Consider the following 287,437-nt stretch of genomic DNA (forward strand, 5'->3'; position numbering starts at 1 on the left):
CGCACCGGGAGCCAGGCCGCTGGCACTCGGCTGGAGCGGAGCTGCTCCTCTCTCTTCACGGTGCCGCCTCGCCCCGCGCCCACGCCGGGAGCCGCCACCGCGGCCCCACGGCTGGGCCGTGCTCTTACAGCGGTGTTCTCCGCGGCCGCCATCCCACCCCTGAGGCGGGGATCGGCCCCTGGGGATTCCTGCCTCCCCCAGGCTCCAAGCTCTGCCCCGCGGAGGTTTCCTTCAGGCGGGAGACGAGCGTCTCCGGGCTCCCCCCGCGCCAGGGCAGGCGCCGCCGCTCACACGCCGCAGGGGACCCAGCAGGTGCCGCCGCCGGCTGGAGAGGTGATGATGTTTTGTGCGGGGAGGGGAACACCACACGCAGGTTCTAAACTTTAAAATCCGCTGCCTGAACGCTTTTCCCTGGATGCTCTTCGCTGAGCGGCGTCGGGAGCGGCTCGACCCGGCAGCCGCTGCCCCGGCCGGGAGAGGTGCCCGCGGGCTGCGGGGCTGAAGGGAGGTCGCGGCCGCAGCGCCCCCGCCGCACGCAGGGCTCGCCCTGCCTGCCCGGGGACAGGGCGCCGGCAGCCCCTCGCTTCCCCTCGGGAGACGGCGCCTCAGCCGTGCCCGCTCCGCCGCGGTGGCGCAGGGCGGCGGGACGCCCGAGGCGGGCGGTGTGCGGGTGGCGCCCGGCGGCGGAGGGCGGGCTGCGGGGCGGGCGGTGCGCGGCGGCCGGCTGCGCTGCGCTGCGCCCCGATAGGCGGCGGCGGGCGGCGTCGGTGCTGCCGCCGCTGGCGCGGAGCCGCTGAAGCCCGGCAGAGGGGCTCGCCGGCTCTCGCACGCAGCGGCGGCGGCGGAGCGCGTCGCGTCGAGCGGAGCGAGCGGGGAGGCGGAGGAGAAGGAGGAGGAGGAGGAGGAGGAGGAGGAGGAGGAGGAGGAGGAGGAGGAGGAGGAAGGGGAGGGGGGACCTTCTCGGCGAGGATGCCCGGAGCGGCTGCAGGGACGGCGGCGACAGGAGCAGGCTCGTCAGGAGCAGCAGCAGCGGGGATGCTCCCAGCTCAGGAGGCGGCCAAGATCTACCACACCAACTACGTGCGGAACTCGCGGGCCATCGGCGTGCTCTGGGCCATCTTCACCATCTGCTTTGCCATCGTCAACGTGGTGTGCTTCATCCAGCCGTACTGGATCGGGGACGGCGTGGACACCCCGCAGGCGGGCTACTTCGGGCTCTTCCACTACTGCATCGGCAACGGCTTCAGCCGGGAACTCACCTGCCGGGGCAGCTTCACGGACTTCTCCAGCCTGCCCTCGGGAGCCTTCAAAGCTGCGTCCTTCTTCATCGGGCTCTCGATGATGCTCATCATCGCCTGCATCGTCTGCTTCATCCTCTTCTTCTTCTGCAACACAGCCACCGTCTACAAGATCTGTGCCTGGATGCAGCTGACTTCGGGTGAGTGGGGGCAGCGGCCCCGGCACTGGTGGGCTCCGCGCCGTCCTGCCCGGCCCGGCCCGGTCCGGCCCGGCCCCGCGGGGCATGGGCGGCTCTGGAGAAACTTGCGGCCCGGGCCGGGAGGGGGTAAAGGAGCATCGGGCGGGCAGGGGCGCCCCGGCGGGGCAGGTCGGGGAGGGGATTCCAGGGGTGCCGGGACACCTCGGCAGCGTCGCAGAGCGGTGCCGGTGCTGCCCCGGGCGGCCCCGCCGCCTTCCTGGGGACCGGAGGTGGGCCGAACCGGGCTCAGACCGCAGCTCGTCGCACCCCTCCGAGGGTGCCCGAAGGAACCGTCCGGTTTGGGTCTGCGAACCGACCCGTGAGCATCACACTGCTCCCGGGCGGGCGGGCGGCAGCGGCCGGCTGTCCTCCAGCGCGTGGTCTGCTGGAAAGGTCAGGAGAAAATGGCAGTGGGGACACTTGGAGCAAGCGACGGGGGATGAAGGCAGCTGCCAGCCTGTTGAAGGCTAGTCCCGAGCCCAGGTTTCCACCTGGGCAAGGCAGAGCCCACTTCGGCTCAGTGGGAGGGGTTGGCGAGATCTTTTGCTGGCGACCTGGAAGGGCAGCTGAGGTCGTTGGATGTGGCATTCATGAGTTTTGGTTGGGGTCTGTTTTGCTTGCTCACAAGATTTATTTCCCACTGTCTAAGAGTGTTAAAAAAAAATAATTTCAGTTGCTGATTTTGTCTCAGAAGATCTGAATTCATTTGACTTTCTCCATCACATCCCGTGTCTCCCTGGGGAAAGCATATGATAAGAAAGAGGGAGAACACCAGGACATCCCTTTTTGCATTTCCAGCACAGCTTTCCCTCTGAGTTAGTAGAGAACTGGTGATTTGTGTGCAGCTGGGAGGATAAGGAGGAGAAAAGAATGGTCTGTAAAGTTGAGATAGTAATAAAAGCAGTTTTGGCAAGACAGAAAATATTAATTCTTCCATCATTTGGAAAGAAAAAGGCTAAAATCAAAGCATAGCTTTTACATGTCCTCCTGATAAAACCCCGAAATTGGTAAGTTTTGGTTTTACAGGAATAAGCTGTTAGGGAAACTAAGCAAAATGTCTCCAAAATGGGCTCACAATCACTTTTTCAGTCCCCTTAATTGACCTACATTCATTTCAGTTTCTGAGCAATAATTCTTTTGAGTTTTTTGCTGAACAGCTTCAACATTACTCAGTTTGCCACCTAGTCCATAAGACTTAGTGGAAATCTCTGGTTTGTATGAAAGAACTTTAACCATTTCTTCCTGTGATGCCTTTGTGTGTGTTATTATATATTTTTATGCTGTTTCTGTGACTGAGGTGTCCTTATAATTTCTTTCTTTGTCACTTGGGGATTGATCTTCAATCACCTGAGGGTGGTAGATTTTTCCCCAGTTTCAGCGAGTCTGGGTTTGGGTTCATTTTCTCTTCACTGGGAATCCTCTTTGGTGCTGGTGGCTATTCTTGTCCATTCAGTGACATGCCTTCTGATATGGTCTGGTTAATTGTACACAGTCATGTCACTTGGCACCAGGCAGGGCAGACTGTTTCATCTTTGCACTGCTGATGTCTCCTCTGCTTCATTAAGGACTTCTGCTTTCAGCTGTCTCCTCTCCTTATGGCTCTGCTGCTAAAAGGTGGAATGAATATTCGCTTCTTTGGTGCATTTCAGCCTGTTTTGTTCACGTCCAGTATGCAGTAGGACAGCACAATTTCCAAATCCCTTGCGCTTTCCAACATCAGAGATAATGGTGTTCTATTTATATGGTTCCACTTCTTCCTGCCAACAGACACTAGTGCAAGGTAGATAAAATGAATCTGATTCCTTTACTGCATTTCTCTACAGGTGAATAATAATGTTTAGAAATCACTGCATGCAGCTGATCTACTGGAGCCCAACCAGTCTGTACCATGCTGCACGTGTGCAGGTGTGACACTGAAGATATGTTTTCAAGCAAAGCAACACAGAATTTTTGTCATCTCCAAATCTAGTAGATGCACTGTTGGCGTTAAAAGTCAATAGAATGAGTTTTATAATAGCAGAAGAATCACTTCCCTCCAAAATTAAAACAGTAAGGGAATACATGTGTAGCCAAGTGGTTATTGGACATCTTTCCCAATTTGTATGTGAATGCCCTGGAAGAACTAGAACAATGTTGGGTGTTGAAAGAACCTGACTTTGTTGTCTGCTGAATGTTTTACCTTAATTCAGCATTTACTTGACTGTTCATTTCTGTATTACCTAAAAAAGTTTCCTTAAAGGGAGAGAAAACTACCAGAAAGTCCATTTTGGTTTGGAATTCATCCCTTGAAGAAAACAGTGGTGGGAAAGAAGGAAAACTTAGAGTACAATGTGCAGAACGAGACAGTTATAATGGTAGGTTTTCTATGAGGTATATGACCTACTTCTGTTATTATTTTACTGTTTTGAGAGCATAATTAATAGACAATAGTAATCTTAAGATACTTATTTCACAAAAAACAATATAGTAATGTCATCTACATATGCAAATAGTTATGTGTAGTACAGGAACAAAATTGAACCTGAAGTTGTAAAATAAACAAGTATGCGAGTATAGCTCTGATTTTACTTGCTATTGTGTACCTTCATAGTGTTAGCATTCGGTTAGATCGTATAATACTTAAAATTGATGTAATTTAAATCTTCTTAGAATCAGGGTTCTGACATGGGATTGTGCTTGGTTTAGGATTGCAAATAAAAGCTTAGGAATTCATTTCTTTAAAAGGAAGATTTTGATCACATTCTGTCCTGCATGAGTCATTATAAATTGTCAGCATGATATAGCTCTTGTTTTGAAGAGGTGTTTTTTAAATAAGAAAAAGATAAACAATATCTTGGACACAGGCACTTTCAGTCCTTGTTGCTGTCTAATCGTGTCTATGACTAGACATGTCTGTGACATGATTAAGAAGAAAAATCCTAGGAAAAATAGCTATTTCCTTTGTGTATGTGAGTCCAACATACTATAGGTGACCTTATGATTTGGCCATGGCTTAGTCTGCCTGTTTTGTTGCGTGTGAGTAATGCTGTCAGGGTATACTTGATACTTTGAGAGCCAGTGTTGGCAGCCTTGTTTTTCATCCCCTATCCTCCCCTTCTGCAATTGCAAGTTCATATGTACAAACACTTGCATGTACACTTAAATTTGAGCAACTGCATGAACAGAAACAGTGAAAACATTAGAAATTAGGTATTAGTGTTCTTTATTACCCCACATCCAAGGGTTGCAAGTAACCTCACAAATCAAGATAATTGTTGAGATTTATTCCTTTACAAGTTAAATAAATTAAACACTTCAGTTCTGTAATTGTGATTTTTTTTTCCATTATTAGACATTTGTCATTACTTTTTTTCTTTACTAGGATATTGCATGTTACAAGAAAGAAAGAAGTAGAGAAAGCAAAACAAAGGCATAGAAGTGTCCCATGGACAAGTAGGATGAAATCAGGAGATGCCTAAGCCATGCCCACAGGCAGAAGAGTCAAACATAAAACCTCTGTGCTTTGGCAAACCACAGGCCCATCTAGTCCAGTGATCTCTGACAGTTGTCCATAACTTGGGCCCACAGAAGCATTAGAGCAGCTAAAACTCACTTTGCCCTCAGTACTTTCTGTTCTCCAGCACTTGTACTCTGGGATTTCCTCAGATGGATCTTGGCATTTAAAAGCTCTTGCTGATCTTTATTTTGTTTAGGCTTTGGTCGCTTTTTAACTGTGTAAACTTTCAGCATTTGCAGTGTCCCAGAGCAAGGAGTTCCACAGCTTAGTGTGTGTTGTGTGAAGATTCAGTAGCGATTTTTTGTTTTAAACCTTTTGCCTGCCCATTTCATTTGATCCCCTCAGCTAATGTATTTGAAGAGGCTGTGAACAGGGGACTTGCATACGCATTCCCTGTGCTGGCTCTGATTACACCTTTGCCTATGACCATTTCCAATATATTGTATCCTTTCAGAGGTGGTGGGACCAGAACTACACACGATATTCAAGACAGGCAAACCAACCATTCATATAGCAACTTAATAATATTCTTTCTTTCATTCTTTGTTCCTTTCCTAGTAATTACTTATACTCCCTTCTTCCCTATTAGTGAACAATGGCATGATGTTTTCCAGAACTACCTGTTATAACCCTAAGATCTCAGTCCTGAAGTGGTAATAGTCACCTTGGAGCACATAATTTTGTGTACTTAGGTTTTTTCCCCTTCAAAGAAATGTCTTCATATTTGTTTATCTACACTGACTTTAATTTGCCTTTTTTTTCCTAGTCACTCAGTATTGTAAAGTCTTTCTTCATAGTCAGCCCTTATCTTAGCTACTCTGAATGAATATCAGCAGCAAACTTTGTCACCTCACCATTTACCCCGTTTTCCAGCTCATTTATGAATAAGCGAGTAGCTCCCAAGTTCCAGCACAGATCCCTGCAGGACTCCACCATTGACCTCTCTCTGCTTGAAAAATTGACAGTATTTTCCTACCATCTGTTTCCAATTATTTATCCTTGCAAGGACATTTATTTTTATCCTCTGGGAGTTTAGGGTTTTTAAGACTGATGAATGACAGATTCATCAAATGGTTTTTGGAAATCCAAGTAGACTTTGTTAACAAAAATTCCAAAGGTACTTGTTGTTTTTTACTTCTTTGGAGAACTCTAATAGTTTTGTGAAAAAAATACTTAAAATAAGTGTGTTGGTCCTACCTTACTTGCTTCCTTTCATCACACAGATATGCCATGTTTGTACACATGCTGACATACACTGTTTCTTTCATAGTTCTACTGATTTATGTGGTGCAGGTGTCAGTCCTTCTGTGGTTCCCCAGGTTTTTCCTGGACTTGTTTCTAAAACTTGTTTCTTATATACTCAATTGCCAATTCTTTGAAACTATGAGAGGTTATTACATGCTACACTTAAAACAGGGAATTGTTTCAGAATGAAAAGATGGAATTCTTCACTGCAGCTATGTTGTTTGCCTTTATACCTGAAATCAGTCTGCAGGACCAGGTGACTTTTATATAAGAGTCTTAAGAGGGTTGACCTTGGTGCTCTTGGAGCCTTTGTTACTGCTGTTTGTCAGATCTTGGTATAGGGGTAAATTCAAGAAAGCTAGGAAAAAACCCAGCCTCGCACCAGTGTTTGAGCAGGGTGTCTAGTGGAGTCAGACAAGGATCTTGTTTGTACCCTCAGTAACTTTAACAATTTGTTGAGAGAGTAACTTACATTTATGGCTGCTGAACTTTGCAGGTGGCACAAAAACTACTTGTTTAATAAATGACAGTTATTTGTTTAATAAATTATGTTAAGGATAGCTAATTCCATAGACCTGGCCTTGAACACTCCCAGGGACAGGGCATCCACAACTTCTCTGGGCAACCTGTTCCAGTGCCTCACCACCTTCTCAGTAAATAATTTCTTCCTAACATCTGATCTAAACCTACCATCTTTCAGTTCGAAGCCATTCCCCCTTGTCCTGTCACTACATATCCTTATAAAAAGTTTCTCTCCATATTTCTTGTAGGCTCCCTTCATGTACTGGAAGGCCACAATTAGGTGACCCCAAAGCTTCTCATCTTCAGGTTGAACAATCCCAATTCTCTCAACCTTTCCTCATAAGAGAGGTGCTCCATCCGATTGGTGGCCCTCCTCTGGACTTACTCCAACAGGTCATGTCCTTCTGTGCTGGGGACCCCGGAGCTGGATGCAGTACTCCAGGTCAGGTCTCAACAGAGCAGAGGGGCAGAATCCAGTTTAGAGAGTTGTGGGGGACCATGTCAAAGGCTTTAAAGAAGTCCAGAAAAATGACATCTGTAGCCTTGCCCTTGTCCACTGATGTAGTCACTCCATTGTGGAAGGCCACTAGTTTGGTCAGGCAGGACTTGCCCTTGGTGAAGCTGTGCTGGCTGTCGGGAATCACCTCCCTGTGCTCCATATGCCTTAGCGTAGGTTGTAGGAGGGTCTGTTTTATGATATTCCTAGACACAGAGGTAAGGCTGACAGGTAGGTAGTTCCCAAGATCCTCCTTCCTACTCTTTTTAAAGGTGGGTACAATGTTCCCCTTTTTTCCAGTCACCTGGGACTTCACCTGACTGCCACAACTTGTTAAATATCAGGGAGAGTGTCTTGGCAACTGTGTTAGCCAATTCCCTCAGGACTCAGGGATGCATCCCATCAGGGTCCCATAGACTTACATGTGTTCAGGTTCCTCAGGTGGTCATAAATGTGATCTGTACTTAGGATGGGAAGCACTTTACTCCCCTAGTCCCCATTCTGCAGTATGCTGCCTCGAGAGGTATAGGAACAGAGGTTTACCTCAGAAGACTGAGGCAAAAAAAAGTTGTGGAGTACCTCAGCTGTCTCCTTGTCTGTTATTACCAGTTTTACAAGATTGCTGATTGGGTCGGTACACCTTTTTTGACCTTCTTTTTCTGGTTAACATACCTGTAGGAGCACTTCTTGTTATTCTTTGCGTGCACTGCCAGGTTCAGTTCCAGCTTCAAAAAATATAGGAGGTGTCCTATTGATGAGAGAATTATGAAAATTATGTGTTACAGAAAACAGTTATTTAGAAGAGAAATTAGAGACTGTGGTAGATGGACATCTGCATGTCAGCTCTCACTGCAGCGCTGCACTTAAGAAGTCTAAAGTCATTCCTAAATGCGTATGCAAAAAATGGGACCGCCTTTGCCCACTGTGGTTCCCATGCCTGTTCTGTCTAGGTCAAACATCTTTCAAGACTCCCTTTCAAGTATAAAGTAGAAAGGATCTCAGAACTGATTTAAATAAATGAAAGAAGAAGATCTAAAAGGATGAATTTTCTTGCTATTCAGAAGAAGATTAAAAATTGACAGATGATGGCATGTGAGGACCTACAGGGGGAGATTTCAAGTCATGCAGTGCTCCTTAACTTGACAAATGCTGTGTTTGGAAGCTGAAGTTACACAAATTTGCATTAGCCATGAGGTATGTACATTTGTAACCTTCTAAGTTTCATTTTTCATTTGTTAATTATCTTTACTCACTCACCAGAAGCAAAGGACCTTAACCAACACTGCTGCCAGCTTTTGTTGCCACTATGTATCCAGTTATAAAGCAAGAGGCACACCGGAGGCAAAAGGGAGAGGAAGTCAGGTCCAAGGACATTGAGCATGTTTTTGATCTGAGTTTCAGTACCGATGCTGACTTCAGTAAAAGCGTAAACACCCCCCATGCCACCCCCAGGGTGAGGTGACAGGTTATTTAGTGGTCTCTGAGCAGTAGTGGGTGTTGGTCAGACCATCAGGGAGAAAATTATGAAAAATCAGGAATTCTGAAAAATCAGGATCATGGTAAAATGAGGATTGCCTCTGCATTTTGGGGAAATGGGATGCTGGAGCTGTGCAGGCAGGCAGGGAGCAAGGAGCAAGGAGCAAGGCTCTCCTTGCCAAGAGACTGTCTCATCAAGCCTATAAGGACGTCTAATTCAAGCAGGCCTGGTGCATGTGCTTCTTTTTCCCAGAGAAGACCATGCTGCCAGTATAATTTTCTGTCTGTTCAGCTCGAAAAGAAAGCTTCCCACTGGACTTAATAGAGACCCCCCAGAGCCTCCCTTATCCTTGCCTGGGAATGCCCCATGGTAGCCTCTGCTCTGCTGCTGTCACACTGGCTATGATGACTGCTGCCAATCTGGCTCGGGAGGTGCTCATGTCCTAATAGAAGTCTGAAGGTTAGCTGAGTAGGTTGGAGAGATGAACTGAAGATTTTAGTGGGAAGTTGTGGGTGAAATGAGTGAGCGGGCTCTGCAGGCTTTTCGGTTTCATTACTTTGAATTAAACATCTTAACGTATTTCACGCTTTGGCTATAAAAATTAAGGTAAGAGGTGTATCATGTGGACAGTAGAATTAAGAAAAAACGCAGTGCCCAGTGTGTCCACTCTAAGTCATTTCTTCCCCCAGATATCTGTGCCCACAATACCAAAAGTTCTCTCTTGCATCCTGTCATCTCATGCCTTTGGTAGCTAAACTCTCCCAGTTCCTCAGAGTCTTCATCTATGCAATGGACAAAGGCATAGGATGTGCTGTGCCTGGCAGAAAGCTATTTGTCTGTTGGTTTGATGTCCTGAAGTTGCCATCTACATTTGTTAAATGTCTTTCCACTGGTGGGACATTGGGATTCTTTCTGCTCTGCCCAGGAAGCAGCTTCTTCACAAAACTTGCAGGAGTTTAGTATCTTGGAGACTTGTAACATCAGTCAAATTTGGTTGAAATTGGTCATCAGGCTCAAAATCACACAGCCCCATCAGTCTTGATCCCAGAGGGAACCTGTCTAAAATGTATCATGTAAAAAGTGTATATCTTTTATTTGTATGAGCGATTTGAGACTTTGATAGCAAAACTTGGTTTTGAAGGATAAAGGTGTTTTGGGAATGGAGAAGAGATACTTTCTTTTGGTTTAAAGTGTAATAAAAATTTCAGTGTCTTATAACTCTCCCAATTGCCTTTTATGAACATCCTGGGGCTATGGTCCACTGTTTGAAAAACAATAAGATAACAGAATAGTAAGATACAGAAGGAAATGCATAAAGTTATCCAGGCTATTTGAAAACAAATTCCATTTCACTGGGAAAAAATATATATGTGAGGGAAGCAAGAAGGGGAGAGGGAAACTGGGAGAGAATTTCAAAGAGGAGTATATCACCTATTGAAATGTGGGGAGCTGAGAACTTGGATATAGTTGGGAAAGAGAAATGGGAGTGGGGTTTGGGAAAGTGGCTGATGTCAGTGCAGCTCTACTTTCTTGCACCTGAAGGGACATCTGTGGCATAGGATACTCAGCTATTGCTGAGTTCTTTCAAAAATTCCATCTAAAAGTGTAATGAAGAAAATTGCTATATGGCAAAATGAAACCAGAAAGAGTGGAAACATATGGATATTATCAGCAGTAAAAAGGTATGGAAAAAAAGGCAGCTAGATTTCAAACATGAAGGTTATTTTACCTTTTGAGAAATGAACCTTTTTAGTACTGTGGTATAAACAGCATTAGCTTTGATCTTGCAAACATAAAGACAGCAAACATATCAGAACAGAAAATCTGTGGTATGATCAGACACTGTGGACTCAATATTTGAAAACTAACAAGATCTGGCTGTGAGGAATGGCAGGGTCACAGTACTGAGGCATCACAAAGGAAAAAATAAAAACATTTTTGCTCAGAAATGGCAAAATGAAAAAAGAGACGTGAACAAGGCTATAGCCTAGAAAGTCTGCAGAATTTGATAACATCGGTTACTATCAGCATTGTTAAAAATGCAGTGGCAGCATGACAGTGAATAGCTAGAATATACATTACTGTGTGGAACAGTGTGCAGCTCCCAATTACTAAGAGGGAATTATGGCTAGAATCCTTAAAAAGGGGAATAGACTCCAAGACCTGTCTATTCTGAGAAAGATATTATCCATCTTCACGTTGGCATTCAGAGATGCAGAAGACTTGAAACAAGCTGGCCTTAGAATGAGAAGGTCGTACTTACCAGGGGAAAAGGTTCCTTTATTTTCTCCTTGAGAAGCCAGATGCAAATTTATGAATTTCATTGATTTTAAAAGGTAGCTGATGGCCTCTGTGGAGAGCCTCTTTGACACAAGCACATCATGTGTTATTTCAGAGAATATTATTCAATCAAGTAATTGAGAGTGAATCAGAAGAGAGAGCTACTGAATAAATGGTTTGAAATAAATTATTACAAACAGTTGATGAGTTGTCACACATTCCATTTTCCTTATTTTTCTGGTTATCTTTCAGAAAGGAAAGGTTTATAGAGAAGAAAGCTAGGCAGGCTGTACTTGCAAGGTCAAAGACAAATATTCTGAGTTGAGAAGTTTAGAAAAAGGTACTTGTAAAACCTTGGGAGGCTCTTTTGTTTACTACTAAAAGTCAAAAGTCATGTGCCTTACTTGCAGAAGTTGATGGAATAAGGTGAGTGATCTCATACAATGAGTGTGGCCAGGATGTCTTGTACTGCCATGCTAGACTGTACCTCTGCAACCTACAGTAGTTTATTTGTCATGATGAGCTTTGTGTGCAGCAGAAGTGGCAATAAAATAGGACAAGGTCTCTTAAGATCAGGAAAGATTTTAGTAGGGAGAAGTGGGTTAGGAACAGTGTCTCCTTCCTTCTCCCATCTGACCTTTTGCCTCCTCTGGAATAGCAGGCTTCTGGAATGGCTGCAGGAGGGTGAATGCTCCTCAGCTGTATGAAGCATGAGTCTCTTGATGGGGGCAAGAGCCTTGGAGAGGGTTGTTTTGCCCAGATGACAGAATGTAGTCAAGAAACACTTCCACAAACATCCCTGTGCCTCTTGGAGAGACATTTCCATACTGAGCCATTGCAGCTTGCCAGGGCCCAGCAGAGGGATGCAGTTGCTATGCCTGTACCTGCAAATTAAGCATGTCCAGAACCACCCTCTGCTGCACAGTCAGCTGGCACACTGGCCAGTGTCCATACTATTACATTTTTTTACCTTCTAAAACTGGGTCACTGGACTCATACTGCCTGTTGGGAACCATTCCTGGCATGTCCTAACTTGCAAACTGTGCCCTGGCAATATTTTGGAAGATTGTTAGATAGAACAGACTACAACCACTCCTGTGACACATGCTGGGGGACAATTCTAACAATTTAATAGTGTAGACAGTTGAGTTTCAAAGCCTGGGAATGCTCCCTGGCACTGCTAAATTTATCTGTGTAGACATAACCAATATGTAGCCAAGGTTCAAAATAAGGAGCTCAAGAATTATCTGTGTGGGAAAGTTGAGATGATACGGGATTTAGACTTTTAATTTAAACCCATTTATAATTTATACTATGGCAACTCAGTGCCATTAAATTTGTTTAAATTGACAGTAAATAATCTCTGGATGAAAATTTCACATGAAGTGAAAGTTAGCTTTGAAACTAGACTTAGTAATGACCTTGAAAAAGAAAGATGTTTATAACCTTCAGCAAGAGGAGGAAGCTATCAAAAATGTAGAATAAGCCACAAAAAAGTTTTTCTCCTAGAGATAGTGGGAGAAAGTTACCTATGAGCCTAAAAATCATAAATGAGTCTTATCTCTGGTATAGACTGCATGTTTCAAAATCAGATTTCCCACAGGTATCTTCAACTTGTCTAAGGCTTATTTGAACACTATAAAACTACTATGCATGGAGTGCATATACTTTAGAAATGTTCAGTGCAGTTTCTTAAAGAGTTAATTCAAAGTTTTAAGATTAGTTCCATGGGAGAAGTATTAGACTTTCCATGAAAATAAAATTATTCATCCTTGTAGCTTTATGTTCCTCAAAGAAAGTTAATTATTACTTGGTTGCTGTGTCTAAGTATTTAGCCTTCCCATTGCTGTTGAATTTATATTAGAATATCATTAAAGTAAAAAGCTTGAAATTGCAATTCATGGCGATTATGCTAGAAAAATATAGTCCAGAATAGTCCAAACATGCAGATGGCTTACCAGCCACAGTCATTTGTATTTAGTTCATACCAGGCATTTGTATTTGATTGGATTCATCAGTTGGTGAGGCATCATCAGCTGGCTCACAAACAGTCATTTCCAAGCTGACACTTCACGTTCGTCAACCTTGAGGAGTGAGGTGACAGTGGTGTCATGGGCTCACTGGTGCAAGATGAAAGGCCGTGCAGTTGAGGAGGGGTAACAGTAAGTGGAAATATTCAAAAGCTGTTGGGTCACAGTCTTGAGTAACCTAGTGTAGGGGACCATGCTTGAGTGGGGAGGTTGGACTATATGATCTCCAGTGGTCCCTTCCAGTCATACCCATTCTGTGAGTGAAGAGAGGACCTGAGTATACCTGTTCACCAAAGGATGGCAATGGGATGGCAGTGTAATGCAGCTGTGAAGAGAACATGTGTGATCCTGGTACATATTTTGCAAAGTATTTCCAGCTGATTTAAGACAATGTTGATGTAATTACAGGATGCACTGTGATATTTCTTGTGGGATTCTGGACACTGATGTCCAATTCTGACTGAGACAGCAGTAGCTGTGAAAAGGAAAACCAGTGACATTTCTTGCAAGGAGAAAACTAGGAAAGCTTGGTTAGTTTAATGTAGAAAGGGGGGCTGTTAAGATGTCTATGTCTGCTGACTAAAAACACATGGAAGGGCTAAGAACAAGAGGAAGGGAAAAGAACTGTTCGAGCCAGTGATTTTCACTTTGACTTGATTTGATTTCCTAAACTTTTTCTAAAGGTGATGCTACATGTTATGTAGCATTGTTCGAGCAAATTACAGCCTGTTGGCCTACTTTGCTTCATGACACTTTAAAAGTCTCAGAAGTAGTTTATGAACCTTCTGAAATCCATGGACTGTAGAGTGAAAACTAATGATTTTAAAATTGTGGCTAACAGTGGGACAAGAACAAATGGATATTATCTAGGTATAAATCACTTCAGCCTGGAAATTAAAAGGTGGTTTCTAACAATTAGAGCAAGAAGGTTCTGCAGCAACTTTCTGAAGGGAGGAGATTTTGTAAAATACTGAACTGTGCACTAGAAACAGATGAATGTCTGAAAGAGATAACAGAATTCAGTGTTTGTAACAGCAAGCCCTGTTCCTCTCTCATTTCTCAGAATGAATTCATCTGGGTAAATGCCCTTTTCTATTCTACTCCCATTTGTTCTGTGTTTTAAACAGTATCACTCCTATCTCAGTGACTTTTAGGATTAAAAATAGACAGTGACCAAGATCTGTAGATCTGTCAAGTGGAGCTCATTCCTGCCTAGCATTCTGAGCAAAGAAGCAGAGGTTTTCTTTAAATTCCCAGCAAAACTGTAAACACTGGCAACAACAACTGTTCCAGTAGTGTGCTTCATATTTTTCCTTTGCATTCAACATTTTCATGTGACTTGGATATTAAATTTCCTTAAGAAAATGTAATTTGTGTTAGCTAAATGCCAATGTTTAAAAGTGAAAGCAGTTGAAAAAGAAATCTTTAAAATATTCTAAAATACCAAGGTTTCAGGAAAAATAGGTTAGAAATTATTAGTTCTATGACTAACCTAAGATGCAGTTTTGCTAAGGGTGTTTCCTGGAGAAGTTGTCCCTTGTTAGCTTTCCATGCACCTAATTATTTTGTGATGCCATGCTGCTATGTAAACCATCTTCCTAAATAGCTAAGAAACATGTAAAATCTCTTCATCTTGTTGATGTACAACTGCATGCTTAATGTTTTGTGTGAATATGTTGGTGTCAGATATGATGGATGTTGAAGAAAGAGCAGGCTCATCAAGTGGTCTTTGCCCACACAGGATGGGTAGCAGAGCAACACCAGCTTCCTTGCTTCGTCCTTGCTGCCTGCTTTCCTCCCTCCCATGGCAGTTTCAGAGGGAGAGAGAGGAGGGAACACTTTGTCAACAGGATAAACCTGTGTTCAGTGTGTCTAAATGACTATGTAAGGCACACCCTGAGCTTCAAATGAAAAACTGTTGGTCATGTACATTTCTGTGAAAGCTGGTTCATGCGGTGTGCATACTTAAAAATGTCTGGTCGGGATTTTGCACTCTTGTGGGTCCAGATCTGCAGATACAAGTGTCTGGGTTTAAATTTAGTCTCACTGAATTCAGTGAGTTTGTGTTTGAACTTAAGATAGTATATTTAATACCTGAGTATTAAACATAGAAAATGACACTTCATTTAATTTTAGTTGTATGGTACACTGGAGGAATTGTGCCAAGGCAAAAGTGAAGTTGTATGGGAAATTATAACTGCATTTTTGTTTCTTCCCAAGAGACATAGTTTCTTTTATTCCCTGGGGCTGCTTTTTCCCAAATCAAGTCTGAACCAAATGCAAACCACGCTTCTACAAACAGCTCCATTTTACTTTACACTTCATCGGGTGATGGGTAAGCGTAGATTCAACAGCAGGGATGTGTCAGAGAGAGAACATGCAGTGAAGTGCCCAACTACACACACCTGGCTTAGCCTGTCAGGCTGCAGTAGGATGATATGATCATCGGCCTTGGCAGACCTAACCTGGCTCTGGCAAGGCCAGTCAAGTGTTTCTTCAGTACATCCAGAAGTGTTCAGGGTCTTAAGATGTTATGTCTATCTCTGGTAGCCAAGCCATCAAGCAGTTGCCTACATCCAGTTGTCTGTGTTTAAAATGCCACAGGATCCTGTCTGAACTGTAACTGCTTTTTCAGCAGGACACAGGTCTTCCACATCTACATCTGCACACAGATGTCTCACAAGCAGTAGAACAGCTCAAGTGATATTAGGCACCAACATGCTGGCAAGTAAATCAAACCCTGGTTTTACTCTCAACTTGCCAGTAAAACTTTTGCTTAGGTTTCTCAGTCTGGACCTGAATCCTACCCTCTGTAGTTACGAAGTCATCCTGATCTCAGGCACTAATTAGCCCTGGCTGTGAGCTCTTCTGAGTGGAGCCACCATGCATGGGTGGCACGGCTGTTTTGTCATATGGACAAACCTTCAGAGATCCTGGAGTTGGCCAAGGGCCGGTGCAGCCAGCTAAAATTGCTTTGGCCAGTGGATTGCAAGGGGACCATCCATGGGGCTGGCTCTAGGAGTATTTTAATTTTGGTCAGAAACACATTTTTAAAGTTAATCTTCCAGTTGTTCCAATTTAGTGTAAATTGGTTCACATTATGGAGCAGTGTTGGCATATGCAAACTGGATTTCTCTCCCAGATGTCTTTCAGGATTACACCTGATGCACTTCTACCACTAATGTGTCTGCCTTCCACCAGACCAGACTAGGCCTGATCCAAAGTGAAATCTCTGACATACAGATGTTCTGGATATTAGTCCTAGACTCTGTTTCACTTTTTAGATCCACTCTGTTGCAATATATAACTTGCTAATGTAGATAGGCTATGCTTTTATACATTGGATTTTATTAAATTAGGCTTGCTTGTGTCTCAGATTTATAAAGTTGAGTTTAGGGATAATTAAACAAATATTTTGTTCTTGATTAGCAATATTCTGTCAACCATGGTTCCTTCTTAATGAGCTTTTGCCTGGGATTAAAATAAAGCTGCAGTGTCATAAATATAGGTATCAGAAATATGTTAAAGGAATTTGAATTACCTGATGCTAAAGGAGATTAGTGGATAGTGTATGAAGAGCTGCAAAACACGTATTGACAATTGCTAAAGAAAGATGTTGTTATTTATTGCTTCCATTTATCATAGTACTAGAAGTCAGGTTCTCATAATTTAAGTAAATGCCTCAGTTCTGCTGAGCTTCAGTGATACCTGGAAGAGAGGAATAAATACAGGTAATAATGTGCACCTAGCATTATTTTCTGAAAAATTTGAATAGTCTAAAATGAAATTTCATTAGTATTTTTTATGTAAGTTCTGCAGTTTCTTAGTTTTTGATGCTGTATCCTCAACAGACATTGTGATAGATCATTAATTTGTATGTGGATTTAGCCAATTTGGAATGGGAGCAAGAAAAGTCATTGTAAATGAATGCTCATTTTTTTGCTCTGTAAAGTAATGTATTAAAATTGTGATTTCTCAAGCTCTTCTAGAATATGTTATGGTATTATTATCCTGGTCTAGAATCGGTTAGCATCAGTGAAAAACTGTCTGGTTGTTTCAACAGAATCCATCAGCTGAGCAAAGGATTTAAGCACATGCTTTGATGGACTGGAAACTCGTGTTTTAAATGCTTGGCTTAATTGAAATCCAAAAAAAAATACCCACCCATCTGATGTTATGGATGTCAATCAAATATTTCCTGTGTACTCTTTTTCATTATTTATACAGATACATGTGTTACAATAAATAATGGGGTAGCGGATCCCTACCAGAGAATTTAGAGGTTAACTTCTAAGGACTGTTCAGCAGTCCTGACTTAGTACTGAGCAATCTTACTCTTGAAAATAATCCCATTGTGTCTATGCCATTGAGTATCAGAGAATCTATTAATTCTGGTGCCCTGTTAAGCTTTCAAAGAGGAATGGCTATATGGTCATTTGGTACATAACATTCTGCTAGCACGGAGCCACGTTAGGATGCAGTGGGAGATGGTAAGATGGGAGTTAATACATACTTTACTACTGCAGATCTTAGTAGGATTCTTAAGTTAGCACAAGTGAAATGAATTAATTAGCTTATAGCTAGTGTACCAAATTGTCTTGTGCTGTAAAATGTGTAAGCACATATCGTATAAAAAGATCTACAGCAAGAATTGCCCTAGCAGCAGATTGGAGACAGAGTTGTAAAATTAAGTATAGTATCATTCTTTAGAAAGTAGAGTGTACTCTAAGTGTCGGGTTGGTGCTGTGTGAGTCAGTCCCCCGAACAGCAGGATCCAATTGCTGGCTGTCAAAGGCCATATGAGTGAAAGTAAAGTATTTGTGCAGTTAATATTACGAAGATAAACTGCTACCTAAGTAACTAGCCAGGTGACTATCAGTAGTGCATTTATTTTTCTTACCCACCTAAATAATTTAATTAATAATAATTTTCCAAACTTCACAGTTACCCAAAGCAATGTGAAACTGCATGTTGAGGTTACTGCCTTCTGTCTGTTCCTCTCTCCTTCTCTCCCTTTCCACTGAGATTTGTGTTCCCACAGAATTATGTCCCTACTGAGGCTGCAAGCCCCCTGGAGCAGGGACTGGGTTTGATTTGATGTTTGAACAGAGCCCAGCACAAGCTGAATCCTGATTGTGGCCTCCAGCCTTGACTGCCTTGCAAATTGCAGTAGAAATAATAATTATTGTTTGAATTTTATTTGAGTGGTGTGAGTAGCACAAGCTTGATGAGCTACCCAATTTGCAACAATAGTAACTATGTACTGAGCAGAGCCTGCTGTGCGACCTTGGGTAAGTCATTTCACCTTTCTGGATTTTTCTGGCTGTAAAATGAGAGCGAGATAATTTCTTAAAAAATGCTCTGCAGGCATGGGCTGTTATTACTGCAAAGAACTGATTGCATGCAGGTTCTGGTCTGCTTTGTGCAAAGTGACCCCTTACCCTTAGAAAAACTCAGAGATCTCTAGGCATCTTAGTAGTAGTCAGTGTAAACAAGGAAAAATGGTAATTACCTAGAAAAGGAAAAGGCAAAATTAAACATATTTGTGGATGTACATCACTGTGAGCAGCCATCTGTAGGATGATAAATAGTGAGATATATATATATAAACACTGTGTTGTCATTCCAAACAACATATTCTGTGTGTTTATCTCTGCATTAATGAGGTACTAAGCTCGATTTTGACATCTGTCACTTTACAGTCATGGCAGTGAGTGCAGATCTGAATTTGAGAACAAAATTCATGGGAGATTATTTTAGCCTTTCATTCCATGCACTGGAAGTATGTGTGATGCAACACATTTGGCCAAACCATGTTTTTCCCTTGGATGACAAGACTGAAATGGCTGCATAACATAAGCAGATGACATAGTTTGAAATGCATCGGTTCAGGAACCCAAACAGGTACTGAGGCCATCATCATCATGGGCAGGCTTGAGAGGACTGCTTTCATACAGGGAGGAATGACTGACAGATAAGCAAGGTTTAGCTAATCCTATTTATTTGGTCACTTCAGCATTCAGCGACGTGTTACACTTCCTTTTTGACTTGCTTTTTCTTTCAGGAGGGAACTGCAGCATAGCCAGATATATAGCTCACGGCTCATTTACTCACAGTGCCAGCGAGTGCCACCACAGTGATTCTCTTCTGAACTTACATGAGTGACAGATTGTTCAGACCACTGGTTCTCAGCATCCCCAGCATACTGGTGTGCTGTAGAGGGTTCTGTTGGCAAGAAGTGCTGCAGGGAACAGAAGTACAGTTGATACACAAGGAGTTACCAAAGGCAGTTGAACCACCTCCTGGGACCTTGCAGATGAGTGCCCTAGCTTTAAGTTCTCACAAGATTTAGCATTTCACTTTTTCCTTCTTCCTGTACATGTTTGTTCTGGTTGTTCAGCTGTGGCTGCTTTGAGTGGATAGATGATGGGATGCAGGAAAGATGGCATGCATAAAGAGGATCTCTTTACAGAGTGACTTAGAAGAACAGCAGCCAACACAGATTTTCTATGTGGAACTGAATGAAAAGAGGCAACCTCACCTTGATCAGAAGGACAAAATCTTGGAGATTTTCAGTACACTTCACTATAAAGCAGAATTTAGTTTAAGTCTCAATAAATAAGGAGGAGTTTCTCCTTCTTCACTGTTGGCTTCACTTAGGGAGATATTTTTCTTATGAATGTATTTGCCCATTTTTAAAACAGTCTGTGAAACTGTGCTAATTCTCACATAAGGCATGCAGGTGAGAAAATGCAGGTAGCACAGAATTAGAGGAATGGGTGATTAGCCACTCTTGTGCAGTCATGGTTGATGGCTGCCCACGTGGGTTTCACTGTAACATTTTAAAAGCACAGGGTAGTCATTTGTGGTACATTGCTGCAAGTTGGATTCCTAGTGTCTGAAGAATAGAGAAGAACCTGCAAATTGTCCAGGTAAATAATCCTTGGTATTGTACTACAAGTATATCTGTTTCTTCTCTAATGCTAATACCCATAGGGGATGAGTTTCCTTCCAAAAAGCACGAAAGCAATAAGAAGATAACAGTTTTCACCCAAGGCTAGTAATCTGGCAAAGATCTGGATACTACTCCTGAGCCATGAGTTTTAGTGCTACCTGCAGAGATGGTGGATGGATAATTTCAATCACAAACACTTGGAAAAATCTGACATGGGGCACTGTTCCAGGAAAGCAGTGCCAAGAAGGATAATTTTATTCTTCAGTGAGTTTTTGGGTGGTACTTACCTTATGCACTGAGAACCTTTTACAGGTTATTTCTTGAGCCACATTTTGTCCATGAAACTTCTGCTCCACAGCCAGAGAATGCTTCTGTCTGGGGGAAAAAAATCCATAGTGTTGGCAGCAGATTTTATGACATATTGGGTGATGTCATTAAGGGAGCTGTTAGCAATCTGTCTTTTATGGAGCAGCTTCAACTAGTCCAACGTAAGGGAAGTGATTTAATTCCATGTCTGCTCGGATTTCTCCAGTGGAATCAGTGGAAGCCCAGGAAAGTTAGGAGGCACAATATGATACTCTCCTGATTGCTTTGCTGTCATTTCCAATTTATGACCTAAAATTCATGCCCAGAGGGGCTCACAAGGGCTTGTTACAGGGTTGGGTAACATCTGTTGGGTATGGTGACTGTACAGGGTGAGCACTCTGGAATTCCAGGAATAACTGGAATGACTGTAGCATCTAACTTGGGTTATGCCAATGGTTGCTTACAAATTGTAAGGGAAAGAGAACTCTGCAGGAGTGTCCATGAAGGGGCACATGAGGAAGTGCTCTTCTTGAAGAAGGGCTGTGTGTTAACCCAGCTTGTACCCACACCCTGAAGCTTGTTGTGACTGTTGCAGCTTTCTATCAGCCTTCATTTCACCCGCAGGTGACTTGATCTTGTCTTCTGTGTGTTTTCCCAAGAGGGGAGGGTGAAGATATGGATGTCACACAGGGAGAACAGCTCACTAGAAGTGGAAAGAGTGTGTTACCTCTTTGAAAGATCCTCAGCTCTTCAGTGCAATATTCTTTTCTGTTGGATATTTGTGGTTTAGGTCAAAGAGCAGAACAGCACAAAATTGTCTTCAGTTGTGCTTTGGACATGCTGCATAGCACATCCAGCCTCCTCCTGCTTTTCCTGTAGGACACAGAAAGCTGGCTCTGGACTGCCATCAGGAACCAAACAGGTCCTTCTCCACATCCCTGAAGGATACATGGTGCTGTGATGCTGATGTGGGGATACAGGCTGATAGCTCCAGTTTGTTGCCAAAGGAAGTGGAAAGCAGAAGCACAGATTGCTTCTGAAGAGGATTAGACAATTAAGAGAGAAGAGATCCACTGATGGCTATTAAATATACTAGTCTGTGCATTCACTCTGTGGGGAGCAGGTTGGTGGGAGTAAGGATGGTGTGATGGGGGAAAAACACTTCAAATTCATCTTGCTTCTAAGTGTCTGGTATTATCTGGTGTTGAAAATGTCATTCCAGGCTAGATGAACCTTTAGTCCCACCAAGTATACCCGTTGTTGATTATTAATTGCTCCTTTGCAGGTAGGTTTAACAGAGATTATTTGTCCTTTCTGTGGGCCGTGGCATATTCCAGCACTAAGTGCCAGTCAGAGGATTGTCTGAGCGTCAGCATCCTGATTTGAATCCTGAAAGTGCTTAGGGAGACGTTTTCCTCTTTATAAAATGAATTCATGGATCTACAGATTTCAATGCCAGACAGATCCATTAGCCAGCTTTACTGGGTGACATGCACCGTAGAGTTTTACCAAGCTATTGCTGTACAGAGCAGAACAGTATACTAATATTGGTTCCTTTACTCTGCTAGAAACTGTAATGAGGTGCAGTGTGTATTTGCTGCCGGAGTCAGGATCATTCTTTTCCCTTTCTGGGAGATGACTACTGAGTTTATTTTCTCCAGATATCCTATGATTTTAAAAATACGGTTGTGGCTGACTTAGTAAATGGTTGTGCATAACATCTGTGAATGAGAAAGTGCCCTAAAGTAGGAGCAGTGTCTCATAATACATAGTTAGCATTTATACAGTGACTTTAACCAACTGTTTCAAAATATTTTGTACATAAGGATAGGCCTGGTTATCACTCTCCCAGTTCTCAGCAACTGAGGGAAAAATGCTTTGCTGTCTGCCAGTTTTTGTGTTCCCCCACTAGCAGAGCCCAGAACAGAATCCAACATCTTCCTCTGCTCTGTTGTTGTCTGGGTTTAATCAAGCTGGTACAATTCAGGCACAACCTATTATAGGGCCCATGGTTGTGCAAGTAGTTGATCTTGAAAGGAATGGAGGACTATTGCTTCAGTGACTCAAATGCCATGGCAGATGACACTTCTGAAATGCAAGTGTTGTCCTCACAGTTCTCGGAGGCAGTGGGAATGATGTGGTGAGGCTGAGAGGTCAGAGATGAGAGTCATGAGGTAGGAATATACATTACATAGTGGGAATCAGAATTGGCAGCCACGTGGACTCAGGTGCAACTGTTGATGATACTTGAATTCTTAAATTTGATCATAAACTAACCATGAGTCAACTAACCATAAGTAGTCATGAACCAAGACCCTCTAGGATCAAAAATCTGTATGAAAATAAAACATCACAAAACCCAAATATGTTTGGGAAGGACTAATTGCCATTTAGAGTCATACCCTTTCAGATTTTCATCTCCGGAATTTGGTCTACAACTCTGAAGACTGATGTGACATTTTTGTGTACTCATAGATCTCCAAGAACTGTCTCTTGAATAAATCACAATAAACCTGAGATACTTGGTGAAATTCTGAGGGTGAGCAGCAATGGGGACAAAATAACAACTACCCCAGAAACTGCAGCCTGAGCTTCAGTGGTAAATAATTCCAAATGTACTTTTCTAGGATGGAAGAGCAGCCTTTAATCTAAGTCGGAAAACCAGCCACTGAGACAAAAATTTGGAAATCTAGATAAAAAGACATGGCTGAATGACAATCCTGTTTTAAAAAAAGGTTTTATGTGGAGGACAGAAAAATGGCAGAAAGGGTAAATATGCCTACAAGAAAACATATGACAGCTAAGTGCTAGCATGTAAAGAAGTGTTAGAAATTGGAAAAATACCTGTCTAAGAGAGATAAATTTGGCTATGCAATGATTGTCTGTAAAAGCGAAGTTTAATACAAAAAATCAATACTTTTGGGTTTTTTAAATCTTAATTGTGTAACTTCTAATAAGCTACAAGGCTTACATCCTTATCACAAAATTCCTCTAAGCAGGAATTAAGAAAAAAGCAGAATGAGATTTTCAGTTTCCAAAAATAGTTTGCTAAGAGTGGAGGTTTTTTTTTCTCCTTCTGATTGCAAGAGAATCACTCTGCAGTGTTTTACTGAAGAACAAGTAGTACTGAGTAAAAGAATAATTGAAAAGTGATTTTTCATAGAATTTTCTCCCTTTCTATTCTCTACGCCGGATTTTGTTGTGCTGTCTGTATGAAATATTCACGATGGTACTGACCCCTTTCCTTGTGCAATTTGTCAAATGTTTGCTCGGCGATGTTCAGAAGTAGTGGAGCAGAAAATCCCTTGCTACAGCCAGCATTTGCTGGGGATTACTCTTCACACTGGTATATGTTGAAGGAGATTCACCGGACGAAGTGATGAAATAGCTGTATGGCTTCAAGACTAGAAATCTTTTGTGAGTGTGATCCAGACAACACCTTGGAAAGCTGTGTTCTTTTTTTTCTTTTTTTTTTTTCAAAAGGCGTAAAATTACTGAAAATGTTGAGCAGTTCTTTGAAATGTGCATATTTGGGCTTCAGGTTAACAAAAGAGGTGAAGACAGTGCTGCCTCTTTGCTTCTTTTCAATACCTTGGAAGAGAACTTTTGGGGTCAACTGGGGCTTCTCATTTCCAGAAATAATGCCAAGTATTTGCTTTTGTGTCATACTTGACCGTACTGACTTTACTGCATTGCACTGTGAAGGGCATTCTTAACCATGGGACTTAAGTCTCCATTAATTGAACTGTTAGGATAAGTGTATACAGACATACATGTGTGTCTTGCAGAGTAAATAACAGATTTGTGTTCTCTCTTTTGATAATTGGCCAATTTTCTCAGAACTCAGACTTGGGATCTCATCAGAGCATTGGCTCCTGGTTTCTGAGGAGGACGTGCTTCTCTCTAGGTACTCAAAGTCATACTGCAAGGGAAACTTCGATCAGAACATTTAATTACTTATTAACTTCTTCTGTCTCCATTATCACCTTTATTGTTGCCTTTTGCTCATTATGAGCAGCTAACGATGGCTGACAGCAGAGCAGGTGCAACCTGCAGTGTGAGTGAGCCTCTTGGCTGCTCTGTTCTGTGTCAGATGTGTTGCAATGGCCACCTGGCTCCAGCACTGGCATTTTGCGAACTGGAAACTTCGGCATTACCTCTTCCAGCCTAAGTAGCTGTGTCAGAGAAGCAGAGAGGACATCATCTCACACCCTGCTTCCTCCTTGAAATTCTCTTGTGTTCTCAAGCTATCTCATGCCATTTTTTTTCTCTGTAAAATCCTTCCCAAAAAGTCTCATCTCTTTTTGGCTCTTTTCTGCCAGTTGGCCGAAAGGATTTGTGGCAAACATCCAAGAGGACAATTCTCACAGAATTCAGCAGCTGTTACAGGAACTTACTTAAACCTGTCTGGATAAAGAATGTTTCCTGAGGGAAAGGGCAACCCTTTGGTGATGGGGGTGGTCAAGGAAGCTTTCAGTTACATGCTTGCATCTACTGTGTGCAACTCCTGGATTGTAGGCAAGTAACATTCCTAATTTTATTTCTATCAGTCATCTGAGCAGAAGAGGATGTTATTCTGGCAAATGCTCAGTGATTCCATGTAGTGGGGAGGTTGTTGAGATAACCCAGATGAAGAAGAAGAACGGGTGGTGTCAAACATGCCGATAAGGCAGCAGGAACATGTGCATGCAGAAAAGCAGGCCTGTGATGTTGATTGACTGGAAGAAGCAGTCCGTAAGGGATCTCGGGGTAAGTACACAGAGAGTGATGCTGTGTGAGTGCAGCTGTGCTGTTCCCTTTTTGGGGCACCCATGGTATGCAGCTGCGATCTGAGCCTTGCTGTGCTGAGCCCTGTCCAAGAGGTTCAGAACCACTGTTTCCCAGGAAGTTCCATGCTCAGAACAGGCAAGGCAGGAAGGGAAGCAGTGGCAGGGAGAATAGAGATGGCTTAAGCACAGTGCCTGAGAGCCAGGAACACAGTCTGCATCTCTTGACTCTTGCTCCAGTCCCAGCCACTAAACTCCACTGGCCAAAAATGATCTTGGGAGGGCTCTTTGGGCTAATGTCCATGGATTGAGCTGAGGTGTTTTTAAAGAATACTCTACTAAACTTCGGTGAGAGATATTAGAGGTAATGGCATGTCATTTGCTTTGCAGTCCTCATTTCAAATTGCTTGGTCTCTTTCTCTAAATCACGACAGCACAGCTTGGCTCTGTGTCCAGTCCATCTCTGTAGCTATGCTTGCTAAAAGTTTTTATACTGAATAGCTGCCATAAATGCACAGTATCAGCTTTCCTAATGTGGTTAACTGAGTATTTTTTCATTATTTGATTCTTACAATATCAAAAGGTCTGAGTGCTTTTATGGATGGATGACTAGAGAATGTATTTTATGAAAAGGATCTCTTTTTTTTAGTTAGGAAGCGATTTTAAAAATGCCTGAAAAATCCTTAATGATATTTATTCTACTCATCTGACCTAAAAATACCTAAAGCAATTTGAGCAGGAATGAAAAATCGCTTGCATGTGGAGTTTCACTCAGATCAAACAGTGAGGTAAAAGTCAGGATTTTCTAGTTTAGAATTGCAATTTTGATACTTTGCAGAAGTATTCTTAGTGGCTTTGAGCATATCATACTGCTGCTTCTTTAAGTCAGCTATGTGGACTACTTGCTGCTGAGGTCTGTTGTGGAAATGTGTGTGTTAACATTTCTAAAAGTAGTTAGTAAATCATGTCATGCTACTTTGTAGTTAGGATGTGTTTGGATATAACCTGTAGCTTCATTTCGTGTAGACCATGCAACATTGGTTGGGTTTCCTTGGGAATTACTGTTGGAGAAAAAGAGGTTAATCCATAACCTGGTAAAAGCCTGTTTGGGCCTCAGGAAGAAAAGGTTTCTCATTCCTGCTTTGCACTCTCTCATCACTCTCTGATCTAAGAGTGTTGGAGCACTTTGCAAACTTCCATGAGCTGAGCCTCTTAACCCCAGCAGCAGCAGGGCAGCTCTGCTGATAGTTATTGAGGAGAAAATTGAGGCTCAGAGAACCTTACACCAACAGTCTAGACTCAAGAGTCTAAGTCTGAAGATGCTGGTTTTCTGAGGCTGGGTCAAGGTTACTTGGGAAAGATGTGATGTGTCCAGTGTGTAGTCTATAGCTCCAGTCTCTTAATAACCAGATTACCCCTGCTATGACTACCAAACATTCCTCTAAATGGAGCTCCAGGCAGAGTTGTAACTGCTTGAACCTGGAAAGATTGACACTGTATTAGAACACAACCAGTGACCCTGACATGATAATATGTCCTAGATTAACCAAAAATTTAGTGCTGTATTTTTCAATGAGATATTACTTAGTATTAAATGAGCTTTTCTGTATCTTTCTTTCTTCATAAATGGAGATGAATCCAAGTTTGTCTAAGACCATAGCACTTGGTCCAGCTGATGATAATCTTACAGTGAAACTGTGTAATGAAAAGCCCGTTACTGTGAAATCTCCCAAATGACACTCATCTTGTGTGCATGCAGGGAGTTGGGGACCCCAGAAGTGTGGTCTCCAGGAGTCGTGCATGGGGGCTAAAAAAGCAGCACACCATCCATCTACAGTGCCAGAAGAACCTTGCCTTAGCTCAGTGTAAGAGCCTGGAGAGTAGCAAGAGATTGCAATAAGAAGGGAGAAGCACCTTTTTTTGTGGCTGAGACATACACTAATGTTCAGGGTGGTCTCTGTGCTAGAATCTGGTCTGGAGAGTGAAGTACCTTTTCTTTCATTTCAAAATTCCATCTTTGTTGATTTTCATAAGCCAGAAGGACAAAGGGGATCACCTTGAACGTGCTGTGTGACCTTCTGGTTAATGTGCCCCACAGGGCTTCCCTGAATTAATTCAGGTTTAAATTAAAGAAAAAAAAATAATCAGAAACTGAATTCTTCTGCCAGTCTGCCAGATTCCTAACCAACTCATATTTCAAAACTTTTAATATTACTACTTCTACTGCAGTTGCTATTTCTTTTCCAGTTTCTTTCTAGTTCAGATCTGGATTAGAGAACACCATTGCATGTGTGGTTTTTCCATTCCCACCAAAGGCTTTGCATGGGCAGAGGGCTGAAAGGAAGGACTTGTTGCAGAAACAGTGGAGAGTTGAATAGAGGCAGCATGGATCTAGCTCACTTTGGTGACAGTGAGAGTGTAATGGAGCAAAGACACCCTGCACAACAGCCTGAGTGCAAAGGACTGTGAGAAGACAGAGTCTGCATGTGCTTGCAGTGAGATGAGCAGCAATTCCCATCCCTAAGAGCTGGAGGTGTGGAAGGAAGCTATCTAAGTAGCTTGTCAGCTTAAGCTTATTTGGATAAGCTTTGAAGCTAGTCAGCAGATGAGATGGCTTAAGGAAAAGATACTCCACAGTCCAGCACCTTCTGGGCTTCTGACCAGTAAATCCAAAGCTCATGGGCCTCAGAACCATGAACCCCAGAACCCATGGCTTCTTCCTCTAGTAGGAATGAGCCAACAGCATCTGGGCTGTTTACAAAGTCAGATGTCTGTTTCCCATTTCTGCTTTTCTCCATCCCTTCTTCTCAGGGAGCATGTCTCAGCAGCCCTTCAGGGCAGGGCTGCATTCTAGCCTGAAGCCTGAGGTCCAGGTGCCTGGTTTGGCTTGGCTTCTGAAAGCCTCTCAACACAAAGCAGCAAGGATCAGACTGCACCAAGGTCTGTAGTCTGGTCACTATGTGAGATAACTGTCTAGGGTAAGTATCTCAACATCTGATTGTTGTTTGCAGTATGAACATGCTTCAATTGCATTGTGTGGGACAGTTTTTTCCACTGATGTTTGCTTTCCAGCAGGGAATGGGAATGCAAACCAAAGTTTTCAGAGGCGGAAGGGTGCTGGGAGCTCCTGTCCTGCCATATCAATCATAACTAACTTTTCTCCTTCTATAGTTCAACATATCCTGAAAACACAGCCTTTTTTTCCAGCCTATTGGGCTGCCAAAATTCTCCAGTGCCAAGCAACTCACTCAACCTGCCCACATATCTGATTCATCTTGCTTCCACTGCTGGTGATCCGTGTCCTCATTCCTCTGTCTGCCGTGGTCAGTGAGCTACCTGCCTGACAGGTCTGTCCAGCTGAGATGCCAAAGAGAAGTCCAACATTAATTGCTGGTATTTTATAAAAATACTTTAACTGTAAAAGTGTTGCATAAAATGCTGGCTTCAAAGGAAGACCTGAATTCCCAAACAGAAATTGATTGCATTTCCTGACTCCATTTCTGAGATAATAATTTCTAGCAAATCCCTAAAGCAATGAAAGGTCATACAAAAAAGGCCACAGATTATTTATGTTAGAACGTGTATATTATGTTCTTTCTGTCAAAGTCTGTATAAAGAAACAGAAGACTTTATTTAAAAAACCCAAGGAGGCTCATGGCTGCCCATCTTCACTGCAGTAGATAACAGAGCCCTTGGAAATGGCACTGGCAGCTCGAGGCAGACTGCTGGGGATTAGCAGTGTTGTGGCAGAGCACGTGTAACCTCTTAACTGGCCGTGCTCTCCAGTCTCCAGCCCTGCTAATTACCATGTAGCACAACTAATAAATAATGCATGCTGCACTCCTCTGCACTTACAAATAGGCGAGAGTCACACAATCGTACGGACGTTCCCATTAATGGTGCTCTGTGGTGCCCTCTCTGCTTGAGTAGACAATTTGTTAGGGCATCTGTCCTGCTGTTTGCTCTGAGACTCAGGAAGAGGTGATGCTTTTCATTTCTTCGTTTCCTAGATGCTTGCTAGGAGTGCTGTGTCTCACATCCCCAGTCCATAATGATATGGCTGGGAGCTGTTGATTTACATGAATCGCTCGCATTCTGGCTTTGGCCACTATCAGTTCACATTGTAAAAGGTTTGCAATTGCTTTACCCAGTGATGAACAGCAATAAGGAGACATTTCCAGTGTCTGTTTATAGGATTTAGTGACAAGATTGGTTCAGAAATAATGTATGTAAAGGCATTTTCAAATCCATCTGAGGAAACATTTGAGAAAAATCAGTTGTTTTCTAAGCTAACCTCATGGCGTAATTTCAGGATGATCCATAAAACTGATTGGAAATTTTAATAAAAAGATTTTTCATTAGGAGAGGCTGATTTGCAATGATCGGACCACATGGAGCACTGTGCCAGTTCCAGCAAAACTAAAGGTAATGGGAAAGGCATCTCTTGTCTAGGGCAGGAATTACCCAAGAGAATACTTCAGCGTAGCCCATTGTGTGAGACGCTGAGCACCCACCATCAGTTATTTCCCTTGAATCAGAAAGCCTAGATACCTAAATTGTAGAAATTGTCCCCTGCCCAGGAGGATGCCCTGATGGTCACCAACATGGCTGTCCCAGGATACCTCTCCCTTTTATGGAAAACTCCAGAAAGGTTGTGATTGCATTGTGATGAGGAGTGGGCATCTTTTAGGTTTAGTAGAAAAGCCAGTCCCTCTCCAGGGTAACAGCACACACAAGACCATTCTGCAGTGCTGGAATCCAGCATAAACCAGTTGCTTCCCCCTTTGCCTGCAGAACAGTCACTCCTGGCAGTGCACAGGAGCCTCTGAGGTGTCGTTTGCTGGGCCATGTGCATGCTGAGCCTGGCGTGGTGTCCTGGGCACTCCTCTGCCTCCCGACTGTGCCGCCTCTGGCTGTGCTCCTTCCCTTCCTTTGCAGGCAGGGACCAATCCTGCCTGTCACTCACTGGTGAGTTGGGAAAGGAGGAGAAATTTACTTGCATGCACTTCCCTGCTGTGCAGCTCCTCGGAACCAGGTTTTAAGGCTATTGTTGTGTTTGCCCCTTATAGAGGAAATAAATAGGCCGAATAAATAAATGGAAAAGGCCAAAGGCTTTTTCTCAATGGCTGTACTTTAATTGCGTTTGGCTCTTTTCCCCTTCTGCCTCGTAACTTACAGGAAGCCCTTTAGTTTCAGTTCTCATTAATAAATGAATGAGGCCTTATTAAAGACCATGCATTCATATACTTTCCCAAAATTTAATATCTGTCCTTCCTGGCCTCTATAAGAATTCAGAGTATTTCCTGGAGTGTTATTATGGTGTATTACACTGCCTTTTTCTGTATGAGGTTAATTGCTATAACCAATATTTCGTCTGTCCAACATCTCATTACTGTTGCCTTCTGAAAAAAAAAAATTGTGATGTGGGTACTTTCCTCACTGAAAATTAATTTCCTTGATCACAGAGAGAGTAACATTACCTGTAACTGTATAATTAAGAGCTACAGCCTGTAGCCATTTTTGCACTATCCATATCTTAACACAGATGGTAATGTAGTCAGATTAACTGTAATGAGGAATGGTTTATATTTTATCTTTTTTGTGGCTGTGGATGTATCGTAAAGTCACATCCAGATTAGTATGTTTGGCCTGGGTTGTTCAGTAATTAATTCAGTCATTATTAACATAACTTGTTTAGATAGTATTTTTGGTTTCAGTCGGTGCTTTCCCATTTGCATTAATATCTGTAATATTTCAGATAAAAATACTACAATGAGTTTTCTGACATTATAGATACACTAAGGGCAGCTCTAAGAAGCTCCACAGTGACAGCTACCTGTTGGTGTAGGAGTGACTATGTTTGGGTTTAGGAATTTTTCTTTTTTGTCATATTTACTGCATATTCTTCATAAATAGACCACATGTAAGGGGTTTAAAAAATATACATGAGCCTAACAGTCCTTAGCTGTTCAGGTAATTTTGTTTGGCTGGATACTGACATAGGAAATTCAATTGGAATACTCTCCCATTTCCAAGACGATTTGAAAATGTGATTAATTTGGTGTTCCTGTGAATGCTGGCCTGATTATGTGGCCCACACATTAAGCAAACTTTGTTGCCACTGAACTGTTAACTACAGCCCATCATATTGTGTCCTGTGAAGGCAAGTCCTGAAGTTCTTAATGGAGTTCATAAATTCAGGTGACTAGTGACCAACCTCTTGGGTTGCACCCTGCAGACTTGTCAAGGTTTGACATGAGATGGTTTTATAAAACCCCATCTGGATAATTCCCTTCTTCTGTTTCAGTAATGCCAACAGTGTGATAGGTACTGTACAGGCAGTACCTACCTCAAATAGTTTACTTTTTTAAGTCAGCAGACAACAGATAAGGGAGAAGGATAGACTATATTTTCAAGGATGTCTCTTTGAAAAATATTTTAATGGTTTCTTTATTTCATCATCATTGCTTGACTATGTTTCTTATATATGTCAGTAAAGAAATGAGTCTAAGGGAGGGCTCAAGGATGAGATTGTACCCTTACAGAGCAGGCTAATAATCCGCTATATAGCCAAAGGATGGTGCCTTAATCACAAACATTATGTGTAGGATTATTTTTAACTTTCTGTAAAAACTTAGGACAGCAGACCTAACCCATTTGCATTGACTTAAGAAGGGCAAGGCATAGCAGCAATAATCATGTTCCAGAAATGAGTCACAGAAGTTTGCTTTTGCAAGTTTCTTTGCTGTGGCTAATCCAGACCCAATGATCTGTCCATGGGCCTCTGTGTGCAGAGTGGGATTCTCTTTGCAAGTTAGGCAGGTTAATAAAATCTTTCCTCAGGGATGCCTGAGTAAACCAGTGATTTGCTTTTTTTCTCACTCTTACTCAACATTTGTCTTGGAAATAGTGGCTGCACTGAAAAGAGATGAGATCCAAGTTTGTCAGTGAGTAGAGAACACTAAGTCCAGCTCTTTTGGTGGACACAACAATTGTGAATCGCTGCTTTGAGAGGGAAGTACCACATTGAAGAGAAGACTTCACTGACTGCAAAACCACTAATACTTAGCTGAGCTCAGCTTTCCAGTTGTTCTACATTCACTCGTGGCCATAATCTACTGCAAAACTTCTACTGTTGGATTGAAATCTTTGACCAGTTCTGTATCTGGCTGTTTTAAAGACCATCTCTCTTCTTAGCCTGCTCTGCACATGCTGCAGTGGGTTGTTGAGCACGCAGGTGAAGGATGCTTGTCCCAGCTTTGCTCAGGAGCTGCTGCTTCCTGTTGATAAGGAGTGTTGCCCCCCCAAGCCTTCACTTCTCCCCTGCTCTTTTCTGTCTTCTCCAGACTGGCTTCATTTGCTCTTTGTCTAAGCAACTTCTAAGTCTATGACACCTAAGTCTGAACAGGAACTTTTGAATGTCACATATGTGACCACAGAAAGCCCATATGCACCTATTTATTGATGTGTACATTTCTGTTGTAAATGCTGCAACTTTGTGCTTTCCTGCTTGTAACTGTTCTTTTCTCCTTTTAATTATTTATATCTTTTTATATCAAAACAATTCGAATCTATTTCTGTTTCAAGATGGTGTAGGGTAATGATAGGCATTTATGGGTTTCTTTGTTGAGCTGCAGAAAGTGTTTTAAAAGCCTTGTAGCTTTATTTTTCTCTTGGAATGTCATGCTACTTATGAACTAACATCTTCATCAAGGCTCACTTATGAAAGGACAATGCAACTTCTGTGCTCATTGGCAGTCCTTGGAACTTATTCCACTCCCTGCTTTTTTCTGGAGACTATATTTGAAGTAGGTAAGGTCACTGAAACCATGGTGAGATGTGAGAAGATCCAGAAAAATTAGATGGCTTAAATAACAGTGATTGCTTTTAACTTGATTTCTCTTTTTCTCTGTTTGCAGGCAGATGGGAGAAAAGGTCTGTACTGCAGTCATTTACATGATTGCCTACTTTGTCCCTTGACCTGAGAACCTGATTAGTGGTGGGTAGCACAAGCACTAGTAAGGCATGAGAGGCCAAAGTGAACAAGAGTTTTCTTTGTTTAACCCTTCCCTATTGTTTTACTTAATACAGCTAATTTCTGTCACTTCCATACAGAGGCATTTTAAAGTTGAATAGTGATTAAAAGGGCAAGTTTTAATCTCTCTGGCTTTCTTTGTGTGAAGCATCTGCATTTAACAGTTGATATTATTAACAATTCGAATGTAACCGATGAGTTTACTGTATATTGTGTCAGTCTTTGTGGTGAATAAACATTTCTGCAAACCCTAAAAAGCTCAGAAGGTTTATTACTCATCTGAATTCATCTCTTCTACCTGTAAATGATGGTGGGTGGGAGTCTTCGAATTGAAAGCAGAAGTATTTATCAAGATAAATTTGGAATGGCAGCAACATTCTGAATTTAAAGAAAAGATACAGAAACATAAAAGTTCAGTGAGGAAAACTTGGAGAAACTTTTTGGGAATGAGGAAGCTGGAAGAGAATTGGAGAAGAAAATCTATGTTTCCCAGAAATCTAGGGCAGGTGACGAAGCTGCTTCTGCAAACAAGTGTGCTTGATTTCATGTCTAATGCACACACAGAGCAGGGAGTGATGGAAGCAGACTGAGTGACATCAGTCATAGCATGGCCCAACTGCTGTTCAAAGATGCTGATGATTACAGAGATCAAACTAGTGAAACAAGGAGCCTGCTGGTCAGCAGGAAGCCCACCTGAGAACAGCCACACGACTCCAAGGGCCGTGAGGGGAGAAGTGCACTAATAAACATGCTTTTGGGTGTGTCCCAGATTGATTCCAATGCACATACGAGACAGGCAAGCAGGAGTAAAAGATACAAGCTTTTCAGCTACAGACCAGTAATTCAGTGGTAGTTATCTTTCCCAGAAAGGTTTGTGAACAGGATTTATTTTTCTAGCCAAGCCCACAACTAAGAAGATAAAAGGCAGGTTGGGGGGGGGGCTTACTACAGAACTAGTGATTTGTTGGCTGCCTTAGAATAAGTTATCTAATAAAGGAAGCTACAGTCTAATTACTTGCTGCTTTTGAGGTATGTGATGTAATCTAATATTAGAAAGGAAAAAACCGTTCTAATACTTCATTACGACCTTTAAAATTGCAACCATAATTTTTGCTGCTAGGGCCAAATAACTTTCTGCTGCTAGGGTGAGATAACTTAATTACAATACAAATCATGATTGAGGTAATTTTATATAAAAGCTATATATACAGACATCCTTGAATTTTAAAAAATAATTAGAATAATTTGGAAGCCAACAAAAAGAATTGGTGAGTGTTTTAGACAATGAACTCCTGTTATTTTAAATCTGAGCACAATTGTAAAAGTATTCTAAGAATGTGGACCAAGTAAGTGTATGACGTTTTCAGAGTTCAGGTAAAGGTAAATGCCTTTGGTGTCATATCCTGGTACTGTGTAACTATTTTGGGCTAACTTGTAGGATTCTTGAGGATTTTTGTTAGATACAATTTTCAGAATGCACATAAGGATCCTTCAGAATTTACCATCTCTGGATGCACAAGCACTCCAATGTTTCAGTAAAATGGAAGCAGAAATGGTGCTTCTCTCTCTTAAAGTCCATGATGGTTTGCTCATCAGAGTGGTCCATGAAGACACTGTGCAGTTTGCCACATTGCTAATTCCATTTATACAGTTGTCAAACACAATTTATTTCTAAAGATTTTTAATTACCTTGCAAACTGAACATTCTTTTGCTGACACAGTAGGTCTGAAACCTGGAACAGCAGAATCCATACAGTGAGTGAAATGAGGATAACCAGGGTCAGCCACCCATCAGCAACTAACAGACACGTCCGTGGTGAGGAGGCAGCTCCAAGGTCGGGCAGGGAAGCCTGTCAGCGAGGGTCGGCATGCCACATGGCCAGATGCTCCCATGCCTAGAGTATATCCCAGTAAAGGCCAAGAGGAGGGGTCTAAGCCCAAACACAGATCCTAAGCCAAGCTTTCTCCACACATCCTTTTCCCACAGCTGAGCTGTTCTCACAGCAGTCACATGCAGGATCACATCACTGTGCTGTGCCAGAGCAGACCGCAGACAGAGCAGCTCGATCCCTGGGATGAGGAGAGGGGGATGCAGAGCCTGATGGTGCACACAGGGCATCAACACACATAGCAGATGGTGCCCATCTGCATATCCCTGTTCCTAAATCAATCAAACACAGCCACACCTTTCAAGCTGGCTCCTTGGGTAACTCTTTTCATGTGACACAAGTCCTGGGAGCCTCCAAGGTTGTGGTGGGGTTCTGGGATTAGGCTACCCTGCTTTCCTCTCACCAGACCTGCCCCAGTGCCTCCCCTTCACCCCCATTGCAGCAGAGCAGCAGCTCTCCACCTGCCTGGCCCTTGGAGGCTGCTGCTCTGCTGGTGTTCATGGGGGCTCCCCATCCCCATGGGAGACCCCCTGCCAGCCACACCCTGCCAGCTAGTTAAAATAAATGGCAATGGATAGTTGTGACTGTTGCTGTTTTCCATTGAGAAGACTTGTGTAAACTTCAAATTCTTGCTGGTGGTTTTTGGGAAACTGTAATCCTTTCCAAAGTGGTCTGTGTGCTGGTTGTTACACCAAACCACTGATCAGAGAGATTTTAGCTGACATCCTCTCTGGAGCACAGATTCAGAAATTCACCTGAGCTGATGCCTATCTCAAGGCACGTGCTGGTAAGGAAGATAAAACTACTCAGTTTGTGGATACATATTTCACTGTGGATTTGATAGTGATTATGAATACGGTTTCCATGCTTTTAGTGAAAAGCTCTAGCTGTCTGAGTAGGCAGAAACTAGAAATGCTAACCCAGAAATTATATCCTCAGAAAATAACCTCAGCTGTCTTAGCTGAAAGCATACCTTCAAGGAGCTGATCAATTCAGCTGACTTCTTTAGATCAGTTGACTTCTTTAAAGAGCAGATATGCAGAACAGTAAAAGGTGAGGTTTCTTAAAAACAGACCAACTCAGGGTTCAATAAAGAGCCAAGTGAATAACTCTGTGTGATTCCTTCCCATGCTTTTCTACATGCTTTTCTTTATTTGAAGGGAATCCAGGAACAAGGTCTGCTGATGGGTATTGAACACTGATATGCTAGGAAAGGACTGGATCCTTGCAGTTTTGGGAAGTTACACCTTTTCTATTTTTTTTCCCAAACAAGTAGACATTGGATATTTTGTTTAAAAATTGAAATTTTAAATATAAATAAAATTAAATTGCTTTGCCATCTAAGAAGTCTTAGGTTAACAAGATGTAGTGAGATTTGGACATTGTAAAAATAAGAAAACTTCCATGTACTGGGACAATATTTCTGAACAAAGACAGAAAGGATGCAGAGGAAATTCCTCATAAAGGTACTAACCCTTCAGATCTGAGTACACAGGTAAAATCGGTATGGATTAGGTAATTTTCTTCCATCTGTTTTAGGTTATCTCACTGCTCCTCCATCTGAGTTCTCACTTTCTTCTTTCCTTATTGCACACGTCCCTGTCCAGAACAGTGCTGTGCAGGGCTGTTCTGCCCAGGCTGTCCAAGTGCCCATGTACACCCTTGCAGATAAGATCACCTAGGCTAGTGCTAGCCAGTCTCTGCCTTCTAAAAGGCAAAACAGTGGCTAATTTTGGTATTTTCAGCAAAGTTTAATCCACATGTCATAATTAGGGCTGTTCCTTTACTTTCCATCATTTTTTTGCTGAACAATTTGCTGAACAGAAAGCAGAGAAATAGTTCAAAACTTGAGAAGTGGAATTGTTATGCTGACAGGTTCTGTCTGCCAGGTGATTTCTTGTAGTGAACTCAGACAGCCCAAACCACTGAAATCTCTGCAAGTACTTTCACTCCCTGCTTATTTCTCTTCCAGCCTCCAGAGAAGTGAAAGATTCCTTTTCTGGTCTGACTGCAGAGCCAGGGGATGTCATGATTGTCACATAGAACATGGTATTTCACTTTAAAAATGGAACCTAGTTAATACAGCTAACAGTGGTCATGGAGAAAAAATGTTCATTTCAGCTTGGGATCTTTGTCCTTTTCAAAACCCTCTTGAACTCACCATCTTCATGTCCATCATTTAGTTTATTTTAGTAGAGGATGCTCTGTCAAAGAATCCCTCTAGAAATCCCCACATTTTCAGTGATTTTAAAATACATTCACAGTATTGTGAGAAGAGAGAAAGAGGTTGCACTTGTATTTTTTCTGTTTTCCATGCAGCCCTGCAATTGAAGCCCCATACATAGGAAGCATCTAGCTGCTTCAGCTTACATTTTTTGATCCCACTTCATCACATGTGGATAAAAAAGCAACATTTCCCTTTCTGCAGATTACAAGATGAGAGAAGACAGTAATCTTTTTCCTGAGAATGCTTGCTCCTTTGAGAAATCAGATTTTGGTTCCTACTTAGAGCAGCGTTTGCAATCTATCACTTCAGCGAGGCTGCCTTGACAAAGCATCAGCATTGCTTCCTTGTGCAAGGCTGCACAGAGTGGTACAGTTTTTCCAACTATGCAGCAAATTACTCCTCAGGTTTGCAGAATCTGTTTGAGGTGTTGTCAGGGTGGATGCTCAGTTGTGATCTGAGTGGCTTTGTCCACAGGCCAAGCTGCAGAGTCCATGATTGTCACCACTTTTGGGGATTTGTTGCTGGTTTTACAGTGATTTTCCTCCATGAAATTACTCCTTTGCTGTAGTCAGCTGCCATCCACTTCAACTCAGCATCATGTTGTTGTGTCAGTACTTTCCCAAACTGTTGCTGCTTCCCAAACTTATACTAGTTTATTCCATCCAATATGAGAATAGGAAACATGAGTAAGCCAAAACAGGGACAATCACAGAAGCCTTTGTAACTCTGAAAGTGGCAAATCACAGGCTGCTGGTGCAGAATGTTTCTCACTAAAGTCAGAGAGATTTTTGCAACAATGGTTATTTATTTATTTTTAAAATAAATTTTAAAATACTCTATAATAGGAATAAACTCCTACACAACTCTACATATCTGTGAATGCTTGGAGAGCTGGGCAGTTCAGTGAACAGCTTCCTTTCTTTATGCTGATGGAAATTTTTTGTTTTGCTGGTAACATACCTCCAATAAACTTCCAGGCTTTGGAACAACTCTCAGTCCTTTGGCTTTAGGTTCAGATTAACAGTTGTCAGTTTATCTCAGACCCTGTTTAAATATTTAAATTCTTGCAGAAACCTTTTTTTGCTGGCCTTAGGATATTGTTTGCAGATAACATGGGAGCTGAGAGAGGTGAACTGTGTAATGCTGCCTCTGTAGGACTGTCAGATGTGGTAGGTACACTACCCAAGCCAGAAGGCTGTGCTTAAAGGCTTGTGGCAGTTGGTCTTTCTCACAAGTGCCGTGTTCTTGTTATGGGATGCTGTTACAAGGCAATATTGAATGTCCTCTTGGAGGCCTCTGTTGCCTGTAAGTCCAAGCCCACCTGATAAAATACATACTGATTTACTGACACTTCATCCCCTAAATTCTCAGTGGTACAGGGCAAATTTTCTGCATTCTTTAGCCATTTTAGTTCTCCCTAGACAGTTCCGATTTAGAGCACTTTTCTGTATACCTAAAAATGTCTGTCAGAATGCTGTTCCTCTTACATATGGGAACTAACTCCATAAGTTAGATAGAAAAGGCAGGATCCCAAGCTGCCTCATTGAGTCTCTTCCTGAAGTGTAAATACTCTGAGTGGCCGAAATGGACATCCAGTGTCTCTCTTCCATTCTTGTCTCTTGCGTATCCTTTGATTTCTTCCCAGAGATGATGTTTGTGGTGTATTTTCTAATATCCTTGCTATAGCTCATTTCCAAATTTACAGATTCCAGACTGATTGAAGTCTTTATCTGTATTACAGGAGAAACTCAGTCTGCAGTAGCTACACACGTTTTTGCTTTGCTTACTGTTCCAGTTGGGAGTTTTCGTCAGAGCTCTGCTCTTGCTTGAGTTGTCTCTTGTGGTCATACCCTGGGGTTGTTTCTGTGGGCTGTCCTCCTGTTTCTTCACCTGTATGGTTTCCCTTAAACATGAATGGCCATGCCCTCCCAACTCCATGCACATGTACCCCCGTATATCCCTGCACCTCAAAATACTCAACATTGTTGATTCTTTCAGAACATTTGAGTACTTGCTATGCACCGTGCCTAGATTTTAACTAGAAATGTGTGTTTCTCTGTCATTTTTCATTATGTGAATGGTGGTAGCTAATCCTGCTGATTTCAATGAAGTTTAACCTGATAGGAAAATACTCTTTTTTTTTAATTACTTGAAAGACTCAAACCACATCCTAAAAATTGGCACCATTAGCTGTGGCTGTTGGGACAGCCGCATTTGAAGTTCAAGTGTGAATTGACAGGTGGTCAAAACGTTCTCTCCCCAGCCAAAAGGAAGAAGTATTTTCCATTAAGAGCTACAGTAGACGTGGTAGAATAAGAAGGAGGTGGATGAAGAGGAGAGATAAGTGTCTAAAGACATTGTAGTAGGCTCTGTAATTTTTCTGGAAGTAAAATAAGGCAATGACTTGTCTACTGATTCAAATATGATGAATATAAGGAAGTAGGTGGATAGATTTCTTTTAAAATGCAGAGGAAAAGTCAGTTGTACATCAGGATATAAATGAGAAGGTTTGAATATAAATGAGATGGCGCAGTAAATGACAAGATGTATGAAGAGGAAGCTTTTTGGCAACGAAGGTAACTTGTTTTGTTCTCTTGCTCTGTAGACTTGAGAGACTAAAAGAACAAAAATGCAGATGAGTGCTTGGAGTTTAGTGATGTGTACAAACCTCAGACTGGAGTCTTGCTTAGCCTGGAGGTACTGAACTGAAATTTAAAAAGCTGCATTAATACAAAGCTGGGAAAAAGAGATAATCAGGCTCTGTATGAACAATATGGGTTCATCATAACAATCTGAGTTTATTGTGACAGGTGAAGGATTTGTATAGACAAGGATACTTCAGATGGCAATGGAAGGAGTTCAGAAGAGGCCGTTTTAGCCAAGCAGAAGCTGCGTATCTAAACACTGTCATGCATTTTTTGGCTTACACTAATGGCTGTAAACATTCCAGTAGTAAGTGACTGCCATGGCCAAGTTCATTAATACAGAGTTCTGGAACATCTGTTTGCACAGGCGAATTAGCACACACACATACATATTCCCCCTGTTGGTCCTACTGAGTTCCATAGAAGTGTTTGTCTGAATCAGAGTCTTGGAAAAGTGTTTTATTTTTTCCTCTTAAGTGTGATTGATATTGTAGCATGTTCTATTTAAAAAAAAAGAACAAATGATTATTTTCCATTATTTGCCATCTTTTTTCTTTTGGCTATAATTCATGTGGAAGGACTGGTGGTAGAAGGATGATTGTATCAGGCAATGCGGTGCTGCAAAGTCCTGCTACACAAATAATCTATAATCGGGATTTCTGTTATTTCAAAGATTGTGCCGAATATTTTCTGCTTTTCTAAGGGAGGATTCTAATTCATAGAAGATTTTATAGATTTTTTTTGTTACCAGAGAAATTGTGGACAGAAACAAAAAGCAAAGTAAAATATGTGAGGTCCTGATTTGTGTGTTTATGTTGGAAGTGTGGCTATGGACAGGATGAGTGGACTAAAAGTTATTCTCTCCAGCAACAGAATAATAATTTTTCCTTTTTTCCTGAAAAGGTTCTATTGAGTAAATGAGAACAGAGGAGCCACTCATGAAATCTCTTTACCTTTTTCTTAATCTTTTCCTCTTCAGTGAAGTTTCTTTTCAGTTAAAGGAGAAATAACCCTTGTACTGTTGTGTAAGAATGTGCAGCCTGGAAATCTGCTTTTTGGGTAGGTTTACAGCCTACTGCAGTGTGGGTTAGGGAGACTTTCATGCACGTGCATGAGATTGTCTTTGTATTTCAGTGAACATCAAGGGTTATTGTTCCACAAGGAAATTATTGACTGCAGATTGCTTTGGTAAATGTTTACCCCGAGGTCAATAAATCTTGATATTTATCTCAGCAGAAGTCAATATCTACTTATTAGTATTATTTTTTTAAATTAAGATTATTGATAAGAGTAAAAAATAGCCAGGTGCAAGTGACAGGGTGCTGATAAACATCATGAAGATATCAAATTAGAATTGTTTTGGGAAAGAGAAGTAAACTACTAATATCTAGAGCATATAGTCTAGTTTTTAAAATATATCAGATACATCTGAAATGTAGTGAAACACAGAACACCAGTTCTTGTACCTCAGGCATCCACCAAAAAAAAATTAATTACTTAGTCATTGTATATTTACCAAGAAGAAAAATCACATGGAAAATATTTTGAGATTCAGCAAAATATGTTGGATGGTTTACACATTTAACTTATTATTGTGTATTTATTATTGTGCATGGTTTTTATAAAGTAACAGCTAGATGGGCAAAGAGACACAAGATCATCAAATATTTTGAATATGTGCTCTTTTCCCTCATAATGTGGCAAATACTGTGTCAACAGATAGTCAAGAATGTATTGTGCTTAGAGCCAAGAGAAAAAATGCCTAGAGAAATATGGAGTCTGTTCGCATTTCTAGTGGATCTTTCATTGTTGAAGCTTTCTCAGAAGCAGGATAAAATTTCTAGTCAAAGCAAGAAGAAATACAAAAGGAAAAATAAAGAAAATAACTCCACATTTTGCTTTCATCAATGGAGATCAATAAAATGCTTACTTGGATAAATTTATACTCTCTCTCCCACTCACTTTCCCTCAAAAAATTACACAAAATAAGGCAAATTTTATTTTGGTTATTCTTATTTATCTCTAATTCTGTGGCACGATAGAAACCAGAAATATTTACAAAGCATCCAGATCCATACTGGACAACAGGGTGCATGTTGTTTGAATTGGTAATAGTCATATTCCAGGATACCTTTTATGTTTCTAGAGCACAAACATCTGTAAGGGATGTACTAATATTAGTTCATTGTATTATATTTTTTTTTTTCTTTTTTTGCAAGTCATGAGGGAACAAAAAGAAAGGAAATACTGGCTTTTTAATGGTACTATGCTTCTGAAGATAGAAATTGTCAAGAGAAGGATCCAAAGTAGTAGTTGAAGGAAACTACTTCATGATACTTTTGGTAATGTGGGAAGGGAGAAAAATGAAATGGAAGTAATTATTTGCCTTAAGAAGGCAAATAAAGATAAAAGATTCTTCACAAGAATACAGGAATCAAAAGGAGTTCAAGTCACATAAATGTAAAGGCAAAACTTACTATATGCTCACTGAAAAGTGCAGCAGATAAAACTACCTGAACCACATTTTGTGAGGAGCGTATCAAAGCTGAACAAATTCTAGCTTATCTACAAGAAAGAGAAATCATGAGGAAGATATTTGTAAATAATAACTGAAAGGATGTGATAAGACAGTCTAGATCTATTTAAATCTGCCTTTCAGGGTTCCTCACAAATGTGTTTGTATCATTAAACAGAAAATCTATTGGAGGACTTAAAAATAAATGTTTTGAGCTCTGTCAACCTTGAGAATTACAATTGCAATAAAGTCAGTAACTTAGACTGAAAGGTTTTATAAGCCCTTTAAATTAAGTTTGAAATTTGAGAAAAGCCCAGGACTAATTTTATATAGTAACAGTCTTTAAAATTACAGACCTGTATGCACTAGGTCTTTGTTAATGTTGTGACAAAGATGCTCACCTAGAGGCATGCACTGACTTACTGTCAGGAAAATAATGTCACAGATGAGAATGGGGTTTTTTATTACCACTGTCTCAAAAATAATAAAAAAAAATGAATTACACTGTATGTTGGAGAGAATGGCCATGGACTTTAGACATCTCCAAGGTAGACATCTACATCTGAAGCTTCCTTTATAGCTTAGTAAGTTGCTTTTTCCTGGTTTTGGATGAGATAAATATCTACTCCAAAACCTCAGAAGTGCCTGGGTTTTTCCATTGCCTTTTTTTATTTAGCCTTTAAGCAAAGCCTAGACAGCAACTCAGATATACCTGTTTCCCACACTGGAGCCTACATTTGAACAGGTGAATCCCCCTCCAAATGCCTCAGACTGCAAACATACATATTTCTTGGAGCCACTTTTCAGAAAATATATAACAGATTTTGATCTGTAACCTTGTAACCAGAAGAGAAAAAACAGATGAGCCTTCGCTTTATTGTCTTGATGCAGTGAGGGCCTTTGACTGAGTTGAGAGTCTGATTTTAAACTTTAAATATTTCTGTCTGTAGCCCCTGCTATGTCAGTAGCTAAATGTTTTATATTCAGTCTGAGATCTAATTTTCCTGGAAAGGGCTACTCTAAAGGGAAAGAGAGTAAAGATCTTTTAACAACTTTTATTTGCCTAGTTAATAGAGCAACTAGTGAGAAAAAGAAGAGATCTTGTGAACTTGATGTTCTGAAACTGCAGTCTCACACAAAATGACCTTACACTTGGATGACATTTTACTTCATTTTATGCAAGTTGTATCTTCTGTTTAATCTCCTCTCTGTGAAAATTTGTTTTAACCAATTACTAAACTATGAAATAGGTATTTCTTAGGGTCACGTCGCTTATACTGATTGAGAAAGTCAAAGTTCAAAAGTTCCATCTCATGCTACATAAGGCACTACAAAAAGTATTTTTTAGGTATGTATTTACATCATTTAACAGACTACTTACTGAGTATTCCTCCTTTTCAGAAGTCATCACAGGAGGGAAACCTACTATCTAGAGTAAAAATGTATATACATTGGCTAGCCAGATAACATATTCTTTGTATGAATTACCCACCTCACGTCTTACACCTTGCCGTGTGGGTTTGACACCTCTAAGATTTCTGCTGGGAAAGTAGAAAAAGGAGGTTGTGAGAAGGAGACTGCAAATCCAATTTAGGATGAATATGTTCTATTTTAAGAGTCATGGTTTCTGAAATAAAGAAGAATGTTAGTCTGTTTCCAATAAAATTGTTGTCCTTTGGAAAGCATTTTACCAGCATTTAGTTAAGGCAGATAATCATTTAAGAAGAAATAAAATAGACCACTTGGGTTAGGAGAGAGTAGGCAGCTGTTGGAAAGGGGGTGGTAAAGCTTTTCCACCATCTCCACTGTGGTACCTCAGTTTCTATAAAACATTTTTTTAAGTCCATGGGTTTACACTGTAATTAGCTCACAGGGGTTGGGTTACACAGTGACAGGATAGACCACAGGATGGTAGGGGTGATTTACATGCCACAGCCTTTGTTTGAAGTAAATGGCCACATAAATTATGGCATCTGTAGTTGTCTCCCATTAGAGAAGATTGTTGTGGTTGAGCTCATTATATTTGCCCTGTTGCTTTAATATATGCATATGCTGCAACAATCTGCTTAGACATTGCTTTTGGGTAGGTAGGAGCCCAAGCAAAGCTTTTCCTGTATTAAAAAGAATGGATGTCCTTGTGGGCCTGAGGTACTCGGGCACTGTGGCCATTAGAGGGGTTGTGGTGTCCTCAGCTAAAGAGTAAATCAAGACACCTAATGGGGTGTGGGGTTTCTAATTCTTCTCTGCACTTGCAGCTTTCCTTTGGATGATTTTGGTCAAAATCCAGAATAAATAGGGTTTATTTGTAATTGGGCTTGAAATTGCATCCTGAAAAATTAAGAGGATCAGCCTCACAAATCTTATTCATTGGGTTTGCTTCAGGTGGAGTATTCCTGTGTTGGCACCGGTGTGAGCTGTGGAGTGAAGTGAACTGTGGGCTACGTAGTGTCATCTGCTCACACTGCACCAGGGCTTCACGCCGGCTTGGCTTATTCCCAGCTCACTCCTTCCAGGTTTCTGACCGTGTTCTTTACAGCCATTGCAGCAGCTGAAGCTCTGTTAAGAACATCAGCTTGGTTGCTGGTGTTCAGTCATGAAGTATGGTAGTTTTTTTCTGCATATGAGATTGGCCACAGCCAACAAAAAAAGACAAATAAATTCTCAGACAAACACTTTCTATGTTTGTGCAGCTTGTTCTGTTTACTGAGCATGGTACAACACTTAGGCCTGTACTTGGCTTAGTAAAACCTGCTCTGTACATCTGTTGATTATCTCTCTCTGAAGCTTCTGGAGAAGGAAACATGAACTCTTGCTTTCACTTTTTAAAGACTGGCATTTGTAACGGGTTGAGCTGCATCAATCCCTGTTACCTCCACAGGAACAGAGGGTGCTGGGCTTCTCCCCAGCTTGCATACTATGGGAAGGGTTGAGCTCACCAGCCCTTGCTCACCCACCAGCCTTGAGCAGGTGGAATGAGTCCCTGTGGACTTCAGGGGCAGCACTGCAAACAGCCAGTTTAGGTGAGATTAATTACCCTTTTTATATGGGGTACTTGAAAGCATCCTAATCTGTACAGCTAAATGCAGGACTGCTGCTGAATGTATCCTACTGTTGCTGGATGTTTAATATATCATTATGTTTAATGACTGCCATTATTTGTGCTAAAATGGTGCTGAGATGCTCAAATGCATCTGTGCCTATCTTAGTTTTGGCATTTCCTATCTGTGAGATGCTTGGCTTTGCAAGCCTGAACTTCTTATTTATACTTGGGATAATTAGCATTATAGTTCATAAGGGAATACACCAGAATAAAAGATTCAACAGAAACTGTTATCTTTAATTAAAAGGACAGTTTAACTAATATTCTTCCTGTAGATTTGCTTGCATTAATGATAATGGTGGGCAAGGTTATTGGGGTATAATAGCAATTTATGTGTTAAAACGGCTAATTGAACATAAATGAGTCAGATTCAGTTAACCCTAGTAAAATAATTAGCATTTGTTGAAAGAAAAAAGGGACAAAAATCAATATGGAAGAAAAATATTTACACCATCCAGAAGGGTTTGAAAAATTAAAGGAAAGAAAAAATCTTTAGAAAAATGTACTTCCAAGTGTCTTTGAGAAATAGATCAGAAACAAAGTAAACAGCCATTGAATGTTCAGAAATTCAATGTTGTGAAAGTGAAAATCTTTAGGAATAATTAAGGTGGATAAAATTGCCTTGCATTGCTAACAGTAGAAACAAAACCTTAATCACAGAAGGAGTTAAGCTTGATAAGAAAGATACTAGTGACAGTGTCACAAATAAATCATTACTAGGCTGTGATCTTACTGTCACTCCGAAGATCACAGTCTTAATTTTTTTAACTGGGAAATTTGTTTGCACGGGGACTGCAGAATTCTGCTGGATGGTTTTAGTGTTTTTACACTCTAAAGGAGTCTACACTCTAAAGGAGAAAGGAATGTCTAGAAGCCTGCATGTAAAATGAAACAGTGGCATAAATGAAAATATATCAGAGATACCTTAACGAGAATTTATCCTCACCCCTACAATGACCATTTTGATAAACTCTGGTATGCTGAAGTCAGGGACGGTCTTAAAAAACTTCGTTGAAAATTGTGTGAGTGTGGGTTTGGGGTTTTTTTCTGAGAATACATTGGGCAAAAAAATATTTCATAGCAAATGTAATGCATACAGCTCAGGGAGTATGTTCCAAAGAAAATCTATTAGATCAAGAAGCATCAAAGCATTCAAGCAAGACCTTGAATGAGTTATTAAACAGTAAATAGTCTGGGAATGAAGGTAGAAAAATACATATGAAAAGGAAAGCAGTGGATGTGATGAGCCTTCTGCAGTAGCTGTTTTTTCCCTTGGCCCGTAATTTAGATATGAATTTATTCTGCCATGAACAACATATTTTTTGTATCTTCACTGACCACTTCTTTATCTCATGTTTTTGGGTTTAGAGTGACTTTAATGGGAGCAAGGAACAAGACTTAGCATAAAATAAAGATGTCATCCCGAGAGAAAGGCCAAGGTTTAGCCCCTGTGGAGGTCAAGTCCTGAAATATTAAGGGACATAACAGCTGCTGATTGCCTGCTGGAATTTCCACTAAATTGTTGCCTTAAAATACTCCAAGTTTAAATGGAAAGTGTTATTTTCCCCCAAGTAAGCTATTTCTCTTTCACCATTAATTTAAGAAAGAATACTGTGGGCCATCTGTTATTCTGCTCAATTTCTGCAGGTTATGTAGCAAATTTTAGTGATTTTTTTTTTTTACAGTTCACTGATTTCTTTAGTGATACAGTGTTTTACGGTAATTATTTCAGCTGCTAAAGGTCCTTTAAAGTAAAGGTTTCTATAAATGTGCAGATGCAAAAAAAGCATAGGGCAGGGAGAAAGAATATTTATGAAAAGCATTTCATCCCTAGATTATCAATATAAATTCAGCCAAGTCTTGTAATAATAATTTAAAACTTTAAGATGGGCATTTATTGGCCTACCCAGCCTTGTTGAGGAGTCTTTTTTCCAACAGCCTAGGAGCAGGGGTCAAACTGAGGTCCCTTGCCTACAGCATCTCTTTTTATATTAGCTTTCTCTCTGTGTGAATCTTGCAGCATTTGTTCTTGGTGGCCTATTTTCATCAGGACTTTGCATGCTTTTGGACATTGGGATTCAGAATCATTGGTCTACAACTGGCATCTCTAGACTTTGGGATTGGGTTAAAAAAAAGGATGTTAGTGGAAAAGGCTTTTTAACTGGAAAATGAAACTTTACCAGGAGAAGAACAAGAAAAAAGAGAACATTTTTCCAAGGGACATGTTCTTTGCTACTGCATTTTTGCCTTATAAGTAGACACATTTGTAGAGTGGCAGGTTTTCAGGCTCCAAGAACACACTATAATCAGCTAATGTAAACCCCCAGATAGCACAGGCCACATGTTTTTCTCAAATGAGTTTAGTTTGAATTATGACACATCTTTTAGAGAAAATCTTGTGAAGTTTTCAGTATCTAGTGATGTGACATTTGTCAAAGAACTGAAAAGATGTTCCAGTGGTAAATCATCCTTCCTATAGAAAGTATATACCATATGTCTGAATGGATGCTCCTGATTCAGTTTCTGGTTCTTGGATCTGTTTGCCAGACTGAGGAACCCTCTAAATCCACTTTGTGTTTGACACTGTGTGTCTTGGGCTATGAGATGAGACTTTTTGTTCTTAAATCTCTTGAAAAACCTTTTCTTATTAACCATGTTTTATCATTCTTTCAGCTTTTGTTCCGAACTCTCTCTGACTACTCCATATCTGTCTTGGGCTGTGGGCATCAAAGCTGGACACACTATTTCACATCCCAGTCAGTATTTCCACATTCAGGGATTGTATCAATTCTTTTAGCAGAACATCTTACTCAAATGCATGTTCAGCTGAAAACCCCTCAGTATCCCCCAGTTCTTTTCAGCCACTCCTGCAATTTTTATCTAGTCTGCCAACTTTATTAGTGATGATTTTGTGTTTTCTTGCATATCAGTGATAAAACCTAGGGAGGAGTAAGGCTGTTTGTTCCCTGAAGAACAAACAATTACTCAGATTTTAATCCTTTTAATGTATGTTGTTTTGATTTTTATATCATTCAGATTAATCAAAAAATCATATAGTAAGCACCATCTAAAGTAGCTTTTAGAAGTCTATTATGCCATCATGGTTGCGTTTAGCAACTTGAAACCCATAAAAAATCAAATTAGTTTGACAAAATCTGCTTGCTATGAGCCTGTATTGACTGGCAATAATTATATTAGCCATCTTTATTTCCTTATTAATCAAATCCCTCTCAGCCATTTCATTATTTCCTCTGCGATCTGTCAGGCTCACAAGCTTTAATTACCTGAGCTGCCTGTGTACTACCTGCTGAAAATACTGGTAAAACAGGAGGGTTTTTCTGGTTGTCTGAAAGTTTATGTCCTCACATACGAAGAACCGTGTCAATGGCACAAGGAGCTCTTAAAATTCTTGACGTCACGTGGAGCAGATTATTTAAGATGGTGAAAAGACTAAGAAGGATAATATATAGCTTTGTTGCTTATAGGATGTTAGCAATCAGGGCACATTGCAGGCTGGGAGAAAGATAGTATGTGGCTTATGTGCAAAACAATTTTCTGATTGCAGAGGATTTTAACATTACCTCATCCATTTGGAAATATGAGATACTTGATAAGTGGGAAAATGGTACTTGAAAGTAGCATTCGTAAGTTACTACTTTCTGAGCATTTTTCCACTTATCTCTGGACCCGTCAATCAATATTTTTTCTCAGTCAGTAATCAGAAATACAAACAAATTTGAAAATTGCTGAAGTTTTCTGCCAGAGAATTTTTACTAAAACTTCTTGCTTATATATTCAATTTTGCAAATATCAATGTCTTGCTCGAAATTAGAAACTCTTGTTTTTCTCCAGTGTGAGTAAAAGATGCAGCTGTAGTTACATTAATTCGTTATTTGTAGATGCAGATTTACAAACCTAGTATGCTCTAGGAGGTATCCCACTTTCTTCCCTTCTCACTCTCCTGGCCACAGTGCCCTCATCAGCTGAATGATGTTAGCAGGGGTCTCTGATCCCACCAGGATCCTGTAGGCTTTGGAGCTCAGCATCCCACAGTTTGCTGGTTTGCTCTGGCAGGGGTACTGGAGACTGCAAGCCTGGTGGGAAAACAGATGAACAAGGGCAGGACTTTCAGGAGTGTGTGCTGATCTTGCAGACCCACAGGAATGGGTAAATTTCATAAAAATTCAAAGTTCTGCTGTTCTTCCCCCAACCTGTGTAGCCATTCACTGAGAAGTGCCGCTGCTGGGCTGTCCTCTCCTGGCCATCCACTGCCCCAGACAGGAGCAGGACTGCAGCCACCTTAAAGCTGCAGACACAGCACAAAGGTGAGGCTGGAGCTAAGCCCAGTTGGGAAACCGGGGGGTTTTTTCAGAGTCTCTGGTGACGTGTGTCCCCCTGTGAGTTGGGGCCTGAATCTATGCAAAAGAAAGCAAACCCTGCGCTGCTGATGGGGAGGAAATGCAGAAGCAAACCCTGTGAGGACATCCTCTCCTTTTGCTCTCTATATTATGCTCTCCTTTGGAGATAGAGGGGTTTATCTTGGTCTTGACTAGTTTCTAAAGGAAACTGAATATCAATAAAATAGCTACCCAATTCCATTTTAAAAGCCCATGGGAACACCACTATTGCTGCTGCATCTGGAAGCCCCACTGCCTACCAGAGGACATCTGAACAGGATGTGCAACCTGATGCATCACTGAGGGTGCCAAGCAGTCAGAAAACAGGTGGTGGAAAGAAAACTGGTTTTCTAGAGTGCTTCACCTTTTACAATACCCACTGCTACAGTTAATGCAGTATTTTCTTAATGCCTGAACTCTCATGCAGTTTTAGGATATTTGACCCAGAGAAAGGTGCTGCTGAGGAAGTGGCTGCCCTCATGTTGCATATTTAAACATTGTTTTCCTTAGCTGATAGCAGGTTTTTTTCTTGTGCAACAGTCTGCTAAGCCACATTGTACTTGAGGATTCATTGTGCCAGCTCCTTCATGACTGCATGAAGGTCTGCAGGTCTCCCAGCAGAAAAAGAAAACTACTCAGCCAAAGTATGGGAGCAGACTAGTGTTAATTAATAGATCGATGATTATCTATGCAATAAGTCTATATCAATGCTCTGGCACTCAGAGATGTGAAAATACTTATTATTTGATCCATAACAGCAATAAAGATATTGAGGTTGAAAAAAAAAATATCAAAAAACAAGTGGTTTTTTACTCCCAGGTTTCAAAAGCCATGGGTTTATAGCATCCTTACTAAAAAGATTTAACTTTAAAATTTAAATCCTTGGTCTTGATCTTACAGTTGATGTAAGCAGACTGCTGTGCTCCCCTTGAACGTCACCCTGCCTGTCTTTGCTATTGTGTGATCAACAATTGGTGAAAGTCAGAGGGGAAAAAAACTCCCAAAATCACATATTGAAAGTCTTATCTTTGCATCAAGATGTGGTGTTATCTTTTTGGTAAGGGATCTTGCTGCTTCCTGGCCTGTATCACTGCCATTCACTTGCAGCAACTGTAACTTAACCATGACATTGAAGAATCCTTGCTTAGGAAAGAGGTTTTATCACGAGGATGCTGATTTATGGTACAAGATCATTGTGCTTTTCCTTGTACTAAACATGGGATGTATGTATATTTTTAGATACTTTCATTTTTAAATGTTCATTCTGATCTAAGACTAAGTTTTAATTCCTAATTATTTCTTAGGTTTTCGCATATCACGCCCATTATTTTTTATCTTATAAATGAAATGTGCTTAGGGACAGACGTTTACACAGATGGTATATCTTAATAGGCTTTGTACCAGACGGGTATTAGATACAGTTGCCCATAATAGTTAATTTTCAGTTTTGAAATTCAGAGGTAGTAGCATTTTACTATGGCTGGTCAGATACTGTGACATTAGAATGCTGTAAAGTTTGTTGTTATACTCACTGCTCTTTAAATTAGGTTTACTGGTTATGTCATTTGAGGTTTTAGGTTGCCTACTTGGCATTTCTTTGTGCACAGCACAAAATGTGCAAATTTTTGTGTTCATGAAGTGAAATGTACTGAGAACTCTCAGGTTCAGTATAGCCATATCTGAACACAGCATTTTTCTTTGTATTTCAAGTGAAGTCAGTATTTGTGCAAAATACTGTGTTATGATGCCAATCCAACAGCTTTAGAAATCCGCTTTTGGTTTGGGTATCTAGCACCATTCCCTGTGTCCCCCATTCTCTGGCTCACAGGCTGGCACAGCTGGAGAAGTCAGTCTTGCATATCTAGGGTTTGACCAGGGCTAAAGGAAGAGGGGAATGATGCTGCTGCGTTCATATCCTGATTCCCCACTGATGTCAAGAAAGTATTTCTTTACCTCCATAAATATTCAAAAGCAGAGGGAAACTCCTTGCCTTTGAAATTGTTTGTCAAGCTATCAAAATTTACAGGGAGCATTAAGGATTTTTTACAGACAGTCTTCTGCATAATTCACCGATCTAATTTCTTGTCAGATCTGTCCTACTTTCTGCTGACTCAGGTTGGTATGATCATGTAACCCTATCAAATGTTTACAAAACCTACAGTTTCAGTTTGTTGCAGGGAAACATAGAGAGTATATTATGTTTTATAGAGAGATAGATTGCTGTTGTAAGAAAAGGAAGTAAAATTCTGACTGATTTGTCTTCATTGCCTATGAAAATGGTTTATTTAACTTGATCAAATTCTCTCTGGAACAAAATCCAGTCCATTTTACTGAGTTGTTACTGCAGATGACTCTGATAAGGTTACCTGTGTAAATGATAGGACATGAAGGACTTGGCCATAGATACCAGTAAGATCCATCATAATTTTATAGCCCTGGGCACTTTCCATCTGCCCCTTCTCTTTAATTTCTTACAAACACCTGTGTGCTCATGTTTTATGCTGATGGGTGCATAAGAGATCCCTTCTTTGGCAGCATTTGCTGTGTTTTGGCAGTGAGTGGCTCATGGAGAGCAGAATTCTGCAGGCAGAAAATGGTATCTCACAGCAACCTCCAGGTCCACAGTGCCAAGCAGTGGTTTCTTGCATTCGTTTATATAAGAGCCTGCTCCCACAAATGAAGTCAGAGCAATGACTCTGGGGTCCTCACAGTCACTGGTGTGGAAACTGGGCTTGTAGCATTCTCCAAGTAATTCTTGTTCAAGAGCCCATATTTCTTTACTGAGAAATCTAATAAAATTAACACATTGGTAGGTTAAATGATAGATAAATCATTAATTTTGTTTCCTTATCATCTTCTGTGGAAACCAGTAAAATACTTTCATGCAGCCCAGATCTTGAAAAGCTGTCTTGGATTTTATTAGGAGAGATTGGAGAGTTTAGAGCCCCCAGATGGGTATCTTTTTATGATGTTTTACCTGATTTTGGTGACTCAGAAGAGGCTACCAAAGGGAGCACAGTGCTGTTAGGGCTACAAGAACCATAAACCAATACTTCTCAAATGAGGACGAATGGTAAGGTTGGGAAAATATATTCCGTTTCTAAGGCTCCTTCAGAAAACCAAAAAAAAAAAAAACAACAAAAAATGAACACCAGCCTAACACATAACCACTGTGTTACCATAACACAGTGTAGCACCACACCAGGCCCTCATTCATGCCAGTTAATTGTTTGGGGAAAATGGGCTGTCACAGAGCAGGATTAGTGTGGCTGGCATTTTCAGGTGCATGCTTCTCTCTTTCTGCCCAGTGTCACTGCAGAACAGGCAGTGAGTATGAACCCCTGCAGCCCTGCTGGGGCTGACCTGGGCAGGCTGCACCCCAATACCACGAGGGATGAGGTTTGCAAGTGGAGGCACGTGGCGGGTGCTGGTCCCTCTTGCATTTGCACTGCTGCAGAATGGCTGATAGAGCAAATGCTGTACTGTACTTCCAGTGGATCATAAATAAGAGAAATTATGGCAAAGTTCATGACCTGCTATTGCTGCTTCTGTCCTGTCCCTTCACCCAGTGCAAGATGGCACTTCTCATGCAGAGCTCAGTCTGTCACTTGAACGATGACCCTGAATGCTGCTGATGCACAAGAATAAGCCAGAGGTCATGGGGGCACTGTGCAGAGGGGTGAGGAGGTACATGGCTCTGCACAGGGGTTGCATTGAACTGGGACATCCCCATCCACAGCCCTGTTTGTCTGTGCATCCCGCAGAGTCTGCTGTTGGCAGCATTGGCCTCCTGGGAGGAGGCATCCAGCTTGACTTCAAGGGATGACAAAGCTAATTGCAGGCAGGATTCTGTGCTTTTTTTCCCCTGTGTGATTGCTCATAGTTGTGTATACCCGTCATTGGCACAATGAGATCTATTTTTGTCTTGTTTCTTGTTTGTTGCTTTTCCCTTTATTCTCTCTCCTTGGATGTACCTTCCAGGATGCCCAGGTAGCAAATGTTATGACCTGGTTTATCAGCTTCATTCATTGTTTATTTAATCAGTGATCACCTTGGCTTGTAAAGGCTTATTTTTCCTGCTCAGGGTCTATCTAGATCTTTCTTTCGTTTTATTGATGAATTTCTGTCCATTTTGAATTTTATACCTGCTTTTTATATAGAATGGGGGGAGTTGGCACTTGTAGTTTTAAATATTTGGAGGTTCTTGGGCAGAAGGTAAAATCCTGTTGATTCACCTGGTGAAGTTCAGGTGGATGGGTGGATAAGGAGCAGGATTTCACTGTCAGCTCACATATCGTATCAAAAATAACAAGAACCCATCAGAGAAATCAGTCATATTCCAGGAAATACTATTTAAAATTGAGGGACATCCTTGCCCAAATCATGTCCTATGGTTAGCCATCAAAGTGAATTACAGATACCTCCCAGCAGGATCCCTCCTCTTTGTATACTTTGTTGACTTTAGAGCTTTTATGTTAGAGAGATTTTTTTGAAGATCTCCAGCTATGTCTAATGGGTAGGCTCAGAAACTCACAAACTGTTGCAGCTGCAGCATCACCCTGTAGAAGTATCTGGCAAAGCAAATAAACCCAGGGTATTTTTGGTTTTCTTTGGTGAAAGCAGAGGGGCAGTGGGTCTCTCTCCTCTCTGTAGGTACTCCCACTGCCCCAGGGTCTTGGCATCCCCTGTGCCACCTGGTTGACTTTGGTGGGACACATGATCACAGTCACTTCCCACACCATCTATCTATATTTGTTTTGATTTGGGACAGCAAGGAGCCCAATATGATGAGCCCTAGTAGTGTTAAGAGGAACTGAATCTGTCATTTGGAAAACTATTCTCATTCCATTGTGCATAGAAGGCATTTCAGCAGAAAACTTTGTATTTCCAGCAAATAAAAACGTTTTTGCTCCAGTGGTGGTTAACAAATTTCAGCTTCTCAGCAATCAAAGGACATGGAAAAATTTATTAAAAAGCTCTCTTCACTGTGTGGTTGCTATTACAAGTCAGAGGCTGCACATGTTCTCCATGGGCTGCACTGGAGGGGGTTGTGTGTTGGAGGAGAAAAGGATGAAGAGTTATGGCTTTGTGACCAGACATCTTTAGGCAATCTGGTGGCACTGCACAGCAGCTTCATTTCACAACAGACCCAAAAACAAGGAGCAGTGCACCTCAGCTTGGCAGTTTGTGTTGATGAGAGCACATGGCACATGGGACTGATTCCTCCCTTGTGTGTGAGCCAGAACAGGCAGGACACAGGAACAACCACAAAACCACGGATGAAATGCAAAGAGTAAATTTATTTTTGTTGCCTTGCCAGCCAGGAGATCCCTGAAGAAGTACCTGGGCAGAGGCACACAGGTGGGGACACAGGCACAGTAAAACCTGGTCCATGTTAAAGGGTCATCAAAACTGCTGTTTCCACCCACATTTCAGGGATTTGCACACGTGTAGTTTGCATAGGCAATTAGTATTTTTTTTTTAACCTCTGGTTCACCTTCCTCCTTCTTAGCATTTAAGTCTTGCTGCCAGTAATCTAATTGAATACAAACCTGTGACGGAAATTAAACATTCAAAACACATGCTGGTCACAGCAAAATAACCATTATCCTTAATGGGAATTGTGTGGGCATGTTGAGTGAGGAATTCACCACTTTGCTTTTAATTCCATGTCATTTAGAATTACTGAATGAATAGGAGTGTGTGTACCTGGGCTTGTTTTCATCCCCCTAATGTACAGAAGATCAAATCCTAATTAAGGAGAAGTAAGTATCAGTCTGTCCTCTCACAGTTCTCCTTCCTGTGTTCCACTGCAATGGTTTTTGAGTATGTATAGGTGAAGTCAAAGATTAGCAGTGGGTTTTGGCCAAATTCCGATTTTTAATCTTGCAGCAGGTCTGTCTCATTCACTGGTGAACTCATAGAACAGTAAATATAATGGTTCCATAATTAGCCTGGTTTGTAAACAAGTACTACTGTTTAGTTGATAGCGCAAAATGTTCTTCCGCTGCATTACTCAAATAAACACTTATTTGGATATATAATTTGAAAAACGTGGATTTTTTATCTAGTACACTGAGATTTCTCATCAGTATGAAGCTAATTTGCTATTGTCTGACTGGCCTGTGCCTTCAAATCGCTTCTGGCAGTGAGGGGAAAACGGGGTGCCTGAGGGTCATCAGGTCATTGGAGGGTGCACCTACAAGTAGCATATCCTCATTAGGACACCCTGTTTGCACAGTGCAATGCTCCTGTCTGTCCCAGAGCTTATCAGGCCTCCCTAATTGTACTACAGTCCTCCTGTTTTCAGTCCTCTTGCTTCTTGTCAGCATATGCCAGTCCCAGCCTGAAGCAGAGCCAAGACGTGTGGGTGCCTCTCCCTCCTTCAGGCACTTTACCTGCCTGCAAGGTACCATGGATGCAGCCATGGATCCCGTTCTGTCCTGGTTTATGTCCCATGGTGGCACTGTCATCAGCTGCCTGTAACACAGCAAGTGCTGGAAGTAACAATGATTTACAGCAACTGCTCTGTCTCACAGCTTTAGGAAGATCATGCCCATAACAGGAGCTACAATGCATGAAGCATCTCTTGTCTTGTAGTTCACTGTACTGGAAGAGTACAAATTGTTCTGAAAAATAGGTTTGAAATACTGGATCCCTACTGACTATTGTATATGCCAGTTTTAATGAATGGTTGTGAGTGAGCTGGAAAGGATTTGAAGGGAGATCTGTGCTATACAAATACCTTTAAAGCAGCATCAGCAGGGGTTTGGATGTCCCCAAATGGAGTCAGGTTGACCAGACTGACTTTTTCCAGCTTGGAGTATGGCAGTGGCATTCCTTTTACAAGAGGCAATTTGTTTATTGTTTTAAGAGAAGGTCCTAGGTCAGACTACCTGGAAGAAGGGAGATGTCAGACCTACAGGATTTATCTGAGAAACCTCCAAGAGAAGCATGGGGAGAAAGTTCGCATTGCCCTTAAAATATTGTAGGTGGCAGTTCCTGGGAGAAAGGGTTCAGCTTGATTCACAAATTGCAGTGAGTGTTTGCGAGGTGCAGGATTATGAAAGGAAGTTTACTTTTGTACTTTGTGAAATGAGCATATTTAAAATGGAAAGAAAAACTCAAAAAGCCACAGACCATGAAATGAAAATTTCAAACACTATTTTAGGACAGAATTAAGCAATGGATGCTATGCAGTCTGAGAATCAGGCTGCAGTCCTAGGTTTGGCAGCCAGACACCTGCTCTGGCCACAAGCACTTTTGGCCTTCTTCAGAGAGCAAAAGTGTTTTGGCTTGTGTCAGTGGTTTAGTGACCAAGCCAAAGAAACCTGCAAGTGTATCACTATGACAGCATGGGAGCATTACAATGCTTTTGATATTTCATTATTTAGGAAACACTGAGAAAACTGGAAATGTGGTGACAGTGGGCACAAAATAGCAGGTTCTAGGGCCAGCAGGTTAGCATGGGACTGTCTGATGTGTTCGCTCACATGCAGGGGTGAGCAGCGTGGGGCCCAGCTGGATTTCACTCCTGAAACCTGCTGACGGTTGTCTCTAGCTGTGTGTACAGTATGTTTCTGTGTTCAGTTAGCGAGCCAGAGCAAAGAGCATCTTACACCCATGCACTTCAGCTGCCTTTAACTCATCTACTTCTGGCACAAAAGCAACTAAACAAGATCTTAATAAAAAAAGACCATTGTCTGAAGGTTATTGTGTGCTTATGGGATCCCTTCAGTCTCAGCTATCTTGCACATCCTAATTAAAAGAGCCCTCTGGAAAAATTGGAAAGACATGGGAGGAAAATCTCTATGGAGAACTTTGAAGGCAAGAACATTTCCTTCCAGTGAGAGTCAAAGGCCTTTATGTCACAGAGCAGGGTACACATTTGTCACTATACTAAAAATCATTGCTAAAAGATTTTTTATGGTCTCATTTCCATAATATACACATGCCTCGCAATCCTTATTCATCTTCATCCCCAGTTAGTGAAGAACAGAGCAGAGCAGGTTCTGTGTAGATGTAGTCAGCAAGATGCAGAGGACTAGAAGACTACCACAGACCATAGAAATGTTGCTGAAGGCATTTAAGCACATCACGTTCTTTAGCCTAAGACATGTCTCTAAGGTCATATGGGATGATCAGGCCATAGCGGGGACCTGAATCCAGGTTCACTGAGTCCTTGATCAACCCCTCGATTATCTGTCAAAGCAGAGGGGTTTAGAAATGCAAAGATAAATGGATGTCTGTTTGATCCTTATCCCAGTTTGATACAATGAATTTAGAAAAGATGGGATTTGGGTGCAACCTTTGATTTCATAATGTTGTGATCAGCATATTTAGTACTTCTGATCTACGCCGGTAACACGAGAATTGTATTTCAGAGGTGTGGAACAGCAGGCAAAGTTTCTTATTTTCAAGCCATGTTTTATTCGTAATCAAAGCAAGGACAAATAGTCCATCAAAATTCCTGCTCTGCATCATCTGAGCAGAGAAATCAGAATGAATGATGTGCCAGTGATGAATAGGCCTATTACCTTGTAAATGGTTCTGTATAGTACCACTGGTAACAACACAAGATGCTGATGCATTTTTTTGATTTGATGATTTAATGCATATTATGTTATTTTGGTTCTCATTCTAGGGGCAATATGGACAGGAAGACATGTATCTGATATATATTGAAGTTAGAGTTGAAAAGTTGGTTTCATATAACCATCTAAAAATGAACCATGCTCTATATTAGTAATAATAATAACAATAACAGTCTAGAAGGTACACTTTTCTGCTACCAAGTTTGGAAACTTTAAAATAAAGCTAAAAGCCTCTCACTGTGGGATCTTGCCTAGTTGCAGACAGTGGAGGATTTTCAGTGTTGTGAAGTTTGGATAAAAGTTGATGATCTTAAGTTTTGCCATCCCTAAAATTTTTGGATACCCTCTGTTCTGGTATACCATTGTTGCAAATAATTCCAGAAAGGATTGCTAAATAATCCTTTCTATAGATAAATTAGTGATATTTTGGTCTACTAAGGTCACCTGCTGTGAGGTAGAACCAGCTAATTTGCTGCATTTGGTGTAGGGAAGAGATCATTACCTTGGACAAAATGGCTAAATTCAATTAATTTCTTTCATCAGAAACATGGTGTTTCTGCTCCTTCAGGAAAAAACTTGCAAAACAACTTCTTTGTATGGAACCATAATCATGAAATGAAGTAGCATCTACAAGAGGTCATATAGGAAAAGTCCCAGTGAATGTCAAGGCTCTCTGCTCAAGCTCATGGTGGCGCTCAGGCACCAAAAGATTCTCTGAAGGGGCCTCCAGCCCCGAAGGCTGCTGTCAGTAGTCTCATGCAGCTTCTTCCTTGGCTGTATCACCTTCTGTCTCAGAAGTAGTTGGCTTAGTGTCCTCACTGCTCTGTTTGTATGTTGATTAGAAGTGCCCTTCTTACTTTTGGTATAAACGTGTTAGCAATACACCTGTACCTGTTAGTTCCCTTCATGTCCTCAGTGTCTCTGTTAGTGCCCAGGTAGTAAAGATGCAAATTCTTACCCCCTATTGTACTTATACTGAATAATCATCATCTCTCTGCTGCCCCTTGGTATCCAAACAAATTGTGTTCTTTTAGCCTCTTCTCGTAAGTCAAACACTTAATCCTCCATAGCATCATGAATGCCTCATCTCTGTTCTTGCTCCACTCTCAGATCATCTTTCTTCAACATTGTAAGCATGCTGTATTTGCATACACAGCACTGTGGGGGAGGTCTCACCATTTCTTGTGCAATATTGTTAATGCTTCCCTGTCTCTGTGGAAATACTTCTCATATGTTCTAGGATCCTTTTTGTCATGTTTGCATCTTGGTTTGCAGTGATTCTGTGATGAGCCAGTGCTTCTGGATATCTGGAAGTGTCTGTCTAGGTACTGAGGTGTCTGTCCCCTAGCATTTCCAGATGATGAGCTCTCTGCTTATGCCAGAAATGCTCATTATTAGTCCCTAAGCTGCATGGCCTTGCACTTTGCACAATTGATTTCCATCCATTTCTATTAATTCAGACCTCAAGGTCAGCTGGTTATTACTGTGTGCAATCCCACTTCTCTTCTGAATTGACAGAGCTACTTCTAACTAGGTATCATCAGGAAATTATTACCACCCTCTTGCTTTTGGTTACAGTCTTTAACGAGATTGATCTCCAGAATGAATCTTTGAGGAAGTCTTCTGGTAACCCAGAGGGTTGCTCTCAGCTTTCATTGCAAAGGCATGACTCGCATCTGCTGGAATTTATCTGCATCTTTTCAGATACTGCCATCTGATCTGTGGCAGTGTCTAATAATGACTGGCTGCCCCTCCTTGGCTCCCCTCTCTGCTATGTTGGCAGTCTGCAAAGCAATTTGGGAGGAGGTGATGGAGTGCTCCACCCCAACCATTCACCTCCAGCTGGGGTTTGTGGGCACCTCCTTCCCTCTTCTGGTTTCCCCTGCAGAGAATTTGTCCTTTACATAAATACTTTGATTTTGTGGTAACTTTTAATTTTGCTGTAAATATCAAGATTGACTTAAAGTCAACACATTTTGCCATAAATAGAGCGCATTTCACGACAAGTATGTAATTAACTTTTTCCTAATTAATTGTTGGCTGCTTGCCAAATTAGTTCAGTCACAATATGTATTATTTAGAATGATTCCCAGCAAATTATTAGTGTGGCAACCAATTGAAAACACTCAAGTGTCAAAACTTCATCAGCCGACAGTTTCCATTCGGAGGCAGGTCTGAGTGGTGCTGCAGTAAATTAAAACATAGTTTTTACCATAGTTGTGTAAGCACCATTTTTTGCCTGGGATTGATACCATCCTCGGAAGTTACAGTCTAAGTCTGTAACTGGGTAGAGCTGGATCCTGGAGTAGCTGGTTTCAATGATGTTAGCCTAAGGATGGGTTTAGCCTTATGCTTACGTACATGGAGTACTTCCAGCCTGCCATGGTGAGCCACATGTGTTTGTGCAATAATGTGCAATATTAGGAGGTAGTGAATGATTGACTTTTAGTTAATAAAAATACAAATTAAATTGGTATACATCTTAATTTCATTATTTGAAAATAATAGTTTGATTAGGCTTGGAACAAGACCCTTTCATTCCAATGCCAGGAAATACAGGGCTTTCCTTTCCCTGCTTCATTCCCATACTTTGAACTCTGACCCTGGCATTCCTGGCTCACACTTCTGTTCCAGCAGGGAAGTGAGGGCACAGATGAGGCATCTCACTGCATGCTTTTAGTGACTGGTGACCTTCAGCTACTGGAGAGATCCCACCCTGCTGTGTTTTCCAGGTGATCTCATTGGCAGCAAGGCTTGCACATGGAATGATGCAGCATCTCTCGCTAGCAAGGCTCAGCACTGCCTCACACACTGCTCAGGCAGGGTGATGTGGTCTTGGCTTGTTTCTCTCTCACCCCCTGGACACAGGGGCTGCTATGCAGTACAGGCAAAGGATTTCACTTGTAAAGAAAACCTTTTAGTGCTTAGACCTGTCTGTGGGACTTGCCACAATTGCTGTCCTTTAGTTTTCCCATTATCCTGGAGCATTTAGAAAAGGTAATGATGAAAGAGGACTAATGTAGGTGAGGCACTGTTGGTGTTGATGGGGTGGTTGTGGTGATTAGGTTTTGTTTTTCTTTTGCACATGTCAAATTAGAGGACAACATGGAATAAATGCTACATACCAATTATGGACTGGTATTTACTTAGAATCATTTAGTTTGGAGAAGACCTTTAAGATCATCGAGTCCAACTGTTAACCCACTGCCAAGTCCACCACTAAAGCATGTCTCTAAGTGCCACATCTACACATCTTTCAAATACCTCCAGGGATGGTGACTTCACCACTTCCCTGGGCAACCTGTTCCAATGCTTGGCAACCCTTTCTGTGAAGAAATTTTTCCTAACATCCAATCTAAACCTCCCCTGGTGCAACTTGAGGCCGTTTTCTCTTGTCCTGTCGCTTGTTACCTGGGAGAAGAGACCAACTCCCACCTGGATACAACTTCCTTTCAGGTATTTATAGAGAGCAATAAGGTTCCCCCTGAGCCTTCTTTTCTCCAGGCTGGACACTCCCAGCTTCCTCAGTCACTCTTCCTCAGACTTATGCTCCAGACCTTTCACCAGTTCTGATTCCCTTCTCTGGACCTCAATGACTTTCTTGTAGTGAGAGGCCCAAAACTGAACACAGGATTTGAGGTGCAGCCTCACCAGTGCTGAGTACAGGAGGATGATCAGTGCCCTGGTCCTGCTGGCCACACTATTGCTGGTACAAGCCAGGATGCCCGGGTAGAGGTATGCTGAGTTTAATACCAAACTTGCAAACTCACATCTTTGATTGCCACTTACTGTAAAAACGTGGTAAAATGTGAGCAAAGTCTGGCACCACAAGGTGTCTAGAGGAATCAGGAATCGTTTAGAAACAGCGTCCTGAGCTACTGTGAGCTCATTGCTGACATGGGATCTGCAACCCTGCAAAGCAGGAGACATCACTGCAGGAATCAGCTGTCTTTGGAGAAGACGACCTGGTATGCACTGGTGTTTGAGTCTTTTCTTGACTAGAAGATACTTTTATGTGACATATTGTTTAATTTTATATTTTGGCTGTAATGCCACATAGGCTTTTTTTTTTGGCTGAGTTAACCTAAATCTGAATAAATAGACTAAACCACTGAGACCATTATTTGGCTGCAGTAATCTCTGCATGTAACAGCTGCCCATCAGTTGTGGTGTTGAACTTGAAGGCTTTGTGCTGTTCTGTAAGTAGATCTATTGCAAATTTGAATAATTTAAAATCCCATCAGTTTAGATGAAGCAAAGAAGATTCCAAAGAGCAGCATTCTGATCTCCACTGCCTCAGTGTGGTCTCATAGCCATGCACCATCCCAGTGTCTCTGAGCTCTGGTTTTCACCCCAGAGTGAACCCTTTGATTTCCACTGTCATACATGAGAGCTGTGTCTACATCTGAGGTGACTGTCCATGTGTGTGAGCCTGTGCTGGTGGAGGATGGTGCTTCCTTCACTTCCTTCCCCTTGCACACCTGGGTACAGTGGCTTTTCACCTCTGGAAAGACAGGAGTTCTGGCAGTTAAGGTTGGCAAAAATAGAGGACTGTTTTCTACTGAAGATGGCTTTCTTCAAAGCAGAAATCAGATGAACTCTATCCTCAAAGTGTATTTCTTTCTATTTACTGTGTGAATCCCTAGAGTGAATTATATGGTTTAGTGGTGGACTTGGCACTGCTGGGTTAACAGTTGAACTCGACGGTCGTGAAGGTCTTTTTCAACCCAAATGATTCTATGATTCTTTTATTCTATACTTTAATGTAGAGTTGGCTGAGGTGAAAATACCCCTGTTTTGTGTCAGCACTGGGGATATGGTAGAAATATCACATCTGTCTTTTCAAGTATAAATTATAAACTTTTCAGGGCAATGCCCATCTCGAGACCCATGTACAGCACCTTGCACAGTGGGTGCCCGAGCTTATCTGAGGTCTCATATGGTCACTGCACTGTATCTCCACCTACTTTATCACTTCTCTATGAAGACTAGTATTTTCCTTATATGATCAGTAGAAGAAGAGATACATTACATATTCTCATTGTGTTAATGAACATGGCAGTCTTCAGTACTAGAGAAGTTTGGTTTAAAATGTTTAGCAAATGTTTTTTAAGCTAATGTACTGCAGTGGTCCCTTTTAAGTTAGCCACTGTAGTATACATTAGATGTCAAATTACTCTAGACTATACAACACAGTATGTCAGCATTATGCAGCAGCTGAATTATAGATGCATTTTAGTTGTCCAGCAAAGGAAGAGAGATGCTACATTGTTGGGAATTCTTCCTGACTTTCAATCAAATAGCTGATCTGCAATGCCAAGCACAAACCGCATTTCATTTAAAAATGCTGCTAGGTAGTCCTTGATTGAACACTCTGAACCTGATCAGAATCTAATTTGGGTTTGTATTACAAAAGACACTTATATTAGCACCTCTAGGAGATCAATAACAGGTTTTAATGCATACTAATAAAAAAGGTCCTAATTCCAAATACAGCTTTAAGTTTCACAAGAGCAACGTAGTTCTTGCTAATCAAATCTTTGTTGAACAAGAAGCAGTGAAATGAAGTACTGTTTTCAGACAAACAGCTAAGAATTTCACTAACAAATGCCACAAAAGGAAACTACATTAATCTGGTTTTCACAGTTGTGAGTGCAATTAAATGGCATATTTTAGGGGAAAATGCTTTTTCATGGGGGAATCCTAACTTCTTCCTGATGGTTAGTGTTGCTTCTCAGTGCGTGCTGCAGTAAAAAGTTTCCCTTTATGACAATAAAAACTGTGATCATCTGTAGAGTTAAGAAAATGCAGAAGAAATTATGTCCATACATGATTGCTTATACTAGCAAGTAGAGTATTGACTGGTGGAATAATGTTGCTCATAGGATTTGCCATGGTTATACAAACTCCGTATTAGGCTAATTGATAATGAAGACAACCCTTCGTCTCTCTTCTATCGTACCCCAGCCAATGCTTCACTGGCAGACTGGAGCCCTAGGAGTGCTGCTGCAATAATAACTGTATGTCAATTCAGTAATGATATGTTAATTCAAAATTCTATATAGACAATGTGATTTTCTAGGGTTTATTCCTATTTTCTCCATTACTATGTTAATTACATTACTGGATTTGGTGAGCAGAAACTCAGCGTGTCTCCCAGATTTCGGCAGCTGATGCAAAACTTGAGAAACTGATCTTGGTGATTTTGTGCAGCACTGCAGGTGATGCACTGCGTGGGAGATGGAGGAAGATTTTATTGATCCGATAATGTCATTCCCCATACTTCTGTCCTCCCACTGAACTGACCATTTAGTCTCTGCTGCAATAATTTATGCATTGCAGAGCTACACTTCTCTCTCTAGTGCAACACCAGCCCCTCAAAGAAAGATGCTCATGACCTCTCTTCACTTTACTAAACCACATCTATTCCTTGGGACTTGTATTCTGACTCTGTGTTGTGGCTGATTGAGGTTTTTGGGTTTTTTTTGTGCGTACATTTATACTCAGTCAAAGTATCTGAGGTTATTTTTGCTGGGCCTGCAGGAAGAATGACACCCGTATAGTTTGTCATAAAAACCATAAGACATGTTAGTCTGTATTTGTTCACTAAAGCAAACAAAACATCCTGAATGCCCAGGGTTATATTCATAATATGACAAGGAGGAGGCAGTCTGTGTGAATGTAAATCAGAATTTATACGTTGGAGCCTCTGCTTTTATAGTTTAGTCTTTTTCATTCTACAGGAAAAGCTACAGTAATTTTCAATTAACAAGGCAAAATTATTTCTGCAGTTATGTAGTTAAACCTCACAGCAGTTGTGTTTCCATAGACAGGGGCCATGGGGAGTGGAGGGTTTGTGTCTGAATTCCCCCAGTGAACTGGGGGCGGGGGGTTGGACAGTCTGGAGTTACTGGGATATAACCTCTGGAGCTTCCACCTCACCTTGTAGAGATTGCTGCTGTGAATGAGGACATGGAATATGGGATGGCTTTTGTTTAAAATACCCAGCCTTTTCCTTTCAGAGGTAACAAAATGCTCTACCTAATGTTTTACCTAGAAAATGAGTGTCCAGCATCAGTGTTATCCTAATGGGGTCCTTCTGTGAGCATTCTCCTTCCCTAACTATGCAACACCCTTTCCCTCTGCAGCTGGCACTGGAGGAAGGGGTGCTAGCACCATTTTCAGACAAAAGTGTGCTGCTCAGCTTGGGCTAGCTTCTTCATAGTATCACCATGCCCAGCAACCACCAGAAATGGTCTTTGCAGCAAAATGAGCTCACAAGGTCCTCCAGGCAAGAAAGCTGTATACATGAAAGAGAGAAAGAAATGGCTGCTGGAGATGTTCCTCAGGTCTACTTTGGTCTCTCCCCCCTCTACCCTTCCATTCCTGGCAGGCTGAAGTTACAGTTCCCATGTACAGTTCCACTGAAAAGTGGGCTGCTTTTCTAATAGGATGAGCAGATAGAGAAATGTGTGGATTTCCCTGGTCCTTGGCAGCGCTGCAGTTCAGCCACCTCTGAAGTTTCCACTCATCTCAAATGTTCACTTGCCAGACTTTGTAGGGTATTTGTTCTTCAAATACCTGTGGCATTTGTTCTTCATACATGAACTTCTTGTCATTTTACCGTAGCACAAAATAACAGTGACACTAAACATATTAAACATGTGAAGCTTGTGTATGCAGCAGGATGGTCAGGATTCTGCTTGAGATTAAAGGCTCCAAATCTGATATGAAATTGTCACTGATGGAGTGATACGTTACTTATGACGAACTTGGCTTTGATTTCATAACTGGATTTCTCAACATTTCTCAAGACTCTTTGATATTATTTGCCTGCTAATTTGTTGTTGTTCTTATTCAGGAATGCAGTGTCTTTTTTGCATTCATAGTCCTGAATGAGGATTTCTCACTTAAATGTATTTTTCCCATACTGTTACTTGCTCTAGTAGAAACTGTTAGAGAAAAGTAGATTTGGATTATTGTTCCTTCTGTAATAGTAAGGTTACTAATGGAAAAAGAAATCTAGATACAGTCCAGAAGTTTTTATTAACATTTTATTTGCTGATGTCTTAAATCTAGAAAGGTTATATCAAGTTTAAACTACATTAGCATTTGTATTGAGCACTAACTATTCCCTAATGACTTTAGAATTACAGTTTACTGCTGTGAATACTTCATCTTTCTTACAACCTTTTAAATTAGAAGAATAAATGCTACTAAAAAGAAAAAAATCAAGTTATGTACATGGTAGAGGTTGCAAAACTATACTTTATGATTAAATCTGCCATAGTATTTGAAGTTGATTTAGGACTCAAAGGATATACTTATTTTTCATGGAGGACTATATATGGAACATAAATAAATCTAAATACAGTTCAGCCAAATATAAATCAATAAGGCAGAGAAGAGAGGGGCCCTAAACTATATCTCATTGCTTTTTGGTTCCTTCTATATACAAAAAAAAGAACCAGATTCTTAGCTTTTTATATTTCAGGCATATATGTTGTCTTAGGACCCTGATATCAGCCCTGTCCACGTCTATCTGCAGCTTGGGAGCCTGAATTCATGGAGGTGTTACAAATTTGTGATTATTTAGAGGGGATTTTAAAGCATGCTCTTACTTTTAAGTGAGTTTTGCCAAGGAGCTGCTGAGAAAACTGATGGGACTGCTTTGCTAGCGAGGGAGAAGTCCTAAAACCTGGAACATTTTGAAACTTTAATTGTAATTCTTCTTGCAATGCTTATCAGATGAATTGTATGTATTATATAATGTGAAACACTGTGCTAATCATAGCAGTGATTATTATGCAAAGCCTTTTTCCAAGGTAGGTCTTAAAATGCCCTAAGGACACAGCAGGGAAGTGTTGGGGAATTCAGGATGCATTTTCACACTTTTATTCTATTTTATTCCCTCACATTTTGCCCCACCTCATGCCAATCATTTGTTAATGAAATGTAGGGACTTCTCTTGTCATTTGTTCTGAAATTGTACCTTACCTCTGAGATATACACTGAAGGAAGAACTCGCCATTCAGATGTTCCTCTACTTTCAGTCAACCTTTGTAGATCAGATACAAAAAGAAGGTGACCGTGAGATGCAGTGACCTTCTTGGTGCTGCAATCTCAAATCAACAAACACAGAAAAAATAATTAGGAACTCTTTTTCAATATCATAAGGCTGTAGAATTCATTTTGTGTTTTTTTCCAGTGAAAACTTTGAAAATTGTGATACAATGATGCTCACTTAGAAAAAGCAAGAATAAGAACATGCAGGATAATAATACCATTGCTTTCTAGCATCTAGGTTTCATATAAATTTGATTATTTCATAGCATCATCACTCTAAATAGACTATTACCTATACCAGAAGTGGTATAGGTAATACCAGAAGCCTTCATCATGTTGATGCGCAGTCAAACCCAGCACAGGTCATGGTAGTCAGGCTGTGACTGGACAATGCAGGTTCTGATTCCAGGAGGACCCGAGTCTTTTCCCTCCGCTCACTGTTTCATGCATTTGATTTTATTTTGCAACAGTTCTCAAATTTATACTTACTCTGAATTCTTCCATGCCAAATGACTGTACACTTAGAAGACAGTTTATTCACTTGCCCAGTGATGTCACTGACATAACAGTGGAGTTGGTTCTGTGGCCAGTTGTTTATAGGAGTGAATGGTTAGGTACATAAGAAATGGACTGTGAGCCATTAACTCAGTGTATTTCCTAGGACACATGGTTGGCCAAAGTTGAAAATGTGTGACTTGTTTCATACTAGAGTTTTGTTTTAAAGCTTATCTCTACTTGTAGGACTGTTTTCCTCTTTTATTTAGTTGCTCCGTTGTTGAAATGATAGGATTCAATCCTACGGTCTGTCCTCAGATCACAGCTGTCGTGGCTCTCAGTTAGTGATATCATTGCCTGAAGGTGATAAGTAGATGTTCATCTAAGCGTGCAGTGGTTTACGGGGGAGCGTTTGAGAGTAGCTGTCCAGTCTGCCTGGAGGTCCGTTCGGCCTGTGGGGTGGTCAGACTCACATCACTCCCCTCCCAGGGGGGGCTCCTCCTCCTTCACTGTGGTTACAGTGATGTGAAGCCTTTGGCCTTGTGAGATGGTGAGAACTCAGGTCATCTCCTTAGCAAGGAGAAGGACAGATTGCATTTTGGTTGCTGTCTCTGCTCTGATTGTTCTCCAGTTACCTCCTGCCCAATACCAGCATTTCCCATTGAGTAGAGCACCGCCTGCCTACTGAGGACTGGATTGCCGTCACCCACGCAGCTCTTCCTCCATGGTCAGGACTAGTGCATGATATTTCAGCATGGGAAAGAGGTCAGGGATGTCCCTGGACCCACCAACATCAGACATATTCTGCTGTACAGGCATCTTTCTAGACAGGATGGATCAGGTGCATCCAGAGATGTTGTCTACACTCATCTCTGCACAGGGCTGGAGAGAGTCTCTTAGGTTCTTGGTCATGATTAGGTCCAAAGAAGGCACTAAGCTGTGTAAATCTGCCAGGAGAGCACTCACTGTGAGGGACAACTCCAGATGCAGGCACCTCTCAGGGTTTGGCCTGATGTTGAATATTTCATCCATGGGCTGAGACACAGAACTCCAACAAAAAAATCAACTATAGCCACCAATTCCTTTTGTTACTGTGGGCCCAATCCATAGCAGGGCTTGAGCTTCCAGCTGTCAGTGTAACCCCTGATGTCCCACTAACCACTGTGAGGAAGGCAGGCTGCCCAGACTGGCATTAGGAACCTGAATACTGTTGTAGTTCCTGGCTCCAGGGAATTAGCTTCCTACTGGAGGAAAGCGACAGTTGTCCTCCCCTTCCCAGGCATGCACTGCCACTGGCTGATTTCTGGAGCACAAGAGTGTTTAATTCATCTTCCCAGTTCTGGATGGGACAAAAATTTACTCCAGCATTTAAAGCCTAAGTAAGGAAATTTATCAACAAGACTGTGGGAACATCCCTCTTCCATTGTCATCACAGAAAGTAAGTCTAAGATTCCTCAACTCATACTGTGTATTTTTGAGTAGGTGAGGACTCTCCTTTTGTTTTTAACATGGACATTTATTTATGTGCTATTTCTTTCAGCAATGCATGCAGGGCTGCTGTGGGATAGTAACCATAGTAACTGCAGAACACGGAAGACGTAATTTCAGCCCCAAAATACATATTACTGGGTTTGTGTTTACTGGACAGGAATTGTCTCATTCCCTAAACAACAGAAGGAAGTGAAAAGTTACTTGTTTCACAGCAATTAAAAGAGAAACTGAGCAGACAGTGGAAGTAAATGATGAATCACACACCAATAAATAGTTTCTTTTCCTAGAAATGCCTTTGTTCAGAGGACTGCTAAGCCTAACCCTGAGGAACTTGAAAAATGCAAAATATGCATTAGGTGCTGTTCTGGTAGGTCCAGGAAGCCAGTATACACAGATAAGACCAAAAAGAAATCTAAATTCTTGGGTTTTATATATATATAACATATTCAGTAACAATATTTTTATATTTAATAACAATGAAATAACCTGGTCTGAGGCTTTTTTTATCCACACTGGGCATTTCACCATCTTTGTGAACACTGTCAGGTGATCTGAGGGGTCTGCTGCAGGGCTTTACTGACACGATGCCAAAGTCATGTTTCTGTGTTATAGGCAGTGTGTAACTCGCCTCTTACTCCAAAGCAGATGCACCAAATACAGCAGTAATGCAGTGTGGGGCTCTTTGATGTCCAGCTTTGAATATTCACCTACAGAAGCGAAGCAGGGATCTCCCAGGGTTTGCCTCCAGGTGATGGAGCTCAGCACCTCAGGAAATCATCCTGAGGATTGAGGCCTCATGAAGAGGAAAGGGAAGTTGGGGAGTTAGTTGTTTCATGTGATTTAAAACTCTTTGGCAGGAAATGAGTATGAAATAATACTGGAAAAGACAAAAAGTGATTCTGCTGCTTTGCTATCTTCAACCTGATAGAATTGGCCTGTTATGTGACAGGTCAGATACGATGTTCTGTGCCTGACCAAAACCTTTTTACTTGCTTGACAGAGGTCCCCATCTGACCCAGGGGAATGTAGGATATTGCTGCAGAATGCTTGTTGCAAAAAATCTAGTGCTTTCTGTCCTACTCCCTTTCTCCATCTAAACAATCCTATTTCCCCTGTGCATGAGTGTCCCAGAAGAGGCAGCCCTGTGGCTGCTGTGGTTTCTGTTTCCAGCTGCGTAACAAACTTGGGTACATTAGGGACCAAACCAGTATACAGTAATTTGAGGTGTTGTCCTCTGTCTTTCCCTTGATAGCACATAGACAGCTGCATTTATTGTTGAATAAGATAACTTACTGTAAACAGTAATAGTTCTAGGGATTTATTTTTATGTGCATTTGAAAAATTAGTACCTTGATGGATCACACCCCAATAAATAGTTTCTTTTCCTAGAAATGCCTTTATTCAGGGGACTGCTAAGCCTAACCCTGAGGAACTTGAAAAAATACTACACTGCTTAATGAGATTATAACCAAGTTTTTAATAACTTGATAAATTACCCTTTACTTTTGAACTGATATTTACTTTTCCTTGCTCTCAGAGGGAAACAAATTTTAAAATGAAAGAAACTGAGTTTTTCAGAATAATGACTCCACAAGTCAGACATTAATGAAAAACAATAATGATGATAACTGTTGACTTAATATGAAAAGTGAGGCAGCTTAGTACTCCTTAGCTGGTCTAATGCTGAAATTGGATATACTTATTTATCTTTTTAGGAACCTCCTCACATTATGACTTTTCAGGTACTTAATTTTAGTATTAGTATTTTCATCATATGGAAAGACTTGCTTTCCTCCATTATGCTCAAAAAATGTTACCTGAGGACAAATAAGCATTTTTGCAACAGTGGAGAAGAACAAGCAAAATAATAAATGTGTAATAAAAAGCACCTTTCATGCTTCTACACTTCTTTGCACTTTCACATGGATTAAAAAGGGCACATACAATTCCCCAGTGGATATTTCAGGGTTTTCCATGCTGCATTTCTTCCCTACTTTGATCTCTGGAACACATTTCTCATGAAAATGTTGGTGTTTCCCCAGGTTTTGCTCATGGGCCTGAAAACAATAAACAATTGTTTCTTGTCCAGCAGAGAAAGTGAGAGGATACCTCTGCAAATTCGATAGGAACAACAATAACAACAGCAGTAATATGAATGGTTATTCACTTCATAGAACAATTACAATGAAACTTCTAAAATTACTTTTTTACCTTAAAGAAAAAAAATCCCTTAGAAGACTTTCAATGTACTGTGGAGAATAAACAACAAAACTACTTAAGAAATATAACAATAATTGATGAATAAATTGATTACAAGAAAAATATCTTTAAAGATTCATGAATAAATGCAGCTAACCGAATCAACATCACAATTAGCAAAACATGTCTGTATGAAAAATGCGTTGTCAAATAAATGTTTTGTAAGTGAAAGCAGTAAAGGAGGCTGGCTCTTGTACAAGAAGGAAAGAAGATTAATTGGTATTTTTAACTGAATTGTAGAATATTCTTTATTCCTAGGAGGAGTTTGATTTCTTACCTCAAGCTGCAGACCTGTTCCCTTTCAAAAGGTTGCGAAAATATTTTTTCAGCATTCAAAGGATGTCCTTCCATGTCCCTTCCTCCCAACAGAAAAATAACAAAAACATCTAAAGTTCAGATGTTTAGAAAAATATTGCCCTGAGATCTGAAACCAAATACAAGAAATTCCCTGCTGAAAGCATTTATTCTCCCTGCAAGGTAGAGGCAGGTGTATTTATTTTAAAGGGAAGGTGCCCCTGCCTGTCTGCATCACAGCCTGGAGGAAAACACTAATAACTCCAACTTCTGTGGCTGTGGAGAAGGAGACTCATCCACTAAAGCAGTTCCTGTGTAAGGACTGATACCACAGGAGTAACATCTCAGGCATCCACTCTGAGTAGGTGGATGAGTAGGAGCACAGCATGTTGGATGTCAGATCTACTGCCGGATTATTTGCTCCTCTTTCTGAGAGCCTGGCAATGAACAAGCAGGACCAACCCTAGCTTTGAAATCTCTGAGGGATCTACTAAATAACCTGCTAATCCTTCTGATGGAGGCATTAGTTTCAGTAGCTTTGTCTCTTCCTAGATGGCATTGACACGTCATGACCAGAATGGGAGCTGGTAGCTCTTTTGTATTTGCGTTGATTGCCTTGGTTGCTTACCATACACACCTGTTGAGCCTGAGCTGAAGCATGGATGAGAAAATATATTCTTAACTGTAATTCTCACAGTAATTAGGAATATCCCCAAAGCTCCTTGATTTTGTGAGCTCTCCAAGCTTGCCCTCCCTTCTGGTTTATGACTTCATGTTCAATTTATTTTGGTTTGCAGTGTATCATTTGTGCTGACATGGTTTTGACATTGTATTATTGTCTTCCCAGCCTTGCTCTACTGGCTGTATGAGTGTCTGATGATACTCAGTGGCATGCAAATAAATAGACAATTACAGTTGGTACAAACATCCATTGTATTTCACAATGTGCAGCCTCCGTACTTGATTTCCAAACCTAAACATGCGTAAGTGATTTCAATAAGCTATGTTCTGAAAATACCCATTACTGTCAATCCCATGGAAAATACCCATTTTAAATGTCCTTATTCTGCAGTTAGTGCTTGATTGGCCCAAAGATCTGAGAAGGGTTCTGCTTACCTGCTGGGGTGCTGCATTGCTCCTTCAGCATCTCTCTCTGATTTGGGTGCTTGTCCACAGGCCTATAACCCATCCTGGCAGATGGAAAGCTCAAACAGCTTCCCATTTTATATTTCATTTGCACTTAAAAACTTATGATACTTTGCAGTCTCAATACAAGCTGGATTTAAATGAAAGGAACTGTGAAAGCACAGTGTGGTAGCGTTAAAATGAAGGACAGTTGTGTACAAGCACACTGTGGTCTTGCAAACAGACATTCATGTTTCTTTCCTGTTGACCTAGGTTGCAAACAGGAGAAGTAGGATGCACTTCTCCTAGCTGTTGAGAATATTCATCACTGCAGAGTGCCAGAGGATGATGTATAGAGCAGTCACGTCCTGGGATAAGAAGCAACAAGAGATAACAGTGCTGTTTTCAAGCAGATCCCATGACTTTTTCTCTGGCAAAAATTGTAGAGAAGATTCTGACTTTTCTCGTGGAGGAACAAGCTGTTTTAGAGAGCACTGCCAGAAAGTTGTAGTGTTTGGTGATGAGATTCAGGAAGCAGACTGTATGAAATTTCTGTGCTATCCATCAGAATTGTATGGTACAGCCCGTCTACGCAAGTTTTATTCCTGGTCTTAGTAGCATTCAGCCAAAGCTACTAATAAAAGTTAATGGATCAAATTATCTATTCCACATTCAAAAGTTGTATGTGCTCAGAGAGATAGAAATAGAGCAGTAAAAAAAGGCAGTCGATTGAAATGTGAAGTCAAGTGATTGAAGAGCTTTATAAGCATTCGAGTTTCACATTTCTGGAACACATCATGAGAAAGCTCATACAGGTGTTCTGGTCTGTAGATCCTGCTGTGCACCCTGTTCTCCCTCTCCTCAATTATGAATATCTTTTTCATCTGCTGTGAGTAGGATCTTGGTCCATGAAGCTCAGCTTATTGACCACTTTCCTCTCTAGCTGTCCATCCAGTTCTGTCTGTACTTTATCTTAAATCCCCATTTGTGTGATAGAGTAGCAGAAATTGTGTGAAAATACTTTAGCATAAGTCTCCAAGACTTGAATTCAAACACAGCATTTCCACGCTCCTGCACTCCATTCCCTCCCCTTTTAGGTTTTTCCAACCCCTAACAGAAAATTTCAATAGTAATAATTGTTCCTATATCAGTCATTAAAACATCAAAGAAATACAGTTCATTATTAAATAGGTGTTAGTTATAGAGAGGTTCACTGTGAATAATGAAATCCCAAGCACAGTGGCAGTAACGCTAATCTTTGTTTTGCAAATATTCCCCAAGGCCTTTTTCAGTAAAAGAGCTAAATACTCTTCTGCAAACATCAGGTCTTCTTTAGTTTTTTCCTTCATTTTCTCTTCTGTTTTTATAGCCACCATCTATTTTTAATTTCCTAACTATGCCCTTAACCCAGCAGTATTGGTTTGAACTCTTTATGATGGGCTTACAGGGTTAAATTCAGCAATTACAGACCCTGCAGTCCCACTAATGCTGGTTTTGGCTCTGTGAATCTACATTTTTGTTTGTTTATGCTGAAAAGGTCATTTTTGAAGAAGGAAGATCGCTGTTGGACTGCCCAGCAGCTCACTGTTTCACTGAGAAATTCAAAAAACCATTTGATTTCTTCTTACATGGTTGCAGCTCTGCTCCTACTTCCTGTGGAGGTGTTCAGCAGGGATCTCGGAAGAGACAGGATCATATCTCTGCTTCCTTTCCCCCATATAAAGAGTACTGTTGGCTTTATGGAGCTGTATTTTTTGCAAAGAAGTATAGCTGTGCAGTATTGCTGTGCATTCTACAAAATCCATAATGGCCTCTAGGATCCAGTAGATCTGTGTTGCCTAAAATTTGGGATAGTATCCAAGACTTAAAATACTTTTTTACGAATACATATTCATAGTCAGAAACAATATCCAAAGTGTAATACAGGGTTGTAGCCTCTGGTGATAGCTCATTTTGAAATATTCTAATCTAGAAAAGTAGGCATAAAGGTTTGGGTATTTCACTTAGTATTCATATTAGATGAACTTTCTTGCTTGATCATAAAGTCACAATCAAAGCTTATGCATGGTTGCTTTTTGGGATATTGATCCATGGCCATGCAGGAAGCCTGGCAAAGCTTCTGTTAAATTACTGCTGCTCTCAAGAGTGACTGAGCAAAGGATTAATGTAGAAGACTGTTAATCAAATTAAGTGTTTCCTAAAATTCTGTAATACATTTTATGCACAAAGGAAACTTCGGTAAGAACTCATTATCACAACAGAAATTATTTATTCTATTGTATTTCATAATACCAAATGGAAATTTGTTCTCTTCTTCAATGAAATCTGGTGTTCAAACATTATAGCATGAAACCTGGAAAATAACCTGTGTGTATAATGATTTGCAGCAGGAAAAGAGTAAGTACAGTGTGAACAAAAAGGTGAAATGGAGGTTCATCTCTTGTTTAGTCACTCATATGTCATTTGGCACCATCACAACTATCTCTTTTAGACAGCAAAGTCGTAATCACCCCTGAGATATGGTCTCCAAAGTTGCCCTCTGGCAGTCTGACTCCCTTATATGTTCTTGAGAGCACTGGATCACCTGGATCCCAATGGGATCTTCCACCTCTTGTGTAATGTTAATTGACTATTGCTGATAATTATGTCTGGATTAACAGAGCTAGTAATGCTCCTCTGGTCTGGTGGGTGGATTAATTAAGCAATGCCTGTAAAGAAATGCAAAAATGAAAATATTCTGCAAGTTCTAAATAGTAATATTTATGTTACCAAAATCGTGGGAGGAGTATAATGTTGCAGTGTGACTGTGTGGGCTGAGACTGTCTGCATGGGCCAAAGGGATGACTCAGATACATCCCCACTTCTGAATTCACTGGGAGTTCTGGATGTTCACTGCATACCTGGGTGAGCTTTTCATGTGTGGCTTGATGTATCGCAGTAGCTTCAGCCAATTTTTTTTTCTTCACTTCTAATCTACAACAGTTACTCCAAGCCCTGTTTTGTTCACTCATTTTCCCAGACTCTGCAAAAATACGTTGGACTTCAAGAAAAAAAAACCAGAGATATGTAATGAATATGCTCTTTGCATATAGGAAACCACTTATTTATTTTATATGCTGCCATTCAATATATGAATAATTCATAATATACATGAAGTTTATGTAATTTAACAATTACATATATCTGAGTCTGTGCTTGACAGGCCTGACTTATTTGGGCTGATAAATTACAGGCTGCATTAAGTAATTGGAATGATTTAAGACTATTCCATAGAAATGCAGCTGAGGGACATTACAGTGGGTCTTTTTATTTTTAAAGTGTGTATTTTAAGAGCTTAAATTGCTACCATAAATGCTGTTTTAAACTTTAACCATACAAGTAGGTCCTTTTTCAACCATGGCCATTTATTGATCTCATGATAAACAATAAATTATGATACTCAGTGTTGGTTTTCATTGACTCCCCAGCTCTTTGGCAGTGACATAATGCTGTTTAGTTGCTTTTGTAAAAAAGACTACATCGTTATCATTTGTGTTATTATGTGAGGCAAAAATACTTTCTGTGTTTAAGATATAATGGTTTGAAGGTTGGAGAGAGGCCTGGGATTTATTTTGAAAGTTCCTATCCATGGCTGAAGTCTTTTGGGTGACTTCACTGTGGTTATGTGGAGGACTGGAGGACAGATCCTTCTGCTCCTGTAGCATCTCTGGGGAGATGGGATGAAATCTCAGCTCTTGGAGCAGGTCTTCTCACAACCCCACACACAGGGCATCCAAGGGATGGTGTATTGGTGTATGTCTGCCTGTGGTTTCTGAGTGCTATTTTAATGTCTGAGTTGCTACCATGAGATTTTTTTTCTTTAGTACGTAAACCACTTAATAAATTGCATCTTGAATGTATGCAGTATTTCTTAAGGTCAAGTTACGCCACTTTGTAATAAAATGCAATCAGTAACCATTGAAAGAAGCCATAGGGTAGTGTATCATTTATCTTGAAACCTTCCGCTCTGAATAAGAATTCTGAATTCACTTTTCAGTATAAATCGTGATCTCTCCTAGCTTCTGCCAGGGATACCATAAAGTATGTAGTTACATTAATCAAAGTCCCAGCATCCTGGCATCCAAACTATGAATTATTGCCGTAGTACAAATGCTTCAGAAAGAGTACCACATCTTATCCTAGCCTTGCTGAGAAACATAACATTTACCGTGTGATGGCAGAGAGGGCAGGAGACTTCGTAGAAATGCTAATTAAACCCTGTATTTGGAGATTAGATTGATTTGATAAATACTACTTAACACTTATTTATCTCTTTATTATGTGTCCATAAACCATCTATTACCCTTTTTAATGATTTATAAATAAATTAATGGATTTATTAAATATGTCCTACATACTTTCCAAATAGACTCATGAAACTCTCGAAGTTCACCAAAAAGATTTACAGACCTTGCTGCATAATGCAGTACTTGATGTTATTATTTAAAATTTTTGCAACACTTGAATAAATGTTCAAAGGAGTTCAGGGTGAAAATCAGAGTTATAATTTTTTAAGTCAAACCCTCCTCAACCTTTGGAAAAGACTTCTTCAGGATTTTCTGTGAGTGACTGGCCTCACAAATTAAGTCTTGGCTTTTTACTTCATTTACAGGGAATTATCTTATTTAATTTGTGCAGAGAGCAGCTATGTTAAGCATTTATGTAGGCTCAGAAAGGATCAGAAAAACAAAATAATGTGTCTCTGCATAAATATTTTTATGAACTGTGAGTAGACTGCATTAAAGATTAGGTAGGAAATATTTGATTAATTCATTTATATATTTATGAAGTTCTTTCGTGTATTTGAAATGGATTACAGAAGGATAATACAGTGTCAGGAAAAAGCCAGCATCAATTTGTCTAGAACAAATCATGTCAAAATGAAATAATTCCCTCCTAGGACAAAGGCAGGAGATTTTGTGGACAGAGGGAGAGCAAAAGGGACATCATGTAAGTCTTCCGTTGCCATCTTGCATGCGGATCTCAAAGTGAGCTGGAGAGGGAAATCTCATCTAGGGAAAATTGCGGTAGGGCAAGTGAACATCAGCTTCAATGGCCATGCTCACAGAATGAAGACCATGGTTTAATTTCCAACAAGGAGCTCCACAAGGCGGTCCTGAGTCTAAAGCTGCCCAGTGCTGACGTCAATGATCTGAGTGGGGAGCTATGGAGGGTGCTTATAAAATCTTCGTGTGACAAAGGAGCTGGAGGACAGGTTTAGACTTCAAACTGGTCTTCTAGATTGGGGCAAAATTCTGAAATATATGGCATACAGCTTGGCAAGTTTCTGTAACTTTTTCTCCCAGCATCCCTCTCCCATTAGCCATCAGCTGCACAGCACGTTGCTCACCTTGTGGGCATGGGTGCCTTTTCCAGGTCCTCTTTCTAATTCAGTTCATCCAGGTAGGGGGCCTACCTGCTCACAAAAAACCCCACAGCCCCTGACTTGGCACTGGACCCATCACTTGGATTTCTTTATCCAGACAGTGTGGCAAGTGGTGAGCTTGACTCTCTGCAGGAGACTGACCAGAACACACTGAGCCAAAATGTTCAGCGGTCTGAAACAAAACCAACCCCAGCCACAGCTTCCCTTCCTAATGAGTTCTAATGAGCTCCACATACCTTGTATTGTACATTTCTCTCAGGTGCTTTTAAACCAGATATCTTTGTTACCCATGCATACAATCTCTGCCAGTAGCCACACTGTCTGTGTGGCTTGTCCAGTTTGGCATCATGTTTGAACATTTCTTGGGTGCATGTCCCTCCAAACAGTGATACACGTGTCTGTGTAAACCTCTGTCATTTTTTTCATAACCTACAGACATCCAGCTTGTCAGCACATGATCCAGTTGCACAACTGCAATATTGAGCCTGCATCTTTTTAAAGCTCCATAGCGTTGCTGTGTGCAGCAGCAACAGCTCTTGCAAAGTACTGAGCACAGGTAGCACCTGCTCAACTGTGACTTCATTATACAAATAGTCCAAAATGCAGCAGCAGGGTCCTCTGACTGGCAGAAAATGAAGTAAGAGATGCAGAACACGAGTCAGCAGTGTCATCACTGTCCAAAAAAAAAAAAGCAACCACCATTGCAGGATGCAGAGCCATGATATGTAAATGAGATATTGAATAAATAATGAAAGAAATGTGCCACTGAGAACTAGTGAAGACTTAACTGGAGTAATATCTCCAGATTCAGGCACTGCACTTCCAGAAGCAAGTGGGTTACACTGGAGAGCAGCAAAGGTAAACAATAAGGATAATTAGAGATTCAGAAAATATGGTGTGATAGGAAATCTTGAGAGAAAACTTGTTTTAGTCCAGTGAGGAGATGGCCTGTAGAAGCAATGTGTCACTCCACACCAAAAATCTCCCATCCCTTTTTCTGCTGCCTCTCCCAGGTACAAGATGCTCTGTACCCCCTGTAAACTGGATAAGGAGTAATTTGGTAAAATGGAAAGACATAGAGAAGGTTCTATTTTAAAATACTGAAGCTCTGGAGGAGTATGCTGAAGGATATTGCAGTATCTCCATCACTGGATGATCCTGATAACAAGTCAAAGATATCAGTGTGTCAGGAGTGGTTTTAAGTATCATTGAACCTAATTGGATCTGGCAGAGATTAGCCCATCTCTCAAAGACCTTTCCTTCCTCTCCACAGGAAAAGGGTTTTTTTTCCTGAGTTAAAAACTAGCTGTGTTACCAGCACTTAAGTTACTGTTGTGTTTATCCTGAGGCTTCTTTTCTTGGAGGAGCAGGCCATCCCAAAGCAAACTTTTAGTTTCTAAAAAATGAAGATCAAAAGAATATTAACATGCTTAGAGGAATCTTTACAATGTCGTAGATTTCAAGCTGACATTTTTCATGGGATTTACTCATGTTTTTGAAATGTTTGGAGTTGGCAGGCTGCTAATCTGATAGTGCATAATCACACAAAAAATCCATGGTCCCAGTGAAAATCAAAGGCAATATCACTGAGTAAGAACTGCTTGTTTGACTTGGGTGTTTGCACAATTAAACCCTTCTTCACAAATTCCTAAGAACTGTCATCTGTGAATCCCAAAGCAATTTAGAAACATTATTTAATGTTAAAAATCAACTTGGCTCAGGACATAACTGAGTTCAAGCAGCTTTGTGGAGCTGGCTGCTTTTCAGTGGAGAAAAATAATCCCTTTGGAAAGCAATTGGGATGAGTGTTTGTAGTATTTGGAGTGCTAAAACAAATTTAGGGCAGATATTCTTAGATCCACACTAGCAGCCATCTAAGTCAATGCACTGATTCAGTGAACCCTGTGTAACCCTGCCAGGGTTTATTCCCTGTGGTGGGTTGATCTTGGCTGAATGCCAAGTACCCACCAAAGCTACTCTGTCACCCCCCTCCTCATCTGAACAGGGGAGAGAAAATATAACGAAAGGCTCATGATAAGGATAGGGAGAGGTCACCAGTTACCATCACAGGCAAAACAGACTCAACTTGGGGAAAAAAATTAATTTAATTTATTACCAATCAAATCAGAGCAAGATAGTAAGAAATAAACTCAATCTGAAAACACCTTCACCCCGCTCCTCCCTACTTTCCTGGGCTCAGCTTTACTCCTGAATTCTCCACCTCCTCCCATCAGCAGTGCAGGGGCATGGGCTGTGGGGGTTGTGGTCAGTTCCTCCTACATTGTCTCTGCTGCTCCCTCCTCCCCATGGGAAGGGCTCCACACCCTTCTGCTGCTCCAGCATGGGGTCCCTCTCACAGGAGACAGTCCTCCACAAACTTCTCTAACATGAATCCTTCCCACAGACTGTAGTTCTTCACTAATTGCTTCAGTGTGGTTCCCTTCCATGGGGCGCAGTCCTTCAGGAACAGACTGATCCAGCATGGGTTCCCTACGGGGTCACATCCTGCCAGCATGAGCTCCTGTCTCCATGGGTACACACATCCTGCCAGAAGCCTGCAGGATCCACAGGGTCACATCCTCCTTCAGGCGTGCACCTGCTCCAGCATGGGATCCTCCAGGGGCTGCAGGTGGATCTCTGCTCTCCCCTGGACCTCCATGGGCTGCAGGGACATAGCTGCCTCGCCATGGTCTGCACCACAGGCTGCAGGGGAATCTCAGCTCTGGCACTTGGAACACCTCCTCCTCCTCCTTCTCCACTGACCTAGGTGTCTGCAGGGCTGTTTCTTTCACATACTCTCAGTCCTCTCTCCAGCTGCAATTGCTTTCCACAGTTTTTTCCCATGTTTCTTAAACATATTATTCCAGAGGTGCTACTAGCATCATTGATGGACTTGGCCTCGGCCAGCAGCTGGTCTGTCTTAGAGCCATCTGGCTTGGGCTCTGTCAGACATGGGGGAAACTTCCAGCAGCTTTTCACAGAAGCCACCCCTGCAAGCCCCCCACTACCAAAATGTTGCCTTGCAAACCCAATATATTCTTCCTTCCCAAACACAGGACTTCGCATTTGTCCAGGTTGAATTTGGTAAGATACCTCCTAGTCCATTCCTCCAGCCTGTTGCAATCCCTCTGGATGGCAGAGTCCGTATCAACTGGACTGCCACTTCAGTGTCTTCTGCAAATTTGACCAAAGAGCACTCTGTCACCTCCTTCAGATCATTGGCAAAAGTGTTAAACAGGTTGTGTTCCAGGATAAACCCCTCTGTTACCACAGAGTAACAGAGTTGTCATAGTTGTCCAAGTAGAGTGCAACTCATTAACTACTACCCTCTGAACCTCAGCACCCAACCAATTGATTTCCTATATAGTTGTCTATCCATGTTGTTTCTACTTGGATTCAAGAATATCGTGGTTGATGGTGTTGAAAGCTTTGCTTAAGTCAGGGTAAATGGCATCCCTTGCTCTCCTCTTTTCCACAAGCTCAGTTATTTTAATATAGATGGCCATCAGGTTGGTCAGGTATGATTTACCCTGGGTGAATGCATGCTGGCTGTTCCCAGTCACCACCTTCTTCATATGCACAGAAATGTGTTCCTAGAGGACTTGCTTCATGATTCTCCAAAGTTGATGTAACTGGCCTGTAGCTGTCCACAAGGACCTCTGCCTTTATTCAAAGTGCTGCAATCTGCTTTTCCCCACTTATGGGAAATCTCTGCAGATCTCTGCAGCCTTCCAAAGATTATAGATAGCAGTTTTGCAAGGGTCAGCTGTCAGCTGCCTTGGGTGCAGCCTGTAAGATCCCAGTATGGTCAAGTTTTCTGAAGTTATCCTGGCCTCACCTTCACCCACAGCTGGTAGCAGCTCTCCTCCTTGAACCCTTTCACTACATGGAGACCTGGGAGACATTACTGGTGAAGACTGAGGCAAAGAAGAGACTGACTGCCTCAGCCTTACCTCTGTTCACTGTCAGCATTTCACCAGAATTTGTAGAATAAATAATTTCCCTCCATCAGTCTCTTGGTTTAAGAACTGAAGATGCTTCTGAGTATGGATGGATTGCTGGAGTGAATTACCTTCTTTCAGGTAACTGTGCCTATTAGAGGTATTAGGAGCAAGCCTGATCCAGACCAGGAATCTTCAGAGAAGTTCGCAGTTTGCTACTGGGTGCTCTAAAGATTTAGATGCTTTGGGTCAAAATTTAAGGGGCTTGATGTGAATTATCTAAAGAATTTCAGGAGTTTATCCTTCACTGTTGCTATGGGTTTTTATGATTTAAAGGCTGTTGGGAAGGAAGAGTATTTGGTTGGTTGGGTTTTTAATGCAGAATAATATATTGAAGCTGCAGTTCACACATTTTGCCTCACCCCCTCTATAAAAGTAGGGGCTGACTCAAGCTTAGCCATAGGGACATGGAGATAATTCCAATTTAGTAAGGAAAAATCTATGGCTTTTATTAGTACCACAATGTAAAGCATATGGACTGAGTGTGTCATAAGTATGCACTTGGAGTCTATATTCAGTATTCTGGGTAACCCATACTCCTTAAACAGAGCCAGAAGCTACAGTGTTTTTGTTTAAACATGGTTAAAAAAATAGAGGGATGAAAAATTGTAAGAAAATTTTGGTGTTATTCCAAAAACTTTACTGTGCCGATATCATCTGGCATATGCTGTCATGGAACAAATTAAGTAGTACAGTGGTGTAAGCAGATCCTGGAAAATGAATGAAAAGTCTGGAAGTGACTGCCACAAAGCACAGGCAGGACATCAAGCACTTGAGAACTGAGAAGAGCATTCCAGGGGGAAAAAAACCCATGGGAAGAAATCTGTAATTCTTTTGTGTGAAGAATTCACAAAGGAAAACATGGTGAAGGTATTAACACAGGGAAAGACAAACTGCACATAGAGGTGCAGACACTAACAAAGACTCTGGAAAGAGGTATGTGTGAGCACTGAGATCCTACCAGAATACCTGAAAATCAGAAGAATAGGTACAGCATGCCTTCTGGCAGTGTTCTTCAGATTACCCAACAGTAAAATGATCCAGGAATATACACAAACTCAGCCTGGAACTCTACAAAATTACTAATGGTAAAATCTCCCTAAATCAAAACAGATAAAAAATACCTTTGAAAATGCATTTGTACCCTTCTGGGAGATAAAAGTAGCCTGGCAGATGTGCTGAGTGAGATTGCAAAAGTGTGTGTATGTGGATTTCTGTATTATATCCATCAGTGTTACATGTTATCAGAAAAACAGGGAAGTCATCAGGGCTTCATGACAGCACTTATTTGAAGTAAAATTGTAGAGGTGCTTTTATAACCCCTTCTGAATCTCACGAAACATTTTGAGTCACAATTCTTCACTCTTAGTCCAGAGTTTCAATTGCCAGAAAGGCAGCACACCTGGCCAAGAGTGTCATGCAGGTTTTGGTGCAGGGAAAATAACTCCACAGCTTGGTAAAACACCATCACACCGGTACCTCTCTGTAGTTTGCAACTCAGTTCTTCCTAGAAAAAAGACAGTTGTTTGCACTGATGGCTACTAGTCCATGATTTCACCCTCCAGTCTTCCCAATTGAATGTCTGTCTGCCACACTGAAGTTTCACCCAAAACATCCATCCTCGGCTGCCTTTTTAAAGATCTCAGCTATTATGAATGTTTACTGCCTTCTGTGGCATTTCTTCTGGCATTGAATTAGTGTGGACTGTGATTCCCAGCATGCAGAAGTTGGAGAGCTTTTTCTGACCACTTCAAAGACACATTTCTGCTTCAAGATCAGAGAAAAATCTCCATGAAACAGACCTGTCACAGTTAGATCTGTTGTGGTTTAACTCTTGAAGGTCGAGGATTAAGCTCACCACAAACCTGAAATACCCTTGCCTTTGTTCTTCTTCCTCACCTGGTTTAGCCTTCTGGTATCTTTGTCAAATAGTGCCTCAGGTCTATTAAAAATGAAAGAACATTTCATGCTGTATTGAAATAGCAAATTTTATTTGTTTGTCATTTAGCAGCAAGGAAACACTGCAGAGAGTAATCCTAACAAGGATTACAGAGTATTTTTACAAGTAGTAACCTCTCAGATTCAGCTAAAGCCTACTCCTTTCCAGGCTCCTCAGTAATCCTGGTTTAGACCAGCAGAGTAATTAAGATGTTGCAAGGAAACAGAGTCCTCAAAAGGAAAGATACAGATGAATTTGTAAAGTTCAAGAGTAACTGCACTATGAAAGATAGCAGAAAATGCAAAGAACAGTGCAAGTCTTAAAGAAATTGTGTTTGAGGGAGACATTTTAAATTATTTGTTCTGAAAGAATTCAGAAATCCTAAACTTTTTATTAGAGCAACCAATCCTCCTTCACCCCATCACTAAAATTTTGGGTTCTATATGCAACAGATAGTGGAGAAGAAGCTACTGTTTATTCTGTACAATATTCATGTTGTATAAAGGCTGGATGAAGAAATAGGTACCAGCAAAATAATTCTGAGAAAGTAAGTTTGCCTTTATGTAGAAATTCACCAAAGAAAAGCATACATTTGAAGCTCATTATCTCCAGGTTCTGGTTATGGTATTCAACCATTCTTGACACATTTCATAGTGGTTATTGCCAAGTGAAAAGATTTGATGCTTGGTTCAGCAATAGACTGTTTGCAGTGTAATTACCAGTCTTACAAAAATTTGAACAGGGTTATTGCTTGTGAAGCTGAAATTATATCTAGCATCTGGACACACTACTCTCATTCCTCTTTTTCCTGCCCTTTCCTTTTCTTCAAAGAACTAGTGTAGTTCATGATTATTGCTGTTGGAAATAAAAATGATGAAAAGTGGTAAAAATATTTCTAGGAATATCTTTCTTTCATTTAAAACATTAAGAATACCAACAAACAAACAGAAAACAAGAGATAACACACACAGGCTACTGAGACCTTCCACTGGCTTTCATTTGAGGAAAGATATTTCCTGACTTTTTTCATTACTGCCTCCTGATAGTATTTGATAACAAAAAGGCAGTAGTGACTAGGGGCCACTATAACATACAGAGAAACAATCAGCTAACTAGTACCAGGGTTGGCTGTCCTACAGAGAATCACATTATTTTTCCAGAGAGCATGTAAATAGGGATGCTACTGCTCCAATTAATTTAGCCCAAAATCATGGATCTACCCCCATTTCTAGTGAACACAAGTATGATGCAGGCTCAGCATATGACCTGTGCTTCCACGGGGACAAATCCTCTAAAAAAGATGGTGGTTCACCTGGCCAGACCATTGGGTAGTTACTGCATGGCCCAAGAGTAAGTTACTCCAGGATAAATTATCCTTGACAACCTTTGGGAGATCTACTTGTCAAAGACAATTAAGGAAGGCACTAAAGGCTATAAGAGTTGTTTAGTTAAGAGTAAGCATCACAATAAAAAGGCATAAAATAGAAATAATACAGAGGAGCTGAAATTACAAGTAGAAGGGAATAGTCAATGAATCAATGAACCTAGTATGTTGAAAAGAGACACTGGGAAATACATTATTGCATTGTGAAAAATTAGAATTTACATTTCTGTGCCATTAAAAATTGTTGAAGCCAAGAGTTTAGCAGGATCCAAAGCCAGATTGTATGTTTATATGGATGAAACTTGGAATAGTAGAACTTTGAAATTTAAGGCTAACAACAAACAGTTGGGAACTATAAATCATCGAGTTTCAGGACTTGTTTTCATTGCCAGGAGGAAATTTTCCAAGGAGAAAGATCATCTCATAACTCTTCAACATCAGGCCTTCTTGTAGGTAATCCCTAAACATCTGGTACTTAGCATTACTGTCAACAAAGTTCGATGAGGTGGGCAACAGTGTGATGTTATGTAGTAATTTGCATGAGGGGAAGGATGTCCAAAAAGTATTTGGTCGTATGCATGCAGTTACAGTTTCAGTTTCAAATTGCCCATCTGACTTGTTTTGTCTGGCCAAAGTGATCAGCAAAAAAACCCAACAATACCTTGGTAGAAGTAAGCCAGAGATTTTAGTAAGTCTAACTTGATTCTTTAAACTTCATTCTTTAAACTTCATTCTTTTACAGCAGTATAGCCAAACCAACTTTACAAGCCAAACTGTGTTCACGGATAGCAGAAGGAAGCTATGATGGAAACAATGGTTTGCAGGCAAATCCAGAACTACAGGAGAGGCAGAGCAAACATTTCTTGGGGAAATTACTTTGATTTTTCCTTATAATATTTTGTATCTTTGGCAAAGGTAGCAGTCTGAATTATTTAGAGTGCTGGTTTCTGAAAAGGCCACGGTCATCAGGGAAGTTTTTAGTTTATATTCCAAATAACCATGTACCTCCTGTTTTCTAGTTCATGTATGTTCAGACAAAACTTGCTTTTTGAGTAAAGCCTGTTTTGCCTGACCTGCTCCTTACCTTTGCATTTCCCTTTATCTGAGCTAACATGAGACATATGGAGATAATACAGTTTATAAATATCTGCTCCCACCATTTCCTTAATGCATCCTTTTAGCTCAGGCTGGCATCCTCTGTGACATCCAGGTCCCACTTGTACAGTTTGTAGCTTTGTCGGATCACTGCAGTCTCTCTCAAACACACATCTCCTCAAGCTAGTTCCGTATCCTCTCTCTTTGTCCTCTGTGTCCTCTGTCCTTTCTCTGTCTGAGAAACACACACTCTGTGTATGTCTTAAAGTAATAAGCTTTGCTACATGTAGAACAGTCACGTAAGATGCAGAGAGAGGTTAGGGAATTAAGACAGACACTGAGTTCCTGGGTTCAAGAGTGTGAATCTCCTTGTCCAGTCTCATCTTTTTGTATGGGTCTTTCTGTTGACAACTCAGTTTTTAATGCACAGGTTCCCTGGAGCCAAAAACGTGTCCAGCCTTGGCAGTGTTGAGCACCTTGATGCCCATCTCCTGTAAAAAATGGGAGATACAAAAAATCTATGTGACTGAAGTGATTGCAGGGTTGTACCACACCTTCACACATACATCTACTTCTGTGGCTTCACACAGGTTCCATTTGTTGTGGCTTTTTTCCTCCTGTGATAAGAGATAATGCTGCCATCCTTGAATCCAAACAACCAAATGCTCAAGAACTTCCCAGAATTTACAGTGTAGGTTACTTAGTCTCCCAGATTTCTTATCTTCAGGAGGAGAGGAGTAAACCACCAAGTGCCACCACTGTTGCAGCTATGTTGCTCTGTATCAGTGAAAGGAGAATTGATTTGAGCCAAGAGAGCTCCACTGCAGCCTGAAGGAGGGGATGCCTGCCATGCTCTCCACAAGCTGGTGCCATGAGGCAGTCCCTGGATGAAAGGCACAGTTCCAATGGGCTCTGCCAGCAGTGTCATATTGCTGGTCAAGAGCTGCTCATGGTTGCCCCTTTCGAAGATGTTTTTAAAGCCTCCACCTCCCTGCTGTTCTGCATGAGAGGTGTGAAGGGCAAGTCTCCTGGGCCTTTGAAACAGCATCGTGGCCAGGTAATACCTATTTTAAAACCTATTTTTATTTTAAGCTTTTAATTGGGTATTTTTGACATAGTGAAGTTGTATTGTTTACAGGACTGATAAGAGAAAATTGAGTCACCTTTTGCACATGAGCATGATTCATCTTTGACATTGTGTATTGCAACCCAAAAAAAGGACACGGCATTAGGGTCATGCATGTCACCGCCCTTTAAAGGCTGAACTTCTGCAAGAAAGTTTTCTAGTTCTGAGGCTGTAGTGAACAATTTGGACCAGATCCACAAGAGGAGACATCTATCAGAGCATTTTAAGTGCTACAGTGCTTACCTTTTAGGGTGCACAATCCAGGCAACTATGCCCAAACCCCAGAGTCATGTATCTCCAGTTCCTCTGCAATGCCTTGCAAAAGACAGGAGGCACAAGAGAGAGTTGCTTAACACTATACAGACTCAAACTCTTCTCAGAGTTCTAATTCTCTGTGGAAACTGTCTTTGCTTTAATGGGAAGAGGATGAGAGGACCATAATGTGCAACAGAGAACAAGTTCTCCATAAGGGTTTGAAATCAGGAAAGACGATGTTACTTTCTCACTAGTTCAGCACCATGTTTATGAAGAAACCCATCCATTATATCGGATACTGCCATCAAATTTCCGTGTAATGTCCTCGTCCTTTGCCAACTGCTTTGCAGGGACTTTGTTATATTAAGTTTCTATACAAAGAATCACCCTGAATTCAGAGAATTTAGATCCAATTTAATGAGCAAAAGCAACTCTGTGCAAGACGATGAGGGAATTCTCCTGGCAGGTGTAATCTGTGCTCACAGGACAGAGGATCATAGGTGGTACCTACTTCATCATTTTTTGAGAAAACTTTTTGCTTTTATGCAGTTTTCCACAGATCTCAATCAATACAGAATTTATCCCATCAAAATCAGTCTGAAATGTCTATTTCTTCAAATTTAGTAGAAACTGCAGTTCCAGTGGGACTGTGAGGATAGGTCAGGAAGAAATTGAAAGGGTGAAACAGAGGACATAGCAGAAAATGGAAAATGTAGAGGGAAAAATAAGGGGACCTGAGTAAATTGAAGGAGTACTTTGCAAAGGCAAAGGAACAAAGTCAATTTTGTAGGCACACTGAAATTCCACACCATTAAATTCTTAATCTCTCTGAAACTGCTACTACTGAGTCATATGATCAGTGCCCACCTGATCTAGGTGTCTGCCCTTGTTTCATGCTATCAAATGGCCTCAATCATCCTCTGATCTTGTTTGACTTAGTTTTCAACAAGATTCACAGCACCAGCAGAAGGTGTCCTGCCTACTACCATTGTCACTGTCTGTTCTCCTTGCTCGAATGTTGGGGTTTTTCCTCTCTTCATTAAAACAGAATCTGCTACTTAAGATATTTCAAAATTTTATTTTTCCCCCTGGTATATGTTGCAAAGATGTTGATTTCATCTTAGCAAGAAATTATTTACTGTACTGTAAGAGTAGTGAGACACTGTCCCAGGTTGCCCAGAGAAGCTGTGGCTGCCCCATCCCTGGAAGTGTTCAAGGCTAGGCTGGACGGAGCCCAAAGCAACCTGGTCCAGTGGGAGGTGTCCCTGCCCATGGCAGGGGGGTTGGAACTAGATAATCTTTTAGGTCCCTTCCAACCCAAGCCATTCTATGATTCTATGATCACTGAATTACAATGAGACTTAGATGAAACTTCCCCTTTGATTTCTGTCTTGCTTAATACCTGTAATGAAATAGTACTCAGGCTTTGGGGGGAACATTTGGGCCTTGCAGGGAGTTTCTGGCTGTTTCCTGTAGTCACTCCATCAGCCATAGCATTACTGCCTGGAAACAGCCTGGGCTGCTTTCCCAGGAGAAATATGAAAATCCTGTAACTTTTTCGTTAATTTTTCTGTTCAGAGAGAGCATCCTGACAACTGAAGCAAAAATTTAGGGACATGTAGCTTTTTATCTTCGACACCTATGGCACTGCACTACACCAGTATTGAAGCCACCTGTCTGGGTTGCACCCACTGCACAGAACTGCTGGGCACTTGCTGCTGTGGGGAGACAAAAAATTGAGGTTTAACCCTAGAGGCAAGAGCTGGGGAAGAGTGAGCTGGGAGGCAGCGTGGGGAAAAAATGCAGGGAAGGTGGTGCTCCACAAATAGTGACAGTGTTTATGTTGGGTTGTGTGGTTGGTGTTAAGGGCTAGGGGAAGGAAGCCCATGCCTTACAATTACTCTTGATTCTTATTTCTTAAAGTTTGTTTGGTATTTCTGCAATATGAGAAGTCCTTTTGAATCTCTGCGTATGTGTTTGCTACAGGAGTGTAACAAAAAGACACTGAAATTGGCAGCCCAGCAGGGTCAGAAATGTTCCAGGGAAAATCTAACCCCTGAACAACCCAGCTGCAATAAATTGATTTGTGGAGGGTGGAAATGGAAAGAAAGCATTGTCCTTTTCAAGGCTTTGGCAGGCTTTTTTTCCCACCTGTTCATTCTTTCCTGCGACTTACACTCATAGGTTAAGATATTTTCTCTGCCCAGAACCCTGTTTTTCACTTTTCCTTGGGTTTCATTTCATTCTATACTTTATATTTTACTGTGATCAGACTTTACCTCCTGACCACAAACTTCAATATCGAAGCATTTTTCCAAGAATAAAGCACTTTGCAGGCTTGTTCCAAGACTCACATAATGTTCAGCTTTCTAATAACATCCAGCTTACTAACTGCTACTGAATTAGTAAAGGAAAAAGACTGGTACATTCTGAGAAGTAAAAAATGAAGTTTGTCTGTCTAAAAAAATGAATAATACAGATATGGCCAACTGATAAATTCTGCACTAACCAAAAGCAGACTTGAAGACATACATAATTTCTCCTTAATACAAATGGGTATGGGATACTTCACGAGATTTTAGCTCCCAGTTGACTTTAAAAGTGTAAAGATCAGTTGCATAACTTCAGAGATGTATTTAAGCCCAAAGGATGACAAGTATATTACAACGTCTTAAATCACAAGAAAAGCTCTAGGCTGGCCTGGGACTCCTAAGTGCTCAGACAGAAATTAAAGCTGTAAAGTGAAGCATCAAAATCCTTCTGTACTTTCCAGAGGTCTGGTGGACTCTGCAGGAGGGCTCCTGGCAGTGGGAGCAGCAAAGAGAGCCCCACGGACCTGACTGAACAGCAGCATCTGTCCCTTTGTACTTAGCAAGGTAATAGCAAGGGTGAATGTGCCTCTTGCTGTCTTGTCCATTGGAGCCTTTGAAAAGTGGTTTTAAGGCCTCTGGGCTGTCTGAAGAGAATTAATCATGCTGCACTTCTGGGAGGGGCAGAAAACAGCAACAGGGAGGTTTATACTTAATATAGGTTCACCCAGAGCCTGCAGAGAGCTGATCTCTATAACATACTTGAAAAGATGTTCCCAGTGGTTGGTATTTCCTACCCTGCTAAAACAATGTGTTTCTGACACAGCCTGTTATTATTTCTTGGCTTTGCTGTTGTTCAGAGGAGGCCTAATCACACGGCAGGACTGGGTACTGCACAAACATGGGGCATGAAGGCACCCAGGTATAGCACAAGGTAAGACAGCGGATGACTGTATTCAGAAGAGGACAAAAAGCAGTAAGATAATATAGTTCATCAACATGCTGTTGTCAGGTTGGATTTTTTGAGACATCCCCATAAAAGGAAAAATTTGTCTTGCCTGGCTTAGGCTGAACTGGATGTAGTTGTCTAAATCACTTGCTCCCTGTAATCCATGGAGAGAAATGAAATGAAGAATAGTAATTGTCTCTTTGGCCAGTGTCTGAGCTAGACGTGTCTTGGCTAGGACGAGTCCTTGCCAAGGACTCTGTCTGGAGACCAGAGACATCAGAAGACAATTTCAGTTCCCCTGAAGTTGCCTTTTCCATGAGATTCACAGAGATATGGTGATAAACTTCCAACTGATGCAGCAGAAACTACTCTAGCTCATTTTTTAATGAAACATGCAGCAAAGGCACCCTTGTGAAGAGAAGAGGGGAAGGTATAATTAGTTAGAGCTGAAAGCAAGGAAATATTAACAGCACTGTTCTTCTGAACACAGGCACTCCATACAGAAAATTTGATGGTTCTTGGCTTTTATCCCTCAAAGACGGTCGAAAAGCCACAAGCTTCTTTCGTTATCACTTCCTCAGCTTTGTGTCAGGGAATGTAATTTTGTGTCCCCACAGATTGTCTGGCATCATTTGCTGACCAGCAGCTTCTGGCACCAGGGAGCAGAGCTAGGTTTCCCTCTCTGTGCAAGGAGATAACGTGATCCTGGGTGTGACAGCCTCACACCACAATGAGGTCTACCCCCTCATCTCAAGCTATCTTATATCTGATGCAGTAAGAAACCAAAAGTCACCAGATCCATGGTTACAATTCCAGTGAAATTCTCTCTTAAAATAAAAGTTTTTACTCTCTGCAGCTGTCTGACCTCCTGTCCCAGCACTTGCTGAAGCAGGGTGTGTCGAGCTTGCTGGAGGGATCCATCCAGCTTTTTCTATTTCTGTTTCTATTCCATCTAAATTCAGAAACTTGCTCCATTGCTATCACAAAACAATGAGTAAAACAATTTCTTGACCTCTCCTGAGCTGGTACGAGGTTTTCCTCAGCCCTGCACCACTTACTGCTTTCCACTGGGAGAAAGGCAAGTTGTTTTTAAAGGCCTTCAATGTTTGAGTGCCACCTGGGCAGCTTTAGCATATTAGTGAAAGCTATTTAGGACATCAGCCAGGAAGAAAATTCAGATTAGGGTGAGTCCTTTTGAACAGGTAATATTCAGAGTATAAATAATTGTTTAAATCCCATCAAAATGCTTTTCCCGGTGAAGATTCTATACAAAATATATAGTGTTGAAAGTGTTGTCTAAACATAGTATTTTTACATTAAAAGATAAGGTAGACCTTATCTTATCAGTCTACCCTTACTGCACTGAGAACAGAGGTGGTTCCCACTATGCTGAGGAGGCAGCTGAGGTTGTGGAGGACAACAGGAGTAGGAAGCCATTGGCCCCCAGAAGTGACACTGGTGCCCTCTTTCAGGAGGTTTTCCATGTGTTTTCTGAGGACAGCTTGCAGGGAGGAAGATTTAATAAGTTGGCAAGCTAGCAGTGCTGCTGGCCTGTGCCTGATGAAGGTGAGCTGGGTACTGCCTGCACCGTGCCATTCCCTGCCTGTTTTCCAGCTACCGGCAACAAAACCCTCCACACACAACCCAGCCAGGGTTCAAGGGATGAAACATCCCAGGGCCAAGGTGGTGTCCCTGGACTGTGCTGTTGAGCTGATGTGGGCTGGGTGTCTGGGGCAGGATGGTTTCAGCATGGCTTTAGTGCCTTTCCCTGTCCCTGGATCAGAGAGGGAACCACATGCGAGTCAACCAGGCTGCAATCCCTCTCCAGCCCCATTTAGCGTCCCTGGAGATGTGTCCAGTGACTCTGCACTGGGCTTGAATGTTCATAGACAGCAGAAGAGACATATATGACTCTTTGAGACACTTAGACACAGGCAGAGGTGCCCTTAGCCCTGGCCTTTGCCTGAGGTAGATTTTTTAGGGCAGTAGAAAGCCATTTTGCAGTGCGGTTTCTCTTGCAGTGAAAAGGGTTTTCTCTGTGTTGTCTCCTGTAACTGAGCTGCTGATGGTCCCCTATGAGTGCATGAGACATCTGTATCAGTAATCCTGCAGTACGTGGGGTGAGATTGCCACGGGAGCAGTTTCCCACCAAGGCCAGCTATGGCATTTGATGCCTTAAGGTTCATCTAGGTTTTTTTATTATCCTAATTTTTATAAGCTTTATAAGTAGTTATATAGTAGAAGTAGATTTAGAATCAGCAGCCTTTATTCCCTTACCCTTAGCATTACTACACACATTCCCCAATCCTATTACCCCATTCCATGCTCCCCATATCAATTCTACCCCTGAATTCCATTAGAAAATGTTTAGTCTCTTGTCAAGGTGAGCCTATTTTGTTTAGAGAACACTTGTACTTTGGCCTAAACCGCAGAGTACAGTCAAACTCTGGGTAACTATGTGCCCTTTGTGCTCCGAGGAAGACTAGAAGGATGAAGAGAGGGTCCCAAAAAGACCCTCACCTCAATTCCCAGGGGGCGTGATCGAGGGTGGTCCAGGGCAAAAACCAGTAGGTGGACAAAACCTGGGATTGGACAAGTGGTATTATAAATTGTAACATCTGTACAGAGGGGCACGCATGTGTCTTGTAATCTTATGCCTAGGTACAAGATTAAAACCCTTTCCTTATCTCACCTCCAAAACTAAATTGCCTCAGAGTTTTTTTCTCCCCGGATTTTCATTTAGGCATCACATTCATCAGTACACACAACTAACCAGCCTCTGTGAATGGCTCCCTCACAGAAATGCTGAATATCCAGGCTGTTTTCTGTGGTTTCCAACTCCGATTATTCTTGTGAGGCCACAATATCATTTTTTTTCTGCTCTGTAGCGTTTCACTCTGGCATCTCAAGTATGAAAATACAAACATAAGAAATGCCATCCAAGGCAGAAAAAGGGTCTGTGTCACCCCATTCTCTGAACTCTTTTTTTTTGTGGTGGCAAAAGGGCTTGGAGAGGGCACATGAGTTTGGTCATTTGTCCAGCCATTGCCTTGAGCTTCTCCAGCATCTCTGCCTACTCCTCTTCCCAACCATTAATGGTCCTGTCTAATCTCTTTGAAAGCTTTCTGGTGCATCCTGCTCCTGCAGCATCCTCTGCAAAGTGGGATTGCTCTGACTTCTGAATGTCTTCCTCTGCTGTGGTGGGCCTTGGCAAACAACAGTTTTGCTTTCACCTTCCCCACCACCATTCTGGTGCCATGTCACCATCACAGGCATAGGAACACCTTCCATCCTCTTCTCCCTTGGTCCTTGTCCTGAGCTCCACCAGCACCAGCCTCCTTTTTGCAGCTGTCTTAATGGCAGCTGAGAATGCCTTTAACAAGGGACCTCTCCAAGGGCTTCCCAGATTTGCCTCATTTTTAGAATATGATGTGAAAAATTTCTTTAGCTAATGTTGTGCCTAAATATCTAAGATATCTGCAACTGCTGCCTGTGTCAGTCTCTTTATTTTTACGAAAAGTTGATTCTGCAACAGGAATGTTCAGTGGCAACCACTAGACCTATGCTGGAAATTTTATCTAGAGTGCAAAACCCAACTATTTTCCCGCTGAGTGATATTCAAAATGGGCATATGTAAAATTCTACTTCTTTTGCAACACCACAAAGATTGCACAAATTTTAATGCAAGCTGCTCGTGTTCTGTATCTGATCCAAGATATCCATTTGATCTTTGTCAAACTTTGACAGACAAGGAAACATTTGTGAGCAATGCAAAATAATTTGTGGAGCAGCTCACCTGTGCAAGGTTTACAGCAAAAAATGAAAGGAGATAAATCCTATACATTAATCAGGAAGGCTTTTTAAATTATTAAAATATTCTCTGCTTTCAATTAGCTTTTTAAAAATGATTTAAAAGCTGCAGAACATTTAAATTAGGAATGCATTTAAATTAAGGCATAATTTTTCTATTTATGCATTCATTTACAAGCTCCCTGATATTGAAGCTTACAATATTTTCTAGGTTCTTGAATGGTTTTTCAATGCTATAAATATTTTATTGTGTTAGTAATAAATACTTGTTTATATACTGGAAATTCACCTGTGTATTTAAATGCTGTCGTAAAGATACGACTAATAAAAATATGATTTTTGTGCTTCCTTTTATTGTCAGGGGACTCAGCAAGCTGTTGTGCTTTTTTTAGTGCTGAATACTGATTTCCATCCTGGCAAAGACTTTGTTAAGGAAAATAAGTTTGGTGTCAGTGCATTGAAAAAGCTGGCAAAATGTTGACAAAGTGAAGTGCATTTATCTTTAAAAAGCTACGTATTTTTAGATAATGCCATTATCCTCTGAGGCCCAAAGATTTGGAATCAGGGAACTTTCCTATCCTACTTCTAAGTATGAAATGACAACAGTTATTAAATTTAGCCATTAGATTAAGAAATATCAGTACTTTACTTTTAGGCACAATGGAAGATGACGATGCAGAACAAAGCAAAGGCAATCCTTTTCTTAAGTTTCTAGGAGAAAAATGATTGCTCTCAAATAAGAAAGTGCCCTATTTTGTGAAGCATGATGTCATTCAAAGGAATGAAACTATGAAGAGATAGGTGTGACAGGGTGTGACAGCCACGTGTCTACTATCGTATGTCTTCTCCCTCATCTTCACTCCCTCTTTTTCTACTAGCTGGGTTATGTTTGGAACAAACTTTCTCCATAGTCATATTTTCTTCATTTCTCATGGTTTTTTTTGCCAGTTTGTGTGTGTATCTAATGTTTAGAAAAGGCTGGTTAAGCTTAACAGCATCCTTCACTATAGTATAGATAGGAGGTTTTAGTGATTGTTGGAGCACTTTCTGGCTCATCAAAATCTGCCTTTGTAGTTAAGATAAAAATCTTATGAGCATTCAAGTAGAATGGAGAGAATCAGCCATCCCAGCAGAGGTAAATGGAGCCACTTATATTTTACTTTATGTGATGTCTAAGTACAGGCATCCCTTAATGCACTCAAATCCCTACATAAGGGAACTTGCTGCATATATTTCCACAGGGTTTGTGTATGAGCTTGGTCAGGGATAAAAATATTTTGAGGTCTAGTCAGTTCCAGTGACTCCCTTGATAAGGTCTCTCTTACGAAAATGACTTGCAGCTCTTGTTTCTGAATGCCTAATGCTGGAGGTATTTGTATTCATACCTTACTTTCACGGATTCTAGTAGTGAAGTGCAACAAATATCTCCTTGCCTTTTACAGTACAAGAGCTTTAAAAATCAACAGGATGAAAAATAGATCTCAACAAACAGCGTATTCTGAATATTTCAGTTTTTTGTAAACAATCTCTTAAATTTTAAAGTGTTGGTCATGGTTGAAGGTGTTTTACTAATTAACAACCTGTGCTTGTTTTGCAGCACAGTGCAGCTGCTGCATAAATGCTTTGTTGCCAACATTTTGTTCACTTTCCTGCTTCTGGTTCTCTCAGCATTTACTTGCATCTGCCTTGTATCCAAACCCGCTTAAAAACTCTCACTTTAAATGAGATTGCTTCCACTTTTAAGGGAGATTAGGGACAGTATTGTACCTCAGGAACATGGTTTATTTTCCTCACCCATCTGGACACAAATTTTTGAAAGGGATTTTTAGCATCAGTTTTGCATCCCTTATGTGTATGCTAGCTTGGATTTTGGTGTTGTCTGCAAAGTAGACATGCATCACAAAATATATCAAAAAATATTATAGGTTGTGTGATACTACCATTGCCCAGTCCTTCCTCTACATGTATTTGACAATAATATTAAAATTAGATCTTGCTCATTTATCTTTCAGTACAAAAGAGCCATCTGTTGAGAATTCCACATTTAAATGTTTTAAAGTTGAGGGAGTAGAGTATAGCAACATCCATGACTCACAGCATAACATTAAAAAATAATAATGATGCTCAAAGAGGTTGTAAGGGAAGGATTCCTTGCCAGCCAGCTGATGCTGAGGCTGTGGAGAGAATGATAAACTTCCTTTTCTAACTCATGCTGATGGTGACCAGGGGGAACTGGTCCATGGTTAATTTATGTGATGTGCAGTCAGGTAGCCCAGGCAGTAGTAAGGGTTTCAGAAATGCAGGAAGTAATAACAGGTGAATTGAAAAGTCTCTCTTCTGATTTACTGGAAAGGAAAGAGACAAAGAGGTGAATGTAAGAACGGGGGCATGTTCTGTGAGAGAGGCCAGCAGTAAGGGTGGGTTCTCCAGAGTCACTGTGGGTCCCACCAGCCCTGTGACATCAGAACAGCCACTGCTGCAGCGCCTTCTGCAGGCAGCCGTTCTCCTTTGTCCTCCCCTGTCTCGTTCCAGCTCACTCTTAATACAGACTCTTATGAAATGTGTATTGGAACCAGCATTTTCTTATATTTTCTTTCCTTCTGTGTTCAAAGGAAATCTTAGTTGCAGTGTAATTTGAGTGCCACTACAGCTGGAGCTTGCAAAAAGGAGCATATATGTGTATATGTAGTTGAATTGACAAAAAAAGGAGACTGATTGGCACTGGAAATAAGGGCTTATTGTTTCTTCTCGTGAATATATTTATTGATAAATCAGATCTTATGAATATCATCCAGAATTTTTCAAGAGAACTCAAGAGCATCGTATTTTTGTGTGAGTTGTGTGTCCTGTAAACATGCTGCATCGCTCTCGCAGTGTGTACATTTTTAAAAATTAGGAATTTCAAACAACATTGAAGTTTAATTAAGGTAATGATGTTCTATTTGTGCAAATTTGCTGTAGGTATTTTTGTCTGTAAATGTCTGACACGTTACTATTTCCAAGACTTAATTAATACAGGAAGATGTTACAGAATAATAGAAATGCAGGTTTGGAAAAGACTTAGGTCTATTTCACTGCACTCACACAGAAAATTAAAAATACATTTTATCAAACAAAACAGCATTATTTATGCAAAAATTTGTCTCTGAAGTTTTTTGTATCTTATCTATTAATTCATTACTTAAACTGGTCCAGTTAGGAAACAGAAATAATACCATATAGCTTAGCCAGTGAAGTACACACAATAAATGAGATATGGTTATGCATTTTGATACACTGCTTTGTGACAGCTGGAGTGTTTATACATTTAAGTGGACACTGAGCACAGTTGAAGCAGGCAGATTGTTTTTTGGAATAGGGCAGAATAAATGCATGTTGCCTTCTCCTGAGCTGAGAACACAGCCAGGCTGACTGGTGAGAAATCCTGGCTTATTTCTGTAGATCAGTTTCTCTCATTGATCTAACAATAGGACTCATTAGCAGATGTTTAATTGGCTCTACCACTTGTAGAGATGGCAACTACAAGAGCAGTTTGAACACAGGCAGAGGGTAGCCAAGGGTGGAGTTGAAACTTCCTGTGGGCAGCTAGCAAGTGCATGAAAAACTCTGGATCTTATTGAACTTGCACCATCTAAGCTTTGAGTGTGGGTGCATTTGCTGGAGTAGGACCTTCACATTGCAGACACACAGGCCAGGCATCCCAGCATTTAATCAGCCCTGTTACCTTGTGCTCTTCCAGGTGATGGGCACTCTCTACCACAGGCCTTTTCAGTGCATATGCAAATGTGCAAGTTTTGGAGGAAGAAATTATATTATCTCAAAAAGCTAATGTGATAAGTCATGTCCATGAATCCCTGGTATTACTGAACTGTTGTTCAACATAAATATCACAACAGATTTTGACCTGACACAACCCCCTCACCCTAGTTCTATAGCAAAAAAAAAAATTGTAAAAATACTTTAGAATAGAATAGAATAGAATAGAATAGAATAGAATAGAATAGAATAGAATAGAATAACTCAGTTGGAAGGTACCTACAACAATCATCTAGTCTAACTGCCTGGAATATGGGTATGAATTTATCCTCTGTAAATGGATTTGCCTTCTCTATTTTCTAATCTGTATATTTATTTTTTACAGCATTCTGTAGTGTTGCATTCACAATTCAATTACTAATTTTTTAAGGGGAAAAGAATATTTCCTTTTATGTTCTATAAACCTTCTACTTGATTATTTCAGTGTATTCACTTCATAGTTGTTGTATTACTGGAAACAGAAAAAAAAATCATTCCCTATGCACCTTTTTCTTGCCTTTCACAACCACATTGTCATCAGTCTTGGCAGCACAGGAGCTTTCCCACTGCTGTACCCAGCCTACCTACGAGATGAGACAGAGGCTCTCCTGCAGCATAGCTCAGACAGAGACCAAGGGTGGGATCCTCTGCCTAAATGCAACTCCTGAGCAAAGTGGAGGGATCTGTGCTGAGGCTTCCCACAGCTTTCTTTGAAGCTGGACAGCTGCAGCCTATCTGACCCTGCCTGACCCCAAGCAATCAAACTCCAGGGGAGAGGGGGATGCCTTCAGAGCCCTGATGCAAGGAGAGACAAAGACCATGCCCCTAACTACAGTCCTCTGAAAAGTCAATGTCTTGTGTGTAATAGTATCACAGCACTTGATAATGTCATGATCCTTTTTTTGCTACTTGTGCCATGAAAGACTGAAATATGTACTTAATTACTAGACCTCAAAAAAACCATTTAATTTCTCCAAGTCTTTTGTTTTCCTCTTGTTTTCTCTGCAACCCTAGTTGGGCTCTTTAGCATGTAGTTCAAATGCAACTATAGATGTGGTATTCAGAGCTGCATGGTAGTTCTTTCCTAGCACTTCAGTTCTGTGGAGGAGACTACAATTTACTGGCAAAACCACAAATTCTGCTAGGCCAAAGGAGAAAGTTCTGGGGAAAAAGAAAGCAATTGTGTTCTTCCAGAGAAAGACTGATAAAAAAATTCATTCATTTTTGATACCAGACTGCAAAATCATGAGGCCTAGACTGGGAAGATTTTTCTGAAGTCATCATCCCTTCCAGTGTGATCACCTTTTTCCTTTTATGGCATCCTACAATTACTGGATGTGTCTTGGTAACTACAATGAGCCAAGAGACCATCTTGTGCCCATGTGACCAACTGGCTGGACACGATTTACGGCTAATCTACCAGACCACATCCAACAGGATGAAAAGCAGATCTCGATGAACAGCATATTCTGAATATTTCAGTAAAACAGATAGTCATACCAAAACTGTGCCAGGAATTCAACTAACAATGTAACAGGCCAGTGCATGTATCCGAGCCCCAGTGGTTAATTTACTTGTATTGAGGTAGCTTAAAGTATTGTTTCCTTGACTCATATTAATGAGATGTTTCAGTTTTAGAGGTCATTAGAGGTCACTGCAATTAGTAGCCAGAGACTTCATACGAAATAAATACAACAGCATGCTGCTCAGAGGACCTTCCAGTCTGCTGGCCATCTGCTTTTTACAGCTGCCTGACATACCAAAGCATGTATTTGCACCTGTAAGGTCTGCAGCATAAAAATCCAAACTCAAATTCTGAAGGATTTTCCACAGTGAAAAAAGACATTGCCTCTGAAACCAGCTGCACACCGACACAGATCTACAGCCTCCCTGTGCCACCCTCCTGGAAGACAGGGTGAGGGCAGAGGGTTGGGAGCATGGCATGAGAGCACCTTCCAGCCCTTGCAGAAATTCTTACATGTACAGTTAGGAAGACTTTTCTGGGAGCTGATCGGACACTTCCTCCCCTGTGGTGGCCACTGCCACTGCCTGGCACCAGCTCGCCCTGTTTGTGAATCTCCTCATTAGCATCTGTCACAGTAGAGAATGAGTTTTTCCCTCCTGTACAGTGGAAATTGGGATAAATTTACTCTTCCTTATGGAGCAGCCATCCTCCCTTCAACTCATTCTTTCTCCACAGCTCTGCCTCACTGAGCTAGCAGTTTGTCTTTGGAGCTGATGTGTTCCGGCATGGGTCAGAAGGACAGTTTCTACAAGTGCTGCCTCTCCATTAATGCCTTTTCCTTGGGGCATTTCTATTTTCACTGCCCTTCAATATATGCCATGCAAAGAAGCATGTAGCCCTAATTTCCTACTCTAATCTGTAATTTGAGCCTTTATTAACATTTATGAAATTTTAATGACTATTGCTTTCTGCTACCCTTGAAGAAACACACACAGAAAAGTGCTGGTTGCTGGTACAGCAGTCAGACATGCCTACAGAGGAGAAGGGGGAAATCTCTGCTAGAGAATTACCATCTGCAATTGTTTGCACTGGGTCATTAATGCATTACTGCTCAGTAATGCTATGCACTGTATTTTACACCATTACCATCCTCCAGCACTTTTATTTAAACACAGTAGCATCAGCTTTGTGTGACACCAGACACTGAAGCTGCATTAGCATGTGTCTTTGCTCTCCAAGAAGTTTTTAAGTTAGGTAAAGTCTTTACATGTTGACTATTTTGGCAGGCTATATTGTTCTACAATTTATCAGTTGATAACTTTTGCTACCTCACAGACATTGTGTTTTCCCAAGTGAAGAACCTTTGGCTGAGCTCTGGAAATATATGCGTTTCACAGAAATGAAAAGTTATTAAATCAGTACTGTGGGGGAATGCAGGGGAATGATCTGTTTGTAATTCTGGGAAAAACAATTTAGAACACTGTTTTTAAAGCTTAACGAAATTACTTAAAATCTTTTGCACAAACAGCCAACCTTTTTCATCTGGTCTCCAAGGATTTTGTTTATCTTTCAGATCTACTTGCTGCAAAATACTGATAATGCAGAAATTCCATGAGGCGTTAAATCTCCATCTACCAGTGGCTTGCAGAATTAATCAAATTACCTTTTAAAGTTAATGCAGTCGGTGAGAAGAGTTTAATGATATTCAAAACCTTCATGGTAATAATTACAGATGAAGAGGGTCAGTCAGTTGAGAATTAATGCAAAAAGTGCACAGAATGATAATCTGAATTAATGTATCAGACCATGCAGAAGGCATAGGGAGAGTGAGCCATGAAAATAAAATTCATTTGCTTCCATTCAGAACAGTGAAATAAACTCACATATGTGAGAATTTGAAGTAAAGGATGAATTTGAAGTTTAAGCTATGCTAGAGAAGAGATGGCAGGTTGAGGGAGGTCAAAGAAGGGAAGAAAAGGAGAGGAGAGGATGAACGGGTATTAATCTGGATTATCTCACAAAATTTGAAGCTGTCAGTCTTTCTACCAACACTCAAAGACAGAAGCTTTTGCACAATTTTCTCTCACCCTGAGGCTCTTCACCTTTTTGATTTTCTGCATTCTGCATGCCTATTTTTTCCACCTGTTTAGAAATTATCAAATATTCAGTGAGGGCAGGGTTTTAACTGTCCTTTCCCATACAGTTCATAGTCCTTTCACTAACAAAAAAATAGAACAATCCTTAAAGGACATTCTTAAAAATTAATTCAATGTGCCCCCACTTAAATTGAGTCTGGGTAAACTCAGGCTGCACTCAGGTCTCACGTAAATGGCAGGGGAGCAGTCATGTCCCAGCAAATATGGAGCTGAGCATTCATGTGACCCAAGACAATTGCCTCTGAGCACCTTGTCCTTCTGATGGCTGTCATCAAAAACCACTGAGGATGTCACAGTTCCTGGATACATGGTTTGAGATACCATACAGTGATGTTGCTGTCAGTGAGGATCTACTCAGCACTTTCTGAAAAACAGGCCTCTATTATAATATGACTGATCCAAATATCTTCAAAATTGTAGTCAATTTTTGAAAATCTTGAGCCTCTTGATCATTTATTTCCCATTTGCCATTTTTGTCATGTGTATGTCATGACTTAAATACACTCAGGTTTGTTCTGTTCCTCTGAGACATTGTCAGTTGCTGTCTTTTCCATACGATTGGATCAGCTCAGGCAGCATATTATAAATGTTCCTAAAAACTAAGGCAGTGTTGCCTTTGTGGTTAATTGCATATTGAACTTTCTGTGTGCTGTTTTTACATTTCAAGCTTCACTGCATGTCAGCCTTCAGATCCTTATTTTGCATGTAAGAAGGGACTATCCAGCGTGCCTGTCAAGCCCCCTGCAGAGAACCTCTTTATATAGCACTGAGATTATGCAATTGGACTGTAAGGGTACAAATGAGGTTTCTGCATAACTACATCCTGCACTCTTCAGATCAGCAGTGCTCAACTTGCAGTTGTCACAAAGTTGCACTGACTATGGATATTTCCAGAGGCCCATGTTGATCATGGGTTGAGTCTCCATTGCAATCACGGAATCATTTAGGTCGGAGAAGACCTTTAAGATCATCGAGTCCAACCATTAACCCTGCACTTCCAAAGTCCACCACTAAACCATGTGCCTAAGCACCACAACTACACATCTTTTAAATACCTCCAGGGATAGTGACTCAACCATTTCCATGGACAGCCTCTTCCAGTGCTTGACAACCCTTTTTGTGAAAAACTTTTTCCTAATATCCAAGCTAAACCTCCCCTGGTACAACTTGAGGCTTTTTCCTCTTGTCCTGTTGCTTGTTACCTGGGAGAACAGACCAACACCAACATGGCTACAATCTCCTTTCAGGTAGTTGTAGAGAGGATAAGGTCCCCCCTGAGCCTCCTTTTCTCTAGGATAAACGCCCCCAGCTCCCTCAGCCACTCCTCATAAGACTTGCGCTCCAGATCCCTCACCAGCTCTGTTGCCCTTATCTGGACATGCTCCAGCACCTCTTTCTTGTAGTGAGGGGCCCAAAACCGAACACAGGATTCAAGGTGCCAAGTACATAAATATCTAAAGGAGGGGTGCCAAGAAGAAGGAGCCAGGCTCTTCTCAGTGGTGCCAACCAATAGAACAAGAGGAAATCATCAGAAACTGATGCATGGGAAGTTCCACCTGAATATGAGGAAGAACTTCTTTACTATGAGAGTGACCATGCACTGGAACATACTCTTCAGAGAGGTTGTGGGGTCTCCCTCACTGGAGATATTCAAGAACTGTCTAGATGCAATCCTGTGCCATGTGCTCTAGGATGACCCTGCTTAAGCAGGGAAGTTGGACCAGATGACCCACTGTGGTTCCTTCCAATCTGACCGACTCTGTGATTCTGAGTACAGGCCAGGATGCCATTGGTCTTCTTGGCCACCTGGGCGTATGCTGGTTCATGGCTGTTGACCAGCACCCCCATACCCTTTTCCACGAAGCAACTTTTCAACCACTCTGTCCCAAGCCTGTAGCGAATCCTGAAGCCATATCAACTGTGATGATATTCCATTGATACAACTCTGGTGGAATAAGAGCCCCGAAGAAAAGATACAAGGACTCCCTGAAACAACGTATCAGCCTTGGACATATTGATCAACATAACTGGTCTACTCTGGCCTCAAATCGGGAGGCCTGGAGACACACCATCTATAACACTGCTGCTTCCTTCGAGAACACACGCAGGATCACCCTTGAGGAGAAAAGACAATGCAGAAAGAATCGTGTCTTGCAGAATATACCACCTAAGGAGTCTTTCTGCTGTACCTTTTGCAACCGGACATGTCTGTCTCGTATTGGCCTTTTTAGCCACCAGCGTGCTTGTAACAACTGTGGATAGAGCCTTTCCCAAATCTTCGTTCATGAAGCCCAGCCATGATGACAACTCTGGTTCATCTCTGAAGGCTGCTTTGTTGTCCTTGTGCTTCTGCAGGGGACCACTCTTCTCCTGTTGCTGCTTTTGTCCACCAAGAATATTCCCAAGAAAAAGCTCAGGAGCTTCTCCCAACTCTTCCACAAATCTCATGATGTGGCTGTGCCTTCCTGGGGCTGTTTTTGCTGCTTTATGGAGCAACCAAAGGACAAATTGAGCACATCGTACTCTGGCTTTGTGCTTCAGTAGTCCCAAGTAGTGACATAAGGACATACATAACTGCAAAATCAGAGGCTGAATACGGTTCAGCTTCATTCAGCGGAGTTGACCTTGCAATAACACCTGACGTATTGTCCCACTGAGAGTATTAATCAAAGCACTTAAAAATACCGCAACACTTGTTTTTCTGTTGCATTACAAAGAAATTTGGCACTTCCTTCGCTTTGCTGCAAATATTTTTGTTTGCATCTTTGTCATTTGAGAATTGCAGATAATTGGTTTGGCTGTGTTTGATCTCACAATCTGGCAAAAAAAAAAAAAAAATTAAAGAAAAATTCCCTGGGTGTAAGCATTCCTTTATGAACTGCTGAGAAGAAAAATGATTATAAAATGTTACAGTTAATCCCTTAGTGATCTTGACATTTGCAAAAGGAATAAGTGTGGAAATACTCTTCAAAGTCCTGTGATTAGGGAGTATATTCAGCATAGGCAGACAGTAGTTTTAAAAATAAATATTGGTGTTTTGTGTGACACATAGTGATATGGCCAGATGCTATCTTCCTCTTCTGTACTGATTTCATCTGAAAGATAAATAAGATTTTCCAAATAAAAATTTGTTATTGCAGCTATCAAATGTGTGATAGCTTTGAAGGATTTTCCGAACCATTTTCCAGTAGTTTTTTACCTAGGCTGAAACTCTGGTGAGAACTGGCTGTAGACAACATAAAATTTCCTTTAAAAAACTGAGCACAGAAATACTTTTAGTCAAATTGAAAATCAAGTCCAGATTTGTGATGCTTCATTGCTATATATTTCAAACCAGTTAGAAATACCTCCTTCCCTGTTCCCCACTCCCATCACCCCCTTCCCAGCACTGGTTTGCAGCAGTTAAGCCACGGAGAAGACTGTGCTGCAGTGTAATGCAGGTTAGTTTGGTGTTCTGGTCCAGATATTACCATGGGGTGTGAGGTGGCCAAATACAAGCATCTCCTACTGTGTCATTAGCAATAAAGAATTGATCTACAAGGAATTAGGTCTTAGCAGATCATGCCCATTTTTTATTTACTGCTTCCCAGACAGTGCTTTTCCAGGAGCAAGGCGCTTTGGTAGTGGGGAGGGAGTAACTTGCATGGAGAAGTCACAGCAGCTGCCATGCAGCCGACAGGCTCCCCTTATTTCATAGATGTGTTACAGAACCAAAGATCAGATTTAACAGCTTTAAAGCAGGTTTTGGAGTTCAGTGCTCTTTAACAAACATCCTCACCGCTTGTGATAGGAATACATTAAACTCAGCCGTACACTTTTGTTGAGGATATTCACCAGCCGCCCCAGGAATTCTCAACAGTCCTTTGTTCTGAACATGGAAAAGAAGAAAACTTCCAGCAATTTGCTTCTGCCTTAGAAAAAAGATCCTGCCTTCTGAGATCGCTTTACGGCTTTAACTGCTGACATCGCATGAGGTTCTTAGAAAATGCCAAAGGTAATGATGCTTTTGGCCATCTGTTTCTCACTCATGCCCTTTCCATCTTTCATTGGAAGATGCTGAGCATCCCAGGCATGTTACAGGGTGGCAGTCCTGGCAGGCCAGGTAGGTCTGTGCAGGCAGTACACCCCAGGGATCACAAGTCCCTGTGGGTACTTGGCTAATTCCCCCTTTGAACTGCTACAGGAAAAAGACAATTAACATCTGTCCTGAGGAAATGCATCCAACTCCAGTCTTAACAGAGTTTAATGGTTAGCTAGGAGTTTTCTAGCTTGGTAGAAAGTCGCTGCCACAGCTGGTAGCCTGTGCTCAGCATAACATCACAGGGTTATTGAAGTTCAGGTGTGCTGGCAGGGCCCTGAAGGGGAGTTTGTGCAGACATGGAGCAGGTACATTCAGATTTATTAGTTTCTCAGTTTCATTTCTGATTTGTGTGTGGCCATGACAGCATGTGCACTTTGTATAACATGATGCAAGTTCTTTTAACACTTAGCGGTGAATGTCAGTCTTGCCCAGGGCTGGACCTGTAATGAAAGCAAAATCCAAATGCATACCTTTGCATTTGTCATTTTGAGCTTCCCCAGTGCCATCTGCAGTCCGTGAGCAGCTGCTTCTACTGCCTTTGCTGAACCCAGAAAGTCAGTTTTCTTGGCATATGATGCATATACCTTCTAGCATCAATCAAAAAAACATAGATTCATATAATAGTTTGGACTAGAAGAGACCTTTAAATGTCTGCGATGAGAGAGAGACCTGCAGCTGAAGACACCTGCAATGAGCAGGGGTCTTCAGCTGGACCAAGTTGCTCAAAGCCCTGCCCAATCTGACCTTGAATGTTTCCAGGGAAGGGGCATCTCCACCTCTCTGGGCAACCTGTTCCAGTGTATCACCACCCTCGAAAAGTTCTTACTTATATCTAGTTTGAATCTACCCTCTTTTAGTTTAAAAATATTACTACTTGTCCTATTGCAACAGGCCTTACTAAAAAGTCTGTCCCCATCTTTCTTAGGAGCCCCCTTCAAGTACAGAAAGGCCACAGTAAGGTCTCCCTAGAACCTTCTCTTCTCCAGACTGAACAGCCTCATCTCTCTCAGTCCTCATAGCAGAGCTGCTCCCAACCCTCTGATCATCTTCATGGCCCTCCTCTGGACCAGTTCCAACAGGTCCATGTCTTTCCTGTGCTGAGAGCCCCAGGACTGGATGCAGCACTCCAGGTGGGGTCTCACCAGAGTGGAGTAGAGGGGCAGCATCACCTCCCTTGACCTACTGACCATGCTGCTTTTGGTGCAGCCCCACATACAATTGACTTTCCGGGCTGGAAGTGCACACAGTTTGCTCACATACAGTTTTTCAGTACACCCAAGTCCTTTTTGTCAGGGCTGCCCTTAGCTCCTTCATCCCCCAGCCTGAATTGATACCAGAGGTTACCCCAACCCAGGTGTAGGACCCTGCACTTGCCCTTCTTGAACCTCATAAGATTCCCATGGGCCTACTTCTTGAGCACACCCATGTCCCTCTGAATGCCACCTTGTCCCTCAGGCATGTCAGTCAAACCACTCAGCTTGATGTCATCTGCAAATTTGCTGTGGGTGCACTTGATCCCACTGTCAATGTCACTGATGAAGATACTAAACAGTGTTGGTCCCAATAAGGACCCCTGAGGGACCTCACTTGTCACTGATGTCCATTGGGACATAGAGCCATTAACCACTACCCTCTGGATGTGACTGTCCAATCAGTCCACTCATCAAATCCATGTATCTCCAGTTAAGAGAGAAGGATGTTGCAGAGGACCATGTCAAAGGTGTTACAGCAGTCCAGATAGACAAGATCCGTAGCTCTTCCCTTGTCCACTGATGTAGTCACTGCATTGTATAAGGTCACTAGTTTGGTCAGGCAGGGCTTGCCATTGGTGAAGCCGTGCTGGCTGCCCCAAATCACATCCTTGTTCTCCATGTACCTTGGCATAGCTTGTAGGAGGATCTGTCCATGATCTTCCCACACAGGCACAGAGGTGAGATTGACATGTCAGTACTTCCCAGGGTCCTCCTTTCTACCCTTTTAAAGGTGAGAGTAATGTTTCCGTTTTCCCAGTGCCCTGGGACTTCACCTGACTGACATGACTTTTCAAATATCATGGAAAGTGGCTTGGCAACTACAGCAGTCAATTCCCTCAGGACTCTGGGATGGATGCATCTCATCAGGTCCCATAGATTAGGTGTGTTCAGGCTGGTGGTAACAAATCTGATCTCTTACAATGGGAAGGACTTTGCTCTCCCAGACCCTGTCTTATGAACCATCCACTTGAGACGTGGGAAGAGAGGTTGCCAGTGAAGTCTGAGGCAAAAAGTTGTTGAGTACCTCAACCTTCTCCTTGTCCATTGTTACCAGTTTGCCAGCCTTGTTTATCAGGGGGTATGCTTTCTTTGACCTTCCTTTTCTGGTTAACACACCTTATCATTCTTCTTTACGTTCCTTGTCAAGTTCAGCTCCAGCTGCATCTTGACTTTTCTAATCCCATCCCTACACAATTGGGCAGCATCCCTATAGTCTTCCCAGGATACCTGGCCTTGCTTCCATTGCCTGTGCATATGCTTCTTGCCCTTTAGTTTGACCATCCCTGAAGGTGTTCAAGAAGTGAGTGGACATGGCACTTAGTGCCATGGTCTGGTTGACAAGGTGGTGATTGGTCAAAGGTTGGACTCAGTAATCTTGGAAGTCTTTTTCAACTGAAGTGATTCTCTGATTCTATGTCTAGCTTTGGTATTTGAGACTTAAGCTTCAAGGAATTGTAAATAAAATAGTTGATCTCTGGAAAATAATACAAAAAACCACTCATACACAATATTAACTGAGAAATAGCTTTGAGGGGGAAAATTAAGTAGTTTTTAGCCGGTAGTTAACAAACAAATTGTCCAAGCCTGCTGAAGAAATGATCTGTGGGTAGGAGAGATAATTAATTTATATGAGTTCAAAAATTCCTCCTGAGATACCAGCTGGTATGCTGCATTACAGCATGAAATATTCAAACCATACAGTTCCAAGAACAATCCTAGAAAGTCACAAAGAGTCCAAAGGGTGAGATAGCTGCTCACTGGGCAATGCTGTGTTTCTGCAGTGGGAAGATGATGTTTCTGTGGTGAAGGTGTGGCTGGACTCCCTCAGCTATGGGACCTGCCAGGCCAGGCTTGGAAACTTGAGCATGGGAACACTTGATGGTGACCAAGGGTATGAATGTTTTGGAATCAGTCCGAGTTCTGATGATGCGCTGGATCTTCCACCACTGCCCTTGTGCCACCAGGGACATCTTTGGGGCAGTGTGTGGTGGTGGGCTTTCAGATGCTATGGCACTTGCCCAAATGTTTTTGCATATTCAAGGAGCCAGCAAAGCTGCAGACAGGTTTTTCAGGAGGCAGTTCGGACATCCTGGAGCAAAACACAGTACAGGATTAAAAGTCTGAATGTCTTAGATTCCTCCGCTGTATAAGGAGGAGAGTATCTCTGCCACATGGACAGTTTAAAAAGAATTAAGCTGTACCCTACTATAGAAGTTCCTAGAATAGACAGTACTATGGAACTGTGCAAAGTACAGCTTTCCATGTCTTGAACGTCCTTTAATGATGCCTTTCTTGACATTAGTACAGGGAGAGTTTGTGATAGGGAAGTCTTTGTGTTGCCTGTCCACGTCCCAACTAGCACCTGCTCAGCAGGCAGTTCACAGGTTTCAGGCCTTCAGAAATAGCTCAGGTTTCATTTACATTCCTGTTCTAAACAAGTGTCACCTCTTTCATCCTCCATGCGGAACCAGTGCCACCCTTAGGGCAATTACATCAGCCCCCTGCTTGGGACATGCCAACCTTAGCTACTCTGGTTGGTGCCCCTCCACTTCAGCACTGGTTTGCCCGAGCTGTAGAGGTGAAACTAAGAGCATCATGTGCTTTCTCTCTAAAATGAGGCAACATCACCACACTCTTCAACATTTACATTCCCAAATCTCTATATCCCTATACAAAAATAATGGTACGGATGGGGGGGTTTAAGCAGTACCTCTGCCTGAATTAGACTAAAAAAGAGTTGCTGTTTGCAGTGCTGCAGCTAGTGGCCTGCAAATCCCAAGAGAAACTGTGGTTTTACAGGTGATGATGTTCCAAAGCTCCTTTTGGGCTTGAGTCTTTCCACCCATCCCTAGAGGAGGAGGTCACGACACTCCACCACACTTGTGCCAGCAGGTCACGAGGATTCATGCCACTGCATTGGATATGGGGCTGCAAAGAGAGGGCTCTCTGAACCACAGCCTTGCCTGAAACCAGGGAGCATGTACTCTGAGGTCACTCATCTTTTCTAGCTAATTACTTGTAGAGAAAAGGTAAGTTAGATATTGGAACCTTTTGAAGGTCCCTGAAGACCTGATGTTTTCCTTATAACTAGTGAGCCTATTACATGGTTGGGCTATTGCATTTCCTAAGAGTGCAGGATAGGGTTTAATTAGTTCACTGTACCACATACTGAGAATGTACAATACTCTAGACGTGATACTTGGTACTGATAGTTGTGGAAAACAGTTATATTAATAAGAAAACTTTAAAATCAAGTCAGGAGTGTGAGCTTCAATTTTTCTATTTTTTTGCTTAAACCAAGAATAAATTAACTCTTCATTGGTCGCTACAAAAACGAGCAGAAAAAAAAATATATGCTTGCCAAATACTGAGCTCTTACCCTCATCTCTGCATATTGAAATTATGGATTCATTAATTCTCCGTAGTCTGTTTTTAATTTATTTTTGTGAACAATTTATTGCTCTGGAAACAAATGCCTTTTTTAAAACAGAGAGGTGGAAAGGATTAGTAATGACTCTGTGGATTTCCCCAAAATACCTTGCCAGTCAATTTTAGCTCCGATATTTTTGATTAACAGGTTATTTAGCATTTGTGCTCTTTTGATCTTTGGCTCTTCTCTGGGATTGTCAACACGGCTGCAGGAAAAGATCACTCACAGGAGTGTTATCAGGGGACCATTGTATTGGTAGCAAATTGTGTATTAAATAAAACCCATCTGGTACAATTGCTAAAACAAGGTATGGAGTATTAGAGTAAAGAAAAAAACACTAATTCCAGTTCCTGAAAAGAAACAACTGGAATTTGGCTTTATTCTGGAGAGGAGTTCTGTGTTTGGGGGAGATGTACGCAGGAAAAAGGAATGTGATGAAAATGCTTCAGTCCCTCCCTGAGCCCCTTCTTATTGACTGGAAGCCAAAGTGCCACCATCCTGGCAGCTTAAATAGCAGTAGATACACTACGGTGAGGTTAAGTGGTACGGGCAAAGATAAAATAGTGAATTTAATCAATGTTATCACAGTTCCCCTCCAGTTCTGTTGACATTTTTCATGTCCTTCAGTGTTGCATTTTCACATGTACACCCTGCACCTTAGGTAACCAGCATGCCTTTGAAGGATTTCCACCTTCAGAATTGACAAAAAGGAGCAAGCTGTGGGGGAACAGAAAAAAGGTAGGGGAGGTACTGTATGGGAAGAGTGCTCGTGGTAAACCTTCCCTTGTGAAACTACATGTATAACACCTTTATTTCTGTGGAACTGTAGAGAATCAGTTTTCTCTGCAGATCACTGGTGGTTTGTATGCATGAAAATGCAATATTTCTGCTGCAGTGAAGAGCTTTCCCATGTAGTTTTACAAATTGCTTTGTTGTATTCATGTCTTTTTTATCGCTTTATTCTCTTCTTACAAAGAGAAATAAGGGAAATATGACTCCCTATAAGCTGCCCAGAAATCACAACCCACAAACCACAGAATTATCTCCTATTGGGTCCTTCAGGAGTCTCAGTAACTTAGGCTCATGAAGCAGTAGATCTTTTGTATTCAACCCAGTTATAAAAATGTCATGCAGTAACCTATCCCATCCATGGATCCCATGTTCCTGGGATCCTGAGATTGTCTTCCCCATTAAAAATGCATTAGTTATTTCTCGTTCTGTTTTCACCAAAGATTCGTTTATAGGAACTGAAACCAAAACCCCTAGAACTAAAATATTTGCCTCAAAAAAAGAAATGAATGGGACAAAAACTCCCGATTGTGTGATGTCTGGTAGCACAGCTTAGAAAACTCTTGTGGTTCAGGAGACCAAAAGGAACAATTGATGCACCCGTCTGCTCCTCCCTGGAGGAATGTGATCACGTACAGTGTGAAGAACATTCCTCCCCCAGGGCCTCCTCATGGACATGTTGCTTGTGGCCTGTCAACTCTCAGGGGCAAACATGTGACTTTGGGGCAGACTCTGCATTTTGCAGCAAATATGGGAATAATACTGAAGTCCTAAAAACATCGCCTTTCCTGCCTTTTTTATATGTACTTAAATGCAGATTTACTGGAATCTACAATCAATGTTTTATCCAAAAATCCCAGAAACTTGCATTGAAATGCATGAACACTGATGTTTGGTTAGACTATCTAATTGATCATAAGCTACCTGACAGTACCCCTCCCTGATGAACTCAAGGAAACACATTATTTAGTATAATCAAACCTTCCTTTTTCACAAAAATAGTTCAAATAATTTCATACTGCCTCTGCTCAAACAGCCCAGTCAGTCTCTCTTTGGCCTGGAGGAGATTGAGTCGTTCTTTGCTGTTAAATGAGGTATTGATTTCCTATTTCTGCTGGCTGACATCCTGTCATATGAAAGACTTTAATCAATAGATCATATGTCAGCTGTAGTTATTTCATATATCGTATTATTATTAACATCATCATCATTTTTATTAGTTTGCGTTTCTGCCTGGGCTGCTCTGGAGTACTAGCATGTCTTTCCCCTTTCTCCTTCCTCTAGTTCTTTTTCAGCGTAGGGGACCTCACCAGAGAATAAACTCGTGCCGCCTTATGCCATAAAGATGTAGTAAAATGAGGAATTAAAGAGAAAATTGCCCTTCCCTGAAAGCCTACTGCTGCCATATGCTTTCTGTATCATCCTGAGTGAGCTGTTCCACCTTTCCTTGCCTGGTTTTTGCTGTACCAGATAAAATATGAGCTTCACATTTGTGGTCACAGAACTCCTGGCAGGGTAAGAGCATTTTCTGTGTGGGAAACAAGTTGGGTTCCCTGCTTCCAACAGTGGCAGGTGCCCAATTTCCCTTTTCCCATCTTTGCTGCCCAGGGCCAGCTGAAGCCCCAGACCTCAACCTACCACCAGCATTGTTGTACTGGAGCTGCCACACCAACATGGATTGTCCATATGTCCTATGAAGTGCAGTAGTTAACCAAAGGACATCTCCCCCCTTAGTCTGATCTCATTCCTGTTAGTATTTTACACAACTATTGGCTTCACTAAGACTCCTGTTACATGAAAATTGTTGAGAGCTGGATCGAGTCTTCGTTTCAGGAGAGAGACGTTCTGCTGCCTGTATTGTCAACCCATATGCCTCATTTTTCACAGGATCCACAGGGACTCCAGGCTGCTCAGAATTAGCTCGTGTAATTTGTCATATCTCCTTTTCCCAGGCTTTTCTGTAATGATGTGTTTCTCTTGTGTCTAACGCATTTCTATCAGCTTTCAGGTCCATTATTGGCAAAAGGCACAACTGGAATCTGTAACAGAGGAAAAGCACACAAAAATTAATTTCTACAGTTGCATTCTTTTTTAACTATGGTGTTCCTTTCCACATCTAACACATAATTAACAGCAAGCTATTCTCTTAGAAAGAAATTAGATTAGAAGTTAGAAAGACTATTTTTGAGCATTTTCAGAAGATATGGATATTCAGTGCAATTTATTCACCTTGGTTTTGAAATTTTTTTTTGTCATGTACAGATATGTAAACTTTATTTTTGTCAAGAAAACAGCAAAGCCTTGTGTTTGAGACTTTGTATACTTGTATAACTAAGAATATCTTAAGAAAACTTCTACTTTAAAAATTATTTGTGTCTTGCATTCAAAATAAATTAGCTGCATAATTTTAGGACATCTACTAATGAGTTCTGTAAGTCTTTTTGCTATAGGATTGGAGTCGTTTCAGCTTCTGATTGATAGCAATTCTGCCTTCTCATGTTTTCAAAAGGGCAAAACATAGTTCTCTGAAATAGAGAGAAATACTGTACAACATCTGGCCTTCAGGTCTTGAGAGACACAGTTATCCAAAACATAAAGCTTTGCACTAGAGCCCACATCAAGTCTTGTGTTGCAGAAGCAAATCCTTTCATTCTGCTATCTGAAGCTGATAATCTAATGATGAAATATTTCAGTTTCAGGCTGTTTAAAATTCCCATTTAAATCATAGACAATGTAAGGACTTTAAATTCTTTGGCTTAGAAAGAAAATAGGAGCTAGCAGGAACCTAAGCTATATCCTAAGAAACTTTAAATGTGTTTATGCATAATATAGATTTTACTTTGTATGTTAAACAATGCATTATGTACTCATCCTACATTTTCACAGTTTGTTTTCAACTTATCACATTGGACTTCTATTTCAATGCAATCATGAAAAAATTCTGTATCTGTAATTTGATGTAATTGGGCTGTGATGGGAGCTAACGGACAGATAAAATACCTTTTGGCAGCTTTTCAGAATTCGTGGGGAAGGGAAAATACCACTTCAATTTACATAAATTCATCTATGACTAACAGTTTTGATTCTGATGCTCATAACTGGGGAAAACACTACCATACACCAGAATTACTCCTAGTGAGTCTACACAAGGAATTAATCTCCCCAGTCTGAAAAAGGAGTTATTTGACATTTTAGCTTTTCCACTTTCACTTGGCCTTCAAAATCATACCTTCATGACTTTTCTTTCTGACTTTGCAATGAATCTTTCCTAATTTCCATGAAATTCTTCCTTTCTCTCCACAAGCTACTTATTTTTGAACATGAAAACTTTAATTTCTTGCTTTTCAGAAGGTATCAGTACTCACCCAGTGATCAACAGCAAAATCATTGAGTATTGGTATGAAGCAAGTAAAAATGTTGACTTTCTGAAGTCAGAGGAATTTTGCCTTCATTACTATTATAGGATATTTCTCCAAATGAGTTACTTGCTTTCACAAGGAAGGAATCCTTTCAGATGAATCCAAGTCCAACGACAAGTAATGCAAATTGTATATTCCTTTGTAAAGTAAGGTCTAAACCTTAATTGTTAATTCAGCCCAACCTGAGTCAATCTGTCTTTTTTAAAAACTATTTGAGTGGCGACTTTTTAAAGTTATAATTCAAGATTGTTACCTAGTTTAGCAAAACTCCTAAGCACACATTTAAGAACATGCTGATTGGTTTTGATAACTTAAATTCTGGACTAAAGTGCCCTGCGCAGTTGCAGGACTACTACTAATGTTTTTACTAGCCATTCCACACTTCATAGATGAAACTCCTATTTGAGCCAGTGTGGCAAGAAAAGCCACCAGGGTTACCCTGGTTAAAGAGTTTAGTCTTCACTACACCATCAAGAGGAACAGGCAGTGCTGATGTGATCACTTTATCCTGTAACACTTTGAGTTACTGGTTTTGGTCTGTAGACTCAGGTAGACAGTGAACATTCACATGGAGATTATTAACAACGTGTAGAGAATGGATAGAAAAATTAATTAGATAACAACAGCTTGCAAACACCTGTTCTTTCAAAACCTAGTTATCTGCAGATTTATGTCTCTTGCTTGATTGGCTTTATGACTGAATTATAGTGAGATTTTCTGTGGTCCCTGCATATATGTACAGTCTCCTCTTGCAGAGTAATTTGACAGCAACATGCAGGCAACCATTTGACTGCACATCTCAGTCAAAACTCACAAGTGACAGGGGTAAGCTTGAGGGTATTGGAACCACAGTGTCTCCTCTGTGTAGCCTGTAGCTTTCTGTGGAGTCTGTAGGATCTTGACTCTCTTGAAGACCTTTGCCTTTTTGTCCAATATGGTTGAAATTGGACAATGGATCAGGATGTTACTGAAGGAAGATGAGGGCCCATATAAGTATGCCTTTCAGTGCAGCCCAGAGTGATGTGAGAATAACCAGGAGCTGGTCACCTGAAGGAGTATTTCCCATGTCTGCTGGAAGGTGGAAATAAATAAATAGGATAGTCAGGATCACTCAAGATGTAGAAAACAGTGGCACATTTTACTGGGTCTTCCAGGGCAGAGCTGTGTAGCTCCAGCGGAGCCCAGCGTGCTTCCTCCTCCAGAGGCTGCTGCTGCTGACTTGGAGGATGATGCTCTGGGGCTCGTGGAGGACCATCTGGCTTTTCTGAGTGATTTGCAAACAGACTCTTTGGAGAATGTACCTCTTGATACATTTTTAGCACAGGGGAGATGAGTGACAGGAGACAGTGCTTCACTCAAGCTTACCCTTCCTTCATCTCTCTAAATGTTTTCTACCCCCATCACCATTTTCCAGGCTGAGGACTTTGAAGTTGTTTCTCCCTCCCATGATTCTGCTGTTTTTCTTGTACAATTTGCACCTCACTTCACCTGCTAGACATGTTCTCAGTCCTGCTTTCATTTCGTGATGTTAGGGAAGATGAGATTGCAGCTGACAAGTTTTGCCTTAAGATTTTGCCTCACCACCCCCTTGCTGCACGGTGGTGTTTCTTTTCTTAGTTTGAGCCTGGCTGCCCCAGCAGTCAACACAGATCCTAACAGAGGAGGTACAACTTTGTTCTTCTGAAGGTTTTTCCTCCCTAATGTAGTCAAGATCTTTCTTCATCTGTATCACATGGGAGGCTCAATGTGATATTCCACTCAATTTACAAAATTAGCCTCGATACTTAGAGCATACTCAGTGTAAGCTTTGGGTTTTCTTCAAGAGTCTTCTTGCAGTAAACCAAGATGCAATTTAGATTTTAACTTATTTCTCTCCCCAGGTTATCAGTCACTTTGCAGATTTCACAGTCAGACTGGATTTCAGAATTATGTCTGCTGTTACTTCAGTGTTTCCTGTGACACTGAAGCATGTGGTGTATGCAGGATTGTAACTGAACTGTGTGCTGCTTTTTAAGGTTCTCTTTATGACTGCTTCACCAGACTTGCTGCAAAGAGGCAAAAATCTTTCCCAGTTAAGATTATAAGGGGTTTTTATTATCATGACAAATCTACCTAAACACACATGAAAACTAAATTAATTAATTGTAAATTTTTCTCTGAATCACGGAAGCTGGGGAGGAATGTCAGGGCTACTCAGTGGCAGTTTTCAACATTTACAATCCCTAGCACATACCTGAGTTTTTCACCCTTGGAAAAAGCATCATAAACCTTCATCTTTCTGTGTTACTATAAATAGCTGGAGGAAAGGCAACAGAAATCTTATCTCCAAACTAGCTATATCTAATAACTATGGTTTGTTATGTTAGCTCAGACTAGAGCCTTTTACTATTTTAGAGTGAGATTGTTGGGCTAATTTCAGTTAGGTACTCCCATAGGAATGCCCCTATACCTCCTGATTGATGGAAATCTATTTCCTATGCAAAGAAGGTTGTAAGAATTGCAAATTTCTCAGTCTATGTCTCTGGAATTTCAATAGTTTCTGGAAAACTTCAGAGTTCCTCACACCCTGGCACTCCTGCAAAGCTCGTAAACGCTGTAAGAGCAGAGACCTTCTGGTCCAAGTAGGATATAATGCTCATAAATTTTATAGCAGCAGGGAGAAGTGTTGGAGGCAAAAGTGACTCTAGTACTCTAGTTTTATAAATGCCACAGGTGTCATTAACCTGTTGGGTGTTCTTGATCCTAGCCAAAATAAGGTCAAAGAGGGATACCTTCTGATACATAAATATGAATACATTTTACTCTCTTCTTGTTTTCTTAGACCTGATTTCTAAAATGTCAGCTGCATTGGAAAAAAAATAAAGTTCTGTCTTTCTGATTCTCTACATAAAGAAGAGAAAAAAGTAAACCATGAAGAAAACAGCAATTTGTAACAAAATTTTTGTGTACTTAATGTGAATATGGATTTGTGTTTTCACAAAGCTGCAAAGTAGTACACTTCTATTTTAAGAAGAAAAGAGACAAAAAGAAATAAATTATACAAGATAGTCCCACAAATTGCCAGGCTCATGCAATGCATTTCATTCCTTGTAGCTCAGTTCTTCCAGAACATCCTGGTTTTTTCAGGTACAGGGATGCCATTGTCCCAGCTGCAGATGGGGCCCACTGGGACACACCTGAGCTTGATCCAACCTACCAGGGATACCCAGGGCAGGGTAGCTGCTAAAGACTAGTGGAGGCTTGAGTATTTTCATAGAATCATAGAATGATTAAGGTTGGAAAAGACCTCTAAGATCATCAACTATTAACCCCTCACCATTGTGTTCGCTACTAAACTGTGTCCATGAAGTGCCACATCTATCCATTTTTTTGAGCAAGTTTTGTTCAAATTTGAATTGAATATTGGGTTTGCCTACAGTAGGGCAGATGGACCCCTCCACACAGCCACAGGGGTGCATTTCAGTTGGATACAAGTATATGCATAGCAAGCATCTGAGCAATCAGAGCATCAGGAACCACGGCAGGGAGATGACTGAGGTAATTCTTAATTTTACATACACCAATTCCTTATGCAATAATCAACTAAAACAGGTTCACATTTGACAGAATCCATTCAAATGGAGGATACACATTTTGCAGAGTTGAAAGCATTTAATTAGTACTGTTTAAAAAGCAGAATACTATGCTCTATAATTTATCAATTTTAAAGGATGTTGTGCTCTTTGCAGCACTCCCAAGAAAATCTGCTGGTTCCAATAAGGCTGTTGAGAGAATGAAGCAAACAGGTTTTGGGTAAACCAATTTTTACAATTATTATGATTTTTGGTGGACCACAAGAAATACAAAAAATTATCCTGAAGATTGATCGGCTTGTGTTACATACGATGCTATAACTTACATCTTTCAGACCTCACATTCTGTTGATTTTTTAATCTCCTCTGGACCATGGTACTTCCTTACTAGTCACACCTTATGTTCACTTATTCTCATTGCTACATTTCTCTGCTGTGTTGTACCTGTCCTTTTTCTTTCAAGCTTTTAAGTACAATTTCATGTCTCTGTTACTGCAGTGTTGCTGGAACCCCTAAAAGATACTGCTATACTGGAAATTTCAGTTAGAGGATCATAGCCCATTTTTAGCCCCACACTAATTTCATGCTTACATGTGCTCTTGTACCTAATGAAGTGCATTGGCTCCATGCATTAACAGTCCCAGGACACTGGATTGCTTCAGTCTTGGACCTGCCTATATCCAAGTATTGTGTTTTCTCTAGGAGGTGATTTTCTCATCAGTTTTACTCCCTCACTGTGCATGCATACAACATATGGAACCAGGCAAAGCCAAAATAAGGGCCATTGCTTCACCCCCATAAATGCCATGTCCTTCTGGAGGCCTCATAGGAGCATTTTGTGTTTCCCCTTTACTCAACCCATCCTTCCTGAAAACTGGTCCTCTCCTGTGTCCACAGCACAAGACACATAAAGTGTACCTGTGCCTTGGACCTGTGCATGGAAAATGGTATGATTCTGTCATCTGCCATACCTGAGAACATCACCACCATCAGGGAGAGTGGCCAGAGACCCTCAGATCACCTGTAGTTCACACCATGACCTGGTACCTTTAGTGAACAGAGATCCAACTCCAGCTGACTGGTGGGATCCAGTGCAGGGGAAGGTAGCTGGGGAGCAATGGTTTCTTGAACCACACTCTCTTGAGCTTTTCAGGCATAACTAGTGTAAGAGAGCCAAGACAAAGCTGCTTTGAAGGCTGAGAGATGGGAACTGCTTAAAATACTTCTGAAGCAAATACTTTGAATACAGGAGAACAGGGACAAATTTAGAGTGGAAGTTAATGGATAAAATCAGAACTGATTTCCAGGATGAGCTTCAGAAGGTATGTGGGGAATGATCCCATGCATACAGCAAACCAGAACAGGGGAATGCAACGAGGAGCAAAGCCCAAAGCCTTCATTGGGTCCTTCAGAGCCCCATGCTCACAATATGCTCAGAATAAACATGCTCCTGCTGTATAAGGGTCGAATAATAAAATATGTCCTTTAAGATACAGCATGAAGTGCTGTGAAATTGTGCTTTAAAGACCTGCAGCTGCCCTCAAAGCCCCTGGCCTCATTCTTTGCAATCAGAGGGTTTCAGAATGATTCCCCAGGGTGTTTGTCACGCTCTCTCTCCAGGGACTCTGAAGAGAGCAAAGGGTAACAAACCAGCTGAGCTTTGCAGCAGGCTTAGTCTCTGCCTCCAGTCTCTAGTAGACAGCTAAAGGTTATCCCACTGATTGTACAGGTGCACAGGAACAGACTTCTGCAGGTAAGCATCCAGGGGTTAAGAGGGTCAGTGCTTTACCCTGACTAAAATTTATCTGCTGCGCAAGTAGATAAACATCACTTCAGCTCTCTGCTGTGAGCAGGTATGGACTCAAGACAGCATCAGCCCCATAATGGCAATGAATCAAATCAAATAGAATCATAGAATTGTTTGAGTTGGAATGGACATTAAAGATCCTCTAGTTCCAAACCCCCTGCAATGGACAGGGACACCTTCCACTAGACCAGGTTTCTCAAAGCCCCATCCAACCTGGCCTTGAACACTTCCAGGGATGGGGCATCCTTAAATTCTCTAGGCAACCCGTTCCAGTGCAACATCACTCTCACAGTGAAGAATTTGTTCCTAATGAATCTTAAATAATAAATTAATAATTAAATAGTAACTAAATAATAAATAATAAATAAATAATGATGTGTCACATCCTCCATGTGCTTTCATAGGTAACACTATCAGGTCCCATATGGGCTAGAAATGCCACACCTGAAGGGCATCTGTCAGGAACAGAGCTAGAAACACAGGGGTTTCTGGCAGATACTTTGTGGGTGGTATCATATGGTCAGGTATATCAGGAATGCATTAAAACTGTGCTTTTTGTATACAGTAAACTTCCAGAAAATGAGACTGCAATCCTATCAGAAAAGCCATGTCTCTTTCTGGCTCAAGTATGAGTCTGGTCATCATCATGGCTAGGCTTCACAGACGAAAATTTGGGAAGGGCTCTACCCACCTTTGCTACAGGCACGCTGGTGGCTAAGAAGGCCAGTATGAGATAGACAAGTCCAGTTGAGTCTGGTATGAGCAACTGAAAATACTGCTTTTTAACTGCTGGCTCTAACAGGTGAAGGAGGGGTGAGGCAAGAGGTCTTTGGGAAACTTGCAACCGTCCTCTGGCAGGGGCCAACCCTTTCTGCTAGAAGATGGCTCCATTGATTTATCTGAGAAAAAAAATCCATATTTGATGTTGTGTAAAAATTGCAAGGGTTTCTGGTTACAGGAAGACCAGGCAGCATAAGAATGTCATCCCATACTGTCTCCTTCAGATCAAAGTAGTGTGACCTGTTCCTCATCCCCATGGACTCAAGATCAAACAGATCAAGCCTTCACCTGAAACCTTCAACAAGTTCCCTAGTGGGTATCACCAGCAGACAGAATTCAATAAAAAAGGTTCTTCATTAAACTGAAATGCAGACATGAATTGTTCTGGGATTTTTCAAGCCAAAGAGGAAAGGTTTTGTGTTCCTCTGTTCTCCACAGATCCAGAAAAGTAGCTGAAGTGAAGTTTATCTACTTGAACTTCAGCATTTGACACTGTCTCATGCACTGGTAAAAAAAACCTGATTTCGGTGGGGAGAGACCAGGATGAGCTGCAGGTTGGTTTTGAACTGTGCTGCTGGGAGCAATGGCTTTGCCTTTCCCAGGCAGGGTGTTGGAGCATAGTTGTGGCACCATGATCAGCACAGCTCCTTCAGTGCAAGGACCTACCAAGAGAGGAAAATCAGCTACAGGAATATGATAACTGAAGAAAAGGGCTAAAAATACTGACAGAGTCCTTGCTGCTTCTGTCTGGTTCCAGATGGTAGAGCTGGTTGGTCCCCAGCTGAGCACCAGGTCATGGCTCTCCCTGGCACAAGGGCTTTCCAGCCCCAGCTCTGACCTTCCTTCACCCACATAAAGCAGACTCCTTGTGGTGCAAGTGCTTTTGATCCATCTCCAGCCATGGACAGATCTCTCTGGGGTTCTTCTCAAATCCACCTTGTTATGAGGTTGCAAACGTAGCCCTGCTCATTTTTCCTCCCCAAAGTCTTTCAGTCTTTTCCAAGCTTCTTTGAACGAAGGACTTTGCTTTGCACAGACAGGTTTCTGGGTCAGCTTTATCAAGTAATCCTGGCACATTTTATACTGGTAAGAGAACTTATATCGGTTCCACAAATGAAAGAAGTTTTAATGCAAAGGACTTTTTTTAGTATAACTATTTCTGAACTTATCTTTTTAATTGTAGGAATACTTGTCTTTTGCACTATCAGTTGCTTCATAGCAATAATCATTTGAGCCCAAGTGAGGTAAATAGTCTTTCTGTGGTTTGTTTGGGTTTTTTTTAATGGGAATGGTCTGCCCTTCAGATATTTGCCAGCAAATATCACCTACATATGAAAAAAGAAAACAAAGACTATGCTTCAGAATATGTGTTTCCCAAAAGCAGGCTCAGTTATCACAAGGTAATCATACAATTTGACCATCATGATCTTTATAATTTTCCACAAATACAGCTTCTAAATGCACTTGTTTTCCTCCGTGTGCTTTTGTGAAGGGGGGGAAACTTTATTCCTTTTTGCACCCACCCTTGAGAGTGGAGAGCACAGCACTTCCAGGTATATCCCAGAGATGCATGTGGCAGCTGTGGCATCTCAGAAACCTGAAAACTTGTGAGTTGATTAAAGACCAAAAGGGTCTGTGGGGCACTGAGAAGTTGCTGTCACTGAAGTCCTAAGGATAAAGGCTCTGAGGTACCTCCCAGAGGGTTTAATTCTTTTCTGTAAATCTTTATAACTGTTTAGCAGCTGCATGCTCCATCAATATGCTTGCAGCATTACTAGTGCACTTACAGTCTGCCATAAAAGAGATGGGAACCTTCTCCACTCCCAGGCAGCATTTTCAGACTGCTCCAATGATTGTGTAAAAGTGGGAATTTACATACTTTCCCCGTCTGACAGGAAATAGTACCTGAGAATCATTTTTGCAGGCATAGCTTTTAGACAGGAAAATCTAAAAATATTTACTTTAAAAAGTAAGAGGGTAACATTAATCTGGATGCCGGTTCCCCCAGAAATTTAGGCTTGGTTTCTGAGTCACATATATTCTTCGAAATACATGTTCACTCCAAATGAAGCCATATCTCCAGCTTAATACATTTTTTGTGGTGAACTCAACCATCCATCTCAGAGGTTGAATACTCTAATTCAGAGCGTTCAAGATTTACTAATGTAGCTCTCAAATTGTAATGCAGATAACAGTGCCTCTCGGTGAAAGCATTCAATTTAGAGATAAAATAGAAAAGGGCTCTATTCTGCATTTCAGTATTGATATAATTTAAATGCCACAACAGTGCAGTTCATTCTTGCATGCCTTGGCTAACTGCCATCACAAAAATGGTGTGTGGAGAGAGGGAGAAAGAGATAAGACATTATAGAAGAAGTATAGAGGGAAAAGGGTGATTTTTATGGTAGGAACTGTACCTGTACTATTATTTTTGTTTCACAGCTCCAGTAAAACTGACCATAAATTGTCCATGGACAGGCTTGTCCCATAAAATACGTCATTTTTCAAGGTTTGCCAACTATTTTTCTATTATTAGTTCTATTAATTATTTCATTTGCAAAGAAAGAAACAGACAACAGGGAATCAAAGAGGAAGACTCTCAGAGATTTCCTGGGTTTAAACATTCAAATGGTTACCTTTAATAGATGGTTTTAATGCACTGAGGAGGCTTTCATCTACGTGTGCTGCAGCGTTGGGAGTATGGATGGATCGGCTTTTTGAGTGGGGAAAGCTGACTATTTTGCACTCAGATTTCCCTGACTGTATTGTTTTAGAATTGTTTGCTCACATTAGAATTAGTGAGAATAAATTATTTTTAAATAACTCTAAATATTGTGACTCATACGAGAAAAAGAGATGTGTACTTGAACTTTAGCAAACCTGGGACAGTCCCATAAATATTGAAGAGTGGTACTCTTCATGCAAAGTCCCTTTAGGGGAGCCTGCCCATTTCCATAAGGCAACCATGTCTCAAGTCTATTTAAATTAAACTTGGTGATAATGTTTCTTTCAAAATAAAAGATGGATTAAAAGTTTCTGTAAGAGCTCATTTCCAATATAACTCTCCCATTCTGAAGCCAATACTGTTGTCCAAAACAAATGTTCAGGTCATCCACAAGGTATTTTCATCAAAACAATGAAACAGCCATCAGTCTTCATCTCTTTTCTTACACCATCTCTTTTCTTACAGTAATTCTTCTTTTCACTTGAATTCCCATCTAACAGTTCTTTTAGATTGTACAGAGACAACCTGGTTTCTGCAGTCTGCAGAGAACTGCAGAATGCTGTGTCGTTCACATAGAGGAAAGTCCAAGTGTGATCATTTCAAATTAGCATATTTTAAGAACATAGAATTAAATTGCAAAATATTTTGGCTGTGTTACAGTGAGGATTGCAGCAGTGAGGTCTGCTGTTTATTTTTGACCACAAAAATAAACTCTAAAGGGATAAAATAATAGAGCAGAGCTAGGAAGTTGGACTTGTTCTGATTGTGTCCTCAATAGATTCTGACTGCTCTCTGTGTCCTGCAGTAGGATTACAATTGATTTCAATTTGGAAACACAAAAAGTATCATATGAAATAAGGCTACTCCTTATTTCCTTCTAACCCAGTCCATCAAGTACCCCTGAGCATGTGTGCCTACAGTGAGGTGGAGCACAGCAGAGAGTCTATTGAAACTCTGTTCTTCTGAGGTATGGAGCTCAGAACAGACATACTGTTGAAGGCAAGGGTGAGCATTTTGTTTACTTTGGGACCTTATGAGTTAAGAATTTTTTGTCCTGTTCCTTGTGCATCCCAACGCTTTGACTGTTTCTGTAAGCAGAAGTTCATACTGAGCATGGACACCGGGCTTTTTCTTTTGAGGCTGCATTGCATTTCCAAACTAGTAATGCAGAGTAGTTGTTCAGACCATTTCCCTCACATTTGTCTGTGTCCCAGCTGTCATTTTGGCAGGACTCTCTTGAGGATTTCATCTTGGTTTTTTCTAGTTTTGAATAATGTAAAGAATTTTTTTCTATTTGTCTATTCTCTGTTTCACTCAGGTCATACATAATTATAATTAGCACCACTAGTTTCAGTCAGGACTTCAGCATGCTTGAGTGTAACCTTCCATCATATATAGAAGCGACCCTTTATTGATGCATCCATTGCTACAGTGTTTGCAGGCCACATCACTGCTTATCTTTCACACCATGGTTTACTTATTTTCTCAGGTAGAACTCTGCCAGTGGCTTTTTGAAATTGCTGCTGAACCATGTCAGCTGCTTGTTTCCATTTGTTATCTCGTAGGGTGGTGAAAAATGAAACAATCCCTCTGAGTCCGTCTCTCTGTGCAGTTTAAAAGGTGCAAGAATCACAGTTATGACCTATCCATTTGCCATTTGTTTCTCTTCTCTAGAAAAGGACAGCTGAAAAATCTTCTCTGCTACAACGTTTGACTTACACCTTTCTTCTTGACTGATTCTCCCTATTACACCCTTGTCTTTCTCTATCTTAGATTAAATCAACATTAGATACCATTGAAGCCAGACATCCTTTGAACCTTCATGCTGATAGGTAGAGGCAGATATCAGCAAAGCGGAAGGATCAACTTAAGAAAAGGAAGATATAGCTACTTTATAAATGCATTTTCTTTTTTTTTCTCCTTCATTCTTCCTTGTGCTCCTAAAAGGAAAGTAGCAGTGCTCTTTGATCTTAGAAGACTGCAACACATTGATGAATGGAACAAAAATTTTTCCTTGCTTATTATGAGAGAAAAATGTTTCATTCTTTTACATAATTTTAGTGTTAGATTGCTCTGAAAATTGCAGAACAAAGCAACTGATACTAAAAAGAAAGAATTCATCTTATCTTGTTACAAGATCGAAAAATGGACAGGAGAAATGCATGGTATGAAAAATCCATTTTAACCATTAAACGCTGCCTCTGGCTCAAGAAGTCCCTGACCTGTAACACACTGCAGAGCAGGGAAATATCCCTCTGCATTCCTTTCTTTCTGCGATATCTGCCCTTGGCAGCTGTTGAAGGAAAGCTACTGGGCAGAATGGGGACCTCTGTGAGGTCTTGCTCTCTGGGAACACATGGGAAGGACAGTTATGGAGTGGTGGTGCCTGTCTGGGTGTGCATGGAAAGTCAGGTTTATCCTGGAGAAGCAAGGGGGGGCCAGTACACCTCGTTGTAAGGTACTCGGGAACTCTCTTTTCCCTTACACAGAGCATGGAAAGTGGAACTGCTTGAAAATTATCTGATCATTTCCTCCTGAGCAAAAGCAAAAGCTTCCCTAAGAAGGCAGGCGCTTCAATACAGAGGATATTGTTGCTTTGTGAAATTCTTTAATGAAGATTATAGAGACTGTATTCAGCATCTTTGAAATACGACGTCTTTGATGATTTGTGTGTGCGAAGATGTGCTGAGGTAAAAGACAGGGAGAGAATGCATGGTTCCTTTTAATTAAAATAATTGATTACTACAGTATATGATAGTCCAAAACTGATTAATGTTCTTAATGAATTACTTCAATCTATTTGTGGGTTTCTTTTTAAGTTTCTCGTGGGTATACGTTATCAATACCTTCCTTTGCTAAAGCAAATTATTTTTCCTCTCTTTTTCTAGGACAGTTAGCCAGATAGCCACATTCAGAATTATGGATGTTAGGAATCTGAGGTTGCTTATTCATAGGCAAGAGATGTAAGTAATTATTATCTAGAACATATGACCTTCTAATAACCTTCCTCAGAAAGGTAAGATGCAGAATGAGACACTAGTAATTACAGAAGTCACAAACATTAAATTATGACTTCTGAGTAACTGTTTAAACACTGATTAGTTAATGCTGGTCAGTGTTTTGCCCTTTAAGAGGACAAGGTATAAATCCCAGTTGATGACTCACTATCTTCCTGCATGATAGACTGGGGCCCCTTCCCACAGCCTGCTCCTGCCAGAGGATCCCCTGCCTCCTGTGTCACTGCCCACTGGGTGATAGTCCTGTGTCACTCTCAGGACTCAGCAGCCCTTCTCAGTGGGGGGATGCTCAGGGAATGGGGGCTTTTTCAGGGATCGCTGCTCTCAGCTGAATCAAGAAGAATTGGCATGTCCACACCTAGAGTTTGGCAGAGATGAGGGCAGATTGGTTACCTGATTGATACCGTTTCTGTTCGGTTGGGAAAACATGAAAACAGCAGGTCTTTGCTGCAGTCTCTGATCCCTCTGCACATCCCATACATGGTGGCAGTGCTGTGCTGTCAGAGAGAAGGTCCTTATCTCTCTGGGATTTCTGTCTCTTTTGGTCTTCTCCAACCTAAACAATTGTATGATTCTATGATGTAGTTGAAGATGTCCCTACTCACTGCAGGGGATAAATGACTTTTAAAAGTCCCTTCCAACCCAAACCATTCTGTGATTTCATAATTCTGTGATTTCCTCATGCCCTCAACACAGTCTGCAGGTATTTGGTGTCTTTTTTGGCTGGAGGGGAAAATACTGGATCAGCTCCATCCATCCAGAAGGCTTCAGCATCAGATATTCCTTTTCTGTTTTAAGTTCAACCCATGAAGGTAGTATCCCTACAAGAGTGGTGTCCATGGCACAATAGTTCTCATTTCCAGGGCTGGCACATCCCCTGCAGTCACCTGTGATGTGAGGCACTTAAGCAATTTTGTACGGCGAGGAAGTAGGCTGCTTTTTTTTTTTTCTTTTCCTAAGTTCTCCATGCTCATCAAGTTTGAAAGCCTAGGGCAAGATTAATTAAAATCAATGGAGCAGAGCAAATTAAGCACTTTAAAGTGCTCTTTGGGGGCTATCAAAACTAGAATAATTCAAAATAAATAGTCAAATGTCTGGGGCTTGTTATGAGACTATTTTATCATTCAGCCCATTCATCCACTCTATCTCTCTCTTATTTCTTTGTCTGTTTTTCACAGAGCTCAGCAGATGCTCTTTCCTCAGCGTTTCACACCAAGATGTCTCTGTGCAATCTCAGGACTCTGCTCCCACACACCTAAAATAAAAGTCACACTGCAAACACACAGCCTAATCCAGCAACTCTTACTCACACTAGTAAACCTTGCAGATATATAAATAGCATGGTTCAGGTTAATGGGATGGTTTGTGAGGAAAAAGAGTAGATTCACAATTCTAAGTAGCAATCATGGCATGAAAACTGTATTTTGTTTTGACTAGAAGAAGCACAATTTTATATTGTGTGTGATTATCAGGAAAAATCCTATCACTTGCAGGTATCTGCTAATGCCTCAAACTGTCTCCCCAGTTGTCCTCCAGATCAAAACCTGAACTGGACTCAGCATCCTCCATATGGGAGGAAATATAAGGGTAGATATTCACTCTATGAAATCTGTTTGGTTTTGAGTTTTAATTCAGTCCGTGCCACCTGAATGGTCCTATATCTCTCCTATTTCCTCCTCTGTCTGGTAGGAAAATGTGCTAATTAAGCTTCTTGAGTTCTTAGTAACTCTTTTGAAGTGATTCCAGCCATAGAGTCTATCACTTGTGAATGGACTTGTTCAATACATCCTAGTATAATTCCAGGTGTTATGAGGGGACTATGAAGGCAATAATTGAAATCTCTAGCCAAATAGTCAGTGTCTACTTAAAGTGTATGCAACCTGATTACACAAGGTGAGCAGTGGCATTCATAATTCCAATGCCTATTTAGCAAACCTGATATTGAACTTATCACTTGAAGGTACAGGAATCTGGAAGTAAATCCTCCAGATTACAGTGTGTCTTTGGCTCTCTGTGGTAGGAAGTACCCTATGAGTCTCCAGGGTCCTGACTGCTTGTGCCTGTAAACCATGTGCTGCACTGGACTGTGCATATTCTGAGTCACCAGGGTGCTCTCAGTGCTAAAGCAGTGGTATTGCACGATGGCTAAGAAACATGGTTATCTGCAGCCCAGACTATGCTCTTGTTATTTCTGTGGTAGCAAAAAACAGGTGAACACACATTTCAAGCTACCACATAGAGTGGTAGGTCTTTTTCTTGCCTCTTAAATAGTTTTCAGAGTCCTCTCCATTTAGCTGGGTGATTAGAGGGACAGTGAAGGGCACTTGCTTCCAGAAGGCTCCTTAGCTTCCTGAATGTGAGAGATATTGCTACCCATAACAGAGCTACTGGTCCTCTGACTCCTGTAATCATCTTGTAGCTTCTGAATACAATTTTTATTTTGGAAGAAAATTTTGGGGTTTGTTTCTCTGCTAAAGTTAAATGCACGACAGTTTGCTCAAGTCAATAGGGAGACATCATAAAAGCTGTGGGATATACACCATTGCACAGAGAGACTTCACTATGGGACAGTGCAGCATTGACCCGGGACTTCATTAGGAGGATACTATAGTTTTGATCCTTACTGAGTAGTTTCTTTTTTTCACATGCAGACATCTAAAAGTGGGAGGTGCAATTTTGTGCACGAATCTTGATCAGAAGATAAACTGAAGACTAATATGTGGTCTGGGTGAATGAATACATGCACTAAATTCTCCTAGAGACACACCAGTCTAAAAGTTTCAGCTCAATGATCTACAATTAACAGTTTCTAGATGAATACAGTTCATCACAAAGCCTGATGGAAGGCTAGAAAGGTAATGCAAGTGCTTCCAGGGAGTTAACATCTCTGACTGGTTGTTGGATTTTGTTGGTATAGTTGACAGAAAAGAGAAATGAAAGAGAAAAGTAACTTATTCAGATTAAAAACCTTTTCAATGGCAAATTGCACAGCTGTGACTTTACTTTTAGGACACTTCGATATAAAAAGTAACAGCATGGTAGAAAAAGTGGAAACTTTCAAGGTTTTAGTTGTTGAAAATCTAGAGAATACTGCATCTAAGTCTTCAGAGACTTTTTCCTCTAATTACCTCTACAAATTATTCTGAGGGGTATTGCAAACAAAGATTACCCTTGTTATCTCTCTGCATGGGAGAGAAAAAGACTTTTTGCCTCTCCTCACTGCTTTAAAACACTGAAAGCTAAAAATAAAAAATTTAGATGTTCTTTTTAGGGACTCACAAATCTTTCTTATGTCTAAAGAGCCTTTTCAAAATTTGGGTCTTGTATGGGGTGTTACCCTTACAAAAACTCAGCTGAATTTTTATTTCTTCCAGTTAATAAAAATTAGTCAAGCATTACAGAAAATTTCTTTTTGATCAATTAATACTTTCAAATAACTGGTCCATTTTGGGCTGACTTGCATGCAGTGTTTGCTTCTCACCAGCATTTGGGTGATGAGTTTTTACGGGCATGGATACTCATGTAAGTACCCATGCAAGTGAATACATACTCTAAATATTCAATTAATATTACTTGCTTTCATGTAGCGATTAAAGGCCCCTGCTGGGACTGGAGCTCCTGGGAGCCAGTTTACATGAAGAAATGTTTAAGACTCCCATCCTATAATTCATGGCTTCCTTTTCAAGGCCAAGATCGCAGCCATTCCTCTCTAACTTCTTCTCCCCTCTTTGATTCCACATGTGAAAAAACGTTGTAAGTAAAAAATTTTTTAAAAAAAATCTAACCTCCTTTTGTCCTATGCCCTGTCCAAAACTTTTTTTGATCCATTTACCTCTTTCTCTGTTTTAATGTTGACATGAATATTTGGCACCTTTGGAAAATTTTAGTTCTGAAAATGTCATTGTTCATGTGGTTTTAGGGGAAAATCTATTTTATCTTCTACTGTCCTCTGCGGTGATATAAATATTACAATCATGTACTGACAGGAAGACACACAGCTGCTGTTCTTTCACCTAATAAGGAGGAACATAAATGAAAAAGGCTTTGCTATATATATTTTGTTCTTCAGAAAGGTTACTACATTATAGACTGGTGCCTTCCTCAGACCACCAAACTGACCAACCTTGCTGAAAAAGCAGTATTCTGCAAAAAAATGTCCCAAAATGGCAGATGTGATACAAAAACTGTGGGACCCCTCTGTACAGTCCTTTAAATATTGTGTATTGCAGTGTTAATTAAGCAGCTGATATTTTGGAAAGCTAAGGCCTAGATTCATCTCATGGGGCCTTGCTCTCAGAAAGTTAATCTAGTATAAGTTGTTCTTCTAGGCTTGCTCAAAAGTTAATAGAGAGACTTAAGGCCTGTACCTCCAAGGGGTGAGTCTGCCATGCTGGGATGAGTGCCTGAGCTGCGTGGGATGAGTGCCTAAGCTGCGTGGGATGAGTCACTCCCTGGATTTGCTTCTTTCTTCTCGCAGAGTCGCAAACAAAAGGCTTGGATAGGAAGCTCTGCTCCTGGAGCTTCATGTGAGGCAGGGAAGATGCCACTGAGCAGGGTCATCCTTGCTGGAGTTCTCTGTAGTGGCAAGAACCACACAAGGAGCTCTGTTTTCTGCCAGACAGCATCAGTTACTGGCAAAAGGCTGCTGCTGAGCCCCAGCAGGACACGAGGTCATGGTGCCCAGGCTCAGCTGCCCTCCACAAACTGATGACTGGCCATTGTGAAATGGGTGATAGGCAGCCTGCGGTGGCGGGAGAGCAGACGTGGACCCCTGGGTCAGCCCTTGGAGAGGTAGAAACTGCTGGGAGGGGTCTGTCTCCACATCCTGACATCAGCCGACCTCTGGGGGAGAATGTGCTTTGTTCACCACGAGAAGGATGAAATGATATGCAAACAATATTTCCTATTTTTCCTAATCCTGCTTTTCTGGTTGTTGAGTTGCTGCCAGTGTTGTTGCCTGTGTGCCCGTCTGCCATAGGAGAGCATCACTAGCTATGGACAGTGCTCTTGAAACTGCTGTCAGAGCAGAGCTCCGTCCTTCCCTGCATTACTGGCTGTAGAAGTGGCTGCCAAGAACGTCTTAAATATATTCTCATGATTCAGTCGCAGCTGAGGATTGCATAGAGCAAGGAAAATGGCTCATGGTGGTAATCCTACTCACAGCCCAGCCCCTGTGTCTCTTATCAGGGGACTCTGCTTTGAGACTCATCCCCACATACCTGTCAGGCAAGAATATCATCCATCACAGTGTATGACAAAGGTTTTTTCACCTACAGCAAATCTCATCCATTTAGAAACTCTGTATAGCCCTCGCCAAAATACTTACCTTTGAATACTTCTCCCTAGCCATAGAATTCTTCCTCACCACCAAAATCAAACATAAGTTACAATGAACTGCTATTGTTCAAAAGCCAGTATCCTATAATAATCGTATTAATTCTCTTCCCATCCGTGCTTTAATGAAAAAATGTCCATGTCACTGTTCAGTTTCCCTGGTTACAGGAACTTTCTGTGATTCAGGTGTGAATTTCTGATGTTAAACAGGGTATCTTATTGCATTTTTACTGAGGTAAAGGTTGTAGGGGATCGGTGAGTTTTTGTCTGAGTCAAAAAAACATATTCTTATTAATTGCGTAAAAATGGTAGGTTTTCCCCTTTGTGCATGTTTGTATTTTTTAAACAATTAGAGCATGTCATGGTTTAACCCCCAGCCAGCAACTGATCCACAGCCGCTCATTCACTTTGCCCCAGTGGGATGGGAGAGAGAATTAGAAGAGTAAAAGTGAGAAAACTTATGGGTTGGGATAAAGTCTGTTTAATAGGTAAAGCAAAAGTCTTATGCACACAAGCAAAACAAAACAAGGAATTCATTCACCCCTTCCCATGGACAGGCAGGTGTAACTCTATTCCAATCAAAACCAGCACAGAGGAGTAGTTCAGAACAGAAAAGTGAAACTGGAAAAGCTTACTGTGCTTGGGTACTGAAGATACAGTTTTTCTGTAGGCTTTGATCAATATTTGATTTCCATTTTGGAATCTTAAGAAAAGCAATTGGATATTCTGAATACATAGGGCAATTTTACTTTTGGTGGCCATTCTGTAATGCTACTTCAGCTTCATCAATAGATGAATGGTTTCAGATTTCTTACCTGTAGTAGTCTAGGTTGGGGTGGTTAGGAAACAGTTTCAGAATCCCCTTTGCCAGCCATGTGAAAGCAATGGGGGCAGCTTGCAGGGTTAAGCACTTTCTCACATTTATACTTCCACCTACATTGCCTCTACCGGTGCTTGTGTGGATGCAATGATTTCTCTTGCCCAGAAGCTGCATTTAGACCATCCCATTTTAGAAGGTTGAAGCTGAAAATGTTACAAGTCTCATTCTGTGTCCCCTCTCACAATGTATGCTTAACATACATTGCCTTTCATTCCACTTGGACCGTAAATGTTGGCACTGTGTGGTTCTTTCCCTCATACTTCCATGATAGCATTGCTTTGGCCGGCAACTTTTTTTTACTTAGAGATTGTGAATTTGCTTATTTTGCAGATATTCCTACTGTGTACAAGAGAAAAGGCAAAAGGCAGTTTGTTATGAGTTTTATCAAATTATGTTACAGAATCCCATAAGAGACAGGAATTAGTCTCTTCAGTTTTGCCAGCTATATACTATTCTGACACCAACATTACCAACACATTCTATCCTGGCATGTGTCTGTTATAGAAGACAGAAACTGCCATTTAGAATAAAAAGTAATTTCCTTGTGTCTGGTATCCTGTCTTTGACAGAAAAAGTATAAGTGAAGATGAATAGGCCCTCAAAGAATGTGTTGTTTTGGGATTTTTTTCCTTACCTGAGAGAGTGCAAGGTGATCTCTCTGGATTAGGAAACATTTCATGTATTCCAAAATCTAGGCCTGGCATGGGATTATTGACTAACAGTGGTTTATTTTTAGGCTTCAATAAAAATATCCTGTCCAGAAATAGTAAGGAAGGGTTTTTATGTGATGGATCAGGAGTGGGTAATCTTTAACTAATAGATAACCCGTGCCCTGTAAACAAAGGGCTTTTATTTGAGCAAATACCACAGTGAAAAGCCAACTGCCCATCCTCTCAGTCCAAGCAAAGCCTCTGTTCTGAAGGCAGTCAGAGGGTGTGGACATGTTGTACAAGCACATCTTATGGACACCTAAGGGAGCTCCACACAAGCTCACCTGTACAATGCAGGATGATGCTGCACAGAGGAAGTGGCTGGCCCTGTACATTGTAGCCACATTAGTACAGTGTTATGCCCTGGCTCACCATCTCTGCCTCTTAGCAGAGCAAATATCCCCCGGTACAGGTGCACACTGACAACCTGCATTGCTCCCCATCTCAGAACTTGCTACTTCAGCATTATCTAGGGAAGTCCTGCACTTTCTTGTACTGGATATTCCCAACCTACTTCTGCATACCTTGGGAGAAGTGTGGATGTGCTTCCTGGCAAGTAAGCCACAAAGCAACTGTGAAACCTCACAAGGAAACTGTGAGACTGGCCTAACGAGGCCAGTATAAAAAGTGCATCTCCTATTAAGACTCACTATTTACCTCCCCAGTGTCATTTGCACAGTGGAATTGGGTAACCTACAAATGCCCAGCTATGCTGGGTTGAATTTCCCTCAGACATTGCACAGTTTCTGTGAGGTCTCTGTGACTGCATGTGTTTGTGTTAAGTGCAATGGTGTTAAGAGGAAGCTTCAGCTGGAGAGCTGGAGGGAATGAGAAGAACAAGGAGATGGTAATAGAGACTAAGGCATCTCTGGGAGCAGTCTCTCAGGTCAGTAACTCACAGTCTTCAAGAGGCATCAGGACAGTTGCATACACCTATCTGGCAGGATGAAAGCCTCATAGGTTCTTAAAAACTCAAAAGTAATAATAAACTTACTAAATTAAAGTAATAATAAACTTAAAAGTAATACAAGTAAAGGTTACATCAAATAAAATATGATGTGGGGTTTTTTTCTTAACACTTAACAGTTTCTCTATGTTAGAGACACTTACTAATTATTTAAAATTCAGTCACATGAGTCAATTTGGATCAGATTCTTTTGTTGTCCTAGTTGTACCTGCATAGGTGGCTCTCTCTAGTAAATACTGGAGGAACAGAGAAAGGTACTTGCAGGGTGATTTATTCGGGGAACTTCTGTTTTGGTTTCCCCAACAAGTGCCTGCCTAGACTGTTACATTCATGTTATCGACATCATCTAACCCTGTGATAAACACATGAAGCTCTGTTAGATATGCCACGTAAAAAAAAAGCAATAAAGAGAGCTTTCAGTTTAGCTTTGTGTGATATTTAACAAAAATACCCTATGGACTCCTCTGTATAACAAGATTTTTACCTTTGTTTCCTCTTGAAATCAGGCATATGCAATCCTGCTGTCTTCCTATCTGTCACGTCCTTCTCAGAAATATTACTATCAGTGGGCGTATTTCAGTCAGATATAAAACAAGAGAGGAGACCCAAATACCATGCCTTTCTGAGAGGTCTGACACTGACTGGTTGGACAAAAGAGTCCCAAATTAGTATATTCACTGGATGAAAAACAGCAGTGAGAGCTTGGTGGTTATCAGTTTGACCTTGTGGCTGGCTGGTGACAAGCCGTGTACTGACAAGTCAATAAACACATGGTTCTCAGCACAGAGTTGAGAACTAGTTGCAGCATCTGCTGCTTTTTATTTGGTCACCACTTAGAGGATAAAGAAGGAAGCAGATCTCTTTCTTCTTGGAGAATTTGAAGAGAAGGAATAAGAGACTTAGAGATGCTGAGGTATTGCATCTGAGAGCTAGTGATACAGGAGACAAAGCTGTAAAAATATTGCCTTGTTCTGCTGCTCCCAAAAAAACCTTTTGGCCTGTATTTTTAGAGCCACTGGATTAAGTGCTAACCAACATTTTCACTTCAGAGCACTAGCGTTAGAACTAACACACGAAATAATGATGAGCCCCACAGCTGTTTGTGGAGTATTCTCAAATAACCCTCTTTTGTATCTGTATGCACATTGTTCATGTTGAATTCTCTGATTTCAGCATCCTTCCAGGACATGATTATTTAAAACACTGTCCATATATCTCAGTAGAACTCAAGTATTAATATTTTGCAAGTTTGAAATGGTTGAACATCGACATGAATTACGGAGTCTATTTTAATTATCTTGAACAGTTATCATTTCAATTCTGTAACTATGGAAATGAAAAGAATAAGACAGTATGGAAAAATAAATTACAGAAATGATAAAGAGATGATACAAATAAATGATAATACATGGGTTAAATACAGACCAAAAAAGCAGAAGGGTAGAAAGTGCCAAATGGTGACTCAGCTTCCAGGCAGATTAATAGCAAGGGCCATTATTTTGCTGTTCATTTTGAAATTACATTCCCCATTGACTCAAAAATTGAGCCATGATATTGCCAGGATATTCCCATCACTGTTTTACTTCTCTTTTGCTGTTCTTGAGGAGTACTCTCTTGTTAGCATAATATTTTTTACTATTTTTCTTTTCTTTCCTCACATATACCTCCTCCTGGCTACACTGTCTTGAGTTTCTTTTACCAGTCTTCTCTCAGTCTCTCTAGCAGAGCTTCCTCCATCAAGACAGCTTCTCATGCCTCCTCATTCCCACTCTACCCAGCCCCATCTCTTTTCAAGCAACCCTCTCATTTTTTGCACTCTCAAAGGACAAAGGGTTTGTCAACAGTCAGCTTTTTCTGTCTTCACTCAGTAGTCTCCTGAGCTTTCATTGCTGTCATCTTACCTATGTAAAGTGAAAGAAATACATGCAAACAAATGTGATAATATCTTCTATGCCATTGTCTTCTTGTTGCCACTCTTATCTTTCCCTTCTGCCATCTCCCTGCCTTGTCTTGGGTGGGAAATCATGTACAGTCCTTTGCAGCAAAGTCTTTCAATCAGCAGAAGTGTCTTTCCTTTCCAGTGCTCTATGAGAAGTAATGTAAGTGAGAGTCTGTTCCATACTGCTAACTACTATGTATTTCACAAACTCTGAATTGGATGAATCGACACCAGGGAAACCCACTTTTTTTTTTTTTTATTCCCCTCACAGTGTGTTTAGACTTCACTGTTTAATCAAGTGATGCTCAGTTCGTTTGAACTGACTGATGTGCAATTCTCAATTGTCAATTCCCAAAGCCTAATCAACAGCTTAATAACACAGAGTAAACAGTCATCACGCTCGATCCGAGCAACGCGCTGCACGCTGAGGCAGTGATCTTGAATCCAAGGACAGAACTCATTCTGGAATCACCCTTCTTGGACCAGGTGAGGAAGCAGGAGGAAAACTAGCCATGTGGTGCAGTAGATGTGTAAATCTGGTTTCTGTTTTTTTTAGTCAAAGAGAAAATTTGGCACAGGTTTGTATTTTCTGTACAAAAAAAAAAAAGAAAAAAATAAAAAAAAGAGAAAGTGGCTTTAGCTCAGTAGGCTTTGTAAGTTGTAGAATATTTGGGCAAAAGTCTGTTTGGAAAGTGCTAATGCAAATAAATTTAAGAGTGGTTTCTAAAGCTGAGTTCATCAGTTATTCCCATTAGAGGTGACAAATTGGAAATATATACCATCCCTCTGAAAACACTTTATGTACCTATTTCTTTCCATTACAACATTAACCAAAACGTCTATATGAAAATATTTCAAATTATTTGTAAGGAGTACACAACTCTTGAATTGCTTCAGACTTCTCATAATCTCACTTTATAAGACTAGATGTCCTGAAGAATAAATTTACCAGATGGATATATTGATGACACTGTGATGTTCTTTTATGTGTAAAGATGTAATGGCATCATTATGCTGTAATGACATTAGTACCAGTAATATGCTACAAAAAAACATTTTTAGTTAAGGAACACTAAATCCACAAATCTACAGGTTAAATTTACCATTTCAGTGAGCATATGTCACACATATACCACAGGAGAGCTCTGTGTGTGCAGCTGTGCAGTGCTGTAGGCAAAACACTGCCTGTAGTAACCTGCCTGTGGTAGCTCAAAATCTATGTGTTATGGTTGGAGAGTTAGAGATGTTGCTTGAATTCCATCTTTAATTTTCTAGTTTTGAATTACAAGCAAAATCATAATGTTGTAGTTAATAACTAGCATCAAAAGAGCACTTGACAAATTGGATGACAGAATTTGTTGCCAAGATAAATAATTTCTTCCAACTGGAAAACAGAAAGTCACTCATAATCTAAAAGAATTGTGTACAGAAAATGTATCTTCTAATGGGAAAGCATCACTGATGTAATGAGTGTATAATTACTTTTTTTTTAAAAAAAATTATTTCCCAAACTACTGTCAGCAGGGAGACATCTGTTTGGCTTGACATCTCTATGATTTTTTATTGTTTAGGTCCCACTCCTGGGAGTTACCTTTGCACTGCTCACAGAGAAAATCACTTACTATTCATAATTTTCCATTCAAAGAGAACAAATATTTGTCAGAAGAAAATTATACTTTTTGAGAATCTGAACTGAAAAACTGCTAAGAAATTTGTTTATGGTCTCCCCATCTGTAGTGTCTTACCTCCTTTACAGTTTCAGTGCGTTGTGCTTTATTGTTTGAATTTGCTTTAGCATTTGTGATGTGATGTGTCCAAGATATCATAAATGGTTTGGTACTAATTAAAGAGAAAACACAATTATACAAATGGCTCTAGGGCAGTGGAGGCGGATCAAAAGAAGGAAAATCCAAAGTTCACAAAGTTTTTCTGCTCCAATTTTGCTGATATTTCTGAATTTGGAATTATCAGACAGAGTGCATTTGCATTTAAAATGTTTGGACACAACTTATCCAGAAGCAAATAGTCATTTGGGGGCCATATTGAGCATTTTAACAGGGCTAGAGGATAATAGAATAAATCTCACACAAATATATATCCTGCTTAACTCCATCACGGACAAAAAAATTGCAAAAACATGGTGCTAATGCCTGCAGTAATATTTTTCTTTTCAGACATGCTGTACCAAAATGATGTTTCTATATTATAAATATTGGCTTAACCAAAACAAATACTTAAGTCTTTTAATTGATACTGCTTCCCATGAGGACAACATGTTAACTATCTAATGCATGAATAAAAGCAGGCAGTTTATTACAAGGCACATGATCACACTTTTTGTGATGGAAATCTGTGTGTTGCCTGAATACCTCTGAGGTGTCTACCTGTAAGTGAAGAGAACTTGGGCCAGAAAGAGAAAACCAGTTTTTGAGCAAAAGTGTCTGAGATATCCCTTGGCTGAAGAAGCTGAACTGCTGTCTCCTATCTCTAAAGATGTTGTCTAATTCCTTCCAGCTACATTATTTTTCTGTCACCCAGATTCTGTGAACATTATATTAAATTTATTGCAAGTTCATTGTTTTATTTCAAATATGACACTAACTCCAATGTGACTGCACTGTGTAAGATCAGAATTTCTCTATGATTGGTGTATAAATGGAAACTCGGGTACTTTGGAAACAGATATGCTGAGGGAACTGCAAACTCTAAAGACATAAAGAGAGTTTTATTTCAGAAGGTTTAAGTAGGCTTTACTTTAAAATGAAATTTTAAAATGAACAATTATTTATTCAGAAATGGTAAACCATTCAAAAATGCTATAAGGTAAGAACTACAAATGAAATAACACCATAATCATAGATTCATAGAAGCTTTATGGTTGAAAAAGACCTTTAAGATCTGGTCCAGCCATTAACTGAGCACTGCCAAGTCCACAACTGAACCATGTCCGTAAGTGCCACATCTACACGTCCTGTAGATACCTCCAGGGATGGTGACTCTACCACTTCCCTTGGCAGCCTCTTCCAATGTTTGACAACCCTTTCAGTGAAGAAATGTTTTCTAATATACAACCTAAGTCTGCCCTGGCAAAACCTGAGGTCGTTTCTTCTCGTCCAATTGCTTATTACCCAGGAGAAGAGACTAATCCCCCTCCCCCCAGTTACGACCTCCCTTCAGGTATTTGGAGAGAGAGAGAAAGTGCACGTAAGCCTCCTTTTTTCCAGGCTGAACAACCCTTGCTCCCTCAACTGGTCCTCATAAGACTTGTGTTCTAGACCCTTCCCCAGCTCCATTGCCCTTCTCTGGACATGTTCCAGCACCTCAATGTCTTTCTTGAATTGAGGGGCCGGAAACTGAACACAGAATTCAAGGTGTGGCTTCACTGGTGCCAAATACAGGGGGAGGATCACTGCCCTGCTTCTGCTGGCCACACCATTTCTAGTACAGATTCCTTCTAACATGATTATAGTTACTCATTAGGATATTCGTGATCTATTCAGAGTGTAAGAACATCCAAGCCCTGGTTTGGATCTATACACAGTTTAACAGAGGAGAGATAACATATTTAACACACCTGGAGCCAAAATATTGTTTTTTAAAAGAGCAAATGTCTACCTTTGCTGCTTGGCTTATTATTTCTACAGCAAAGGAAAATAAATCCCTAGACTGTGGAGTGGGAGACAGAACGAGGCATGACAAAACCTGTTCAGGTGGTGACTAAATTTCTAATTAAATACAGAGCTTTTGGTAGTGCATGTGTACTCTAGTCTTCCTCACCTACACTTAGCACTTATGACTTTCTTCATGGCACTTCATGCAGTTTGGATTTACACTGCAGAAATATTATGTTAGACCGAAAAAAAAATTGTAACACACCCTGGAAGAAAATGAAGGTACCTTCTAATTCATTGTCATGCATGTAGTACTTCCAAAAAAATTGTCTCAGCTGTGATTCACTTGAGATAATTTACAGGAATGTATTCCAGTTTATAATCTTTTTCTTGATCAAAATTTGATTCTTTTCCAAACAGAGTCAGAGCTATCCCTTATTTGTTCAAATGCCAGTGTTAATAAAACCTGCACAAGGCAGGATTCAACTTGAAAATTAATACATCAATTTAGATGCTGATATGTGTACACTCAGTGTCTGGTAAGTCCCAGTGTAGTTACTAGAGATGTAGTCAATGCAGTCAGTGGAACCTGGAGAGCTATTCAGCTCACCTGGAAGCAGGCACTTACAAATGATGAGTAAATTGCCACCTATACTCCACTGGCTGTATTGACCACATCTCCATGGACTATAGTTGAAGTGTAAACAGTTCAATTTATCTGTCTTAATCTCGTGTGTACATTGCTGATATGACTGCTGGTTGCTCTTACACATGTCAGATTGAATTACTGAATGGAACTAAAAAAGTCCTGAAATCAATGTCATTTGGAAATATGATGAGCAAGAACCTCTTACATAGCTAGGGAATTTGGCTGCTTAACCAAACCTGCCTGAGTGTTTGAAGCCCCAAAACTGATGAGCTTAAAATCACCAGTTGCAATTTTATGTATTTCCATACCTTATTTCCCACAAGTTTTTAAAGAACCAAAGGACCACAGCAATCATCCACATTGAGTCTCTGATGAATACAGATAATTACTGTGTCAATAGACCAAGGGAAAACTTTTTTCCCCCTAGTCGTTCCCCCTAATCACTCCCCTTAACGCTCCTAGATATGGATCAACTTCAGTTCTGGACTAATGAGGACTAAAGTGGCTGCATAGCCAAGTACCTCCAGCAGAGGTTATGGCTATAGGCTATAGCCAAACATTCCACTTATGGAATAAATGCATCTCAAAAGATTTTAGTCTCCCTCCACTGATTTGGGGAGGGTACGAGGGTCAGAAATAATATGCTCACATTGGAGCCTTTGAAGCTCCAATGTTTGAGACAAGGATCAGAGTTCTGCAGCTTCAACATGGATGCTGAAGTACCAAAAATGTCCTACATGTCCCCATGGATAACTGTTCATCTTTAGTATTTTTCAGTGAAGAAAATTGTAAATGGTAAAAATTTTTATACAAAGTTAATGAATCAAACTCCCTATTTCTTCATAATGTGTGCAGAGGGACTGACCCTGGTGCCTATTCAATCAGTTCTGCACTTGACTTTAGAAGTGAAGGTGGGCCCATGGTGAATGCACATCCAGAGGAGATGACACCCAGCTGCTTTTCAATTAATGTTTATCCAATTTAAAAAGAAAAATCTTGTTTCTTTATTTTTACAAAATGTACTCTCAGTACTGCAGTTTGGCTTATACATGTTGTCTTTCTCTACAATGTATTTACTTAGAAAAATGTAAGCTCGGGTGTAGCCTTTGATGCTGAGGGGGTGTTTATATGCTCCTTAACTTAGTAAATTCCTTCCCAGCCAAATGTACTGAAGTACTTTAGTGTCACACTGTGAAGCACAGTCTGAGTAGTTAATATTACCTGCAGTGTACAAGGGAAAGAATGTTTTGATGATATTCATGCTTGCAGCTTTTCAGGTCCTGTGCACATATATTTACAAACTTTAGATATCTTGCATGTATTTCATCAGTGTCAGCCATATATAAATCTTCCCTGAGCAAATTACTCAATATTATCTACATAGTAAGTAAAATGTACTCATACATTTGGAAGTGTTGCCTGGAGTTTGAAGCTGTTACAAGCATTATGATCCCAGACACTATTATTAACCTATCAGGGTGTTTAAGTATGTCAAATTAGAAGTCTGACAGCAGAAGAGTGGTTAACATTGCAGAATGAAAAAGGTGCGTGTTCGAACATTTCTCCTCACATAAAAGCTTTAGAAACGGTGTTATGTATGGGGCCTGAAATCAGTCAGCTCAGGTCTGGTGAGCTTTAAAAGCCCAATGAGTGAATTTCCTGTGTTTGAAAGCGAAGTTATGATAATACTGTTCTTGATTCCTCTCCTGCAGACCAGCCCTTTGCATGCTGGCACCAGCACGGTTGCACCAGCAGGTTCTGGTGGTGGTGCAAGGAGGGTTTGCCCAGCCCAAGAAGAGGCTATGCCCTGAGGGATGGCTTTTCCAGGGCAGGACTGAAATGTGGTCTTTAGATGATGTGTCTGTGCTGGACCCAGAAAGTTTCCTAACATAAATGTCAGGAGTTTGGGGTGCAAAAACATGGTGCCCTGAAGTTTCCTTTTCTAAACAAGGGTGGGATTTAGCAACAAGATGTAGTATGTAGAGCAGACCCTATAACATGACTTTCAGGTTCTACCACCCAGAGAAGGAATGATGTTAACAGCGTCAGACATGCTCTCCAGCTGGTGGTGAGCATCTGGGTTGAACATCTAATTCACAGGTCTCTGTGGATTTGGGAGACCATGCTGGGCACAGGCTCCTGTGTGCACTGGACCTGGTGTGGGTCTCAGCAAAAAGCTTGAAGGGGTGGATTTGTTTTAATTTACTTTTAATTATTTTATCTTCATATGACCCTTCAGGTGTACTTTCAATACTTCTTAAGAAAATGTCAAAATCTTTCACACTGAGGTAGCTATTTAAATACACTGTGAGATTCCCAGTGAAATCATGAGAGCTGACAGCACAGATATGTTATGTGTGGAATGAAGGCTGCTGTCGGATCCTGAAGTATCAGACCCACAGCATTCCCATGTGTTAGGGGCAGTCAACCAGAGGCAGTCTTTGAAGGCACCGTGATTCTTCTCCAGTAGGAGAAAATATATAGTTTCTTTCATGCTCTAAGATAAACATTTCACCTATTAATGTGGCTCATAGAATTTATGACTGCTGCATCAGCAGAGATAAAATGCAGCAATCATGGACTAAAATATTGCATCTCCTGTAACAGGGCTTGGAAGAGTAAATTTACTAATTTTTCTTTTCTGTGTATCTTGGGAAATGCAAATACTCAATAGCATCCAAGTTTGCAAACCTTCACTATGAATGTTCATAAAAGCAAATGTAGCACTAGGCCCTTATCAAGTTCAAATATTTCCCTCAGAATTAGCCCTACAGCTGTAATCTGTGAACACTGGATCTTGGGAAACAAAGATGACTTTAAACTCTGGCAATTTGACTTTTAATTCAAGCATAATGAGGCAGAACACAAAAAAAAAAAAAAAAAAAAAAGAGAGCAAAACAGATTTGAGGAACATCTAGTAAAAGGCATAAAAACTACTAATCCCTCTGGAAAAAACATCAGAAGGAGAAAATCTTCTGGAAGTCCAAGGAGATGATCAAAGTATAAATTCTCTGAGAAGTGTCTGATGAAAGTCTCAGGAAAGTCAAGGATATTCTAGGAAAAGAACCTAAAATGTTCTGTACACACAGTTACTTTGGAGGAGTTTGGGGAGATTCCCACACTGTAAATCTTTCTTCCAGAAGACTTATTGGATGCTCTTTTTCAACTTGAAATGGAGATAGCAAAGTTCATGGAATAAATAGACAAAATGAATTATATTGTATCTGAAGGATCAACAGGAACAGATAGACTTGCAAAGGAATTTAAGGATGAAGTATTCAACATTTCAACAGCATTGTCTAACTGCTTGTTTAAAATTTAAAATTTCCTTGGTACCAGAAGCTGGGCGATAGCTAATTTGATACCAGTTTTCAAAGAGTTTAGAGGAGAAAGAAGGAACTGCAGAACAGTAAGCTGATGGTAAAGTGATAGAAATGTTGAATTAGTGGCCACATGGGAAAACATGACATAAATACTGGGAATAGTCAGCATGGGTTTTAGAAGCAGAAATTATGATTCGGTAGAGTAGATCTGTAAAACACTCAGACGGGCATCAGAGATGAGCAGAGGCAGCAAATCTCTACCATACTAAGACAGACTGAAGAGGCCAGGACTCTTCATTCTTGCAAAGCCATGACATACCAGAGATAGAGGAAGGGTCTGTATAAAAGTGGGAGGTATATGGGTAAGTCTGATATAAGAATATTGTCCACTGTAATTTCCAGTGCAGGAATTAGGAACAACTAAAAGAAGCTAGCAGGTGAAAATTTTGAAACTTTTTTCTTTTTTTTTTTCTCCTGACATCTAATGGATAAACAAGCTGTGGAACTATACCTCAGGACATTATGGACACCGCAAGTTTACAAGAATCAGATGGGAAAATTAATTAAGGAAGGAAAAATTCATGAAATCTCCCTAAATATAAAGATACCTCCACTGAACTGCAGACTGAGACCGGCAGAATGCCCCAGGGAGACAGTGCTGCCTACTGCTGGGGACGGGTTGTGGGGAGATGGGAATGAGGACAATGATAAAGAGAGAAAATGACCTGGTGCACCTAGATTTATATTGTTATATTCTTTTGAGATTTTGGTTACAGTGTCTTTCTTGGCTGTCCACACACAGATATGTGGAGGACTGGATCAGTACAGATACTTAGATTGCCCATTCCAGCTGATTTTCAAAGGAGCTAAAACAGTCTAATAGTGGTAAGCACCTACATAACGTATACTCATTTGCTGTCTAAAGAAATTCTTTTCCTTTAAAACGTAGCATCAGCAGTGGCATTTATTCAAATGGAAGCTTACAGACCTTATCTTCAAGTGTTATGGAGTTTGTTACAAAGAAGTTTTGTATCAGCAAAGGGCTGTTGCTCTGTAGAGTTTACATGCATCACTGGAAGTGACAGAGCTGTGACAACACAGCGCTCCTGTCTACTGGCACCGGAAAAGTGCCAGTAGGTCCCTGTGGGACCCCTTCTTGCTGTCAAGGTAAGCAAGGCAGTGAGGTGCCTCTTGTGCACTAATATTTTGAAAAAAAAAAGCTATCTCAACAGAATCTGTTAGAGAAGTCTTTAGCACTTATATTTGTTACTGGTTTGTGAGGATTTTGATGCATGAATAATGGATTAAGGATAGTCAGAGGGGCCTGGGCTCCAAACGTGTAGGCATGTAAACCATTCAGATACAATTAAAGCCCTGCAAACCCCAAATAAAGCCAAATAAAGCCAGGTCCCAACAGGAATATCTGAGTGTTTGAAAAAATATGCATCTGCAGCTGGTTGGAAAGGGAAAGCTGGAATGTGTCTGAATGACTGAAAACACCAAGGGAGCAATCAGCTTGCAAATGTCGCTGGCATATTCAAGGAGGAAGATAACAGGCTGGAGAAGACAGAGAAATAACTGCAGGAAGCACGTGGAAATAATCGACTGAGAAATGGGGCAAATCCTTGCAGAGAAGTTAGGGGTAACATTTGAACAGAAAAATGAAAGAACAGACTGGAAGGCTGAGAAGAGATGAGAGCTCAGGAGCACTCCCCAAAGTTGGGAAGACCATCAGATGCCATCTCTTATCCCGCCCTCCTGTACTCTAGATTTGTTCACTGTAGTCCCTTTTAAATCTCTTGGACCTTGGGTCCTCACCAGTGCATAGTTCTTTATACCGAAATAATTTCAAACTGTTCAATTTTATGTCCCCATTCAGCCCCTTTGGAGGGATGGAGATCTCACTTCAATAACCGTGGAAGTCCTGGAAGCTGCAGCCAGCCAGTGCTCCTACCTGCCTAATTCAATATAAGGGCACATTACAGGTGCACTCATTATCCTCTAGTGCAGTTCTGGATTACAGCCAAGGTACTTATGCAATGTTCCACAGGATACCAACATTTCTCTTGGGAAACCTCTGGAAAAATTTCCACTATAGAGATGGGGACAGTCATCTTCTACTGTATGGACAGCAGACAGCTGAAAGCTCATTTACCAGTCTTGTGATTAAATGGACAGTTATTCTCAGACAGGGCTGTTTTGGTACCAATGTGCCTGTACAGGGAGGGGACTTGAGAGGATTCTTACTGGTTGAGTTTGAATCACGGTGTTTTAGCTGGGTTTCAGCCATGAGACACAAATTAATTGAGTCTTCAACAGGCATTTATTCATACTGGAGGCTGCGTGGGTGTCTTTGCCTTCACAGATAAGCTACAGGTACCCAGAACTATTTAACAGTGGCAACCATCTCTGAGAGAGAGGTTTTTTCACTTCCTCAGTTCAGACAAATATGTAGGTAAATGTTGAATCTTGGGTATAATCTGTTGCATTGTAGACAATGTATAAACCCATCCATTGTGTGCTGTGGGGAAAGAGAGTTGGCAGAGAGAAAAAGTATCCTGAGCAACAGATGGTAGATGATGTGATAACTGTCTGAGCAGTGATAACCTTAATCTAATTAGTTTCCTAATCAAGATTAAGAAGAGACCAAAGGCATGAGAGAAGGTGAGGAAGAAACCTGTAATCAATAAAACAAACATAAGAGGTTGGAAGACAGGGTGATTGATAAGATACAGGAGTGGAGGGAAATTACAAGAAAAATTACTGTATGTCTTGTCAATATGAAAACAAAGTAGTCAAACCTTGCATCAGACAACATGCACAGAACAAGAAAAAGTGTGCTATATGACAGAATTACAAACCATTATATGGATAACCGAGTGACCAGGAAGGATCAGCAAGTTAAGCAAAAGTATAATAGATATAAATAAAAATATAATACAAAATAAAATATAAAGAAAATATATTAGAATATAAAAGAATAATTTTAATAGCATGTAGGAATTTGATAAGAAAGAATCATGGCAAACTCCTCAAGAAAAATCAGTCGCTGATAAACCTCAAATTACATCTTTTATACCTCTGATGAAAATGCGCTTTCTTTTTGAGGGATTCTCAATAAAAGTAGAGCACTTACAGTTTTTCTCAGAAATTCTTTTGGGTTGTATTCAGTCAATAGAGTTCACAATGATCAACCTGAATGCTTGAAATGTTTGCGCTGACCTGCTGCGCTCTTTATTGGCAAAAAAAATTTCAGACAAAATGTTTCACTCAGTACTGCAAAAAATGAGAGGCACTTTGACATGGGTAAGAGGGAAGGCATTAGCTGGCATCCCTGGCTGGCAGAGGATTTGGGGCAGCAAATCTGTATTGAAAGAAGCCAAAATCCAAGTAAGTGAGGCCATCAGCGGGTCTTTCCACACGAGGCTCTGAGTATGGCTTTGCATAGGATCTGCCAGGTCTCCTCACTGTCCGATCAAGCTGGTTATATTCAATCAGCTGGTTATATTCACAGAATGATTACGTTTCTGTGTGTTTTGTTTCTGACTGGCCACAAGGATTTTATTACAGACATAATGGTTTGTTTAAGCAGAAAGACTACTTTTTTTTTTTTTAGCTGGTAAAATAAGGATAGTTATTTGCCCTGCTTATCATGCTCCTGCTAGGCAGAAACAAGCTACCCCCAGGCTCATACAGGGACATCACAGAAGTCCCAAGGCCACACAAGACAGAGCTCCAAAGAACCAGTCCTTAATTGTGCATTTTAAGTAATTCATGCATTTGTTTTCAGGAGTACACAAGTTAACACATGAAAACATAATTCTTGGATACACAAATTACTTCAAACAAATTATTATCTAGTTCCCATGATTACATTATTAGTATAATTCAACATAGCAGTTTCTTGCTAGTTAAAAATAAGACTAGCAATGAATCCAAATAAAAATACTTCGTTGTTATTCCCTGATCAAGGTAGTTCCTATATATCTTATCTATCAGTATACCTGCAGCTGAAGTTACTTTCATCTGACCCTGCTAGATGACCATTTCTCTTGTCTCAGGTTGCTGCAAAGTCCCATCTGCACAGGGTCCTACACAAATTGCAGGGTTTTTCTCCACCCTAATGAGAGGCAAATTGTGATATGGTATTTTGTCTTCTATACCAAATATACAGAGTCCATATAGAATGCTCCTGTACAGATTCTAAGGAAGTTTGATTTTACAGTCTATATTTGATGTCTCAGGAATTGCATAGCATCTTATGCACTTCCCTGTGCATTTCGGGAGACCCCATGTTTCCCCTGAGCTAAGCCCTCAAACCTCTCTTTTCCTTCAGAGTTTGAACTTGGACTTATGAAGAGAATTACAGAACCTGTTTTCCATATGCCCATGTCTTCTTCATCATGGTTAGGGAGTTTGTCAGCAGATTTAAGGATGTGCCTCTCTAAACTAAAGTTTTTCAAAGAAGTTTCCATGAACTCTCAAGTAAATTTGGTATACTTCCTACACACTTGTTTTGAATAGGTCAGAAGCTCTCAACCCCACCACTTTGTATTACCACTGTGGAATCGCAATCTCAGTTAAACTCCTCTTTCCTGTGGCTCCATCTCTGGATCCAGTTGGGTTAAAGTCTGCTTACTCCCTTTGAAAACAACACATCTCCTGGTTCTTTCTTCTTAGTGAGCTAGTGGGCAGTGTGCACTTGTTGGGTTTCAGAGGTCACCTAGCAAGCCCTCAAGCTTCACACACAGCTTTTCAAGTACCAACCCAGCTTTTCTGACAACCCATGTCAGCCTCATTGGAGTCTCTAGCCTTGTCAGATTTTTCTCTTTGCCTTGCATTGCTGTTTTGCCTTATATTATTCCAGTCCTTTCAATGTCTGAACATGCGTTTTAATTTCTAAGGCAGAAATCACCAGCAGTGGTATATTAATAGGCATATGCCAGAAGTTTTAAATGGAGGGAGACCTATTTTCTGTGACTTCTGGGCATCAGTGCTGAAAATCAGCACTCTTGTTTGCTGTGGTTATTTGCTGTGTTGTTAGTACTAAGAATTACTTTACCTCAGAGGCATTGCAGCACTAGAATAGTACACATGCTGGACTTCCAAAATGTTAAAAAAATGTATTAAATCTTGATATCATAAACCTGGTCAGGACTTGAAATTGCATGTGCATGCACACAAAGATTTGCTGACAACTATACTGGTAAACTCTGCTGTATAGCACAAATCTTGGGGTTAATTGTCAAGACTCAAAAAAAGATACAGGCACAGAAATATACTTCTGTAGAAGTGGAATTCCAAAATTAACCCCTTCCAGTTAGGCACTGGTAGGAGTATCACAATTACCAAAACACAGAGGCAAGGACTGTTTGCAGTTGTACTGAACAAAATATAGCACATCATTGATCAGAAAGACATGACAGCAAGTGGAAGATGAGATGTGTTTGCCAATAGAGAGATATTATGAGGTAGTCATAGAGATTATGAGTTCTTCCATATTTTTTCAAATATTTCAAATTTTATCAAGTCTGCCATGTCAAAAGCAATGAGTTTAGAAGGCTCAAGAATCTCATAGGCTTGGCCCTAGGTGAAGGAGTAGACTTCCCTCTAACAGGAAAAAGGCAAAAGACAAAAACATCTCCAATGTTACTGGTCTCAGCCCCCAGGGCTCTCTCCCACCATCCAAAGCTCAGATGCTCAGTGAGGGAGGCATAGCCACCACTGACACCTCTGCTGCTGTTAGCTTCAATGAGACATCAGCTCCTGAAAGGCAGCAAAGTCTTGCTGCCAAATGTCAACTTTAATGAAGAAGCAATGCAGCCGAGCAGTCTTGGGGCCTATTGTCCATTTCTCTTTTCTTCTGAGCAAAGCTGTTAGGGGATCAGGAAGAGCTGTAGCAGAGATAAGTGAAGAATAGCACATGACAAGCTGTGCAGGCATAAAGATGTATGTGTGTGCCTCAGGGGCATTGAAAGGAACTATACAAAAGTCGATGCCTTTATCATCTGTTCAGAACTTGTCTTGCTTCTGTGCCAGCCCATTTGCGATATCGGCTAGCACTGCTTGCGAAATCAGATTTAAATGATTGTAATGACTTTAGTTAAATCTTAGCATTCCAGCTCAATAACAAGTCTACCTCCTTCTGCTTCCACCTCTCTCTTTTCAGGGGAGACTGCCCCATGTTGCTTCCTTCCAACTGCCTGTCTTCTCTGGATATTCAGATCCTCCCCTTTGCAGGCTTTTAGCTTTGCATTTCCCACTCCCCCTTGCCTGTGGCATAGAGGTGCTTCAAGCCCAAAGTGTCCCACTGTTTTCCTATCCCACAAACCACTCTGAGTGGCAAGCATGGGTGCCCTTGTTCAGAGGAGAGGGGAAACTGGATGCAGTCTAGCTTTGGGAAGGTTGCTGATTTTAAAAAGGGGAATGCAACCTGTCTGGAGGTAGGTCTTCCCATACAGAACTAGCTGGAGGCCTCTGGCAGAGTACATGTAAGGATTCCCAGCCCTCCAAGAAACTGGTGAACCTGAAAAGATTTTAATACTTGGAGGATGAGCTACTTTTTAGGAGAGGGCTCAGAACTGTACTACAGTAGAGGTCCTGCATGTCAAGGAAAGCATGGCACTGAGTTAACTGCAGCTGATTTCTAGCGGAACATTAATGCTTCCCCAAGGACAAGAAAGACAAGAGCCTTCCCCTTTCTCCCCCAGGGCACTCAATCACTTTTTCCTTGCTCATGACAGAATGTTTCCTTGCCCATCTTATGGTCTTTCTACTTGACTTCAGTCACTCCTTCTGAAACTTCACCTTCTCCACTAAAGTACATGGAGAACACAAAGATCCAAGTGAGGGCAAAGGCTATGTGACTGTCATGCCTCCAAACAGGGGGTTGAATGCCTATAAATTGTTGATCTTAAAACACTTCTCATTTCAGTATTAAATAACATTTCCTTATCATGATGCATTATATTCTGGGAGTCATAGTCATGCTTTAGCAGAGAATGTCACAGACACCATGAACGTGCATCTCAGTGGAGAGATTACAGTAGAGAAATCTGACCAGTGGCTGATGATCTTGTCCACTGCCAAGCAATTTCTTGAATCTTTCCATCACCTTCTGTAGGAGAGATTTCTCCTGCTGGACAATGACCAAGAGCAGGCACAGGTATCTGCCCGGGGGCTGTTTGTATTGCAGCTGTTTCACTGCTCCCCATCTGCCACCCAGGTTGCTGAGGGTAGCCCTGCAGATGGAGGAAAACTCAGCACATTTAGGAAAACTACCCCTCCATCTCATCTCCTTTTATTTCATTTCCTCTTGCAACTGTTTTTATTGTTTGTGTTTCTGACCTCTGTTGAGGTCAGATAACAATTAGCTGAATGCTTTGAATTCACTGTCTCAGTTGCTGAGTGCTGACCTGTGCTATTTCATGTACTGAATGGGTGAGTTGACCCATTTTCCAATAATGTCCATTTTATGACTGTCAAATAACCTTAAATGGTCATGTAAATGAAAGTGTGAACACAACAAGGACATCATAGCAGATGATGTCTGAAGTAGAGTGTAACTGTAGGAGGGCAAACCGTCAGCAAGGGGCTTTGCTGGCTACAGTACAGGGCAGGGTTTATCCAGGTGGAAAGATTTGCTAAATTTATGGTCAAAAGAAAATAAATCTGAAGCTTTTTAGCAAAATGGCCATAATGCTGAAGCCTGGAGTTTGACTTCAGGGCTACTTCTGCCCCAGGGCCCAATTGGGTGCTGTTTGTGTTGTCTGTGTGTCCAACTCTGCAGCTATTGCGAAGATCATATGCTGAGAAAAGTGATGATCCTGGGTTTCTGGTGTCTGAAGATACTTGATGTAAGGGCCCTAAGTTCTTGCACATGTGTTAAAGGCCCAAAGCAGTTGAATTTAGCCTCACAGAGAAACACATCCTAATAATTTTTTGATACACTGATCAAACTCCATCTTTAGTAACTATTTAAAAGGATCAAGTTGGACAACTTAAAACTTTTTTGGCATGGCTACAGCTACTGAGTTTGTGCCAGAACCTCTCCCCTGACAATTCAAAACTGCCTTCTTCTTTACAGCCTAAATGTATTACTGGATGGTTCATATCCATTTGTTCAGATGCCAAGGTTGCCCTTCCAGTTAAATAACTTTTCCCCCTCTCTGGGATCCATTCTCTTGTGTTTATACAGAGTAATCATAAAATTCTTCAGCACACCAGCACCATAAGGCATGCAGATCTGTTTTCTAGGCAACACTAGTGTTTTTTTAAAGGTTTTCACCTCCTTTTTTGCAAACAAATACTTACTGGCTCTGAAGTTGTTAGTTTTCAGGAACGAAAGATTAAACCTGATATTTATTATGGACTCTACTATAGGCTTAGATGTAGAAATTTTCTCTTTATCTTCATATCCCTTGCTTTTGAATCTCATTTCCACCTTGGAAGCCTGCAGAATTTTGCCATGTTTATCCTGAAAACAGTGGCTGGTGCATTTCCAGTCTTCCCCTCTCACTGGCAGGTTTAGATTTGCTTGCAATTGCAGTAGCTTCAGAAACAAGCTGGAGGCTTGATTTTAAAAACCTTCCTACCATCTTTGCAGTTCAATGTGTTAGTTACTTCAGTGCTTGGGATTGGAAGGTCCTTTCCTCCATCTTGAGCACATTATGGTAATTTTCTATGCTACAGTCTTGGAGGCAGGAGTTCCCATTTCTGTTCAGACATCATCTTCCTGTTCTCTATCATCCTAGTCATTGAAAAATGAGGCATAGAATTAGGTCCTAGCCTCAGTCTCACTCCATATCTGCTTTCCTTCTTTCTTTGTTAACCTAATGGAAAATTATTTGACTATTTGTTTCAATTTGTCTTGAAAGAGTTAGCACAGCTTGACTTTTGGCAATCTGTCTGTTAGACCTGCATTATCTAACCTTCAGAGTGTGCCTTTCTTTGCTGATTAGTCTCTTTTCCTGTAATTTCCAAGGTCTCTGTTCACATCTTCTTCCCTTTTTCCAAGGTTTTTGGGGGAGATAGGTGTTGAGGGTATAATGAAACCGAGTTTGCTAGTCATTCATACAGAGTTGAAAGTAGCCCTGGAATTTCATTCATCTTGTCAAGATAACTCAGAAAATTTACTTCTTTGTCCAAAAGAAATTCAGGGCATGCCCCACAACTGAGTATGAAGCTCTTCAGTTTAGTTAACTTGTTAGCTAGTTTCTTTAGCTTATCAAAAAGTTTGTCCCTCTGAAATATGCATTAAAATGCAGAAACATTTTTATCATATTCTCATTTTATTTAAATTGAATTGACTCATGGTCATTGAAAGTGGGATTATTTGCAGCTCTTCCTTCTCTTTACCAAAAGCATGTTTAAAATATCTTTGCTGTTTGGATCAGTAACTTGGGATGAAACATCAGCTATATATATCTCAAGCAATGTGTAGCCTATGCCATTCATAACAGCAGCAATTCTTCCATCTGTCTGCTGTAGCCTACACAGTATTGAATTTATTCATTAATTAGATCTAGTACATTCCAGTATGCTATGGTTTGATATGTTTTGGCTGAAGAACAGGTTCTACAAAGAGAAGTTAACATTAAATTAGAAAGCTGTAACACTCCTCTGTGACAGCATTCAAAATAAACGCGTTCAATGGTAAGTCTAGCATGTGAGAAAAGTGCCTTTTGGATATCCCCTCAGCATCAAACAACCTGTCTGCATGACGACTGACACCCAGGTCGTGGCCCTCAGCACATGCATTTGCAAGCGCCTTTCTCATTCCTGTGATCTCTGGGCATGGACCCCAGCTGACACACAGAGCTCATAACACACATTCTGTGGCACAAAGACATGTTATAAAAACTCCAGTGGGTTGTGACACAGTTCTCATGTTATTTTAGACACTTTAAACAGAAAAATGAGAAGAAAAAAATCATTAGATTGGAGGGCCATTGGACACCACAGGAGCTGATACAGCCTAAATGTAACTTTTGACATTTACCTTCCTGTGGGTTTCTAGCTTTACCACCTCCCATACCTGTTTCATTGTAAAGTATTTTTATCTCTTGTCGTGTATTATTTCAGTTTACCCACTTTTCATCAGTTAGTCATCTACCTCTGCTATAGCTGTTAGCAATTTGTTGTCATGACTTCCAGGGATTTTTGCCCACACAGTGATTAGGCCTGCATCCATTAATTGTTCCCAGTTTCTATATTTTTTCTGGACAAAATACCTATTGAATATAACTGTGGTTGGAACACCAGAAGTTCTGTTCTTTTACAAGGAGTCATTGGGATGCACCTTGTGAGTCACCTGCCACACGCTTATAAAAATCTACAGTGCTCTTAACACTGTACTCAAGCTAAGACAGTTGTTGTACTAACTAAATTATTCATAGAACTACGCAAATCTCAAAGTTTAATTATTGTAGCTAATGATCAAAATTTGGAAGTTAAATGGTCCCATGATGATACAACCCCACACAGAATTCTGTCTCTACCATATCAAAGAATTCTCTATCCAAACATGAATCCAATGCTTGAGGTCTAAAGCAGGTCCCCTTAGTGCAGTAAAATTTCTCTTACAGTTCTTCCCCGGAGTGATCTTAACTAAAATAGATTGCACTATCTTTGTTATTATTTTCTGCATATTTACAGTTTAACACATTCCTCACATATAACATTACTTTCCCAATTGTTTCCATCTTTCTGAATAATTAATTCTCTATAGTGCTTGTCTATGAGTATAGCTATCAGTCAACTATATTTCTGTTATCCAGAATCACATCTTGAAATAGTTGATCAAATTACTCCATTTTGCTGTCTAACATAACTAGCAGGCATCAAAACATCTATTATCCGTCAACTCAGCCAGGTTATCATGAGTCTTCTCTCCCTGTCTGTAACACTTCACTACCACTTTCCACAATATTATTTGCTTTCTCTTTACTGTCCAGCCACCAAATATTTGGTCATCTTTTTCTCTTTTCTTAAAATCAGCATGTGGAATATAGATATCTCTTTATATGTGTATATGCATAATTCTTGTCAGATTTGGCATTAAAAAGTCCATGCCCTAATAAGTCAAGTGGCCATAATTGCATCAAGTCTTTTATATTATCACAGAAATGCAGCGGGAAGTCCTCCTCCTTTTTATCCCCCTTAGCACCACCTATAAATGTTCTTAGTCCTGTGGAGATATTCAGGTTTCTCTACATCGCCAAGATGATGTGAAATAAGTAGATTAAAGTAGTTACTACTGAAGCCTCTCGCTTTCTCATCACATGGGGCTCCAGGGTTTTACTTCAAATCAGAACTAGTTCTGTCTCCTAGACCATATGCCCCCGTTATATATGTTGTTTGAAGCTTTCTGAAGGAAGATTAACCCACAAACCTTTGCTACTTCCTTGGGGGGGGGGGGTAGGGGGAACATCACGTCTGTGTCCTGGAGCAATTCCACAGGGCACCTCCCTTGTCCCACATGGGAGCCCAGGGTGCTGAAGTCCAGACAGGAGTTCATCATTCCAGCTCTCCAAAGACACTGCCCTTGAATCTTGAATTTCATTACACTTTTCTCACTGACTGCCTCATACCCAACAGCAGTCATGTGGTTAAAAACCCTCTATGAGTACCACCAGGAATTTTCAGTCTGCTTGTGCACAAATTAAGAGACTGTGTCATCTCCTTGGGGAGCCAGTTGTCAGCTCTCTGAAGAACCTCTGCAAAGGTGGACACTGTATCTGACAGTCTTCAAACAGAGTAGCAAGTAAGAGGTCTTATATGACATTTGCCTCTTTTTATTGCACAAGAACTATTTTGGGTATTAAGGATGCTTTGCGTGGTTCAGGAGTTTTCTCTTAGGTACAGGTTTTGTGGTGATGAAGCCCACATGTTGAGTCAGAATTTTAAGGTCCACATTCAGGATTGAAGATCTTTTGGAAATGAACTTCTATGCTCCTCCAGAAATAATCTGTTTTACATGCACCAGAACTGTTTCTGTGGATGGAGTCAGTAAATGGAGAGAATCATGGCATTTGCTTCAAAATTGCATATTTGCTCCAAGCCATGACATAAATGTAAACACAGAGGATTATTATCCCACTCATCAGTGCAGTCCATATCACTCGGATCAATCTCAGTTGCATAGATGTGCAGCCTCTGTGTTCCCTCAGGACTGTATGTGACCCTATGTCTTCAGCCACCTCCATTCAGCCTTTCTTTCTTTCCCAGGTAAAAGTTCCTGAAAGACTAGTCTTAATCACCAGTATGCCTGGCAAAAACTCTATTCAGTTTACTGGAGTTCAATGGGTCACTCGTTTTGTAAATACCATTTAAGGGGGGGAAAAAAAGAAAACAAAGAACCTCACAGGTTTTGGAACCACAGAGGCTTGAAGTCTCTTGCATGTATGGGTTTGGAAAAAAAAGAGCTGGCCAGCATAATTCCCATTCCATTTTTTTGACTCCTTTATCAGGAAACTTCCCATCATTGTATTTTACACACAAGCAGACTGGGTATGTTGTCAGGAAAAGAATGAAGATGAGAGGGGAGTCCTGCCAGCGGGAATTTCTCAGCACTGTTTTCCTGCATAACAGTCATCCTTTTTATAAATAGAGCCTCATTTCATGCAATGATATAATATTAATCTGTCACCGTATTTGGCACAACCATAGGATCATGAACTACTTGTTTGCTAATTACCATTTAAGCTCATGCACAGGGCACGGGCTGTGATAATATTAGCTTGGTCAGTCACAAGTCTGCCAGTGCCAACAACAGTTCAGTGTCTGTTTCCAATCTCTGAAAGTGTTGTATCTGCATCCTTTCATCTCAGGAGGTAAAAATCCTGGGTTCTCTCTCATAGTATGAATAATTTGTCATTCAGAACCCTAAAGGAAAACCATGTGGCAGTTTCTGTTAACTGTTCACATGAGAAAAAAATTTTTAAGAGGACAAGCAAGTATATATAAGGTATGTTTAACCACTGTTAATTATTTTTTAAAAGCTTGAAAAGCTTCACAAGACTCCAACATGGAGGAGAAAGCAGCTGTTAGGGTGATGAGGCACTGGAACAGGTTGCCCACAGAAGTTGTGAATAACCCATCCCTGGAAGTGTTTAAGGCTAGATTGGATGGGGGCTCTGAGCAACCTGATCCAGTGAAAGGTGTCTTTGCCCACAGCAGAGGGATTGGAACTAGATGATCTTTAAGGTTTCTTCCAGTCCAAACCGTTCCATGATTCTTACCCCATGTTTTGTGAGAATCATAGAACCATAGAATCATTTAAGTTGGAAGAGACCTCTAAGATCATCAAGTCCAACCACTAACCCTGCACTGCTGAGTCCACCACTAAACCCATGCCCCTAAGCACCACAACTGCATGTCTTTTAAATACCTCCAGGGCTGGGCTGTCTGCAGGCTCAGGAGGGTGATGCTGATCTGGTGTATTCAAATCACACATAGAAGACTGATATAGATCAAAAATTCTGTAGGAACTGATGATTTTTAAGTCTTTTCATTCATTTGGTGAACTTTTCAATTCCAGAAGTTTCTGAATTCATTAGAACACTATGTAGTAGTAGTAAAACAGTAGTAGCTTTTGTTATGTTTCCAGTTCAGTCACGTTGCTATTAGAGACAGTGGAATTTTAGACAACATAATGGGACCCATGTTTGCATTATAAACAGTTTCACTGTCTTAGCAGTTTCACTGAAATTGCATACAATTATTTTGATTTTTCAAATTTATTTAAAACTGAAAGTAATTTCCTTCTAGAGAAAAATCTTCTAATCCTCTTTAGAAGGATTTAAATGTAAAAATTTCTAGCAATGCAGAATAGATCTGGGGGTGGATTTCATACCTGTCTTTTCAGTCTTGTAGCTGATAAATGTTTCATATTATTGAGTAAGTCTGTATTCTTAAAGGCATTCAGTGCAAAATATTCCCTCAACAAATGAAGACTCAAGGTTGATTAATCTTACTTATGTTGAGCTTTACAGGTAAGGTATTCTTCGTGCATCTGAAGATGTTAACCAAGTAGTCATCAAGTAGAAAGCATCTTAAATGTATAGGGAAAGGAGAAAATAATATCCTTTCTTTGATAACTGTCTTTATGCAAAGGAATCTAGTCCAGCTACCATTTACCTGTGTGTCTTATTACCCAGAAAAGTCCAACTGCAATCAACAGAATGACTCCAGAAAGTTAAGCAAGTATATCAAAGCATGCAGGAACAGAATTCTGGAAAGATGAGTTAATTGGAAATCTGAGGAACACAGCTGGGAAGCAGTACACTGAATTCCTGAGATAAGGGTCAGTTTTTTTAATTACTTAGGTGGAAAAGAATGAAGTTAAATTACTTTTAGGAAGTACTAAGAACATGTCTGATCTGCTGTGTAATAAAAAACCACAGAGATGTCAGTATTTGCTAATTATTCGTGGACAATTAGCAGAAAAATCCCATGTCTATTGATCTTTAACTGAGCATTAAGCTTCCTCTTATGTTGAAGATGATTAATAAAAGTAAACTGGCTTTGATAGTTGCTGTTATATAGTAAAGAGAACTGTTGTCCACAGTTAGCTGGGTAAATATGGACATTTTTATAAATATCAGAAATTTGCAGATTTGCTGCATCATTTCGGTGGAGTAACTTGAAAGTGTGAGGGCAAACAACGGTTATTGTGAGAAATAATCTTTCTGGAAGTGTGTGTAACCAGCTCAAGAAAACAAATTATTTTACAGTTTGTCTCTCAGATCTTTGGAAGATCTTATGTAGTTGTGTAAATGAGTTAAGGCAGGCAATAGGCAATTTACAGTTTGTCCAACCTGCATGTTCTGTGTAGATTGGTCCTTACCTAATAGTCCTTGTTTCTGATCTAATTGCCCTTGAAAGTATCATAAGCTGTTATATTTTCACACAAATTAACTGTTCAGGAAGAATTTTTCAAATGCCTTAGGTGCAGTTTTTATTCTATGTCAGATGTTTTCTGCAGACATGCTTTCAAGGCTTTGTCTACAGCAATTGTGTAGCTGTCAAAAGGAAACTAGCATTCCTGAGCTCTGTTTACACACCTCTTTTCCAGTATTTCATCTTACTGATCCAGTGTAAGTCTGTTTTTATTTGGACATTAGAGCTATGCAAATTGCCAGTGCTTGTGCTTGTCCAGAAAAGACAAGAAAGTTGTCGCAGTTCCCACAGCTGCTGGTTGCACGAGCTACTTGGTGTATCAACTGTGGTTTCCAAGCAGAGGTCTGGCTCAACAAGTGCTTAAAAGGCTGAAAGCCACACAATGTGTTCTTTTCAATTAGCACATTTGCCTGCAATTTAGAGCACAGTGCATCAATATAACATTAGACTTATAAAGGATGGTTTAGGATCCATTTGATCTCATCAGCTATACTAAGAAAGAATGGCTAATGCTGGAAATGTGCTTGTTTCCAAGTTAGAAAAGACAGTACAAACAACTACTGAAAGCATATGGATTTTCTGACTCTTTTAAATGAAATAGAAAATGAGGAATGAACCCATTCAATATAATAATTTTTTTAATATTTTTCTTATGTTACTTTATTTTTACATCCTCTCCTGCTGAAGATGATTCTACCAGGAGAATTTTGGGGGTTTTGATCATAGGTCAGTTTATACAACACCAAGACTGCTGGCAACAAATGGGGTCCCACCCGTCTCAAAGGATCTTAGCTCAGGAGTTAGCAGAGCTCATTGAGAGAGCTTTAAAGTAGATTTGAAGGGGAACAGTGACATAGCCAGACTTGACAGTGATAAGGTGTGGGAAGGAGAGAACTATAGCAACCACACTAGTAACAAATGGAGGCTTAAGAGAGACTATCTCAATCAAGCACAAGCAGACAAAGACGTAACTACAAGACAGGACTATGGAGTGTCCCTTTGCACCCCTACTGGGATCTTGACACAATCAAATGGTTCTATAAATGCCTGTACACAACTGCACACAGAATAGAGAATAATCAGGAGGAACTAGAGATCCGTGTGCCGTCACAGGGCTTTGATCTCATTGCAACAATGGAGGCATGGGATAGCTCACATGACTGGAATGTTGTCACATAGGGCTACGCACTGCTTAGGAAAGACAGACCAGGAAGGCACTGGCCTCATTCACTATGCCCCACTATGTCAAGCAACACTTGGGATGTATCAAGGTCTGTCTTGGGGTGGATGATGAGCAAGTCAAGTGCTTATGGGTTAGGATAAAAAGGCAGACTAGTAAGGGTGACACTGTTGTGAGTGTTTGCTACAGGCCGCCTGAGGAGGAAGGGGATGAGGCTTTCTACAGGCAGCTTGAAGCAGTTTCAAAGTCACAGGAATTGGTTCCTGTGGGGGACTTTAACTACCCTGGCATCTGCTGGAGAAGAAACACAGCAAAGCACAAACAGTCCAGGAGGTTCCTGGAAAGCCTTGATGACAACTTCTTGTCATAGGTAGTGGAGGATCTCACAAGAACTGGTGTGCTACTTGACATTACAACTTCAGGAGAGCTAACTTTAGCCTCTTCGCTCTTTGAGGATCTTCTTGGAAGAATCCCATAGGAACAGCTAAACAACTGTGGCCTCTGTCCCTGCCACAGTACAGTTGCCCCTGCCCAGCAGAGCTAGTGATCAGTGTTGGCTGTCTTTCCATGCAGGTAAAGGCTTTTTGTTTCTCTTGGTGTTAAAGGGATCAGCTTTTTTGTGTTTGAGATGTCATGGGCTGGCTCCACAGGTAAACCAGATCAGAAGCTCACAGCAATGTTGATGCCTTATTTTTCCTAGAGGAACAATGTCATTAGTTGTGTTTTGAGGAGCATAATTTTTATGCATAAAACATATTTCAGTTAAAGGGGTACTGCCAACTGACTAAAAAAAATCCCTTTCTATTACCTATGTGTGTTACGAGCACTTAGATTACAAGAAATGATAGGTAGTTTTTTTCCTCTGTTTTAACCTGGTTGGTTTGTTTGCCCCTTGACAGTAACCCAGTGTTTCCTTTGAGTATCCAGGTTATTAATCATTTTGCCCTTTTGCTTTTGTGTGATCCTTTCATATTAAAATGAAGAAATCAATCTCACCAGGAAAATGTGATTGTAGTGATACAAAATCTAACCAGGGACTCAGGATGTACCAGGTTTTTTTAAGCAAGGTGTGCAATTGATACTGTATCTCAGGTTTTTGTATTAAATACTTAATCACAGCATGTAATTCTGTGACTTGTTTTTTAGTAGCCTAGCTTTGAAGCTCAGAATGAAAAAGTGCATTGCTTTAATGATAACTGTGTAGGTTCTCATCAAAATGAAAGTTTCGTCTCATTATCCCATTGTTCTCCTTTTCTTTTTTTCTCCAAGCTGCCTGTCTCGTCCTGGGTTGTATGATTTTTCCTGATGGCTGGGATTCAGATGAGGTAAAACGGATGTGTGGTGAAAAGACAGACAAGTACACGCTGGGGGCTTGTTCAGTCCGCTGGGCATATATCCTGGCAATTATTGGAATCTTGGATGCCCTGATCCTCTCATTTCTGGCATTTGTGCTTGGAAACAGACAAGACAGCTTGCTAGCAGAGGAGCTCAAGTTGGAAAACAAAGGTAGGACTGCTTTAGAAACACTATTGTTGGGTGGCCTTGAGGGCAATTGCTTAAAAACAATAATCAGTTTCATTTTATTTTATGCTTAAAAGTTGGCATGCTGGCTTACTTCCTACATTGCTGGGAAAGAATAAATGCAAGAGGCAAGAGGAAGTTTTGGTTTTCAGCCTCCAAAAATCTAAGAAAGCTTGAAATTGCCATAATTGCTGCACTATGCATGACTTAGCTTTTAGAGCTACAGATGGGATGTTATTGTGTTACTCACTTTTACAGTATTTCATTACCATTTACGTTTCACTGTCTCCATCTTTTTCTGTACCCCATGCAAGATTTGTTCATTTTGTTCCTTTAGGATTTTGCATTGTAATATGAATGTCTGTGATATAGCATATTTGTTAGCACAGTATATAGTAATGGGGAAGTGCTGGGGACTGGCAATGAGATGTATAATGGAACTGCCTATAACACAAAGCACCAGTGGACTAAGGATCAGAGACAGGAATGAAGAAGACTCCTAGTTCTTGTTTGATTGTGTTGCTTTGAGCTCATTAGTCAACTCATGGGAATCTAGGATGGTGTAGCAACTGAATATTCATGTAGTGCACTGGGGATAAAACACACTTCTAGATTAAGAACATGAAACTGGCTCAGACCAGTAGTTTATCATGCAGTTGTGAGGAGAGATGTTTTTTTGAAGTGTGCAAGTTTGGCTTATTTCTGCAGCCCCTTCCCCTTGTGCTCCCCCAGCATCCCAGCTGAATATCTGATGTGATAGATACCACAGAGGCCACGTCCCTGCCTTGTCTTTTTAATGGGCCTGTTGTCCCTGGATCTGTCTAATCCCTTCTAAACCTGCTGATATTGTCGGCTTCTCCAGCACTGCGTGGTTGAAGCTCACTACTGACTGCTAAAGAAGTACTTTCTTTTATCTGTTTCAAATTGATCCCCTGCTAGTTTCACTGACTGTCTCCAAGTGCAGGATTCTGCATTCAACTCATCCACCACCTTTGTAATTTTGTAGGTTGCTTCTAATAATAGCAGAGATATTAGGAGCCTTTCACCACCAGATTAGAAATCAAAAGCTGTTTGGCAGCCTGTGTCATACAAAAATAGCTGGTCTCAGTCCTGCTCCAGAAGGACCATTATCTGTATAGCTGACAGCACCAGCACAGAGGCCCCTGCTTGCTGGATTGCAGTCAGCACCCTCAGCCGAAAAATATATGGACTTGAAGATTGAACTGCATGCACTATTCCAGACCTTTGTGGAGCATACTAATGTTGTGGCTTTAGGACAGTCACTTGCAATTGCATGTTTACATCTGTTCTGAGGGCATCAGTTTCAAGGACTGTCCCTGTGGCCCTTCTGTAAGGATAATATTCATCTGCACTTGAAAATTAAAATACTTACCAGCAGAGCATTCACAGCTACGCCACAAGTACTTTTGGCATCGCCTTTGTGTCTGATTTGTCTACGCCATACAGAGCTCATGTACACAACAACTACTTGTATCAAAGAAACTCATCTCATTTGGCAGCTTGTGAGAAAAAACAGCTTCTGGAGCCTCATCACCTCTCACATCGCTGGCACAGGGCCTTGCCAGAACATTTGGTCCTCAGCATGTCAGAAAAAATCATTCAGCAGCTCGAGTTCCTTGGCTTAAACACAGAAACATACCACACCACTGGGTTCAAGACAAACCAGAACTCAACAAAAAGGGACCTACCCCACTTTGCCCTTCACAATCAAGCCTAATGATCACCACTTTTTAAACTGTCTTTCAAATTAAAAGAAAAAGAGTGAACTTGACTTCTAAAAAGGACATTCTCCACCCTCTTTCATGGAAAGCTTCTGCTAAGCAATAACAGGGCAAGTCTAAATCCCCTTGCAGCCCCCTAGCATTTCCCCATCTGCATATGTTGCCACCAGGCAGAGCCCCAGCCCTGAACACACATGAGGGCTTTGACACTTACCCCATAAACTGTGTCCCCTTGTCCCCTTGCAGGTTAAGAGATGGTGGAGAACTACTCATCAGCATTAGTCTACATGCAGAGTAGCCATGCATCTCTTGGAAATGGTCAGGATGCCAAAGTACTGACAAATGCAAATATCACTAGCACGCTTTCCATATAGACAAGAAGACTAAGGATATAAGCAATACTTCCCTCAGCTTTCCAAGCTGCTCTTACAATGTGAAGTCAAAGTCCTTATAACAAATAGCCATGAATATTAGACATGCTCCTATCCTTTCTTTCCCCTCCTCATCTGCCTGAGAACTGCCTTCAAACTTATGCTGTCTTCTGTTTCTGGACTAGCACATATGGATGAGGAACATCCCTTTCTCAGGGAAGAATCCCTGTGCTGTTGGTGCCTTCCAGGCTCAAAAACTACGGCTGGATAGTCATGGCTGTCCACTGGGTGGGATCCCAGTGACTCCTTCCTCTTCATGGTGATGTTGGCATGGACATCCTGTAGCCAGTGATAACTGAAGTGTCCCCTTAAGGGAAAGTCGTGACTCCATCATGGCTTTACAGGAGAATGCACCTGGGGAGCATTCAACCTGTACCTGAGAGGAACCTCTACTTGCCCTATCAGCTCATCCTGTGCTGCTGGGACTTGGCCCTGTGCATGTAGATGACATTATGCAGTAGCTCAGTAGGGGGTAAGATACAAATTAAGTCTGAGAGTCACAACAGTGTTCATTTATGTGGAAAAAAACTTCAAGGACAAGAAATTACTAGGCAATGATCAGACATCTGGGCAGTTGTTTTCTTAATCATGTAATAGTTCTGTCAGGAGACTGATGAAAATCAGCTCCCACAGGCTTATTAATGAGAGTCTGTGGTAGCTGAGCAAGTACCTGTTTCTGAGCATTGGTGACAAAGAAACAGTTAAATGCATATGGAAAACAACAGGATGGTAAAAATGTGAGAAGATACCTGAAAAAGAAAAAGCTGTGCTTCTCTGTACACTTACCATGCTGAACTGTCCACCTGCTCTGTGCTTTTAATGCCCACAGTTCTGTATATTTACCTAGGTTCATGAATGCCTGTAAGTAAGGAATTTGACTGTTAAAATTAGTCATGGCAGAAGATGGCTGTATTTTTGCTATAAATGAAAGTTTGCTTTTTTCACTACATTATAAAAATAGTGCTTACTCATTTCTTAATTTCCTTCGGTGTGAGAGTAAACTATCATGCGGCTTTCACATCTGAGAAATATACCTCAAGTTTGACAGACTTTCTTCAAGTTATAGTCTATTTAAAGCAGTTTCCCAATCATGCAAATTTTACACAATAATCCATTACTTTTTCCTTTTAAAAACTGCCTTTTGAAGAAAAAAAGGTGTTTATAAAAAGACTTTCCCATTATCTTTATGTCATTACAAAAGGAGGAGAGAGAACAGTATTGCGTGGTTTTCTTCAATTTATAGGAACTAATGGCTATGACTTAAAGGCCTGAATGTCATTAAACTAATGGCATGCAGGGTGATAACAAATATAGTTAGAATTCATCTTAGCTTTAAGCTTCCTCAACACTGTTTTGAGTGAGCCATCAACATCAGGCATAAACCTTGATGTGTTGTGCAATTACATGATTTAACATTCTGAACTGTAATGTCTTAATGACATAAAATTAAAGTTCTGGCCAAAGGGTAAGGACTCCAAATGAGAAGCTTCCAAAAGAAATTGTGAATGCACGGCAGTTACATTTATGGTAGAAAGTGTTAATATGGTCTGCATCATGAGTGATAAATAGAAGAGCATTCAGGAGACACTATCCTGTAAGTAGTACCAGTCAGAGCAGGTGGATGATGCACTTTGTGAACAGTTGTGGCTTTTCTAATGGACAGAACAGCTTACAAGCTGTTTATGTTTAACATTTGACTCATCTTTGGGGCCCATATGGTCACAGATATTGACACCAAAAATTTCCAGGAGTTACAAGCTTAGAGTTGAAATAGATAAAAGGAGCTGGGAGATAAAATATTTGAGAGATTCATCTACTTTGCAGTGATTGCAACTTGCATGGACTCATACTACACCACTTTTCTCCCAACAGCCACATTGCAGCAAGCTCATCACAGAGCTGAGTGCAGGGTGCCCAACTCAGGACTTGCCAGTTGCTTGACATTTATACCTTAATTTCTCTCCAGGATGTAGAAGGCTGGCTCCATACATCTGCCTGAGCTGCAGGCACTGCAGAGTAAACATGAAAAAGACTGTCACCAAGAAAACACATTCCCTTAGTTTAGTAAAATAAAAAAAATGTAGTATTGCATGGAGATTTGTGCACCTTTGGCTAAAGAATCATCTTCTGTAACAGGAATAGCCTACCCACAGTATCGCTGCTGCAACAGAAAACCTTCTGCAAAAGCCCTAGTTTCTGAAGCTGAGTGACAGGAGGCCAGCAGCTCACCTGTCCCATGGAGGGACAACATGACAGGGTGCATATCAGCTGTCATTCTTCAAAAGGAAAATAGCTCAGGTCACAAGGCATGTGCAAACCACTGCAAAATTGCAAAGCGCCACTTATCAGCACGTAGTTCACATGGCACGAATGCACAAACATTCAGGCCAACTTGTTCAAAATTAGGTAAAAAAACATGAATATTGATACCCAATTTAAGTTTTCCCGTGTAGCTACAGTGCATAAAAGAATTACCATCAGCCCCAGTAGTGATAAGGAGCACAAATCCAGGCAGAACAACATGTATACCCTTGTATACTCATGTTCTCTGTCCGATATAATTATATAGTCCCTTCTTTGTAAAGATCTATACCCACAACTCCTCATGAAACATAAGAAGTCAGTGTATGCATGTTTTTGTTTCAGTTAGCATGTACATTACAAAAATAAAAATACTGTCAAAAATAAAATGCAAGATTTCTATTACTCTCTTCCCTTTTTTTAACTGGTACTTCTCTTCATGTATCCTCCTATCCTTCCTTTTTAAAGAGTTCAAGAGTCACTCACTTCAGACTCTTGCTCCTTTGGTGTGTGGCTCCATGTCAAAGCATTTAAGGTGATTATGAACTCAGAACCAACTTGGCCACTTGAGTTCCCATTTGAGAAGGCAAATGTGGAAGAAACTCATTGGTGAGTGATCTGTGATTCATAACTATAGACAGCCCACGGCATTTGGAATCTGAAACAACGTCAAAAGGTTTATGTCTTGCCTCAAAATAAGAAGTATTGAAATACCCTCCTTTTCAAAGGAAAAATCAGACTCTTCTTTGAATGCCACAGTCGTGGGTTCCAGGTTGGGAGTTCCTGGCCCTCTTTCTAGCTTCAAAACATGATCCTGTTCCGTGTCAGCCAAGAATGAAGTTTTGCCACAGCTGACATGCTCTCTTTCAGCTTCAACCAATAAATGGCTTATCTATCATACCACCACTGCAATTAGATCCACTTGTTAATTTCATTGTTCAATTATAATCCATTTTCCTTCAGGTATCACCTCCACAATGAGCTACAAGGACCTCTGAATAAAAGAACAGTAGGCAAGTAGTACAAGACATACTTCATCTAAAAACAACTTGAAGCCAAACTAACAGATTTTTTTACACATTTCTCCCCTCAAATTTCCTTCTTTAAATATTGGCAACCATTTGCCTGTTATTGGAACTATATAAATAATATTCTAAAAAAAAAATAAGATAAACATGGAGATTTCACTGTGTTTTGCACCAGAGAGAACTTAATCTCTGCAGAATGAAGATACTCATACCACTGCTGTAGGATGCATGCCCACAGTATGAAGTTTCAATCAAGGAGTGTATGAACAACCACTGGAGCAAATACAGAATCTTCTTTTGCAGTGTCTTAGAATCATACACTACACTCTTTTGCCCAGTGTATGTTGGATTCTGTCACATGACACAGAACAGCTCCAGACAGAGGATTTTTGGCTCCCCCTTCACAGCAGTCTACAGTATGTTGTGTAGGACACTGATCTTCTGCCTGCCTTGGTTTGAGGATGTTCTCTCCTTAAGTTGAATGTTCTCAGATTCCAGCTGTGATCTCTAACAACGAAGTATTTTGGAGATTTTAGTAGAAACTGAAGGGAAGAAATGGGGAAGTGAGACCAGAACTCCGGGTTCTTTGATACAAACTTACAAGACAATTCCAGGTCTTCCTTTTGAAAATGTCTATCTTTGTGTTTACAAGCATGTGAGAATCACGTTCATATGTATGCTAGAAGCTACTTAGATTTTTTTATTGGTATTGAGTGGTAGTAAGGCAAAAGCATGGGAGCAATGTTCAGAATAGCTGATTCCTGATTCTCTTACGGGATCTATCCTTTGATTTTTTCATTTCTCTGTGTTTTAAATGGGGAGGAATGAGTCTGACTTTGTTGATAAGATATGTTGTGGTTCAGTGATGAAAGATGAACTAGAAAAGGCAAGCAATGGTGGAATTATTATTAATGTATGTATTCCAAGACTAAGCCCTTATAAAAGTATTTTATCAAGAAAATACTTTACCAATATGCTAAATGATGATACTCTTAAGGGGAAGCAAATGAGACATCAAAACTAAAAGCTGAAAGCTGATTAAAATACCTTATTAAATAAAGGTCAATCTTGCAGTAGTGCTGATTGATACATCAGCTGATCCAACAGTTCCTTTACAGCTCTACTTTCTATAATGAGAAAGTAAAATTAGTCCTAAGCATATGCATTAATTACTTAGCTAAGGAAGCTGGAGACCATGAATAAAGAGTCCTAGTTCCCCACTGATTAATGAAGGAAAAACAGTGAACTGGTCTCTGCCTCATAGAAAGATGTATCCCACTTTCTGTGACCCTCTGTAAGGAGTCTCATACAATAGCTCAGTTAAAGAAATTATCATTCCATTTAATGAGCTCATAATATGAGGGACTTAAAGGATAGGAACCTAAAGGCAAGTTGGTAGCAAAAAAAGGCAGCCTCAAAAAATTCTTCTTAAAAACGGTCCAGGTAACTCAATGCATTATATGGGCTCTGTGCTCAGCTGAAAAGTTCTGTAGCACAGCAAGCCACAGCAGGGTTGAGTGTTACAAAGCAGCATGGGATGATGCATGGGAAGGGGGAATAAAGTCATTAGACAGTGCTGCTACAAGCCACAAACAAATCTCCAGGCTGGTCACAACAAGTCCATAATGAACCTGGACAGATCTGGAGACCTGTGTTGTTAACTTAAAAGGAAGTCTATGCCCTGTTACAAGCAAGACTGTATTTACTGAGCTAAAAGGCAACAATTTTGGCTGTACCATCACTAGAGGTTGCATTAGGAATTATGTTTTGAACTTTGAACAAAAAAATCAGAGATATTTCACAATACATAGAAATATAAAAGGGAAGTAGCTGGCACATATTTCATTCCAGGTAGGGCTGGAATCACACAGAAAGATTATAATACCCCACTATCCCTCTTCCTTACTGACAGGAACCATGTTTGTAGGAGGAATATCTGAGAATGGGAGAGCTCATGACTCAGCTGCTCTTGCATAAATGTTTTTTGACAAAGTGTTCACGCAGATGAAATAATGAAGGCAGAGTTGTGCCAAGAATCTGGACTATGACTGGGAACAGCTGATCCAGAGGACATTTCTGCTGCCCAGTCCAGCATACCATTTCCAAGAGCTGGGCTGTCCATATGTTCCTACCAACCCTAATGGCTTGGCCTCACGTACAGAGGGAGCCTTGCTTGGATTGAAGGTTAGAGTTGTGCTCTGCTGAGATCTTTGTCTGTTGACTTTGATATGTCTGTACAGTTTTTCTCAATAGAATACCAGAGCTGTAATTGTTCCTTCTTGAAGCAAGTTCCAGTAATTTTTTTTGAAATCTTTGTCATTATTTTAAAAGTCATTATTTTCAATATCTCATTCCACTGTGAATTTGTTGAGACTTTCTTCAGCAGTTTCATGATGCTAGAATAATTTTCTATCTGCAAACACCTGAAAATAAATGCAGGTAAGCACTCCCTTTCTGGGCATAGAGTCAGCAGAAACAAAGACTCTTGTCAGTAGCTTTAGAATAAAGGAGCTATCAAAAAATCCAGATGAAAGGAAGGCAAACAGCCCTGTTCCCCAAACTTATATTCAATGAGACATTTAAATCATACCTAATGAGATATTTGAGACATCTAGATCTTCCTGCTTTCTGTTGCTGGTACAACTTACTACAGTAACAGGTAGAAGTTGGCCTGTTAGGTGCTGACAGTGTAGATTTTTTTAGCCAGTCATTATTATATGGTTTTAGTCTGAAACCTTGAAATTGTTCATGTTATTTCCAGACCAGTTACAGAGTTAATCTGGACTTTCTCTTGAGTCTCTCATCTTCTCCTAAATAACAAGCTTGGTGGACGAGTTTGTTGTTCTCACTGAGCTCTCCCTGGATGCCTGGAAAGCCTGACCCTGGATCAGACTAGGGCACATATATATTTTAGTTCCTTGGCTCTGGAATGACCCTGCCTCACACAAGGTTGCTTGGACTGAAAGTTAGAGTTGTGCTCTGCTGAGGTCTTTGTTGACTTTGATATGTCTGTACAGTTTTTCTCAATAGAATACCAGAAAACAAAGCAGAAGAGAAAATATGGATATTCATGAGTAGTGCTCTCAAGATTTCTGTAGGTGTGTACTAACTTCAGTTGCTAGAAATGTACACAATAGAAAACAAGTGAAATTTTGATACAAAGATATTTTAACAAAGTTTTTCCTGTGTCTTATACCTGGAGGATATTTTTTTCTTAATTTATGGTTTTTAAAAAAGTATTCTATTCATACCACGTGGTCCATGTTATTAAGTTTAATGTTTCAGACATTTGGCATGTAAGCACTCCAGCTGTCAGAAATATTTTTAGGCACCTAATTCAAGGGCATTTAGCATGAAATGTACTCAATAGACAAGGTAAAACTGAAAACAGATGTTTAGTTGCAATCCCGTTTGATTAAATGTATTTACAACACCACAGCACATTTGATTTTACAAACCACCTTCACTTTAAAATGCTCTTTTATGTCCATGCATTTGCACCCTTGACATGACAGACCCTCAATCCTATATGCTATTTCCCTCAGTTCCTGACTTCTGACGTTCCCAACTGATTCTCTCCTAATCACTGGGTGTATTGTTCCTCTCTACTACGTGCATGCTGAAACCAAAACTCACTGGTTTTTGTATGACTTTGTGCCTGATAGAGGCTGAAAGGATCAACATGGCCATCTAAACTTCTCTGCAGTATCACACAGGCTGTAGGATGGCCCGAGTCCCCTCTAGCTGTGTAAAATGTGGAATCAGAGCTGGACAGTGTTCCAGGAGCTGTTCTGACTCTGCTGTGCCCAGAGGTGTTACCATCCCTCTGCTTCTGCTCAATGTTTCCTCTCCTGCAGCCAAGACACCCAGTAGCCATTCTGTCCGCAGCACCGCTCCAGCCCGTGCTCAGCTGGCTTTCCACATGCTCTCTCGGTGTGGGGCTATGTTTCTTACTCCTTGATGTATCATTTTGCACCTGACCATGCTTACGGAATGAGCCATTTGGCAACACACATGAAGATTTCCTTGGTCCTCTTCACAACAGCATCTGAGAGAGAAAATGGACATTGCCACTGGCTCACAGCAATACGGAGAAAATCCGGGTGTTGTAGGTCTATCTCCTTCTTTCTCAGTAAGGGATGAGAAGACGTGAAGAAGACGAGGATGCCAGGAGCCACCTTCTTTATTTTCTACATGTGTGCTGAATTCAGACACAAAAGCACACCAATGTAAGCCCAGTTCTAGGAACTAACAGTGTCAGGGCATTTTGTGCCCCCTGTAACTCTGTTTTCCTTCCACACTCTTCCAGAGTTTTATAACCTCTCACTGCCTTTGGATAGTTCAGTCAATAAAGGTAGGTCTTTGCCAAATGCATACTCTCCACTGTCTGGTATAGCCAGAGACCCTGAATGCCTTGTAGGGTCTAACAGGTGGACAACTCAGGTGGACAATCTTGAAATACTGAATAAATCCAGTAAATCCAGCATTGCTACCAGCAATGCCATGTAAAGGGAGATATTTTCTAGGTTCCTGAACACAGAGGCACTAGTTTAGCTGTACTTTTACATTTCTACCATAACAATATATGTGAAAGATACATGCACGGTGGATAAGAATCTAGAAAAATAGCAGTGTTATGTAAATGCCTGCTGAAATGGATGCATCTGGAAGCTCTACAGAGTACAATAATTCTGTTATTTAATGGTTACTTCAAAAAGAGCACATTCAGAAGCCAAATTAGGTTGGTGTAACTGAAATGGACTCATTTTATGCAAAATGTTTACTACTGTTCTTTTTATTCTTAAGTAGATAACTGAACCAAAATCCTCAGATCTTTTTCACTTGGCATGTTCAACATGATTATGCACAGGAGGGAGGTGGGCTTCATCCTGTGAAATCAGTAAGAATTTTAGAAGGTGGGAGTAAATTTTAGCCATTAGAGTAATTCATACAAGTTTTAAATGGTCATGAATCTTAATTATATGAATCTTACTTATACTAATTCCAGAGCACAGAGTTTCAAACAATATTTTTCAGTTGTTTTAATGTTTGATGTGTATCAAATACATCCGCATTTCCTTTGAAGAACTATCATAGCACTCTGACAATAACAACTGGCCGACCCCTTGCAAATAAAACTGATAAAGCAATAAAGATCAGACACCATATATCCTGCAGAGACAAATATTGGTCTACTAGAGAAAGTGGAAGTGTGCTAGAAATCATTCAGCGTGCTTCAAATGTTAAGGAGGAGAAAACATTGTCAAAGAGTTGATTAGAAATTCAGTACAGAAGCCATGCTGGCAAAGTATAAAAGTGCTGTACTTAAAGAAACAGTCACAAAACCAGTGTTTGCATCCTTAGTAAAAATTGTGGATTTCACAACATGGAAAGAAGTCATGCCAAATGGGTAAGGAGCAACTTTGCTCTGGGAGAATAAAAATTTGTATCAGTGTTAAGGGGGAATTGCTGTGCCCTTTCACCCTGCAACATCCTATTGTTGAATTTGAAATGATGGCTGAAAACCTCTGAGCTTTCACTGCCATGTGGCCTCAGCACTTCCAAGCAGAGGCAGTAGCTGTCTAAAGAACAAAACTGCCCTCCTTTGTTCTGCCTCAGTTTTGTAAGTATGCTCCCTGCTGCTCTGTAGAGGTTGATTCTTAGCCCATATGGACAAAGATGACGTATTATTAAGTACAATAAATCTTCCCATATAACCATCAGCCCACCTATTTTCCTGAAGGGGACTGACAAGCTTATCTTAAATAAATCCCTAAAAGGGCTCTGTGAAATGATTAGAATTTGTATGTTTACAATGATGCCAGAAGATGAGCAGGTTTATACACTGATCAATCATTTATACATTAGTGAGCAGCTGACATCCAAGCCTGTGTCTGCTCATCTATCAAGCAGTTTTCACAAAGGTTAGAGGCAGTAAAGTTGTACTCAGACACAAATATAGGTATAAAAATGTTATAAAAATGCTAAGTACTGAGGATTACAGCATGAACTGATAGGATTTCATATTTCAGAGTAATTTCTATATAAGATCCTGGTCACAAACAATTTGCCAAGGTGTCACCTTCTTCCCTAAGTCCAGCTGAAGCTCATCCATTTCTTTTCAGTGCAGTTAATGTGCCTGCAGATATATACAGATTATGTGCTCATCTAACATTAGTCTCAAAAACCCTCTTTGGACAGGGTAATATTGACCTTTACCCTCTGTACTATGGGAAGTGTTTTCTGAAGAACAACCTGGGAACTTCTTGAGAAACTAGAGCTGCATGTGAAGAGTAAGTCCAAAGGCCCCTCTTCTTTGGGCTCTCATAGGGTGTCTACTTTGGGAGGGACTAATTTGCCTAATTTCTAGGCAAAGACTAGATCTGACTTAGTGAAGAAATATGAAGAGAAGTCCAGGGAGAAAGTTCATGATGCTGTGAGATCCAGTAGGAAAAGAGCAACCAACAGTCTGAGTCCAGTTGGTTTGCCTGAAAGGGTTAGTGGCATCTTCCTATTATTTTCCTTTTCACCCAAATCCTTACTTTATGCCTATGGATGTAAGCACACATTTTCAGTGGTGCCATCCTCAGCTTATCACTTCAACAAGTGCCTTCTGTAGTGTGCTCTTATAAGCTTTAAAGCATAGGTGTCTGTACATGCAAGAGCATCAGGAACATGCAGGACCCTTCCGAGCACTGGGAGCACAGGAACATTCCCATGGCAGGGAAATGGGGGGAGTACTGTGAGAGATCCTGGTGGCCAGTGACATTGGTTCACTATGCACTGTGCACTATGGCACACTATGTGCTACTTAGATTATTTTTTTAATATTCTGGAACTACACCTAAAACCCATCAGGTTAGTTCAGCACCATCTATCCCTGCTAAAGCTGCACTGCATTCTGTCCCATTATTCTTTAGAATGTTCTCTAAAGCTCTGCATAGCATTGAGATCACAGTTATCAGCCTTTGTTTGTCTAGACCCATAGTCAGGTTGTCTTCTGATGTAAATTAAGGTCCCCATCAAAAAAGTTGCAGAGAGAGGAAGTATATTTCTTTCAAACAAGACATTTTAATGAATAATATTAAACATTCATTTTTCTTCTTCTTTTTGGTTTCCTGGGCTGTGTCTCAGTTCCACCTTGGTTCTCCTTTATTCTTGCTTTTCCCTTTCTTTCTCCCCTCTCTTTCACAGAGCATATCTTTATATCCAATCTGCTTAGAAAATATCTTTATTTGAATTTTATTTAAGATCTTCAACTTTCATAAACCCAGTATTAGATGTTTTCTCAATTTATGTTTTCATAATTACGGGGGGGGGGAAGATTTTATCATCATTTAAGCAGACAAACCCCAGAAGTTAAAGGGACTTTTTTTCTGGATTTTTGTTTTTAATCTATGTATACTATTACTTTCTGAACATTAACAGTAAAAGTGTTGAAACCAGTATTGTCATTCTTAGGCTGCTTGGAAAGAGGAGGTGAATGTTACCATATAATAAGTATATGTGGACTGTTATAGTTATAGCCTGCTGCATTGACCAACTGCTTTTTTTTTAACAGGAAAAGAATGCAGCAATTTATCACTTGTCCAGTCTAGTTAATGTTTTCTGCCTTTCTATAAGAGTGGAATTTGTGAACTGGCTAGCTTTGGCAGTTTGAGGTAGTAGGTACTTTTCATTTCTAGATCATTGACTCAAGTATAGCAGATATTTGACAAAAATTGACTGAAAACTGAATCTGGAGAATGACTGATGGCTGAAGTATGTAAGAAAGATTGGTTTCTGCTCAGCTGGCAGTAGACAAATGCCAATAACAAAAAAATACATATACCTTAACCCTATACTGGTAAACATTCTAACTAGGGAGACACAGAAATACAGAACATATGTACCTTTGGATGCCTTTGTCATTAGCCAGTGATTCTACTAAAGGAAAGCCAAGAAGGAGACTCAGCTCTTTACAGCACTTGGTTAACCAAGTTAGCACAAATCTTATTTCAGATATGCCTCCTTTCCTGCCTTTTCTGGATCATCTGTCATGCTAAATTAAGTAGGTAGAGTGCATGGAAAACATGGCAAGTATTTCTATATGCGTATCTGTATATAAATATATATCTATGTATACAAAAGTGTAGGGAAAGTGGAGTGAAGCCAAGAATCCTGTAGGAAGGAGACTAAGAGACATTTGGGGCATTTGGGAAGCATGGGAGTTTGGAAATGTCTGGGGCATGAAGGGAGTTGGAAGTACTGGTGAGGGATCTGAGGACATGAGAAAGGTGAGAATCATAGATAGAAGGTGCAGGAGTGCAAGAGATAAAAGGGCATTGCTGTGGAGGTATCATGGGGCCGTGACAAAGGACCTGGGTCACTGAACTCTGGCCATGTAAGAGAAGGAGGACGCATGCTGTTCATTGAAAGTCAGGCACTGATTCCTTGTACCACTCGCGCAACATTAGACTTATTTAAAGCTGACCAATAAAAAGGTTATTCAAGTATCTAAATAACTCACAAGGTATTTAATGAAATAATTCAGTTTGACTTTAGGGAAGTGATACAATGGGAAGTCATGGGAGCTCCATTTTTCAATAGAAACTGTAAACACTCTGTTTCAATTCATCCCAAAACTATTTTTTCCACCGCTTGCTTCAGCCATTGAACTGAAAAATTGGCTATTTACCTAACAGTTATGCTTTAAAATATTTGTAATGGAAGCATGGCCAGTACCTTTCATTCAGAGCTTTGGTGTGGGGGCAGCTCACAAAACGTGCCAAGGAATTGGCACCTGTTAAATTTTGGCAGCCTGTTAAATTTTGGCTGATAAGATCTCTGGCTGTGCTTCAGAGAATTTGTTCCCTTGTTCAGATGAAGATAAATAAAGTAGAACCAACCGACCTGCCTCTGCTGATGATAATCTGCCTAGGCAATATTATCATTTCAGTGGCTGCTGTAAGAAACTTTTCTGAAGGTTGGTGCATACAAAATAACCAATTTTCATCTACAGATTATGGTTCCAATGTGCCAAGTGCTACGAGGGCTTAAGATACCACGTTTGTGAGATGCAGTCTACAATACTGATTAAAGACATGATGTTTGCTGCAGCTGACTAACTGAATCGACCATGGGCCATGTCTGGGGAACTTCTTGTTTCCAGAAAATAGATAATATCTATTTCTAATGAGCAATAGGCAAGCAGTGCCCACAGTGTAAGTGGTTTGTAGATAAGCAAAGAGCTATATTCAAAAACCCTGTCAATCAACACTTTGCAGTAATTTGCTTTAAAGAAAAGAAGATGAAGAACTGGTCTAGGAAATTCAATGTTTTGAAGATGCATTTCTCTTGTTACGGCTGAGGAAAATGGGGGATAAAAGCTTGTGCTGTTGGCATGCAGCCTTGCTGGCACTGCTCCAGGGCGTGCTGGTCCAGGCCTAAGTCACCTTTTAGTCTGAACCCAGACTCAGCACATCCAACAGACACTGTGGGGCATGAGTAGGCTTTTGTCAGTGGAGTGGGCCTCCAGGATAAACCAACATCACCTGATTTCTTCTGCAGCTGCAACAAACTGCTTCAACCCTGTAAGATTTGAATCAACTCTGTAATCGTCTTTATAACAAAACTGTGAAGACAGGTTTTTTTCTCCTGAAATGAAAAACCTCACTGTCCTCTGTCCAGCTGACTAGACCTAGAGATTGACCTGGAGTCAGATCATAACTCCTGATTCAAAGCACTTAAAAAAAAAAATTAGCAGACCACAAAATTATTGGTACCCAAGGGAAAAGTCTTCTTAATTCAACTAATTCACATGCTGAAACAGTTTTAGAAGAGTGTTTGGTACATCTAAACTTGGCCTGTGGCAGCATATTCTTCCATGCACGTGACTTCCTGGGATCTTGCAGCAGCGCTGTGGCAACGTGTTGGGGTTTGGAGATGCTGGCCCTTGAGGAACATTCTTGCTCCAGGCCTGGAGGCAGCTGCAGCAGGATGGCTCCATACCAGCACCAAGCCCAGATGCGACGCACGTCAGCACAGCTCTGAGCTGACACAGCCGTATTGGGTTTAGGACTCAGCTAATATCTGCACAGCACCTTGTGCCAAGTGAATGTGTTTTGAGCTGCTGGTTTGGTCTCTGCATTGCAATTCCTCTGTGTTTTTTCCTCCAGATATTGCTGAGATGCTGTTTCACAGAATCACAGACCAGCAGAATTCTTTAGTTTGGAAGAGACCTCTAAGATCGAGTCCATCCATTAACCCAGCACTGCCAAGTCCACCACTAAACCATGCTCCCAAGTGCCACATCTACACATCTTTTAAACACCTCCAGGGATGGTAATTCAACCACTACCCTGGACAGACTGTTCCAGTACTTCACAACCTTTTCTGTGAAGAAATTTTTCCTAATACCCAATCCAAACCTCCCCTGGTGCAACTTGATGGATAACGGGACAACCAGTGGGCTAAACTCTGGGGAGAAGCTGGTTGGGAATGCATCTTCCATTGAATATGCACTCTTTCCCACACAGTCACCAGCACAGACATTTCCTTTATTCATTTAATATCTCCCTATTTATATTTGGAAAGGAACATTTTGAATATTTTTATCTTTGGCCATGTGTATGTCACTTAATGCAACGCAGTGCACAGATCCCAGGGCTCACAGTAACCTGCACAAGGCAGAGCCTGGCTCAGGTCTTCACAATCTTGTAACTGCATTATTTGCAGTACTGGCTGAGCTAAGAAACCCAGTTGACATGCATGATTTTTGGGCTCAGGGGGAGAATTAACCTCCTGTTATGGCTGCATCCCCCCTTTCAGACACAGGCAGCTGCACAGAGACCTCTGAGTTGTGTTATTTTGTGATGAAGAAACACCAAGTGTCCCCCAGCATCACTACCCAGTCCACCTCTTGGAGAGCTTGTCTAGCCCTCTGCAATCAAAAGAAATACATTTAGGGGCTGGAAAGGGAGAAATAATTCGGTGCTGGAATAACTACAGTTGGCTGGATTCAAAATGAGCACTGTGTTTTTGCTGAAAAGCACACAAAAAGCAGAACAGGAGGAGGCTGGAATAAGTCCTTGCCTTGAGGCTAGAGTAGGAGGAGTGGGCAGTCAAAACACTGTTTCCAATTCTGCAACTTTGGACAAAGCACATAGCTGCTCTGTGCCTCAGTTTCCTGCCCATTCTGCAGAACTCCAGCACTATTTGCTTGCCTCCAGAATCTTCTGTAAGGATTTTTCAACTAACACTTCTGAAATGGTTGGAGCTGCTCTTGAGTTAGACACAACAGAAGTGTGTATTACTGCAAAAAACAATTTGTTAAAAATAACTCATCAAACTGAGGAAGTTGAAAGGACGTGCTGTTTTGTTCAAACAACATAAGGGAGAGCCAAAGAGGGAACAGCATAAATCTTGTCCTGCTCAGAAGGACAAGGCCAAGAACTGAGGTGCCATGTCTGCATGGCGTGGCTGTACATCTCAAACTGACCAACGTTTTTCTGGCAAGCACAGAGGTGAGTGTCTATATATAGCAAGCAGGACAGGATGTGATGGGAAGATGATGCTGCTGGGGGGACAGGGTGACACCTGCTCCTTGTGGTGCTGAGCGGCTCAGCAGGAGCTGCCGTGCTCCTGGCTGCCAGGCAGAATCCAGCCGGGGCTGAGTGCTGCTCTCATTAATGCCACACTCTCATTAATGCTGTGCCAGGCTCCTCTGCACTCTGGTCGGCTCAGGGCTTTTCCTTTTCCACTTATGCAAGCAGCAACCCCTGAATCTGTACTGCACAGGGAAAATGTGCCTCATCGATCAGTGGGTTCAGCAGGACTCGTCCGTGTTGAGTGACTGCCATGGGAAACTTCAGCTGCCATAGCAACTGTTCTGGGTGAACTGCTGGAGATCAGCAGTAAGAAGCATTCACCAGTATTGATACACACAAATAAAACTCATGCCACTGCTTTGATATCTCAGTCTTTGTTTGCTACAAGCATTCATCTCAGCGATCAGCTAACGCACAGCAAATTCCAGGAAAGTCCAACCAAAAAAGTTGCACATCATACACAGATTTTCTTTTCACGTTAGTTAGGAATCCATGGGGTTTCTTTCTCTTTTCTCCAAAAGTTTCAGATATTTGATCAGGAAGAAGAAAAACACACCACATGAAATTAGGAACCATATTCCAGAACAAATAAGAACAGCGAGCAGAATACGGAGCAGCTCAGAGTGGCACAAGCAGAGAGAACAAGCAGGTTGAACTGCAAACAGCAAATGTGAGGAAATCAAAACCCATTACCACAGAAATCATCAGCAGTTTTCCAGTCAGCATTTGGTCCAAATTGGTTTGTCAGGGAGAAAAATGACTGGGCTTCTCCAGGAGCAGCCATTCTGCCCCCAGATCAGTTAGGGATGGAGCTGCAACGTGCTGTTGAGCACCAGCATCTACCATCGCCCCAGTACTGCCCAGACCACTTTGGCCAAGAGTTGGATAGTCCAGCTCTGTCTTCAGCAGATTGGTCTTTCTGTGATCGTGAGACTGTTATGATAAAGGAAGTGAATAATTTACAAAATGTTGCCCTATCCATCAGGAGGTACCTCCACTTTATATTGGGTTTGTGTGGCAAGGTTTTGATAGCAGGGGGCCTGCAGGGGTGACTTGAGTGGCTTCTGTGGGAAGCTGCCAGAAGCTTCCCCCATGTCTAATGGAGCCAATGCCAGCCAGCTCCAGGGTGGACCCACTGCTGGCCAAGGCTGAGCCCATCAGTGACAGTGGAAGCACCTCTGGGATAGGGACTCCCATGGAAGGGACCCACACTGGAGCAGTTTGTAAAGAACTGCAGCCTGTGGGAAGGACCCACACTGGAGAAGTTCATGAAGGACTGTCTGCCATGGGAGGGACTCCATGCTGGAGCAGGGGAAGAAGAGTGTGAGGACTGCTCCCCCTGTGGAGTAAGGAGTGGCAGAGACATGGGATGAACTGACCACAACCTCCATTCTCTGCCCCACTGCACCTCTGGTGGGGAGGAGGTAGAGAATTCAGGAGTGAAGCTAAGCTCAGGAAGAAGGGAGGGGTGGGGTGAAAGTGTTTTAAGACTGGGTTTATTTCTTACTATCCTACTCTGAATTGATTGGTAATAAATTACACTAATTTCCCTGAGTCAAGTCTGTTTTGCCCATGATGGTAACTGGTGACTAATCTCTCCCTGTCCTTACATTAACCCATGAGCCTTTTGTTGTATTTTCTCTCCCCTGTCCAGCTGGGGATGGGAGTGATAGAGCAGCTTAAGTGGGTACCTCAAGCCACCAAATGTATTTACCTGGGTTTCCTTGGCAGTTGTCTGCATGGCTAATGTTTTAGTAGCACTGGAAACCTCCATCTTTAAGAGCCTGAAAGAGCACTATAATATGTATCATTCTGTCCACATTTTCTTAAGTAACAAAAAAGTATGTAATTATTAGAAATTGATCAGTTTTTATACGTGGCAACATGGCTTTTTGCCTAGCAACTATTATTTTCACTTTGAGGAGAGGAGAAGCAGCTTTTTCCTAACAGTAGCAAGACAAAACTAAGATTTTTATCCTAGTAAGTAAAGTAAAATAAGGATTTTAGATCATAAGTCTATTTGTCTTTTGTATACACACTTCTGGTCTCCATTAGAGTATATAATCTCCATTAGTAATGAGTGTGTTTTGGCACAGTATGATGCTTTGGATACTCTACTAGTGATGTGTAATGTATAGCAGCTGATGCAACAGCTCATCACCACTAAATGAAGGAGCTCCAGATGCCTCCTCAAGCCTCTGCCCCAGGTGCAGACTCCATCCTCCTCCTCGTGGCTGCTGGGCAGCGTGTTGGAGTCCCCAGAGCAAAAAAAGTGAATACATTCCTCTTGTGGTGGTGATCATATCAGATCACAGAAATGTCCCAGAGCTCCAGTGGCACCCAGACAGTTATTGCACAGCACATGGTCTGTGGGTTCAGGAGGGAGAGAGGGAGAGTAAAACAACCATCTGTTGGTGGCAGCAAGATTGGCATGGCAGCTTGCTGACCTTAAAAGTTCTTGGACCCCTTGGAAAGACTGGTGCATCCTGAAGTGAGCAGTACATATTGCAAAGGAAGTATTAGCCAGTTGTGCTATTTCATCTGAGTTTACAAGGGATTTTCCATTCAGGTAACTGCACAGAAGCCCTCCAGCATAGGCACCTGTTTGCATTAAACGCTGCATTTGCTGTAGTTAACTGCAGTGCCAATGTGTGAATGAAACTGGGTCATACTTCTGCCAAACTAAACAAGGCATTATTAATGTGTCCATCAACTACTGAGGATATGATATGTTTTCAAACTTCATTAATTCTGTACAAAAGCAATGACAGGCACAGTATTGTTTTCACAGCTGGGGGTGAAGGATGTCACATACACAAACCTGCAACATCTGCCTCATTTGTGGATTTACCATCCTTTTCTTAAAATGAGTAAAATGTAGATGAAAATTGGAGACATTCACCTGAACTCCTCAAAGCAAGTCAGTAATTACTAACTATTAATCCCATTGTACTTTAATTCTGTGAATTGTAAAACACTTTCCAGCATGATGGAACAGATTGTCTGATCCACTTGGAAGCTGATGAAACTTAACACCAACAGACTCTTTCTTTTTGAGACACATTTCCCTATCTTAGAAAAGTACATGAATCCAAGTGCCTTACACCCTTGAAAGTAAGGCTGACTTTACTAGAGCAGGGGCAGAGGGAACCAGAATAAGGCACCAATTGTCCATGGGTACAGGGATGCCTAAAGCCTTTTGCACAGTGGAGTGAGCCATGCCAAAGCCACTGGAAGCTTTTTCCTTTCTCTGAAGGAGAGCTGGATCAGACCAGCATCCAGTTCCTCCATGAGAAAAGGGGAGTCAGGCCACATGATAAAAACACCATTATCCTTTGCAATGAGAGCTTCCATGCATTAATTAAGTGTGCTTTGTAATCACATCTTCAGCTAAATTCCCCTCATCCTTCCTCAACACCTGCCTTTAGACATGCCCACCTGTGCATAACCAATTCATGTTGGTACCACACATGAGTTGGTACCACACGGAGTTAATTTCCAAAAATAAGTGGTGTCTCTTCAGCAGTCTTATAACAGCATATATTCCTGTATTTAAACTTCCATGATTGCACGAGGAATATATGTGAGGAAATATTTACAGACACTCTGGGACTCACACTTATAATTTTGGAGTCATATGCATGCTTTTTTCCCCACTGTGTTTAAAAAGGGTGTGCATAACGGCACTACAATATTATTACATGGTGTAATTACAAAGGCTAATTACATGATTATATGTCTTTACGCTAATTAGACAGTTAAAAATCATTACAGAAATGTTGTGAATGTATTTGAATCAATTAAATTATTTTTAAACCCACTGAGGCAACTAACAAACAAAAAAAAACATCAAGGGGTAGCAAACAAACCTGCCAAACACATGGTATGATACCCCATTGGGTCTTGTGAGAAACACCTTGGTACTGTTTTACTCTCAGATGAACGGGAATGTGAAACGTAAAAACAACCATTTTGTGCTCCATGTACCTGGAGCAGAATTTTGTAACATCTTCTAGCATTGTTGCTCTACAGCAAAAGATTTATAGCCCAGATCTGGTGCCTTGAGGACCTGGAAAAGGTGGTTGTTCATGGCAAGTCAGGCTGCTGATTCACTGGATTGAACCCAGCCCTATCTGTCACGAGCTAGAACCAAGTAGGATGGTTGTGAACAAGTACAGAGACCAGGGAAAGTACAGAGCAGAGCTATACCAAGAGATCTGGACAGAAAGTAGACAGCCTTGGGGTTTGGTGCCACCAGGAAAGATGGGGGAGACAGAGCCAAGGCTGGACTGGGATGCTGATGGCAGCCCTGCTGCACTCAGGCTAAGCAGGGGAGGATGCTGGAGGCTGTCAGACAGATAACAGAGCAGGAGCAGGGGTGTGCAAGTACCTCCGCTCTGTCCTGCCATGTCAGGGTGCCCAACAGTGAGGACCATGGCTGCCACCTTGCTCAGTTGTGGGGGGCCTTATGAAGGCACGAGGATGCCCCTTCTGCTGGTAACAATAGGCACAGCTGAGTCTTGTATGGAAAATCCCATTTTCCAGCGAGCATCTGGCAGCCTATTAGTGAGAAATTGCACAGAAATCTGTTTCTACTGATTATGCTTCTGCTCCTTGGAAGCAAAGACTTAATTTTTCAAGGCTGTCAATATAATGTTTTCTGTAAGCACTAAACTCACCTGAGAACATTTTAAGCCCTGGGACATTTCCAGCATGAAAGGGAATGTGACCAGCTCATTTATCCCAAACCTTGCTAAGGAACAGTCTCATTATGATTGCAATGCACAGAAAACGATAAATTATTTGGTTTGTCTGTATCTTGCTTTGTTTCTGTCTACGCACTAAAGGGTATTAATGCACTGACAGGATTTGTGTATAGATTAACAGCAGATCAGCAGCATAATTGATGCAGAATTGGTCATAGGTTCCCAGCCCTGTCAGCAGTGAATGAGTAGGTATTTTTCTGACATGAGCCTGCTTGGGGGAATCCCACTCCCAGATTTTATGGTTCCTGTTTATATATGAAAGTGAGAACTTTATTTAGGCTTTGATAAGCAATGTCTTCTACTCACAGCATAACCATTAGAAGCTCAGCAGATTTGTTTCATGAGATATATAACCCTTTCAAGCTCCTTTTTATCCTTAAGGCACAATAAAACCTTCACACAAGATAAAGATAGTAAGTCTAACTTCCATGGTTTTGTTCAGCTTCATGTAAATTTGTTCTGTTTGCAGTTCATTTTGTAGTTTCATTCTCCATTCATTCCATATGGTTATTTAAAATATCTCTATCGGTGTCTCCCTGTATGCATCTGCCACTCCATTCTGGGTTTTATTTTTTGCTTTCCTGAACAGCAGGGCTGCTCTGTTCAAGAAGCTGCTCCTTTTTCCTCTCCGTTTCTCACCGTTCAATCACATTTTAATAAACTTCAGAAGACGCTCTGTATTTTTCTCACAGCGATGACTGTACATCCCCCCTAAGTTCAGGCAAGGCTGAGACAGCAGTGTCTAACATATATATGGATCCCATACACTTGTTTCAGGCACATAACACCATCAAGCTGATTACAGCTATATCTCTGTTGGCCAACACTTCACACATCCAGCAGGGTCAGCTCTGCTTCTAACTCTGTTGACCTGAGGAGAGATGCAGCAAAACTCCAGACAGAAGGGCCAGACTTAGCTTCAGGATAGCTTGTAAAGGCAAAGCAATGGAGAAGGAGTAGCACAGGCGAAATGTATCCATAAATAAATGCATCTGAATGCTGGATAATGTAGATGAACAATGCCTACATCATTGCACCTGCCACTGCTGTAAGCCTCACTAAGTAACCTATAGACCACAGCTATCCTCATTTATCCTTGATTACAAGCTGCAGTCACTCTACCAGATAACTGCAACATAGACATCTCTTCATTTGGTTTTGCCTTACATCCCCTGTATGTCTCTTCTGCAATAGCATAGCCAACGATAACACAGCCACTAACACAGGTCAGGTGGGATTCACATCCAGAAGACACTTGTACATAGGTGTTGACACATGTGAGGTACCTAAGCTCTTGTATCCAGGGAGATGTAGTCAGTACTTAATGGAGAGCTGAGTGCTGAGTAAACTTGTCCTTCATGAGATGAACATCAGGTGCTCACATTTAAGTGCCCACTGCCATTTGAGATTTCTGAGTGGATGCAACATATCCACAGTGGTCTAGAGATGAACTGCCACGTAGATACACCTATTTTCATGCAGTGACTTTTAAAGGGGCCTGTTTTTTAAACTGTTAATAAACACTACAAGCTTCCTTCCAGTATAAATTACATTGAACTACAACAGCACATCATCCAACTCATCCATAAGAGAAGGACAGACACATCTTCTACATCTAGTTTGGCTGGCTACAACTGTATTAATGAACTGTACATGAACAAGGGCTGAAACGCTGTTCCTGGCTCTCCAGGCTGTTAACACACTGTGCATTTTCCTCACTCTGGATAGCAATGTCTGGGACAAGGTTTGGGAGATAACATAGCCCAAATCCACTAGGCATAGGGAGGAGGTCGTTTTGGGTGGAGGGGACTGGAGAGAGGCAGGGTGGGGGAGGCAAGGATGGATGCTTGCTGTGCTGTGCCTCTTGCCCTCAGAACTGGAGAGGGGAACACGGTCCGTTTTCATTTACTGGCGTAGATGTAACCCCAGGCTCCAATGTAAAAAGCTGTTCTCGCAGGGTGTGCTACAGTAATCTCTGCTATGGGGTGTTTTCCTGCTGTCTCTGCTGTTTGCTACCTGTCCCAGCATCCTCTGGCAAATCTTCCTCTACATTCTCTCACATCACCCCTGTTCAATCAGCCTCACTTCCAGCTCTACCTCACCACAGTAAATACACACTGCGAGTGATCTAAATTCATCCCTCCTGCTGGAATTTACTTTTGTTTACTTAAATAACAGCACAATATAAACCTTAATCTGAAACTCCTCTTGACCTTTGCAGTTTTCAGTCTTTTCCTCTGCAGGGCTTCCCATGAGCCGAAGAAAACTGTTAGCCTTTTGGGCAAGGGCAATAGGCAGTGAAAACTGTAAATTATTAAGTGTGTTTAGCAGGCTGGCCTGGATTTAGAAAAAAAAAAGTGACAAGTAGTTGGAAATTAAGCCAAAGAGCAAGATCTTGTGGTTGCATCTACCTCACTGAAAGACAAAGACATTTCATAAACATAATGACATGTGGAAACCAAGTTAAATCAGGCATCAAATACATCTGATAATATATTGTTACAAAGAAAATTGAAAAATGAAAGGTTTCAAGTGGCAGGTCTTCAAATGATAAGTGCAGCACTTTGTTTGCAGACTCCTGTTTGCTGTGGGGTTTTTCTCAGGGGCAGAAGAGGAAGCAGGGGAGCTGTAACACAGCATACCCGAGGGCTCGATCCTGCGTCCCTGAGGCAAACTAAATTCCCACAGCCAGTTTTCTAAGTAAACAGAGTCAGACCTTTCCTTAAATATCTGCCCTCTGCTGAGTCATCAGTGCAGGAGGATGAGGTCCTCTCTCGGCTTGGATGCAGCAATAGGATTAACACCCGCTCCGTGGCTGCTCTCAGCCCCTCCTGCCGCCTGTTCATCCATCAGTGTCAGTTCTGCTTTCCCCCCAAAATTAGATTAATCTGTCATTCTGGAACTGATAGCTCAAACTATTTTCATAAAGTATTGCTGCAAAGGAAATGTCTGAAAAACTTCTTTCTCCACTGACTTACTATGCTCCTTTGCTCTGTGAAGGTGACAGTGACTACATCAGGCTGCAACCAGACCAGATACGTCTGTGGGATTGCACTGATTTCATTTAAACCAGACTCATGCCCTTTTTAGTTCCTGAGAACCCCAGTACAATTTTCTCAAGGTTTAGATCATACCATTTACTAAATATTCCATATCTATAACTAGACAAGATAGAAGTCTGAACAGTTAAGCCTCCTGTAACTGTAAAAGGCAAACTTCCTCCCTGACATCACATCAGTCAAATTCCAGAGGAAATGCCCCATGATATATTTGACTTAATAACTCAGGCACTAATCAATACAACCCTAATTGATTTAACCTGTGTCAGTAGGCAAATAATTTGAAAAGTTCTGGTACCTGAATAACTTGTGGATAAATTCTGTACATCTTGGTAACATAACTAAATTTGGTAAAGAAGTTCCTCAAACTGCACATCTGGCACTTGTTTCAACAGGTTATCTCAAACAAGGTTTCCCAGCCATTCCATTGCATGTGCTGTGTTTTCTCAGTATGCGACTGTTGTCAAAAGCTCCAATGGTTGAATGTTCCTGTGGAAATTTGGTACTGGAGCAAACAACCATGGCATCACACAGGAGACATTGGTGAGGCTGGCTGATACAGGAGACAGCCCACTCCGGCCACCTGCTTTTCACTGGTTTTCAGGGTTCAGTAATTGCATCACATGCGTGAATCATGGATAGCATTGCTTCTAAACATGGCCAAAAATGCAGAAGAAATTAAAAACATAGTAAGTGGAGATATTTTTTCCCATGATTGGTTCCTCTCAACCATGTTATAAGCACTGTTGATTTTCACTTTTCTGCAAATATACTTTTTCCAGAAGAAATAGAATTAAAACTTTCATTTCTCTTGCTAAAAAAATGTAATATCAGGGCAATGATGCTGTGTGAGCAAAGTAGAATAATATCGAGCTTTACTTTCTATTAGGAAAAAAATTATAACTTGAGAAAGAAAGAGTTTTGCTAGGCTCTAACTAATTTGAATAGTGTCAACTCCTTAAGGTTAGAAATTTATTCTTTGCAGATAGAAAGGTTACTGTTGTTGATGGAAAACAACAAAGACTTTTTTACAAATCATGGTTGATTTATTGATACAAATTATTTTTCTTTTCCAGACAAAAATATTTACATTTCAATTTAGTTCACAATTTTTCTTCTTGTTTTTAATACATGCATGTACAAAAGTTATCAGCAATCTAGAAGAATATGCAGAAAGTTTAGACACCTCAAGGTTATCTTTATGTGTATTCTATTATTAACATACAAAATAATTTTGATTTTTTTCTCATATGGGAACATTCAGGACAAAATGCATTGGAACATAAAAATTCTCCCCAATTTGCAGGGAACAAACAACAAGATTTTCTGGTAGTGAATTTGGGATAGAGAAGACATCTCAAAATAAATTTTTAATAACCAAAGGGCCAATGCTTAGTTTGATCCCCTGTCATTCCTCAGGTTGAACTGAAGCAGAAGTAGCCTCAAGTGTTCATCGGCCTGATACAGCACTTTGTATTCCAGGAAAAGAAAAAAAAACATTTTGTGTTTTTTCCAATCCAAAACTCTAAAAAAAGCCAGAAAAGCATTTTGCTCATCAAGGTCAAATTGGGTAGATCCCAACCCACAGCAGTAAACACGCAGTGCTGGGGTGATGGGGATTTATGGACACTTGCAGCCTGCCCTCAAAGGCTGCTTCCACAGGTCTAAAATGAGCATCCAGGAGCTCAGCCTTGCCCTGAGTGGCAGAACACGCCCGTCTTCCCTCCAAAAGAAAAAAAAATATAATTAGTATGCTAAAAAAATAAAGAAATATCTACCCCAGAAAGAAAACCTTAATGAGGCATCATTTAATCGTGAAAGTACTTAAAGAAATGCAAATGCTCTGCATTTAGACACAGAAATCTTACTGCCAGTGTAGGTTACACTGGCAAGGAAACACAGGGGAGGAGGGAAGCTACAGGAGGGCTTGTCTGTGGGAAGCGACATCTCCATGGCTGATATCTCCACATCTCACATCTCCAAACTCCAGCCCACTGTGCACAGGGCCCTTCAATGAGGGGGCTGCAGGTACCTGGAAACACGTTTGAGCTCCCTTGGGATACAGTCCTGTCACCTCAGTTCAGAAGAAGGTGCCAAAGAGGAAGGGAGACTGGGTATTGGGCTTGCCAAGGTCCTTGTGCCCCAGGTTTGTCTGCTCAGCTGCACATTTATAGACAAAATACACATTCTTGAAGTCTTACAGTCCACTGCTTTCCATGGAAAGCTCCTTTCCTTTGCCTCCATCTCTCTCTCTCAACAGGTGAGTGAGTGAGCTGTGTTTCATCTTGTAAAAAGGGGTCAGTAATGCTGAGGGTAAGGGTATGGAGAGGGGACTGGGGTCATGGGTAAGCAATCCACTGATGCTGATGGGATGAGGGGCCCACCAGTAATTTAGCCAACAGGGAGAGAAAAATTGGATCAAGCTACAGCATCCTGCCTGACAGTGTGAGAAATACTGGGTCACTTCAAAGAAGGTATTTTGTTGCTTTGGTATGTGCCAAATAAAGGGTGACCTTCAGCAACCTGACCTAATGAAAGATGTCCTTGCCCATGACAGTGGGCTTGAACTAGGTGATCTTTGAAGGTCCCTTCCAAGCCAAACCCTTATGACTCTAGGGTTCACAAGTCCTTTGCTGATGACGGGGTAGGACATGTCTTCACCCAAGGAATTAGAGTGTTATGGTTTCATCCCACTTGTACCACCAGGCTTCATGTTGGGTGAGCAGGGTGAGGACATGAACCACCAGCACTGGTGACCCAGAGCAGAGCACCGTGGCTGTCAGCTGTCACTGCTCCAGGGGCAGGTGCTGCAGTGTGGCCAGTCGCAGGTGCCCAGAGATCCAGCATACCCTGGGCCAGAGCTGCAGGAGTCCCTCCCACTTCTCCCTCAGTTGAAACCCTCTCACTGATCCAAAAACAAACTGAGCCTCTGCCACTCCAGCTGTTTGCAAACCTGGATTTTATGAAGCCTGATCACTTCAGTGAACAACCTCTTGACCCTGGTGTCCATCCATCACACAAAGCAATGTGTTTGCCAGCAGGAATATCTACTTGGACAGTCAATGATTTAATAAGCTTTTCTTCCTACACAGAGTTTATTGATTTTTGTTTTTAGTGAGAGCAAAAGACTGTATTGTCAGAGTAGGTGTTCTGCAGCACTTGCATCCTTTCCTCATGTATCCTTTGTTGTATCTCCCTCTGTATGATTTCCATCATCCCTTATTGCCACAGATATTCTTCCTGTCATCTCTGTGCCCTGAAGCATCTCATTTTCTTTTCACTTGTACCTTGATTAATGTCTTCATAAGTTCTGCTTTCCTCTACTTTACTGTGGAGTGGTTGCTCTAGAAGGCTCTTTTCTGTGAAAACCATTGGGATTTGGGTTTGGATTTTTTTTGTAATTGTCATTAATTCCCACTTCTCTGTTTGTCTTTAGCAATTCCAAATATTTTATCCCGATGTCTCTATTGATTCCTTTATTGCTCAAGTTAGCAATAAAACCAAAATGTTTTGTTTAAGAGTAGCTGAATCAGCTGATTTAAATGTTCATCTCTATCAGCCGGAATGCAATGCTTTTAATTGCCGGCAAATGTGGACTTTGTGTCTTATTTGCACCTCACTTCTGATTGCTTAATTAGGAAAATAGTAAAAAAGTCAATGGATTATACTACAGCCAAACTTGTAGATGCTCACAACAGAGAATGCAATCAAGTCTTCCAGTTTTCTGTCCAATAACTCAGTCTCCATCCTTTTGAAAACACATCACTGACATATTAGTTTTACTGTTTATTACCTCTTTCTACCTCTTAAAAAGAAAAAAGAAGGAAATATTACTATGCTTAACCACACATTATTGAGTGGTATTACTCAAGAATGTAACTTGCATCCCAAGAGCAGCTACAGAAACTGCTTTTCCTGGAAAGTAATGGCAAAAAAATATATGGAGGTCCTGGAGGAAGGAGCACGGACTAAGAAGAGAGCAGGATCTTAGACTTCTTACTATATCATCATGAGACCAGGCAATTGCCTGCTGAACATCCATGATCTGCAGCTTCTCAGTGGAGGTAACTGTTTGGGAACCATTCATGAACTGAAAGAAAGCTACTCTCTCCAGGGACTGAATCCTCAAGGGTCCCGGACATGCAATCTGGCTTAATGCAAGGCATTGCAAGTTCAGCCACAGTCCACACATCTTTCTTCTCCCAGGGCTGATCCACCATTGCTATCACTGTTCAGACTTTCTCTCTCCTTTAGTAACCATATGGAGATTTTGAAAATTTCTTTAAATGCTGAGTAAAGGACTCTCCATCCTGAAAAAGTCTAGAAGCATCATGATATGGTGTCAGCATTCTCAGCTTTTTTCCCAGCCTAGATCTCCTCTCACTGAAGACATGCATTTGCCAAAGATAAATTGATGAAAGCCTGAAACATTGTTCCACAGCACACTCACCTTCCTGTTGCAAAGCCAAGTGTGGGAGTTAATTTTTGCCAGCATCTTGTCATAAGACTGACAACTTAAAGGACTAAAAAGTAGCTACAATCAGCTTCAAAGAAGGTGGGGATTATTGTTTTGCTACAGGTGACATCATACCCACATTATTTTGAGCCTTTTAGCTCTGTTGAGTCCAATCCCACCACAGACTGAATATTATAATTAATAATATTGGGAACCATTTGCTGGATGCAAAGGCAGAGCCACAGCACAGTGTTTCTAGTCCGGGCTGCAGAACTGACACACAGACAGAGCATGCACAGCTGAGCTCACCACATAAGTGAGAGTGAAGCTCTCTAATACGTGTTTGAAGGATGTTGGTGATCCACTGGGGAAAAAATAATTGTTTAACTCTGGAAGATGGGGAGATAGAGTAGGGGGAGGATATGTATTTCAGTTGAGAAAAAATACTGAGTTTCAGATAGAAAACTCTCTCAGAATGAGAACACAGGTTGTTCTCTAGAATAAACCCCCTGAGGAAGGCAGCACCCCCTGGAGTTGTGTCAGCCTGGCTCAGTGCCTCGAGCTGCCCACCCTGCTGGGAACAGCTGGGAGCCACCATGATCCCCACTGCAATGCCCTGCTGTCCCCTCTGCTCTAGGAACAGTTTCAACAGACAAGCAAGGGGTTCATTGTGCTGCAAGGCATTTTGGAAACACAGACAGCCAGGCTTTTAGGACTTAAATGCCGGCGCTGGTTCCCGGCATGACTATCCTGATGGAAGGGTAGAAAGAGCAAACAGGATCCTCCTCACCCTACAAGACTCACAGCTGACATGCACATCCCTATGCTCCTCCAGACAGCTCATACAGGGTCCCAGAGCTTGAAGCTGGAAGACACAACTAGATTTTTTCACCACTCTTTAAATCACCCAGTTGTGCCCAAATTGGCATGGACTGAAACATAGCATATATATAAGAAAGTTGTCACTCGGAAAAACATTGAGACATCTTCATCAAGCACTGCAGACTCCTTTTCTCCACTCAGCAGCTTGTTTCCAACCCTCACTATTAACATGTTTTGCCTAATTTCCACTACATTTATATCTGGTTTCAGCTTTTAACCATTCATCCTTTTGCACCAGATTAAAGAGCTCATTTCTCCCCATGAAGAGTTATTCACTGTAATCAAGACTTCTCAATCTTCTTTTTTATAAGCTAGACAGACAGTGCTTTTTAAACTTCTCTCACCCCATTAGGTGCCTTCTCTAGTCCTTGGCCCACTTTTGTAGTTCTTCTCTGCCTCTTTCACAGTTTTTCAGCATCCTCAGTGGATGCTAACACTGCAGAAAGCACTGTCAGCCTCAGCTCCTGCCTCTCATCTCAGCATCCCCTGTTTAGCCAGCCAAGGTCTCATTAGCTTTCTCAGTTATTAGAGGACTTGAGTTTTTGGCCTCTTGTTTGGCCTCTAAATCCTTTCGAGAAAAAAATATACTTAACTAGAGCAGCTGCTATTTCTTCTTCTGTGGAGATTAACTCTGTATTTGGCTGTACATAAAAACAGTGAATTTGTCTGACCAAGCAACAGGTCTCATATAACTGCCTTCTCTTCATCATTTAAACATAACATTGATTCTTGTGCAAGCTACAGATTTTATCAGTCATGATCTAATGTAGCATCTGCACTGCTGATAAGTTTTAGGTCTAGGAAAACCTCTATACAACCCTACTAGGAACACTCCTGTTTAATGATGATGATTTATTGTCCAATGTGCTCAGGAAAAGCACTTCTTCATTTGTTTCCTATGTGCTTTATTAAACCTACATAGTGCTAGTGTTATACCCTGCAATATCAAGTCAAACACCTTAGAAAGTCTTTTATATTGCATATACATTGCATAAGTCCACATTTTATATAAGCTAATCTGAAATCTGGGGCAGTAGCAAAATGTTTGTCTATGCTGCAGGTTTCACTCTCACTGTGTTAGTTTGGCAGCTGGAGGCAATCTCCAGCCATAATCGCAGCACTCTGCAAGTGCTTATTTACTCAGGCGCCCTACCTGCCTCGTTAGCAGAGCAATTAAAGAGCCAGTTCAGGAGAGAAACCCCTCCACATCAATTCACTGAGAAAGTGATGACAGTGTTAGAGACAAACAAATGTAATTTGCTAATCAGCATTTTTCTGGCATTTACACAGCCATTTACTCAATAATTCCCTTGCCCACACAGAGGGAGGACCTAACTATAGGAGACTTTTATTTAGGTGTGCACAGAAGGCTTGGCAATTTCCAGGGAGCGTTCCCTTCTACCTGAAATCCTAGATAGCACACTGCAAATCTGAAGATGCACATGGCCAAAGGAGGCAGCCTTGGCTGGGAACAGGTACCACAGCCAGGGACCAAGGCTTTGTCCCCTCCTGGCCCACAGCCAGGGATCAAGGCTTTCTCCCCTCCTGGCCCTCCAGAGGTCTCCAGGGGAGCTGTGAGAAGTCCTGGCAGACTTTTTATCTTGACAGCCACCTGGAAAGATTTAATACAGTAGAAAGGAGGAAAAAAAATAGCTATCTTCCTGGAATACAAGGGAAGGAAACAGCAGGGGTCCACAGAAAAGCTCTTGAGTAGAAGAAGCTCTCCACTAACCAGGAAAATCTGAGCATTTCCTCAGTGTTTTATGCAGAGCTCAGCAGGCTTTCATTTCAAATGCATCCTGGCCTTTACATTTTCTATCATCAAGCACAGATGGCCTTTCTGCATTGTATTGGCTTTCCTGGATCCCAAGCTTAGGAACCCATGTCTCCCCTCATGCTGCAAGCTGCCTACCTATATCCTGCTTTGTGAATACTTGAGGAGGGTGAGATCCCTAAAAGGTTGATGCTGCAGCATCATGTCTTCACACTATCACCACTTTGTGAATCTAAGAGTCCCAGAGTGATCTGCACAGACAGCAATGGTGGTATAGGTCTACACTGACATCTGATTGTCAAGGTTTTTATGACTGATTTTCACAATCAAAATCCAGAAAAACTCGATCCAAATACCATTTATTTAATATTTCAGTACTACTGTGACAGCCACAGGAAAGCTGATGAATTTTGTCTCCTCTCCTAAGGAGTCAGGAACTCCTTAGGCAATGATACGAGTTCTCAAAAACTGCTGAACTGCTGTGCTGAAACTCTAAAGAAAAAAGTGCAACCTGAGGGAGAAAGAAGTCACAGAAGATTCCAGTGCAAATTATTAACATTGGAGGTATTTATTAGCAACTGCAAACAGGAGCGTGCAAAGCACTCGGCAAACAGCACAGCAGGCAGCAGAACACTTGGTACAGCTGCCTCCCCACTACAGTGGGGCAGTGGCTGTAATGTGGCTGGGGAGGGCTCCTCCAGCACCCCACTGCTTCTTGTGCTTCCTGGCTGTCAGCCGTTGCCTTCTGATGATAAAGCAAATTTTAAGAGTCCCTTTGTTTAAAGCAGTTGTTAAGTTTGAAGAACTAACTGGCTTTCTACAAAGAAATAGGTGAAGTCTATACCTAAGGCATTCCCACTGAGCTGAATGCAAGTTTTCTTTGGGTTCCTTTGAAATCTTCCTCTTTCGTTGCAGAATTTCAGACTAATAGTTCTTCCTTTTTCGGCCTTTCCTGCTGGAATAAGGACTTTTCTTCCCCCATATGTGTCAGCAACGTGGCAGCTGTGAGGCTGTGAGGAAGGAATGCAGTATAGGAGACTGGCAATGGCTGACCTTTTCAAAAAGACTTTTGGGGGACCCAGTTTGAACTGACCTTCAAAAAGAGAATGTCCAACAAAACCAATTCCTATGCTGAGAAGTTTAATGCACCCAATGTCATTAGCTATTTTTGAGAAGCCTGGTCCCAACATTCAGCAGAAGACAAGGGTAAGGCTTGGCCCTTCCATCCTGTGTGATCATCCACCCAGCCCCATGGGGACCCCTGGCCTGCATGTCTGTGTTGAAGGACGATCCCACCTCCCCACAGCCAGGGTTTCTTCCCAAGTCGCTGTGGCTGTGCTGTACTGACTGGTTACCTACCCAGCTCTGCTGGGGTGACTTTTATTGCCCTGCACTGTGGAAGCTGTTCCACTTTTTATAAATATCTCAAAGTTCACTGCATGGGGGGACTGCAACTAGGGCTTCCTCCCTCTGATGCAAGGACTAGGAACAGCTGCTTTGAGTTAGACCCTTTTGTCTGCAACCACTGGCTGTTACAGGGAATTATATTTTCCTTCCCACTTCTGCACACAGGTGGTACCTGGTTTATAGTTTCTCTGAATGCTTTATGTTGCAATTTTACCTTTGAAATATGCACTTTTTAGAAGTCACTCTAAATTCTGATTATGTCTCTGTTTCTCCTGAGAAGATGAGAGAACGCACTACCTGTGTCCAAATTACAGAGTTAGCTACCCAGGTGCCACATACATGCCAAGTGGGATGAATAGTGGGAAGAGGTGCATGGCAGCAATTCACAGCCATTGCTGCATATTTTACTCCTTGTACTGCTAATATATTAAATTGCTGCTTGCAGAGAGAGAAGGAATGCCCCTGGAAAAAAATGCAGACACAATGACGCCAGGAGGTAGCAGGAGTAGCTGTGACACCAGCTGGCTAGAGCCAGCTCCTTAGACTCAGCACCATTCCTGCCAGCCTGCAATTCCAGGGGAGCTGTAGCTGCTCACCCCAGGGTTGAATTTTGGTGACTGCTTGTCACTGAATGTTTCTGGTGATTGCCTTCTACATTTGCTAATAATAAGTGCTCAGTGTGGTGGAATTTACAGGCGTGATGTTGCAGCAAGCGGACAAGGATCTTGGCTGTGATCAAAGAGAGGTGCTTCTCTCTTGGTTTCTTGGTCCCCTGGTCCCGTGCAGCAAGAGGTTGGTGCCAAGCAGTGCTGGTAATTCCCAGCTCCTGCTGTAGAAAGCAGAAAGAAGCTGGTGGCCCTCCGAAACACAAAGCACTGGAAGGATGTTCAAGGAACCTGTGCTCGGATGGCACAGGGAAGGCGCACCCAGTGCAGACGTACCCTCTGTGGGCCATGCCATCCAGAAGAGAAGGACCACAACAGTAAGGTCAGCATGAAGACATCTATTCTCATGGTGTGGAAACTCTCTTGAAGTTAATTACAATGGCCCTATTATTACAGTTGCACACAGCATTTATCCAATATCCATCTAAACGAGTTTATCCTGATCCTGCATGACTGTGATTCCTGATTTGTACTAGTTTGAGATCCAAATCTGACCCCTTATCTAGTGTGCTGCATACTGATGGTTAGAAAACTTAATTTGTCCTAGAATAGCCTGGTTTCATAAGAGGACATTGCACTGAGAGCCTTTTCTTGTATAATAATTTTGCTTTAGAAAGTGATTACTCATGGTTCCTATCAGATCTGAATTGCAGATATCTGAGGGAGTGTAGCACTGGGATATTTTAGATTGAAATCACTCTGTTATCTGTTCTACTGCAGCTCTCTTCTAAAGTAGACTTTATGTTATAAATTACTTTATAGATTTGTAAAGCATGACATAGAAACATTATATACCCTCTGAGTGCTTTAAAATTAATTTGTGCTTGAGCGTGTCCATGTATGAATGAATTTGACATAAGCTTTTCAATTTTATGCTTCAGTACAGAAAGTGTACACTGTACAAACTGTAAATCAACTGCCACACTTACTGAAATGACTACTCAGCTATGAAAAGAGTCTGCCCAATATTTAAAGAAGATTTAGATACAAAAATAATAATGCGTATGAGAGAGCTGACATACAGCCTTGGGACTTCTATCCTAAACCTGTGAGTTTAGTGAAGTAGCATCAATGTGCAGATCCTACAGGCTGGAGCTGGTTGACAGAGAGACCGGGAAACTGAAGGGGGTCAGTTGAAATCGTGGCATTGTCTTGACCACCATGTTGGTGGAACTGAAGGATTCACAAAGATTCACCAGCAGCCCTCCCACGTGTGCAGACAGAGCTCACAGGCATGTGCTGTCACAAAAAGTGTGCTTTTAGTGTGCAGATTGATGTTCAGAAGGGGTGAACAGCATTTAGAAACATCATTTTTAGTTATTTTAATAATTTAAAAATGTAGTTTGGGGTCATAACAATTCTTGATGAATTTGGGTCAAATTCAGCAATAGTGGCTCTAGCCCTCCCTTGCCCGGGATAGAGGAGCCATCACTGCTGCTCATCCATCACATTGAAAGGAAGTTTTGGGGAATGTTTCTGAAATGTGTTCTTTCAGTATGATTTAGTTTGGTGTAAATGGCTTCACTGGCTATTGCCACCAAGCTACAACCCGAGGGTGCTGTGTCTCTGCTCAACTGCTGAGCATTTGTACAGTTGCAATGAAATATAAAATAGTCACAGCAGGAGAGCTGGAGAACATCTTATTTCAGATGACCTCTGGCTGGAGCTAGAGAACATCTCTAGTAAAAGAGGGGCTTTGGCTCCAATCTCTGCATGCAACGGACTGTGTTTTTGACCTCAGTGAACATCTCTCCTTTGAACACCGGGTCAGGGAAGAATAGCTGCTGTACTTTATTCTTCCACTTTGTGATGCCAGGCTTTTTTTTCCTCTACTTTTATACTATGTCCCTCAAATCGTGTATTTTGTTGATCTGAAATTAATTTCATTTCAAAAGGTTGACAGAAATCTTTTTTTTTTTTCTGTTTCTGCTGCTGAACCAAAAAAAAAAAATCAATGATTCTTACAGCTGCCATGGTGAGAACCCTCAGCTCATGCTGCCGTACTCAGAGTCTAGGGACACCCAAAACAAAAGCAGCAACCTAAAAGGGAAAGAAACTAAAAGAGACCTCACCCAACTGCCATAGAGATAAGTATTGAGATTCCTGATGACTGTAGTGATTCAGCAAAGAAATTTTTGTCTTCTATACTACAGGGAAGTTTACTATATAAACTTCTTTTGCTAAGAAGCAAAACCAAACCTTTTGATGAGTGAAATATCTTCAGGAACAGATCTTTTAAAAATCATGCATTGATGATAATAACATAAAGGGATGAAAATTGAAGGTGTGATTAAATAGATTAAGTCCAAACTTTGTTGCTTCTCTGAGAAAACAAAGGAGATAAGCTTCAGTCAGGAAAAGATGGAAGAAACTGTGTTTCCTTTAAACAGGGTGTTAAATGCTGTGTTCTTATAATAACAGGCACAACATGGTGCTTTTAAATAGCTTAGTTAATAGAGGTTCCAGCACCTCTGCATTGTGCCACTTAGATACCATCACTGGCATGTTTTGCAAACAGAAGAGCTACTCAGATGAAAGTATTATTATTACTAATACCCAATTCCTACTAAAAACCCAACAATGTGTTTTATGTGGGTAATTATTAATATAGCATAAAACTAATATTACCACTACTATTAATAGCTGCCTGCATAAAAAAAAATGTTTGGTTTTCAGGTGTTTATTTTTTCAGAAGTCAATGGGGAAACCTTTTCTCCAAATGTTTTTATTAAAAAATATGACAGAACTACTAAGATGTAGTACACTTCTCAGCTCAGCCTTGTTATTGGCTCCCCCCAGGGTGCTCTGGGATCTAGGCAGGTGCTCAGACCCTCCCTGCTCAGTGCTTTGCTGACAGCAGTGCACTGCAGAAACCAAGTCAGGGTTCCCTCTGCTTCTCTTACTCACCCCTTTCCCAGTCAGCATGTGAAAAGGAGAGAAATGTCTTTTCCTCCTCCTTGCAGGCTCCAGCAATGAAGGTGGGTCTGGCTCTTGAGTGCAGATCTCCATCCAGCAAAGCTTTTAAGCATGCAGTTAATACATCCCCATTTAGAAAAGTGCAGATGTAGCTACATTTTGCCAAGTGAGACCTGGGAGAACACGCCAACTAAGGGACTTTGGTAAGTGCTTTGGTGAGCAGGGATGGGCAGCTGATAGGGGACCACAGAAGGGCAAACAAGGAGGGGGAGCAGCACCAGTGGCATTGGAGCAACAGGAGCAAGGAGAGCTGAGTCAGCCCATGACTCAGAAAAGCCCACTCCAATTTCAGTGCCTTTGTTGGCTCTGGTATCACCTTTTCCAAGTCACTTCATTGTGCCATTAGAGTTAGTAACAGCAACCTCTTTGACAATATCCTTCTGAGTTGTACACAAATGAAGAGCACATTGTGAAAGCCAAGTGTTAATGATGACAATTTTGGAGAAGTTACCTGGCTTCAGTGGCAATTTCCATTCTCTCTCTAGAACTTGCTTGAAGTTCTTGATTCTGACCTTGGGGACACATCTGGGGCCTCGCATCTTCCACTGCTTCACACTTTTGTAGTCAGGATCCCATTAGCTCAGGGACAGGGAAAGAGACAGAAGCCAGGGCGAAATGCTCACCTCATGGGCTCAGATTAGTTCCTCAAACACCACAAGCAGATTTAAGAGTAGCCAAAGAAAAGTAACGCACAACCCCTCTGCTTGTGGCAGGCTGTGCATGCCACATTCACGCCATCCAGCATCAGCGCCTGCAGGGAAAACAGCAGCTTTCAGGCAGGTTGGTTTCAAGAATGGAAACAACTGAGTGTATAGGAAGGAAAGTGAGATTTCTGTTGCTGGGAGAAAAAAATTAACACAGTAAATAAAAGACCAGATCAGCTGAAGAGCACAGCCTCTCAGGAGGCTCTGGGCACTGCCTGGGGCCAAACCCCAGCTCAGCAGAAAAGCAGGGCACAAATCCATATGTTCATGTTGTCCCAAATTACATGCTCAGAGTACTCCCCAATACCCAGGTAGCCTGTTGCCATGACTGCTACTTACCTTTGGTATATGGGCTGTTAATTTACTGGAGTGTTTGAAGCACTACATTAAAATGTCTCTGATGATCTCAATTTGGAAGCCCTCCTTCTACATAATGGTTCACAGGAAAGTTTTTTTTTTTGGAGATGTACCTACCAAAAAATTGCTAAAGGCTGTGTTGTTGAAGACAAATGTAAGAGTTGCTGTCATCTAAAATAAGCAGCTAGTGCACTTTGATGTACAGCAGAAACTTTTTGGATGTTACAAAAATAGCCCCTTGTATTAATCTGACAGGTCCAGCCCCCGCAGAGGTGTACAAAGCCTTAGCGCAAGCAAATGCCTTCTGATGCCTTGCTGAGTCACTACATCACCAGCTCCTCACAGAAAGCCTTCACCTAAATGTGTACTGTATGCTTCACTAATTGCTGTGATGTGTAAAACAGGGCATGTGAGGATGATACAGGTTACAGGGGCTGGACTGTGAAGTTTAATTATAAGTTACAAAATCTCAGCATCATAAAGATTGTTTCCATTAGTGATCTGACAAGGCTTCTTACATCTTACTGCAAGATGTCTATGGCTTTAACTCATTGAGTGCTTTCATTTTCCCTCAAGAATAGGAGAATTTCATCATAAGAAACAAATTAAACAAATACTTTTCCTACTAAATATGCTTAACCTAAAGCTTTCTCCTTATTATTTCATAAATGCCTTGAGATTATAGAGGCTCAGCTAGCTTAGTGGAGATGAATTGCATGTGATCCTGGGAATACAGCCATTGCATTAGTTATTCTCCCTTTCCATGGTGTTAGGCTTTTTGTAAATAATCTGCATGTTTAATCAATGGAGACTAATTAAGAAAAAGGGGCATGCTTTATTGTTGTATTAAAACCTGTTCACTGCCGTAGGCAAGATGTCATCAATATTTCTAGCTGAAAATACTATTTGTGATGTACATCATGGAGAATTTTACTGTAACCATTCAAAAAGCTAAAAGAATATTTTATCACTGGATACAAACAGCTATATGCAGATTTACAACTGTGTAACCAAATGCATAATTCATACGATATTTTGGAAGAAAGGAATTGTAATGAACTTGATTACTTCAAGGATCCCAAAAGACAGAAGAATCTCTTTAAACTACCTCCAGAGCAAGGCTGCTCTAAATAAGACCAGTCAAGTGCTAATATCAGTTATTCCACTGTAAGTATGTACTTTCTTTATTGACTTTAATGGATTTTTCCTAAATTCACAGTGGTAACAAAACGGTTACCACTGCCCCAAACAGCTGATTTATGTGCCAAATAGCATGGTGGAGTAAATGCCACTTAGAGCCAGATCTATCAACTTTTTTCATAAAATCATATTAATTTAAGTAGAATCAATCAAGTCAGCAGGATTCAATCAGGCAATGTCTACATTAGCAATAGGAGCAGCACCGTGGCATGAAACAACCTGTGCTGGGAGCCGGATGTCCATGCCAGTGGTATGATGGAGAAAGGACATTATTCCAGCAGAGCTCCTGTTTGGCCCCACAGTTACTCATTAGCAGCTAGAACAAGCACAGTAACTGGGAAATTCACTTCAGAAATGTTCTTATAAAAACAAGGATGTGGGCACATCCCCAGATGGCCACAAGCCTGCCAGTATCTCACACACATCATCACAGTTTAGTGAAGAAAAGGGGTTAGGGATCAGTCTTCTCAGTGTGGGTCATTCCCATGACTGGACTTGCTCAGGAGACAGACATGTACTATATACACTTAACCTGCTTAGAAACCTATATTATATGTGTATTTTGAAGTCCAGGCTGATGCAGAAAGAAAAGCTCAGTGAAAGGGACATCTCTCAATGAAAGGTGCCGAGAAGGAACTCAAGGGTGGACAAGACTTTTACCTCCAAGCAAAGGAAAATGTTGTTTATTAACCAGTGAAGTGCCAGAAATTATTCCTACTGCAGCTGCATAACATTTAAGTACGGAGGAGAAAAATGGCTTAAATAAGCCCTTAATTAAGAGGGTGGCAGGAGTGTCTCCTGCAGAGAGAAGATGTTGCCCAGGACAATAAACGTGTGCAGATTCCCCAGGACACTTGAACAATGAGATTGAGTCTACTTACATGTGCTTTATGCTAACTGGATGATAACTAAGTCTTCATCTCCATGGGGATGGTGAGCCTAAACCAAGGCCCATGGGACAGGCAATAAGTGCCCGAGCTCCCCTGAGTCTTCTCCATGGCATCCTAGGGAAGGGACTGTGCATTCCCATGTCCTGAGGCAGCAGCACAGACTATGTGTCCTGCAGGGCTGGACAGGCAGGGACATCCTTGGGCAATCCTGGGGAAAGCTTGTCTGTCTGATGAATGGCAGAGCATGGAGAGCTTGGGAGCCTTTGTCAGCACTTGAATAAGGAATCTGTTTTCCTAAGGTATTTCCCGAGTGTATCCAATTGGTGTAGTCCTGAATTGTAACAACTGCCTACTAATTTGCACAAAACAGCATCAGTTCAACTTAACCAGGATGTGCCGGAGGGAGACAGAGAGCCAAGAATGATTACATCGCTACAAATTCCTGATCGTTTGCTCTCGCAGTGCAGAAGGATCAAAATAAAATAGCAGTATAGTAAAATCACCATCACTTGTTTAATAAGCTATTTTACCTCGCTTTTTTTCCAGCATTATAAATGAGACAGCTGCTTTGCTTTGTATCTCAGTACTCATCCAGGGTGCATATCTTTGAGCACCTCTATCTGTTCCATGTTGCATTTGCTGAAATAATAAGAGACAAGCCAATGGAGCCACTCCAGGACGAGTATACAAAACAGTCACAGCTCTCAAGAAACACAGAAATCAAACAGAAATCAAACAAATTCTTTTCCAAAGAAAGTATATACACACATACACAAACTTTTTTTTCCTTACTGCCAACTGTGACTCTTCAGAAAAGTTAATATATTGATTATTTTCACCAGGGACATGCCAATCACGTAATCAATGCATTTAGATATTTCCAACTATTTCTCATTTCTTTGCTGTTTTTTTCAGTTCTTCTGCATTAGACCCAGCTAGAAAATACAACTCTGATGATATTTTGACTATTTGTGATTTATATCTCAAATCCACATTAAAGTCCTTAAATTCTTTTCAGAACAGTTTTCAACTGATAGTAGAACCATTGGTCTGTGTTCTTAGTTAAGAAATTACTGCTTTAAGATAGTGTCTCAAATTCTATATATTTTAGCATCTCCTTTGAGGCTCCTCTTGAATAGCAGAAGTTTAGGCCAATTGATTACTCTGCCACCTTCTCAGGAGGTAATCTTGTTTTCTCCATCTTGTTATGGATTTTTAGTTGTTCCATAGTGTAATGTGTAGATGTAGAAGTACACTTCTTTTCTTGATAAAAATCCTTCAGCTTCTGGATGACTTAGTATCTGTCCTCATGAGACGTGAAAGGTTTATGCACTATACATAGTACTGAAAATTCACAATAAATTGCAGTAGGTGACTGAAGATACTTTGAAATCCAAAGTATTGTTAAGTTCCTCTGGGCTTTCTCAGGGCATCATAGGCAGAAGATTTCACTGGAGCAGTCTTCTATGGGTGTGTAATTAAAAGCACAGTGTATGGCTAACCTTAACATCTAAGCCATTAGGAAAGTTTGTGTATCTAAGGATTTGGTAGGCTGGGTCTTTCAAATGTTACCTATGATTTTGGAAGTATAATCAAAAATTATGAGCAGTATATCAACAAGATCTAGATTTATAATTTTTATTTTATTACTGCAATTTCCCCCCTAGCAGAAAGACTTTTGTAGATCTGTACATACTGAGATGATAACTGATACACTTTTATCTTTGATCTAATTCATTGTAATGATTTGTAGGTATTTGTTTCTTAATTTTGCCTCTTCTTTCAGATATTTTTTGAGTAGCTAGATAAACATAGTGTTTAAAATTGCCCACTGATCAAAAGGTGTTACTGGGTGCTTTCATTCGGACATGACAGCAAAAAAATGCGTCTTACTGACACAAAATTTCGTTGCTTGTTTATGTGTGCATTTATGTTCTGTCACTATTTCTTCTCTGTTAATCCTGGTTTTTTTCATTTACCTCCTTAATAATCCATAGAATCACTCACCTGGCTTTCAGAAAGTTCCCTGTCTGGATAAACTGAGACAGAAACCATTCGCACTTCACACTACTGCCAATAATGAGATTGTTTACAAATTATACTATGATGTGCAAGATCTCATTTGATTATACCTTAACTATTCTGTTTTTCCCTCCCTACCTCACAGATGATGGAAATGCTTAAAACAAGTTAAGGTAGTATGACACAGACTAACGTAAGTGTGAGCATGGCATCCAGGGGACAAGCTGTGAAATGTTTGCGCGCTTCTGCCAAAATACATTGCATGGCTTTCTGCTGTTGTCTCGTGTTTCTGATGTTAGGCAGCATGTTCAGCAACATGTGTTTCATTGATATTCCCAGCTCAGCTTTGGGTTTGTATAGCCTTAATATTCCGCCTTTTTCAGTAGCTTGTGGCAGCTGCTAGTGGCAAATCTGCAAGCTGTGTTTGTCATTCTTGAGTTCAGAAGTACCTGCTAGGATCAGGACCCCACTGGATATGGTTGTTTAGAAATCTGAGGTAGAAATGTCGAAGCGTGCAATTCAAATGGGTCAGGAACAGAATCGACCCTTCTGTGCTTGCTGGTGGAAAGCAGCAGCTCCCAGTTTGCCTTTTTCAGAAGTCAAGGCTGGTACTAGTGCAGCTGGCTCTGCTACAGCATCTGTGCCTTCGCAGTGTGAACGCTTTGTAACGACTCCTCTGTTGTCAAACTCTTGCTTCGTGTGACAGATGACACTTTCAGATTACAAATGTTGTTTTCACAGTCTCTGTTAAAAAAAGACTATTTTTGATTCAGGCAAATATTATGTTTTCCTGTGTTTATATACTTCTTTTAATCTTAGTGTATGTAAAGCTTGTGAAGGTGAGACCAATCACAGCAGCTTGAAACATACTTATCCACACAGGTCTTCTGGTGCTGCCTGTTGTTGAGAGACAGAACTCAATTATTCCCTACCTGGGTTTCTCTTCTCCCAGGATTGTCACTCATATTTTAAGCATGCTGGTGGGGTTTTTTTTTGTCATAAGGCTGGTCAATTATTGACCAGGTTGCCCAGCAAGGTAGTGTCATCTCCATCCTTGGAGATACTCAGAACTTGACTGGACATGACCCTGAGCAACCTGATCTGGTTGAACCTTCTTTGGGAAGGGAATTGGAATACATGACCTCCAGAAGTCCCTTCCTACTTATAGTTGTCAATGATCCTACAATTTCATGACTGTACAGGTGGGGATTAGAGTGAAGCCACTAAAATAACTTAAGCTATGCTGTAAGCCATCATTCAAAACCAGATCACCATATATCAGTGTGCTGGTCACTGTTCCACTTTTCTGGATAATAAAATGGAGATTATCAATTGCTGATTATTAGCCTCAGTATACCCAGTTCAACCACTTGCAGCTGAGCTTACACATGTACCTATTTGTTGTATTTTCTTATTATGCAACGAAAATATGTGCTAAATAACATATGTTGTGTGAGAATACGATGATCTATCAGAAACATCTCTACTTTTGAATTACTGGAGCTATGCCAGCTGACACTGACAGCTGTCTAACATGATGTTTTTATAGCTCTTCTCAAGTTTCCCCGTGTAAGATCCCTGCCTCTGTTCCTAAGACATTAATGATTAGACTGTCAGAGCTGAGAAGATCCACCTAGCGAGCAAGGTCACCTTCGCTGTTCTCAGTAACAAAGGAAAACGCCAGGCTAACGAGGCTCAGGAAGTCCTAATTAACGTCAATGGCAAACTCAAAGCCAGGGGAAAATAGAGCTGGCAAAATAATTCTCTCTAGAGCTAAGATTGTTATTTGAAACCATTGTAAAAGAAGCCTGGAAGTTGTATTTTCAAATATGGTTAGTGCTGGGGATGGGTTGCAGAAAAGAGTCTCAGTGATGGATTTGTGATTTCCCTGCCTCCTTCTCCTCAGTGAGTTCCTGCTAGCAGTCAGAGCCTCTGAGACTCAACCACGGCACCAAGGCAGGAGCACTGTACGTCTCTGTTCCCATCTGCCAAAAAGTCACCATGCTCCTGCTTCAGCTTGGCCCCTTCACTCCCCAAGGAAAGTGCCTCTTTGGGAATACTGGAGCCATGACATATGCAGAGCTGGGCCACTCCACAACTGCACACCTCCTCCCCTTGCTGCCACAAGATCCATCTTCCCTCATCCTGCACAGTAAAACAAACAATGGCCAACATTTACCCACAGTTGTGCATAATAGATGTCCCACAGACCATTTTTTGTAGGAGACATCTCACAGATCTGTCTCTAACACCACTTAAGGATCCTGAATTTGCCTTTGAGTCTTGTAAAATGAGTAAAATGCTCTTGTAAAATGCTCTTCCCAAAGCACCCTGTTAAGCATTTTTGCTCTCATTTTCTTCCCCTAAACTACTCTTAGTCCAAAGTTCAGATTCCCTGAATTGGGCTAATCCCCCTGATTGTCACATCCCTCCTCTCGGTTTTCTGACCCCCATTACAGGTTTAATGCAAGCTGTCCCTCAGACACCCATATCTGGCAAAGAGCTGCTAAGTCCTGAAACGTTTCAGCCTATTCATTTGTATAATCTGGGTGTTTCATGCTGATCTCCTTACTCAGCCATCCCTGGTTTCTGTGTCAGTACAGTGCTGCTGGAAGAAGCTTGGTTTCCCCACTGATTTTCTTCTATGGCAAGGATGTCTCTAACTCAGTTATCTTTTTTTTGTAAGTGTGAGGGAGCAGTCCATAAATGAGAGTGTTTTGTTTTCAGTGCCTATATGTGGATAATAACACCTGCAACCATGTTTTAAATTCCAGAAAGAAATATTCAAATCAGATATGATGAACAAAGTTCCCACCACCTTTTCAGCAGTGGGAGAGTAAAACAGAGAAAACAATTCCCTGAAGATACTGTGACCTTCCAGTGTTGGAAAGCCTTAGGGATATATTATTTAGCAACATCATAAGTGACTCTGGTGCAATTAGCCTACCTTGGGACAAGGAGTGGTCTGCATGACCTCCTGAAGTTCCCTCCTGTGTGTTTTTGTATGATTCTGTTATTTTAAATGATGTTAAAAGCCTCAACCAAAAAATTTAATCACAGTTCTAAATTGCATGCATGTCTAAGTGGCTGCCACCAGGACACAAATTTGCCAGTAAGAGAGGACAGACCTGAAGAACTACTGCAGACTGTTAAATGTCGTCTCCCTCTTGACACACATGCACACAAGGGTGCAAGTCCACTGCACACTGCCTCTGCCTGTTAGCATAACAACAGGCCAATTTACATACTTAGTCAACTCCAGCAGTGCCCACAGAGCCAGACATTGTGGCCCACTGGATCATCCTCTCATGTGTTCCTCTGCAGACCCTGTTGTCTCATTTGCCTTCCTCTTAGAGCCTCAGAGCATCCATCCTTCATGAAATCCTGTGACACAGTTACTTCCTCCAGTTACATCATTATGAGCAAATGATGGGAATAGTTTTTCTAATGACCTACAGCGCAGTTTTATTACTCATGTGAAAGTTAAATCCTTCAGAAAATTATTCACAGAACACCATCATTGATCCAAATGGTCTCCTGTAATTTCATTCAACCTTCAGCCACATGGTCTCTGACCATGTCAGATTAGCAGACTGGTTTCTTGTCCTGATGGCTTCTCTCTGAAGTCCTCCAGTAACAGGAACATGTGCCTTTGGATTTACCATGACACCCTCTGTGCTTCCCAGGCAGGCACCTCGCTCCTCACAGTGATGCTGGGTGGCCTTGAATATGTCCACACAGCTACTGTCTTGCTGCTTCATCTGCCCCACAGCAGCATTAAGCAAAAGTCAGTGTGCTCTGAAATGGTCACTGTCTAGCTCACGTGCCTACTGCTGGGTTTCCTCTGTTCCCTGTGTTTAGGTATTATCTGCACCACAGAGCTAGCCCTGCCCCCATCAGGACATTTCTTGTCTCATGTCCTAATCCATGGCTGTCCTTAGCTGACAGATACTTATGCTAGCCTCTGTCATCTCCACAAGATCTTCTGTCCTGACATTTCCACTTGACCCATCCCTCACTCATGCTGCTGTTGCAGTGCCACCGCTGGGGTTCTGGGAACCATCCATCAAAAAAAGGGTGCACACCACAACTTCTTCTGCACCTATCTGCACCTATCAGCCACGTGCTGATCCTCTCCAGTATTGCCAACTTTGATCTCAAAGTCAGATTACTCAGGGAGTAAACAAGAGTATATATGTTTAGCACTGGACTAGTGTGTAGGCACGGCTCTCCTTTCCCTGATGCTCATGTTTCTCACAACCCAAAAGAATGATGCTTTTTAATTTTCATCAGAAGCATACTCTACTCATTCATTTTTGAAAGTGTTTTCATGACTCAAGCAAGGAGTGCAGTCCCTGCCCCATCCAGAACATTAATATGGCTTCAAGGGATGTGAAAGAGCTTTACGCAAAAGGGGACTTGAGAGAGACCCTGGACTGAGCCCAACAAAGCACATTGTTTCCTGGAAGTGCATAAGGAGCCCTAAGAAATTCAGCAGGATGATCCATGGACTGAGAGGTGTGTTCCCATCTAAGTGCTTTTCTGGCTGACAGCCACAGACCAACTTGCTCCTGAAAGCCCATGGGACAGCTGGGAAAGCAAAATCTGCCCAGTGTAATACCAGTGTCTCTCTTGCCCAAAAACTATCCAACTTCCTGATCTGTGAAAATTGCAGGATCTTTATCAGAGACATTGCAAAGCTCAGCAGACCTTTCCTTCCTTCAACAGAGTGCAGTTTTAATCCTTCATTAGGTCTGACCAGCCTTTCTGCATCATGTGTCCCCAAAATGCCAACATTTTCCTACAGCCAACAGCCACTGGACAGACCAGGAAGATCTGAAGCAGGACAAAGATCTTCATAGACAAGAGCAGGGTCCCTCTCCCATACTCACTATGGAGCACAGGTTGGTTGGGCTTGTGCTGGGGTCTGCAACCCCAAAGCCTGCCATACCACAGGGACTCCTGTGTTAGGTGGATGCTGTCAGTCCTATGGGAACCACAGTGCTTGGAAACCAGAGCTGAACTGCTCATCAAACATAGCCAAAGGATCAGAAATTATCCACTGTCTTAAGGGTTGGATTTGCTGTATAATGTTGGCTTCCTTTGTAGTGGCAGCATGTGATATCCCTTTTTTGCATTCAGACTACACAAAGAATTTACCACGCACAAACCTAGACAGGCCAGTAGCCTCTCACAACCTGGCAATATATTAACCTGGCAAGTTATTATACATGAGTTGAGCTAGAGCAGTCTGATGCTCTTGCACACATTGCTTTACCCATCTTCCTGATGAACAGCTATTTTGGATTTTCCAGTCATTCAACACAGTCATCTGTAAGAACATTTCATTATTTCTTAAGATATATTCCCCTTTTGTAGTCCTATTGACAATCATGATAGCACCATGAGACCTCAAGTACTCATCTTCTTAATGACAGCATTTTCAGCAGAAAATGATCCTCTGAAATTCAGACTACAGACAAAAAAGACTCCATACTGGTGTCCATGGAACCAGCTTTTTCTTATTACAGATTTCTCTTTCATATCAAAATGTGCACTGAAAAATATACCTCTTGCTGTAGAAAACCATCTTCAACAGACTTGAAGTAGTGTAAAGGATAATTAACAGGTCAGTCCCATCTCTAACCTCTGTGACGCAATTACAAACATTGCAAAATTCCCCTGCTGACAAATCTGATCTGTCATTAATTTTGGTCCTCACTAGAGAGGGAAGTGTGGTTAAAGGCCAGGACAGCATGTACCTTTGCAACTCCCTTTGTTAGCCAGCAAAAAAAGGCAGCAGGGTTTTTTTTCATTTTGGTACTGACTTGGAACACACAGAGCACCACTATCTGGGTGCCAAGGAAGTGCAGAAAAAAGCAATTTCACCGAAATGAAGACATACAGCTATCTTCAGTCTGTTATGTACCAAGGGGAGGGCAGTCATTCTCCAGGATGTCTGAAGCCAGCTCCAAAGGCAGAGCTCATATAATCTCACAGGTGTTGAGCTCAGATCAGCTTTGAGGGGGAGAAAAATATGCTTCCATCTAGTTCATGCCAGAGGAGATCTCAAGAAGTAAATCAAAGGACACTAGGGACAGATCTTTGGTAAAGGCACATCAAAACTTTGTTTAATTTGTTTGCACTCCTGTTGTAAAGCAGACTCAGCATAGACAATATGATCTGCAAATGGAATATGTTACTAAATCAGGACAGAGCTTACTGGAAGGATGAGTAATGATTTCATCTAAGGCATTATATCTTCCTATCAATAGCGCATCTCTGTGGAAAGCATGCTCACCTCTAGCTGAAGATCATATAATCCTTGTAGGAAAGACTTTAGGGGCCTGCCTCAAGGACATGGCACAGCAAGCCACCCAAAAAACAGTGGGTCAGATAGTCTCTTGTTGAGATCAGATGTGCATAGATATGTACAGTCCATGGTATGTGCAATATCCAGCACATAATCCCTTCAGTTTGTAAAGCTTGCTTCTGCCCAGATATGTGGGACACTAGGTTAGGACATAGAGAAAGGGGTGATTACCCTGGATACTGACATGATCATAGGCACTGCAACCTCTGGGTCTGAGACATCCCAGGCACACACTCATGGGATCAGGGTGTGATACAGATTGGACCAAGCGAACATGGATCACACAGTGGGTGGTTCTGTGCCTGTACACCTCCATCCTGCTAAACTTTTGGAGAAAATATATAAAATCCTCAAATGCTGCCAAGGCAACTTCTCTGAATAGAGCCAGATTAATGGGTTAATGGTTGGAGTCAATGATCTTAGAGGTCTTTTCAAACCTTAATGATTCTTAATGATTCTGAGATTCTAAGAGTACATGTATATGGGGGGCTGTACTGGGTTAAATATCAAAATCACAGAATCACAGAAGGGGTAAGGTTGGAAGGGACCAGAGTGGGTCATCTGGTCCAACTTTGCTGTTCAGGCTGTAGCTAAAACTGAGCCCCTTGTCTTATCTCACATGCCTAGCCCTGTTTGATTGTAGCTGGTAAACCTATTAGCTTCTGCATCCCGGCAGCACACACCCTCGGTGCTGTTTTCAGCATTATCACCATCTTCCCTCTTCTCTCCAGGCTGATGCTGTCATTTAATCTTGCTAACATTCCCTCAAGAGCATCCTACAAAATTATCTATTACTATTTGTTCCCACCTTAAAGCCCTGATAGCTTCATCCTCAGTTTCCATGACCTTCTCTGTTCTGGCCCTCTTGATGCTCACCTTGTCTTCCCTCAAAATGTCACAACTAAGATCAATTCCTTGCTTCAATTCCTTAGCAAACCACAGTAACTCATTTCATCTTCATCATCTTCATCAAGTTTGTGGTCCAACCTTTCAAAAGTTTCCATAAAACCACCTCTATGGCTTTTCCTGCTTATCTCCTCCTTTCCTCCGAGATGACTCATTTACGTTTCCTCTTCATAGTGCCTCCTTTTCCCATCCCAGTCCTCCTGCAAAACAAAACCTCCTCCCAGAGTACCACCAAAGCAAATTTCAAATCATACCAGTTTTCAGGTTTTCCATAGGTTCAAGACATTTTCAGGAAATCAATCTTTCCTGTGCCGTTTTCAAGTCATCCTTTGACCTCCCACCTGCTATTCCTGCCTCTGGTTTTGAGGTGTTGCCTTCAGTGGGACACATGCAGTAGCTCTCTTACAGTCCTCTGTGGAGACAAAGTATGGGCAGCTGGAGAGCTGGAGGAGGAATCAATGCCATGATCCTGCCCAAGTTAGCCTTGCTTGAATTTACCTCAAGGTAAACCAGAGTCAGTCTTCTTCTACCATTTTTTTTTGTAGCAGGGGACCATCCTGAATTCAGAATATGCTTTCTGGGGAGGAGATGCAGCTGCTGCATGCTTCCTGTCTCCATTCTAGGTTATTAGAAATGGAGAGTATTTTAAATGCCTATAAACGACCCGGCATTACATTAAAATTATATCGAGTTCCCTTTGGAAAGTGAAAAGAAATCCATGAATGAGGTTTGGATAGGGAAAGTGTCTGGGGATGTCTATGTCCAGATTTTATTTTTTTTTCTTTCCCAGGGGAAAAATAAAGGAAAATGACACTATGACCACATGATACTATCTCAGTAGACCCTCTTGAGCAAAGTTTAGCATACTACCCACCATCCAGAGGACATTCATTCACTTCTTCCTTGTGTGTGGTACTTGAGCTGGTAAATAAAAATATTTACCGTATCCAAGCAGCTATTTCAGCTCTCTGATTTACAAAAAATTATTTGCCTGACAGCAGTCTCCTCTAAAGTAGTTTGTAATTAATACATCCATTTTCAGATTCCTTAAAGAGAACATTCATAACAGATTAGAAAGATCAGAGATGCAACAAAGATTTCTAAATAACAAGAATTAGTTGTGATTAAATAGATCATTGTAGAGTGACAGACTTGTCAATTGCATATCAAAGTTAATAAACAAGAAAGAAAAGAGTACTGATGATTTAAGAAAGTATATACAATAGTAATTCATTCAAGTCTGTAACCCAGAGTGCTTTTAGGTGGCTGGCAATTTTGAGTGCTCTGCACTAGACTTAGAAGGTTAAGGTTTTCGAGTGTGGATATTTGGGCTTTTTTTTTTTTTTTTTAAGATGAAGATGCTACAAAAATTGCATCCAAAATTACAGGGTTTGAAAGGGCTAAATCCATTTTGCCAAAGTCACCCATAATGGACATTATATCCTGCAGCAAAGATTGTCAAGTCATTTGTATTAGGTTTTCAATTATGATAGAAAATATGCACAAGTCATAACTTAACTGCATTGCTTGTAAATTTTATGTCTAATTAATTATAACTTGTATAAAATATTATGATGCTCTATTCACGTGATTAGAATTTAATTAATTTGTAGTTTACATGCCCCTAATAATAAATGTTACTCCAGGATTTGGTCTAGAGGCTTTTCATCAGCTTTAAAGGGAACTCTGTCACTGACAGTGGTGAAGTTTACTGAGTCCTACAAAAACTGTCTGCTACACATAACCTTTCATGAGCATGTTATATGAAAGACGACAGGCAGTATTTATAGACCCTGTGAGAGAAAGCACAGGTAACACTCAGACTCCCTTGAAAAACCTATGAACCAGGTGGCAGCTTGCCACTGCTGGCCTGGGGATTCACATTAGTGCAGTAAATAGCACTAATGTCACTTCCTAGGTATAAAATTAAACACAAAAATCATCCAAGTTGACTGAGTATACTTCATCCCAGTGATGTGCAGAGTGTGACAGTTTCCTCTTCCTACCTGTTGGTTTAGCTACTGGTTTTCTAATTAGAGCATCCTGAAGATTTATTCCAGCCTCTTTTCAGGAACAGCAAACTCAGCCAAATATGTTTTTGAACACTCTCTGATAGAAACATCTTTTTAAAAAAAATAACATTTTGCTCAGAAGAATAAAAAACAGGGACCAAAATATATCCTCTGGCTGAGAAACACTGTGCCATTTTAGGATATTACAGTCAGTTTCTTGCTAAGGCTAGCATCTGTCTGGAGGAATCCAATTAGGTAACTTGACCATTTACCCAACTAGTCAGGAATCCTCATTTTCCTATTGTTCCTCATCATCCATGATACTACGAGAAGATGCAGCAAACTGTTTCCGTGATTTGTAGAACATCTCCCCTCTGCTTTAGCATGAGGCACACACAGGATCACTGTAAGCCATGCTGCTGGGGTTGAGGGACCAGCCTTTTTTCCCTTCTAAACCTGAAGCCGCACACACCACTTGAAAAATTAATGACTGACTGGGTGAATGTTGTCTGGGGGGGATTTTGAAGCGAGGTCAGTGCTTATTCACCCTTGGGAGAGGGAAGTAGTTTAGTGGCTGACACAGTGCCTTGGCTTCAGGTTGAGGACAGTGGGGCAGCCATGTCCTGTGCGACCTGGACTTCACTTGCCTGTAGTTCCCCCTCTGGGATTATATGTGCTAAAAGGAACTGGTTGGACATATTGGATAACAGATGGGTATATTCATGGCAGAAAGACTTGCAGGGCCCTTACATGCAACCATGTCTGTTGAGGTCCCAAAGTCCCCATGACACAAATTGTTGAAGGATGGCATGTAAATCTGGGGAAACCTCCCTGTGGATTTCCCTGCCCTGCCCTGTCCTACATATCCAGAAAAAAGGTATAGGACCTGTGATCAAACCTCACACACGAAAGGTAAGAACCTTGTTTTCACACCTGCGTGTTTCTAGGGAATGCCTGTTCCTGGGCTCCTTCAGCCGTTGTGGACCTGTCCTTTCACATGCCCTCATACTCCCATCGACCCGGCACTTGTCTCGTTACATATTTATACCATCACAGTAATGCCTCTTCATGCTACCCCATCACAGAGCAGGAGCTCCCAGGAGTGTTGGCTCAACACAACATCCTTAGTTCACAAGCCTAGCCCGGGTCACTCTCACTCCCAACACTGTGTCACTTCTTTCTCATGCAGTAGAGATCTCTGTTTAACTGCCATGCACAACACACAGATTTCTTTGCCAGAGTTACTAAATATATGAGCTGGTACAGCAACCAGTTTCCGCCAAGGCTGCAGGGAAAGAGGCTGTAACTTTCTATCAGAGCCACAAGCTCCATGACAAAACAGAAGGTTCCGCATGAGGGAAGCACGGCACATAACCACTTAATATAAACAACCCAACCCCGCCAGGGAACTGGCAGAATTTACAGGCATTGTGCTGGGAACAGAAATCCAGCCCTCATGGTCAGCGCAGCACTATTAGCAAACACACAGAACAGTTAATATTTCGAGGTTGTTTTAGCTATATTTGTGTACCTTGATAGGCGGTATTTCCAAGTCACTATGAGTCTTTGCTGAGTTGGACCTATTATGAATAGTGAACATGCAGCTGAGCTTTGAAAATTCCTTACATCACAGAGAAATAAAGAAGTAAAGTTTGCAGAGTCATTTATGCAGGGAAGGTTATTCCCCAAAGTTTTTTATCAGCCTTCCAGTCCCCTTCAACCAGAGACAAATGCCTTGTGCTACCACTACACAAGGTAGACCTGGAAACTTACCTCTGCCTTCACCAAGGATCAGCTTCCTGCCTTTTCCCAAGTCTGTTTTCTCATTTGTTTCTGTTATTGCAGCTAAACCTGGGTGACAGTTTTCTCCTGGGTGGTTCCCAGCAGGTAAAACCTCCTGTGGGGTTTTCTTCAGTGGTTCCCTGGCCACCAGGCTGTCAGCCATAGGGATACCCATGTGGTCTCTTTCTTGATGGCACTCCAGCATGGGGAGCCAAAATCCTGCAGGGCAGTTGTAACTGTCCCTACTCCCAGGCACCCTACAGATGGCTGTAGGTAAGATGATAGCCAGAGCCAGGCCTGCAAAGGGATAAATGGAGTCATTTGAAACAGTGAGATAGGAGTTGGACAACAGATTTCATTAAAGTCATACCTAGAGCTACTGGTGACTCAGGTGGACGTGCTGACAGCAGCTGTAAGGGGAGCTGAAAGAGCTCTTGAATGACATCTGTGAATAGGTGTCTCTGAGACCCCTGCAGACAGTTTAAGGTAGGGAAATTCCTGCTGGCCACATAGGGAAAAAACCTGTGGGCTTGGAGCCCTACTGCAAAAGCTGCTGAGACCAAACTCTCCTCCCCAGCACTGTCCTTGCCCAACTCTTCATCACAAGGAGTACAGGGAAAGCTCTGTAATTCTTAAAGCTGCTGTAACCCAGAATGAGACAAATGGAGGGGAAAATGTACTAAACAGTTGTTTCAGCAGCTGATTGGTTTTGGTTTCTTAGCAACTGTGTGAAGAGAAGCTGCTTGAGATCTGAACTGTCTGGTCAAATCCAGCAGGCATCCCTCTGTGGAGGACAGCTCTCCTCCTCTCTGCTCATCCACAAAGGGAAACGGTAGATGCCCTTCCAGAGTAGGGAGGGTGGCAAACAAGCCCACCAAAGCAGACAAACAAGATTGTCCCCTTGTTCTTCTCTCCACTGAGGGACAAAAGGGCAAACTGCCCATCAGACTCCTCACGTGTGGTTCCTCCAGGTGTGGAAATCTTGTTTGGGATTAGACTGCTTTTTATTTTAAAGAGAATGGAAAGGACAAGGAAATCTTGCACAAACAGCTGCTATCAGTGACATTCCCAAGCTGCACTCAAAATAGGAACCATGGAAGAGAAGTCAGCCTCTTCTGTGCCTCAGTGTCATGGCCAAGCTGGAGGGGTACCCAGGGGACACTCCTGCAGCTCCAATCATCAGCCATTCCAACCCTGCAAATTAAAAATTAACCTGACGGCTTTGTGCAGTGGGAGCCCAGTGTCCTCCTGCACAAGGCATTCACCTCCTCTCCTGGCAATGCAGGTGGCTCAGTTACAGCACCCTTCACAGGTTGTGATCACTGCTACTGAGTGCATGAAAAGCTGTTTACTTCTGTTTTCCCTGTGATCAGCAGTGTCAGTCTCTCGCAAGTCCCTCGAGTCCTCAGAGAGAAAGGGCTGATTTTGCCAGTTTCAAATCTCTGTGAGTGTCTCAGCTGGAGGAGTTTTCAGCACTGGTGCAGGGTTTGTGTGGGTCTCGGTATAGGAGCAGCCATTTCATTGTTTTAATTTTCAGGGACAGTGTTTGAATCTTTAATTCATGCCTGTTACTGACATACTGGCCGTGCTTATTGCTAATAGCTTATTTCCATCCATACTAACGCTATCTCATTCAGTCAGGTACAAGTATGAGGATGCTGACCTGTAGTTAATCCTACTCGTCCCTGACTGTTAATTTAATGACTGTTAAATATTAATGGGAGCAGAGAACGCAAGTCAGATTACCTTTTCAACAGCTTAGCGCCCCTGTCACCAGGCTACAATGTCATCCTTGATCTTGCTTTTTTTATTCCCTTTCTCCCAATTTCATTTACAGGACAAAGAAAGATGCATTTTAGAGAACACTTTGCAGGCAGGCAGCTATTACAAGGACTAGGGCTGTACCAGGATCTCCCAGCTCCTAGGCAGATGCTCAAACCACCATGCTGTTGGATGAAAAACGGGTGTGGTTTTTTGTCCAGACCTAGGAAAGGGCCCTACACCCCAACTCAGTGGCTATGCTAGAGAAGGGGAGAATGCACACAAACACAGACATCCACGACCTAGATCCCCGTCCTGATGCTGTGAAAAAAACAATTAAGTGTTCAAGGAGAGATGTGAAGGGTGTCTGGTGGTTACAGTCCTACCCAGGGCGTGGCAGCACTGGTCATGGATCCACTAGGATCTACCTGTGCATATTTCATTAAACAAACTATGGTAGGGTGGACCCAGAGTCTCTGGTGCAAACCTTCGACACTGCAGTGCCAAGTGTCCTGTTGTGTTCCCAGCTTGGTGGTAGGAAAATTCTCCTGACTAGTCTGGAGTACAGAAGTGAATCCTACCTTCTAGAGGAGAGAGCTGAACATCACTCTTCCCATTACTGTTGAGCATTATCATGTCTTGATTCTCGCAGGAAGCATCATCACTTCTGGTTATGCTTCAAAACAGGAAAGCCATGTCCCCCACATTACCATCCAGAGAACATTTCATTTTCAAGCCTCTTAAATTTTCAGACAGTGGGGAACAGTGGTGGTGGTGTAAAGATCTTTTTCTCTACATCTTTCCATTACTTTTTTTCTCATGGTATTTTCTTTTGATTCAGGCAGTTGTGACTGCATCTATGTCTAACTGCTGGAGGTATTTGTCTGTGCTTAAATCTGTGCATCTTCATATGATTATATTTTCCTGATTAGAAAGCTAATGAGCTAAAGCAGAAATCAATCAAAGTAGCTGGGCTTGAAGTGCATTAATACTTAATACTACCTTTTACTATTGTAATTATTACTTATTTACTTTTTTAATTGCTATCTGGTTTACTTATCCCTATGAGAGATGTTTCTCAAGAGTATCTTTCTGACTATAGTGTTTTATTTTTACGGAAAAATGCAGGCATTTAGTGAGATGGAAATTACTTCCTTATTATTTAAAATTAATTCAGCCTGTCAAAATGAAGTCATTGCCATGCACAGTGCTTCCTTTTTAATTCCGTCTCAGCCTTTCTAGCAATTGAAATTCTGTGCTGAGATGATGTACATGGCAGGCTTTTTATACATATTAAACCCTACATATTAGGAGGATTAAGGCCACATATACATTTTAGAATAGGGCACATAATTATGAAACAAGTTTTGCAGCACGGATAAAAAAGAATGTCAGTTTTTTCACTGGTTTTGTAAACTGCTTTGCTAGCCAGGAACGAAGTTGCAAGAATGCCTGATGGGAATAAAAGGGACTCTGTTGCCTGCTCCTTCAGGACTCTAAATTTTGCTAAATCAGGACAAAAGTAGAGAAAATATTTGCATATAAATAATTGGGATGCCAGTGCTCCCTCCTCTTCTCTTCTTAGGATAAAAAAGAAGAGAATGGAAAGCACAAAAGGACAGAGGAGATTGAAACTTGTGATGGGTATAGGAAGAGAAAACCTTAATAAATAGGAGAAAATTGCCTGTCACCTGTGGAGGGAGCAATGAAAATAAGGGGGGAAGGGAGAGAAGTTTCTGACAGCAGCATCCTGCTGTTTGGTTGGGCCCATGGGAGTTTCTTCACAATCAAGAATCAATTAGGATAGGAGGGGAGAGAAGAAAATGCAGCTTTAAAAGGTCTTCATACGTCCCACTCTGTCCTCTGAGCCACTCTCAGTTCCTGCTGCATTCCCTCCTCATAGCAGCTGAACATGCTTGTGGCAGAGCTTCAGTCCTCTGGAGTCAGCCCAGTGTGTGAGGAAACATCCCATTGATTCACCTGCCCTGGGCTGGTGTCCTGGTCACACTCCCTGAAAAAAGGACAGCCAGGAGAGTTTGGGACAGAAGGAGTGATCAAGGAAACCCCTTGCCTGGGAAGGCACCTGAAAAAATTGCCACTCTCATAATAAGAAGATGACCATGGAAATTATTTTTCCATTCACCAACTGTATCAAAAAGTAATTAAAAAATTTCAATCAGTTTGGGCATACCATGGACAAGACATTCAGTGTTACTCATAACTCCAAGAGGAAGGATGTAGGGAGAAATATACATGGCAGTGTTATCTCAGTCCTTGTGAAGGTGATGGAGCAAATAATCCTGGAAACTATTTCCAAACACAAAGGGCAAGAAGCTGTTTGGAAGTGTTCATAATGGATTTACAAAGGGGAAATCACATCTGACAAAACCTGAAAACTTTGTATAGTGATGTGACTGCCTCAGTGGTCCAGGGAAAAGCAGTGGACATTGTTTATCTTGATTTTAGCAGGGATTTTGACAGTTTTTGCCACAAGCTGATGAAGTGTGGGCTAAATAACTAGACAGTGAGGTGGACTGAAAAGTGACTGAACTGCCAGGCATAAAGGACCGTGATCAGTGGTAAAAAATCCAGCTGGATGATGCAGCAGATAAAAAACTGGGAGAAGTGTTGATGCACTAGGGGATTGTGCTACTACCCAGAGGGACTTCAACAGGCTGGAGAAGTGGGAGGACAGGAACCTCATGAAGTTGGGAAACCCCATGTCCTGCCCCTTGGGAGGAACAAACCCAGGCTCTGTAGGGACCTCATCAGTGTATATAAATACCTGATGGGGTCCAGTAAAGGAGATAGAACCAGACTCTTCTTGGTGGTGCCTAGGGACTGCATAAGACACAACAGACACAAACTGACATGCAGGAAATTTCATTTAAACTTCAGAAAAACCAGTGTGCATAGTCAAGCACTGGAGCAGGCTGCCAGAGAGGTGGTAGAGTCTCCATCCTTGGAGATATGGAAAACCTGACTGGACATGGGACTGAGTGGCCTGACCCTCTGAGCAGTGGGGTAGGACCTGGTATCCCTCAGGTACCTGCCAACCTCTACAGTTTTCTGAGTCTGTGACACCAAGACAAGAAAACAGCAGGCAACTGGTAGGTAGAAAATATGAATTTTGGTTTAATGATTTGCAGAAAAAGGTTGGTAAGAAACAAGGGGTTGGACTTGCCAGAGAGATGCAGTGGTGAGCACGGGGATCACCACCGTGGCAGGGGAGGTGTTACAGCACCCCCCCCATATGGCTAAATCACAGGGGGTGGGAGGCATCTCCCACTAACACTGTCTTACTAAGAGCTGATGCAAGTAAAGGTCTGTAAAACAAAGCCCAGTGGCAGGAACAGCCAGCTTCAAACCCAAGTCTTGGGACAACCCATCCCAAAACAAGCTCCCTTGGCAGTGGGCACCAGTGTGTAATTACATCTTCATCACAATTCTTAGGAAGAACAGCTGAGGGACCTGGGCTTGTTTAGCCTGGAAAAAAGAAGGTTCAAAGGGGACCTTATCTTTCTCTAGAACTATCTGAAAGGAGGTTGTAGTGGGCAAGTATCAAATGAAAGGATGAGAGGAAATGTTCTCAAGTTGCACTAGAGGAGGTTTAGATTATATATCAGGAAAAAATTCTTCACTAAAAGGGTGGTCAGGCATTGGAACAGGCTGCCCAGGGAAAGGGTAGAAACACCATCTCTGAAAGTGTTCAGAAGATGTGTGGACGAGGCACCTAGGGACATGGTTTGGTGTTGAACATGGTGATGCTGTGTGAATGGTTGGAGCTGATGACCTTAGAGGTCTTTCCCAACCTTAATAATTCTATGATTCTGTGATTCCCTGTCCCTGGAATCCAAAACCTCAACAACTGCAGATGTACTGTAACTTGTGCTACTTTGGTAGATGTTTCTGGTGAAATGGGCACCTAGGAACTCCTGAAGTGCCAAAACTGTGTGGATAAGAGACTATGAGAAGAAATCAGAGGTTTCTTTTCTCCTGTTCTCAGAGCCTTTTTTGTGCTACCGGCTGTGGCATTTCTCCAGCAACACATCCAAGGTGGGAAGCACACCTGGGCCCTTATCTCCCTCTCTTTGTTTTGTTTCAAGTGTTTGCAATTAGCTAAGGATCCTGCCACCACACTTTTTTGGGACAGCAAGGTGTTGGATTTTGCAGATTTAACACAAATTACTGTGAATCATCAGGAGCATTTTATAGATAAGTTTTCTGAGGTTAAACAGACTGTGTTTTAATTTAAAGTATTTCATCTGTGCATTGCAAAACAATACAGAAAAAGCACCATGTTTTTCAGATAAACTAGGAGATTTTAATATTTCTTAATAAAGTCTGGTAACTTCAAAATATTTTTTAATGAAGGAACCTAAACCCGAGAAGTTATTATTTTTTCTTTTTGAACATTTAATAATGGTTTCTAGCATATTCCAGTTTTACACTGTTTTAAATTATGTTACAAGTAGCAGTAATTAATTTTCTCAGTAATGCCACCTATTTTGAAATCACCAGTATTGGTGTGAGTGAGCGGGTAACTCCAGGTACCGCAGTTCCCTCTAGTGGGGAAAATCAGACCGTGCTGATTTTGCAGGACCTGCTGCATTAGCTCTGACTGGATGTAAAAGCTTTGCGTTTCCCCCAAATATCCTGAGGAATCCGAGTCGATTTTATCTTTTTATGGTTTGTTATTTCTTTATGGTATGTTATTTTTGTTTTGAAGGAGAGAGGGACATGTGAGGCTCAGCTTCAGTTCCTACTTGTGAACCTGTGAGCAGTAATTCCCTACATGCCCTCCAAATCCTCCTGCTAAACACCAAAAAGTTTTGCTTGAAATACCTTATTTCTACAAAACATTTTGGAAGCTAATTTTTTTCATCGAAAGGAAAGTAGGTGATTCATGAAGGACAAGTTCAACAGAGATCACTGTCCAGCTCCTGGCTCAGCAGCTCATCTAAACCCATTTCAAAATCCTTATGCACTGGCATTTTCTGATTCAAAACTATGCCCTTGTAATATTCCCCTGTTCTGTGAGCAAGAAGAAGTGACATTTGGGTTTTAGGAAGCCATTACCATCAATATAATAAAGAATACCCCCTCCCCAAGAATCATTTGTTACAATCCTGTTATGCTGCAGCTGTAAGGGAGAACTGTGTCTAATGCCCCACATCCCTTTTTTATTTTTCTCTTACATAACTGTGGCCATGTTTTTAATTAAGTTAAAATAGGATGTTGCACTGAGCTCCTCAGCAGTTTCTGAATTTTGTGATCTATCCCATCAATTGACTGAAATCAGAGCACTGTCTCTGCTGGTACCACATGCACTGAGTGCAAGCGACAGATATTTGCATGAACCAATTTATCTCTTAAAAATATTTCTTCTTGACTGAAGAATAAATTGCCTTTATCCTAATGTGCTAGGTAATGAATTGCATTTAAAATGTGTTTATTTTTAGCAAACAAATGCTAATGGCAGCTTGCTGTTAAAAATAGACAGTACAGTTGGCACAGAAATAAGGGCTGGGGAATTGTTCTTCCCTGATCAGTGGAAGTGCCCTCTGTGTAAGTCACCTGGGGAGAAAACATGATGTTCCTATGGAATTTAGTCCTTCTGACTGGGGAGATAGTGAACAGCAAGTCATGACTGTCACCTGAGCCCTGCTTTACAAATAGCCCCTGTAGTCCAGCATCCTCACGGGGCTGTCGTACCTCCTGTGGGGGCAAAGGGTGTAAGATGGACACGGTGCATTTTTCTGTTCCTGTCTCCCTGCTGGATGTCAGTGGGTGCAATAAGGGGTTTTTATGTGCCTCTGGCTATGTCTGGCTGCAGGGAGCAGGGGAATTTTTGTGGGGAGAGCACCACAACATCACCAGCTCCTACTCCTCTCTCAGCAGCTGCCTCTTTGGCCAAGGGGCTTTATCCTGGACAGGGTTTTCCTAATGTCTGTGAAATTTCCCTGGCTGCACTTTGAAGTGCATTACTTGTCACATTCCCAGAGAGAATGATTTATTCCCTTCCTTTTAGCAGCAGCTTTTTTCATAGTTAAAAGTGTTATCTCCAGTAAGTCTCCTTTCCTCTAGACTAAACAGATCAATTGTCCATGTTTTCTCGTACATTAAGAGTTCCAAGGCTTCTGACACTCTTGTTGCTCCACTCTTGTCTTTACCAAGTCGGTCCACTTCTCTCTTACAGTCTAGTCCCTAAAAACCAACCACGAAGCTGAGGCCTTGCTGAGCAGCCTGGTAGACTCACTTTGCACATCTTGCAGATAAATTTTCCTGCTTGTTCATAATGGTAGGGCATTTGTCTGTTTTTCACAACGGAAGGGCCCCAGGGACTCATGTGGTCAGTTGGTGCCTAATTTTTATTTTGTACAACTCCTTCTTCTGCCCATGCATTTATTGCTATTGAATTATATCCCATTTTTTTTGGACCATTTCTCTAATTCATTTTAAATGTTGAATACCATTCCTGTCCTACAACACACTTGAAGCCTCTCCTGAATAGCTGTGACCTACATATGGAGGACGTCCTTTATTCCATTGGAGATCCTCTTTTCCACTATCTTAAGTGGTTAAGGAAGGTATTTTAACAACATCAGATCTACAACAGATCCCCATAAAACTCTAATAAATGCAGTCCTTCATCTGGAGAGTGAGCTACTAATCACCACTCTAACAGTATTTTTCCAACAAGTTTTGCATTTATTTTCATAGCATCTTATCTAAATTATGTTTCCTAAATGCCATGAGAATGCTTTTTAGATTTTTCAGATTCATGGTTCAACTCTTTTAGTAATCTGGCTTATAGAAGTGGAAAACAGATAACCTTCCAAGCACACAGCAGCTACATCAACCAGCGTTCAGCAAATACTTGTTCTGTACTTTCACTAGGTTTTCTTTTCATTTCACCCAACACTGATGGGGCTGCTGCGATACAAGGGCTGGTCTTCTCACCACATTTTAATTCCTGGGTGAAGTATTAAATTGGCAGTTCTGGTAATTTGGTTACCAGAGAGACATACTCACAAGGTCTAGCTGCACCATTCAAATCTCCAAGGTGTGGCAAATGACACCTGGGAGCAACTCGACTGCAAAGCTGCACTGGACTCCTGCTGTCAGCCCTGGCCGTGTCAGCACTCCCTTCCCTTGGAAAAGAGGCAGTCTTTTTGCTTGGAAGTGTTGGCCTACGATTCTCAGGGCTCCTGAAGCTGGATCTGCCCTGGGAATAGTTACATGGTGCATCATGGAAGAGCTTGCCCATCCCTCTCAAGCCACACAGAGGCTATGTTCTTCAGCTTCCAATAAAATATCCTAAAGCACATCTGCTCCCCTGCACCATTCATCCCCTCTCGAGCAGGGATCCAGTTTGGCACCTGTGGACCAGTGAGTTTTGCAGGAGTGGAAGTTATGGAGACCAGGGATCTCCCCCTCAGTGGCAGCAGGGACCATGGCAGACTCCAGAATCCCCTACTCTTGGTGCTGAACGTCTGCCACTCTCCAACGTGTCCTTGCACTGGGGCTCCTCTGGCCCCAGATAATTTTGCATTGAAACGTACTGTTACACAGTTAGAAAGGAGTCTCACCACATTAGAAAAGAAGGGATGGTGTTAGCTTTTCTGTGAGAAGTTTTCATTCACAGACAGGGCAGTGTTCTGGAAGTGAAGATGTGACACAATTCTGCTCGTACAGGCTCCAGTCAGGAAACTCGCAGTTGCCACCATTTCACTGCAGAAGCACAAACCTTGTATGAGACACAACCCTTACTGAAGAGATTACAAATCTAATTTTGAACATTATTTTCCAGATTTTGCTTGAAAGGTAGGTACAAATAGGGCAGCATCCCCTTCTTCCTGCCAAAAGATCTTACATACAGAGCTCTAGACAAAAAATGCTGCCTTCATTTGGCAGAAAGGACCCAGTTTTCATGGAGGACCAGACAAGAAAGCTCAGTCTAAATTGTTGCTAGTTGAAAATTACCTGAAAAGACTAAAAATTATAAGCTTAACCAGGGAAATTCCAAAATCCTGAAAAAAATCTAGTAAATATTATTTATTTCATACATGATCAAGAGAAGGTTCTTGTCTTGGGGGAAAAAAACCCAATGGGAAGTCCTTGATTATCTTCAGTGCTTCTCATTATAATATGGTCTTAGGAGTTGATTTGGTTCTACTGGGTCAAAAAAGAACCAGAAAGGTCCAAAAGGGTTTTCAGCAGGTGTAGATTTTAACAGAAAACATGGTTGGGAGTCCAGATAAAAAGGATTAATTAAAGGAAAGTAGAACTGATTCCTTATTTATAGGCTTTAGCATTTCCTGGGACCAAACCTATTAGTCCCTAATTTTAGACTACAACCTAAACTGGGGTTATAACAATTAAAAGTCAGGAATCCAAATTAACAAAGATTTATCTGTGATGCCATGTGTTTCATTAGCAGGTAACATGAAGAATCAATATTTTATGACCTGTCACATATTTGAGTCATCTGTCATCTTTTATCCTTAGTTGTTGAAGTTATTTGACAGCTCTAAAGTAGAAGGAAGCAAAACAGAAAAGAAGTTTTTTTGCTGGTGTCACACTGTCAGACAAATTTAACAGGTAATAGTCTACAACAGGCAATTAAAACACATTTGTCTCTTATTACAGAACAAATTCTGCTCTGTGGGGCCTTAGGGAAATGCATCTCATAAATGTGCTATTTTTCTATAAGAAGACAGCACAAACTATACTTTCCACGCATTAAAAAAAAAAAAAAAAAGAGCAGAAATGCTGCTGCTTCGCAATGCGCAGATGAATAGATGAATACTGATTTGGGGACCTTACATAACAGGGAAGCAGAAAAACCCACCTGCAAAACCTCAACACTTGTCTTCTGCTGGGGTGCAGCTACTGAGTCCCTAAGTACCAGAGTCAGTGGAACCACAGACCTATATGGGAACATATCCATACAGAAGATACAGTCTATCTGTTGTCCAGATAAAAAGCACAGCAAAGGGAGGAGATTAGATCATATGAAGAGGAGGAAGGGATGAAGATGAAATGCCTGTGGAGTTACCTACAGGTTTAGAAATGTCACGACTGTTCACTGCTTTCCGTTTTTCAAGTTCCAATCCCGAATCACATGTTGTACTTGAATCTCAGCCTAAGAAAAAAAGAAAAAGCCTCCCCCTGCCCCCCCAAAAAACAACCTTCTATTCATCATAATTGCAAAGAAAACCACTAGGTCTCCGGAAATAAGAAAGAAATCAGGCTTTTCAGGAGCTCATGTTTGTACGTCTCCCTGGTTTTTGACGGTTTGTGGTTCATTAGGTCTTTCTGGAAAACAAGGACTTTATTTCATAAGCAGTGTTAGCAGGATGGGTCTTCCCTCTCTTCTAGTCTTTTGTTCATAGTGTGGAACAAAAATGGGAACATTTTCATTTTTATGTGTTTCTGTAGGTAGGTAGTCTAAAAGAGTCAGTTTCCAAAGTAGCCAAGACCTTGTTTATCAGAGCATTTTCCACATCCTCCTGGGATAGCTCCTTTCATATGTTAAGAGAAGAGATACCCAAGAAAATTTCAGTCTCAACAAATTGATATTTTGCACCGAAAATTCCTTCAATATAAAATTCCCATGGGCAACACCAGAAAAGTACGGGAGAGTTAAGAAATCTGAACTACAGCTTTTTCTTCCTGTCTCCAATCAATCTGAGACTTTGCTAGCAGTGGGTTTTGATGATCACCTCAGAGAAGAAAGAGGATGGATACACAATGATGTAAGGATTGTAGGAGTGACCCATCACTTTGGGAACACCATGAAACAACCACATTTACCTAACTACAACCACAGCTGATGCTTTCCACAGTGTTGCCCATGTGGAGTGAGCCACCACACTGCCACAGCATGGCCCCAGGTGCTCAGCAGCATCTCCCAGAGACAGCCCAAGATGGGCAGCCGGCGACCTGTCCCCGATCTCCATAACAGAGGCTCAACTGCCTCATCAGGCACATCGTGAAAAAAAGGAGGTTTCCTTTTTCCTTGAGTTCTGCTTATTTTTAAATTTGCCAAGACTGGCTGCAGGGACTTTGCTGCTGGCAATGCCCTGCCCTGTGGTCTCAGAAACCCAGGCAACCTCTGCTCTCCCCCAGGGCTGGGGTGATCTGAGAGGATGTGACCGCTAGGAAAGGACTCCGAATTAGGAGATGTTTCAGTGTCTGAGGCGATGAAATATTTAATCCCTGCTCTCTCTGGGAAATGCATCATCACAGATTTACTTATCTGCTGCTCACTGACAGCAGTGGCTGACAAGGACGATGACAGCTGACACACATTAACCCAGCTGCACAACACCAGCTATCATTCCACAGCACAAATCCATCATTATTATTTAAGCACCGAGGAGGTGTCTCAGTTGGTGCTGGATACCAAACACAGGCGGCACCTGCACCAAAAAGTCAACACTGACAGGATCTGTTGGAGGTGAGGAGCTCTTGGCAGGACCCTCAGCCCTGGTACCCCAGCATGGCCAGCAGGAGTGACAGCAGTCCCTGAGCAGCCTGGCACCAGAGGTGCACACAGGGTCTCCTGCACCACCACTGCTGACCTGGCCATACCCTGATGGAGTAAAATGAGAGGGAAGAATGGACAAAAATTACTTGTTTAGGGGGTGGGAGGGTGGAAGCCTTTATTGGAGCTTTGCTAGAGCTACACAGCAGGATAGTGCATGAACCCCCCCTACTAAAGACTGCAGGTGGAGGGAAGGGCTCCTCAGGGAGTGCTGCTGCAGATGTAACTGTGCAGATGTAACTGGACCTGACTTGTTTCCCCTTTGTCAAAGCTGCCCCCATTTTTTTACAGATGAGCTGCATTTCTGAGCAAATCTATAGCAGCGTCTTCTTTATCTAATGGGTTGTTCTGAACTATTGCTGTGTCTGAGAAAGAGGTGACTGAGCTTTGAGGAATCCTGGTGAAACTGGGGTTTGGTTTGAGACGGTGGGCTGGAGCTTTTCCCCCTCCCTGTTAGTGTTTTCTACTAGACTGGTTGCTGCTCAAGACTGCCCTGCTGTCTCGTGCTGTTACAATGGCATCCTTACATTGAAGGGTGGATTTGCACACAAAACTTGTCTTATGGTCATTGGGGGGAACAGTCTGGAAAATTGTCCATGTGTCAGAGTGAATCAAGCATAGGGAGGAAGGGGGAAAGAAGCCACCAAAGATTCTAAGCTGTGGAGCTGATCTTTTGCTGTGTGAGGTGTGATCCTTCCAGAGGAGGGAATAAGGTGGGCTACTTACAGCACCACATGCCTAAGACTACAGGGCTTGCTGGATACACTGGGATGTTACCTTCCTGTTCTGAGCCAGAGGAGGAGCAACAACCAGGACACAGTACCACACCTGTCATTCAGGGCTGCTGGAAACCAGCCTGCATTCTTCATGCTTTTCAGCTGGCAATTTCCTAACACAGCCCTCCCCTTCCTCCTCTGAGAAAGGTTTTTTTCCTCCAGACTGCTAAATGCAGTTTGCCTTCTGTGCTGAAAGCTCTTCAGGGAAGGAATCTCGTCTTTTTCTTTTGCAAGAGTGCACTTAACACCTCTACAGCAACTCAAAAAAATGTTTAAGGGAATAATATAAATTAATAGCAATAATAAATCCTTACATATTGTCCAAAGACTGCATAAATTGGTTTTGGAGCAAGAAAAGGAAGACGACAGAAACGATGCCTTCAGGACCGTGAGCATCCAACACTCTTCTTGCTGCACATCAGACAGACTTCCATGACAGATGGTGTTCACCAAAAAGCTCACCCTCTCCTTAGACCCTGGCTTTGCCAATTCCCAAATCCAGCCTCTCTGCTAGCTGAGTATCATCTAACCCCATAGAGATTTATTCAGTAGTTTAACATGTAATCTCATACCTTTGGAAATGATTGTGGGCCTTATGCCCAGTTCCAAATACTTTCTATGTGCCTAGAGAGCATATAGGCAGCTAATTTACATTCCTGTGCTCAGGTAAGCTAATCATTAAGCAGCAGTTTTGAAATCTCAGACCAAAGCTGCTCCAGATCTGTATCTTTCTGTTGCTCATAAACATGTAACTTGGCACCTGTATCTTTCTCAAAGGCAGAAATGGGATCAATGTTTGCAGCTCATTAACAGGTTTTGGTTGAGAATCAACATTACAGCAGCCGACCAGTCTGAGAGGAGTGTGTGCTCAGGGTGAAGGACCCACAGCCTTGCTTTGATGAGCCCTTGCCCCAAAGGTGCTCTGGACAAAATCCTCCTGCTGCAGGACCCTTCCCCTCTGCAGTGAGCCCCAGCAGTCAGAGCCCTGCTGGGAGCCCCGGCCCAACTCAATAAATCTTCTCTTCCTACCAGTACGAGTCCCTGCAAAGAGAAAGTTTGGAAAACTTTTGGAGATCCTTGGCTGTGCTTTTGCACAGTGTGGAAGCAGGTGAGATTTGTGCCGTGTTCCCAGGTCACACAGCTTTGGCACTGGCTGAAGAACAGGGAGATTCATTTCACACAAAGAAAAGAGAGTTTAAAAGTTTTTATTATTATGCAGCATTTAAGGTTCATCAGCACTGATATTTTTGCTATGTTTTCTGAGACATTTAAACCGAACTTCTTGCAGTGTTTTAGTTATTATGGTATAACAAAAAATCAGCAACTTTTTTTCAGGAAATTTCCTTCAAAAAAATGTTTTAACATGCCAGAATGGACAGAGAACTTCCTTTCTGTTAGGAGGAAACACTCATTTATGAATTGGGAAATCATCTGGAGAAATCCAGTCTGTTGAAAAAAGAGCAGAGCTCCGTTTCTGTCACAGCACTAAAATAAGCCCCATCGTAGCAGTTTCCTTACACAGAGATCCTGGCTGGCACCTTCAACAATCTGCTTCAATATCTTGGCTTCTTCCCAGGGCTGAACTCCCACTCTCTCTCTGCTGCACAGAAAACCAGGCTCGAACCAACCTGAAGCCTGAGGACCACACTGCAATCAGTGACTGGCTCTTCCCAGCCCCCCCTGGGCACTGCCTTCTGCCCACCCTGGTGGCCAAGCCCAGACAAGCAGAGCTTTGTATCAATGGCAGTAAGATTTGTTTCCCCAAACCAAAACCATGCCAACATCAACTTCTAACATTGCCTAGCACAAGAAAACTCTTGGAAGATATAAAGCTAATAAAGCTAGATATAAACTGTTATTAACAAGATAAAAAAACCCATGAGATTGTACAATGACAATCCAAATATTCTGTGGCCAATCTACCCAGGACCTTATCAAGGTACCTCAGTGACACGTCTGGATGCTCAGAGAAGCTCTCAATGAACATGTACACATCAAAGTTTGTAACAGTTTTTAAATACAGATGATGCAGAGCTTTCTGAGCAGTCTGATCACGCAGCTTAAAGGCTGGAGAAACAAACAAAAATACCTATGGGTCCTCTGGGTTCCAGGGGAGAAACTGAGAAACAACTACAGTAAATGGGCAGAATATAAAGAAAGTGAAACATTTTCTCATTAAGCAGTTAAAGAACAGGAAGAGTTTAGGAATCACTGTCTGGGGACTCCTGTTTAGTGACAGCAATTTATTTGACCATCTGGGCAAAGAAAGACTGCAGCAAACCACATGGAGGAAATAAAAATAGATGAACAACAAGTGACTGATTTTGCTTGACTCGAGCCTACAACTCTGCAGAGCAGGAAGAGACTTCATGTGAAAGACATTATTGATGAAGGCATTTCAGCCTCTTGCCAGTCCTTCCAACAACATAGTAGATCTCTCAAGCCAGCCAACCTGTCTTGAGACGTGACTCCCATCCCAAACTTGAAAGAAGTACCAAGTACAAAAGACAAATTGATGAGCCTTCTGGAAAGGGACCACCGGAGGAAGGAGCGTCTCTGTGATGTTCCACTGTAAAAGAAAACTCTTTGGGAGAAAGAATAGGAGGTTTTTGCTATGTTTATTCATTATGATAAAAATCGTCCTTTTCTTGACAGGCACAGAGCAAATATTGAAATGGAAGAAAATGCTGCCCACTGTTTAGCAGGATCTGATCACTACATCTCAGTGTTTCAGTACCCACCTTAAGCAGACACACAACCTCCTTCCTTGTCCAGGGCACACTGTGCTGTGTGTGATGGTAGCAGGGGAATGGTGCAGCAGTGCAGCTCCAAGCTGTTCAGTTGAGGGACCCAAAGCTGTTGGCAGCAAGCCATGGGTAGTGGAGCCATCACCCAAGGGAGCCCTGTTTCCATCAGCCCAGATTGGTGCTGGCAGATGACAGGGCTGACAGCTACAACTTGCTCCATCCTTGGATAGGTCTCTCTTCCCTCTGCCTGTCACTCTCCTCCTGTCCTTCTCACCAACATATATGCATATGTCATATTCTTGGAGCTGCATTCAAACCAGAGGAAAGCCACCTGAGCCAAGGATTAGGAAGGGTGGCAGGGAAACTTGAAGCGTGCCCGAATCCAGGATTTTGGAGCCTGTCACTGACACTGGATTATATTTAGGAGTAGTTGAAGGAGGTTCTTTCAGAAATAAGAAAACTGTCAGGCTCTAAAAAGGTGCCTTCTTTAAGCTGCTCTAACCACAGGATTTGCAGTCAAAATTCACCTGCTCCTCCAGACACGGTCTCACTGACAAGAGCAGCTAAGCTGACTGCCATGTGTAGCTTGGCTCATGCCTTCCCATCAGGCTGGCCTGCTCCTTGCAGCCCTACACCTAGGCCAGTCAGCCCTTAAGCTGTTTAGCTGATCTTAGTGAGCCTTCCTGAACTGGGGTTGAAATATTAGACATACCTTCTGCAAAGCCATTTGCTCCCCAGTGAAGGTAGTCATGGAGAAAACTGCACCCCCCAAAATGACTAAAAATACCCATCCTCAAGCTCTGCTCAGATAAGATCTCTGACAGTCTGTTACAAACAACTAATCCAAAACTGCCTAATAATTTGGTATTTCAGACTGAAAACCTCCCATGCATGGGCAGTATCTTCTCTCTTTAATGCATGCTGTTAACCACTTTGTGCAGGATAGTTACAACGACAGGATTCACATACCTCGCTTTGTCCATCTCAGACTTAGGCCTCCCATCTCATCCAGGTCTACAGTCCCGCAGGAGCCAACAGCACTCATCCATCCTGGGAACCATCCCGAGATTAAATGAGCCACCCCAGCAGGGCCCTGTCCCTCTTCAAGGACTTCCCAGAGCCTCACACCCAGTGTCTGACTGTGAGAGAGCTAATGTTACGTGAGGTTAGGCATCTCTAAGCCTAACCTCCATCTTCTCTCTCCTCCCAAAGAATCTCCTCACCTTTCTCAAAATTTCCATCTGGAAGAAAACAGGAAATTAAAGAAGTCAAGACCACAAATGGGTAGGTAGACTACTCTGAGCCACCCTGGGCTCCAGACTTAATTTCCAAATACGTGTCTCCTTTCATACCTTGGCACAAGGTGGTCAGACTTAATTATTCAATCCTTTTTTTTTTTAATAAATTTGTCTTGACAACCACATTTTTTTCTGTAGATTTTTGCTTACTGTTGTAACAGCTCCAAAAAAGATTCTGACTCGAGAAATAAACAATGCAGAAAATAATGTTTCCCTGCCATGTCACTTTTCTTCTTTGCTGTGAGGCTGGTGAGGCAGTGGAACAGGTTGTCGAGTGAGGTTGTGGATGTCCCATCCCTGTAAGTGTTCAAGGCTAAGTTGGATGGAGCTCTGAGTAATCTGGTCTAGTGAAAGGTGTTCCTGCCTATGGCAGGGGGTTTGGAACTATGATCTTTAAGGTTCCTTCCAACCCAAACCATTCAATGATTTCACAATTCTCCCCCCATAGCACACTGCCCACAGCCAAACAGCCTCCAAACTGACAGCCATTTCCTCCTGTCATGTTTTAGTCTCCACAAACAACAGAAAAAGGGGGAAAAAACAATATAAAATTAAATTGGATGTTACAACTACAGGAATTGGCCAGAGTCTGTCAGGGGAGGGCAGGACAGTCACTGGGTGCATGAAGTGTTCAAGGAGTGCAGCTCTAGGTCTGCCAATACACAGTTTTTTTCTTCTGAATGCCGGTATGTAAGTTGATGGCAAAGTTCTGTCTAGCTATGTGTTGTACACAGACACTGGAAACCTAGAAAAATTGATTTGACTGGATCCTTCAGCCATTTTTCTGTTTCTTGAAAAAGAATGTCTAATAAAAGAGCATTCTGTCTGTGCCATGGTTAACTCTGACCATCATTGCCCCTGTGGCTCTGCCATGGATGAAAGCAATGCACTTCACTTGTAAGAGAGAAGCAACAATGTACTTTACTGATATAAAATAGTGATTTAACAAAGTTCAGTAGTAAATACTACAGTGGTTTAACAAGATTCAGTGGCAAGGTACACTTGATTACTTACTGTGTAAAGGACAAGGTCAGACAAAACTGCCAGGGAGACCCTCCAGTTGAGTCATGAGGTTCGGAAATTATCCCCTTGCATTCAAAACCCCTTCTCAGAGAGGAGTGTAAGTGTGGCTGGATCCAAGACTTGGTCAATGGTTTATGTCTAAAAGATTATATGTGCACAATCAATCCTTTATATCACTTAGCTAAGATTTCAAATAGCATGCTATTAATCACTTAGCGAGGATCTGTTGCAGCAAGGAATCTCTCAGCCTCAAGGAGTAACCTTGAGAGGTGTCCCCACTCAAGGGGACATCCTGGCATGCAGCCCGCTGCTGTGCAGGAGAGCTCAGTGGGCCCTGGGCTGACCACTATTTATAGAGTAAGAAGAGTGACTGTGGCATTATTGGCATACCACCAAGACGTCTGGGTCACCATTCCAGACAGCCCTTGGCTACCATACTGTCATCCAAACCCCCAAAGTCCAGAGGAAGCTGGATGCAGCCATCACAGCCCCACTGGTGGTTCTGACTCAAGCGGAGAAGGGGAGAACACTGTCACATCATCCTCTCAGATGCTAGAAATGTCCTTGTGCAGCCATGAACTGAGCCTTCTGATGGCAAAACTTTAATTGATGATGCCTGTCTGAGCCAGACATTTAGAAAATTCTTGAATGCTCCTGAAACGATTTCCTAGAAACACTTCCTACAGCCCATGCCCCGGAGTTCAGGTGCTGCCGTTAACAGGGTGCACAAAATACCACCCAGCAGATTGAATAAGTCCCACTGTTCCCCCCAGCTCTGGTTTCACAGGGCTCGCAAACCGAATTGGTAAAAACCTTGTCATTTTTTATGTGATTCAATTCTATTTTATTGCAAGGAAGCACTGCAGTAGAAGAGTGAGCTCAGACACCCTTCTGCTCAGATGAGCTTCTCCTCTAATGCCATATGGACAAAGACATCACACAATTTCAATCCCAAAATTTTGTGAAAGTTTTAGTAACTCCTCAAGGTTTACTGTGTATTCTCTTTAACCCCTGCCCTCTCAGGTAGTCTTCGGTAGCTGTGAGTGACAGCAGAGCAGGCAGTTGCCAGATTCAGTTTGCCAGGAGGAGGAGGAGACATGCTTGGGCAGCTCTGGTGTGGACAGGTCATCTATCATGTTTTGTTGAGAAGATGCTGAACAGTGAAACACTGAAAGAGCATTGCTAGCAAAACAGCTGGGGAATTTCTGTCCATCCTTCTTTCCATTTCCATAGGGTAGCCTTGTACCTTCTTTACTGTGGCTTAACTGCGATGCAGGGGAGGCAGCAGAGAGCACACCTCAGTCACCTCCTGGCCACACAGCTATTTCCAGGATGATCTGTGGACGGCTTCTCCAAAACACGTTAGAGTTCCAGCTTGGATCACCAGGACTCTTACGAGTCTGAAGAGGGCCTGAGTTGGTGCCTGGATGTTTCTTAAGGGACAGATTTGCCCCAGGGTCACTCTCTGGGTGATGCATGAGCAACCCCCCATGAGGCCAGGGCAAAGGATGCTCAGTTTTTCAGGGGCAGGTAGGCAAATGGAAATACACATCATTCCTCTCTCATTACACAGAAAACAAAATCATTCTCTCAGGCCACTCAAATAGGATTTGTTATGTGTTTTAAAGAGAATATCTTCAAGGAAATAAGAGATGATGGGACATTGACTGCCCTGTGCAGGCATCTATCTGCCTTTCATGCTTTTTAATGACACATCTGGATATTGCCCTGAATGCATGTAGCTCTTTGAATTTTGGGGTGCAGTGTATACAAGTGGAATTTTAACACACTTAGGATTGCATCAAACAAAAATATCAACAACAGAACCAATAATAATAATAAAAAAATCTACCTGTGGTTGTGAGGAGCTGAGTCAGATCAGTGTGTCCAAAGAAGGGCAACAAAGCTGGTGAAGAGTCTGGACTACAAGTCCTGTGGGGAGCAGCTGAAGTAGCTGAGGTTGTTTAGGCTGGAGAAAAGGGGGGTCAGGGGTGACCTTATTGCTCTCTGCAACTACTTGAAAGGAGGTTGTAGCCAGGTGAGGGTTGGTCTCTTCTCCCAAATAACAAGTGAGAGGATGAGAGGAAATGGCCTCAAGTTGCACCAGGGGAGGTTTAGATTGGATATTGGGAAAAATTTCTTCACCAAAAGGGTTGGAACATGCTGCCCAGGGAAGTCTTGGATTCACCACCCCTGGAAGTGTTCAAAAGGCATGTGGTGCTTGGGGTTATGGTTTAGCAGTGAACATGGCAGTACAATGTTAAGGGTTGGAATCAATGATCTTAGAAGTCTTTTCCAACCTTAACGATTCTGTTATTCTATAAGCAGAAAAGTGAGAACTCCAAGCACCTCATTAAGACTGAAACTGTCCAATTTTTTTTGGCTTACAGCCCAGGCAGAAGTGTTATCCAAGGTGCCTTAGCATGTCTATTTTCAATTGCAAACCTTCAGCATTGGTGTTTCATCCTTCATCTCCTTCCATACACTAAACACAGTGCCAGCATTCAACAGAGATGATGTTGCTCCTTAGGCTGGAGGAATTCTGTGGAGGTGCTTGGAAAAAATCTCTGGTGCTTCATTAACTCATGGGCTTCTGCCAGCTGATGTGGTTTTGTAACAGTACCAATTTTGGTGTGACCACGAAAGCCAGTTGGTCTTTAGCATAGTAATTGTGTGTGTTTGGAGTCAGCAAAAAAAGATTAAGACTTGGAAAGGTGTTTTCTAGATGCCAGTCAAATACATGGCAAAAAAGATCATATAAATATGGCTGGTGACAATTAGTGCTATAAAGTAGTAAGATTGCCTGAGATAATATATAGTCAGATTTAGAAGGTCTGCCTTTCTCTCTATAATTGCTATTCATTTGACTGACTTTACAGTAACAGCATGTAAGGGACCATCTGAAATTCAGTACATCCTTTATACCTTGTCAGGGAGCAACCTGGAAATTTCCCCATGATTCATCTTTACCACAAAGGAATATCAGTGGCCTCTCTCTGAAAACGTACATAAACACTGAAATGCTCCAGGCTGGCTGTACCCCAGCTCTGCAGTCAACAGAAGTGACTGCCCTAATTGAATTGGTCAAATATGAATAGTAACTGTGTTGTGGGGATGTCAGCCTAACAGGCAGCCTTTAAAGACTTTACAAAGGGAATTTAACAGCAGAGCACCTGGGTGCTTGTGTAATACAGCTTTCATGAAGACTGCTTTCATTAAATGATTTCTAAGCAACAGCACTAGAAACAGGTTGTAAGTATCTCTAAGAAACTTCGAGTCAAAAGCCTATAATGTGATACAAAACAGATGTTGAATGTGAATGACTTATTTCTGCCTTGTCAACTAGGCCCTTCGGGTATTTATTAAATTTCGTTTCCATGTGTATAACACCTGTGTGCAAAATTTGTCAAAAGAACTAATAAAGGTCTTAGTATGTTACAGCTGAAACACTGAGTATTGCTGGAAATCCAGTAAACAATGTTAGGGGTTCAAATAACACAGCTACATTAAATTCTGGTTAAAAATAATTGAAAGAAATGGCTTATTCAGTTCTATTAAGTTTAGATTGTTCCTAGGAGTGTCAGGGCATGTGCTCCTCACCCAACTATGGATTGTTTAAGAGGCTCACAAACCCCCATATCTCACTTAGCAAATAAACAGATTGGAGGCTCAGGCAATTTTTCATTCTTTTATTTTATTAAGTAGTGCTGCTTACTTATATAACCATATTAATTACATTAGTAACCATATTAATAAAATACACCAAAATTCTGGACTCAGACCATTTTTTAATAATTTTCATTTATAACAAGTATGTCTATTTCTCATCAATTCTTTATCCTTCACTTTTGCTACATGTTTTAAAGGGTGAAAGGAAGCTCATGGAGCTATCAATGGCAAGTCTTCTTTTACAATTGGAAACTACAATCCCCATTACATACTTGTATCATAAAAATGTTCTTACCATATTATATTTCATATTCATTTTTTGACACAAGCAAAACTGTTCCATTTTTCTTTTTCAGGGTCCTCCTTAATTTACCTCATGCTTCTGTCGTATTTATTTGCTACTTTCTAGTCTCAGTAATATCAATTAAAAGTGTCTTGTAAAATAAATCTGGACTATAGATACATTCTGAACACATGGGGGCTGTAACAAGTCAGAAATTTTCCTCCGAAACAAACTTTGCTTGAAAAATGTCAATTGTTTGGAAGCTGATGGGGAAGCAAGCATCCAGAGTCCATAGCAAAAGGGTTTGCCACCACCACGCTCACTAGCTTGTGGTTCTACCATCACAAGCTCTCAGGTCTGGGCATCCTGCTCCAGGGCATCACACTCCTTGGGTCTGTGGGTGAATTAGCTGAAGGTCAAGGTGATCATGAGAGTCGAGGGGTGTGGGGAATTTGTGGGAATGGGAGAAGGTGGCTGCTCCATGTAACACGGGGGGGAAATTAAATATTTCAGTCCCCTTACAGTAACATTTTGTTACACGAAATTCTTTGTTCACTGTCATTTCACAACGAAATTCATTCTTTTGTTTTCACAAAAAGAGTGATTTCCCCCTAGTTCTGCATTCAAAGAACCTCCTGCAGAGGCCCCTGCGTTACAACGAGGGGAATGGGACTGCGATGACCTGTGGCCTTGTAGGACCCCTGACCAGTGAGGCAGTGGGGGGGTTGCCTGCCAAATGACTTCATGGTTTGGTCTCGTCCAAATGACTTCATGGTTTGGTCTCGGTGATCCAGGACAGTTTAGCCAATGGTGAATTTGCAGTGCTCGTTTGGTGCAAGAACCTCCAGTTCAATGCCAGGTGCTGGAGTAGCCAGGCATTTGCTTGTCCGTGAGTACTTGCAAATAGACTTTCTCAATAAGGCCCTGTTCCCCCGCACTGCCCCCTCTGGCGCAGTCACTTCCAGAGAGGAGGGGGAGCCTTCCTCCCCCTGCTCCCGGTGCCACCGCGGCTGGTGTCCGCTCTCCCGTCTGCAGCTCTGTTCGCAGCACATGGAAAATGGATGGGTGAGAATTCATTTTTAAGGGAGAGTTTGGGTTGAAAACACCTCTGCACCTCTGTCCTCATTTGAAATTTAACACAAGGTATTATTTTATCATATTTGCAAATGTGGATTGTGTCCTCAGGGGAGTGAAGGAAGTTATTGATACCGAGCAGAAATGTCAGGATTTTAACTCAATTCATAGTATTCATCTAGTAAATGTCATTCTTGTCCCATATGCGTTGTATCTTTGTTTTCATATTGCTCAAACTTTAGATGAAACAACCTCATTATCTTGACTCCCTGTGTTGATTAGTTGATGAAAAAATGATTTTTAAGAATTTCAGATTACAAATCCTATCTGTAGATTAATTTTTTCACTTTTCATGATAAATGAAGTGCATATTATGAAGTGCATTAGAATATTGGTCAGAGGCTTGCTCTGAGCTAAGCACAGTGTGAACATCTTTATGTTTGCTGGCAGTAAACCAGCTTCTCTCTTCTCTCTGTTTTGCACAGTCCTACTAAGCCAATCCTCACTAGAATGAGCACAAAACAAAACGAATAACAGCTTTTGTACATCAACATTAAAATGGGAAGAAGCTTGGGAAAGCCTCTGACAGAGAAGAATGCTGACGAGTGCAAAAATGCCTGATGGATAAGCACCACCTTCTAAACATAGATCAGCCAGACGTGGAAGTGATTTTCAGAAGAGAAATGCAATCATGGATTACACACCAGCTCATTAGAAACTGTTGCTGAATACAGCATCCAGAAGACATGCATGAAAAGTCATATTTGGGGAATAAATTAAAAGGGGTGTAGTTGTTGCTAGATAAACATATGTAATATATATGCATTGAAGAGATTTGTAAATGTCATTTTTTTTATTCGGACAGAAAGCAAAAAGCTTTAAAACCTTTCACAGTAGAGAGGCAGTTAACTCCAGACTATTCCTATCCCAGTAGCCAAGAAGCTGATAAGACATCTCTCTTTAATTAGCATTTATAGACTCTGAATGTTTCCATCACCTAGTGGAACAAAGCATAACTTTTACTGCTACATTGCTGCACTTCATTTACTTCACTGTATAATAAGTTGACTAAAACTGTAAAGCTTCTCAATTTTTACTGCATATGTGTTCCAATTAATCTGTCTGTAACAAACTTAAGACTCAAAAATTATTTCTGACCTATATTCTAGTTCTATGAAGCATATATACTATAAGGTATGTCTGACTGAATATCATAATACTATAATTTCCCAAGATGCATAGAATTGTTTGTATTTGAAGTGACAAAATAAAGGCCCTTGATTTCCTTTTCAATAGGAAAAAATAATTTACCCCTTCAATGTAACAAACAGCTGTTCATTCCAGGGGCATTTCTGTTGTTCTCTTTGTTCTGCCATGTAGCTGCTGAGTGATGCTCTCCGGCCTGTGCTAACACCAATCGGATGAGATGATCTAGTGATTCCCTGCACAGGGGCTCAGTGGGTCCCAAAGGACACTCTCACTTCCAGAAGCCACTGAGAAGGCAAACAGGAGTAGGCACAGAGTATGAGGAAAGACCTTATAGCAAAATGCCAAGCACCAGGCACAGAGCAACAGAGGGAAGCAGAGAGCCCCCCTCCTCTGCACCTCCCAGCAAGGCACACATCTATCCTGGCTCAGGATTGGGCATGTCTTCTGCCCTCTCCTGTGTATCACAGATGAATCCAGCCCAAAATGAACACTGCAATGCTATTTTCTTCAGGTTTTTTTAAGCCTGTTTCTTCATTCTTTGGCTTTCAGGGGAAATGGTTAAAATAATAATTAATTGCTAATGTTGATCCCCAGTAATGCAATATGCTGAAGACATGAGGTAAACATGAGTTAAAACTGCTTTTTAACTATTGGCTGCACAACACAAATTATTCTGGAATTTAGTGCATGAATCTCAGAAAATTTATTTTACTTTTGAATGAAAATTTATCTTTAAGCAAACTGCCAATAAACAAATACAAGGAATTAGATAACTCTTCTGTCTAACTACCAAGGTACCAATGTGGTGCTGCTTGTCTTACAAACTGAATGCTGATATGGATGTCAGCCAAGTAAATTTGTGTGAATCTGGGCAGCATTCAAAAACAAACAAACAAACAAACAAAAGCCCTACCACTTTTTTTAATCCAAAACTGCTGTTGTAACTGTGGGTAGAAAACTCTCCTGAATTCTATAGGACCAGCATCTGAGCTGGTCAAAAACCCCACCCAAATCAGTCAACCACCATAAACATATTCTCAGTACCTGCTACTGACCCAAAGGGAATGGAAGGTAAAAATCAAGTAGTTTACACATGAGGCTGCATAAATGCATTAAGGCCCCCCTTCAGACAGGTTTTTAAATCTGTGATTAGTCCAACCACTGTCAGCTGGAAAACGCACATCCTTAAGAGCCGGCTGCATTCAGGAGTCCCTGTTAAATGGTGTCTCAGTGAAGCCCATCCTCATTCTCTGCTCTTGCCGGCTCACAGTCACACTCACACCTCAAAGCCTGTGAAAGGGTTTGCTATCTGGATGTGCTATTGTATCACTATCTTCATTTGCTCCTTGAGTTTACCCCACATTATTGCAGTCCCGGCACTTTTGCTGTGACAGAAATCACTGAAACAGGGTTTCTCTGTATTATATTATTTTGTTTTGCATCATGGTGACGGTGTAATGTAAAAACCTTTCTAAATATACACAAACATTTCAAAAAAAGTGTCATCACAATACATCACAACCCTGTCAGGGCAGCTCAGTGAATATGTACCATTTGTACACAGTCAGAAGGAGAGACATACCAGGATGTACATCATTAAATGTTGATTCAGTAAGAATAGTATGTTTTATCCTTTTAAATGTTACCACTTTCCCATCCCACTATTGTAACTTGTCAATTGTAATTTTTTTTTAAGTCAACAAACTGTAAAGAAAACTGTTGAAATACCTGATTTTCTGTAAAAAACAATGACAATAATTTTTGTTACTTTAAAGTATGCTTGGTATTAAATTACCTAATAAAGTTCAACAATGAATTTTGTAGCATACTAAAATAAAGTGTGATAGTGCTTTTCTCCAGCTCATCTGTGGTAAAAGCTGCTCTTGTTGAAATTACTGTCCTCCTCCTAAACACAAGCCTGGTCACCTCCTACACATCTGTACCTACACAGATCCCTCAGATATGTAAAGTCCAACCAAAATCAGATCTCTCAGTGAGTGCAGGAATTTGTATGCATGGGTCAAATTCATAGGATAAGAACCTTGTTGGTAAGTCATCTCCACCCTCTGGTACCTGACTACGTATATATAAGGGCAACAATATGAAGTTCCTGATTACTTTGTTTGGTATAAAACCTAGTTTATAGTAAGAGAAAGGAGAGTGTAAATTATTTATTAGTTAATTATGGTTAAATAGAGAAATGCCAGGTTTGTAGGATGCTGAAGTCCTGCTCATTTTTATAGGCAATGCATTTCCCTTATTTCTAAATAGATTGAAAATCCCAAACAAGTGATTTGGAGGAACACAGTAAAGCTCAGAAATTGGTCCCCCCCTAATTTCACTACATGAAAGTACACTAGAGCCATCAGGGGCTATCACAGATGTACATCTTGCACCAAGAGGAGGTAAGTACTTTCTTGTCAGAGATGCTGGATTTGCCTCCATGCTGCTGATGCAGCAGTATCTGCATTTGGAGATGATCTAGAAATTATTGTTACTGGGGCCTAATTATGCCCAAACATCCAGGCTCTGACACATTTCGATCGGAGTAACAGATCAGCTTCCTTCACACCATCCATCTTCCCCTGTTCTAGGTAGGAAAATAAAATGCTGGGCCCAGCAGCTTTCTGGCTATTTTCACTATGGTAGTCCAATGTCCTTCAAGCATTTAAAAATTTTAGCAGTTTCAACTGATTCTCTGAGGATTTGAAATGGAATAAGATCTAGAAAATTTAAAATAATCTTTAAAGACCACCTCAGATTTGTCCTGACTAGTTTACACATTGAAAAGACAGCCATATGCTGAATAGGTTCTGAGGTAGTGCCAGAAAGCTACATTTTTTTTCCCCATGTGCTAAAGTCTAGACATTTGCACATTCCTCCTTTCCAAGGAGCTCAGCACAGAAGGAAATGGCTTTGCCTGCTGTTGGAGTAGCTGGCAGTACCTGCACACATTAGAGATGCCTGCAGCCACTCCACCTTGATATGTGATCTTCACTGGCTTACATTAATATTTTGACAAGAGGCTTTCACAGAAGGCCCCGAATTCTGCAGAAAGTATAATGTGTAGTTTAAAAATCCAAGCTCTTCCCCTTACACCAAGTCACATTTGTGCCGTGGTGCTGCATACACAAAGCCAAGGCTTGCAAGGATCACATACTGCCATGATGCTTTCTGTTACCCATCTGCCTCTCTTAAATTTTTGCTTAGTGATACTTTATACTGCCTTCTGAAATGCCTTTTGCATTTTAAAAAGTAAAGTGATATATCCTTCCCTTCTTCCAGATAGTCTCGTAGCCCCACGGTGGGCAGTTACACAGCTTTCCACTTCACAAAGTGAGGAGGGAGGTATTGCCTGTGCAAGAGACACATTTCTGAGGGAGAAGTATAAGCAGACACATTGTGCTCATCAACACCCAAGAGGAATTGTGGCCCCTAATTGCCTACAAGACACTACAAAACTCCTCTCCTTTTGAAACTGTTCCAAAAGTTGCTGCAAAGCATTTCCTGAGATCACCAGTGTGAGAGCAGCCTCAAAGTTTGAAAATCGGCTCAGTTACCTTTGGAAAAGAGCCTGAGAGTGAAGATGGTCCAAAAAGTTAGGAGCTGGGGCTAAATTTACCTCCACAAACTGGCTTTAAATTAGTATAATAGTGTGGATTATTACTCCTGATTTTGTCAAGTGTAAGTTAGCTTTATATCAGCCTAACATAGCTGTAAGGATTAATAAGGAAAACTATTTATGTTAATATTTTGTTAATAATTTCTTCAGGGAAAAAATGAAATGAAGATTTTCAAAATCCTTCATGCTAGACTGAAGTCTCTTTGATATGATTACCCATATTTTAAAAAATATTTCCACAGTTTAACAACAGAACATGCTCTAGATTATCAGTAACATCACCAGTTGCGCAGACTCAGGATTTCCCTGTTGGGTCTTAACACAAAAAGGTAGGAGTTTTGCTCTGCCATAGCAAAGACTTTGCATTGCATCACTTTGACAACTCTCAAACATGGCCTTCTCACAGGACACCAGGCAAAACTCTGGGATGTCAGCACAAGCGTCAGGCTTATAACTATGCAATTACCACTGTGATTCTCCTTTATCTGACTTTATGTCAACACAATACAAAATTAGTAATGAGCTAGGTGGGAGATATTTAAGTCTGAAAAAAAAAATTAGGTCTCCTCTCTATTTGCTTCAGATTTTTTTCCATTAATAAAATGAAATTAGTTAAAGTGTCACTGGAATATTCTGAGGCTCAATTAAGTGCCTGATGTAATTTTTGAGTTTCTCAAATGGCAGTTGAAGGTAATGTAAGATATTATGCTCCTCAGGTAATGAGCTAAGATTGTTGGTGGCAACAAAGTGAGGGAGTTTTCTAGAAGAGCTTTTAGGCTATAAGCTGCTATATGTGTCATCAAGAAAGGAGCTGGTTTAGTCAGTCTAGCTGAATTTTATGTATGTTTGAGAAGGATAAGGAATAAAATAATTCAGGAATTCTAAAAGAACTTCCTGCTTAATACTGTTTGAGGGTGGTTTGAGGGTTTTTTTTAATTTTTATTTTATCTGCTTCAATTATATATGAAATTCATCATTTACAGGTTTTAATTAACTTTAACTAATGTGAACATTCTTTCAGCCACAAGATACCTTGAGGATGCTGAAAGAAACGGAGGGGCTTTCCTAGAGCATCACCAGGCACGATGGATATTGCACATATCTGTGCTGCCATCTAATGGTTAGACAGCCTGTTCGGGAGTCGGTACTCGGGAGTTACTTACAGGCAGCTTTGCATTTGCATTCATACAGATCAAGGTAACAAAACCAGTGCACACAAAACCTCCTGTGCCTCCCAGACACTGGGCAAAACCCAAGAGGTGAAACCATCAGCGTGTTAACCCACACTGGACAAAGTTTGAGAACTTCTACATTTTTATTTGAATTTCTGAAGACTGAAGAGAATAAGCTTCATCTCTGTAAGTGTGGATAAGAACTTTAACATTTGAAAAGCATTTTTTAGAGCTATGGAGTCCAATGCTTCCTAGGGGCAGGCTGCTGCATTTCCCAGATAGGACAGACACTAATCTCTATTTATCCCCTTAAGGAATCATAGAATCACAGAATGGTTTAGGTTCAAAGTGACTTTAAATATCATCTAGTTTCAACCCCCCTGCCAGGGGCAGGGACACCTTCCATTAGATCAGGCTGCCCAAAGCTCTATCCAATCTGGCATTGAACACTTTCAGGGATGGGACATCCACAGTTTCTTTGAAAAACGTGTTCCAGTGTTTCACAACCCTCAAAGTAAAGAATTTCTTCCTAATATCTAATCTAAACCTATTCTTTTTCCATTTGAAACCATTCCTCCTTGTCCTGTCACTACATGCCCTTGTACAATGTGCCTCTCCAGCTCTCTTGTCCATCTCCTTTAAGTACTGGAAGGTGCTAAAAGGCCTCTCCAGCCCCAACTCCCTCAGTCTGTCTTCATAGGAGAGGTGCTCCATCCATCTCTGATCATCTTTATGGCCCTGCTCTGGACTCATTCCAACAGCTCCAGCTTTTCAGTGCTGAAGACTGCAAAGCTGGATGCAGCACTCCAGGTTGGGTATCACCAGCGTGGAGCAGAGGGGCAGAATCACCTCCCTTGACCTGCTGGCCACTCTGCTTTTGATGCAGCCCAGGGTATGTTTGGCTTTCTGGGCTACAAGTGCACATTGCCGGCTCATGTCCAGCTCTTCTCCCACCAGTCCCCCAAGTCCTTCTGCACAAGACTGCTCTCAATCCCTTCATCCCTCAGCCTGTATTGATATGGAGGGGTTGCCCTGGCCCAAGTGCAAGACCCTACAGTTGTCCTTATTGAAATTCATGGGTCCATTTCTTGAGCTTGTCCTTATCCCTCCCAATGACATTGCATCCCTCAGATGTGTCAACTGCACCACTCAGCTTGATGTCATCTACAGACCCACTCTCAGCTCCAACATAAGCTGGGCAGGCCAATTGTTACCAAAGCTCTGAGTGGTGTTTGGGTACATGAAATGGAGGGATAGAACAGCAAAAGTAGGAGGCATCAGAAAAAATGGAAAAGTTAGGCAGCTTAAGTCAAAGCCCTACACCAGAAGACAACCATAACTGGTCAGCATCCCTCCAAATTGCTCTTGTTAAAAAGCAGAGGTTAATGAGGTTACTGAAATAATGACTCTGAGAGATATTAAATATCAGATTGATGAGCTATGGTCATGCAATAGTAGACTCATGGGCATCTTAAAAGGTGACAGAACACGGAAAATTGATGGTTCCTTTAGGAACAGGACATCAGATTTAGGCCATCCTAGATAGCTTTTGCTCTGAGAAATGCTAAAATGCTAAAATCTGATTATGGATTACCAGGCTGAAGGCTGGGAGTGACTAAAACCCCTAATCCCAGAGTAAGAATGCAGGGACTTTAGAAGCCATTAATACACTGACCATGAGAAAAAGTGCGCTGTGAGGGTGCAGTGAGACCAGGCTGTGGTAAGCACATCAGTAACAATGAGCCCTTCCTCCCTGGTGAGGATGTGCAGCCTCTCACTGTTCCGAAGCGATGTCCCCAGGTCCCTACCACTCCCTGGTGACCCCAAGGGAGTCTGGAGAACAGGAACCAGCAGCAGAGCCATCCTGCTCAGGCACCGCCTGAGGAAGGAAAAGGCTGAGGATATGGCAAAGCCCAGAGAAGTAAACTGGAAAAAGTCCAAAGCCAACACTGGGGTTTGGACAGGATTTCTAGCAGAGAAGCTCCCAAAACAATAAGAAGATTCATCAGCACACACGTATGTCCCACGCATTTCATACCGAGGCACCTGGTAGTCTTCTCAGAGGCTTTAGACAATGGGCCTCCAGATTGAGTTTGTAAAATAACATGACATTGCATGTATGTGCAATGCAACCTAAATTATGACTCTGCCTGCTGCTTTTGCAGGACAGGAGTCCTGTTTGGTGTTGAGCTCTGAGGAACTGCCACGCCAAGTGATATTTCAGTTTGCCAATCAATTGTTCTTGAACTGTGCTTCTGTTCTCACAGGGAGACCACACCTCAAGGTGTCACCAAATAAAATTTGCACTTATATATTCCTTCCCCTTTTTGCTGCTTCTCTACCCTTTCAGGCTCCTTCAAGGTCTAAAAGCAAAATATTAATAATATCTGTATTCAGAACCCATAAAAAACTCACAAACACAGCACAATTTACTGTTTTTCAGTAGCAGGGTAGGGTTTTTTCCTTTTTACAAGAATTGTGGAGGATGAAGAGGCTGGGGTAAACTTTTACAGACTGGAAAATGCAGGGAAGAATCTCAAAATCTGCGATCCATGCCTGAGAGGCCTGGTCACAGCATTGCAGGAACATTCCTGTTGGAGGGGCTTTGGGAGGCCTTTAATGCAACCTCCTGCTCCATGAGGTCAGGGGACTATCCATTCTGGTCTTATAGACATCAGTGGTGAAGGGTACACAGTGTTTCTGGGCAGACTGCTCCAATGCTTAATTAATGTCACAAATAAGTCAATAATTAAAGTAAATATCAACCAGGAGATGCTGATACATGATATCACAGCAGCTGCTATGTGTGTGGCTATAGTCAGAAGGGAAACAATTCCAATCTTCTTACAGAATGTTTTTAACTCTTAGGCATGTACACAGAGATCAAATTTTAATGTATTTCTATTGCTAACTTGTCATTGGGACCGAATTGTATTCTTGCTGTGGTTAGAAGGCATGTATTTCACTTGTCCATCCTACCTGTAAGAACTAAAGACAGAAAGCTTTATTACTGTGTTGGGAAGTAATACAGTAATAGAGTAATAGACCAACAGAGAAATTATTGGTCTGTAGCCCTCACATTTGTACCTGTGCTTTGTGCAGAGTTCCCCAGCCAGGAAAAGTCAGGTTGAGCTAACATGTGGCTACCAGACCTGTGCCTGCAGCAGTAAATTAAACAACTCTGCCAGCAAGCAGTACCTCTATTTCATGTTGTGAAGAAACACCAGGTTTTGTGAAACCTGTTCTGTTTTGAGGGGTAGATTGGAAGATTTGCAACAAGCTATCAGTGAAAACTGAAACACATTGTTATGCAAAGCTGCTGTTGAAACCCAGAATGAAGTGAAAGAAGCCAAGCACAAGTTCCTTGTGCTTATGTAATTTGGTGGGATATAAGAGCACACATGCTGGTTTGGTGATGTAGAAATCAGTGTTACACTCAGTGTCTGTTTCCAGACCGTGAATTCTGTTCATCTAGGACCCTTCTCTGCTACTGGGGAAAGTCTTTCCAGGCACTGGGAAAATACTCAAAATCTGGAGACAATTGTGTGGGTGTTACATCATCACAGCCCCTGTTTCTCCCAGGACTTAAGCAAGTCTCTTGAAGGTAATCAGTTTACTTTCCCATTTCTCTGATTTTCTCTTTCCACTATCTCCCTTCTACTTCCTAAGCAAGAATATTGCCAATTATCCTATTTTTTTAATTGAAAGTTTCTAATAACTAGTGCTATTCTGAAAGCCCAAGTAATATATTCTGGACTTCTCAATAAAAAGATATGGATGTATTATGTTTGGTCTGTTGCATTTTCTTGGTAATGTTGGGGTGGGGCTTTTTTTCAATTCTTAAATTGACTTCTGAGCACTGACAGTCATGATGAAATGCAGAAAAATATGGACATCACATATTCTAAAGTTTTCTAAGCCAGAAGGCAAACAAAAAGTACTCAAACCTCAACTGCACTTAAACCTCATTATTTTTAAGCCTGTATCATGCTACTTTGTAGTCTGATTCACTATATTTAATGCCAAGTACTGCAGTAACTAGCTAAAAAGAGCACTCATCCAGGGGTGTGGAAAAGAACATGCCAGGCAGAGGTCGTCCCAGACCAGAAAATGAAGCAGCACACAGCAGGGAAAACAGGCTCTGGGTCTGAGCTGCCTGGTGCAGTGCCTGCTGGGCACTGTGCCAGAAAACAACAGCCTGAAGCAGAAGTTTTCCCAGTTCTCACTTCTGTTCCCTCCTTTTCTCAGCATGTTTCTACGTTAGGATTTTACAGATGAGGGTTTTGACCCACAATCCAGCACTCAACCTGTTGTCTTTCCTTTGTGTTCTCCTCTCCCCCAGATGCCAGATGGTTAGGATCAACAAGAGACCCTTTTTAAGCAAAGGGATTTGCTGAATACAACAGGAAGTGAAGGGAAATGACTTTCCAAAAGGTCAAGGGAGGAGAAGTATTTATGAAGACAGAGTATTCCAGAGCCCCTGTACAGCCCAGACCAAGGTTCATATTTTGCAGATCGTGTTAGCTAGATGAGAAGACCAGTGATACCTCCCAAATCCCATCAATGTCAAGTGAAGGCCCAGTCAAAGACACTGATATGTTGCAGTTTTGTAAAGATTTTGGGGTTCTCTTTACCAGACAGAAGCAGAGAAATTTGTCTCCCGGTCTCAGGTCTTCATCAGCTTCATCAAAGCATGAGCCCCAGCCATATTTTTGCCTGGGCTGTCCAACATGCCAAAATCCCAGATGAATCACTGAGAATGCAGTGTCATGGCTGGCTTATGTCAATCTAAGCATGAGCTGTTGTCAAGAGGAGCAGGTCTACCCTCCCCTGCCTGCTCCCATCACATCTCCAGGTGTCAGTACTGGTGCTTGTCTATCTGCACACTCAGCTGTACCACGGGTTCAACCCACTCTGTGGCCACATGATAATCAGTGCCAAAATCCATTGAGGAGCACCAGCATGGGGACTGAAAGGAATGACGTATTGAAGAGTAAGTCTGGTGCATCCTGATCCCATGATGACACTTAGTTACTGTGCACAGTCTGAACAACTCACCCAGCACCTGCATGGGAGGTCCAAAACACACTGTCTATTCTCAGGACTGTCCTGAAAGCAATGGACTGTGGCATCAGCTGAGTCAGGCATATAGTCAGCTGTAAATGCTACCCAAGACAGGGAAGAGAAACTAGAGAGAGTTTTAATCTGACACAAAGCCTTCCATACACTTGGAAGTTAAAGCTACTCGGATAAATATGACAAAAATGTGTAAGTAGGAGGGTCATTCATTCTTAGTACATAGCAAGCTGCCTCCATTTCAAGTTTTGACTCAAGATTTTCAGCAAAGCAACGTTTGTCCTTGATCAGGGCATTTCTGAGTACAGTGGTATGTGTATGGAGATGTGTATCACTGCACGTAAAACCCAGACAGCCCTGACAGACAGGCTTTAGGAAATCTTCCTGCTGCTCTTCAAGAAGGGCTTGGCCCTAGCTCTTCCCTCCACCTCCCTGCCAGGGGTTCCTGAGCCCATCACGGGGCTCACAGAAGGGAGTTTACCACTTACATATAAAAAGTCATGTGATTGTTAGAAACTGGCAATTAAGATGAGTATACAGGGTCATCTAGTGACTCCTCTGAAAGCATTAACATCAGCAGAGGAGTTAGGAAGGAGGGGAAGAGTCACAGACAGAGTTAGGAGGGAGGAGAGGAGCCATGACTTGGGAGAAGAAACTTAAACTGAAGGAAGGGGATTAACTGGAGTTAATTTACCAGCACACTCCAAACAGCTCACAAAGCAGCCTGGTTTTCAGCTGACATAAGATATGTTATATGAATGTAGTATAATAATGTTATATGGCTGAAAAAGTATTTCCAAGTTTCAGTAAGCTTATATGAACACAACCTCAATTTTAAATGAACATTCCTGAGCAATACAGAGTTGTGGATTCATGGTTGATGTTGTTTGCCATGGCGAGTTATTTATGTATAGATGCTAGTGAAATTACCCAAAGAAGGCAGGAGAAGCAAACAACCTTTGGCTGAATGTGAAGCACGTGCATTGCACTGAGCACCATCCTTCCCTCAATGTGTTCTGCTTGCCCTCAGTATCCATTTTATCGAAGCTTGATTGAACTCAGGGTTCATGAGAAACAAGGGAGTGAGTCCCAGCAAAAGGATATTTTCCCCTTGTTTTCCTGTGTTGTATACAAGCATGAGCAGTGAAAACAATGAAAAGCCAAGCTGCACCCTTTTGCTCTGCACAACTTCCTGAAATTTCTCCTGAGCCAGATAAACCGGGCTACAGCAAAACACAGGTCAAGGTTAAAATGGCATCTGCTAGTATGCTGTGGAATTTGGGAACAGTCACATTTTCACACCATCTGCTCCTTTACGATAAATTACTTTGTAACCCAGGTGTATAATAAGGTGTAAAGGGGAAATTTAAGATGAATGTCCTTCTAGCTTTTACTACTCTCAACAGGGAAACAACAGAAGTCTTGTTTTGAACTAAGGAAGGACAAAAAGCACTAAAAACTGCACGGGAAATGGCCCAGAACTGCACAGGATTTGGAGGAAAGGCTTTCAGAGCTGCAGGCGGAGGTCTGGCTGGGGAGCGGCAGAACCAGTCGCTTTGTCACTGCCCTGGAGCGGCAGCCGACCTTCACCCGGAGCAGCGCATGTGTCAGCCGGCCCCGCCAGACCGACCGACCCGCTCGGATTAACCAGTTCAAACTGGGTATTTGAAATAAGCCGCAGGAACTTTCCTGGAGGGGATTAGCGAGTCCCTGCAGTGCCTGCCCTGACCTGACAGCAGATCTGAGGGCATCCCTGGCATCGCAGCTGCAGCGAACAGCTGAGAAGGGGTCACGTCTTCATCGGGCACCAACCAAACCCGTGGCAGGCAGGACGGCACTCTGTGGGGAGCAGTGCCAGCTGGAGGTCTCCATTCCCACCCCAGCTGTCACTGCCCTGCCTGAGGGCACCGCGGTGCTGCCGCTCGCTTCTCAGGCTGCCCACCAAATGAACAAAAACAGGGAGCTGTGTCATGGCATGGGAGGAAGTCCAAGCAAGGACAACCTGCCAACAGAGGCCCAGAGGGAGCTGTGACATCCCCGAAGTGCCCATATCTGTTTTCATTTTAAACCAGTTTTACAGTCTGGACTAGACTGGGATTCATATGCATTTCATGTGGCCTGCACTACCCACTGTGCCTCACAGGAGATGACAGCTGCTGCCACGAGTGGTTTACAGTCCCAGAGCGACTGCAGATGCCCAAAGACCACGGCAAAGCCTGCTCACTTCTTTCTTTCTGTGACTCTTCCCATGGCTGGCCCGATCACTTGGTGGTTTCTGCATCCCTTCCCTGCCTTGAGGCAGCTACAGCTTCTCTGTACCAGCTTCACAGGCTTCATATGCTTTCTCTGGAGTCTGGAGCAGCTTTACAAATCTCAGAGCTCTGCATAGGTACAGGAAATGTCCTGCTGGCTGCTGCTACCACCCAGGACGAGAGGGTGAAACCAGCCAAGTGGGAGGTAGTGGTGGCAACATCCAGAAGGAGGCCTTGGGAAGGGGGGAACCTACTCAGCACCAACCCTTACAGCATCTTTGCTGAGGACACCTTGTTTTTTCAGGTTTCCTGTTTGTGTCCTGCTGTCACTGGTCTGTACAATTCCACAGACTAAAAGTTGGAGTTTTTTTTCAGGTGAATTTTGGGGAATTAGGAACACAGCTCCCAAGATCATAATTTTCCCAGTCCAGGACTGTACCTGCAGACCAACGACCACTCTGTGTGCACATGCAGGCACATGCCAGCCCACTGATACATTGCTCCTCTGTAACTGCTGTGGGACAGGAGTACATTAGTGCACAACAGAAAAAAAAAACAGCATTGAAGAAGTGTGTAATAGAGGAATGTTGCACACAAAATAATGTTTGGGGCCATCCAAGGAAGATGGACAGGATGGAGGGCAGGTAGAGCATGTACAGCATATTCCTTATTATGCTCTTGTGATGTTCAGCAATTTACAAAGATACCAAACCAATGCCAGACTCCAACTGTCTCACCAGGAACTGACACGTTACAAACCACAAGCTAAAAATCAAACACAAGGGCCTCACCTTCTTGATAAAAACAGTGAGAGTGGTTTCTTTATATCTAATCACTGATAAGGAAAGAGATACATGGTCTGGGATAGCAGAGGTGGAAACTCATAGAAAGTAATATAATCCAAAGTCCTATGTATTTTTAACCTGTTCAGCCCTGCCCCCTCATAAAGCAGGCATTTCAGTATTCAGCACTTATGTTAATTGAATGCCTTCTTAAATGCAAACGAGGAAAGCCACACATAAGTCTCTCAAGACTCCAGATAAGATTTGCAGCTGGCATAAATAAGGAAAATGTCACTAAGGCCAGAGGAATTGCTCTGTTCCTCCCTCTCCTGCTGCTGCAATCCCTGAACTTGCCCCTATATTTCCATGCTCCTACAGGAGTGGAGTACAGCACCAAGCACGTTGCTGCAATCCTCCTCCCTCCCGCTCCAGCCTGCCCTGGCCGTGCTGAGCTCCAGCCCTGGCCCTTCCCCAGGGACACCAGCGTGTCAAGCGGGCTGCAGGGAAAAAGAGCCAGGGAGTGTCTGGCCGGGGCGGGAAGGGAGGCCTGAGTTCCTGTCATTTCCTCTGTGATTATTTCAAGATTTTTTCAGTTAAAGTCTTTACAGGATGGGTTGGGCTGTTTTATCAGAGCCAGATTTTGGCAGACCAGTTTTCAGGGAGGTCCTTGTCACCCTGCGGCCCTCAGCCAGAGCCTGCAGACCTCACCTCTCCAAATCCAGCACGGCCTGGCCCAACTGATGGGCAAATTCAGTCCTGCTGAGGGAGACAGGAGGGACTGCCAACTCTCCATGCAGGAGGGCAGACTTTTGATTTCATTTAAGAAATAACACTTAGACCTCAAATGGTGACAGGCAGTCCTGATGGTTCAAACACAAATCTCCTGGTAATTTGCTTGACAAGGGCAAGCTTAATCCTTCGTAAGTAAGGAGAACACTTGAAACTTTCCAAATAGACTTTGCTTTCCCAATCTCTCTCTTTTTGGCCTCACATTTTAACCAGAACAACAGCCAGTAAAGTGAGCAGGAAACAACAGCTCCTTCCTGCTACACAGCCCCATCCAGCAGGGAGCTTGCCTGCTCTGGGGCTGGGCTTGGGTAAGGGCCAGCACTGACCAGCATCCCTGTCTGAATCACAGAATCATACAATAGTGTGCGTTGGCAGGGGCCTTTAAAGGTCATCTAGTCCAACCTACTGTCACTCTCCTGTTGCCATTAAACCTAAGTAAAGGACTGGGAGACAGATTATCCCAGCTGAATCCCAGTAAATGGCAGCAGAGCAGTAGCTCTGTGGCAGACGAGATAGCTAATGCTTTTTTGTCCAATCATTTCTAAATTCTCTACATTTCACTTGTGTTCAAAATTTCTAGACATTGTATGTGACACATGACAGAAGAGTGTCCAGATGGAGACTGGTGACAAGTGGTGTCCCTTAGGGGTCTGTACTGGGACCAGTGCTAATCAATATCTTCATTAATGACATAGTGAGATCGAGTGCACTCTCAGCAAGTTTGCAGATGACACCAAGTTGAGTTGCGCTGTTGATACGCCTGAGGGATGGGATGGCATCCAGAGAGACCTGGACAAGCTCAAGAAATGGGCCCATTTCTTGACAAGTGCATTTATTGACAAGGCCCATTTCAAAGACAAGTGCAGGGTCCTTCATCTGGGTTGGGGCAACCCCCTATACCAATACAGGCTGGGGGATGAAGGGATTGAGAGCAGTCCTGTGCAGAAGGACTTGGGGGGAATGGTGGGACAAAAGCTGGACATGAGCCAGCTATGTGCACTTGCAGCCCAGAAAGCCAATTGTGTCCTCATCAAAAAAGCCAATTGTGTCCTGCATCAAAAGCAGCATGGCCAGCAGGTCAAGGGAGGTGAATTTCCCCTCTACTGCACTCTGGTGAGACACCCTCTGGTCCAGCTGGGCCTCTCAGCACAGGAAAGGCATGGATCTGTTGGAGCAGGTCCAGAGGAGGGCCATAAAGATGACTGGAGGGCTGGAGCAGCTCAAAGAGTTAGGGTTTTTCAACCTGGAGAAGGCTCCAGGAAGACCTTATTGTGGCCTTCCAGTACCTAAAGGGGGCTTTTAAGGAAGACGGGGCAGACTTTTTAGCAGGGCCTGTTGCGATAGGACAATGGATGATGGTTTTAAACTAAAAGAGGGTAGATTTAAACTAGATATAAGTAAGAAATTTTTTACAGTGAGGGTGGTGAAACACTGAAATAGATTGTCCAGAGAAGGTGTGGATGTCCCCAACCCTGGAAGTGTTCAAGGCCAGGTTGGATGGGTCTCTGAGCAACCTGGTCTAGTGGAAGGTGTCCCTGCCCAAGCAGGGGGGTTGGAACTAGACGACCTTTAAGGTCCCTTTCAACTCAAACCATTCTATGATTCTATGAGACAGCATCTGTTAGGGGAAGTGAATGTGCTGTGCCAAACACTGAGTCCAACTGAGATGAGAAATATAATAATAAAGCAATTAAATCAGAAGGATACCAACTATTTGAAAACAGAAAAAAAAATTACTGAGAGGAGGACTCAAACTGCAGTGGATTAGAGCTTTATTCAGCATGAGGGAGGGAAGATGGGGGGATGACAGAGACTGACAGGATTATAGCACAAAAGAGGTTTTTAACACTTACACTAATTTTACTGAGCACAGACATCAAAGTCCCTATGTAAGATATGTATCACGTGTCCTGAGTGAAGAGAGCAGAGTTGAGCCACATCCCTTCTCCTGCTCCATGGTCCAGCTATTGGAGTCCAATTGTTACATTATACTTCACTGGATGCTCCTTATCTTGGCTCTTACAAAGCACATGTGAGGGAGCAGTATTGGGCACTTTGGTATTTTCTGGGCTTTCCCCTGTACAAGCGTGTCCTGTTTGTGAGGATGCCAAAACTCCTCCTTCCATTTTGTCCATAATCCACTACCTGAAGGGTCTGGCTCTCTGCCTAGGCAGCTGCAAAGAATTAGCCCAGCTGAGGTCCAGCACACAGGGAAGGAGTGCAGAAAATACTTCTTTTTTGCCATACAGTCCACTCAACCTTCAAGAAACTCTGGAATTAAAAGCCCTAAGTACAAGTGTTGAAATTGACTGTAGGGTCTGTGGCAATCTTGATTTCCCTGGTGCAGATTTGCATCACTTCAAAAGGGCCCTGAGAGGCCCTATTTCTTATTTTTGCCTTGCATCTCATCCTTGGGATGCACTGGTACCTACAGGTTTTAAGAATTTGTTTAGATTAAAGCATTTTAGAAAGTACGTTTCCCATTCATCCTCGTATCAGTGGTCTTTATCTTTCACAATGCTCCCAAGAGTTTTAACAGTTGAATATTGGCCTTGAGAACTTCTGAAGTGTTCAAACATTCAGGAATTCTAGAAAAAAGCCAAATTATAAGCCATTCCCTGCTGAAAAGAAATGTTTTCTAAATAACTTCTATAGTATTATTCTTAAAATCATACCTGAAAAGGACCTCAAAAAGCATCCCAAGCCACCACTGTCCCCAAGACAGGGTCAGCTATGCACACCAGATATGCTAGCCTCTTAGCCAGTTCCAGCAAGGATAATTACTTGCTGATGACCAAGTCAGAAAGTATTTCTCCCTGGACAAAGCAGTGGATTATTTATTTCTTGCCCCGTTACTTTTTATTTTTAGTAGTTCTCATGTTTCAATTTCAGAGCTGACACGAATTGGTTTGAGGTGAACTGAATTATTCCTGCATACAAAGGGGTTCGATTTCATGTGTGGCAGGACACAATATAAACTGGAAAAGGAAAACTATTTGCAAGTAGGGGGAAATACAACCTTTGCTACTTCTTCCACCATCATCTTCAATACTGATCAACACGGACTCCATCCTCTTGTTAGTCTTCTGGGGCTGATGCACAAATCTGCCCCGTGGTCTGTCCCTTTCCAACCCAGCATGGTGTTAACACAGGTCACCCTTGTTCCCCTCCTGCGGTCTTCCCAGAATAATACCAATACAAACCTGGCTCTTAGGATCATCACCATTATTAACACTCCAGAATAAAAGGAAGGGAAGATGTACCAGACAGTGGACAAGATGGGGAGAACTGCACGTCCTTGTACTGTCACAGGGAGAGTCTCTGTAGTATTATCAGTCCTACTTGCCATTCTCCTGGTGAATGCATCCACCCTGACAAAAATAATCTGCAAACAGCAAACAAACCCCTCTCTAGTAATCTGTCCCTTTACAGGAAATAAACAATGGCCCAATTACTCAGTAGTATCTCACAGAAGTTGTGCTAATTGTTTTTGCTGCAGCTCCAGCCTTCCTTATCAAACCTGCCAGGCTGAAGTAGTTGAAAGTCTATAAAACAGTAAATAATTAGCTTTGAAAATCTTCTTTTTGCATCTCCTGGTGCCTCTTTTGCCTGCAACAGGGAATCGTTGAGCAGGAATTCACAGGATTTCTGAGGAGAACTTGTTTGCTCTTTGTGCCACCTTGATGCACACTTTAAATCAACTTAACACTTCCAAAAAAATTAAGCATGTAAAAAATATTCAAGAGAGCAGGGGTTGGAGGTGTTGGGGACACCCCTCCAACTGGGCTCCTGCTACAGCAAGAGCGAGGGCTGACATGGCAAGGGAGCAGTACTCAGCCTCCCAGCACCATTCCTCTGGGTAGTCTTTTCTGTAATACCTCTGCATACTTACTCTCCTTTGCAGGAAGGTGCCAATGGCTGACATTTGGGCGAGAGGTCCTCTCTGAAGCAAGCATCGCTCTCCAATCCGTCGCAGTCAAATCCCACGAGGGAACACCACAAGATGCTCTCCTTCCCGAGAAATACCTGCCTTCTCCTGCTCCCCTCTGTGGTTTAATTAAAGCATTTTAGAAATTTCTGCTCAGCAGCTTCACCTTGTAGGAACTCTGTTGGCTCCAAGATTTTGGCTTAGGAGTGTAGCCTGGGCATCAGGGCCTACCCCTCATTTATTTTTACTAGCTCAAACATGCTTTAACCCACAAAACCTCCTTAATGAAGCTGCACATTCTGAGCAAACCCAGTTCTTTCAAGACCATACTGGTACTTTATCGTTCCAATCACCTTGTTTTCTGATAGGGCCCCAGTGCCTGCTTGCAAGCACGTTTATTTACACAAGAGATGCTGGTCCTCAGCAGATTTCTTAGTCCTGACTCAAAACAGCCACTGCAAAGGTACAGCAGCAGGAGGCAGATGGGGGTTTGTACCTGGCAAACAGTTCATATGCTTAGATGCACATACGCAGCCATAGGTACCACAATCTTTCCCATCCTGCCAACCTGTGTGGGTCAGCAGTGATGGGTTTATCAACACAGAGTAAAGCTGAAATATGCCTAAAGAGTGGCCTTCATCAGTCATTGACACCTGGTTCACAGGTTCTCCCCAGCACAGAGATAGGACAGCAAGTCTCTACATGAGGTCCTACTCCTTTGGGAAAGGTTTCCTTCCCTCCCAGAAGTTGATCTGTAGCTGGGGCCTCGGCAGGGAGCCAGCAGTGCAGGGTAATGCTGATGCCTTTGGGTGTTGATACCACTCCCACAATGGCCACTCTGCTTCCTCACACCTCTCCCTTTGTTACCACACTATGTGGAAGTTGGGAGCAGGAGACAAGCTCCTCCTGTGCAGCAGCAGAGCATCCATGAACACAAAGGAAATCTGAATCCCCTGGGGCAGGAGGAAAGCCAAGGCAGCTGCAGTGCCCGTCTCTCCAAGGTTTCACCTACACTCCACAGCTCCATGTATACAAATTAAAATTAACTTACTAAAGTAAATTAAATTTGTCTGAAACCATTCTCTGGCAGAGAAAGGCCCACACCCTTACTATTGAAGTCGCAGCCTCCAAAGCAGCATGGTTTCTTCACCTGGGCTGCCCACTGGGAAGGCAGCCTGGCACATGTTAATTCTCAATTCTTAGCTCAAACTCATCTGGACCACGCTCTTTGCCTCAGGCCAAAGCCAGGTTAGGAAACACTGTGCTGGTATAGGTGGCTTAGCTCCACTCCCCAAAAAAAGCTCCCTGATGGTATTTAGTTTGATGCAGAATGTTAGTCTCACCCAAATTTACCTCCCTACTGGACTTGCGATGCCTACAAAGATGAGGTCTGACTCTGAATTCAGTGGCCCTGTTAGTTCACTGTCCTTAAAAAAGAGAAAACACTTCTGTGGATGTATGTTATTTGTGGATTTCTCAGATCAACCTGGGTCTTAAAAAATCCAGTTTAATCAATCAGTGTGACCAAACCTGACTTTCCTATAATACTGCACCATCTGGTGCTCTTCACATTTGGGACAAAAGAGGTTTGCAGCTGACCTATAAAGTATGTTATTAACTTACACCTTGTTTTGGTTCTCCAGAAACCAGTTTCTGGGAATGCAGACCTGCCACAGCAGATCCGAGAATAGCCCATGATGCCTGTGTTCCTCCTGAGCTCTGCTCCATTCTTTAGGCAGCTCCCCACACACGTGACTTCTTTTTCGGAAGAGGGAGTACCAAGCCAAAGATGAAGGGAATTAAGGTCACCAAAAAAGTACAAGTTGTCTCCACACAACTTTCTGTCCCATGTGCTAATTGTGCTTTGCATAGGGCTGAGACACTTTGCTGAGAAACTTCTGAGGGAACTTATTTTAATAAACAAGTTTAATTTTTAATAAGGATGCTAAAAAGTTTGTTAAATGCTGTGGGCAGGCAAAGTGATGGCATGAAATCTGAGAGAAAAAAATACATACACATATATACACACAAAATACCCCCTGGTACTACAGAGGGAGGAGTGATTTTCAGTAGGATTTGGGTAAAACCCTCAATTATTAAAAAAAGTACCAAATGACTAACACTGACTCACTGTCTTGGCATTAACTCACCTCCAGTAGGTAGGTTTCCTACTGTTATTTATAGTTGTGTTCTGGTCTGGTTATGACACGCTGTCAGTAAAGTGGTTTGAAAATTGTTAGCCTGGGGTCCAATAGTTCTTTTGCGCTATTCAGTGTCCTATAAAACATACTTTTTAAAATTTCCTCCCATAACTCAAAATTCAGCCACCAGTTTTCCTCCTGCAGTCCTCCATAATCCCTGCAATTTGGCTTGCTAGCACTAGTGGAGTTCAATTTACAGGTTTCTTTCCCTGTTAGCTGTTAAGTCCTGTCTCTCTTCCTGGCTGCTTGGCCCAGAAAGGGCCTCTTCCTTATGCTGATTGGGAACAAGAACCCTTGTGAGACACAGAGATTGTCCTGTTTTGTCTTGCAAACTCTCAACCCAAGAACCAAGTTTCAGAACACTTTGTTTGGAAAGAAAAGCTTTGGTCTGCATTTATAAAAGTGGTCACGTAGTTCAGGAGCTATTTTTGTGACTAATTTTTTTAAGGGAATTAGGTGCTTACACAATTTCTAGGCTCTATGGCCCTCATGTAACATTAAAGAGCAGCTGGTTTGGCATTACAGGATATCCTATGTTCTTAAGGAGACAATAAAGAGCAATGGTATGTTTTGCTTCATCTTGAAGAGCATAGTAAGGTATTTATATGAGAATTACTTCATCGATTAAGACAGAGATAAATACAGGGAATTATATGTTAAAGTACAGTATTATGCAGAGAATTTTATCTAAACAGAATACAGAGAAAGGGTATCAGAGCTGTGCCTAGATTTAGGGGAACTGGATGCTCTGACCTGCATGGTACCTGGTAAAGCATCTCCCTTTTGGCCAACATGACCAGGTTTCCTTCCCTGGGGAGCCAGAAGAGAGGGAGGGGGAACATTTAGTGCATATTGTTGTGAGTAAAAAACTAGAACTAGAAGATAGAAAGTGCTTAGGAGCTCCAGCATATATCTTGGTATGGCAGGCAAATAAGGGAAAAAACAGTGAAATGGAAAACAAGACAATTGCAAATGGCAGATTTGGAAGAGCAGAGAAGGGTGACACCTTAAGCTAACCTACAAAATCCCTGTCAATAGGTATTGTTGAGATTTAGGATCCAAAACATCACTAGATGGTTAAGCAGGTAATGGGGATGTCTGACAATTTTTAGACAGGATTGAAAAAATGCTGGAGTCATAAACCACTATTCTTCGGAGCCCAGTCCCTCACTAAATGCTCAAAGGTAGAATTCAAGATTATTTTATATTTGTCCTCTAAGGAGCTTCTTAAATCTACTGAAGCAGCTGGCACTGGCTGCTCTAAAACCAAAATACTGCAATACAATGCCTTGGGTTGTATTTGAGATTAAAAGAACTCCTGTGAATTGACTGAACAAATCCTGACCCAACATTTAAGTTAAACAATATTCTAGATAAAAAGGCAGGAAGAACAGCCCTTTTTCTGTCAAAAAGAATTGTGGACTACAGTATCAGGGAAAATCATCTCGTTAGTTACAGATTCCAGATACAAATGTGGAAACCTTATGTTTTTATCTGCACAAAACCCATCTAGCCATAATCCAGTGTTGAATGAAAGAAGGCCTATTTGCTCTGCCACAGTAGGTGCAAACAGGATTCATGGATTGATTGATGTAATTAAGCATCATGGCTCCAAATAGGTGCTTTTCTATGTTTGGGAACCAGTTTCAAGGTCATTTTGCAACTGGCAGCATCACAGAGAGAAAGAGTTCAGTCCTATAGCAGGGAAGGTAGCATCTTTCTCTTGTCAGTAGATTAACCAAGAAAATGTTGATACAAGGCAATGACACACTGTCCTCCTAAACATGCAGATGAGTCTACATAATATTTGGATATGGAAAGTGCAGTGCTGTTATCAGGACCCTCTGCTGCCACCATTTTAGAAATTTAGGTGAATTAAGGTCATGTAGCCACAGAGACAAAAGGCCAGGGCAAAATGTATTGACAATAAAATATGTCTAGTAGATTGTGGGCAATTTCAGATGAGTCATTTGGACAATAATGGAGTAAATCCCAGTATTGTGAAGAGCAATCCCATCTACATATTTTGGAACTATTCCAGTTTGCTTAGCACTTTCCACAAGGATTTTAGCAGGGATGCCCTTTCACCATTTTGCTACATGACTCTTCTGCTTTTGTGGCTTCAGGCAGTTCCCAGACTATAAATTTTAAGTCTCAGATGTTAAATTTATGCTACAGTTTGTTTCTCTGGGTTTTTCATGCAAGATTTAATAATTACAGTGATATTTAACACTGCAAAAATCTGTAAGTCTTTGGGAGAAATTCAAGTCTTTACAACTTGCTGCACAGAGTCATATTACTTCTATGGTTTATAAACTTATTTCCTCTAACTCCTTGTTCTACTGCCCAGAGGGTAAAACACTGGGTTAATTTAAAACTTTTGCTTTATTTCTTGCTAACTCACATCATTTGAGAAGGTCTAGCTATATGTGTTGCTGGCTGATGAGTTCTGCCATAACTTAGCTTCCTGTTGTATGTCTGACCTTATTAATCCATGTGCCTTGTTTACATTCTGTTGGAGAAACGTTCTCATGTAAAGCCTTTGTAACTCAATTGTCTGTCAGATGAGATTAATTTGATCCTCAGCTTGGAAACAGAACCTCCACATAAATTAGATCTACGTGGATACTAATGAAATTATAACAAATGTTGGTATGTAGTTTCTCTTATTTTCTTTTTAATAACTGGCATAGAAAAATAAGCTTTTAGGTAATTGCTTTTACTCACAGTTGACTAGAGTAAGAGAAAGAGCCTTTTTGGTTTTTTTTAGTAAGCTGTTAAAAAAGCAGTTTTGTGTTACAAAACGTGAGGTAGTTCTATCTCACCTAGTATTTCAGTACCTGAAATGGTTTCTGTCTCCTCTCCTGTCCAGTATGACAAAAGAAAGTTATAGCTGTTTAGTTGACTGTATTTCCATTCTTTGTTGAATTTAAACTCTCCTCAAAGTCTCCTTACTGAACTCAGCGTTGTAACAGTGCTATTCCAATAGAAGAGGTGACACAGCACTGAGCAGCTTTGGTGGAGCTCAGATAGCAAATTGTTACCTACACCTGAAGTTCCCCTAAGCCTCCTCAGTTGCTCTGAAGCACAGAGACATTACATTTTATGATACTGCATTTTCCCAGGAATCCTAACACAATCCTCTTGGTGTTGATAGCACTGATTGCAGGTAAGATCCAACACACTTTACAACCAGGCACTCCTCTCCTGGTTTTGCCTGGGGGCCCTGCAGTTTTCAGTAATCAGAACAAACAATACGTCAGAGGTCATCTTCATTCTGCCTCATGGTTCGTGATTTGACGAAGTTGGAGCAGAGCCTTCTAGAGCAAACCTACAGGATTAGAGTGAGGACCTTTTTCAACACAGTGGGCAAAAGCACCACTTACCACACCATGGATGAGTGAGGACATCACCTGCATGCAACCCCTTGTGGATTCATGCTGTAAATCAGATCAGCTTCTCTGGCTTTAAAGAACATCACCACCCTGCCCCACGCTGGTCTTCAGTGCTGTTTATAGAAAGATGCTTTAATCCAGCCACAAGTATGGTGCCCCATGGCATGGAAATCAGAAAGGAGGAACAGAGAACAAGACAGAAGTCTGTAGGCTGGTATTGCCACCAAAATTGCCACATCATCACATTGCAGGATGATTTCAGCTCTGCCAGATAGTTCCCTGAAGCACCCAAGGCAAGAGACACTGTGATCCACCCCTCCACAAACAGCATGGACATCTTGCTTGTATTTTCCCTTGCTTGTACCCAAAGCTCTGGGGCTGGAACATCTAACAATTCAGTGTAGGAATGCTTGTGGGGCAAGTTCAGCTTTCCTTTTGCTCCATCTGATGGTATTTTAGATTGAAAGGATTTGGAAAAGATTTTCCTTCTAACCATATTGAACAGTCTAGGGTGAGGGAAGGGTGGAGAAAATGTAAGAAACAAACAGATTTTTCTCATAGGATTTCTTACTTTCATCCTACTTTAAAGTCTCCCTAATAAATAATTCTTGCATCCACACAGTGCCAGGGTATTTCAAAAGGACAAGTTGAATTTTTTCCTTATGCAATAGAAACTGAACTCCCTTTTTTGAATATACTTGATCAATGCATGCTGCTATCTTACCATATGCATCAACCAGATACTCTCCAAGGTATATATGTCAGGAACAGGAAAGAGTAAAGTCACACAACCAGCAAATCACTTTGGGTTTGTGCCTCACTCTGAAGCACATGTTGAAAGTATTACCGTAAGACAGACAATCCTGGGAAGTAAAGCTGCATCCTAAGGGTACATGGCAACAGACTCCTTTTATATCAACATAAGAGTTTGAATGAATCCAGGCTGAAGTGTTCAAAGGTTTGCTAGATCGGAGTAATCTATCAGGTCAACAAGGCCAAGGCATTTCCATTTATGCAGTTAACCCCATCCTGGAGGAAAGAGATTAACATACCACCTGGCTTCCTTGCATTTATATAATCCCAAAAGTCCTCTTTCACCTTGTTTGGTGAGGGGCTAACACATGAAGACATATACTCACATATCTGGCTACAGAGTGGGGTGCCCTTAATTACTCTGCTTCTCCACCCTCTCCTATGCAGAAGAGTGTGCACAATGCCAGCCCAGGGATCCACAAACTCCATGTGTCACTGTATCTATCTTGTTTAGGAGATTGAAAAGCTGACAGCAGATAAAGCAGATACTCCAGACATTCAACAATTTCCTGTTCCACATGAAAAGTCAGCTTCCAGGTGTTGACTCCAGACTGCTTTTCCTACATAGCACTTGCCAACTGGGCTCCTGCTAGCAGGTACCTGTTGAGATGGCAACTTTTTTTTTTTGTCCATTGCCATATGCAGAGGACTTATAGGAGCACCAGCCTTTTCAAACCAGGCTTAAAAATAGCTTGTGTGGTCAGAATCGGGCAAAACTTACAGGAGTTAAGGATTTGGCTCCAGTATCTTCATAACTGAGCCACTCCCTGCAATGATCGATTTCTCCAACCAAATTACTCTTACACAAAATAAAAAGCTAGGATATAAGGTCTACAGAGAGTAAGTAGACCGAGGTATCAGTGCTATTTATAAGGCTTATCTTGGAAGGAAAAAAGTAGCTCACAAAACTATTCTGTCAGAAACATGCATATCTTTTTTTCTCCCAGAAGGGTAACTTTCAGTACAAACCTGTACAGTTCAGGAGATTTGGACACTCAGGGTCTCATTCATGATAGCACCTCAAGCTCCAGATAAGCTCATGAAAATTACCAGGCTGTGAGTTCTGCAACACTCCACTTCTTTTTTTCTAATCATTTTCACAATCTTGAAATTACAGGTCAGTTGACTGCTGCCAGACTCACCTTGTGTTATTTCTGAAAGCTTTTCTTTGTAACAAATCACCAGTGAATAGCAACCACTGCCTCCTTGAATAGGCCTCACGTATTTCATCCCTGGTAAGATAGGATGATTACAAACTTCTGCTACTCTCACGGTTGAGAGAACAACTAACCTTTATTTTACTTCATAGATCCTGACAATTACTGGTGCAGTTACACTGGAAAGTTTGTCAGAGGTCTTAATTAGGCTTCTTACAGCTGTGCATCCTCATCCCCACGACAGCCATCTGCCCACCTCAGGCCCTGTGAACTGATGAGTTTTCATAAGCAAATTAATTCCTGAGTAAGAAATCTCCAGGTGAAGGTGCTTCCAGGAAAGCAGCACTGGGGACATTCTTCTCTACTGCAGAGCTGAGTCACTTGCCCCAACATGTCAGTGGAGGAGCCGTCTGACTGGAAACTCCCACTCCTTGATGAGATCTAAGGATAATACTCCACCTACCTCAGAAGTGAAATTTCTCTGTAGTTCTGCATGGCTCTCTGTATATATAAAACCCCTCTCTTGTAGCCAATACCTTTCTGTTCAAAATTCCTATACCTACCATAATAATATTCTACAATCAGTTATGCAACCATAACAAAACCCACGCCTCCTTCCACTGCCGTTTTTATAATCCCAAAGGCTTTCAGACTGTGGGAAGCACAAGACATCACACAGGTCTCTGATCAATCCCAGGCTGATGAAGACAGGGCAGTGGGCCTGACAGCTACCCTTCACTCAGGCTAAATGTAACAGCGATTAAGTTCCTTTACAGAGGAAGATGGTTGGACACAGCAGGAATCAGTGCCCAAGTACACCAGGTGGGACATGAATTTGCCATGGATGCAGGTGCTCAGAGACAACTGGTTGAGCTACAGGAGCCTTTGTGAAAGAATCAGCAGGCCAGCAGACAGAGTAAGCAGCTCCAGTCTTGATCAGGAAGGAAGCAGAGGCTCTTTGAAACATCAGTTTAGCTAAAAATGGAAAGTTGGGCATGGTCACTAGGAAAAGTACTAATTTTTGTGTGTTCCTGCTACATTCAGAGATACTGCACCAAAGATGTATGGATTTCTCAATGGGTTTATTCTCCTAGAAGAACCTGGGTAACTGACTGGGCCAGGAGGAAGCACTGTGTGACTGCAAGACACATATAGTGAAACACTGCAAATGTTAGTAGAGAAAAACAATCCTTTCCCGACGTATTATCAGGCCTCAAAACAATAGCACAAACTCCTCTACAGATACTAACCGGCCTGTAAAATCAACACAAGTTATTTTCCTAAAATACAGACTGCAGTTGAAAGGTAAATAACTGACTTAATGAAGAAGTTAGTGAAGATTCTACAGATTATTTGGGAAGTGAGGATAAAATCATACTTGTACCTCCTGATCTTAACATTTTGATCAAAGCAGACATCTTGTCAAAACAAATATTTTGTTTACTCCTTTAGTTTTTCTTAGAGAAAATATCCATTAAAGCCAGTTGATCTACACTGTGCCTAAGGGGCTGTTTGGCAAAGGACATGAATGGGAGGAGATGCATCCTCTTCCAAGCATGGCATGGGGGAACACTGCTTAAAAGCAGAGGAGTTACTTAGCTTGATACAGTTATCAGAAGTATGCGCCTAATTTGGGAATTCAGTTAATAAAGATGAAAGATAATAGTTCACACCTCGTAAAAATTTATTACAACAGGTTTGGGGGGGGAAGGAGGGATTGTTTTGGGTTTTTTTCTGTTTATCCCCTATTAATTACCTTGCTTGTATCTGCTTGTGGATGGCTTTCTGTTGGGTTACTCGCCTTGCTAGTGCTGCATCCATATTTCTTAGGACATAACTTCCTAGCCATGATTTAAAACAGAAGTGATACTGAAGGGGGTGCCCACACCTACTCCACCCATGCCCAGCCACACATACTTGTTTCCTTGCAGACACTGCATGATCATGGATCTGGCTGTAAAATAACACAAGACTGCAAATAAAGAATCCTTTTCAACCAGAGCAGAATAAGGACCACATGAGCTCCAGAGTCAGTGCAATACTAGTCACGTATGTCTGTATGATGGGAAATGATGGGCAGTAAATGTAGAAACATTAGAGGTACAAATTGTGTGTATAAAAAAAAAAAAAAAAAAAAAAAGGAGAGGAAAGAGTGCATGGTAGAAATCAGCTTTCCAGAGACTGAGTAGCAGCCACATTAAGTGTAAAATACACAAAAGGCATTCTTTTGCACAGTTGGTTTATTTCTAAGATTTCATATAATTAATTAACATCCTCCACATTCTCTGCATCAAGAAAAGCTTGAGAATTTTTTTTAATCTTTTAATTTTCTTTTCTCTAAGCACTAGGAAATAAATTATCAGTGTGCAGTGCCAAAAGGCAGGTTTCTTTTTATCATGAATGTACAAGAGATTACTTGCATGGCAGAGGGAGAGACTACCTTACACATTTCAGCTCTGCTCCTACAATACTTGGAGTGTGTCCTGGACTTCTGTATGTGTATGGCTCGTGTATATTGCCTGGTTGAACTCAAAGAGCTCTAATTTGCTCATTAATCTTTAATGAATAGACCAAGTTGCCAGAGTACTTTCATAGTAGCAGGCCAAATTCCATCTTGCTTTTTATTTCATTCTAGTGCAAAAATTCTCAGAGTCACCAGAGGGCATCACTACAGAGAGCTTTATAAGTTTCACATAACTGATGCTGTAAAAAAGTAGATTTTGGAAAAAGTGCCTCCTAATAGTCATGGGAGTCCTTATAGAGACCGTGCCATTCACAGGACAAGGGAGTATTTCTGTTTGCCCTTTCTTTAGACTCGGCACAGTACCACACATACTCTGCATTGCTGCAAATACTTCAAAGAAAAATTCCACTGAAAATAGTTTAACTTAATTATAAGCAGATCCAAACCAGAGAATTAGCAATGGAGTAATTAAAAATGTGTGTTTCATCTTCAGCCATCTCTTCCTCTCCCCACCTCCCTCATATATCTTCTTCTTTTAGCTGAACCCATTGTGATAAATCTAAGAGATTATGACAAACTAAAATTGAAATCTTACATACCATATTTCCTTTGACTTTATTTATTTAAGATCTTATTTCCAGTAAACACTTATTTTTTTTTCTTCTCGATTGTGGCTTTGCCTCACAATGTGTTTCATCAGCAAAGAAAAATAATTTACCATCCTTTACCTAAAGGGACTTAAAAATGAGGAGTCAGTCTCCTATTGGTAGTATATAGACTCCCAGCCCTCCTTGCCAGCAGGGAGTCTGTTCAGCTAATTCCCACACCTCTTCATGAGCTGTTGCTGCCAGATCCGCAGCTATGTTAAGAATAAAGCAGTTCCTTTCCAAACACATGTTTTCAAGGACTTGTATATTTTTATACAGTATCAGACTTCACATTATGACATCCTTTCCACTGATTATTGATAGATTCATTTGAACTCTATTCATGCTTATCTGTAAAGATAATCTTGCATGCAAGGACAGAATGTGGCAATAGTCAGAGCTCAGAGTTGGCTCCTAGCACGTCTAGGAAAGCATTTTATATGGAATTTAAACAATTCATTTTGTAAAAGACAGGAATTAACTGCTGCAATACTGAGTAAGGACTGCTGCAAGCCAGCAGCTCTGCTACATACACCCTCTTACCTGCTCCCTCCCTTCTTCCTGTAAATGCAAGATGCTACTTTTCAGTTATGTCATACTTACTATTGTGTATTTTAGGGAAAAGCATACACACACACCTACTGTGAAACACCAGATGAACAGGATGTGAAGCATCAATTTGGATTCAGCCTTTTACAATGTGTTTAGGAGTAAATTGCAAATGATCTCTCACCAGCAGCTACATCAGACATGGCACTGCCAGATTTTCAAACACTGAGGTTAAGCTGCACAGCCACAGGGAGCCTTTTATTGATATTTTAAGGTAGGTAGGGTTCACAAAAGAACAACAATGACCACACACTTTGCTCAAATTATTAATGACAACATTCTGTGCTCAGGAATGGCTGATTTTGCTAAGGAGATTTGTCTCTGAATTCATTTACATTAGCTATTTCAGCTATGCAAACCACTCAAGTGAAGTCCTGTGCCTTCTGAAGGGCTTCATACAGTACTTTGTAGAATACTGAATTACTCAGAAAACTTTCCTTCTTTATCTCTGCCTGGAGCCTTTCCCCATCCTCTTCAGGAAAAGAAAAAGGAAGGACAAAGACTTCCCTGGGCAAAGGAAAGGTTCTTCCTTTCCCCCTCCCCCCAGTACTCTGCAGATTCCCAAATGGCAGTCTGGACTATTTTTCACACAGCATCAGGTATGGTCATGAGATGGTCCCTCATACTGAACAAAGCAGTTAACCACTCATGGTAGACAGCCCCCAGAGCAGACTGAAAACTTCTAAGACTGGACCTGCTCTGCTGGAAACAATCCTTACAATCTGATCCCCCAAAACTGCTCGTGCTCAAGTGTGTTTTCAGTCCCAGACCCTGAAAAATTCTACTTGTGGGCTAAAGGAATTTCTAGTCTTTACTGGATGAAATTCAAGTATGCCATCAGGTAGGTACAAGCAAATATTGAAATTTAGTGACTTCAAAATACATACAAACCCTTTATTTGATCCATTTTGTTGTATCCACACTGTTGCTGTGATGGGTGGTAACTCCCATTAAATTTACATAGCAACATTAATTCTGTGCATTTCCACAGCATTTTCTGTTTGCTTGAAAACATTTCACAGCCATTACTTGCCCTCTACAGACACATCACACTGTGGCATTTCTGTGACCTGCTAGAGAGAACACAAAAAAGTACTAAAAAATTTAGTCACATTGCCAAATTCATACCACTATTGGCAGAGTAATAAATCTGTACAGAGCTTCACTGACAAGCAAGTAGTAGAAACTATAATAAGGAATAGACTTAATAAACAGATCAACATGATACACTTTGGAAGAACCCAGATGTTTGTTGGGTTTGGTTTTTTTTTTTTTTTTTTGGTAAATGGGAAATCTGTATCAAGTACTACAAGACTTCTTAAAAGGGCTCTGCTTTCAATGGTGCTCCTCAACAAGACTTTTAAGATAACCAAACAGCCATTGCTCAGGAGGGAAGGGTCCTTCTGGGGCAAATAGCTGTTAAAAATAACAGACAGGAGACAAGATGGTCAGTGCCCACCATGGACCAAATGCATCAGTGCAAAAAGGATGCTGTGAATGCAGAAGTTTAACACTAGCTCAGTGGAGAACTGGAAAAATCTTAGAAATTAAATCTGTCAAGGTTAAATGCACAAACCCCATATTCAGCTTAGGACGTGAAAATTGTTGGAGGCTGGACAGCAGTAAAGGAAGAAGCATTTATACCTACTTTCTTCTTAGGCTTTTATCAAGGCATCCACTTACAGTGTCTGCTGGAGTCAGGATCGATATCAGCCAGGCCCAGCATGGCCATTCTTCTTTTATACTCTAGCTACTGCTCTGCAGCAGTAATCCTCACAACCTTTTGGGCAGAGAGGTACCTTGATAGAAACTGCTATTTTGCTAGAAATGTCACAGAATGACAAGTAGTCCAGTCTAAAACCACTCTGGGTCAACAAGCCTGAAATAAGCAACAATTTTAATCCTTGAAGAGTCAGGAAGACAGAAGAGTGCTGCCAAGGCACGTTATGTTTAGTTGTGTTTGCATCTTTGTGGTATCAGTAAGTTCAGGACTTTGCATCAGGCCAGGAAAACAGTAACATTTGTGTCCTTTGAACAACTGAGTTCCACATATCAAAAAAAGGTGAAATTTATTTCTTTAGGCAGCAAGCCATCAAAGAATTGTGTTTTCAGATGTGTCATAGCTATTTAGTTAATTTTGTAAAGTGATGTACTTCTTTTACTCTGGAGTTTGTACTTCTGCTTATGGTCTGGTATCTGGAGAAATGAGTATTTTCTGACATTTGCAGTGAGCAATCTGAAGAAAAGTATTTGACTAGACCCAGAGTTGACTTCCACGGAGACATGGCACATTTTCCTGATATTATTGCAGCCCAAGGAGGTGAACAATTTTAAACATACAGTATAACCTAAACAAAAAGAAATCTAAACTTGCATATTATTAACAGTCATTGAAGCCTGAAATTCAACTTAAAATCTGGCCCATCAGAGAAATTTAGTATTTAGTGAACACTGCTACTTTTGTGTGAATCTAAAGATTTTATTTTTGTCTTTTGGAAGGCGTCTATTTTTTTCCACTCAAAGCTTCATTTTGAATGGTCATACTGTACAGCTGGAGTGAAGTTTGTGGACCCATCAACAAATAACTCCTACACATCAGAACTGCACTGGATCACGATGTAGGTGCCCAAGCACACACCAGTCTCCCCCAGACTAAAACAGAGGCTGAAGCTCGGCTCTGCCCCTGCTCCTGGAAGCTGCTCGCCTTGTGACGCTACCAGAGACACGGCACAAGAGGGCGTCTGATGCCTCCAACATTTGAAGGCTTGACTTCCACATACCGTCTTTTCTGCAATAGTATGTTATATTTCCTAATGATTGCAGCAAGGGGACATGACAAAGCCCTGAGCAATACCATAGCTGCATATGGTTTAGCATCAGTTTTGCTACCCTACTGAAAGCATTTAAGAATATTTTCATAATCTACTACATAAAGACTGGATTCTCTGTTAACAATTTCACCTTTTTTAAATAAAAGTCTGTACTAGTTTCTGGGGGGGGGGAATCCTGCCATATGTGAGCTCTAAATGGTAGGAAGCAGGAGAAACAGATCCAGAAACATTAAGATAAAAGTCAAAAAGGTTAAATAATTTTATGTCAAATTTAGTCTGGCAATCACCCAAACCATGGACTTTGGCAGATTGCTTGTTGGTTATAACAGAAGCCACTTCCTCTGCAGCAACAGGCATATCAACACCATTGTCTGCTTCCTGGGGATGGACTTGGGGTGTTTCAGTCCTCTGGGTGGAAGGTCCAAGCTGTGCAATGTTCTTACGTGGAGCCGAGTGATCGAAAAACACAAAGCCACAAACCCCACCGGTGCCCCCGTGGGGAATTCTCTCATGTATATCTCGTTAGGGACTGAATCAGGGTATTTTTCTCCCTTCCCTGGCACTCTGACAGCTCCATTGAGTAGAGGGGAGGAAGGCTCTGCCCATGGCTCCTCTACAGCTGCAGATGACTCATGCTGGAAGAGCCCCTTTGAGCCAGATTTCAGAAGTTTTCCCAAGTTCGTTTCAACACACTGAGTTCTATCACTTTAAAGTTCCCCACATGACTGTTGCTTGCACAGCAGAGCCTGGCCTGGTGCACAGGGACAGACCTCAGGAAGCAACAGGCCGAGGTTGCTCCCCAGGGGTGAGGGGCCGCCTGCTCCCTCCTGGCAGCCACACTCCTCCTTCTCCTGCAGTAACACCCCCAAGGAGAAACTGCTCCATCCATGCTGCCTTCTTGGGACAGGCAGAAACAGAGAAACAAACCCTGCTGCTCTCCTGGTCCATGAAAGGAACACTGGGCAGATAAGACTTTCTCAGTGCTCTCCTCCCATGACCAGCACTGCTTGGCCAAAGGAGCAAGGATATGTTTGAAGCTCCCATTCCTGTTTTCCACTGCATATTCCCTATCCTTGCTTTCTCTACAGCTCCAAACAGGGCTATGGAGGCACATAGAGTTATGCTGGCTCCAGGGGCTCACCCACATCAGGTCAAGACAGACAATCCTCTAAGTAGGCTCCTACCAAAAATGGAATGAGGAAGGTTGCCTCTTCCTCCTGCTCTGCTTCCCACTCCATACAGGGGAGGCTCAAAAAAGGGACTTTCCATTTGGATTTCAGCCATCAGAGCAGAAGCAAAGTCTTCTTGAAGGGCACAAGAAAGCCTTTCTTGCAGGGGGGATTGGGCAGACCACGCTGCCATGCACTCCCCTACAGCAGTGTGCAAGAATGACATCATTACACCAATACATGAGACAGGAAGTGCAACCAAGCAGAAAAACCACTGAAAGTATCTGTGAAGTGCTGCCAAGAATGCTAACGATGGCACTAAACAGAAAACGAGAAAAGAGGTTTGGTTCGTCTAACTTCTTCCAGCGTTAGTCATCTCTAGTGTCACTTGTAACAGTAGATAGAAAAAAAAAATAGGTCCTTGGAAAGACACTGATAAGGGCCATTTTTTTTTCTCCAGGTGATAGTGACTCTCTATTGTCTTATCCCAGTCCTCAAATTAAATTCAGTACTTTGACACCAGCCTAATGAACCAGATGAACTGGTTGGGATTTTTAAACCTCCCTCTCCCTTTTTTTTTTTTAATTATACTAGTGCATTACCAATGATCTTGGTAAGCCATTCTTGCATTTGTCTTCTTACTATGTAGATTCCTTTGTTTTCCAGAAAATTGCACTGAGGTATACAGTCTCCTTCAGCACGGCTCACTTGCCTAATTGCAGCTACTCAAGCCTGAGCCAAGGCTTCTTTGTTGTCACCCAAGAGTCACATATTTCATCTTGTATTAATGTAAACATACAGGGTCACCTGAGCCGCACTTGATCTGTAAGACTTCTTTCCATTAGTCCTAAAGATTTCTAAACAGATCCTAGAAGCTCACAGCCAGCCGAGTTTGTGTCCCCTACCTGCCTGCTGACAGAGTGGCAGCACCCAGGACAGGGTTGGCACTTGGCAGAGGGGAAGCAAAACCATCAACATGAAACCACAAAGCCAATCTAATTGCTGACTGCTGCCAAAACAGGTTTCTCCTCCTGCTTCCCTTGCACTGGCACTTATTTGACTCTGTAACCAGCCATCCACAGAGCTACACTCACATCAATTGCCCACTGCAAGAAAAGTGAGGTTTCTTCTGCTGACCCAGCTCACTGAAAGTTCACCTGCCTGACAGTGCTGGTATGCAGGTGGACTGACTGGGGAGAGAAGGAAGCTCACAAATCCTTTAAATTATGATACCGAATCTGTACAGCATAATACAAAGTATTGCAGCCTTAGCAATGTATCATTCCCCTCAAAAGCTTGTTCATAAACTGCCAGTTTGTACAAACATAAACCATCCCACACAGAAATTACTAAATGAAATACTGTTACTCACATGACATTTTCAGTTCTCTGCTGTTGTATCTGTAACATCTACCTAACATTTGGAAAATACAGTAAATGTCGTTACTTCTCATAATTCAGCATCAGATCTTACAAACCAGCAGGTATGAAAAATATAATTAATTCCTTAACCTTCTGAAAATTTTATTTAACGATCCTGTTTAACTATCATACAGCTGGAATACGATGAAAATATCAATGGATATGTAGCAATTGACAGATTAATTCAGCCCCAGCTTTTACATGGCTTCTGTACAAAATACACCCAGAAATCAGAGACCTTCCAAAAAAAATCCCAACCTTAAACAAGATTAAGCACCAGTCCTATCAGCAGTCTGCCATCAAATTAAGTCAGCCTGCTTTCTCTCATTTATACCCTCCTATAGATGAGAGCAGAGAATTTGACCCTCTAGAAACAAAAGCTGTGTACAGCTGTGACAATGACATTACTGAGTGCAGTCACCTGTGGTGTGAGCTACAGGCCCCAAATCTACCTCCCTTAATTCTATAAGTGTGCTCCCCATTGTAAAGGCTTTCAAAAGAAACAAACAACAAGAGAAAGAACAGCAACTCCTGATTTAGAACCCATAGGAAATAATTCTTTGCTTTGGTTACAATGGGGGGTATACAAATGAATGAATTGGCTGGTTTTGACAGTGGCAGGAACTGGGTTGTCTTGCCTGTTCCCAGGGCTGTTCTACTTCTTTGCAGCAGGTGCAGAAACAAAAACCGAGAATTTCTGATGTACGTTTCTTCAGATAACTGAAAATTCTCAGTGCTGCTATTGGGTCAAAAATCCACAATTACAAGAAGTTTAACCATTTCTGTTCAGTCACACCTAAAACAGGTAAAGTCAGTCAGTGTAAGGCTGTGCTGTCCAAAGGCAGAGGGCAGTCTTCCATTCTGTAGGGATCTCTTATCACATTCCTCACCAATACTCAGTAGCACATCAACAATGCGATCAAACACAGGGCATGTCTGGAACAGTCACCCAAGTGAATTTATGAATTCCTGTTATTTTAAGGACAATACTCACAATTGCTGCTTTTGCCCTGGAATGAAAGCCTCCATACTGTGGTACACAGCAGCACGAAGCCAAGACAAGGCCATTGGCTCCTGAAGCCTCAGGTGAAAGGAGCCTTCCAGTATGTAAAGGAGGCCTACAGGAAAACTGGAGAAGGACTTGCTACAAGGGCATGTAGTGACAGGACAAGGGGGAATGGCTTTAAACTGAAAGAGGGCAGGTTTTGATTACCTATTAGAAAGAAATTTTTTACTGTGAGGGTGGTGAGACATTGGAACAGGTTACCCAGGGACGCTGCAGATATCCCCTCCTGGATATTCCACCCTGGGAAGTGTTCAAGCCCAGGTTAGATGAGGCCCTGAGCAACCTGGTCTAGTGAAAGGTGTTCCTGCCCATGGAACTAGATGATCTTTAAGGTCCCTTCCAACCCAAACCATTCTATGATAAGGGGAACACTACATTCTCCTGGTGACTAGCATCCACTGGAAAGGTAGAAGGACATTTGAGAGAAGTTTTTTAAAACTATGACAAAGAGCTACAGTGAAAGGAACCCAAGTCAGAAGGCTTTGTGCCCTGATATCCCACACAGCATAATCCTGTGGAGTAGCAATGACAGTTTGAGTTATTGAGGCCAGGACTGGATGCAGGGAGCAGGTCTGGAAATGTTCCCTGCTGAGACCAATACAATTAGCCTCAACAAAGAACTTGAAAGTACTCAAAATGCAGACTGAACCTATCCCAGGTTGTGTACTTTCAACAGAACAGGCTGAACAGGACCATGAAATCACAGAAATACACTATTATCCACCAGTATACCTGTGTGCTCATAGAAGCACACAGCTTTTTACCTTCAAGCAGCTACTTACCCTTGAACACAATTCACAAAAGCACTGGGCCACTTTAGCAATACCGTACAATTAATGACTGATACAGTTGTACATTCACTGCAGATTTTTGGCAGCTACAGCCACATCATGAGACTGGTCATTTATTGTTACATACAGACACTGAAGAGACACAGAAAGGATTATTATTTTCCCTTAACTTGTAATTGGGTGTGTCCCTTCTGAAAACACTGCAAAGGGGAGCTTCATTGTGCCAGCCAAGAGGAGACTATCTCCAAAATATGGAGGTGCCCTAAAATGGTCTCTCACTCTTGGGGTCACCAAGAGGAGAATTTGTTCCTGGTGAGGGAATGAGGCTGCAGTGCCAGGCTACAGCACACAGGAGCTCTGCATGAAAAGCAAATCTCATCCAGAGGGAATTTCTGTTTACTTGAATGCCTTCCCTATAATCCCATTTTATGGGCCACATGTTTTGGGAATGCTGCACAGTCAGGAGACTGGCAGAGACTAAAGGGAGGTGATTCCTTTCAGAGGACTGCAGAAAAGCAGGACACAGCCTCAAACACGCTCATGGCACCCTTCTGCTTAGCTACATCTGTATTATCATAACAAATGTTTTGGTCTTAAATAGGTACTGAACTCTAGCAAGAAATACATGTTGTTGCTTTTTTTAAAGTAAGAAAACCGTAATATGAGGATTTTAAAATTCACATTGAAACACTTCTCCTGTTTGAAAACTAAAAATTAAATATAGCACATCATCTTTTCAAAAAATAAGCTCCAAGATGGTAATGGAGGGTAAACACAAACAAAAAAAGGGAAGAGTGAACAGATTTCACCATTTTTGGCTTGATAACTCCTTTCTTTATGGATACATCCATTAACTTGCAAATGGACACATAACTGAGCAATAAACACAGTAGAGATTCAGAAACACTAATCACTATCTCTTTGGAGGGGTATTAGATCTAGATACCCCACATTCTCTCCTTTGCAGTTCATGACTGAGCAGTGATGAAGAAACGTGGAGGAGAATTCACCATGCCTGAAGCAAAATCCTTACTCTGTGACTCCTCCCCCAAGACAGCAAATACTGGCACGGCTGCATGCAAACAACTTTCAGGCTGAAAGTATGTCAATTATCAATTGATTCACGTAGCTAATAAAAGCTACTTTTACCAACACAAAACCTTTGTTCTCTATCCAGGGAGCCTAATGTTTTAATCCCAGCCCCCCAGCTTTTCGGTAAGAGTCCAGTGCTCAGTACCTGGCAGGACCAAGCACTTGTTAAGCTGCTGTGGTTCCTTTGCATTAGTATTTTCCATACAGTACTTTGAAACAGAAAGCATGCAGAAAATACAGTGACTTATAATCCTGAAGAACAATGGGCATTTCTGTGAGCTAGTTTTCTACACAGGATGTGGGGTGGGCCTTCTTGAGCTTGTGTAATCTGTCTGGAAGTCCAAAAACCACACTACAAAAACATGCTTTTCCTTTAACAAACAGTCACACACACACAGAGTCTAACACTAGTTTACACATCTGTCATTCACCATTAAGTAAAATTTTCATTAAAAAAATGGTTGGAAAAAATCATATTATGCCAAATTACATACACAGACTCTATCTAACTAAAAAATATATCCTTTTTTAACCCAGTAAGAACCATATTTAGGGATGGAAGATTCACTCATTTAAAATGAAGTGAAGTTGCACCTCTGATAATGCTTTAGGTGCCAGTTCATGTCTTAGGATCACTAGAGCACAGAGAAGAAAATGCAAAGGCACGGGAAACATTTTAATTGAATGTGCTGGGAGGGATTATCCTATGAAGTGGCTTTTCTAGATACTCTAAGACATTAGGTTTAACAACTTCAGGCAGCCCTCTGAAGTCCCTTATTTCAGACACTCTGCTAAGATAACTCTGTCCCTTTCCTCCAAACAGCACCAGAGGAAGGTCCACTAAAAGAAACTGTTTGCTGTACAAGGCCAAGAACAGCAGACGTTAAAACCTGAGAGAGAAATGCCATCCTCCAGAGCTCTCCTTTAGCACTGCAGGGTAAAAAGACAGCAAATCTGAAATAAATCTGAAATAAAGTGAAAAAAGAGCATACAGGAGTTTCACACTATTCCACATTTAGAAAGCTTAACTCTCAATTGGAGTTGACCTTCCTGGAAATTTGACTACCACCCCTTCCCCCCAGTGCCTTTCCTGTTTGCCTCTTGAAGCTGCAAGACCTGGTTTATCAAGAACAACTACTGAAGAACTAGAGTCCATATGAATTCTCTTGAAGTTTGTCTTCATAGTAAATGTGCCTATCTTATATTTGACACTAAAACTCAGTACTGTAACAAACTGCTAGGAATACCCTCCTTCTAGGAAGAAAACAGCTGTATGAAGCAGATAGGTATGTCAAAATACTCTGTATCAATTTACTACAGTAACTTCCAGGATTACATATTTTTAATTCCTAGTGAAACTAAACAGTAATTAGAAGATCTATCATATTTCCAATGCTCACAGTTTACTGAGTTCATATTTTTGAAGCTACAGCAAGTAGCTTTTCTTTTTTTCTGTTGGAAATCAGAAAGAATGGGAATTAAGACTGAGCAACTGGGGAAAAAAACAACATGAATACTCCAGCACACTGAAATTTATTTTTGTACACTATCAGGTTTCAAGTGGCTAGAAAACATCAAGAAACCTCTCCTCCACTTCTATATTTTAATTGACATTAGCATATTATATTCATTTAGGCAAATTATGAAGGAATAAATCCTCAGTAATGTTAGACACAGCAGTTCCTACCACACCCTACGATATTTTGACAATTTGAGTCAGAAACTATTACATTCTGCACAGAACTGTTTGTCTTCATCTTCAGCAAGTTCCTCCCTGAGAGGATGCACTATGCAAAAACAGCTCCTGCAGCCATGCAAGGAAATCCCAAACCCCAGCAGGAAGCAACGTCTCTGTGATTCAACATGTTGAGTCTTTTCCTCTGAGAAACCAGTGTAAAAAGCCCAGCATTAACTGCACTGAAAAAAATCCTTATCCTGTCTGCAATACAGATCCTGGAACCGCTGAAGTTTTGGGTGACTGAGCCTGCCTCCCTCCTCAGATTTCAAGGAGTATTCCTTTACTGTTCTTTCACCTAGGGTAGTTTAAGGGAAAAGAGAGAAAGACTTGTTAAATGTTGCAAAACAACTGCGCTTCACCTCCACCAGCTGTGCAAGAACAGAGGAAAAGCTTTTCTGTCTGGATTAACCAGTTTTGATCCTTTCACTTGGAAAAAAACCCAAACCACTCCAGAAAAACATAATATGATTATACCATTGTCTGTCACTGCAGTGGAAGTAAAGCAACATATCTCAGTGAAGGCTTCCAGTGTGCTGGGGTGAACTGCTGTAAGAAGACTGCATGTTACAGTGACTGCACAGAAGGAAGGTACAAGCCAGTTTCTAGGCAAAATAACAATGAAAATTACCAAAGAGTTTTGTTAACATCACAAGCCACATAACAGAATTAAATTCCATTCTGCTCCCTGCCGTTCCCATCTGGCTTTAATTTGCTAGAGGACTGAAGCCTGTATCCAAAAAACAGACTTGAGTTGTAAACATTGGTCTTTGCCAGCATTATTAGTAACTCATGAGGTACTGAAGTTACCATGGTAAGGCAAGGGGGGTGGCAGAAAAAGCAGTCCTACGAAAGCAGGACTTGTTCTGTCATTAAGCTCACTGTTTTTATTGCATTATTTTAATCCATGAAATGAAAGTGAAAAGTGTTTGATGCTCAGAACACACACACTTGTAGAAAATCCAGTTCTACTCATCTTTATGTTTTGTAACACCATGAAATCAAACAGGAGAAAGTTAAGAAATGCCAGAACAGCCTGCCTGGATTCCCTTGTTTTATAAAGCTTATAATTAACATGCTGCATACTGTTGCCTAATTTATTTCTTGTCATGTTATCAGTAAAAGATCCCTCCTTCATTTCTTGCAGGAATAGTTCTGTTAAACTGTGACAAACTGAGACTACAGCTAAGAGCATCTCATGGTAATATTTAATTCCTTTAACAAGACTTTGCCCTGTCTCTGCCTTAGACTTCCTATGTGACAAAAGTCCTCAAGCCAAGGGTTTTAATTGCGTGATGTGCTTTGGAAAATCCACTTACATGCTTTTAAAGAGTAGTGAAAAAAAAGGAGGAAGAGGTGTTTCTGCAGCAGTATGGGCCTGGAGGGACTCTGTTTCACACCATACAAGTCTCTGCCTCTATATTGACTAACCTTAGATCCACTCTGAGCCCCAATTCAAAAATTATATTCAAGGGTAGGAAAAAGTGATCTCCTTGTCAAACAGATCACTCCCTTGTTCACAGCATACTCCCATAAATGATCAACAGCTGAAGCCATGGAGCACTATAGTCGCTGTGGTGTCAGAACAATAACCCTGAGGACTGGTGAAGAGCACCCCCACAATGGGCCCCCCCACATCAATTCCCAGTTTGGGCACATTACAAAGCTGGCAGTGTTTCAACATTGAGTTGAACTCGTTCAGTCACCTTGATCAACGTGGCCCTACCACTAATCACTTTTTACTGAGTTGGGTTACTACCCAACTAGTTATATTCTTTCTTCCAACCAGCATAAACACCCCCATGACTCCTTCACCCCAAGGGCCAAGTTAACAGCTCCACCAGCTGTCTCAGTACTTTCTGTCCGTCCCATGATTCCAGATCCAGCAGACTTCTCCACTGATTCCTTGATGACAGGTGTCATTACCTAACAGACATTAAGTTTCAGCAGGTTCTCACGTAAGGCTTCCTGTTCTTTTGCTGTTGCTAAAGATGGTTCCCTTCCCTACAGGCCCTTCTCTTATTCCTGGATTAGCTCACCACACTTTTTGCTTGATATCCTCTTACCTCAACAACTCCTCCTTCCCCTTTCTTTAGCTTTCAGTGCTGCCTTTATACCTGGAAGTCCCTAATTTCATCTTAATGCACTCCCTTTAGCCTTAATATGTGTGTGTATGTATATATATCAATCTACACATATATCAATCTATTACTTACATCCTGTTATTTTGATCTTTAAACAACAACAAAATGCTTTAATAGAGTGGTTTCTTCTTCCTTTCTACTCAGATGTTGGTGTAATTATAAGTAATTACCAGTAATACACGGTCATACACAGCTCAGAGCAGTCCAGGGTGTGCATTATATGAAGAATTTACCCAAGTCTTCTAAATTTAGCTAATGTTATTCTCAGCCTGCAAGGGATGTATGAACAGGCTACATTATACATGTCTAAATGACATCTGTTTCACATGTCTAAGGTATGTATAATCAGACCAGCATCAGGAATTGTGAAAGGCTCATTGTGAAACGCAAGCTTCTTAAACCACACCCATCAAAAACCCCCACCTACCAAACAGATATACCCTTTTCCCATGAAAGGTTCATAACTCTGACAAGTTTTTTGGTGAGTTCCCAAATAAGCAGTAAAAGACTTTATTCTGAAGTGTAAAACCAATAACTGGAGCATGATTCCCCTTAAAGCCCCAATTCTACCATCTACAACTCTATCAAAAACATCAGGAGGTGCCCTGCTTGTGTTTGGACCTTTCCATACCCAGAAAGGACTAGTCTGCAGTTTGCAGACGCTGTGGTCTGAAGAGAAAGTATGTTGATTTAAGCCCCTGTCCTTCACGTGACTCACCACCTTCAGTTTATGTTTATATAGTGCTTCATAAACAAGGTCTCCTTTTTATCATTTGATAAGGGGACACCTATCAATATTCAACTAGCTCAGTGTTCACACAGTTTAGTTTATTACATAACTGTAAGAAAATGGGAATCCCCTGGATGGAGCTGCAGTGCAAACTGCAGAAGTCCATAGAACTACTGATGAAAAAATTTAACTAGCAGCAAAAAACTTGATTTTCATCTGCAAGTAAAAAATATATTTGAGGCCAAATAGAATTGCTTAACTTTCTCACTAGTCAAGTGACAACACTGCTATGTCTTTTTAACTGAATGAGTACGATGCAGACATGAGGGAATTAAGGTTTGACTGCCTGTGCCTAAGTAGTGATGCAAGAGGTTGCAAGTCTTTCTGTAAGCAGACACTCATTTTTTTTCCAGAGTTCAAGATTTTGAAAATTGTTTTCTCAGTTGGTATCCTCTCAAATATAGCTGGTTTTCCATGGCAGTTAATACCAGCATGAAATTTTTGCTTCAGCAGGATGAATCACAGTAAGAAGCGAGATCTGTTCAGTTTTCTAAAATATTGACTTTAAATGAAACAAAACCCCAGACCAAACTGCAAACCAATATCCCTAAAGAGAGTATGACCACCATCACTAAGCAGAAAATATGCAGAAGACTGGAGAAAAAGCACAGTTCTACATAGTAGTGACATTTCTGTGTAGCTGCTGGAGGAGCATGTTAGGACAAGTCTGCTCTTTCTATCCTGTCTCCACACATGGGGACACTTCTGCATGCCAAAGCTAGGATTTAACTGCTTCTTGCCTGAGTGATTCTAGGCCTATTCTGCACATGCTTCCTGGTGCCAAGAAGCTTCAGACTTCTAGGGGGATTGCTGCAGACTGATTTTTGTCAAGAAGAGTGATTATTTTTACTAAGGGTATGTGCACATCAATTACAAACACAATGAGATACACACAATAGCCCCAGACACTTTTCCTCCCGAAGTTAACACCTGTGTACTGCTGCCAATACTCAGGCAACAAGAAAAGAAATAATTGTGTTGTCTTACACAATTTTTACAGTACCAGTAACCAGGACCATATACATTTTTTGCCTCTGCCTCTTAGGAGAAAATTGAAGGCACTACTATGAATTTCTTTATGTCTCTATGGATTAAGGTAACAAAAACCCCTGAACTGCCAAGCAAAGCGGGTTGGTATAGCTCAAACTAGACAGGTGCTGTTACCAAGTTATCATATTCCTCTGTTTTATAGCATGGATATGCATCAATATGTACAATTATGAGTAATTTGTAGCTATGTACAAGAGAAGAAGAAGCAGCTGATGTGAAGACATTAATGGCTGTTACCTAAATGTATCAATGTTTTAATGACTAAGAGGCACTGGAATATTCAGTTTCACTGATTTCTCATGTTAGTCATGGCTGTGCAAGCATCAAAGTTCCCATAACAGCAACCGGAGTTGCTGGAGACTAATTCTAGTTACAAGCTTTAGTAGCCATGTTTTGGGGACTATTCATACCCAATTATCAAGTAAGATGCAGCTTGTTTTGGTTGAGAGGCTGGATGCCTTTGTGTTGTTTCAAAAGGAATAATATTGTCAAAGTGCTGCAGTGTAACTGCTGGGGCTGTTCTCCCCCTTCCACAAACGGGGTCAGGAAACGAACGGACATTGTTCAGTTCAACTGATAAACCAGCTCAGGGGTTGTTACTTTTCTTCTCATCTAAGGTACCCCAAGTTCCTGGGGGAGGGGAAGACAGGAAACAAGCACTCTTCCTGCTCCCCCAACCTAAAAATAACTGAGACAGTCTTGCTGCAACATTTAAGCCACACAAGCACTCCATAAAGCCTGAAATATTTATACTCTGGCCAAGCAGTCACAGAACTCTCGGGGTTTGCCCAGTATTTTTTTTATCATTATCCAAACAGATCAGGAGATTGTGGCAGGAAAGTTTACTTTTCTGAGGGCAGACATGTGCCTGTTGCCAACTGTGTTCTTAAACTATAGTTCTTTTCCTGCCAGTTAGTTAAGCTGTAACTACAAGCTACAAGCCTATTCTGACTTGTGAGTTTGAGCACCAGCTTCCCCCTTTGAGCACCTCTTGCTCTCTCTTGAAAAATCTGCAGATTTAGCAGTCTCTCTTTCACATTAGAAAACAAAGGAAACAAACACCTCTGTAACAATATTCTGGAGAAAACCTGAAGTTAAACAGTGAGCAAATAGCTGGGGGGGGGGGGAAATCACACACATTATAAAATAGAAATTATTACATACAGTCAGCTGCTACCAAATGGATTTTCCATGACACTATATATGGAAAAATCAGATGTAAAAAATCAGACTGCACTAAATCATGTTCTTTCTACTTCCATCTATAAACATTGCAGTTAAATTCCTAGTAATTGAGAGTTGTAAAACACAAGACTGATCATGCTACTCAGACGAATTTAAGTGACACAGAGCACTGGCAGAACTTTGGAGGCATGCATGCTCACAGGCTTCCTTACTCCAGTTTCTCCTGCATTTAAAAGACTACTGATTTTCTGGTTAGAACTTCCCTTTCAGAAAGCTACAAAAGGAGATTGGGCATGAACACACAGTTCCAAAACACGATTCAAAGCAAAAGGTATATCTAATTAAAGATAAGCACCTTCCTGTTGTGTAGTGCTGATTCTTCAGCAATCTTCCTTGTTCTTCAGCCAGTTTACATTACTACTTTATGTACTTCTCACAATCTATCTACTGCATAGAAAACCTACAGGATGATTCTGGCAGTCTGTTTGGCAGGTGAAAATTCAGGCATAAAATTGCAATTCTTTGAGCTAGCCTCCAGTCCAGTCATTTTCTTTTAATATTTGGAAGTAACACAGAATCTTATTCAGATAGTAAAACTACCTTAAGTTTTTAAAGAAAGAGTCCTCAAGTTTGAAAATAAGAAAACTTAAATAAATCTTACATGCTATATTGATAGCTCTTACATACTACCAGCTGAGCATGATATACCATAAAGTATACCTAGTTGCACCCATGCAGAAAGCTGGGGAAGGAGACAACCATGGAATTACTTTACTTGCACATAAAGATGTCTCCCAGTCACCCTCCCCACCCTGAGACTCCAAAGCTTACTCAAATTTCACATATGGGCAGGAAACCAAAGTATACCACATGGCCAGAAATCAGTAACAGTTGAGATGTGAGTTCCCAATAGGAAGGAAGTTATAGTTAAATACAAGTCCAATCTGTGTTTCCCTCCACGAGCTCCAGAAGATGAATGGAAAAAAGTTAGGCTTTCCTGTTGCACAACAGCTAGGAATCATGTGATGCAGGATGCAGCACAACTGCTTGAAATAGGGATGTTACTCACATGCAGATCCCATCTAAACCAGTCTTTCAGAATTCCACAGTTGCAGACAATGCCTCTGTTTTCATAATTTCTATGATCAGTAGATCAGAGACATATATAGCCCTGAGCTACTTAAAAGTTGTACAATATTCGAGAACTACAGGTTAGGCCTGCTTATTTTTCAACCAAGAGAGCCAGATTTCAGTCAGGTTTCCTTCTTACAGCCCACCCTTTTGCTGCAGCTAGTTCTATTGATGATGTACTCAAATTCAGGCTTTTTTCAGTCCCATTTTTTTAAACATTAAGTAAACAATAGCTTAGAAAACCCACAAATGTTGATGAGAATACTTTTCCATCATCTGTTCTCTGGTTAACATCAGGAATACATCCTTTGGTTTAACCCATCCCTTTAAAGAGCTGCAGTTACCATCATCCTCCCTTTGGTCATCTGTAATCATAAGCACAGTCATTCACATATATTGGTATTTTGTGCTTTCACTGTTTCAGCTTGCATGTGCTGAAAAACAGCTACTTTAAACAGGCTAAATGGGTATATAATGTGTATGTGCATTCTGTTTTCAGAAGAATATATTCAATTCTTGTTTTTTCCCTTTAACAGTCAGAAAGGCCAGGAGTCCCCTTCGAACATTTCCAGTTGAGCATCAGGTATTTGATACTAAGGGAGTTCCAAAAAGGTATCATGCCAGACATGCTCCTGCTTAATGAGACCCAATACATACTAAAATAAATGCTTACTTCAGTCTCATGTAAGGGAAAAGCAAATGAGTTTATTGAAACATCTCATCTTTATTTATCATATGACAAATAGAGCAAGATTTCAGCTTATGAACTGTGTTCTAAGTGTTTCTAAGCAGCAAAGACCTCTCCCTCACTTCAGTGCCAACTGGGCATGTACAAAATTCTGATTCAACCAAGAATCTTAGAAATGTACATAAAGAAAAACGAGGTCTACTGGACCTGCTTTGTTGGACCCAGTTCAGGGGTTTTGTTCCTCTTTGCTTGTCTATTACTATAGTAGGGACTGATGATGCAGAAGGATAAAGAATACCAATTGTAAAACAATACCCATTCTTGCATCGTGCAAAAAAACCCCACTGCTTAAACTGTTACTCCAGATATCCTTTAAAGACTTTGGATTTGAAATGTGATCCAAGACTGCAACATGTTATTTCTAGAAAGATGCAACAGATATTTTACACATACTAATATGTTCATTCTAAACAGAATGTAGTTTACTTCTACTGAGTGCAATCAGTACATAAATGTTGCTCAACACTATTCAAGCAAAAAACCAGGCACCCAGAGCAAAACACTTTTTTCAATAAATAGGTGGCTTACAGGGAAAAATCCAACCTTTATGCAGCATCTACAGACACACCTAAGTATTTTTCAGCAAGCCACTTCTGTATGGAATCAGCATTTGTAGACAGCTCAATCTCTGCCTACTTGCGATATGTTATTTACAAAATACATTGGAAGGATGTGAGGATTAATCATAGAAGAAATTTGAAGCCTACAGACCTGATCAGAGTAGGTAAGGCAGAGTCATTACACTGAACAGAAAGAGGACCCAAGTATATGAATATTCTTACTAGCTTACAGAAATATGTGGAATTGAAGGAGTTTGTTTTGTTTTACATGAGGAAACAGTTCTAGAACCCATTTCAGTGTCATTGCATTACTGAAATATGAAG

At 41.5% G+C, this 287,437-nt stretch overlaps 1 protein-coding gene and 1 long non-coding RNA gene across 5 annotated transcripts; both read left to right on the forward strand.

Moving 5' to 3' along the window:
• Positions 1 to 951: 951 nt before the first annotated feature.
• Positions 952 to 239,982, forward strand: LHFPL3 (LHFPL tetraspan subfamily member 3). 4 transcript variants are annotated; one of them, XM_051805102.1, is made up of 4 exons: positions 952 to 1,438; positions 162,528 to 162,764; positions 205,173 to 205,220; positions 239,769 to 239,982. In XM_051805102.1, exons 1-3 carry the CDS (start codon positions 970 to 972, stop codon positions 205,187 to 205,189), a joined length of 723 nt encoding a protein of 240 aa, XP_051661062.1. In that variant the 5' UTR covers positions 952 to 969; the 3' UTR covers positions 205,190 to 205,220; positions 239,769 to 239,982. The 4 variants fall into 4 exon arrangements, with proteins under 4 accessions (XP_051661062.1, XP_051661063.1, XP_051661064.1 ...); XM_051805103.1 differs by having other exon boundaries at positions 205,173 to 205,200; XM_051805104.1 differs by lacking the exon at positions 239,769 to 239,982 and adding an exon at positions 205,910 to 205,990.
• On the forward strand, positions 68,126 to 69,760 carry LOC127478863 (uncharacterized). Its single transcript, XR_007907388.1, has 3 exons — positions 68,126 to 68,206; positions 68,645 to 68,740; positions 69,293 to 69,760. It is a non-coding gene; the product is annotated as an uncharacterized LOC127478863 (long non-coding RNA).
• Positions 239,983 to 287,437: the final 47,455 nt, after the last annotated feature.

This window comes from Manacus candei, unplaced genomic scaffold, assembly GCF_025592945.1.
Source record: "Manacus candei isolate 608988 ecotype Guabito, Panama unplaced genomic scaffold, ASM2559294v1 h1tg000063l, whole genome shotgun sequence".
In the NCBI taxonomy this organism is placed as follows: domain Eukaryota; kingdom Metazoa; phylum Chordata; class Aves; order Passeriformes; family Pipridae; genus Manacus; species Manacus candei.

Coding starts and splice junctions, on each gene's coding strand:
- LHFPL3 (XM_051805101.1), top strand. CDS start 970: ATGCCCGGAGCGGCTGCAGGGACGGCGGCGACAGGAGCAGGCTCGTCA. Junction 1,439..162,527: donor CTGGATGCAGCTGACTTCGG/GTGAGTGGGGGC, acceptor TTTTTCTCCAAG/CTGCCTGTCTCGTCCTGGGT. Junction 162,765..239,768: donor GCTCAAGTTGGAAAACAAAG/GTAGGACTGCTT, acceptor TGTTTTGCACAG/TCCTACTAAGCCAATCCTCA.